This window comes from Orcinus orca, chromosome 9 (genome assembly GCF_937001465.1).
Source record: "Orcinus orca chromosome 9, mOrcOrc1.1, whole genome shotgun sequence".
Taxonomy (NCBI): domain Eukaryota; kingdom Metazoa; phylum Chordata; class Mammalia; order Artiodactyla; family Delphinidae; genus Orcinus; species Orcinus orca.
Window position 1 is genome coordinate 98216004 of NC_064567.1, and position 287740 is coordinate 98503743.

The 287740-nt window shown below is 52.3% G+C and overlaps 1 protein-coding gene and 1 long non-coding RNA gene across 7 annotated transcripts; both read right to left on the reverse strand.

Moving 5' to 3' along the window:
- Positions 1 to 4952: 4952 nt before the first annotated feature.
- Positions 4953 to 231629, reverse strand: TNS3 (tensin 3). 6 transcript variants are annotated; one of them, XM_033411313.2, is made up of 33 exons: positions 231488 to 231524; positions 222649 to 222732; positions 187141 to 187252; positions 175160 to 175197; positions 160831 to 160895; positions 157207 to 157245; positions 133370 to 133422; positions 131467 to 131638; positions 129613 to 129663; positions 127918 to 128040; positions 124319 to 124383; positions 121615 to 121698; positions 112698 to 112810; positions 112542 to 112602; positions 111623 to 111698; positions 100792 to 100921; positions 100387 to 100452; positions 99344 to 99448; positions 77905 to 79164; positions 61662 to 61825; positions 60550 to 60676; positions 60378 to 60461; positions 33134 to 33305; positions 31269 to 31867; positions 30477 to 30563; positions 26328 to 26459; positions 22774 to 22869; positions 21982 to 22059; positions 20787 to 20864; positions 11924 to 12092; positions 9633 to 9701; positions 9504 to 9530; positions 4953 to 7747 (listed from the first exon to the last, which is right to left on the reverse strand). In XM_033411313.2, the coding sequence occupies exons 8-33, from the start codon at positions 131614 to 131616 to the stop codon at positions 7603 to 7605; spliced, it is 4311 nt and encodes a 1436-aa protein (XP_033267204.2). In that variant the 5' UTR covers positions 131617 to 131638; positions 133370 to 133422; positions 157207 to 157245; positions 160831 to 160895; positions 175160 to 175197; positions 187141 to 187252; positions 222649 to 222732; positions 231488 to 231524; the 3' UTR covers positions 4953 to 7602. The 6 variants fall into 6 exon arrangements, with proteins under 6 accessions (XP_033267204.2, XP_049570835.1, XP_033267208.2 ...); XM_049714878.1 differs by lacking the exons at positions 222649 to 222732; positions 231488 to 231524 and adding an exon at positions 230992 to 231139; XM_033411317.2 differs by lacking the exons at positions 160831 to 160895; positions 222649 to 222732 and having other exon boundaries at positions 231488 to 231629.
- A 27232-nt stretch (positions 231630 to 258861) lies between these two features.
- On the reverse strand, positions 258862 to 262387 carry LOC117197827 (uncharacterized). The gene is made up of 2 exons (XR_004478728.2): positions 259213 to 262387; positions 258862 to 258966 (listed from the first exon to the last, which is right to left on the reverse strand). It is a non-coding gene; the product is annotated as an uncharacterized LOC117197827 (long non-coding RNA).
- Positions 262388 to 287740: the final 25353 nt, after the last annotated feature.

The window sequence follows — 287740 nt, forward strand, 5'->3', positions numbered from 1 at the left end:
CGCGCTGGTCTTTGCGGTTTTGCCTGCTGTAGTAAGCGATGCTGCCACCAGGGGGAGATGCTGCCCACGATATACTCAGCCACCACCAGATTCAGCACAAATCCTGGGAGACTGCGGGTATCACTTCAGCTAGAATCTTCCTGTCCAAATGGAAGGCAAAGTGCAGAAGGAGGGAACCAGTTCACGGAGATGGCTCACTGGGGGAGAGTGTGCAGGGATGGCTTCTCAGGGCCACAGGGAGGACACAGGCTCTGGAATTGCCTGCTGCCTGCTCGCAGCCTGTGGTCAAGTCACTACACTTTTCCCACCCTGAGCTTCATTCTCTGTAAAAGGGCATACCCCACTGCCGGCAGCTATCTGCAGCTGTTCATTTGCAGCAGCTAAGATCACCTGACTTGTCCCCGCCCCATTTGGGAGCTGTTGCTGTATCTTGAAAAAGGTAACCATAGCCAGCTTCCATAGCTTCCGGCCGAGGCTGTTGGCAGACTCAACCCATGCCTCTCGGGGGGTTCTGTTTGGGGCTCACATCGTGGCCCAGTCAGCAGGAATAACGCTCCCATCCAGCCCCACTCTGATTTGTGTTGGGTGGATTCCTGGGCTCTTCAGCAGAGGGGAGCTTGGCCCCATAAACCAAGCTAACTGGCAAGTGGTTGCCCTGCACTTGGCAAACAGTAAGCGCTCAACCCATGTCTGCTTTATTGTCCTAACCAACTCTCCAGGTTCTAGGCAACTTGACATGGTCTGTGAAACCCTGAAGCCTCCCCAGAGAGGACCCACGCCCTTTCCCAGGATCCCCCCCCTCCACTTTATGGCTCAAATTCTGGTCTATTTGGTGAATGCTCCACGGGTTCTCAAAAAAATGTCTATCTTGCTGTTGAGTGGGGTTCAGGATTTATCATTTAGATCCTGTGATTGTTTGTATTGTGCAGGCTTTCCATATCCTTCCAGATTTTCTGTCTATAGTAGTTCTATCAGATGCTGAGAAGGGCATGTAGAGTCCACACCTATACTATGGATTTGTCTGTTTCCTTTTAGCTCAACCAGTTTGGCTTCATGTTTTGAGCCTCTGCTGTTTGATGAGTGTCCATTTAGGGTCCTCATGTCTTTCTGGTGGACTGATCCTTTTATGACTGTATAATGTCCCTCCTTGTCTCTAGTAATATTCTTTGCTTTAAAGTACGCTTTATCAGATGTTGGTACAGTGGTTTCTGTATTTTTTAAATTAATGTTGGCATGATACGTATTTTTCCATCCTTGTAATTTCAACTTACCAATGTCACTGAATTTGAAATGTCTTGTAAACAGCATGTAATTGGGCCAGGCTTTTTGTTTTTGTATTTTCATTCTGCAATCTCTGTTTTTTGATTGGTGTAGTTCAAACATTTACATTGAAGGTAATTACTGATAAGCTAGGGCTACATTCTGCTATATGATTGTTTTGTTTTTGCCTTGTTTTTGTTTCTCTGTTTCTGTTTCCTTGCCTTCCTTTGGTTATTGTTTAAAAGTTCATTTTGATGTACTTAGTGCTATTAAGTATAACTTTTTGTACAATTTCTGTGGTGGTTGTTAAATCACTTATTAATCACTAATTTAATGTAGCCTATTGCTACATATATATGTATGTGTGTGTGTGTGTGTGTGATTTGTCATTTTCTGCTGGTATCAGCATTTTACCACTTGGACTGATATGTGGAAATGTCACCTCCATTGAGGTCCCTTCACCTTCCTCACTTTGCAATATCACTGTCTTGCGTATCGGATGGTGGTGTAATTTTTGTTTCAATCATCAAATCATATCTGATTTATAATACCTCTGAAGAAAAGCAGAGTCTATTGTTCTCTCCATTGTTCCTTTTTCTTCCCTGATGCTCCAAGTTTCTTTCTTTCATCATTTCTTTTCTGTTCTAAGAACTTCCTTTAGCCAAATTGTTAAGAAGGGGCCTGCTAAAAACTAATTCTTTTAGTTCCTTCACCTGAGAATGTCTTTATTTTCCCTTTATTCCTGAAGGTCGTTTCACTGAACATAGAATTCAAGGTTGATATTTCTTTTCTTTCAGGCTTGAAAACTGTGTCACTTCCTTCTGGCCGTCATGGTTTAATATGAGAAATCCACTGTCGTCCTTCAGTATACATAATCCACCACTCCTTTCTGGCTACTTTCAAGATTTTTTCTTTGTCGTTAGCTGTCATAAGGTTCATGACGATTACGTTTTGCGTGGATTTTTGTTGTTGCTGTTTCTCCTGCTTGGGGTTCACTCGGCTTCTTGAATCTACAGGTTCATGTCTTTTGCTGAACTTGGAGAGTTTGGGTCGTTTCTTCAAATACTACCACTCTCCTTCCCTTCACCTTCTAGGACTCAGTGATACAAAGGACGATTGTCCCACAGGTCCCCTCATCCTTTTAAAGTCTCTGCCATTCAGCTTGGAGACCTCGTTGCTCAGTCCTCAAGTTCTCGGATTCTCTCCTCCTTCATCCCCACTCCGCTACTGAGCCTCCAGTGGGCTTTTAACTTGTTTTATACATGTTGGTTCTGTAATCTGTTCAGCTTTTTTCATCACTTCCAGTTCTCTGCCGTGTCTGTTTCTGTTTCTCCGTGCATTTGTGACTTGCTTGTTGAAGCACTGTTGCAGCAGTTGCTTTAAATCCTCACCAGCTAATCCCAACACCAGATTCATCTGAATGCTGGCCTCAGTCAATTGTTTCTCATTCAGCTGTAAATTTCTTGGTTCCTGGTGCAATAGGTAATTTTCTGTCGTATTCTGGATACTTGGGCTGTTACGTTAGGAGACCCTGGGTCCAGATTAAGTCTCATGTGTCAGCAGGCATGGCCCTGTGTAGGGGCAGCACCAGGTCCCAGCCGCTATGGGCTGCGTTCCCATCAACCGTTCAGGCTTTTGCTCAGCCTGGCTCACCCGCTGCTCTGAGGCTCTCACTGGCCCCCTGGGACTGCCTGAGGGGAGGAGGGGGTCTCAGTGAGGGAGGGGTGGCAGGCCTGCGGCTCAGAGAGCCTTCCCTGGCCTGGCATTTGCTGTGGGGGATCCCCTGCCTGTGGGACACAGGGTGCTTCCTGGATGGGGCAGGACCCTTGGCAGTGTCCCCACCACTCCAGTGTCTCTGGGCTGGGGAAGGCAGTCTCAGGTCCATGGGGACAAGAGGCTTTGGGAGCCAGGTCAGTTGTGGCAGAATCCCTTTTATTGAACCACCACAGGTGACAGGCTTTGGGGGAGCCCATCCCACCCCTACTATTGCTCCAGCCCAGGCTTGGGCTGTGGTCTGACTCCTCAGGAACTTTAAGGCCATTTGTTCTTGGACCTTTTTTCTTGTTACCAATTCAACAACCCTGCGGCTCAATTGTGTCCAGATACAGCCCATTCCCAGGTCGTAAAATGTCCCTTCCCAGTACCCCAGGTGCGCCTGGAAACTCCAATTCAGCCTTGACCCAGGCTCCATTGCCCTTGCTTTGTGAAATGTCACCCCTGGGCCATGGGGGCAATTTATCCGACGACCTATGAAACCACACACAAACCTCTAGGAGACAAAACACCACGATGACAAAGGGTCAGAACTGATGTCCCCCAGTGGGCAGGAGAGGGGCCTGTCACTGATGGATTCAGGGCCTGAGTGGGCGGGGCGGAGGGGCCGTCACTGATACGTCCAGGACCCCGAGTGGGCGGGGCTGGGGGTGTGGTCACTGATAGGTGGCTAAGTGATGAATAGGGAGTGTGACGTTCCCCACATGGCAGGGGCCCGTCCAGCAAGGCTGGGAGTGCGGGGTCTCAGACAGTCCTCTGTGCAGCCTGGAGCCGTGGTGACAAATCCAGTCTGTGTCCTTGAAAGCGCACCTGTAAGGGCAGTAGAACCAGAGCTCCTCCCACTTCACTCTCTGCTGTGACACTGATCAAGGGTCCAGGGCCCAGTGGGAACCTTCTGTTGGACAAGACTCAACCCATCTCCGCCCGCTCTGCCTTCCACTATTGGCATCAACCCCGGGGCCACTGCAGCTCCCACTTCACAGCAGTCTCCTGGGCACCTCAGTAGAGCAGAAAGCGAAGTCTGCACGGGCTCACCCTGCCGCGAGGAAATGGAGTTTGGGTGAGGGAGCCAGCTCCTATCTGTCCATGACCAAAATGGGCCCGGGTTCTGTTTCTTTCCTGAGCTGGAACAGAAGCAGCCATGGGGGTTAAGCCACGTGGATGGTCAAGCCGCAGCCCTGAGCCACATCTGTGCCAGAGCCTGCAGTAGGAGAGGAAGGCAAGGCCAGGTGTGACCCAGTGTGTATGAAGCTCTGGGGCCTGGCTAGGATGCAGACTTGGGCCAAGGCTTGTCCAGTGGCCACCTGGCATCGTGCTATGATAGTTGCTCCAGGCCTTAGGACGCAGAGGAAACGAGGGCAGCAGAGTCCTGCGTCCATCACCAAACAAGGGAGGGAGGTCAACCTTGGGAGGGGGCCCAGACCTGAGAGGGCAGAAAGCCAGCACAGTGGGGCTTCACCTGGTTGGGGGACGAACCCTGCTAGCCCAGGAGAGCGGCAGGGTGGCGCTGAGACTGTCACCAGTATCTGTTGAAAAAACAGGTGAACCCACCACACATCTTATATTCAGGTTCGGCACCCAACTCGGTAGACACCTGGGAAGTCCCATCAGAGGCTGATCTACACGGGTAGCTTTCTCCTACAGCTACTGGAACAGGGGCTTTCTATCAACATCAAAAATGTAGCAGCTCCTATGATCAGTACCACACATTATTATTAAATTCTTAGAATCTCTGAATACAATTTTCAAAAGTCTCTGGGCAGAAATCAAACTATAATCCACTGATCCATAAATAATCCCCTTCAAACTCCCACATACACACACACACGGGCACACCCAGACCCGCACACGCATGTCCACACCCGCACATGCCTTCTGGTGTCTTCCCGTTCAATACGACAAACAAAAGCCTGCCTCACTGAGGCTTACCAAGTTTACACTTTTATTATACTCTGAATAGAGATGGTATTTAAAGAGCAAAGAAAATGACTATACAAAGGATTTATAGAACATCCATTTACATACGGGATACATTCTTTACAATATAAGAAAAGTAAAGATATCCACTACTAGGTAAGGCAGATAAGGAGACATGATGAGGTCTTTGATGCCGAGGATACACACGGAGACCCTTAAATGCGGTGACTTAACACAGTTATAGGTTAACACTGGAGGAATACAGCATAGGTTAATGAGCAGGTAAACAGGCCCTGGCTATGACACCTGTGGGGTGCAGTCCTCGTGCATGCCCCAGGACAGTACCCCTGTGCCCACGGGCACCCCAGAAGCCAGATGCCTGGGGATGCTCCTTCCCCCGCCTGCCCCAGAGTCAGTGTTGGCGGTGGGGCTGCCTGAGGTCTGAGCACGAAGTTCATGGACTCGTTCCATTTCATGCATATGTAACACACTGTCGTACCAGCTCCTCAGAAGACAGGGAATTGGCTTCCTTTCATTCCACCTCAGAGGGAGAGCCATTTGCTGGGAGGACACCTGCTGATGCCTTTGACTACTGAGAGTAAAAGTCTCAGCTGCCAGTCAGTTTCAAAAGCAAATGTCATGGCTTGTATGCTCTGGACGAGGACGGCCTCTGTGATTGGGGTGGTTGACGTTTCTCAGTCCTGCACCCCTCTCTTGCTCTGATTTCAACATGAGCCCTCTCTTCCTTCGTCAGAAGGATAAGGGACCTGGCCTGCGGTCCCTGGGTCAAATCTGGGGACAAGCATCTCAGGAGGAGGCCCCTCTGGGGGACAGCAAAAACCTCCGCTCCCCTTGGCTGAGTTCTAGCTGTGAATGAAAAACGGAAATGCTAGACACCCCCAACCCCGGGTACCAAGGCATCAGGCCTCTGGAAGATGCCGGCACGTTCTCCTTAGCCAGGCCGCCCTGCGTCAGGGTAGAGGGTCCGCGAGGACCAAGGCAAACATTTGGCACAGAAATGAGGCACTTGTGTTGGTGCATCAATAGGAGCTAAACAGTGGACTCAACCACCTGCTTTCACGCGCACACTCACACTCATACACGCGTACAATGCCCACTGCGATTCGGCCAATCCCACCTCTGCTGTCGCCGAGTCTGTCTCTGCCCCGCTTGAAAACAGAATCCACAAAGCACGTTTCCAAACGCCAGCGTGGTGACCGCCGCAGTGATTCCTGGTGTTTGAAGAGCTGGTACTTGATTTGCGAAGTGGAGGAGACGGGCAGTTCACGGGGGATGGAGAGCCACGGTGCAAGTGTCTTGGGTGACGGGGAAGGAGACTGGGGCCTCTTGCTATGGAATCTTGCAGGACCATTGGCTTCTTCTCCCAAACCTCTGACCACTGCCGGATTCAGGTGGACAGACCACGGCTCTGCGATATGCACATCAGCGTAAAGAGCACAGCCGATTAGGTGGCTAAGATGATGCAGAAGAGCTGGAAACAGCGCGGAAGGACTGAGATTCGTCCTCATCTTCACCCTGCTCAGGGGCCAGAACACAGGGATCCCGACGGGCGCCAACAGGCGGGGCGGAGACAGACCAGTGTTCCCTCAGGTCAGCGGTTCTCGGGATGATCGCTCCCAGGCCCCCGGATGGCCGAGAACCGCGACGTGGAGGACGGCTGAGTCTCCAAGTAAGCGTGTCCCACCCCTCAGGACCTTCCCCCCGCAGCGAGGATGTACCCACAGCCTGGAAAAGACACATGGGTGGTCAAGCATTCGGGAAGGCTGCTTGAGGCAAAGCCAGCTTTCGGCAGCCGCCCGCAGGCAACGACGGCCCACGGAGCGGTCAACAGAGTCTGCACCACCCGTCTTCGTGCATCCGACACGGGGACAGATGCTCCTCCTGGAGCCCCGGCGCGGCAGGCGGCAGCATTTGGACACCAGTACAGCACAGCAATGGCGAACCGTTCTCATAAATAACTTGGCATTACGTAACACATAAATTACATGGAAATGGGGTTTTACTCCTATCTTCTCACTTTCCCCTCTCACGGCCCAGGGCGCCATTCAGCTGAGGCACGTGCGCAGACGCGGGGAGCCATCCCCACGCTCAGGCTCCGGCCTCACAGTGGCCGCACGACCTCCCTCGTGCTCACTGCCCACCACGTCGTCCCCTTGTCCATGATGCCCCAGTGCCCCGGGAGAGCCTGACCCGCATAAACCTTCATCCAACATGCATCCCCTTCTCAGGTTAATCAGCACCTCCGTCGTGGGAGGACAGAGGCCCTGAGGTGCCCGCTGGACGGGAGCCCTCTGACATGACAGCGGCAAGGCACAGCCGGTCACTCAGGGCCACTGAGGAGTGGGCGGGCTCCCCTCCTTCCCACAAACACCAGAGTTCGAGGAACACAGGTCCCCACGTCCCCTTGCATGGTCCTTTCCTGCATGGGGACCGGGCGGGCACACCCGATGCCCAACTTCCTCCACCTGGAAAGCACTGGGCTACAGAAATGCGTCCATGAGCAGTGGCTCTCAGCTAAGGCCAGCTGGTGGCAGGGTTGTTTGTTTGTAAGGTTGGAGGAACCCCTTTCCCTCCTGGGCCTGGAACATCAGGGTCACACAGGCCCTTCTGGAGTCTCCGGGCTGTGGGGGCTCAGATCTTCTTAGGGGAGCCGATCATGACCTTGGACACGAAGTTGACGATGGCACTGGCCGGCTGCTCGGGGTCATGCTCTGCAAACAGGTGGCACACGTTGTCTGTGGCGCTGCCCTGCTTCCGGGCCACAAATCCAAAGACCCTGCAAAAGGAAAGCCGGGTCAGCGTGCCAGCCGAGCCCTGTCCACCCCACAGGATACAAACCTCCGCTTCCTGTCGCACCGCCGCCACCTCTAACCTCTGCTTCTCCAAAATCTCAGGGGCCGAGTCCCCTGCCGGACACCTCCAGATGCAGGTCTGCATCCTCTCTGCCTCGCAGACCCTGCAGGGAGGATGCTGTGCCCAGACCTCACAAGGGAGGAACCTGACGGGCAGGACCGAGGAGTGCCAGTCACGGGTCTGGGACCTGAACCAAAGCCGCTGCTCCAACCTGGCCAGAACCCTCCTGTTCTGCCAGCTCCTGAGCTCCACTCCCGAGTCTCTGATGGGGAGGACCCTGGCTCTACCTCAGGAGCCGCCTACTCCCTGCTCACACCATCAGAGCAGACGGGCACACAAAACTCCAGGTGCCAGCACCCCAGCCTTGGCTCCTGGGGTGCTGGGGGCTCTCCCTGGATGCCCACGACCCCACCCACTGGGGCCAGAGGATGGGAGGTTAAAAACACGCCAGGGGCTCCCTTCTCCAGCCTCATACCCTTGAGTTACAAACTACGTGCAGGTGAGGAAACTGTTTAAGAGCACGGAACAGGGCTTCCCTGGCGGCGCAGTGGTTGAGAGTCCACCTGCCGATGCAGGGGACGCGGGTTCGTGCCCCGGTCCGGGAAGATCCCACATGCCGCGGAGCGGCTGGGCCCATGAGCCATGGCTGCTGAGCCTGCGTGTCCGGAGCCTGTGCTCCGCAACGGGAGAGGCCACAACAGTGAGAGGCCCGCATACCGCAAAACAAAACAAAACAAAAAAGCACAGAACAATCTAATATTTTTCTTAGAAGAACAGAAGCCTTTATCTGAATAAGCTTTCAGGAGCCGCAAACTTAACACAATAACTACCATTATCCAAATCCAAATCCCTGGACTTGGATAATGGTAGTTTTTCCTTATCTGAGGTCTTTCTTCTCCTTCTCAGAACAATGAAGAATTTTTCTGTATGAGCTGAGTGGGAGGGAGGGACTGGCTGATGGCACTCAAGTGACCCCCGCTGGGGCCACACACTCCACACGGCTGGGATCCCCGTGGGCCCTGTGAGCCAGAGTGGCCTGGGGGCACCGCCCCCCACCGGGGAGCTCCGACCACTTTATCAGATGCCAGGACAAACGGCCAACGTGAAATTGGAATCCTGGGATTGGACCCCTGCAGTTAGACATTTGTGGTAATCAAATTTAGGTGACGCGGAGGACGCCCACCTGTGGGCATGCAGACAGCTCTGGAGGGTTCCGAGGCTGCGTGGCCATCACAGAGCCTGGGCCAGGGCAGAGCCGTGCTCCCTCTGGGCTGATGCCCGCTGCACTCAGGCAGCGCCCCCTTCCAACACCCCGGCCTCAGTGCTGCTGCAGACTCTACCCCTCCTCAATGGCCAGAAACGCTGTGCAATCTCTTCACGCTATTTGTACCATATTTTATGGGTCACAGGTAAGTACTGCTCATTCAGAGAAGAGCAAGCAGAAAAGTTAACCCTTCGCAGGCCCTTTCTGCCTAAAGAGAACACTTTCATTTCTGTTTAATGCCAAACGCACTAACACAACATTGTAAATCTATACTCCAATAAAAATCTTTTTAAAAAGGTCAAACCCAAACCCATCGGCATTATTTAGTCATTTTCCTCTTTGGAAATCTGGGGCAGAATTCAGCTTTGGAGGCGAGCGTCTACTAAGAAAGAATGAAGACAGGCTGGCAACATACCTTGAGCAAGGGCCGTCTGTGATCCACCTTGCAAATTACAGAATAAGAGAAGAGTCACGTTAATTTCTTCATTAACTTAAAAAGCAAAGGAAGCACATGCACTGCTTAGTACAGATACAGACGTCTTACTTCCTGTCTTGTGGATCCAACGCACAGAAGATCACGCCGCTCACGGGGTAGTGCCTCCGGAAGAAGAGCCTGCCGGGACACGGGAGAGGGAGCGCCCATTACTGGGGTTTTGCAGTGACCATGCTGCCCTGGGCAGACCCCCAGGAGGAGGTTTGGTGGGCGGGGAAGAAGCCTATTTTATGCTTTTACGGGTGGTCTGGAGAGAAGAGCAGAGTGTACGTTTGTTAGAAATCAGCAGACCTACGAGGCTGGGCAGAGTGGTTCCGGGAAAAGTGGGCACTAGGAAAGGAGTGCGTCTCGGGGCGAAGGGAAGCACCTTGCCGAGTGGAATGGAGAAGCGCCAGACGAGTGGAGGGCGGGACCAAGCTGAGTGAGGCCCTACCTTCCTGCCCTCATCCCAGGAAAACACCAACTGTCTACAGCCCTCGCAGCTGCCTGTGAAGAGGGCGTCTGGTACAGACCACCACTCTCCCAGGACAGGAGCCAAGTCAGCCCCAACGAGGCATCTGACAGCATGTTGTAGACTGTCAAGGGCTGTGCACGTGAAACCCACTGGGAGGTGCTACTACCGCCGGGCCAGCACAGCCGCTGGGGGACCCACCAGAGGACTCCTCTGTCCTCGGTCCCGGCTCCTGTCACTTGTCCTTTGTTTCACTGTCAGCCCTCCCCGCTCCTCTGAGCATGGCCTGCCCTGTGTGCCCCACTCCAGCTGGGCAAGCGCCCCTCTCCTCTTGGGGGAGGTGGTATCCCCAGAGGCTGGTGGCTTTGATCTGGGCAAGGAGAGAGCTCATCAGGAGAAGGAAAGAAAGAGGCCAGCGTACGGGAAAGGCACAGGCAGAGCCGGGCATCTTTCAGCGGGAACACGGAGGACACAGCCTCTTTTGTCCAGTGTCAGCCAGGCTGAATGCGCGTTCCGTCTCCTGCGACAGGGAAGATCGCGGGTGCCACGGACGCGGCCCACCCCCATGGTTTTATAAGGACACAGGGAAACTAGAGATACAGAAAAAGCACACAGGTAGCAGGAGAAAATAGAGAGGCTGTGAAGGAAGGAGCCGTGCTTTCCTGCCCGACCCTGTGTCCACGCTTCAGCTGAGCCGTACCGGCACCTGCCCATGGATATCTCATTCGAGTCACTGACATCCCAAGACGGTTACCTCAGTGCAGCTTGAGAGGAGAGGAAACCGAGTGCATGGCATGAGGAACGTGCCACGGTGGCCCGTCGGGTAAAGCGCGGGGAGCAAGGACCCCAATCCGAGTGGCAGGACCCACGCTGCACCTGACACTCCACGCCCACTTCATCCTGAGAGCAGTGGGTGGGAGCTCTGGGTCAGGGACCCTCCCAAGCCCAGGACTAGCTCTGGAGCAGGGGCCGTGGCAGGAAGAGCTCCAGGGCGCCGGGGTGAGCGCTGCCCCACCGGCTGGTGCGGGGACTGGCCGCCTGCCCCTTGAAGCTCCGGCCATCACTCTGCTTTGAGGGTCGCTGACCTGGTTTCCTCATTAACCACAGCAGGCTGTTTCCATAACAAATAAACAATAACTGCCTCTGAAATGCCTTGGATCCTGAGGTCAAAGGCTCTGCTCGTGGGAGGAACACGCTTGCCGTTGTTCCATCCACGCACCTGACCCTGCTCTGTGCTCACCTGGAAACTGAAACCGCATCTACTGTCTAGATGTTCAAATGTTGTTAACTAAGATATAACAATAGACAATATCTAGATGATAGTTAATAATTAACATTAATTATTCTTATATACTATAATATTATTACATAATAATTAACATTATCTAGATACTGAAATAATATCTATCGAGGTCACACTCTCACCTGAAATGGGATGACCAAGTGTTAGAATGGCATGACCAACGATACAGAAGCAAAGATGAGTGGATTCTATCATAGTCTCTGAGTGTTTTTACAGAAATGACAAAAGATTTTTGCATTTGCAAACTACACACGCGCGCACACACACACACACACGTGTGTGTGTGTGCGTGTGTGTGTACGTGTGTGTGTGTGCGTGTGTAAGAGATACTCAAAGATCCATGTATCTTTTTAAAAATTTTACTGACTTCTAAAAAAACAGCATTTGGGCCTAATGTCAATAGTTTATATGTGTCTCTGGGGACATACAGGACCAAGCACAGAGTGACTGGATCATTGATTCGTTCCAGGACCGCTGACCTTTGCCGGGGTGACGTCCAGGGGCCTGGGCAGAGCTGGTGGAAGGTCTCACCCCAGGTGGGGTCAGAAGCCCCGCCCGTCCCGCAGCCCGGCCGCCAGACACACTCACTTCCTCTGGTTGTCCGTCAGGGTGATGCCCTGGGCTGACACCTTGAAATGCACGACCGTGGACAAAGGAGGCGGCTCTTGGACCAGGGTGATGCTCAGGGCCTTCTGGATGGCTTGGTGGCCCGTGAGGGACTCCATCTCCACGGAGTTCAGATACCACACGTTGCAAGCTGGAAGACGCAGGCGGAAGCGGCATTAATGCGTCTGCCAGACACGAGGGCCCAGGGGTTTATGAACAACATGCACATATGTGTGGCCAGGTATGTCTGAGGCAAACGCCCTTTACCCCTAATTCCAAAGGTGTGGAGTGACCCAGAGATGCACACGCCCCGAGGCCAATGCAGAGAATAACACCCCGTCCCGCCCACCCCCAACACACACACTGGAGCCAAGGAAACTCCTCCCACTGGCCCAGGATGCGTCTCCACCCCTGCAGCATTATTTACACCTGGTGTCCCAAGGGTGGGCTGGAGGCACCCTCCCCCGTCTCAGTGTGGGTCTGGGTGGGATAAGAACCCCACCACACCTGCAGTTAAGGAAACGTCCCCAGAGGGGAGCCTGCAGCCTGGAACCCCAAATATCCACCCCGCACGGAGTTCTGAAAGCAGCAGGCACCCAGAAGGAGCTGCTGTGAACGAATGACTTGCAGAGACTAAGAACACAGTCTGCGCGCAAAGAGCGGGGATGGCTTGTCCCGTCCACGTGCTGCCAAGGGGGCTGGGGTTTGTCCACCGCCACCTCCCCTTGGGGGAAGCGAACAGCTGAGTGCGAACGAGACTTTGTAAACAGACTGATGGCCCTTTGAGCCTGGATCCCTGCAGCTCATGCAGAAGCTAACGTGGGACTTTGAGGCGTGTGACATCTGTGTGACTGTGGGACATTCAGACTCGCCCTCAAGCTCAGTCCTGCGGGAGCTGTGGCTTTGCCTGGCCACCCACCAAGGACGTGTCCCCCCAGGAACAGAGCCGCTCTTGTTCCCCGCTCTGCCGGATGCAGCCTCTGCAAGTGAGTGGGCTGTCTTAACTCCATCTCTAAAGGTCTTTAGATTTTCACTAAACAGAAAAGAAAAAGCTTCCCCTTGACTGGAGCAATAAGGTGAGCGCTGTGCCCTCGCCTGCACCATTTTCCTTGGGAGAGTCTCCCGGAGGCCCAGCCTCGGACGGGCTCCGTCTCCACCCCAAATTCTAAGACTCAGCAGCGGTCACACCTGTTGGCAGGTGTGCTGCCGCAGGCCCGCGAAGATGGGTTAAGAAGAACGGAAATAACGTACAATGTCCCTGGTGTCAAGATGCAGGGCCGCTTAGGAGCTGCCAACCCTCTGTTCTCTTCACGGCCAAGGCGGCAATCCACAGCTACTTTTTAAGAAGCTGAGAAAGTTTGAGGATTTGGAAACTTCCACTTCAGTGAGGACACGACGATGAAGAAAGAAAGCAAGGCCTGGGGTGCGTGTAACCAATTCATCAGAAGAACGAGGCCCCTCCCTTTACCCTGGGTGGGGGCATCAGAAGTGGGCAGACCTGAGCCGGGAGCAGCTACAATCCTCTGATTTGCCGGAAGAGGCCTGAGTGGAAAGGCTGGGTCTTGAGGGAAGGTGGGAGATACCAGAGAACCGCCCAAATGCATGTTAACTGAGAGTTTCATCCCAGACACCAACTTCCCTCTATAACATTTACTGAACAAGTCACTTTTACTCTCTGAAAAAGAGCTTCGTATTTCACTCCTATAATTATTAAAATGGCATGGTGCCATTGAGCAAAGTCTTCAAAGAAGTCCCCAAACACACCAGTTTTCATTTCTCCGAGCTCCACCTGACACGGCTCATTCATTAGGACACTTACTCTGTGTCAGGCCTCGACCGAACGTCTGAGACAGGCTATCTCATCACATCTGCATCAGGGTCCTGTGAGGAAGATTCTGTTATCATCCCCAATGTACAGACGAGGAAACTGAAGCGTAGAGAAATATGCCAGAAGCCTGGCAACTCCCCAGGGGGCTTGCTGTGATACCCAACCTTCGTGCTGGCTCCTGCGGTGCTGAGGGACCTGGTACCACCAGGTGCCACGTAGAGAACACGGGCTCAGGAAGAAATTTCGCGTAACATTCCTGAGGATGAGCTGTGATGTTTTCTTCTGTTTTTGAGCTGTGAATTTTACTTCGAGACATTCCTCAGCCATAACGACGCCCGCCAGCAGCCCCATGTGATTGTCCTGACAGAGTGGCATCTTTTAAGCCACTGTCCCTCCTGCACATCTTGAGAGGCAGGGAGAAACCAGAGAGCCCTCCCTGAACGGCTGAGCTGCTGTGGCCACTGCTGCCCTCTCTGCGTCCTCTTGTCCCAGCCGGCGGCACTGCCCCATCTGAGGACGCTGGGCAATGAGACACTCCGGGGAACTGCAGGGCCGGAGGCTGACCTGCACTTCAGCTCCTGTCTGAACTTGAGGGGTCTACTTGTGTAGTCTTGGGAAAGAGAGTGAGTTGGCCAAAGTCTTTAAAATTGCAGTTGCCCAAAGCTTTGACGAAATCGGGTGCTTTTATGAAATGCTCACGTCCACCAGGACAGCCTTTCTGGAAGATGATTCGGCATTATTTGTCAGGAGGATCTGAAGACCTGCCTGCACTCGGTAACCTGGAGGTCCTGCTCCGAGAGACCTGAGACAGGAAATATTCCACAACCAGCTGAGACAGCTAACCTAGAGGTGAAGATATTTGAGCCCCATACTCATTTGGTGGGAAGTTGGTTGGAAACAAACTATGTCCAAAAGGGGGGGAATGGTTAAATTAGCCCCTCAATGGAATACCAACTAACCAGCAAATGGTAATCACGAACCCTGTATAGCAACGTGGAAAAATGTTAGCGGTTTCTGGGAAAAGCAGAATAAAACGATCTGTGCCATGACGAGACCTATACAATAAAAGGCCTGTGTGCCTACGAACGGTTGGAGGTGTGCCTGGAAAATTTAAGACGGTTTGAGTTTAGGAGGGTGAACATTCTGCCTTTGATTTCATTAGTATTACTATAATGATACTCGTGCAGTTACAAAAGAGAAAAAAGAAAATTCTGATCTAGTCACAATGAAATCCCAGAAAATTGGCACGAGCTGAACCTGGAGCGGGCGCACATCTGCCACGACCCAGACTCCTGCTTCCTTGTAGCAGCACAGATCACCTTTTGAGAAAGAACAGCCGGCCTGGGGGGCATCTCCCCCCGACGCAGAGCGGCACTGTCCCTCCTCGGAGCAGAGAGGGGAGCCCTCCCTTCTCCCAAGCACGTCTGGGGCAGCTCTGCTGGGCGCACGCCAGCCCCTTCCCTCCCCAGCAGAGGACAGGCGGGCCTGCTGTGCTTGTCCCCCGGGGCCTGGCCCAACATGTCCGATTCCACCTGAGGGTGCATAGCTGTGGTGCGATGCTGAACAGGAAAGCGCCCGTCAAACCCGCGGCGGGAAGCAGAAGTGTTAAGGTCACAGGTTCTCACCCAGTCCTACCGCTGCCAGAAATTCAGGGTCTGAAGGTCACAATTCAGAACTCAGAAAAAGGAAGTGATGCAGAAAGGTAGCCTCCCAGTGCTGTCTGTGGTACTGAGAAGCTAGACGCACGCTAACTGGGCAACCGTAAGGGGTGGAATCAGCCGGTGGACAGTTCCTTAGCCACTGAAAGTGAGACCTAGGCTGGGTCTGCCAAAAACATGGGTAAACCCCTTATGCTAAGGGGGAAAAGGAAAACAGTCAGTGGTTGTACCTGGGCGACAGGTCTGTGGGGAATTCATTTCTCCCTTTTCTGTGTCTTCCTTTTTTTTTTTAAAACTGGAAGAATTCCTATTACTTTTATAAAGAAAACATCCTTTACAGTATGGTACGTTAAAGACACAGCCCTAACGTTTATGGGATATCGTGTGGGGTCTGGTGCCAAGGCCTTCAGCTGCATTCCACTGCTTCAACAGAACCAATTAAGAGCTGACACTAAAAACATGAACAGCAATTCTTTTAGAAACGGCAGCAACTCACAACGGCCTCGGTATCAGATTCAAACGGATTACGCTGAAGAGAACTGAACGCTGCAGACACCCCTGAGTGTCAGCGCCTCACCTCCACGCAGAGGACACGGGCCAGGGAATCTCGAGGAGCCCTTGCAGGGCCAGGGGTCTGGGATTCTAAGTGAATTCAGACAACAAATGAAACTTAGTTTAAGGGGAGAAAGAACCACTCAGTTTCCTTAAGGTGGTCAGAGACCGGACAGCCTGATCACCTTCCCACCACGGTCACTCTGCACTTTTCGAACCAACAGCTAGGACCCAGTGCTCTCTGCAGCATTCTTGCTCTTCCAGCTACATATCTGTGTCCTGACTCAATTCCTTGCCTTGTCAGCCACGAAGGCAGCTGGATGGACATTTAAACCTTTTGATGTGTTCTAGAAACAAGAGATTTTAAAAGGACCTAAGCTCAGGGCAGTCATAATTTAACCCCCAGACATAAGTGCCCAATCAGATGATTAAATAAGACCTCCAGGTTCTGCGTGAAGTCCTGTCCCTGGGAGGCTCACCCTTTAAAAAAGCAAAGCTTTCAGAGTTACTGATACGTGCCATAGATTATCTGAAAAGATGACAGAGTGTAACTAAAAATTATAAGCCACAGCAGAAGAAACAGCTTTAATATCTAAAAATAAAGGCTATTATAGTTCCATTAGGATCAACGAATTCATTGATTCATTTACTAATTCAACATGTATTGGGAAAATGTTAGGTAACAAGGAAGCTTAAGGAGAAACATGAAATGCTGCTTGTAATGAGATGATAGTGAACCAAAGTGCAGAACCCAGAGGCGTGTGTGCCCCAGTGCTAACTGCCTGGGGTGGGTGAGCAGGGCTGTAACCCTGAGACACCAGGTGGTGCCCTGATGGAAGCCCAGGCTCTGCCAGCCTCACAGGGCACGTACTCTGGAAGGGTTTGCAGCCATCATTCTGGAGCACTTTTCTTGAATGAGGTTGATACATGAGGTTGCAATTTAAAAATCATTAATGACATGTTTAAAAATTTTTTAATACATTTTTTAAAAGGTGCAGTTGAAACAAACATGTCAATCGGAGCAGACCTGATTTCACAGCCCACCTCCAAGGTCAAGTGCATGGGTGAGCAGTTCACCAGTAAGGCCTGCAGCAAAGTCCAGCATGTTTCCCGCAACTTTGCTGGGACCCAGAGACATGTGGACAAAGCTGCTGCTTTAACGTAAGGTAGCAATGAGCCCTAGTGGGCTCCAGGGACCCCCTGAAACAACCTGCGGGCTGTGAGCTCATGGTCTTTGGCGTGGGGACAATGCCTCACAACGCTGCTGTGGGACCAGCCCTTTCAATCGCGTCTACGTAGGAAAAGGATGAGGCCACTGCACAGCAAAGGCCACTCCTCTTGGGCCAACACAAGTGTTTTCACACGAAAGCAGAGCGGCAGGAGCACAACTACAGCTTACGTGACCACGTTACAGTTCCCAAGGCATTTTCAACATCCTGTTCAACTGGTCCTGCAGCCACTGTGTCGGGGACCGATTATTATGTTGAGGTCTGCACGGCTAAGTGACCTGCCAGAGGCTGAGCCCCAAGTGGCAGGGCCTGGACTGGAACCCAGACTGGATACAGGCAGACGCTTCCTTTTGAGGCTTCAAGTTCTAGCATGCTTGCTATCTTGGACAAACTCCTGTCACCTTTGTTCTGGCCACGGATAACTTATCCTTTAAGGATAGTCTATGAAGAGTTCAACACTAAAAAAAAATTCCTTTTGAAAACAGAGGGATTTGACTTTAGCTGGGTAATAGAGTCAGTGATGTATAGTTTTACAGAGAAAAACTGCACAGACGAATAATGCAAATTGTACAGAGGAAGCAACAAGAAAATACCCGTATCTGCATATTCCTTCATTACGGAGTCACAGCTATAAAGTACGCTACAGACGTGAGGCACAGATAGAAGTATTTCCAGTCAGTCCTCCTGCAGACTCAGAGAACCCCTCTCCAACATTTCTGAGAGTAAATGTCTACCTTGAATGAAAGACCTCCAGTGGGGGAACTCAAGGTTTGGAGCCAGGGGGCCCCATAATTCTCTCCAGCTGTGTCTCTCCCTCACAGCCACACACCCACAAGAGCCCTGTGGTCTCTGGCTCGTCCACAACCCTCTTAAGCTGGGGTCACTGGGACTGCATCTCATGCTGCAAAAATGACCTGGCCTGAAACTAATAAGCTATTACAGCAAGGTTGCAGGATACAAAGTGAATACACAAGTCAATCACTTCCCTATATAACAGCAGAGAACAAGTGGAATTTGTAGTTAAAAACACAATCCCATTTATATTAGCACCCCCAAAATGAAATACTTAGGTATGAATCTAATACAATATGTATAAGATCTATATGAGGAAAACTACAAAACTCCCACTAATAAAATCAAAGAAGTAAATAAACTAAATATTCCACATTCATAAATAGGAAGACTCAGTATATAATTCTGATGTCAGTTCTTCCCAACTTGATCTGTAGATTCAAGGAAATCTCAGTCCAAATTCCAGCCACTTACTTTGTGGATATCAACAAACTAACTCTAAAGTTTATATGGAGAGCAAAAGACCCAGGGCAGCCGACACAATACTGAAGGGGAAGAACCAAGTCAGAGGACTGACACTACTTGGCTTCAAGACTTACTCTAAAGTGACAGTAATCAAAACAGTGTGGTATTGGTGAAATAATAGACAAATAGATGAATGGAACAGAATAGAAAGCCCAGAAATAGACCCATATAAATAGTCCATGGATCTTTGACAAAGGGACAAAGGAGATACAGCATTGCAGAAATAGTCTTTTCCACAAATGGTGCTGGAACAACTAGACATCACGTGTGAAAAAAACTAGACACAGACCTTAAACCCGTCACAAAAATTAACTCCAAATAGAATGGTTATAAATGTGAAATGCAAAACCATAAAACTCTTAGGAAAAAATCTAGATGACCTTGAGTTTGGTGATAACTTTTTAGATACAATACAAAAGACATGATCCATGAAAGGAAGTATTGATAAACTGGATTTCATTAAAATAAAAAATCTTTTGCTCTGAGAGACACTGTCAAGAGAATGAGAAGACAAGCCACATGCTGGGGGAAAGTATTTGCAAAAGACAAATCTCACAAAGAACTGTTATCCAACATATACAAAGATCTCTTAAAATTTAACAAGAAAACAAACAACCCTATTGAAAAATGGCCAAACAACCTTAACAGACACCTTGCCGAGGAAGAGACGCATATGGCAAACAAGCACATGAAAAGATGCTCCACGTCATATGTCATCAGGAAAATGCAAATTAAGACAGCAAGATACCACTAAACACCTATTCGGAATGGCCAGAATCCGGAACACTGACAGCACCAACTGCTGGTAGGATGTGGGGAAGCAGGAAGTCTCATGCATCGCTGGTGGGAATGCAAAACGGTGCGGCCACTTTGGAAGACAGTCTGATGGTTTCTTACAAAATAAACATACTCTTACCATGCGATCCAGCAATTGTGCTCCTCGGTATTTACCCAGAGGCACTGACAATTACGTCCACCCTGAAACCTGCATGTGGACGTTTATAGCTGTTTTATTCATAATTACGAAAATGTATAAACACTCGAGATGTCCTCCAGTGGGTGAACGGATAAACAAACTGTGGTACATCCAGACAATGGAATATTATTCAGCACTAAAAGGAAACAGCTCTCAGACCATAAAAAGACATGGAGGAATCTTCAAGGCATGCTACTAAGTAAAAGAATCCAATCTGAAAAGGCTACGGAGACTGTATGATCCTCATCATATGACATTCGGGAAAAGCAAAACCACGGAGACAATAAAAGGATCAGTGGTTGCCAGGAGTTAGGGAGGAAGGATGAAGAGTTGGAGCACGGAGGATTTTCAGGACCTTGAAACTATTCTGTGTGATACTATAACGGTAGATACACGTCATCAAATGTTTGTCCAGACCCACGGACACTGAAACTATTCTGTGTGACGCTATAACGGTGGATACGTGTCATCAAACGTTTGTCCAGACCCATGGACACTGAAAATATTCTGTGTGATGCTATAACGGTGGATACGTGTCATCAAACGTTTGTCCAGACCCATGGACACTGAAAATATTCTGTGTGATGCTATAACGGTGGATACGTGTCATCAAACGTTTGTCCAGACCCATGGACACTGAAAATATTCTGTGTGATGCTATAACGGTGGATACGTGTCATCAAACGTTTGTCCAGACCCATGGAATATACACCAAGAGTGAACAGTAATGTAAACTATGGACTCCGGGTGACTATGATGTGTCCATGTAGGTTCATCAACTGTAGCAAATGTCCCACTGATGGGGGATGTCATGAGGGAGACTGCGCATGTGTAGGGGGCAAGGGCTATATGGGAATTCTCTGAACCTTCCTCTCAATTTTGCTGTGAGTCTAAAACTGCACTAAAAAATAGTCTAGTAATAAGAAACGTGCCCCGGGGAGCTCGCTGTCTGGAGGTCTGTGTCACCCTGGGTCAAACTGCGGACTCACTGATCTCTTTAACATTTCCAGCTGGAGGGGCAGGTCGCCCACATTCTCCCAACTGAAACACAGGCTGTGACATTTACTCCACTGAATTTGGTCATCTTTGGCCTGCAGAGTCCTGGCCCTGCTGCCAGGACACTTGAAGCCCCACCCAGCCCAGCCCTGTGGCGGTTTCTACAGAAGGAAACCTCCTCTGACACAGCAAGGAGAGGAACCCAGACCGAGGTAAGAAAGGAAGCTGTGTCACTGAGCCCGCCTCTGTCCGGGAACCTGGAGGAGCGGAAAACGCAGCGGGGACTGACCTGCCCCCTGCTTCAGCAGCTCGGCCGCAGAGTTGGCTGCCGTCTGCGGAGAACTTTCGGCTCTTTCCTCCAACGGGTCTGCAGGAAGGAGTGAGAAAACGCAGAAGTGAGTCCACCTCCCAGGCCAAGAACGACCATGACATTGTGGATGCTCAGGACCGAGGCCCGGACGGTGATGCACAGGCTCTGCAGAGCTGGGCCGTCCTCCTGCAGACAAGGGCCCAGCGCAGAGAACCATCACCACGTTCCAAGCAAAAGCTGGGATGGCGCAGCCCAGCAAAACAGCTTTCTCACCTCCGAATTAATTTATGTGAACAATTACATTTTAAGAGGTAAGTCAGGGCTTCCCTGGTGGCGCAGTGGTTGAGAGTCCACCTGCCGATGCAGAGGACACGGGTTCGTGCCCCTGGTCTGGGAGGATCCCACATGCTGCGGAGCAACTGGGCCCATGCGCCACAACTACTGAGCCTGTGCGTCTGGAGCCTGTGCTCCGCAACAAGAGAGGCCACGATAGTGAGAGGCCCACGCACCGCGATGAAGAGTGGGCCCCACTCGCCGCAACTAGAGAAAGCCCTCGCACAGAAACAAAGACCCAACACAGCCAAAAGTAAATAAATAAATAAATAAATAATAAAAATAAAGGGGAAAAAAAAAAAGTTAAGTCACATTTGCCTGTATTTTAAATTAACGATGTTTCTGGAATATAATACAATTATGTGAACTTGAGATTGTCTAGGAAAGTGGGGGTATGCCTGATCGCCTGCTGTGGGTGCTATTTTTAAAAATCTTTTCACCGTGAATATTTTGAAACAAACACAAAGGTAAAGACAATAGTTCATCCAGCACCTGACGTCAACAATATCAACATTTTGCTGATTTTGTAGAATTATAAAATTTAAATGTAAATGACCTGGAAGGTCTCTGAGTCCAGGCATTTTAAAACTTTGAGCTACAGAATCTTGGCTCCAAGGAAACTTTTCACAAAGCCATGACATAAGGACATGACCGGAGGCTGCAGGGGCAGCGGGCCACCTCTTCTTACCTGACCTGGGTGAACTATTCAGGGTTTACCCACAGAGTACGTGACGGCAAGGAAGTTCTGGTCTGATTTTTCTCAAGGAATCTCTTCGGATCCCAACACCCTGCGGGTGACCCCACACAGAGCCAGAGCAGCCCTCAGGCCCCGGCAGCGTACCTCTATCCGGAATGAGCAGTTTGCAGGGCAAAGCCAAGGGCGTGATGGAATGCTGACACACCAAAGCCGTCAGGCTCCCTGTGAAGAGATGAAGAGCAAACAGGCGTTAGCACTGCCCTAAATAGCCAATTTATCTCCTGAAAGGAGGCTGCTGCAAAGGGTGACCCCTTATAGTTTTAGCACCCAACGTGCCCCATTATTGTGGGAATTTGTGCAAAACGTCAACGAAGCCATAAGTTCAGCAGACGGCAGAGGGGCAGATAAAGGGAACTGCAGATGATTCTCAGCAAAGACACTTCATCACCAATTCATAACGAACAAGTCGCACAGTCTGCTGAATCTGAGGCAGCTCCCACCGGTACCACCGAATCATCTCTGTAAGGTGATGCTTTTCGCTCGAGCTCTGCCTGTGAGCTCATGCCGTCTTTCGGACATGCCCGCGGGGGCGGGAAGGCTCTCGTCTTACAGGGCGCCTGTGCTTCTCTTGTGCCCGGAGGGTGGGGTCACACTCAGGCCCCAACCTTGTCCACCCTTCTCTGCCTGCCTGCCTGGACCGTACCTTGTGGAATCTGCATTTCCAGTCCCAGCACCGTGCATTTTATTTGCTTAGTTTTGAGAAAGTTTTTAAGAAAATTTAATATCCAGTTTATTTTAGAGAGGATAATTGAGGAATCTCTGAATGGGGATGAAAAGTAAATGCTCTGCGTGAAGCCCCAGCGGAGCGATGGCAGCGAGCAGAGGCAACGCGTGCTCGTGGGTTCAGAACACCAAGTCAGGCTCTCAGCCACTTACCAAAATACGGTTCATTGGAGCACCCTTTCAACCGCACCCCTTTTGGGGTGCACTCGATCAAAAAATGCCGAACGAGTTCATTGGCCAAATCTCCAGCTGTGGTAGAGGTTTAAAAGAAAGAGAAGAGAGTTTTAAAACATGAGAGCAGGGGAAAATGAGAGAGAAGGAAGGAGAGTCTGGCCCCCGCAGTAGGTTGGCTGCCAAGAACCACTCTAGGAATGGTAGCTGGGCTGCAGGAAGGCTGGCTGAGCACTGCCCGATGGGCAGCTAGAACCCCCTCCAGTGACTGTGCTTACAGGTGGAGGAGTCCTTAGGAGACAGCCTCAAACACTGCAGAATTCCCAGCGACAAATGAGCAGCTAAGAACTGGGAACATGGACCTCCAGCTCCTTTGCCTCCTAAGAGGAGAACTTAGAAAGACCCAGACACAGCATGATGACCAAGAATGAATCACTGGAAAGAACTGGAAGGGTGCCAGTCTTCTGGGTAAGATTTAGCCAGGAGTCAGGTACACAAACCCCTCTAATCATATTGCTGCTACACAGACCTGTGTTCATGCCAGCCCACGAGCCCAAAGAGAAAGTGCATCACGAAAAGCCACAGAATGGCAAACTGTCTGATGGTGGAAAAGTACTGCACTATGCTAATGAGTCCCAGACATTCACATTCACACTGCGCAGTGTTTCCGTCCTGCCTCATTCAGCACCCTCCCTGGGAACGTGTCTCCATGGGAACGTGTTTCCATGGGAACGTGTCCCCATGGGAACATGTCTGCCTGCCTTAACTTCTAACATTTCTGATGGCAGGACCTGCTAGAGGTGGGTTTGGGCTCCACACCTGGGCCATGGCAGGCTCCCCAGCAATGCTTATTTTAAACAACAGTGACAAATATCAACAACATCGGTGTCAGCATTTCACAGGGGCAGTATAGCTGGTAGGAAAGGAAATGATCAGATTCCATAAAAGGCAGTACTGAATAAAAATGGGGACAAGAACATTTTGCCATTCAGTTGTGGGAAGAAAATGATCCATGGCTTCCAAACTGAAGGCAGACACAGAGTGTGGTCTGGATGCCAGTGGTGAGAAGTGAGTCAGTGGGGAACCCAGCTGCATGGGGATTCGGAGACCAGCACCCCACACATCTGTCGCTGTCCCGTCTCTGGGGTGCCAGGGGTGGGTGGTGACTTGCTGGGCTTTTTCCTGGTCAACTGTCCTCTCAGATCTATCCTTAGACTGTGAAATCCAAATGCCAAATCCAGGGGTCGGGTGAAGGCAAGGCAACCAGACAAAATTTCGCCCAGAGGATACGCCTGGCAATGTTGCATGTCCTGAACTCTGCTATTCTAATATCCTCTATTTTGTTGCCTTTGCCTGAAGATTGAGACAAAGTGGGCCTTAGAGGCGGGATGCATGTCTGGAGGTAAGAATTATACACCACCATCTGTATTTCCAAAAAGATAATGCATGCAGTAAAAAAAAAAAAAAAAAAAAAAAAGTTTTAAAAGCTTCAGCTGAAACCGAGGAGCCTGGGAGCTGCCATGCACTCACTTCTGCTCCCTCATCACCCATCCCTGTCTCCACAGACCCTCAGAGGTTCCGGTCCTGAGTCTTTTCTGATATAATCATCACTCAGCATGTTTCCAAATACTGCCAAGTGCCTTACATCCTCCACAATCAGGGCCGAGTCAGCTCCTGAGCTACAAAAGCCTCTATTTAAACCACTCTAAAGCCAGTGGAGTGTTTGGTGGAGCCTCTCATGCAGGAATTCTGGATGCCCTGGGGCCCTACTTCCGAGGCTCCCCTGTTCTGCCTGATCTGCACAGAGCCTCCTCCCCCTTCACTTCCAGACATGACAATAGCCACAGATCTGGCCTCTGAATCACCTGCTCCTCTCAGCCTCACCGCCCCCCTTCTATTCACACAACCACTACCTTTGCCCAAACCGACCGTCTAAGTTTCCTGAAAACCCCTTGGCCATGCCTGAAGCCGGACCCCTTGGAAACCAAATCTCATTCTTCAAGGTGTAACTCACTCCAAGGCAATTTTCTCCAGGAAGCTTTAAGCAGAGATTTCATCCCAGGATTTGGTACTGGGCACAGAGCGTGAGTGAAGCAGGTGAGTGTCATTTGGTTTAAACACCAAAGGTTCAGAATCTGTGCTTATTCTGATCTACCCTCGCCCCACCCAGGTGAGCCCAGGTGCCCTAGGAAGAGCCATGTAACTTGCTGACATTCCAGTACACAATCTCCATTTAGGGGAAAAGAATCTTTTCCCTTTCCTTAGAGTTTGTGGCATAGTTGGTTAAAAAAAAAAAAAAAGGGCAAGGAGGGCAGGGTGCAATAAAAAGAAAAAAAAAAGAATAAACCAGAAACCACATATTAGGGGACAGAGAAAGGGAATAAGTGTATTGATTTGTTGGGAACCGAGCTCATCCCTGAAGGAGAGGTGATAAAGGACCTGGTGATACTGTATGTGAACGGGTGGTATCAACATGAGCTCAGGAATTTTTTAAAAGGATACATTCCCTAGCTCAGGTCCTAGAGAGAAGGAGTGGTACTCGGATAGCAAAGAGCAAACCTAGCGATTAGATCTTGGTTTCTAGATACCGTTCCCCAATAAAAAGAACCAAGGATCTTTAGAGAAATGGCTGGGGCAGGGAAAGTACAAAGTAAGCCTAAAACACGTCTGCTGTTTCAGAAAGCTGGCGTGCTCAGGGACTAATGGGGGGTATGTCAGAAGGACAAGGGGCCGCTGGAAGGGCCTCACCTAGTCAAATCCAGGATCCTTGGAAACCAAAAAGTCATGGTGGCGATGGATTACAACACACGGGAAAGGGCATGTAGGGGCTTCCCCACAAGGTTGTGGCCTATGTTTGGGTACATGCATGTCTGCTTCATAATAATGCTTACCTCGCATGCAGGCCTCGCAAACTCTTCTATACATGGTTATGTTCGTGACAAAAAACATTAAAAAGGTAAGAAGAAGCCTTGCCTGTATTACACGTTATTTGGCTAGTATTTGCCCCTTGTGCAGAGTGTCGGACCAGAGAGGAAGAAGGCTTTGTCCCTTCCCCTAAGGAAGGATAATCTCATGACTCCAGGCTTGCACTGGCCTCACTTTCAATCCATCCAAATACTCCACTGGGTGTAGGAACAAGAACCGTGTATATAGGATGCCACATTCTATGTAAGCAAAAAGGAAAAATGCATGTGTGTGTGCATTGGACAGATAGTGAGAAGAATTTATCAGAGATGTCTACCCACAGGAAGCAGGAGGGAACTGAGGCATACAGGGCTGAAAATGGGAGCAAAGATGTCTTATCAGAGGACTTGCTCCATTGTTCTCACATCTGATCACCCATCAAAGCAATAAAAAAAAAAATTACAAATAATTAACCTTCCTTCTTGAGCCAAGACAGTACTTACCAAAATACACCAGAAAAAATAAATAATAAGAAGAAAACCTATGAGTGTTGTTCCGGGTCACCCACCACCTCACGGGCACAAAGGTAACTGACAGGCGAGGTGCCGCTGAGAAGAGCCGGCGGGACCCACCTTTCTTGTTCAGCTGCAAGACGGAGGGCGGGGGCGTGGCCACCTTCATGGCCAGGCCATAGGCGCCTCGGAAGGAGTGGCTGTCCCTGACGATAAATGACCCGGGTTCCTTGTCCTTCAGCATAGCGATGGCTGCAGAGGGGAACAGAGAAACTTGGTGTGTGCCGGGGGAGGCCACGGCCTGTCTCCACTCAGGGCCGTGACAAGGGTGAGGGAAGCCTCTGTGATGACCCGAGGTTTCCTGGGGGCCTGACTGTAAAGGACACAGGGGCACAGGGTGGCCCGTCCCTTTAGATCACAAAAGTGCTGCCTTCACACACGACTCCTGTTAACCCCGCAGCACCTGTGAAGGCCAAATGAGGACCCCCCCCCCCCCACACACACACCTGACAGCCCAGGAAACCGAGCCTCACTGGCACAAGTGCCCAGACCAGGTCCCGGTACACACAGTGTGACCCAGCAGGAAGTCAGGCGGGGCCGCCACGCATTCCCCGCCGTGGCCCTGCCCTACGTCTCCCCACGTGGCATTTTTCTTAGAGATTTTAGAAAGTGCGCTTTCAACTTTCCAAAGAAGGTAAGAAGTTTCCAATCCCACTTTCTGAAGACTGTGAGAGTGTACCCCAAAAGTAACTGAATATCTAATACGAATTCCAAGATTTGCCCCAGGGGGAGCGTAGGTGGCCCTCCGTCCCGTGGCTCTGAGGCAGGCGTGGCAGTTATGGCCAATTGTTTCCAGCCTGGACGAGGCTGTGAACCCGTATTCGATGCGGCCGTCACCAGCCAGTCAGGGCCACGAGCTGCACCTGGCACTGCACCTTCCACCTGCCCCTGGTGAGGCTGGGAGGCATGTCACACTGTCACCTATAAAGAACATCCCTCCCCTTCAAGCTCAAAGTCTGGCTGCCCCAGGTCCCATGCTCAGGATACAGGAAGAAATCGGGATGGATGGATGGGTTAGGGTGACAGTAACCTCAAGGTGACGCAGCCCAGACACCGGCGAGAGTTTTCTCTAGTAACCAGAACATCTCTCAGAATGTCTCTTATAAACTTTACATTTTACAAAAAGAAAACTAGGGATTTAAAATATAAGGCACTAGAAAATTACAGCCGTGGAAATGCCGCCTTTCTGGAGAGCCCGAGGCCCTGTCTGGAGTAGATGGGGGGCCCGGACATAAACTCAGGAGTGGCAGGAAGCCCCGTCACGCCTCAGGAAATAACCCCAGGAAGCCCTCTGTCCCAGGCCCCTGTGCATCCCGACTCCAGCCCCAATCCCCCCGCATGGCATTTGCTCGGCTGCAGGATGAAACAATTGGTTGCTTGTACACACTCTTCCATGGCAATGCCCCAGCCCCTGCAGCAGGACAAGGCCGTAAGGCAGGAGCCTGTACACTGACACACATAGGGCACGAGGGACAGGAAAGCACAGCGCTCTCCAAGGGGAGCGGGTTTGGTAGGACCCTGGGGGGTGCAAGCCTGACACAGTGGAGTGAAATCCCACCTGCTGCTCCAGCAACTCAAGGCCCGGGAGGGGAGGGTGGGTGGACCCCACGGGGGACCCCAGGCCTTCGCAGCTGGTTTTATCTCATAGCATGTTTTCTAAATATGGGGGCTGAAGACCTATTATGTTTTTAAAGTAGGGGAAAGACCACTTACAGAAGTTACAGTTTTCAATTGTGATAACCTCACCAGAGCTTCTTCTTTGTAAATCATGATTTTACTTCACTGTGGTGGAAATAAGCGCCCCAGCCTCATGGGAGGCCGACTTCTGGGCAGCAGAGAGAAGGCCAGCTCTGCTCCAGCCCGTCCTCCCCTCCCAGACCCCATCCCTGAAGCCAGGCCAGCTGGGCACAAGGGAGCCAGGGTCTCACGCGCCCGCAGAGGGAACCTGAGGGCGATGCTGGGCTCATTGTTTCTGGAACAGAAACGAGCCCGCATTGAGGGTGTGAGAAGGAGCTCGTGCACACCCACGGGATCGTCATCGCCTCTCTCCCTGCAGCTGGTGTTTTCAAGGATTCGAGGGCAGAGGCCTGAGAGCACGGCTGGAACAACCATACTTAATTTCTACTTTACTTTCCTCCTACGGTTTTTATGTTCACCTTTAAAAAGTCCCAAGGTACTAATCTTGCCATAGTAATATGTGAACAATTGTGCCCCTAAACAGGCTATAGGGCTTTTTTTTTCCCCTCCTGAATCTCCCTGAAATTTCAGTACAGTTTTTCCAGAAAAAGGCACATCCCAGCAGTTACAACAAAACCCAGGGATGGCTTTCTTCCATCTGGAGAAGTTGGCACACCCAACATTCATCTGTGTAGGTGTTGTCTACACAAAATATCTAGAAAATAGAGGAAGTTATGCTTTTGGAGTTCAACTGGAAAAATCAATGCCCAATGCACATATTAACTATTTTGAGATGGAATCCACCCCAAAGAAATATATATATATTTTTTGCGGTACGGGGGCCTCTCACTGCTGTGGCCTCTCCCGTTGCGGAGCACAGGCTCCGGACGCGCAGGCTCAGCGGCCATAGCTCACGGGCCCAGCCGCTCCGCGGCATGTGGGATCTTCCCGGACCGGGGCACGAACCCATGTCCCCTGCATCGGCAGGCGGACCCTCAACCACTGCGCCACCAGGGAAGCCCCCCAAAGAACTATTTTTAAATGTGTGGCTAAGATTAGGCAAATGACAACAGTAATTGCTACCGCCCAGCAGGTACCACCAAGGGAGGTCCCCTCCACCCAGATCGACTCCCCCAAACCCCACGCGGAAGGCTTTCCCATCGCCATTGCGCAGGACGACCCGCCTAGTGCTCTCCAACCAAGCCTGCCTCTTCCGGAGCCGGAGCCTGGCTGTTCAGTCAGAGAAGGGGGCAGCCCAGCCCAGCCTTCACCCTGGTCTGAAAGGCTGAGCCGCCAGAGTAGGAGGGTCTGCTCAGAATACTCTAGGGCAGGGTCCCCAGCAAGCACTTCTCAGGGTCTGTCGGGCTGGATGAGACAGCTGGAGCTAAGGGCCACAGTCCTGGGGGTTCTTGTGACCAGAGCAGGGAGGGGACGAGGAGGAGCATCTGGCCACAACAGAGCCTGGAACGTGGGGAGTGCATGGCACAAAGGCCAATTCAGGGACTCAGAAACCTCTCCAGGCCAAGCGAGCTCCCCTCATAGGAAATGACAATAGGTCCATTGAGCTCATGGGAAGAAAGGCACATTCTTACCATTTTTATTATCTGCCTAATTGAGTAGAAGAATTTCAGTGACAACGTTGGACAGTGCTGTTTTCCAGCCATTTAACTGTTCACATCCAGGCACTTTGGAGAAACACTCCCCCAGAGAGCAGTTGCGATTTCTTCCCCACTGGCTGAGAGCAGCCCCTGGGGTATCTCCTTTCTGGGTATCCTGGCCAGCATCTGCCAGCCCCAGCCAGCTCCACAGCATCCTCTCTCGGAGGGACGTCCGGGAGTGATGAGCCCACCCACAGGCGGCCGTGTCGTCACCCCCAGGGAGGACGGTGGCTCCCGTGAGCAGGGCCAGCACGTCGCAGGGATCCCACAAATTCTGCTGGAGTGAGTGCTGTTCACCTGAAGGGCTGCCCCAGAGGGACCACCACCGACGGCATGCCAGCGTCCCTCTGGGACACCTCTTCTATTCGTGTTCTAGTAAAAAGTGACACGCGACTTCGCTGCTCAAAAATATTAACCATTTCTCATTTTTGCCAGCTGTCTTCCGACTGTACCGCGCACCCAGAGCTGCTGTGCTGCGTGTGACATGCTGGACTGAGTCCGCCAGCAGCTTGTCTTTCCAGCATGACACAGGCAGGTGTGCCCATGAACGGTGTTAGAAAGACACCTCTCCTTCCCCCACCGGCTGGGGCCCATGATGTCTTCTCATCACGTCATCATTGGCAACGCTGGCCAAACCTTGTCTGGTGGAAGCCACCAGAAATTACACCCCACACACTAGAACGATCGTGGCCGGTGCCCATCCCGGCCGGCTCCCTCATTAGGACTGAGCTTTTCCAAGAAAAACGTAAAGGTTGTAGCCTTTCCCTCAAGGCGAGTCACGAAGTGACTTCCTCCAGCTCATCCGTCCCACCCTGATGCTCCCACCCCCGCGGTCCTGCTTCCCGGATGCAGAGTCCTCGTCCCGCCCACGCACCTTGCTCTCTGGAGATATCTGCCTTGTACCAGAACTTGGATGTATCTTGGACAAAGTTCACGGACACGTGCTTATCACCTGGATTATCTGCAAAACAGAATTCAAAAACAATAACTGTGAAGGGCGTTTTTCATTGCAACTCTCACCTCAAAGGGACCTAGAAATTCAAAGTCCCACCCTGGGCGAGGACGGGGTGCTCTGGGGAGAGCGCTCTCTTTAACTACAGGGGAGAAGCCTGACTCGGAGCAGGGAGTGGCTGTTTCATAACAGAAAACACAAAGACAGCAGGACACTGCGATCAGGCCTCTGCAACGCATTTCAACAACACGTAGTTAGAAAGACAGGAAGTGCACAGAGCAGAGCTGGTGTTGCTTTACTCCTGTCAGTGTCTTATTATACCTTTTACATTTGAAACATTTCATAATAAAATTTCAAAGGCATTTGTTTCATGTTTTTTTTTACAGTCACTGTCACAGAACCCTGATTCCAAGTCAAAGGGGAAAATAACAGAACCACCCCAGATATCTGCATTTTCTGCCGTTGGAATGAATCTAACGTGAACGAACGCACAGGCCGGATGAATTGCGAGGTGGCTCTGCACCGGTGTTGTCCTTCGGGCTAGTGAGATGGAAAAGACCCCTTGAAGGCTCTGGATTCTTCTCTCAAGCCGCTCAGCCCAGCCCTAGCACTGGTGCTCACTGGGCAGGCCCAGCTGTAACCCCAGGGTCCGTCCCTGCCCAAGTGCACCTGTGAGCACAGGGGTGGGCCCCCTACCCGTGGAGACGTGCCTACCTGGGGAAGGTGCAGCTCCCTCCGCAGCCTTGGGGAAGTCCGGGAGGATGTTTGGGAAAGGGATGCTCATGGTGCTGCCGCTGTGAGGGCTGGAGAAGCCGCTTGAGGATGGAGACACCGAGCCGAAAGAACGGTCCCCCTCCGAGGCCCGCTTCTTCTCGGGAAGGGGCGGCTGCCCGGGCAGGGTCAGCCCCGGGCCCTGCAGGCCGGGGCTGTGGTGGCTGCTCTGTCCAGGTGCCACCGTGAGAAAGCTGTGGGACAGGAAGCCGTTGTCGGCAGCCTCAGCTGCTGTCCGCGGGGCGCCGGGGGCCTGGGACGCTCCGTGGGAATTGGCCAGCAAGGCCTCCGGGTCCTCGCCGGGGGGGAGCCCACCTCCTTCAGGGGCAGTGCCGAAGCTCAGGAAGGCCTGGCTGCCTGGGGGGCCCAGAGCTTCCGGCGGCTCCGCCAGGGACAGCTCGTGGCCGTGGAAGGACGTCTGGAGCTCGGCTGGCGGGAAGTGGGGCCGCCCAGGGCCGTCCTTGCCGGGCCGGCTGCTCCCCAGCAGGGTCAGCGTGGACCTGGGGCTGGTGTCCACCCACTGGTGCTCGGCCGAGGAAGGGCTGTTCAAAAGACAAACCGTCAGGGGACGACACGTCCAGGGAGATGCCTGGAAATTAGCAACGGTTCCCACGTGGCGGGGGTGGGGAGGCTGGGTGCCGAGGCTCCCCCTGCAGCAGCGCGAGACTCCCCGAGTATCTGAACTCAGGCCCTGCCCTTCCAGCCTCCCCGCTGACTGTTGACCCCAGATACTCAGTCTACAGCCTCAGGGACGGGATGGGGGGTGGGGTCCTCTTCCTTCCTCGCTGTTCACCTGGCAAAGTCCCCTCTTCTCTTCAGTTCAAGACGTAGCTCAACTGTGTCCTGACTTTGAAGCCCGTGTCCACGTGTGCACAGGGATTAGCTGTGTCCTCCCTCTGGTCCCACCACGCATGCACCAACCATGGGATCTGCTTAAACCTCCCTCCCCCCGTTCTCTTTTTTTCTTCCCGATGCCCAACACAGGTGCCTGACACAGTCAGTTTTCGTAAGTGCTTGCAGGACAACCAGCTGATAAAGGATACATAGGAGATTGCCATATCGAAAATGGGAAATTCCAATATTAAGAATATTGGAAATTACTCTATATTTCGAAATACAGAAAGACAGCTAACACACTAGCAAACATGTATTTGCTGTGTGTGTGATGTCGAGTCCCGATACGCAATGTCCCCCTTTTTTGTAAAGAGAAAGGAGGTGGAATTAGGGTGGTAAATAACTGTAGAGCAATGTGCCTACAAGTAAAATACTAAGAAATGATTCCTACCCTGAGCATCTGAATTTGCTCAGTGGCAGTCCTTTGTGAAGGAGAAATAGGACATTTCTCTCTGGCTGTCCGTGGCCCATCCTTTCTGTCCTCCAATCCCACTGCGGGGTGTTCCTGCACCCCCCATGCTTTCCTGAACACCTGCACAAATTCCATGTCTCCGAGAGCAGCACGTCCTGCCTGCCCTGTCCACCCCAATCTGCAGCCCCGGGCAGGCCCCTTCCTAGCCTGGCCACTGCACCCCTTTCCAGCCTCAGCTCAGATAACGTTTTCACGGATCCTCGGTCCTGAGCTGGCCACTGCGCCCAGACTCTAAGTGCAGTGTGTTCCTTGAGCACTCCGCCTGCTAACAGTGAGGGTGGACTCAGGAGTTTTTATTTTGACTGCATTTTTGAAAAGTGATGGTGGTCAATCCACAAGGCAGCCCGGTGTCATGTGGAGGACAAGCCCCTGCCTTCCCTCCATGGTGCTTGGGTTTGGGGTCTGTAAGAGCAGCCTGTGTTTGGTTCAAAGACCACCTTACCTCCCCCTCCGCTGGCTGGGGCTGCGGCCAGAAATCGTGCAGGAGGACGTGAACGCCCGCTGGAAGGAGGGTGCCGTGGGCATGTCGGCCCGGAGCGTCACAGGTTTTGGTCCAACGGGGCTCTCTGACATCCCCACAGAGTGACCGAGAACCTCAGGGCAGCCTCGTGGTTCTGGATCAAGGAAACACGAGCAGGCTGTAAGAAGCAGTGCCACTTCCGAAGCTTTCTGCAGCAGGAGGAGGTGCCCCGGCTCCGCCAAGTGCAGCGTCCTCATGTCTGGCACATTTCCAAAGGAGACACACCGGACCAGTCCCTGCGCGCGGCTTTCAACACGTACTGATAACCACCACCCACTGACGATGTGCGTTTACAGTGAGACGGGAAGGAGCCCAGTGTCTCACCCGAGGAACAGTTTGCCCTGATATACTTACCGTGCTGATGAGGTAAGCCATTTCCCACCCTAGAAAGGGCAAGGCCTCTGTGCAAACCACAGAAAAGACCCGCTTTCCATAAAGTGCCCGCCCAGCAGCACTTTGTGCCCCAGGTTGGGTCGCATGCTTTCGGCTAACGCTTCCCTCCGCCAGCACGGCCCTGCCTGCGGTGTCTTCACCCCCAAGAGGTGCAGAGACCACTTGGCCTGACCCCCGTCACAGGAGGAGGAGAAGCTGAGCACCAGGAAAGCCTGCCTGTCTGACACCCACACACCGCAGGGAACTTCACACGATCCGCTGACCAGATGTCCGTCCCGCTCGCAGCCTAGCATCTCCACTATTTCTGGGTATTTTTTTTTTTAATATTTTGCCTTTTTTTAAAAAAACTAAGCTTTGGGAACTGGACAAATCTACCATGGTCAATAAAATAATATTGTGAGAAATACAGGTTATTTTGCTTTCTGTCTTAAAACAAGGGAGGACTGATCAGAAAATAATAAAGTTGAAAAAATTTCACATTACTCACGTTACTCAGTTCCATCTATCATCGATCGATCCATCCATCCACCCATTTATCCATCCGTTTACCCAGCCATTTATCCAACCATCTGTCACCTATCCACCTATGCATCTATCAATCTACCTACAATTTTATGGAGATAATATCAAATATTTAATTTAAAAAAACTGATCAGGCATTCCAGGTAACAAAACAAAAACATAAAAATGAAAACAAAAAAATGAAAAAGAAAAGGAAAAACACCCACAGCTAATACAAACATTGGAGTTAAAAGATACAGACTTCAAAATAACTAAACTGAACATGTTTCAGAAACAGGCTCCATGCTTACAGGGCAGGAGAAGCCCCCAATGTTCACTGCTGGCCCCTCCACTGCGCTTGCAGCTGGTGGGAGCTTCAGGTCAGTCATGCTATGCATTAATGAATGAGTTAACAAAAGCACCGACGGAAAAGTACAGGGCAGGGCAAAGCGTGGAAATATGGTTCAGGAGGCTGGCCCGAAAAGTGGGAGGAGGATAGAGACGCCAAGCAGCCCCTACGACCCCACGTCAAGGAGCAGCACAGAACCATGGGATCAGAAAAACAGTTTCCCCATCAAGTCTAGCGCACGCGCCTTCGGGCTGTTTGCGCGTGTCACGGGCGCGCCGGAGAGCACATGGCACGGGCATGCACACAGCAGCTCCTCGCAGGATCAGTTCCTCCAGTACCGAGGCTGCTCTCCGTGCTCCCCGTGCAGCGACGGGAGCCGTACGCTGGCCGAGTCCCAGGGCCACGGCCACCTCAGGAATCCCACACCACACTCCCACGGCGCCCAAGAGCCCCAGCAAAAGAGGAGAAGCCGAGGGGAAACAAGATCCCGCTTTGTGCTGTTATCATGCTGCCTGTTCCAGAAAACAACCAGCACAGCGCTTCCCATGAAAGTGGCTTTGTTCCTAACTCAGTTAGAGCCAACTCCGGGGCACGTGGCTGGGTTCTGTTCCCTCTGGTCAGATCGGCCTCTGCCCCCTGCCCGGGCAACAGGATTTAACCCCTAAGGGGGCGGCCAAGCACCTCAGAGTGGAGGCCCCGGCTTCCTGGCCCCTCCACGTGCTCAGAGATGCTGACAGCACGGGGAGTGGGAACCTCGTGGGAAGTAAGGGTACACCCTTCACTCTCCAAGTGATGGGGCGCTGGCCACCGGCCCTGCTGGGAATCCAGAGACATAAGAACAGGAGACCCACGTGGCTGGAGAACGACCTTGACATCGGGCTGCAAGCCCAGGCAGAGGCACCAGCTGCGTGAGTCGAGCCTGCAGACCCTGCTGCGTGGATTCCCCTCATTTCTCGAAGCGCATGCGCCCGAGAGCAGACAGAACGTGTCCTGGTTGGGGGTTTTCTTTTGTTTTTTTTTAATTAATTTATTTATTTTTGCTGTGTTGGGTCTTCGTTTCTGTGTGAGGGCTTTCTGTAGTTGCGGCGAGCGGGGGCCACTCTTCATCGCGGTACACAGGCCTCTCACTGTCGCGGCCTCTCTTGTTGTGGAGCACAGGCTCCAGACGCGCAGGCTCAGTAGTTGTGGCTCACAGCCCAGTTGCTCCGCGGCACGTGGGATCTTCCTGGACCGGGGTACGAACCCGTGTCCCCTGCGTTGGCAGGCAGATTCTCAACCACTGCGCCACCAGGGAAGCCCCACCTGGTTGGTTTTTGTTCAACTTGCACATTTGCTGTTCACGGTTGAACGATAGGTGAAATTTCCAGAAGGACGACTGTACGGGGGCCCCGTTGCCGGGGGTAAGTGGGGATCGGGGCTCCGTCTTCTCAGCTCTGGACCCAGAAGGAGGCTCAGGGGTGCGGTGACGGCCACGGGAGCAGAGGAGAGTTCCGACACGAGGGAGGTCCTGCAGGCGACAAGCGTGCAGGCGTTGGTCCCGGCTGCCCTCCTCCTGAGCCTGCGGCTGGCAGGCTTTCCTTGGCTCCAGATGCCACAGAGAGCACGTCTGTCTGTCCTAAACCAACCACATGAGGGGCTCCAGGGTAGTCAGGCTTCTGCGGCCACAGCCCCCCTTAGGGCGTGTCCACAGAGTCGGGGGACTGGGGACCACACGGACCCTGCTGTACACCCCGTGCACGTCAGAGCTCTGGTGCCCAACCCGACCTGGGCTCTTTTGGGTCCCTGGCATCGTCCCGGCAAAGTGGCAAGTCTGCTCCTCCTCTCACCACATTCTCGCATTTTCCCTTTTCTGCTGACGCCCAGAGGAGGCCGCATAATACCTTCAGTGGTTGGAAATCCATCGACCGCCTCACTTCCTGGTTTTCTCTGTGCAGATGGTGCGTCCTGGGCTGAGGGCTGGGAGGAGGGGCCTCCCTCTGGGCTCCTGGGATGTCCAGCCCACCATCTCCCCTCTGCTTCCCCTTCCTGCACTTGCTTTACCCAGAACAGGGTGAGAGAGGGTCACAGGCTCTTTTCCAAAAGGCCTATTTTTAGGCTCCATTTGGGCCGCTACAGGAGGTTCTGTGGGAAGCTGGGTGACATTTGCTCTCTGGTCACCACTATTTACATCACATAGTATAAGTTAACAAGAAGAAAGGGAACCCTCGCTGCTCTCAGCTCCCTGTCATCCAGACCCTGGTGCTGAGGCCTTCACGGGAAGGGAATGGGCGGGCAGCAAAAGTAAAGGAGGGGCCCGCACATCAAGGTTCATCCCGTATGCCTCTTGTCTTAGAGGTAGGAACCACTACTTGCTAACAAAAGTCAGGGCATGTGACATTTAAAAAAAAAAAAAAAAAAAAATCAACATTTTCCTGTCTCCTAGGTACATAAAAAAATCTTCAAAACGTATAAAAATTATTCACTCGTATATTACTTACTCTTAATAGTTACAAATTGCCAATACATTTTTATATGACCTTTAATGAAAAAGAAAATATATTTAGCTGAGGTCAAGATTATTCTTGCCTATCCAGGTGATGACACTTGAGTTTTGTTATTTAACTATCTAAACCGTCTCAACCTTTGGCTGGCATATTCACAATAAACCTTTAGAAGTGAATGAGAAAATCTACTGATGGAATCCTGGAAGGCTGGTGGCATTCTGATAGACCAAATGGTACATGTGTACGCATCTATCTATCTATCTATCTATCTATCTATCATCTGTCTATCTTTTTATCTATCTATTCACCTTTCATCTATCCTTTATCTATAGCTATCTACCTATCTTCCATATCTATATCTATCACCATCCCTCCGACCTTCCCTCCTGGGATGACGTAGTTAACCAGGAAGTTCCCTTCTCCACCATTTGAGAGAGTTCTGCAAAATGGAACACTACCAAACCTGTTTTTCTCTCTCACTCTAGTTCTCGGTGTGAAACTGGGGCTGCTGGGGAAGGAGCACACAGATTCCCAAGTTCTAATCTGGGTTCCACCACAAGTCATGGACCACTGAACACACTCTCAACCTCTGGGACCTTAGGTTCTTCATTCACAGAATTCCATCAATTAGGGTCAGAGCAGATGATTTCTTGCGTCTCTTTAGCGCTAAATTTCTCTCTCCATTGTTTCTTTTTCCTTCTGGTTTTGTCTCCTTTTGTAAATTGCTGGTTTCCACCTATGGTGATTTGCTCAGTCCCCCCTTTTATGTGTGTCATGTCTCAGCTCTTGATTTTTTTTTTTTGCGGTACGCGGGCCTCTCACTGTCGTGGCCTCTCCCGTTGCGGAGCACAGGCTCCGGACGCGCAGGCTCAGCGGCCATGGCTCACACGCCCAGCCACTCCGCGGCATGTGGTATCTTCCCGGACCGGGGCGCGAACCCGTGTCCCCTGCATCGGCAGGCGGACTCTCAACCACTGTGCCACCAGGGAAGCGCTATTTAGTTATTTTTATTTTTGGCTGCCTTGGGTCTTCGTTGCTGTGTGGGGGCTTTCTCTAGTGGTGGCGAGTGGGGGCTACTCTTCGTCGCGGTGCTTGGGCTTCTCATTGCTGTGGCTTCTCTTGTTGTGGAGCACAGGCTCTAGGTGTACGGGCTTCAGTAGTTGTGGCATGCGGGCTCCAGAGTGCAGGCTCAGTAGTTGTGGCGCACGGGCTTAGTGGCTCCATGGCGTGTGAGATCTTCCCAGACCAGGGCTCGAACCGTTGTCCCCTTCGTTGGCAGGCGGATTCTTAACCACTGCGCCACCAGGGAAGTCCAATAGTAGTAATTTTTAAAGGGAACTCTTATCTTATAATTTTTTAGTTATTTGTCTATGAACAACAGACCACTTAACTAATCTTCTTGAAAGCAAGGGAAAGATGGGCAGTCAGCCAGATATAATGTCAATTAAATAGAGAAAAACCCTGGAAGACTGAAAAAACAATGCTGCGATAGATGCTTTTTGTTAAAAATCAAAGTCCTGCATCTCTGGCCCCAGAGATGCTCTACAAACAGAGAAGGAAATGATCAACGGCCCCCATATGGATAAACACATACTTTCTTGATCTTGAATTTTTTCTTTTGTAAATCTTTGTCACAATCACATCATACGAACGTTCTACGGGTTAAGGTCACCATTTTCAGTAAGTACTAGGAGTGCTCTCCCAAGGATGAACTGTCTGTCTCTCTTCTAGAAGCATCAATGTTCTCATGCCCCCAGCAGACCCAGAAGTGCCCCAACCAGCACTGCAGTCAGGGCCCCTGTCTGTTAACTGACAGGGGATCCTTCTGTGAAGTTCTCATCCAAACCGGAATTACCCCCTTCAAAAAATATATGCCACAGTTTTCCTTTTACTCAATAACACAGAAGAACCAGAAAATGCAGATAAAATAGCTCACTACAAGCAGGACCTTGTTTCTTCTTATTCTTTTAAGATGTCTCATTTCTATTCAGAGGTTTTGATTCATGCATGCTGGAAAGAAAACACATTTGCCCCCACTGCATTGGTGTTGTGCGGGGAATTCTAATGTGGCAACAGTGGAAACAGTTTTTTCTTCACAATTGAGTCTTTCCAGGCAGTTTCTACTCTGATGAGGCACTAAGCAAGGCCAGCTTCTCAAATGACTAACAAGGGCTCTTAGCAACCTGTAAAGAACGAGCATCTTTCCAAAATGGGCTTTGGAGTGAGCTCTCAGGAAAACAAACCCCATCCTTCCTGCTAGACTTTAAGGAAGAATGGCATCGGGCCTGGAGGTCCTGAGGTTACCTGAGACCCCCCAGAGCCCAGGGATGAGGGAGCCTGCACACAGAGCTGAGAAACTGGGGGTCAGGGTGTGAGGCCTCCTGACACCAAACTCGAGGCCGGAACTGCCCTCTGTTCTGGCCTCACTTACATTTCCGTTTTTTAAAAAACTGAGGTGGAACAGACATAACACACGTTACCATTTTAACCATTTGTAAGTGTGCAGTTCAGGGGCATTAGGTACAGTTCACATGTTGCACCACCATCACCACCATCCATCTACAGGACTCTTGTCATCTTGCCAAACTGAAACTCCGTCCCCATGAAACACTGACTCTGCATCCCTCCTCCCCCAGTCCTGGCACCCACCCTTCTACTTTCTGTCTCTATAAATCTGACTTCTCTAAGTACTTGATATAAGTGGAATCATACAGTATTTGTACTTCCGTGTCTGGCTATGTCTTAAAGGTTCATCCACGTGGCAGCATGTGTAAGAACTTCCTTCCTTTTCAAGGCTGAGTAACATTCCATTGTATGGATGAATCACATCGTGTTTAGCCCGTCATCTGTGGGTGGATACTTGGGCTGCTCCCACCTTTTGGCTTCTGTGAATAGTTTCATGTCCTCCTTTCATGTTCCTTTGCCCGAGATTGAGTGGGGACTGGTTACTTGCAACAGAAAGCAGCCTCAGGGATACAAGAGCCTTGCCTCAAAGCTACTTCCAATCCAGCGGGAATCCAGGTAGACAAGAATGATTACGGCAGCTGTCAGGCTATGGGGAGAGATGGCGCCAGAGAGAAGAAAAGAGGCATTGACACAGGGAAGCTTTGCTTGGTCTGAGCCAAAAAAAAAACCCACCAGAGGGAGTGTGTTCCAAGCAGAGGGAGAACCTGTATAATTCATGTGCAGAGTAAGGGGCTGATGAGGGCGACAGTGCGGGGAGCCACGAGACTCACCCAGGAACGGATAAACTGTCAGCAGGAGGCACAGAACATGCGAGATGAGGCCCGATCTATCTTGGTGAAGATGCTGTACCCATGACCCCCGGTTGGTTAGAAGTCTTAGGTTCTCAGAAAAACCGCTTTCTTCCTTCAGGCAGAGTCCCCAGTGGCTCTGGCTTTCCTCTGGAAATGGGACATGGCCTTCATGCTAAACTTTGTCCTGGATCTTCTAAGGACAGAGCCATCAGCCTGGAGAAGATGGCTGACACAGGAGCCCTGAAGCATCTTCATCGGGATGAGAGCTTCCTCTCATCAGGACCGTACCATGGAGACTTAAAACCACGTTCCAGGGCTTCCCTGGTGGCGCAGTGGTTGAGAGTCCGCCTGCCGATGCAGGGGACACGGGTTCGTGCCCCGGTCCAGGAAGATCCCACATGCCGCAGAGTGGCTGGGCCTGTGAGCCACGGCCGCTAAGCCTGCGCGTCCGGAGCGAGAGGCCCACGTACCGGAAAACAAAACAAAACAAAACCACGTTCCAACAGAGGGCCAGGGCTTAAAACCCTCCTGTCATCTCACAGAGTGTCTTGTTGTGAGTGGAAAGCCCTATTTCCTGTGGAAGACTTAAAGGCATCCAAGACATCCTCATAGGATCCTCACCTCTCAGAACCCCTAGGGTACCAGGGGGACCCGCATCCATTAACCTCCCACCCTACACAGTAACTGGGGCCCTAGGCGGCCAATTTCTCCCCTAATTTCAGAAGCCAGAAGTCTGCTGTTTTCCAGAGATTATCACTGCTCAGGTTCTAAAACCAGGTCCCTTCCCAGGCAGTGGTGTCTTCGCCCGGTCCTTCTAAATCACCCCGATTACACAACGTACGCAGCGCCGTGAACCCCTCGTTAGGTGGGCACCGGCCCTCTCAGTTCACACGGGCGGCTCGCTGCAGTACGTGGCACTGCTGCGTAATTTAACCTGGATTTTCCCAACGTGTGCAGAAAAAGCAAGCTTTCTTCATAAATTACCAAGACACTACTACTAATTACTACCTGGGGGGTACCTAACAGGCTTCCTCGGCGCTCGAAACGAGCCCTCAGGGGTATCATGTCCTGGGCAGACCCAGGAAGCTAAGGCTCAGGGCGTGCTCTCACTTACACCCGGAGCGCACACTGTTTCCTCCTTCTAGTGGCCCAGAGATCCACCTGCCTTGGATTCAATGTAAGAGACCCTCTCTCGTTCCCAGGGTGGGCATGGCGTCTTCCCACAGGACAGGGCATCTTCCAGAGGAGGCGGCGCTGAGGGACGGGTACAAAGGGGCTGGGTGTCCCTGGCCCGGTGGAGCCGGGTCCGTGCTGCCCCTGACCCCGCAGGAACGTGAACCGATGGTACCCCTTCCACGGGGCTGGGGCGTGCTCTGGAGAGCTCGTCATCGGGGTCACGGCCTCCCCACAAGATGACCGTGGGACGCCACTCCCACTTCCTGCCCAGGAGATTTCTGGGGCTGTGGTCTTGGGACTGAGCCTCCCCTTCTTCCCTCTGGGCAGTGAGGTGGCAACAGGTGGTATTCTTTTGTTTTCACCTTTTTATTATAAAACTCTGCCCATGTGCTACCTCAACCCCACCTGCTCTAGGAAACAGGATTCTGTCCCGAGCTAAGGCTTCACATTCTACACAAGGATTCGATTATGGAAGGCCTTCTACTAAATTCCTCTTCCTCACTAACTTTGTTATGTATCTCCTGAACTTTCGTTGGATGTTTCAGGCGTCTGTGCATCCCTTCTCCAACCAGCCAGTGAAGTCCCTGCAGTGAGACGCATGCCTGCTTCACCTTGGTTTCCACCGTCACCCAGCACATGGTAGGTGTCTGTGCGGTAAACGTTTACCACATTAGCAATGCCGAAAATAATAATGTTGGGGACTTGTGGTTCCGGCCAAGATGGAGTAGCCCCACTCCCCCACCCCGGTCCTTGAATTTACCACTGCAGCCCTGGACATCACACAACCACACGCACAGGGAACTCTGACAGATGGAAAGAAGGACCTGGGCACCTGGGGAGGTGAGGAAGGACACCGTGGTGAGTTCCTTGGTTTCCTTACTGCCTCCCATAGATCCCAGAACTGTCAGACAAAAGCAGCTCCAGGAAGAGCCTGCTCGTCTAGACAAAGAACCAAAACCAACCCATCCGAAAAGAGCAGCCTAACAGCAGAAAACCTTTTCGGCAATACCTGTCCTATTCCAACCAAACACCCACAGGACCCCCATCCCCCAATGCACAGGATGAGGTGGCCCTTGACCTCCCCACCAGGCAGGTGTCAGCTGGGCGCAGGGTGAGCCAGCCTCCTTCCCCACCCAGCCTCAGGCCCCAGTGCAGTGGTGCGAGCAGACGAGCTGCATTTGCTCCTCGCCTGTGTCAGCAGGGCCAGCGGGAAGGTGCAGCTAAACATCGAAACGTCCACGTGGCCCTGGAACTGCACCTGGGCAGGAACACCGCCTAAAACGAGAAGACCGGATGAAAGAGAATCGAGAGCTCACAGCACAGTAGCAAAAAAGTCCAGGGTAAAACCTAAAAGCCACTCATCACACCAAGAACCAGAACGTGAACAGGCATCAGAACCTACAGGACAACTGGAAAACCGTGGGAGCTTCTCAGAGCGACTGCTCTGAGACAGAGGGACGGCTGGGTGACATCAGGTCTGCTCCTACCAACAGACGCACCAGGTAGGGACCCAGAGACCCGCACCTTCCAGGACCAAATCTTGTCCTGGGGGAGACTCTGCTCTCTCACCTTCTCAGAGCTGTCAAGGAGCCCCATGGCATTCTAGAAGCTTCTCTGTGTACACTCAGTCACCCAGGAAAGCCAGCTATCCCAAGATGCCTGGGTCCTCCACCCAGTTGAGTCCTAATCATACCCTAACCCCAGTCCTTCCAACTCATTCCGCTGTCTCCCACTCCGAGTTTGTAAAATCCTACCACATGCCCTCCCTGCGGCTAAGCAGTCTCAGATATCAGAGAACACTGCTCCAGGCCACAAGTTCCCTGGTATTTAGTGGCAGAACTGGAAGCTGAACTGTTTCCCTGAATTCCACTTCGTCCAGTGCCCTTAAACTTCCATCTGCAGGATAAAGTGGGTGATGGCCCTAAAGGAGGAAACAGGAGTGTAGTCTGTGAAAGGAGGTCTTCTGGAACCCAGCTCCTCTGTAAACTGGGACTCAGTTACCTTTAAGTCACAAGAGAATGCCTGGTATAAAGACTGTCTCAGGGGCCTTCTGCAAAGTGAGTGGGACCGGGGACTCAGAACCAACCCTGGACGCGCCACTGATGGATGAACACCAGCTTCCACGTCACTTAACACCTTTCAGCCACACACACAAAACCACCGTCACCAGCCAACCTGATTCCAACTCACCTGAGTGGTTTTACGCCTTTGGATGTTATTTTACTGTTTTCTTAAAATATAGGGAGGGGAAACTGAAGGGTAGGAGAGAAAAAAGACAACGTAGGCGACAGTCAGGACGACAGTCAGTAAACACTTCTTAATGTGTAAACTGCTTGCCTAGAATTTATGTTGATCATCAAACCCAAGTCCTACTTTCTTCATGCTTTCAGAGCAATGCTGCGGTGGCTACAGGTGCAGATCTGAATGTCCACAACTTGTAAATCACAGATTTCTCAAAGATGTTTTAAAATCCTGCTTATATCATGCATATCAACATTCTTTACAAAGAGAACGATAATGGAAATCAGAATAATAGCTGCTTTTTGCTGAGTACCTACGACTACATGCCAGGCGCTGTGCTAAGCTATACGCAGCCATCATCTGATTTATCCTCAGAAAAAGGTTTCCATGTGCAAATTTATTACCCCAATCTTATGGACGTGGAAAGAGAGATGCTGAAAGGTGAGGTGAAGAAACTTGTTCAAAGGCAGTCAACTCATCTCTATGACTGGGAAGCTGTGTTCTTTCCACAAGACACCCTTGCCCCGCATTAGGGAGATCTCAAAGTCAGCAGCCTTAATGTAATAGGATAACCCTGTCCTAAAGTCACTGCCTTTTGCCTCCAAGTATAGCGTAACGCTACCTCGGAGGAGCCTGCTGTGCGAGTTCGCCGCGTGCAGAGAAGGCTCGGGGCCTTTGGGAGTAGTCTGCAGCCCTGGGACCGCAGCTCCCACTTAGAAAGAGCGTCTGTAGGAAGTGCCCCAGAAGCCAGCTCCTGGGATCCCACCAGCCACTGTCACCAACAGAGGAAGAGAAAGATCTCTCTCTCCTGATAGAAACGGACCAAAACTCTCTTAAATACACCTTCGGAGTTGGAAAAGTATTTCCATCCTAACCAGATAATTTGTAACATATTGATATACATACGGAATTCATGGAAAACTACTCTCGTGTATATACTGCACTAAAATGTCAGGAAACATTTGAACAGACAGTATCATCCACTCAGCTGCGGAGAAACCTCCCAGTCCTAGAAGGGAGAACTTAGAAGACTTTCAGGCTGGAAAAAGTGAGAAGGCAGACCGCCCACTGGCCTGGGCTTCCCTTTCTTAGAGGGAGTGTTCCTCTGTCTCCCTCTTGATCACCCTCATCCTTCCAGCTAAGACACACACACAGCGCTGTGTCGGCCCAGGGTCAGCAGAATGCTGAACACCAGCGGGGTCCTCGGGCACAGATGCCCCAGGGTGGCCACCCTGATCCAGGCACATGCCACCCTCAGAGGCTGGGCCCATGGTGCTGGCCCGGCTCATCTCGGACATTTCAGAGGTAAGATGCATGGAAGGACCCAGACACTCTACCGTCTGGAAGCTCTGCTAATACTGTGGGCATGTTATTTCAGTGACCGTGTGTCTTGTTTCACAGTCATGGACTCTGAAACCCTCCCTCTGATTGCTCCGAGAGTGGGCAACACAACGGGCAAACTCATTCTGAAACCCCAGCTTTGCTCCTGAGGCTGGCTTGCTGCATTTAGTAAAAGCACTGCTTCCCCTAAGAAGCAGGGGCACCTGGGTACAGCCTCGGGGCCCTCTGCCCTCGGGGCAGCCCGAGATCCCTCACGGGCTCTGGGGCTGGACGGACAGCCCTGGAACCGGGCGGGCAGGCTTTCTCGGTTTCAGCAAAAGAATGTGCTGTGCTGGGAAGCAGCCCCGGCTCCGGAAAGCCACACATCTGTACACCAGGCTTTCCTCTGCCCCAGTGAGTCTCGGCAAAGACAAAGCATGGCTTTCTCCTGGAAGGAGGAGCCCTCCAGGCTCTGGGGCTGCGGCGCTTTGTCCCACAGCCTTCGGACCTGAGGGCTGTCCTCAAGTGACAGGAGACACTGGAAGGGTCACCCTCCTCCCAAGTCCGGTCTCCCCTGCTTCCTGGCCCTGGGACTCTGCATCCCACCTCCTCCCACTCCCCCGTCCCCGTCCCCTCCCCCCCCCACCCCAGAGATCAGGTTTCAGCAGCATCGCCCCGGAGACGTGGCCAGAGGCTGTGGAGGAGAGCTGGGGCTGAGCGCGGCGCTTACCTGGGCACCTTGGGGTGCTGGTCAGTCCATAGACGGGCCCGGGAGGTCAGGGGCCGGGCGGAAGGCGCTCCCAGGGCTGTCCCCAGCGGCGTCCCCCACCCACCGGGGCAGGGCGACTCTGGGTTCCGGCGTCCCGGGGGAATCGGGGCGGGACGCGGAACGGCCGCCTCTGAGGAGGCCCATTCAGAGGGCGGCAGGGAAAGAGCTCGTCCGGGGAAAGAATCCGGGCTTGCTGGGCGGCCGCTGGCTGTCGCGGGCAGCCTGCCCACTGAGTGCCTCCAAACGGCAGTGGCCCCGCCTCGCTCTGCTGCGCAGTTTGCTTCCTTTTCATTTCTTTTCCCCTTTTCCCCTTTCCCTGCCTCTAATCTCTTGCAAACTCCCAGCTGAAACCCTCTGCAGCTTAGTTTCAGCCCCAGACCCAGCACTACTCAAGGGACAAGCAGCTTGCGCGCACGCGCGGGGCTGGAGACTCCTGGGGGTCGCCAGCCCCCCCAAACCGCCCCCTCAAGCGGGCCTCCTGTCCAGCATCTGCGCCTCAAGAGGCATCTCCCCCAAAGGCAGACCTACTTCCCCGGGATCCGATGCTCACAAAAGAGAAGCTTCCGCAACCGCCGGAGTCCCTGGTCAGCTCCGCACTCCACCCCTGCCGTCCCTTCCCCCTGGGGCAGGGGCATTGCCTCTCCTCCGCCCCAGTCCCCAGCCCCACGGCCTTCACTCCATCCCCTGCCCAGGGCAGCCTGGGGGACCTTCCTCTTGTCAAACCCTGCAGGTTTTCTTCCTGGCCGCAGCGGCTCCCATGCCCTACCACTCCCAGTTTGCAGAGTCTCTTTTCTAACCACGTAGCCTGTTTCACCTGGCTGGTAGCTTAATCCACCAACAGGCTGTTGGTGGGTCTAAACACATTCTATCCCTTTCTTCCCTCTTCTCTGCTCATGTTCTTCCGTCTCTCTGAAAGGCCAGCCCCACCATGCAGCAATCTGGTGGACTCCTACATACTCTTCAAAGCCCGTTTCAAATGATCCCACATTTTTATAAGACTTGGGACACTATCCCCCTCATTCAGGTGAGTCCATGCTCTGTCCCTCGTGACCTGAAATCTGACAGTAACAAATCTCTATAGCAGAGGAGAGAGGCTCTGTCCCGTGGGCGGCTTTTGCGGCCGAAGCTCCAGGCAGTAGATACGTGCATTACTAGGTTTACACCCACCAAGCGCAGCAGGGAGTGGGCACTCGCCCCTTGCCTCTCCTGCCTTTCGGGCTGGGCACCGTCCCACTCATCTGTTAAATCCTGGTGCTCATGTCACCTACCCTAAAGTCTTCCCTGAAAGAGAAGGCCCCACATCCCTCCCGGGAGGCCCCTTTCCTGCTCATGGGCTGGCACTGGCACTGCCTCCAGCACACCACGATGGGACCAGGTGCCTGCGAGCAGGCTTCCAGAACACGCTCCAACCACACTGTGCGGAGTCACACCCGCCCCGCCCTGGTGCGACCCTCGGACACACTCATGAACCCGGTGACAGCTGACGGGTACACGCCTCTCAGCAGGAGAGACAGGCATGCCTGGGACCTGCAGGCTACCTCTCTAAGTTACAGGCCAAGAAGATCCCAAGGACCCTCTGCTCCAGAGGTCTGAGCAGGGCACATCCTCCAGCCTGTTTATGTGCCAGCAGGGCAGTGGTTCCTGCACAGGATCTGTAGGAAATGCCTGACCACAGCCCAGGGCAGCCCCAGCCAGCGGATGGACAGGCCTCTCCCGTGGCCCACCGCTCCCTGAACAGAGAGGAAGGCGGCCGTCTGGCAGCCAGGCCCAGGAAGGACAGTGACGCAGCAGCGCTCCCCAGGGTGGGTCCTTCCCTTCATGCTGGTGGACTCTGTGGGCCTGATAAGTCTGGGGCAGCCCATGGCCGGGTGGAGGGGAAGAATCTGTGACCAGGACAACTCCGGTGGGGATTTACAGACACTTCACAACCTTCTGGAGATCTGTCCGCCCCTTTGCCTTCTCTCATGCTTAGCTGGAGCTACAGGGAAAAAGATTTCGTGCTTGTGCTGCAAGTGGCGGCAATTCTGATGAAAAGTCACATTCGGAAAACTCTTCCCCTAAGACTATGCTGCCCCTACCTAGCACCTAGGATCTGGGTCAGCGGGAGGTGGGTACCCATGGGTGCTCACACCTGCAAGGTCACCCACGTACCCCTAGTGGAATCACGGATCAAGTGCAGACACAGACTGTCCATTGTCAGCAATGCCAACCCTCCCCTGCACACGTCGTGCCGGCCACCGAGCCATCGGCCCCTGTTGCCGTCCTCCACACTCCTAGAAGCCGTGTGCCTGCTTCCCTTTAAGTAAAAGGCGTCTCTCTCCTACTCACTCACTTATTTACTCACTTATGAGAAAACAGCACAAACTTTCATGTCGAACCTTATCTATGTTAGATGCCGGGACGTACTGATGAGTGAAACACAGACAGACAATAGTTTGGAAGCTACAGAGGGAGAGGGACATAACCCCAATCCAGGCCCCCATTTCCTCCAGGCTGGGTCCTTACGGAGCCCACCCCACTAGGCACATCCCAGGGCGGGTGAGGGCCGGCGGGCTGTCCCAGGGACGGCCTGGGACCCGCTCCACCGTGGCAGGCGGGGCCGGATGGTCCTCCGACACACTGCACAGTCATGGCCGCATCACGGGAGGTGACCGCGGAACCGTGAAACACTGCTGGGGAGGGAAGGGGCGGAGAGCAACTGTGGGGCAGGAGGGCGAGGCCTGGGCTGCCGTGAGAGGAGCGAGGTGGCAGGGCAGAGAGAGAGGCGACGTGAGTTCCTCTTCCGGGGGAAGCCTCAGAAAGCCTTAGCCATCTGGGATGTGAGAGGGAGGGCAGAGAAGCGTGAGGTGAGCCACGGACGCCAAAGTGATGGCTAAAGCACCTGGAAGGGCACGGGGAGGCCAGCAGGGTCCCCCTCGACGGCCCCCTCTTGTGTCTCCAGAGGGGCATGTGCCATCCAAAGGCACCAGCTGGTCAGTGTCTTCCAGCCCCCCAGCCCCTGACGGGCCTGCCGGCCTGACACGTCCTTACGGGGGGCCATGTTATCACCTCTCAGCACTCCGTCCCGCCCAGCGTGCACTCAATGACACGGAATCCAGGGCCGCTGCTCCCCCAACAATGGGGTATCTGCAGGGTCTCCCTTAGGACTCGGTACGTGACACAGCAAAGGAAGCTCAGAAGCCTTACGAGGAAGCTGCTTCAGAGAAAGGGGGCCATGCAGACAAACTGTGGGCTTCTCCCGTGTACACAGGAGGGCAGGGCGGGGACCAACGAGAGGAGATTCCCAGGGACCTGCACGTCTTCAGCACAGGCTCTGCCCTAGTGAAACAGAACGAGAAGGGATCTTAGAAAGACCCCGAATGACCAGTACATCAGACAGGGATCCTCAGGGCCACTCTGACACCCTCCTGCTGCTCTCCCAGGCATTACGTGCCCGCCAGCACCCAGGGAGGCACTGCTCTGGGCTTCTTAAGGTCCAATTCAATGGTCTGCTTTTGCAGAGAAGAAATTAAAGACAAACCCAGGACCTCAGTTATACACTGACTTCACAGCAGCCCAACCTCACACTCCTCCAGGAAATCTAACTGTAACATCACACGGTCCGTCTGTCCCAGTGCGTGACCCACGGAGACCTGAGGACACACGACATTCACCCCAAGATGCCCAGCAAGTGCCTGCCGGGCCCTGGAGAATAGGAAAGGTTTTCCTTTTCGTCAAACTATGGAATTCTCATATTCCCCTGGCTTTTGTGTTTTCTATAAACTTGCTCTTTCTCTACACAGGCACCTATGTAAGTGCACGGCACATGGTAAGAGCTCAAAAAGCAATGAATTCCTCAGTCCGAGCATGACTGTGAATATATACATCCAAGGTGCAGCTGAGTGCTATGCAATATGTATATGCAAAAACATACCAGCCCGTGACAGGATTTCAACCAAACACAAAGCTTCTTTACCTCATCACGGTGGTCTGGCTGGTGCCCCTCTCTGTCAAGGAGGCACCCTAATCTGGGGGTACCAGCTTCCAAAGGCACTGAGCCGGGTGGACCACAGACAGTAACAAAGGGTGAGAGGCAGATGGCAGATTTAAATCTTCACCCTTCTCAGGTCTCCTAATCCAAAACCTTCCCACGTGTATCCAGCAGAACGTGGAGTTTTCACCAGGACTGCCAGCCTGAGGTGACGAGAGTCACAGATGCTAGGAATCCACGCAGGGCAGGGGAGCGCCTTTGTAAGGAAAGGAAGAACTGCAAGCGGCATGGGGTGAGTGCTTCCAGTAAGAAAACACCTCAACTGCTACGGACCAAGGCTGCACGTGCATTTTCTTTCAAGTCGTTCCCAGTTCTCAGAGGCGTCCTGTCCCCATTCAGAGGGAAGGTGAAAACACACAGGGCCCGAGTGGTGGCTGGGTCTGCAGGCCTGCAGCCCACTCCAGGGCCGAGACCCACCCACGTCTCCAACCCCGGGGCAGAGCACAACTTTGATAGACAACGAGGCTTTGGAAACGCTTTAATGACAAAGTGCGTTGGGCATTTAAAAACTATATTGCAAGACAAGTTTCTGGTACATTCTCACGTACGTTATCACATACAAATCAATGTACATTTGGTACATTACCATATATATGTAAGCTGAAATCTACCTTCATTTCTAAGAGATGACACCATGCACAGTACTGCTATTATTATTTTGGCTTAAGTTTAAAAAATGTCTTAAGAGGTCTGCAACTTGTACGAGAGGTGTATAATGGCGACTGTGGGCCCACACGTGTCTGTTACCAAGTCTAGGGCCTGGTCCCAGGTTACTGGCCTGCGGGGCTCAGAATCAGGACAGCAGCAAAAACCCCATTGGAAGCACATCAGAATAACTTTTACACGCTGAGATTCGAGAACAGTCCACCAGAGGGGGGATGAAGCGAGCTGATAAATAAATTTAGAGGGACTTCCCTAGTGGCGCAGTGGTTAAGAATCCGCCTGCCAATGCAGGGGACACGGGTTCGAGCCCTGGTCCGGGAAGATCCCACACGCCACGGAGCAGCCAAGACCGTGCACCACAACTGCCGAGCCTGCGCTCTAGAGCCCGCGAGCCACAACTCCTGAGCCCGCAGGCCACAACTACTGAAGCCTGTGTGCCTAGAGCCCGTGCTCCACAACAAGAGAAGCCACCGCACTGAGAAGCCCAGGCACCAAAACGAAGACCCAATGCAGCCAAAAATTAAAAAAATAAAATAAAAAATCTAGAGAAACAAAGACGCCTTTAAACTCAGAGCACGCTAACAAAAGATGCATTCAACGCGGTTGGGAAATCATCGGCTCACGTGGGGACACTTCCAAGCCTGCCTGTTTGGTGGATGAGGTATCAGCACAGAATGCCAACATCTTGTATGTTCTGAGCTTCATCCCACTCGAGTGAATGAGTGCTCTCATCTCTGCGGACTACTGCTCACTGCACATGCACAGGCCAGCACTGCACACTGAGCTCCAGCAGCCCAACACTGATGTTTATTTTTAAATATAGTTTGAAGCTATCAACCTTCCTGTTTTCCATTTTCTAAATCTGGGGCAGCAATGGGGGTAGTAGCAATAGTTACTAACCATGTCAGTCACACGGGGTCACATTCACCAGCAGGCGTCCGTTTGCACAAATCGGAGGGCAAAGTGTATCCCATGTGTATACAGATGTGGATATTCCTATACGTAGTTATATACACATATGTACCTAAATATAAACATGTTATAAATACATATATAAATGTATGAGCTTTGTAGGTTCTGCAAAATTCAAAGTCATCAGGGACATCTATAAATGTCACACACATTCACATTCAGTACATGCTTTTATTCCTATTATAAACACTCTCGTTAAGTTTGTAAAATTTCAAAAGAAAAACTGAGCTGGGTCCAGGAAGAAAGGGGAGGTCTGGTAGAAACATTTTACAATGTGTCAAGCTTTGAAGAAGGACAACTTTTTTTGTAAAACAAAAATAAAGCATTGCCTCAAAGTAACCTCTCTCTTTCTCTCTCTCTCTCTCCCCCTCCCTCTCAACAAGACTTTCCTGGATATCCCTTTTCTTCCTCCCTCTGGCAAAACATCACCCATTTCCACCCTTTGAATCCAACTCCAAGAGGTCGCGACAGCACTAAGCAAACCCTGTACCCCTCAGGCCAGGGCCTCCTTCCTGCCAGTTCAGAGTAGCCCTGGGTCAGAGGTCTTCCTCCACCTTCAGTCCGTGCCCACAGCCCCAGGCAGGGCCCTGAAAACACCAGTCCTTCTCTCCAGAACAAGGGTATATGAACTAGAAGCTGCAAAATGTATAAAGGCCTTCTCTTTCAGTAAACTAACGTTACAGTTAATGGTGCTCATTGAAGCCAAAAGTCCCCAAATGTTCCCTAAATCCCACTTGTAAAACCGTCAGGGCAAGACAATGTTCTGGAACTAAATAAAGATGACGGTCCTCCACACAATGAACTGTTCACTTCAAATCGGTCACTTTACGTTATGTGAATTTTTCACTTCAAATCGGTCACTTTACGTTATGTGAATTTTTCACTTCAAATCGGTCACTTTATGTTATGTGAATTTTTCACTTCAAATAGGTCACTTTATGTTATGTGAATTTTACCTCAACTAAGAAAAAAAATCTCTTATGGATTAGTTGGAAGCTGAGATATAGCAGAAACAAATTTTTAATGAAACCTTTCTTCATATTTTTTTCCCATTTATTTTGAAAATATCGTCAAGACTCCTCAGCCTTTCAGCTACGAATGACAGAGTAATTTATACCTTGAACTTCACAATTTTCTCTCTTTTGCCTTCATGAGGATTGAGATTAAATGACCCCTTTACTTAAACTCTTACTAATATTTTTGTTTTCAAGAAACACATTTCCTGCTGAGGCTCTAAGATGTTCTGCGCCCAATTCAATGTTGGGGGTGGTTCCCCACACCAACAAGCAACGCTCCGACACCAGCCGGGGGTCCTACAATTCAACTCAACTCTACCTGGAGACAGCGTCAGAGCCCACAGGCTAAGGGCTCCGTCCCACAGGACTGCCCTCCCTTCAGACCAACCGGCTATATAGATCAGAGGTGGTCACGACCCCTTCCTCAGCTTCCAATAATTTGCTAGAGTGGCTCAGAGAACTCAGAGAAACATTTTACTCACTAGATCAACAGTTTATTCTAAGAGGCTATAACTCAGAAACAGCCAGACGGAAGAGATGCACGGGGCAAGGCATGGGGAAGGGCGTGGAGCTTTCATGCTCTCTCCAGTCATCCCACTCTCCCCAAATCTCCACATGGTCACCAGCTGGGAAGCTGCCTGAACCCTGTCCTTTTGGGTTTTTCTGGAGGCTTCATTATATAGGCAGCATCGACTAAATCACTGGCCACTGGCGACTGATTCAACTTCCAGCCCCACTCCCCTCCCTGGAGGTCAGGGGGGTGGGACTGAGAGTTCCAACCCTCTAATCACAAGGTTGGTTCCCCTGGCCACCTGCCCTCCATCCTTTCCAAAAGTCACGTCATTAACATGACAAACATCGTTATGCTCTAATCACTTAAGAAATTCCAAAGGCTTTAGGAGCTTGGTGCCAGAAATAAGGAAAACCAAATATATATTTCTTTTTACAAATAAGAGTATCACTGACTCACATCTGGCATTTCTAAGGATGGTGGCCCCGGAGACATGTGTTTCCTGGGGTGTCATGTAGGCTGTGTCAGGGATGCACTGAACATACAGTCCCGAGGGCGGCCATTCCAGGCTCCTCCTCGAGGGTCCCAGGTGGGTAGAATCTGCTGTCTCTCCCCATGGAGCTCACGGTCCAGCCCCTGGTGCCAGCTGTCCTCCCAGCACCTACCGCCACCCTGCCATCTCCCCCCGCTACCTGTCCCTAGTCCTTCAAGTTATGGCCTCCTCTTCTAGTTACAACACACTGCTAGGAGAACTCAGCAGTATGTGAATTCATATTTAAGTGTTCATTATTTGAGTAAACATTTAAATATCCCTCACTCTCCTGGGGCAGGTACCGTAATTTAAAAGAGGAGCTTGCCAGGCCCAGGCCCAAGGCATCAGGAGCACATGCTGGGGAAGGGCAGGCTACTCTGGGCTCTGGTCCACCCATCACCAACCTCAGCTTGCTTTTTTTTACTTTGCTTGTTTACTGCAGAGGTGAGGGGTTGGTATGAGCCGCCTGTGGCAGCAACGAGCCAGGCAGGCTCCCGGGACCCCTGGCACTGGAGTCTGGGGGCTTAAACTAAGTGCCACAGGACCTGGAGGGACACGGAACAGGATGTGTGCTACCCAGAGCACAGGGCAAGAGCTGCAGGCAAAGGTGCACTGCCAGGTTCCAGGGGATAACACGGGCCTCTCCTGAGACAAACTCTCCCTCCCTGACCAAACCGGAGATAGGGTCCTGGAGCCTCGATCTTGGCCTTTGATGTCTGTCCTCGGAGGGCCCAGCCTTTAGCAAGGATTCTGCTAAGTCATCCCCCCTGCCTGCTCTCTGATCAAGTTCCTCAACTCCTCCTTGATGTCTAAGCCCTCTGCCTGTCCTCAGCAAGATCCTGCTGGGCCAGTTTGGCAAGAATGTCCCTTCCTTGATGTTCCTTAGTTACTTTTCATCCCCTGACCCCGTCACTGCTCTTTAGCTGTATCTGCTGCATTAGGATTTGAGCTCAGCTCCTTCCCCTGCTGCAACAGTACCAAATAAAATCTGTCTCTACCACCTTTCACTGGTGTCCTGCTCTGTTTCTCCCCGACACTTGTCTGCTGGTTGTCTGGGAAATAACCCAACACACCTGGGTTTACACTGACTAAGCGGGTACCTAGTTCAGTTTGATGTAATAAGACACACAGAGGAATTTTACGTCGTTAGTGTTGTACTAACTGCACACTAACTAAAGGAAGCCAGAACACAGCTGCCGTCGTAATATTAATAGCAACAAAGTCAGAAATCGTTACAAAGGCCCCAATCTATTCTGCTAGGGTCAGCTGATCACACCACCTGCATCTCCCACAAATCCAACCCACCTCCTCCCACCATTTCTGAAATCGTTTTGATGCTCTACCCCACTGCCTACTCTGACTGCTGCTGTGCATACCGCAGCCGGATCAATGCGTGAAAACAGAAGCCTGAGCAGTGGTCTCCCTGTCTCAAGACATACCCCATCTTCTGTGGCTGCAGAGAACAGCTATGGCTGGGCCTTCTCTCACCCCTCCACTGCCCTCCAGAGCCCCGTCTCCATCCTGTCCTGGTCCGCTGTACCCGCTGCCACAAGGCCCGCCCCTGCTCTATCTCCATCCCAAACGCCCCCCTCCATTCCCCTAGTTAGCTCCTACTTACCCTACTCGCCCGTCAAACCCTCAGACCTCCTCACCAGGTAAACAACCACCACAAATCAGCAGAGTGCCATCGTCCTGTCCTGGGCTCTTCCCTGTCGTGGGATCACTGGGCGCATCCCTGCTGTGCCTACTGCACTTCCAGGAGGGCAGGCCTGGGTCTCTGGGCTCACACCAACCCAGCAGAGCACTGCGGAACAGAAGTGCTCAATAATAAACACGGGCAGACTGCACCCAGGTCCACTCCACACCAAGTATTCCTTCATTTCATACTTTCACTTTTCATTATAGAAAATTCCAAAACATACGAAAGGAGACAGAGTAGTATGATGAACCTCTGTGAAGACGTCACCAGCTTCAACTGCTGTCAACTCACAGCCAATAAATACTGTTTCAACCACAGCCACACCATTTCCCCCAATGGGATTTAAATTAAACTTTTAATGTTGAGATCATGGTACCGTCACACGGAGATCCCCTATACTCTTTATCCAGTTCCCCCCGATGGTAATATCTTACTAAGCTATAGCAGGATGGTGATATTCATACAGTCAAGATAGAGAACATTCCCACCCCACAAGGACCCCTCCATTCCCCCTCCACCTTTACCCCCTCCAAACTCCTAGGAAACACTAATATGTTCTCCATTTCTATAATTTTGCCATTTAAAGGATATTACATTAAGTGGAACCATGCAGGATGTAAACTCTGGGGAATGGCTTTGCTCTGAAGATTCACCCAGGTGTGGCACCACCGCTGCATCAACATTCTGGTTCCTTTTCATGGCTGAGCTGTGTTCCATGGTGTGGATGGACTGCAGTCTATTTACCCACCTGCTGAAGGACACCCAGGTTGTTTCCAGTTTGGGGCTATTTAGAATAAAGCTGCTATAAACATTTCTGTTCAGGTTTTTGTGTGAGTGTAAGTCTATTTCTTTGGGACAAAAACTCAGGAGGGCAACTGCTGAGTCACATGGTGGTTGCATGTTTAGTTTCTTTAAGAAACGGCCAAACTCTTTCCCAGAGAGGCTGCACCATTGTCCGTTCCCACCGGCAGTAAATGAGAGTTCCAGTTTCTCCACATCCTCATCAGCATTTGATGCTGTCACTATTTTTATTTTGAACCTTTCTGACAAGTCTGTAGTGATGTCTCACTGTGGCTTTAATCTGCATTTCACTGAAGGCTAACGATGCTGAACGTCTTGTCATGTGATTATTTGCCACCTGTACATCCTCTTTGGTGAAACGTCTCTTCGTCTCTTTTGCCCATTTTCTAATTGGATTGTTTGTTTCTTTACTGCTGAGTATTCACAGTGCAAATATTTACTCCCAGTCTGTAGCTTGTCTTTTTATCCTCTTAACATGTTCTTTCCATAGCAAAAATTTTCAGTTTGAATGAAGTCTAATTTATCAATTTTTCCTTTTATAGATCATGCTTTTGGTGCTAATCTAAGAGCCTTTGCCCAGCCTGGACCCCAAAGATTTTCTCCTATTTTCTTGGTAAAAGTTTTACAGTTTTCCATTTTCCATTTAAGTTTTTGATCCATTATACATTAATTTTTGTATAAGATGTGAGACTTTGGTTAATGTTCTTTTTTTTTTTTTTGCCTGTGGGTGCCCACTTGCTCCAGCATTATTTGTTGAAAAGGCTATCTTTCCTTTATTGACTTGTTTTGGCACCTTTTTCAAAAAAAATCAATTGGGCATATTTGTATGAGTCTATTTTGGGGTTTTCTATTGGTTTCTGTGTCTATCCCTCCACCAACACCACACAGTCTTAGTTACTGTAGCTATATAATAAATCTGGAAATTAGGCAAATCCATTCTTCCCACTTTATTCTTTTTCAAAATTGTCTTAGCTACTCAAGTTCCTTTGCCTTTCCATATAAATTTTAGAATTATCTTGTCTATATCTACAAAAAAACCTTGTCAGGAATTTGATAGGAATTGTGTTAGAACTATGCATCAATTTGGGAATAAATGACTTCTGTACCATGTTGAGTTTTCCAACCCATGAACATGTCTCTCCATTTATTTAGATATTCTTTTATTTCTTTCATCAACACTGTGTAGTTTTCAGCATATAAGTCTTGTACATGTTTTGTTAGTTTTATACTTTAGTACTTCACTTCTGATCTATTATAAATGACACTGTATTTTTATTTTTTTATTAACTTTTTTTTTGATGTGGACTATTTTTAAAGTCTTTAGTGATGCTTCTGTTTTTATGTTTTTGTTGTTTGGCCGCGAGGCATGTGAGATCTTAGCTCCCTGACCAAGGATCGAAACTGCACCCCCTGCATTGGGAGGCGAAGTCTTATTAACCACTGGACCACCAGGGAAGTCCCGACACCTGTATTTTAAATTCAGGTTTCTACATGTTTGTTGCTACCATATAGAAATATAATTGATTTTTGAGAGCTTATCTTGATATCCAACAACCTTGCTGAATTCACTTATTTGTTCCGGGAGGTTTTTTAGTAGATTCCTTAGAATTTTCCCCATGGACAATCATGACATCTGCCAAAAGGGACAGCTTTATTTCTTCCCTTCCAGTCTGTTATCTTTTATTTCCTTCTCTTGCATGGTGCCCCTGGAGAACGTCCAGCATCATGTGGAGCAATAGTGGTGTTAGCTGTAGGGTGTTTGTAGATGCTCCGTTCTATTTTGTTTTTAGTCATTAATGGGTGTGAATTTTGTCAAATTCTTCTTTTGCACCTATTGATATCATGTGATTTTTCTTCTTTCTCTAGATAATACAGTGGATCGCACTGATGGATTTTCAAATATTGAATCAGTCGTGCCTCCCTGGAATAAGTCCCACTTGGCCATGGTGTATACTTCTTTTTATATATTACTGAATTCTATTTGCTTCTATTTGGTTAAACAGTTTCGTGTCTATGTTCATAAGGGATAATTAGTCTATAGTTATCTTTTTTGCCATTGCCTTTGTCTGGTTTTGTTATCAGGGCAACATGACCTTCAAACAATGAATTGGAACGTGTTCCCTCCTCGTCTATTTTTTGAAAGGGATTATGTAGAATTAGTGTTAATTCCTCATTAAATATTTGGTAGAATTCCCCAGTGAAACCATCTGAGCCTGGAGATTTCTTTTTGGGGAGTTTTAATAAATTACCAATTCAATTGCCTTAATAGTTACAGGGTATTCAAACGGTCTGTTTCACATTGTTTACAATTTGTGCTTATCATTAAACACTACATACGTTGTCTGTAATATTCCCTTATTGTCCTTTTGGCTTCTACAGGGTCTTCAGCAATAGCCCTATTTCATTCTGATATTAGCATATGTGTCTTCCCTCTCTTTTGCCAGTCTTTCTAGAGGTTTGTCAAATTCTTTGATCTTTTCCAAGAATCAGCTCTTCGGTTTATTTTCTGTTTCCCCGTTTATAATTGCACTGCTTTCTGCTTATATTTTTAGAAGAGGGGTGAATGTAGCCCCTAAGTGTGAGCCACCACCATCGCTGTGTCTCAGGGGTCAGCCACCACCCACCCCTCGACTGTGCACAGCACACGGGGCCCCCAGCCAGTGCTGTGTGTGTGTCTCTGAGCTCCCCCTGGGCTAACGTCCTCAGGGACTGCCGAAATGAAAACACGGAAGACTCGGAAGGTGTTCTTAAGATTAAACGGCTCCAATTTCACATGTTTGCTTTTTGTATCTGAAATCAAAGCCCTACTTCTTCCAAGCGGACACCTGCACACCCAAGTTCCTTAGACACACGGGCTGCACAGACGCCTAATCCACACTGGATGTGCAGGGCCGCACAGTCACACACGGACGTGCTGGCCCACGCAGCCCACGTCTGTCCCAGGGCCTGATGCTCCAGGCCAGGACGGTCGCCCCGCGTCGCACACAGGGCACACCGAGCTCGTTCAGCCCCCAGGCCCTTCTCAAGTTCAGGAAGGGCTTGTGACCTCCACCCAATGGCCCTAGCGGCCCACGTTCGGAGCTGTTAGTGAGTCTGAAGGTTTTCTCTGGTACTTTCCTTCCTCAAGCTTATCATCCACCCTCTACTGCTGTCACCAGCATGTTTCCAGTGAACCTGGTCTTGGAGTGGTGGGATCTGACTGAATTCCGTGTCAGAGGGCTGGGCTCTAGCCGGAATCCACTAAATACGTTCAAATTAGCCATTAATCGTGGTCGACTCCGGGAGGAGGGGGCTGTGTGGAAATGGAGGCATGGCCCTCTGCTTCTATCTAAATTATTAAAACACAGAAGAACAGACACACGGCTTCACGTGTGTGAGTCCGTGCACCACACGCACAGGAACACAGGCACTTCTCATGCTGTGCTCCTACATGTACAAACAAATGCACCAACACAGCGCACGTTTCTTCTTACCCTTCATTTCAGTTACACCTGCTAAGAAAGACGTGCATTTAATTCTATGCTAAAAGCAAGCATCTTTGGGAAGAAAACTGGCCCTTCTCTTAAATGACACATGGATCTCGTTTTCTCTGGAAAAAGAAGGAAAATGGAGCTAGCTGTCATCACCACAACCTCCCCTGCGTAAGAGGTGGGATTTAAACACAATGTCTGCTTCCCCCTCCCCCAAAAGTGCATCTAATGAGCAGCAGTGGGAACCCTCACTCAGCTTCCCCAGGGCAGAAAAGCAGCCGCATAAGGAATCCACAATTACAGAGAAGAGCGATTTTAAAGTGTAAGTTCAGCTTGAGCTACGTCCCCTCCCCACCTGCCCGGGGCCAGGCCCGTCCTGGACTCTCAAGGCAGGTGGGGAATGTCCATAACAGGAAGGGGTGCTGAGGAACCCACCACCGCTGCGTTAACTCCCTCTCTGGGGCCGGTGCAAAGACAAATTCGACCCCGCAAGTATGACACGTGCCCAGGGAGGAAGCAGACCCGTCCAGAAGCGGCCACTCGCTGGGGAGATCCAGGATGGCGGCCGAGAACGTAAGGGGCCAGGACAGGTCTGTGTGAGCAGGCGAGGGCAGCTGTGCCACTGAGAGCGGGGAGCTCTCTGTGGCCCCCACTTCCTCTGAAAAGGGAGGGTCGGGTGTTCCAGCTTCTTCTTTCAACTCCAAGTAATGCCACAGGGAGTTGAAAAGCACCGATGTTCGGCTGCTGAGAGCACCATGACCCTCCGCATCAACGCTTGAAAGTGCTCAGTGAGCAGAAGAAAACAGAAGCACACCTGCAGGACGCCAGGCAGAGATTCAACACCACTGCTAACCCCAGCGGACTACACCGCAGTGTCCCTGCACCTTCCCCAGCCACAGCCACATTGCTGAGATGTGACACACGTGGAAATATTTCTGCATGAGAGGACATCCAGAGCAGAGGAAAGGAGGTGGGTTTCTTACCAGGAGCTCCTTTGTACAGACCGCTGGGGCTGCCCATCTGCGGCCCGGATGGGCTGAACGGAGGAAAACGTGGGCTTCTTGTCACTGGAAAGAGAAAGCAGAGTGACGAGCTGTTCCCCTCCGCTCCCTCAAGGGGTGGGATGGCACGCTACGAGCTCTGCTTCTTTCTTACCATACGGCGTTTCTGGAGACACAGGAAATGCTGGTGTGGGAGAGATGGACTCACTGCCACTGCTGGTTGGAGAGAAGATCCTGCCGTCGATCACACCCAGGTCTGGGGGATACGTGGTGATCACCGCCTGAAATCGGCAGGGGGCGTTGGTTAGGTGAAGGCCACTTCCAGACGGCTGGGGGCCCCTGGCACCCACTGAGCCAACCCTCGTCTGAGACTGGGGACAGGAGGCTGCCATGGAAAACTGGAAGAAGCTTCAATAACAGTCAAGGTAGAGGGAAGTGTCTTGTGGTCAACATTACACAGCTCATAAGTGGAGTTAGCAGAGAGTCTGTGCAGCAGAGGGAAAGTGAGCGTTAAGTGAAAAAGGCAGGGTAAAAGAATTGTCACCTGTGGTGTGTCCACAGATACACAAAATACCCAATGAATTAAAAACACAGGCACAGAAAAGAGGCTGGCAGGACATAGCCCAGATATTAACACTGGTTCTGTGTGTGTGTGTGTTAAGACTACTGGTGACTTTCTTTTCTCGTCTATTCTAGGTTCCAACTTTTCCACCATGAGAGTCAATGAAACCCTAATTTCAAAGGGTTCATCGTTTGGGGGTTTGCCAACCTGTCTTACTTCAATTCTGAATAAAAGCCTTAAGTACGCCTCCCCAAAGATGCTCTGCAGATCTCCCCACGGAGCACACATCCACGCGGACCCGCTTTCTTCCTCCCTCCTGGGGACGCCGGGAGGCCTTGGGTTGGGGACTTGGGGTCCTTTGCGATGACTTCTGTTTGCCCTTTGCTGCCGCCGTCCACCCATGGAGCTCTGAGGCCTCTACCCTCACGACCCACCTGCATGCTGGGCCCCTCATCCCCATTCTACAGATCAGAATACAGAGGCTCAGATGACCGCAGTGAGTGAGGTGCACGCCCGCACGGCTCTCTCGGGAGAGCGGGGATCCCACCCAGGATCCCGGCTGGTGCACAGCTGGGCTCCCCCCAACACCACCTGCCTTCAGGGAGGAACGTCGTGTGTGAGACGGGGGCGAAGGCGGGTGGGGAACTGAACTGGTGACTTGGGACGGGGCTCAGGCCAGGCTCTGGGGGGCGGGGTGCGTATACCTCCTTGGCGTTGTCTGAAGAGAGAAAAGGCACCAGGCTTGGGGCCTGTTCCGCACTGGTAGTCTTGCCCCAGCCGCATGTGGAGAAGGCTGGCTGCTCCCCAGCATTGCTGTCATACTGCTCGAGGCTCAGCTTCCGGAATCTTCCACCCAGCGGCTCATCACCTGGTAGGAGAGAGACACGTGGGCCGCAGGCGTTTTCATCATGGAGGAGAGCACTGACCCTCAGTTAAAACTGACTTTAAAACTTCTCAGAGGCATTCTTTGTTTTATTTTTTCCAGTTCCAGAACATTTTCATCACCCAAGATGAAACCCCGTCCATGCCCATTAAGGGGAGCGTTCACTCCCCGTTCCCGACCCCCAGCTCCTGGCAACCACTAATTTACTTTCCGCCTCTATGGATTTGCCTATTCCGGACACTTCATGTACATGGAATCACACACTCCACGTCCTTTGCTGTCTGACGTCTTTCACCCAGCGTGACCCTCTCGAGGCTCATCCTGTTACTGTGTGAACTGGCCGTTGTCCACGTTCCTGGCTGTTTCTCCCAGCGTCAGCTCCACCAGGGAATCGTGCCTGGCTGGTTCCCCAGGGCCCGGCACACAGGAGGTGCTCAGGAAGCATAAGGGACAGAGAAAGGCTGGGACCCAGGATCGAGGCTTCTTTCCCCTGGCTAAGCGAGCAAGACAGATTCTTGGTGGTGGTCAAGCTTCAAAGAACCCAGGGTGGGCCCCCTGATGGCCACAGGCCCTGGGACTTAGTCTGAGACCTCTGCCCGCATAATCCGTCTTCCCCTTCTCAGGGCATCTGTGGTCAACTTTGGGGTCACAGTGCCTGCACTTGCCTTATGACCACCAAGGAGGTAACAACCACTCAGACCAGAGACACAGAAATCTTTCCTTGAGTCACAAACATAAATACATATCCATTTGCCTACACAAACGGTCACCTTCTTGATATGTTGTCCTGCATCTTTACAAAAAATTGTATCCGTTCTTTGTGACCTCTATGAATCACCTATTTGTTTATGCTCAATCCCAGTATACAGGTATAGTGATATCAGAATTGTTAACCTGTACACCTTTTATTTCCAAGTGTCAGAGATACTTCGTATTTCATAGCTGGTCCACACTGGCTGCTCAGGGGAGCCACGGGGGCTGCTGCACGTGGACGTGCAACCGAGGGCATCCTCAGACTCACGGGCAGGGAGGAAGCAGCCCCGGCGCCGGCCTACTCCCTCCGGAACCGGCTTCTGGGCAGGACCAGGCACTAGGACGGCACCCAGGGCTCTGGGATACGACCAGGCTGGGTGTGACCTACAGCATGCCAGAGCTGTGTGCGAGCCCTGTCTGCCCGCGCCCCGTCAGGGCCAGAGTGGCCCGAAGGCCACACCACCTGCAGAGCTTCAGGGCTGAGTGAGGACCCTGCACGTGACACCCTGACGCTTAACAGCAAGAAATCCTGGGGGGAAAAAGAGCTTAATTCAAGCACCAACAGTCGGCATTCACTGTCCCACTGTCCAGTGCAAGAAATGTCACAGATCCTCAGCCCTGCTCCAACCAACTAAGACTCACTTTATGGGGGATGGGGGAGGGGTCGGGGGCTGCAATCGATCTGTGGACTCTCACGACTGGTGGTTTGGGAAACCTGCTGCAGGCTGTTAGGATGGCAATGTTTCTATCGATGATATCCTCTGAAAATTCAGACGTGTTAAGGGTTTCCCCTACAGTTCAGATTTAAGCGATGTAATCCCTACAACTGTGACGGTCACGATGACACTGCATTTAAAGGTGGGGTTTAAATTACCAATGGCTCATCTGGAGAGACTCTGCCCGCGGCTGTGAACACGCTGTCACGTGAGCACCCCGGCAGCATCGTGCCCCTCCCTCAGCAGGGCCTTTCAGAAGCTGCGTGGAATTCAAAGGCTGCCGCATGAAGGGAGCTCCGTCCACAGAGGGAGAACACTCAACAGCTGTGCCCAGTGAGGAGAGGAGTGCGACTCCTTCGCGGGCGCCCCCCCCCCAAACCCTCCAGCTTCCCGAAGGTCCCTTCCTCGGACAGAGGCCAGCCAGGCACAGCCCTCCGTGTCACACGGGAGGACATCTGCTGGGTGCCATTCAGCTGGTGACCCAGCGGACGAGATCTAAACCCGGTCTCCGAGTGGCCGGCCCCTCCCAGAAGAATCCTTCCACCCCTCCTGACATCCTTCCTCCGTTTCCAACAGCTGACCGCTAAGACCTGGCCTGGAGGGGCGAGGGGAGAGGGCATTAGGATTCGGGATTTGGAGGCTCGTGTCCACCCTCACCAGCTGGAGGACCAGCCGCAGGGCATCCTCCAGCCCCCGTTTCATTATGTGAAAAACGAGCACAATGCTCGCCCCCTTTTCTCCCCTGCAGAGAAAAACTGGGGTGAGGATGACATAAAATGCGTTTAACACATGCACACTGACACAGCGCCACCGCCGTCCTGCGGTCCTCTTCCGGGTCCCTCCTCGGGTTCCCGCCCTCCACGAGACCGGCGCTGCAGGACTGGCCCGACGGCCACAGACCTGCCCCCAGATGGGCACCTGGAGCCACCGAGGGAGCGGGCGCTGGGAGGCGTGAGGCCGCAGGGAGAGGCTGGCCCCCAGCAGGATCGGGGCCCAGGCATGGGCTCGCGTGCTGTCACCGGGGCAACAAAGGTGCAGAGTGGGGACAGAAGGGGCCCGTGCGAGCCTGGCTGCCCTGAGAGGCGGAGCGCCAACGCCCTCCTCCAAGGCTGCAGGGGTTACACAGAGCACGGAGCACCTCATCCAAAGGAACACCTCCACCCAAATCGCGCACTGACACCTGCAGCCCATCACAGCCAAGAGATCCAGAGCCCGCGCTGCCCCAAAGCCTTCCGGATAAGGATCTGGGGACGGGAAGACAGCTTCTGTTCAACATGCAGGATAATAAGTGGTGTTCTGTGGAAACAGCACATTGCCATCACTCCAACACGCTGTGTGGCGTGAAGCCCCAGAAAGGTGCGGAGAGTGTGGGCATGCTCCCCGACCTCAATGCCCCGTGACCTCAGCCCTGACCTTTGAACCAGAGGGTTCCAGGAACTGAAGCCCCATTCCGTGTATGGCCCTGCGAATAAAAACCAGCCAGCACAGCCTCGAGGATGTACTGCAAAGGCCCGGCTATAAAAACATGTCCAGGTGGCACCAGGGCCCAAGAGGGACTATGCAGAACTGAGGAGGGAGCTCCAGAGAAGGAAGCTTAGATTTGTTTTTTTAACTGAAGGACAGTTTACAATGTTATGTTAATTAGACTTTTAAAACCTCTCTTCAGGTTTCCTGTAACAGTCCAGTTTCAGAGTAGCCGGGGAACTCAGTCTGTCCTTTCAGCTGATTCGGAGCCACGTGTGGCCTCAGTCCTGGGCTTCCTCCAGATGAGGCCCTGAGACAGTGTCCGTGAGTGGCCCCAGAAACGTCCCTAGGGAACACAGGGGTTTGCAACCATTCCTTGATGTTCTCTCTCTCGCGCACAAATGAAGATAACAAAGAGACTTCTCTTCACTTAAAAATCTCTCCTGGGGCTTCCCTGGTGGCGCAGTGGTTCAGAGTCCGCCTGCCGATGCAGGGGACACGGGTTCGTGCCCCGGTCCAGGAAGATCCCACGTGCCGCGGAGCGGCTGGGCCCGTGAGCCATGGCCGCTGAGCCTGCGCGTCCGGAGCCTGTGCTCCGCAACGGGAGAGGCCACAACAGTGAGAGGCCTGTGTAGCGCAAAAAAAAAAAAAAAAAATCTCTCCTGTAAAGTGTTCTCCGTATCAAATACCACCTCGAGTGCCTTCACTGAACCTAAGTAATGGGGCATGTGGTTCAGCAGCTAGGGGTTTCATTCTTCAATAATCATGGATCAATACTTCACCGCTCCCCGGCCTGCAGGAGTGTGGTCACAGGCGGCCACCAAGGGTCTATGCCAGGACCAACGTTGAGAGCAGGGGTCGGGGCACGCACACAAGCTCCACAGGGGACCCCGTTTCCAGGCTGTGGACCTGCACAGAGCATCGCTCTCCCCGCAGAGTGTGTCTTCCCTTCCCAAAGAGGCAAAGATACAAGCGCCACGGTCATCAGAGACCAGGCCCCTGCAGGCGACAGACCCTGCCCTCCTATCAGACTGCAGTGTAGACAGGAGGGTCCCCAGCACCACCCCGACCCCAGGGTGATGCTCCTGGAGAAACGACGAGGGGTGCACGACGCAGCCGCGGCGCCGGGATATGCCCACATGTGCCCACCTCTGCCCGGGAGGAAAGCGGGAAGCAGAGCCCGGCCGCCTCACAACAGCCAGGCGGTGTGCTGTGTCGTTTCTGCCGATGAGGAAAATGGGGTCTCGAGTTGAGACCTGCCCCATCCCACACAGCAAGCTACAGACAGGGGTTTGGTGCGCCGCGGAGCCGGACAAAACCCCCCCACTGCACACTCCACTCCCCCAGGGCGGCTTGTCCTCGCCCACCGGTGCCAAGCGAGGGGCGGGTCAGCCAGGAGGTGCCACTGTCCCCTCCCACTTCAAAAGGCCTGCTCAGTGCAGACGGTGGCCCACAGGCCTGGGCGGCGCGGCCCACCCACACAGACGAGTGGTGCTGTCGGCACCTCAGTGATTCATAATGGCTAACGCGGATGATGGAAGGGACACCGGCGGAGATAGGGGACCCTTCCTTCTGCCCATGTGCCAAGGGGCGGTGGACGCCCGCTTTGCTTCTCAAATCCTTCTACCCCTCAAGTGAATTTCAGATTAACAATGGCTTCTTCCTACAATCTCTGGAAACGACCCCTTTGGCATTTGAGTAAAAACACTGGCTGGGGGTGTAGTTCCCAGAGCAGGTGAGCGCAGAGCAGCCTGGACCAAAGGTAGGAGGAGGCGGGTTTTAAAGGCCTTCCTGTCCGAGAATCGTTGGTCTGACGGTGGAAGTGGGGCTGGGCAAAGGGCATGTGACCCCAGGCCCACCCGCTGGCAGACGCCGGCTCCCCGGCCCACTCGGGCAGTCCGCCTCTGGCCAAGCGCGGAGCAGGTCTGCCTCTGTGCCCACTGGACGGTCCGACAGACGTCTCGGGGATGAAATGAGGACTGGTCCAGGCTCAATGAGATAACGCAGCAAAAGCCAGTGCAGGATACAAGCCCACAGCAAGAACCAAATGTGAAAACTGCAGCCACCAAACATGCCAGAGGAAGATTCATGCGGTCACTGAAAATCCTGTTTGATGGAATGTGAAGGGAGAAAACATGCTAAAACATTACGTGAAAAGAGCAGCGTGGAAAAGTAAGCATGTGGCATTCTATCTATGAATTCATTTTGATTTTTAAAAATAAGAAAATGTACCAAAATGTTCACAAGAGTCTGTCTCTGGGTCGTGGAATTCTAGGCACTGTGAAGAGTTTTCTTTTTAAATATCTAATAGGTTGGCCAAAAAGTTCGTTTGGGTTTTTCCGTAAGATGTTACGGGAAACCGGAACGAACTTTTTGGCCAACCCAATATATCTTCTAAAGTGTTCACTAATAATAGGTCTTACTTTTAAAATCAGGAAAACAAGATCCAGATCATTTTTAAGAAGAATAAGTTTTCTTCACATTGTGTAGAACTCTGAGTTGACCTCACAGACGTTCCCAGGTCCTTCTCTCCTAGTTCTAATTCTAGTAGAACTAACTCTGCACTAGTACAGGCACACCTCATTTCACTGCACTTCGCAGATACTGTTTTTTACAAATTGAAGGTTTGTGTCAACCGTGCATCACTCAAGTCTATCGGCACCATTTTTCCACGGCATCTGTTCACTTCACGTCTCTGTGTCACATTTTGGTAATTCTCACCATACTTGAAACTTTTTCATTATTATTATATTTGCTATGGTAATTTGTAATCAGTGGTCTATGATATTACTCCTGTAATTACTTTATTTGTTTTGTATTTTGAAATTAAGGGATGTATACTTTTTTTTTAGACATAATGCTATTGTACACGTAATAGACTACAGTACAGTGTAAACATAACTTTTATAAGCACTGGGAAACCAGAAAAATCTGTCTGAGTCACTTTATTGAGGCGATATTTGCTTTATGACGACGGTCTGGAGGCCAATCTGCAATATGCCTGAGGGCTGTGCCCGTATTTAGTCTCTATGTGAAGCTCCACAAACACAAACGTGTTTGGTGTTTGATTAATATATCATTCTGACAAGTCAGCTGGATCTTCTCATCCGATACAGAGACAATCCTACGGGAGGTGGCTTTCTGCACCAATAAGCTCAGAGGAGCTGTACAAGTTACCTTAATTTAAAGAGAGAAGGACTAGGGTGTCCTCGAGGTCGGGACGTGAGCACCGCTGGGCGGGGGCCCCCACCCCTCGGGTCATCCAACAATGGCCGGATGCAGGCTGCCCACCCTCCCAAGGGAGGGCCTTGATTCCATTTCACTGGACGAGTTGAACTGTATTCAAGAATCCACTCCATAAATCCGGCCATGACCATATTTCTCCTTCTCAGTAGAGAAATCAGATCCAAGAAAAGAGGAAACAGGAGATTGAATGAAAGCAGGAAAGAGTCGCTGCACTAAAGCCCTGTGCCTGTGCTGGCTGGGACCCTGCAGGTGGCTCGGCAAACCGCCCCCTCCCACGGGCCTTCCTCAGGCAAAGGGCAGCTGGAGCCGGTGCCCCTGCCCCTGCCCTGCTCGGCCCAGGTGCGGCCACTAGAAAACGCCCCAGGACACCACCGCCCTCCAAGTCACAGAAGCAGTAGGGTTCAGTGCAGAAACCGTGGCAACCTAGGACCACAGAGTTACCAACCATCTCCAGTGACCCGCACGTCCCCGCACGAGCCCCGCTCACATTCTCGGCCGCGGTGTCCGTGGAGGGTCTGTGTGGGAGCAGCTCTTCCTATACAGAATGCTGCCTTCCAGTCTCGTGTTCGGGGTCTGCTTTTTTCCGCCAACACGTGGCATTGTGACGTGGTCTGCAATGGCCACACAACCAGACACGGCCCACTCCTGGCCAGTCCCTACGCTGGTCTTCGGACCCCTCTCCTTTCCTCCTGTCACCGGAATGACGCACTCCAGGCCTCGGCACCCACCTACCCAGGCTGGAAAGGGGGGCAGGTGTCCCCAGGTGTTCCCCTCACTGCCACTCCCAAAGACCTGAGAATCTCAGCATTTTAACAATTCACTTTACTCACAGGTGGAGCTGGGGTCCAGGACACGTGCTGGGCCTGAGGGCATCCGGCTTTTCCAGGCACTGCCTTAGCCCAAGCCAGGCTTGGGGGGCGGGGCTGAGCTTCCCTATGGGACGTAGGAGCTTGCTGAGCCTGAGAGACAAGCAAGGCTTGGTCGTTCGGTCATTCAGGCCACTCGTAGGGATGGAGCCCTGCTGAGATGGGGGTCGGGTACTGCAACCTTACACGGGCCACCACAAGAAAGTGGCATGGGGTCAGTGCGGGAAAGTTCGGGGGTGCTGAGGACAGAGCAGGAGGGCCAGTCCTCATACAGGGGCACCCGGATGCCCCCACTAAGCCCTGGAGACGTGGGGTTTTCAGGCCAAGACTGCAGGGTGCCCGTCAAGCACTTAGCACCTAGCACTGAATCCAGCCTAATTCGGGAGGTGGGTGGCATTGTGTTCGCCAATTTACCCCTGATCCAACAGAGGTGCAAGCGGCGACTTTCTCGGACGACTAGAAAACTGTAAAAATACTAGAAAACTGGATTTTACAAAGCCAGGGGCCCCCTGGCTACTCTGCACCAAAATACAGTGAACTCCCAATTATGTAACAGAGTGCAGACACACGGTCGTAGGTAACTCAGAGCACACCTGTATTTTCCTTGCACTGTGCTAGGGCAGATTCATTTATCCGGGCGACTATCTGATCCTACTTAAAGAGGAACTTGAGAAGCAGTGAGGTGGGGTCACAGCACCCACTCTGCCTGCCCAAATAAAGCTTGCACCCGCGGCAGGGCCAGCACAGGGAGTCACTGCCCAGACCTCTGGCACAGGATACCCGCCTGTCCTTGAAGCCCTACAGCAGGGGGAAGTTCTCCTGCCTCAGCAAACAGTGGGTCAGCCTCCAGGTGATTGGGACACAGCCCCAGGATGAAACACAAATGTGAAACAGTGATTCTCAAACGGGGCCGCACACCAGAATCACACTAAAAATGCTGACTCTCGGGCCTCACCCCTTACCTGTGAAGTCACAACCCGCGGGAGTGAGGCCCAGGCGTCGGCATTTTTTTTTAAACTCCCACGTTTCCAATACACAGACAAGCTCGAGAACCAGGGCTGGTCTCAACCCTGGATTCACACTGGAGTTACACAAGTGGGGAGCATTTAGAAGAATTCTGACCCCCCGAGCCATGACCCAGGCCAATTCAACCAGGCCTTTCGGAGGCGGAAGCTGCGCGGACACTCTCAGCACCTGCGTTTTGTCAAGTTCCCGGGTGAGTGCACTGTGCAGCCAGGCGGCAAACGCCTGCTCTGACAAGCAGGTGGAAACTCATGAGCTCCTAGAACATGACCTTCATCTTCTATCTGGGCCACTGCAAGCTGAAGCACCCTTAAGCTATTTATTTATCTTTATACGACTGTATAAGAATGAAGCCTGCATCATCAAGGCTTGCACGGATGGGTTCTGGAAACTTCCTCGAATTCCCAGGAGCAAAAACAATCACCAAGGATTCATTTGGATTACTTGGCTCCAGAGTTAGTCTGAGGCCTCCTGACTTCAGCTCATTCAAATAAACATGTGCATCCTCTAGAGAGAGAGTGGAAAACGGAAAACGACAACAAAAAGCCCAAACACTCTTCCCAGCTTAAATGTTCCCAGGATGACTTAAGGAGATTTTCCTCCCTTAAGCTGAAATAGGGATTGATTCACCGGCAGGGTATACTCTTGAAGAGCTGGGTGACGCCTGTTGGAAATCCCTAGTCAGAGTGCAGAATGATGTTGAAGACCTCGGCAGGAGCAGTGGTTCTGGGGTGCCCTCTCTGACCCGACCGACCTCAGAGCCTTAGGAAAGCATACAGGAACGAGAGCGGGCTCCAGCAAAAGCACACCAAGAGGCCGAGTAAAAGAGCCTACCTTTTGGGTTTCCCTGGTGGCGCAGTGGTTGAGAGTCCGCCTGCCGATGCAGGGGATGCAGGTTCGTGCCCCGGTCCGGGAAGATCCCACTTGCCGCGGAGCGGCTGGGCCCCTGAGCCATGGCCGCTGAGCCTGCGCGTCCGGAGCCTGTGCTTCGCAATGGGAGGGGCTGCAGCAGTGAGAGGCCCGCGTACAGCGCAAAAAAAAAAAAAAAAGCCTACCGTTTGGATTGCAAAAGTGAAAACCCTTTCCACTGGGGAACTCCAAAGTGCTTGGTTAGGTGGTAGCATTTCCTCTAGAATGACCTATTTAAAAGGAAATGATTGTGTCCAAAAAGCTAGGAAGGATACCCTTCTACTATAAGAAATTTCAGGAATACGCTCATGGTTTTTTTTGGTTTTTTTGTTTGTTTGTTTGTTTTTGCTGTATGCGGGCCTCTCACTGTCGTGGCCTCTCCCGTTGCAGAGCACAGGCTCCGGACGTGCAGGCTCAGCGGCCATGGCTCACGGGCCCAGCCGCTCCGCGGCATGTGGAATCTTCCCGGACCGGGGCGCAAACCCACGTCCCCTGCATCGGCAGGCGGACTCTCAACCACTGCGCCACAGTGAAGCCCTACGCTCATGTTTTACTCAAAGTAAGCTTGTAATATAAAGCACAGATGTAAAAAGCCGCACAGCAACCAGAAGGCAAGGTCACTACTGGCCTCCGGGGGTCTCCAAAGCGGACTTTCAAACATCTGAGGGGGCAGCTCCTCGGCAAGGTAACAAAAGAATTGCCACGTGGCCCAGCAGTTCCACTCCTGGGTATTACCCCAAAGAACTGAAAACGGGTTCAAATGAATACTTGCACGTGAACGTTCACAGCAGCTCTATTCACAACCACCAAAAGGTCACCATCCAGAGATGACTGGATAAGCGCAGTGTGGGCTGTCCATGCAGTCGAATATCACTCAGCCTTAAGCCTGCAAAACCTTATGCTGAGTGAAAGAGGCCCGACTCAAAAGGCCACATATCATACAATTCCATTTATGTGAAATGTCCAGAAGAGGCAAATCCCTAGAGACAGAAAACACATTAGGGGCTGCCAGGGGCTGGGGGAGTGTGGAATGGGGGTGACTGACCATGGGTACAGATTTCCTTTTGAAATAACAAAAGTGCTCTGGAGCTAGACAGTGGTAATGGTTGTACAACGTTGTGAAGGCACTTAATGCCACTTAATTGTACATTTTTAAATGGTTAAAATGGTAAATTTTACATTAGGTGCATTTTTCCCCAATAAAAAAGATCTGAGGGGGTGATTTCTGTTTCCTAGGCTGGCCTGCCCAAGGGTTTTCACCTTGAGATGCACGTTGTTTTATTTTAAATTGCTTTCTTTTTATTTACCCTTTAACACGAGTGTTAGGGTGTTACACAGGTTTTTTAAAATTATGTGTTTAAGTAGTTTGCATCAGCTATGACTGATTTCAGGGTAGTGAAGATGTCATCAGAAAACAGATGTTCTAAAAACAGGACCATGGGCTTGAGGGGTTGAGAACCACAGCTGCAGGCTGGCCCAGGTGGTTCAGAGCAGGCAGGAGAGGCCACAAGTCCAGGCCTTTCAGGGACGTCGGAAGATGTCCGTCAAGGTGACCACGTGGGGCACCCGAATCTGCCTGTTTGTGTGGTGAGGGTCACTGCAGCGAAAGGAACGGATTCATCAACTCTCAGATTTATAATGTGCCTTTTTTTTTTAATTTATTGATTTGTATTTATTTTTGGCTGCACTGGGTCTTCATTGCTGCTGCACGGGCTTTCTCTAGTTGCGGCGAGCAGGGGCTACTCTTCGTTGCGGTGCGTGGGCTTCTCACTGCGGTAGCTTCTCTTGTTGTGGAGCACGGGCTCTAGGCGTGAGGGCTCAGTAGTTACGGCGCACGGGCTTAGATGCTCCGCGGCATGTGGGATCTTCCCGGACCGGGGCACGAACCTGTGGCCCCTGCATTGGCAGGCAGATTCTTAACCACTGTGCCACCAGGGAAGCCCCTTTAACATATAATTTAAACTGACAGGCTTTCCACTATCAATTACTGAAAGTTGATATACTGTGAATTTCCTTCAGCATAAATGAGCTCTCTGCCACGGAGCACTCATGCAGGGATGTCTGTCTGTCTGCAGAAGCACATGGGGAGCCCAGGCACAGTGTCCTAGTGCCATCTGCAAGCAGAACACGGGGTCTGCCAGGGTCCGACAATTGTGGGTTGTGGGTTGATGTACCATGAATAAAATATTTTGACAACAGGAAACAAGGAGCCCATAGGTATGAGGAGAACAGAGCTGGCTTCCTGCCATCCATGGATTCATAAACTTCACAGATTGAGTCATTTCTTTTGTTGCTTGGGTACTATCAGTTGAAATCTCCCCTCATTTAAAAAATGTGATCCAAGAAACCCACCGCTGAGCAGGGCTGCAGTGCAGCTGGGCGACCTGGGGGCTGGGGCGGCATGAGGCCACAGCAGCGCCCAGACGGGCTGTGGCTGAAGCACGGTCTGGTGTCAGCCCAGAGCAGGGGAGCTGCAGAGGTGCTGAGCGCCTACAGGGAGTGAAACGCCACCACATCTCAACCCATTTTACAAGGTCTCCCAGGGCTTTCTGAGGCCCCACCTCTGAGGGGCCACTCTCGCCTCGTGGGTGGGGACTGGCTCCCTACACTGCCCATGATAAACCTCGCTAAGGTCCCCGTGCCAATTCAGCAGAGACACATGGGTCTTTGGAGGGTCACCTGCATTTCCACCAACACCAGATCCCCTCTATTTACAAACATTCCACGTGTCAGGAAACAAAATGAGTAAGTCACTGGCACTGCCCTCCAGGGGTTTTGATCTGGTGGCAAAAACTGAGTTTAGTGGAATAAGGGCTCAGCCATGAGATGCATAGTGAGACAGATGGACGCTGTTTACACATTATGGTGGGCATGTAGGTCAGGCGTGATGCAGACAAGCTTCAACATAGCGCCTAGAACAGGGCAGGAGCTGTGTGGCAGTGGTCACTATCATCTTTACCATCACCATCACCACCATCATCACCATCACCACCATCACCATCACCACCATCATCACCATCACCACCATCATCACCGTCACCACCATCACCACCATCATCACCATCAACACCATCATCACCATCACCATCACCACCATCACCACCACCATCATCATCATCACCACCATCACCCTCACCACCATCATCACCATCACCACCATCATTATCCCTACCACCACCACCATCCTCACCAGTATTATTATTGTGCTGATAGCAAGTAGACTTTCTCAGAAGATGCTTAGCCTTCACAAATAATTCTCATCTCAGAAATAACCAGAGCCACAGTGGGCATGCTGCTGCCTGCAGAGCTGGTGCAACGTGAGCTGTGCAGGACATGCGGCAGGCCCCAGAAGGAGCTCCAGGTAATACCATTCCCAACTCTCTACCACCAGATAAGTGGTGGTCTTTCTCATGGTCAGGACATGATCTGCAAAGAGTGAAGGATTTCAGTAACTTCAGGGTGCTGAGGTCTCTGCGACACACCTTTATTTACAGCCAGAATTAAGACACTGTGCAGCAGTCAGCATCTGGAGGCAAGATGCAAGGCAGGCCAGGGAGGGTCTCCCGTAGAAGATACAGCGTCTTGGAACTTTCCGGCCTACTTCCCATTTGTGTGCAAGACTTGAGGCCACTCTGGTCAGATACTGCCCCACATCAATAGGGCTGAGCCTCAGGCACACAGACATGGGACAATGCATCTGTGGCATGACAGCCACCATCCTGGGAATGTCATGGAGCCTTTCAGATTCATCGTCCCCTTCCTACTCAGCACGGTAGAACCGACAGCCACATGTGGACCAGCTCAGCTCGGCAGCCCTGGCCTCCCCCACCTAGGGGATGGATGTGTGACATCTTCCAAGCACAGGTTTCCAGCAACCCCAAACCTTCTGGAATGTTCCACAACTCAGAATCAGTTGGTTGGTGGTACACTTTTATGACTTTCCGTGCCATCCAGTGATTTTTTTTTTTCTGCTGCTGGCTGATCTAGCTTTTTGCAACCGAGAGGTGTCAATACTGACATTTAAATATTAAAATCAAATGGGCTCCAGTGTCCTCTATACCAGCCAGGGAGGGAAGGAAGTTCTCTCTCCACCTCAATTCAAGTGGCCGAAAGCTACAGACGTGCACATTCTTTTGATGGGATTTCTATCGATACAAGATGTCCCGGAATGAGAGCCAGAAGTCTGCATGCAGGCTGTTCTGAGAACCCTTTACACCGTCCAGATCCTTTTCATCAATGTAGTGCAAGTCTCAAAGGCACTACACTTCCCGGCTTGGCACTCTCCTAAAACAGGAGCTGACTCTGGAGTTGAAAGCCAAGCTCCGGGTCAGAAGGCCAGTCCTCGTGCTGTGAGCTATGAGCTGCCCCGCCGGCAGGTGCTCATCGCTGCTCAGGCCTCCTACCAGAAGTTCACGTGCAAATTTCAGAAAGGTCTCAGAAGATTAGCACACACATTGCTTATACCTAATCTACTGACATCACCATAGTTTTAAAAGTATAAAAGAAAACCGGCAAAAGCCCGAGGTTCCTATCAAACATGAATGGATTAATAAACACTCTAACTGAATTTGCATAATTAATAACCTAACGTGCTAAATTTTACGGGTCTGTTGAAATATTCAAGTCCTTTAATTTAAAAAATGTCATTATTTTTGTAAGACAAGGAACTAGAAAAGATCTAAAATTAATATTCCAATAATTACAGCGATGAGTTTATCAGGTAATTTAAGAATAGCTAACGAAAGGGTGGAGGAAATGAAGAGACTTTCTAACATCCCAGGCTCTATGTTTTATTGCTACAAGAATAAAGGAGAAGTTGTCACTAGGGACTGAGTTCCATCAACTGGAAAACAAATGAACTAAAGGAGGCTGTCAGACTGTAACCTGAGCCTTGGAATCCTTTTCCCCCTATACACTCAGCTGCTTCCAACTGCTTCCAAATCTCAAAGGAGGTTTTAATCCAAAAAAAAAGGTTTCTGGTTTTAATTTTTCCAAGCAATTTCTTTTAAGTAGGTTTGGTGAGATAAGAGACAGGATGAAGATAGCTTTGTTCCCAATGAAACCTTTTTTTTTTTTTTTTAAAGAAGACGTTGGGGGTAGGAGTTTATAAATTAATTTATTTATTTTTGCTGTGTTGGGTCTTCGTTTCTGTGCGAGGGCTTTCTCTAGTTGCGGCGAGCGGGGGCCACGCTTCATTGCGGTGCGCGGGCCTCTCACTATCACGGCCTCTCTTGTTGCGGAGCACAGGCTCCAGACGCGCAGGCTCAGTAGCTGTGGCTCACGGGCCCAGTCGCTCCGCGGTATGTGGGAATCTCCCAGACCAGGGCTCAAACCTGTGTCCCCTGCATTAGCAGGCAGATTCGCAACCACTGCGCCACCAGGGAAGCCCCTGAAACCTTTTTTAAACTCAGAATCTCCTGAATGTGTCTGATTCTATGAATTCATACATCCAAACCCTTCCAACTATTTAGATGCTGCTATTACTACCGTTGTCCTACGGCTACAGGGTAGAGTGATAATCTACTCCCAGGAGGCTCTTCCAGCTCCGTCCAGCTCCAAGTTACTTACATCCAGGGCCACAGGTACTCAGGGAAGAGGGGATGCCACACACTTATGATCCAGGTACCCTACAGGGGCGTGCGGACCAGCACGTCCTGCACTTCCGCCAGCCGGGTACGTGATACGGTTTCTTTTAACAGATAGAGTGAACAGAAATTCAGAGACTACATCCTTAACCCAAAGCCACACAGTCAGCCAAATGCACAGCTAAGCAGGACCATGGTCTGCAAAGCTCAGGTAACCCAGGCCATCTGGACCCGGGGGGTGGGGGTGGGGGGTCTGAAATCCACTCCATCTGACTGCAAAGCGGGCAGGGCCTCTGGGTGCAGCCACAGGGGCTGAATCCTGCTCTACTGCGAATGACCTATGTGACCTTGGGCAGGCCACTTCCTGACACCTCTGGAAACTCAACTGTAAGACAGGATCCGCCCCTGTAGCCGAGGGGCCTAAGAAGATGAAAGGGCCCCGAGAACAGTGCCTGCGGGAAGAGCGGCACCCCTGCCCCATCATCACCCTGGCTCGGCGCTCAGGGTCAGACCCGGGAGTAGGGGGAGGCGACAGAGCTCTTCCTCTGTCACCCCTCCTGTCTTTACTTCTGGAGACAGGGCCTTTAGGGAACCAGCTGCTGCCCCAGAGGTGGACGCACGCCAACACGCCGACGCGGGAGGGCCTGGCCTCACTCTCAGTCCCGAGGTGACCTCTGGGTCCTTGCAGCGCCACACCTCCCCCAGACCCCAGCAGGCCTGGACGTCTGCCTTGGCCCCATCCGCCTCCTCTGTGTGGAAGCTTCTAGACGGACACTCCATTCCTTGACCCGGACACCCCACCTCTGTCCCAGTGCCCCCGGCCTGCGGGGCACCCTCCCAGGCCGCCCTGGCCAGCTCTCCGGGGCCCACAGCCTCTGCTTCACCAACGTGGAGAGCCTGTCACAGGCCGGATCCCAACTCCCTGCCCCACGTCCACTCAGCCGTACACCCAGAGGCCACCTCTGTCTACCACAGCTACCCCCAGCCTTCCCAGGTCTCGCAGGTGGGCAGGAAGGCCTGGCCCTGGCCTTGCACAGCCGTGCCCTAAGGGTGAGAGCCTGCACAGTGCCCACCTCCTACCCAGGACAGCCCCCAGAGCTGCCGGGTGCACACAGGGACGCCCTCAGGGCCCGCGACCCTGCAGCCGGGCCTGGTGGCCGGGATTCCCGCCGCGCCTCTCGGCCCCGACTCTCCGGAACCTGCCCCTCTGGCATCCCTGCCACTGCCCGCCTCCAGCCACCCCCATGGCCCTGGCTCTCCAGCTCGCAGGCTGCTGCCCCACGGACAGCCTTCCCGTCCCCTGCATGGCCAGCCAGGAGATATCTTCGGTACCTGGAGTGCATGGTTACCTGCCTGTCCCCACGAGGCTGTGCCCAGGGCCCCAACCGTCCTCCTCATTCCCCTCCCCCGGACCCTGTGTCGAGCCCGGCGCTCTTCCATAAATCCCCATTCTGCAAAACACAGACCCGGGCAAGCATGCATCCCACGGAACAGCGGCTCACCTTGCCTCGCGGGGGCCCTGCCAGGGCCTTCTCCCGTGTCCTGCAGGCGGCCACTCGCCCGCAGCCCGCCGCCCACACCGTCTGGGGCTGCGGGGCCGTTGGCCTGGCTACCCAGCATGTTCACGTGGGTGGGGATGGGCTCAAAGGTGGGGTCCAGCTCCAAGATCAGCCTGTTGAGCTGCTCGATGGACTGGTCGATGTCCAGGGTGGGTGAGCCAGGGGAAGGGTCTGTGCTCAGCTCCGGGCCAGTACCATTCACGACTCTGACATCTGGAATCCTGGGTTTGAGCGCTGCTTTGCCGGGAGGGGGTCTCTGCGTGTCGGGGGGATGTGGCCCGGGGCCTATGCCCCTCTGGACGGCCACTCTGCTGCTGGTCCCCCGGGTAGGGGTTAGCGGGACCCTAGGCTGGGTCTGCGCCAGGCCGGAACCGTCAGCGGTGCCGCGGCCGCCGAGCCTGGCCTCCCCGTCGGGGGTGAAGCCGTACTGGTGAGCGGCCACCATCTGCTGCTGGCGCACCCAGGTCTGCGTGGAGTAGCTGCTCTGCCCGTAGGCCTGCGTCGGGGCGGGCACGGAGGGCTTCCTGAGCACAGGCTGCGGCGGCTTGGGCTCGCGGCTCCCGAAAGCCTGCTCGCGCTCGTACGGGGGCTCCACGGCGAAGCCCAGATCGGGGGCAAGAGCGCCGTGCTGATCGTCGCCCGCGGCGCTGCTGCATCCATCAGACAGGAGGGAGTTCTGGCTGCTCTGGTGGCAGGTGAAGGGGCCCAGGTGGGCTGACTGGTGGCCCTCGGAGGAGGAGAGGGTCCCGATGCTGTCCACACTGTGCAGGTCGTGGCTGGGCATCTCGTCGTCCAGGATGTCCGTCTCTCGGTCCTTGGGGGTGCTGTCTCCGTTCACGTGGACCTGGGCCGGTACGACGTGGCGGGTCCCGCTGTACTTGCTGCAAGCATCACTCATGTCCTTGAGGGGGCTTCCAGAATCTTCGAGACCAAAGCCACTGAGCAGCTGATCCAGCTCGGCCTTTTCTTGGGGGCTCAGGCCCCTCTTGGGTCCCGGAGCCAGGTGCTCCTCGGTCCTGTCGGTCCTCACCGAGGCCGTGGAGTGGCCCGAGTCACTGCTGACAGACAGGGTGTGGTCGCTGTGGTCTGGGCTGCTGGCGGCCGGGACAGCGGGGGACCCACCTGGGACACTGGGATCCGAGGTGCTCTTCTTTCCCACCTTGGCATAAAGGCTGCCGTCCACAGGGCCCTGCGTGTGCACCACTGGTGGGGAGAAAAGGAGAGACGGAGAGATGGGCTGTAAGTCAAGGACGGAAAGGGGTTCGCACTCTTGGAACAGGCCTATGTTTCTGTCTGAACAAACAAACGGATTCACAGCAGACAACTTAGAACAATCGGGGCCAAAGATGCCTCTAGGGTCCCCCAATTCTACATACACTCCTGCGAAGCAAACGCCAATGAAAAACCCTGAATAATCAAACATTTTCAGGCCCTGAATTGCTTCTACATTTTTATGCAAAGAGAACGGTCATGTAGAGAACCTCTGGGCCTCTCCACACTGGACTCGTCTTGCCTCGAGGGCTCACTGTTGGTGGGGTCCTTAGTTTGAAAGCTGAACACGGCACTGCCCACAAATCTCTAAGACTCAAGGATGGGTGGCGCCTGTGACAGGAGAGAGCTTCTGTCAGCATCTATGAAGCGGCCTCCAGGGATGTGGGTGACAGTCCTTGGTAAGCGGGACATCTGATTTAGGAGCCTGCTGTCCTCAACCTTCTGAGATCCTCTGAAACCTAAATATGCGACTCAACGAAAAGAGAAAACACAGGAACTCGTCCCGGCCCTGCCTCCCCGTTAGGGCAGCATCTCTGGGCCAAGGAGGTGCTGATAAAGACACGGCAGGACCTCAGAACACAGAAGGGGAAGCACTGATCTCCACGCGTCAGGACGGCCGAGAAAACAAAATGAGGCCTCAGAGGCAGATGGGAAGAGCGCTCCTATTAGTCCTGGCTGCGGCAGTCACCACTCCCTGGCTCACAGCAAAGAGCCGGGAGGGCACCCAACAGCACAAGAGAGCTTGAGGTCAGCACCTCCCTCCCGCTCCATCCTCCTCTGCCTCCCTGTTTGCCCAACTGTGAAATTGCCGGCATACCACCACAATAACGGAGCTGCAGAGGGCTTGACCCACGCTGTCTGGGGTCCTGGGAGCCACTGCATGCCGGCAGCAACCGGGCCTGGAGCCGCTCTGGAGGGACCCGGCTCGGCTCTGGCCCTGGTGGGCTGCGTGCACTCCACCATCAGCAGCTTCCGGCTTTTTTAAAAAAACACCGGGGGGACACGCCAGGACAGAGATCTGTGGGGTATCTGGGGGTGCTGTGCTGAGAGCACATGCGAGCCCGGCTTCCTTCTTATCTCAACTGTGCCCGAGAGGAAGAAGCGGGGCTAGAAGTGATGGGGGATGGCAACCAAACACCGGAGTGCAGGCCGGTATGAATCTCAGCGACCCTCACCTTAACGCAGCGCCTGGTGGGGAGGGCTGGGGGGAGAAATGATACATAAAATACGGTAAATAAACCAAGTCTTCAAGGCAGGCAACTGGTGACGTGAGCATCTAAGTCAGAGGCAGGAGCTGGATGCAGCTGCGGGGTAACTGGGGCAGGTGTCAATGACAGCCGGTGGCCACAGAGCACTATCACGGGGTGTGCACTCAGCACATTTCCTCTAACCTTCTAGCATATTCCCCTTCTAAAGAAAAAGAATTGATGCTGAAAGAGCATCAGTAACTTGCCCAAGGTCAAGGGGAAGCCCAGGTGGGACCAGAACCCATGCTCTCTGGCTCTGCAGCCTGGGAGCCCTTGGCCGCCCGGGGCCCTGCTCACAAAGAGGTAGCACTCGGTCATGATGCTCTGCGTGGGGTCAGCGAGTGACCCAAAGGTGCCAGGGGGAGGACCTGCTGCACCCAGCTTTGCACACAAGGACCCCGGAATGAGCGCCCCCAAGTTACAGGGCACCTGCAAACGTCACCCCTACAACCGTGGAAGTGCAGAATCAACCCATGTGTGAGCCACTAGGTCATCACGCTTAGGACGCTGCTGGGCTCACGCAGAACGGCCCGTGGGTGAAGAGGGAGCTGGAGCGTCAAACAGACGCCAGTTCAAGTCCTGGCTCTACCCCAGCCCGGCCTGGGGCCACCAACCCTGTGTTGGACACGGGCACTGAAAGTCACAGCACACAGATGAGTGTCCTTCTAGCCCTTCTAGCCTTCTAACGTGGCTTCTGTGGGAGACCCTCTGTGGCCAGGAAAACTCAACTAAGGCAAGACGTGGGGAACCAGGTGTTTCCCTTCTATTCTGCAGAGAGAGCAGGAGAGCTCACTCCCCTCTGTAAGAATCCCAGTCCCACCAGAGCGGAGGGGAGGCCAGGACAGACGACCAGCACACAGCCAGCCAGTGGGGATTTCTAGAAACAGATGTCCATGCGTCCATGACTCAAGTCCTTCTCCCTGAATCTAAATGAAAACGGACTGGCGCAATGAGTTAAGGGGAAACAAGGAAGCCAAGAAGCAGCTGTACAAAGATTCTTCTGATTTAAATTCACGCAGTGCCCGTTAATCATTTTGAGTAGAACCCCGTGGCGACCCCACGTGAGGGACAGTCCATAGGGCCTGCAGGAAACGGAACAGGACATTTCCCCTTGGCTGCGAGCTACGAGTAATCCCATTCTTATTATTTTTATTAGTAGCAGAAATCTTAAAATGATAATAAACGCATTAAAAAACAGCCCGCTTGCCACGGACTAAACACTGGCTCTGTGCGAGGCCGGGCACTGGGCACTTCGGCCTTGGTCTCATGGGCTCTCAGAGCTGCTCGGGGTGGGGGGGGTGGCGAGACACCACCGCAGACCCTTTGCTAAACGCCCTACCACACACACGGGTGACTGTCTATGTCAGAAAATGTCCGGTAAATGGTATATCTATAGGAAAAGGATACGAACCATCTCCGAGAATCCTCAAAGTCAGACTCGCCCAAACTTCTGAATCACTTTGTAGGAGCTCAAATCTTCCCAAAGGCACAGGGCCTCTGGGGGGCTGTCCAGGGGCCTCCAGAGACACCCTACTGCACCCATGCTTTGTGATCCCGGGGAGTGTGGGAGTCAGACTTGGGGTGAGGAGGAAAAGGGGCCTCCGGTACCCGCTGTCGCTGCCCTGCACTCTTTGCAAAAGGACTCGGACTGAGTTTCCCTGCACCCGGAGATGGACTCCTGTTCTGCATTTACTCTGTACTTTCCTGGCCAGGACATTTGGACTGTTCGATCCCCTGATTCTTCACTTATAAAAGGGAATAATTAGTCTTATCTTTCAATGCACTTATAAGAATTAGAGAACATATATAAAGAACCCAGGACCTAGGCTCCTGAGATGGGTAGCCATAATTATCTTTTTTTTTAATTTTATGTATTTATTTATTTTATTTTTGGCTGCGTTGGGTCTTTGTTGCTGCGCGCGGGCTTTCTCTAGTTGCAGTGAGCGGGGGCTACTCTTCGTTGCAGTACACGGGCTTCTCATTGCGGTGGCTTCTCTTGCTGCAGAGCACGGGCTCTAGGCAAGTGGGCTTCAGTAGTTGTGGCTCGCAGGCTCTAGAGCGCAGGCTCAGTAGTTGTGGCGCACGGGCTCAGTTGCTCCGCGACATGTGGGATCTTCCCGAACCAGGGCTCAAACCCGTGTCCCCTGCACTGGCAGGCGGATTCTTAACCACTGCGCCACCAGGGAAGTCCTGAGGGTAGCCATAATTATTAAAAGCCCCTTCCAAGGTGGACAAGGCCTGGCATTCCCTGACTGTGCTCATTTCTTCCCTGTCCACCTTGCTGCTCCCAGACCACAGCAGGCACTCCCCTGCCCCAGGGCCTTTGCTCGTGCCGTTCTCTGCCTGCTGGGTGTTTGTCTGTGGCACACACCTACCTTCAGACCTACTGCAGACTGTCTCCCCCACAAGAATGTGGGCTCCAGGAGGGCAGGGTTTGTTTTTTGCTCCCTGTGGTGTCCCCAGCATTAGGAACCAGCCCCTGGCACCCAGTGGGCACCGAGTACTGACAGACTGAATGCTCTGGCTTGTTCTCACAGGACAAAGCCTGGGGAGCTATTTTGGAAAGATGTTCAGCTGCCTTAGCTGGTTAAAAGACTAAAAATAACTAACCAACCTTCTGAAGGTAGAAGTGCCCATAGCCCTTGGCCACCTGCAGGCCCAGGGCCTCCGCTCCCCAGACGTCATAACCACCTCTCCCCCAGGTAGACCGCACAGCCCCAGCGAGTGGGCCTTCAAATGCAACCCGACTGGAAAGACGCCGAAGTCAACGAGTGGATTCCAAAATGTCAAAGAAAACAAAAGGTGCAAACCTAATTGTGACCCAGTGTGCAGGCAGAGGGGCAAAGGTCCGAGGGACGTCTGAGCACTACCTGTGCAGCCACAGGACTGCGGGTGTGAAGAGGGCAAGACAGAGCCCTGGCATACAGTAGGTGCATAACAATGGCACCGCATCTTTGCTGTTTCCCGTCTCCTCCATCCTCCTGCCATTAAGATGGACCTTCCCAAGCAGGTTCGTCCCCACAGCTGCAGGGATGGGCGGGGTGCACCCACCTACTCATGGCCCGCCTCTAAACCACATCTAGAGAAGGGCGACCTTGCCTACGGGGCTGGTGTTTTGTTTTCTGAGACCCCATGTGAAAACTGCAGGGTGAGAGCAATGAAAACAGAATCACAGCCAGGGACAAAAGTTATCTGGGGGGCGTGGGGGAGGGGGTCACTGCACGACTGACTGACTGCCAAACCCTCCATGGAAAGTGAGACGCAAGCCCCAGCCTTGGTGTATGAAGCCCCCCAAAACTCTGCTCAGTCTCTAAGGACACCCTGACTTAATTGATGGTACAGTGCCCCTTTTAATTCAGATTTGGAAAAGTGATGCAGAAAGTAATTTTCAGAGAACCGATAGAGCCAAACTCCCTCTGTGATCCCTGGCACGGCTGGGGTCCCACTGCCACCACCAAGGGCTCCCAGGGGAAAGGAGGTGGGACCCCTGGGGTGAAGGAGGCTTGTGGGTATGAAGCTCAGCTCCATCTCGGAGCTCAGAGTGCTATCAAAGCTGGGGTGAGCGCGGGGCCAGCAGAAGACGTCTGGAAGGCATTCACTTCATCCGCCCCTTGCATCCTTTTGTAGATTTAAATGACCCATTTTAACTTTGTGCTTCCAGCTCAAGGGGAGTTTGGGGGAACTGAATGAATCCTCATTCTGCAGATGAAGACCCCAATCTCCAGATAGAGATGTGACCCGCCCAGGACCCCCAGCTTTTCCACTGCAGATGCAGGACAAGAGCCTTTGCCTGTGCCAGTGCAGGATCAACCACTTGCTCTGTGTCCTGTCCCTTCCCGCCATCCCTGCCCCACCGACCAGAACCCAGGGCCCCTTCCAAAAGGAGGCCTGTGAGTTTTCTGGTAATGATTTCCCTGCATCCGGGGGCCTAGTTAAAAATCAAACAAATGTTAACTACGGCTCTGATCGCTTCCGCTGAATGACACACCAGGAAGGTTCCCATCTGGAAAAGAACCAGAAGAAAGAGAAGAGCCAGTGGACATTCTTGCCTCGTTAAAGGGCAGAAGCCGAAGCACGGACTCCCCGCCCCTGCTCCGCTACCGTGTGCCGGTTCCCTGCCCGTTCCCACCCGACTTTTGAAACGGGGCTATCTCACAAGAAGGAAAAGAGACACCCCCCCAATATTTCAAAAGTAAGCAAAGAAAATGAGGCACACCTAAAAAAAAAAAACGAAAACATTCCTTCTCATCCTGGCTGAACGCAGATTAACCGATGCCCACCTGTGCTCACAGGTATGCGCTCACAGGTGTGTGAAGAATTAGCCAAAGGGAAGGCAGCATCTCAGCTCCACCGCCATCCGAGCACCAACCACTCGGCTACCAAGAGGGTGTAGAACTGATCTGCAGTCAGTTCAGCTGTCCCCTGGGCCTGATGCCAAAACAAAAAATCCATTTCAAACCAAAGAGCAAACCTGAGGGCTTCGTTAAGCTCGCTGAAATCTTTCTTTCTTCTATATACTGACTCTATGCATCTTATGTTTTACTTTTGTGAAAGGTTTGCTTGAAAAGCAACTTTTCATTTCAAAAGAGCTAACAGGATCCTCCCTGCAAGTCTTCAACAGAGAAAAACAGAAAACTCCTCTCCAGGAACGGTCGCACGAGTTTACTGCGCACTCGCCACGGCTGCTAGTGATTTGTTGACGGAGATCGAAATGGAATACTCAGTAGAGTCCCGACTACATGCTGGGATGAACCAGCCTGGGGAACAGGGAGAGGGGTCAAGATACGGAGGGCGGCAGGCACACTTCACGGCATCTGACGGGTTAGCAGAGGCAGAAAGAGAGAGCAGGATTGCAAGAAGGGATGCATCTGGGAACAGCGGCTCTCAGGTGAGGCTGCAAGGAATCGTTATTTCTATCATCAGAGAAAGAGAGAATGCAGGAAAGCCGTCTCCTGCAATGGGGCTGACACTCTAAAGACAAAGGCTCTGTTTAAGCACCTCTTATGTGCCAGGACACCGTCACGCTCCAGGGATGGACCGCACTTAATTCCCCAAGCAATCCTGTGAGGCAGTAATCGACAAGCCCATCTTATAGATGAGAAAACAGAGGCTCAGAGAGGTTATGCTAATATTTAAGATAATAAAAGGCTACTGAATAGATCATCTGGAATTCAAACCTACCTCTGCCCTACTCTCAATTCCATGCTTTCTGTTTTTTTAAAACACTGGAATTCTAAACCTGACCAACCACTTTACTGTGAAATTAACAATTTAATTTCGGAAAGGAATTTCCCTAAATGTTTTCTTTTTACACACACACACAAAAACACTCCTTAGAAACTACTTAAGCACTCTGTTTTCCTCCCTAACTCCCGAAACGGTGCACTGTCGGGACAGGATCCTGTGTTTTGAGGCTGCCGGGGTGATGATGGCAGTGTTATGTCTGTTTCCTAGGCTACAGCAGCAGGAGCCATGGCAGGCTGCGCGTTTCTGTCCTTACAATGAATGAGCTGTTCCCGGGTACACCACTTGGTCCCTGCCTACCGCACCCACAGCCCCTTGGGAGCCCTGATAAAGGGAAGGCTCCCCGCCCACGCTGACTCAGCAGGAGACAGGCTGCGTCTCCGGGCGCAGACCGCTGAGCAGTCGGTCACTCCCGCCTCCTGCGGCCGGCCCCGCGTGGACCACCTCCAGCTCGCCCCTCCAATCGGCTCACTCACTACTCGAGGCCACTCAGCTAAACCAACTGACCCCATCAACATGTCCCAATACCAGACGCCATGAGTCTACCAGCCGCGGGCTTCCCGGGAAAAGTGTCTGAGAAGAAAGAAAGACAAATGATGCCATCACCTGCAACTACACCCAAAGCACTGAGTGAGCAGCCGGACTCCAGAGGCTTCCACGGACATCCTGAGGGAAGAGATCGGGGGCAGGCACTGGGCTCGCGGCAGGGAGGCTGCTACAAAGGGCCACCAGGGATGATTGGGGTGACAGACGTGTTCTTTGTCTTAGCTGTGGTGGGAGCTGCAGGATAGGAAGTCAAACCCCTAGATGCACAGTAAACAGAGTGAACTTCACTCTATGTATGTATTGGGTTGGCCAAAAACTTTGTTCGGGTGTCTCCATGCTACAAAAAACCCAAACGAACTTCCTGGCCAACCCAATAAATTACACCTCGATTTTTAAAAAGGTCATGAAATCAAGACAGAAATGAGGCTCACAGTGCAATGCACCACCCCCCATGCACTGTGTCCGCCTGCCCCCTCCTGCCCCCCCATCTCCTTTTCTCTCTGCTCCTGCCCCCGCCGCCTTGAATTCCTCCACTTTCTCCCTCTCTTCCAGGACCTTCCTTCCTCCTCCTAGACTCCCTGAGATGGTGAGAGCTCTCTCCTCTTCGGGGTAGTTGTCAGGGTCCCTTCGTGCCCCCCTTGTGGCATAGAGCTTGTTTTAACTTTTTCACTGGAGTGATTTATGTGCACATCCTCAGTCCCCTTCTGGACTTTCTGGCATAATCCACCTGGGTGTGAATCCTAATTAAAAATCCTCCCCGCGGCTGTGTGACCTTGGGCGAGTTACTCAACCTCTCTGTGCTTCACTTCCCTTATTGGAAAAGTTGCCAGGCAACAGGTGTTTGATGAGGTCTGCCCCAGGATCACCATGGCGACTCGGTGAGACCAAACACAAAGGGAAAAGCACAGGTGGGCACTGGGTGAACACTGTCCCTGCCCATCCCCACAGTTGTCCTGGTGATTCAGGGTTCCTGTCCGTGTTCCCTCCAGCCCAGCGCCTGGGGAATGATAAGAATGCCTCGTGCTGTCCCGTTAATGAGTATTCTTGACTCAGCCTGACTGACCTTACACTTCGGAATTATGTTGAAGAATTGCTTTTTAATAGAGACCTAAAGTAAAAGATGGAATTTTACAAAACCTATCTGAAGGTTCTATAACCCAAACTGCACAGCGCGGCCCTCCGGCCGGCCAAGCAGCCCACCTCCAGCTCTCACCAGCTGTAAAACATTGTTCGAGCCACGTGATCTGCTCGGCTTCTCAGCTTCCTCTGGGACCAATAACCACGAGGACAAAAGCGGTAGCAGTAAGCTAGCTGAGTGACGCCGAGGGCCTCTGCATCGTCTCAGTGGGCTCACCACAAACTCGCCTCTGCTGAAGCCGCGCGGTCGTGGGAACTGTGCCCCGTTCCACAGGGCTCAGAGGAAGGATGACAGCCACATGGGCGGATCTTCCAAAGCACACCCAGGGGCCTTCCTTACCTCTGCACATCTCGGGACCCTCACCCTAGTGGTTAGAGACCGTTTCTCCCAGACCTGCTGCAGCGGCTCTGACTGACCAGCTGTGGAACCGGCGACAAACTGCCCAGCTTTCAATTTTGAGAATGGGCCCTGGCACTGGCCCAGTCCTGCAAGATGTCGAGGAGCAGGCGAGCATCTCAGTGCCTGCTGTGTGGTGTGCAGGCAGAGGGGGCACCTGAGGTCCCAGTCTCTGAGGCCTGGCGAGCACTGCCACAGAGCAAAGCAGCTGGAAGGGGGATGGGCCCAGGGCAGGAGGCTGGGCTGGGCGGGGTCAGTGACCCTCAGAGCTGCAGGTGGCTCTGGAAGTGTCCCAGGGATGCCTCTTCCCTTGGGGGCCTGTGGAGGCTGCAGAACCTTCACAATCAGGAGAAACACCCAGGCTTGGCCGGCGTCCCTCTCAGCGGAGTCCTTGTCATCTCACCAAGTCAATGAGACTGCCCTGTGTTTGTACTGAATTAGTTCCTATTCCAAAACTATCGAGAGCTAAGAAAGGATGGCCAACTGGGGCCTCTGAGAATATTACCTTTAGCCTACAACAGCACAGACGGTGACTGATACGTCACAGGGGAGGTGAAAGGTGCCTTCTACCCCTAAACAAAAAGGCAGAAGATGGTGATTAGCTGCTAGGAACCCCAGGGGTGTGAGAGCCTGGCCCGAGCCCCTCCTCAGACCGAGTTCCAGAAATAACTCCACAGAGCACGGCGCGTCTCTGGATATGCTATCCTCATACCTTGCGAGCAAACGCCTGCCCGAACCCCCGAACCCAAAACTACCCCACTGAATGCCAGGTGGGGAAGTGGCACCTGGCCTGCCAGGAGGGCAGATGGAAACCGCTCCCTTGGGAGCCAAGTCGAGCTCTGTGTAAATGTTTTCTAAAACCGAGGCAGGCTATAAATTCTTGAAAAAAAACAGTGAGAGCAGGAGGGGGGGCGTTCCAGCCAGAGAGGCACAGGGCTGTCCAGGAAGGGACGCGCCAATGTCAGGGCCCAGCACCTGGGAAGCTGGAGCCACACCGATTCCAAGCGCTCCTGGCGGTCCCCTGGGCGAGGCCCGGAATGCTGTGATAAAGGAGCGCTGGGCTTCACAGTGGGGAGGCAGCAGGCGTGTCCCGGCCGCAGTGACCATGCCCCAGACAACCATGCCCCAGACACGATGCTGGCAGGACCACTCCTAAGGGGGCCCCTCTCCTGTCCAACCAACACCCCAGCTCGGGCCATCCTGTCGAGGGTGCTTATCTTGGCCGCCGATTCCCTTCCAGGCACTCCAGTGAAAACAGGAGGTCCTGCGGCCCCACTCAGAGGCCACCTGGGCCAGCCAGCCGCAGAGCCGGCCACGGGCTTCTGCACATAAACCCCACTTCAAACCATCACTGAATCTCCAAGGGCAGAAGCAGCTAAGACTCCTCTAAACTGCAAACAGTCTTCCCGGAGGCCTCCCTGGCCTCCCCTCTTGCCAGGTTAAAACTGCTGTTCAGCTCGTTCCTCACCAACGAACACCCTCTCCTCTCCCGGGAGCGCCATCCTATCCCTCTGGTACTTTTTCTGGCTGGCAACTCTCTGGTCTCAACTGAGGGTCTCTGCAGCCTAGCAGAAGCCGTGCACACACGCACGCACACATGCACACACATGCTCCCTGCTCACCTTCCTTCCAGACAGCCCTGCGGCTTGTTCAGCCCACATCTGTTGGGCCCTGAAGAAAGCCTTCAACCCCAGAACGCAGCATTCCGGGATGGGGGCATGTGTCCCCCGCAGGGACCCAGCCTCCCTCTCTAGGTAGTGGAAGGTGGAAGATCTTGTTAGCTAAGAAAAGGACTTTGGTTCCACCCAAAAAGGCCAGTGCGATGTAAACACGAGGGCGGGGTTTCCTGCAATCAGGTTTAGTGAAATTTGAACCCTGGAGGCTCAGGAGGCGGGGAAAAGGCTTCTATTCGAGAGCCACCCAGCGGGACCAGTGTTCCCTTCCAAGCTTCCCGGGCTGACAAGCTGACGTGCAGAGCCAGCACCAAGCTGCCTGGGTTTACAAAGCACAGTTTCAGCATCGCTTGCTTTCTTCGGCATATCTGCCAGGAAGTCTTAGCCTTTACACCCTCCATCTCCTGGGGCTGTGTCTCTCTTTCAAGCTCGATGTGGCCAAGTTCACTGTCAGTGTTAACTGCACACGGCCTATCTTTCGGGGATTCCTCGCACACCCAGACCTCCACGTGCTGCCCAGCAGCACCGCTGCACCTCAGGCCTCTTCATGTGCAACTTAGGTGGGCTTCAGCGCACGGTTTCCCCCTGTGCTTTGATCGCGTGTTGGTCACAGCACAGCCAAACGCTCCGAGTCTTAAATGAACCTAAGACACCAGAGCAAACAAGCAAAGCCGTTCTGATGCCTCCAGGGTCCCACAGCACAACTGGAACCTTCACAAACGTCACCACCCAGTCAGCCTGAGGGGGGACACGGGACAGAGCCAGCAGGTCCCAGACACAGATTTCCCCAACAAACCCCCAAACGGCCACCAAGGCACAGGTTACACCTGTGCTCAGGAGAAAGCGTCTCTTTTATTGCGGAACACAATGCACTGCTTGTGCAAGAAGGTCTATTCAGTTTGGTGTTCGGCAAAGGGTCCTGACCAACCCCCGTTCCTGTCGAGGGAACTGACATCATTGTGCCCACTCTGCAAATAACACGGTCACTGCAATAAAGGAAGTGACTAACTGATCACACAATACTTTGCGTCAAAGAATTCACATCAAAAGAAAAGACGTTAGAAACGGAAATCTGAAAGATCTGCTTTGAGGACTGAGAAAAATGGGGCCTGGCCGCGTTGCAGCACGTCCAGAGGGCGTGGAGGTCCTAGCCTTCTACAGGAGAGAGTCTTCAGGTCAGACCTCTGCATCCCAAAGCTGACAATCGTGTGAAGAAAACATAGAATAAGGAACCGACAATGAGGAAGAGACAGAAACAGCCGTACCCCAGCCAGTGGTCTCTTTTCTCCATTTCTAACAGAACGAAGCTGCGTGACTAGCTGTGTGTCAGAAGAAGCCTGGCCTTTCGTGTGGCTCAGTTTCTACTGCGTGGGGCGCAGGGTGGGTTTTCCTCATGTTGACGGCAGCTTCACAAATGAACCACGACAGCCTCCATGAATGCATGGCAACTGGCACCAGTGTGACCTTCAGATCTTGGCAGTTGTGCGGCTACTCGCGCCCAAAACACCGTCATGTTTCCTCCGCTCCCACCTGTGGGTTTCCATCACACAGAGCCCATTCAGGCTGTTAGTGTCAGCCTCTCCTGAAACAACATGGTCTTGGGACACTCTGCTGATGTGTGGCCAAAAGGGAGCCCTGTGGCTCAGTGTTTTTGAAAGGCCTCAAACCTTTCAAAGCTACAGAGGTAGAATTTTGTGCGTGGGGTGACCTAACTGATACTGAAAAAGACTTGGTGGGTTCCCGAATGTTCCTGGGAGGAGTCGGCAAAGTGGGACAGGAGACCCGCAGAACGTTCAGTGTCATTCCTGGTGTGATACCCATAAAGACAGAAGAAATATCCAGAAAAGGAAAACCAACTGGGACTAAAAGAAGTGGAAATTTCACAAAGTAGTAGGAAACATCGGCAGTGTAAGAACAGCCCAAGGTCAAAACATGTATAAGAAGGCTCACAACAGCATTAATCACAATAGCCAAAAGGTGGAAGTAACCCTCATGCCCACCTGCTGATGAATGAACCAACACAATGGGGTCTAGCCACACTTTGGAACATTATTCGGCCGTGAAAAAGGAGGGAAGTACCGAAACAAAACGAATGAACGCTCAAATCATCAGGCAACGTGAAAGACACCTGTCACAAAAAGCCACACACTGTGTGAAATGTCCAGACGAGGGAAATTCATAGAGAAGGAAGACGAGGTCACCTGGGGCTGGAAGAGAAGGACTGGGGAGTGACTGCCAGTGGGCACGGGCTTTCATTTGGGGCTGACAGAAATGTTCTGGAATTAGAAAGTGGTGACAGTTGCCTGGCCAGACCCGGCCCCAGGCCCCAGAGGGACAGCTGCCCACCACGAGGCCGGAAGAGGTACCTCTGCCCCCGCCCCACTCCTTCCAAAACTCCTTTCCCTCTGGAAGCCCATGCTTTCCCTCCAGCCCCTCCTGAAGTACCTGCTTGGACTCCTAGAGCTACAGGACATAGAGTCTGACCCCAGGAACACCCTCATTGCCACCATCAATACCGTCGCCAAGAGAGCATCCCAATAAATGGCAGAGACCCATTTATTTAAAAGGAATAGGCACGTGATAACTGTCTCTACAGAGACAAAATAAAGGATTTTCCCAGCTGCCCCTTCTTACAAAACACCTCCCTTTTCCCTTAATTCATGGGGAACTTTTCCCTCTTGAGGACCCCTGGGTCCGCTCCAATTTGCAGCCCTTTCCAAAGGGAGCGTGTGATAAAGTCACATCCGTGGGATCTGAAAGCCCACCCCCTCCATTCGGTAAGTCTGAAGAGACGGGAGGCAGGGTGACACTGCAACCACATCAGGCACGAGATGGAAGGAGGGGATGCGTGCACGTGCTGGGAGGAGGACGCTTACGTGCAGCTCAGCCCCTTTCTCTCTCAGGCTTTTGCTTCTGGTGGTCAAACACTTCAAGTCTGGAGTCATTCCCGTATTGGTGACATTGCCAAAATGCCTGAGCCCTGTCTTGGCAGAAATGCACCAGCAGGCTCTGCAGGGAAGGCTGCAATCCTGCCCGTTATTGAGGAAGTTCTCCCCACGGAGGACACAGAAGGAAATTCACCAGATTGGATCTGAGCTTAACTCACCCAGCCAATGTGCCACTGCCCAGGCCGGGAGGGAAGCGGCCGGGAGGGGCTCGACTGAGATGCAATCTGGTAAAAGTGGGTCTGCAAGAGCTTTTAAACAAGGGGACAGGAAACAAACCCCTCCCCACGCCACATGTACACACGCTCTGAGTTCACTCTCACGTACAAGTTGTGTGACTTGGGGTTTTAGGGAAACCAGGGGGTCGGGCCCACTTCTAGTTTCATCTCTCAGAGAACCCACCAGCCGCTGGTCCCCAAGGCAGGGCGCCAGTGACAGAGTGCTCCAGAGACGGGATGCAGGGCACGGGCGGGGATCCCCGGGTGCCTGCTGCTACAGCAGGTGCAGCATCGAAGGGCAGGAGCGATGCCGACGCCCGTCATAAAGGGCAGGAGGAAAAAGTGAGAGCGGGAAAAACATCCACTTGGCTGGAGTCTAGGGAGGTACTGGAGCTGCGGGCAGGTCAACAGCCACCTGCCTTTCAGAACCCTGCCCCAGAGCACAGGACACGCTCGCTCCTGCGGTGGGTCCCACAGGACACGCTCACTCCTGCGGTGGGTCCCACAGGACACGCTCGCTCCTGCGGTGGGTCCCACAGGGATGGGGGCAAGTTGGGGGCCAAGGACCCCGGTGACATCAAGCCAACTCTCAGTGCCTCTGTTCACGGTCTGTCCTGGGGTGATGCTACTTAATGCTTCTAGCCATCCCCGGGAGACTGACACGGGCTACTTCATGCAAACTCGTCCAGGACGACATGAATTCTGAGTCGATCTCTCTGACACCACTTGGGCTGGAAAAGCAATGGATTCTGAGATGGCAGCTCAGGGCCGGTCGTGACTCATTACCAGCTTCTGACATCGCACTTAACTCTTCTGACAGGATCCAGTCCATTTCAAAACGCTAACGCCCGAAGGACTTTACGGTTCTTAGCACAGATGGTGAGACTCTTGTATTTCAGATAAGATGTAGCCACGGCCCTCCATCCCAACCGCTGCCTGAAAGCCCTTATCAGGGGAGGATTAACTCTGGGTCAGGGGTTCACACCTGGAAGGGGACCTGGCAAGGCCAGGGGGTCAGAGGCTATAAATCAAGAGAGCACAAGGAGGGTGCTTGCTGAGGTCCGAGCGAGAGGCCCACCTCATCCATCTACACGCAGATGCCATCAGCATTTGACACAGCGTGGGCCGGGTCAACGCCGTCACTCTGCTCCGTCAAAGCAAGCCATGCTCGGAAAAGCCTGGCTGGGCGCAGGATCTAAGCAAGTTCTTCTCAGTCCGGATACAGAGAGTGGAGGCGTTCAGGGAGTGGTGGCCGTGGCCAGACACTGATGACACATACACACACATGCGCACACACACACATACACACATGTACACTGATGAGGCAGCCCCTACGTTCTGGAAGCTCAGCCAGCAGCGTTCCCAGTCTGCCAGCGGGGAGCCTGGCCTTGGACAGAGAACAGATCCAGGACCTAAGGTCCAATCCCCCAGGTTCCAGTGGACCCTCCTTCTGCTAAGTCACCAAAGCTTGCTTTGCTTTTCCAAATCTCAACACCCAACCACAACTTCTGGGAAGAAATGCTTTCAAATCCACGTTCAAAATGGCAACACCTAAATGTCACAAATGGACCTGGTACTTCTAACTCTGCACACACCCGTGGCCAGCCGCTTCCTGACCCAACGTGTCAGCAGGCCAACTGCCGCAGGATCTGCAGAGCGTCCTGCCTGGGAGAGTGAGAGGACTGCATCTTATTGTGAAGATGGTGAGAAATCTAAGTCTCCCTTTCCTGCAACCAGCCCCCATGAAGCTCTGGGACAACTGTGGTCACCTGGGAGGCCGAGTCTGACTACAGGATGTTTATAAGGTAGCAGCTTGAAGTAGCAGAACCAAAACCTGGGGGACGGTGGCCCCCGTCTATGCAACCTTGGATCCATGAGTTTCACCGGTGGCCAGAAACTCATTCATTGGTTAAAGCCAGGAACAGAGGAAAGGGGGGCACAGCGAGGCTTCATGCCCAACCGTGGGCTGTTCTGGAAGCTTCCCTGCCCCAACCCCTGAGCTGAATCTGGCGGAGAGTCTTAGTCACCTACCTCCTAAATAGGAAACCGCCTACTGCCCACCCAGAGCCACACCCGAGTCCAGGGCCTCCAGAAGCCTCGTCACTGCTGCCCTCCTGTCCAGGCCCTGACACCGCCCTTCACCCAGCGCCTGCCGCCTCCTGCAGCGCGCCTGCAATGAGGCAGGTACACGCCGGGCTCCCCCACGCCCCCTTCCCGCACCCCTGCCTACAAGAGCCGTCTTCTTCCTGCATCTCCCTCGAATACACAGGCTGAGCAGCTGCTTCTCTTCCATACTTCCCTAATTCCTGGTACCTAGTCCTCCCAAGGCACATGGGGCATCTTATGGCCACTGCTGAGGTAGACAGAGAGATAGGTACACATACACACACTTGCGCACACATCCACATCCACACATGTACACATAAACACACATATGTACACACGAACACACATACACACCATGTGTGTTAAACACATACACATATATACACATATATATGCACACGCATACATCTATACATACATATATACACACTCACATATATGCACACACACATATGCACACACACATATGCACACATACATACACAAATACACACATAGGTATGTCTGCTTATTTTCTCTCCCTGAGCTCAACACAGCATCAGAAACACGGCAGCCCCTAAGGAAATCTGAGACGCGTGAAAAAGGGCAAATATATGTAGAATAGAAAAGAACTCCCAGAGCTGGGGTTATCTCTAGGATGATCTAATTAAAATAGGCCATTTCAGACAAGCACGTGCCTTGTGGAGCGAGACAGAAAGAGCAGGAGAGCAGCCCCAGAGCCGCAGCCCTCGTGGGAGAGAGGGGCGGGGCTGTGCGCACTTGCTTTGCTGGGATCCTGCGTCACTCCCGGCCTCCAGCGGGGGCTCAACACTGCCTCTGGGCGTGGCACCCCGAGTCCAGGGACCCGTGCGGTGCGGTGGGCACCCCCCCAGCCATCACAGCCTGCTGGCGCAACGCGCTCTGTGCCACGAGAAGTTGTAGCAGCAGCGACATTCATCGTTGAGCAGCGTCAGCACCAAGATGAGAGACGGGAACAGAAAGGTTTTCTGGGTGGAACAGAAAAGTCACCAGAGCCGAGAGCAAGGCCCTACTTGGTGTCGCCATGCTGTGCTGCCACCTGACCGTGAAGGGAAAGACAGACACGTGCTTCTCCCACATCTCAGGGTGCCACACACCTTCACCGACCTCATGTTAGACCAGGGTCTCCATCAATCTCTGGGCTTCAGAGGAAGTGATCACACTGTTTATAGGACCCCGTCATCTGAAGGATGTGCTCAGTGCCTCGTGCTGACCATTTCACTGCATCCTCTCAGCAGCTCTGGAGCTACACTATTCCCACCGTGCAGAGGAGGAAAGGACACAGTAACTTGTCCAAGGCCACACAGCACAGGCAGAGAGGCAGGAAAACAAACCCAGGCAGCTGGGGCAGAGCTGTGACTCTTAGACCTCCCTGGGACGGGCCGGTTGTGGTCCCTGGGCGCAGAGGACTTAGCCCCGCGGGAGGGACAAAAGGAACAGAAACAGTAAGTACAGCCAATCCCCATCATTCATGATTCCATATCTGAAAATTCACCTGCTCACTAAGAATTCCTTACTTGTAACCCTCAAATCAATACACACAGCATTTTCGTGGTCACTCACTGACATGCACAGAGTGGTAGAAGTTTCCCGGGTCCCACACACAGGCTCGTAGCTGTGGTGGAACAAAGGGACCCCTGCCTTCTCCTTTCAGCTCTCACACCATAAAGTGGCCTTCTCCAGGCCTATTTCATGCCACACTTTTTGCATTTCCGTGCACTTTGTCGGTGCTTTTTCTATTTACAGTGGCCCCCCAGCAAAGTGCTTAAGCGCTGTTCCACAGAGCCGGACGCCACGAGGTGCCTTATGGAGGAAACACGGGTGTAGATCAGCTCTGCTCAGGCATGAGTTACAGGGCTGCCAGCCAGGAGTTCAATATTAATGAACCACCAATATAGAGTCGGTAAGGTGTCTTTAGACAGAACAGCGCTCGCTGCCCTGTCCTGTCACCCGACGCAAGTGGGGCTGCCCAACGCAGCTCAACTCCATTTCCTAGGCCCCGAGCAGACGGCTCACCGTGCAGCCGGCCCCCGAGGGCAGCGCCCAGAGATGGTCAAGCCCACTGGGGTAGACAGTCACATCTGTCCAGAAGCTCGCCACCCGGTGCCCTAGAAATATATCTTTTCTCCTCAAACTGTCTAGAGGGGATTATGCTGTCCGCAGGCCTCACCCTGGCCCAGGCACCAGCAGGTTTTCAGCTGGAAGGATGAGGTTTGCACCAAATAGCAGTGGGGTCAAACAGGCCCAGACTTGAGTCTCGTTTCCACGGTCTCTGTCCTGCGTGATCTCGAACACACGACAACTCACTCAGCTTCACCCGTGATCACCAAGAGTACACCACCCCGAATGGCTACCAGGACCCCTCACCAATGTCTAGCTTTTGATTTCTCTTGGGAACTGCCCCCTTTATCTCTAAAATGGGTCACAGGTTCGATGTGGATTAAATAAAATGGCATAGGAGAGGCTCCGGCAGGCTGCCCCGCTGTCTGCCCTCACCCCTTCCAACACCTCTCTCCTTGAAATAGCGCCCCACGAAATGCTGATGGGGGAGCGGGACCCCCATCGCCCCGCCAGGGCCACAGAGCCAGGAGCAGAGGAGTGACTCTCCACAATGAAGACAGGACACTTGGAATCACTTGTCCACATCCTCACTCAGACATAACAGGGGGGTCAAGGTCCCTGACAGAAGGCCACCGTGGAGGGTCCATTCCAGGACAGCAGGGATTTCCAAAGATAAATACAGCTTGCGTGTGTTTTTGGGTTTTTTTTTTTTTTTCAATCAGTAGGGACTAGGGATGGAAGTGCAGATAGAAGAGGGCTGCAGCATCATTTTCTAGCCAAAAGACACGGTTCCACAGGCTACCAAACCCTGGAGAGAGTTTTGCCCTGATGGAAGCGTGGCTGAGACTCTGTTTCCTGCCGGCCAAGGGCCCCGCCTTGGCAGGTCTGGGGGCCCAGCTGCGCCTTCCTCCAGGGACCCAAGCAAGGGGCTGCAGCTCCAGGTGAGAGCTAAGGGCATCAGGAATGAGTTCGCCGATGCAGGTCACCCTCACCGAGGAGCCCTGGAGAGCTGGGGAAAGGGAGGGAACTTCAGGAAGGGTAATGTTTCCATGTGAGGGAAGCTGTGTCTGCTTCCTGGAAGGTGGCTATGCAAGGGGCTGCAGGGCCTTGGCAGCAGGGGCCACAGAGGCAGCACTTAACAACCATGAGAACTCGGAACACCACATGAGTTCCACCGAGATCAAGTGCAATTGAGGAGGGGCCAGATCGGGGTAGGGTATTAAGGGGTACAAACTATTATGTATATAATGAACAAGCTACAGGATATATTGTACAGCACAGGGAATAGAGCCAATATTCTATAATAACTAGAAATGGAGTATAACCTTTCAAAATTGTAAATCACTACGTCGTACACCTGTAACTTATATAATATTGTACATCAAGTATACCTCAATTTTGGCTTCCCTGGTGGCGCAGTGGTTGAGAGTCCGCCTGCCGATGCAGGAGACACGGGTTCGTGCCCCAGTCCGGGAGGATCCCACATGCCGCGGAGCGGCTGGGCCCGTGAGCCATGGCTGCTGAGCCTGCACGTCCGGAGCCTGTGCTCCGGATATATACCTCAATTTTGAAAAAAGGTAGATTCGAGAGGTCTAAGAAAAAAAATCAAGAGCTCCTGGGAACCCCTCTGATGGAATGCAGTGTGGTGGGTGTACCAGGCACTGGAACAGTGCTTAGAGGTATGTGCAGATGCTTGTCAGGGGCTCCAAGGGAGCAGTCAGGTGATGAAACCAGACAGGGGCCACCCCTGCCGTGAAACACACAGACGGCATTTAGAAACCGCGCCTGAAGTACGATAGTGACGCGGGCTTCACCTCTAGACAGCAGGAGGGTCTGCATCGCAAAAATACTGACACGAGCCCAGACATCCCCGGTGGACAAGTAGAGGAGCCTCACGCCCCCTGGCGTGGACCGCAGACATCCCCAGCCGCCGGTCCCTGCGAGCCCAGAGATGCACAAAGATGGGCACTGGCGGAGTTACCTCCACAAGACTTGCTTTCAGCTATTTAATGTCTGGATGAAAGTAACTGGACAAAAATGTTCTGATTTTTCTCTCCCAAATCAGGTCTGTTCTCAGCTGGTGGTTGAAAAAGACGAAAGGCCAGTGTTCTCAAGTGCCTAGAAGAAGACTGATCCCTCTTCTTTGAAATCAGCCTCCAGGGGCTTCTTTCTATAAACCTGGCAGATGCCCCCCTTCATTCCTTTCCTCCTTCATGATACTTGTGACCCAAACTGCATATCCCGTGGCAAAGAGAGAATATGTTTGAGAGAGACAGACTCACAAAAACAGAGATTAAATGATGCAGCCATACAACCAGGACACCAGTGCAATGAGCAAACAGAAATAAAACCAAGCCTGATTCCCACGAGTGCCCTCAGACTCACAACGGCAGGGGTCCTGGACGGCAGGGTTCCCAGCCTCCAAGCAGACTGCAAGGAGATTTCTGATCTAAACGTAAACAGGCTGCTTTTTCTGGGCCCTCTTCTCTGGTAACTGACACAAGGTAACCAGACTCACCTTCACCGTCTGCACTCAGGTTCTCGTACGAGTCCCAGCGGATCAGCGGGTCTGCCGTGTTGAAGTCCACAATCACCCCGTGGTCGTTTTGCAAATGCTCACACCCTGCAGGGCGGTGGGATGGGGGCAAGTTAGTTAGAGAGAAGCCGGTGCCTCTGGGCATCTGCCAGCGATGAGGCAGAGAGGCCGCCACATCTGAGTGTCCAAGCCCAGCCCCCTCCCACAAGCCCTCCAGTCATCAGAGCTGCTGTGCACTGTTTGGGATGAACTGAACAACAGTGAACACCACTTGGCAGAAAGGAAAGACGAACATCGGTCCTCCACCCCACCGGGTACGGGGCTCTGGGCGCTGTCTCTGCACTAAGGGATCACCCGGATGGCTTGGCAGGTCAAGGACCCAGAGGATCGGCCTCAGGGCAGGTGGACGGAAGGGGCAGGTTTGGGCCCTCCCTCGAGGCTCCCTGATCATTCTGAGGATGTCAGGAGGGTTCTTACCCCACAGCCTTGCATTTAATAGTTCACGCCTAAATCTATGGCACTGGGCACAGAAGTAGGGTGCTTCTTTTCCACAGCTATTAAAAACTGAATTAAAACTTTCACGAGTGTGGACCTTGGTGATGGAAATGAACCATGTGCCTCCACGACAAAGGGACTGATTTCCCTTTAAATGTATTCTTAGAAGAAAGGAGAGAGTCTGTTTTGCTCATAAATATTTGCAGTCTACTATATTTCTAATCCTCTGTAAAAACATGTCGCTGTTTGTTGAGGGAGAAGTAAACAGGGCATCAAGACACAGCCCCGGTCCTAAGGTTGGGCCCTTCCTTGGGTGAGTCACACCACCTCTGGGGTCTTATTGACCCACCCGGGCCCTACTGTCTCTAAGGCAATGCCCTCCCACTGTCTAATATCCCACTATTTTTTAAAATATATTATATTTCCAATTCTGTGCAGAGGTGGGAAGCCAGACAGAGGCCCCAGCCTATGCACCACCCAACCAGGTCAGCATCCTGCCCCCTGGTTGCAGCATTCTGCATTCTACCCACCTTGAATCTTCTCAGGAGTGGCTGAGAAGACTAACTCAATCTTCCCATTATCAGGAAAACGGTCATCTAAAAAAGAAATCTTACGTCAACAAATTTGGAGACAATGAGACGGGAAAGGGTGGATGAATTTTGTCCTCATATTCCAACCAGGACAACACCCTTCCCAAATCTCCAACAGAGCACCAATGACAGAGGAAGTATCAGTAGTTTCACCGTTTCTCTAGAAATTTTTCTGTGTTGGGTCAGTTGCCAGTCTCTTGTGAGACTGGTAATGATTTTGTCAATAGGTTGACTTACGGGTGGAGCGGGGGAGAACAGTGAAAGAAACACATGAGGCCGCCGGGGGTCGCCCGCCGAGGGGCCACTCCCCACACCCACAGTCTGGACTCGGGGCAGGGACCTCACCTTTGCTGGCGTTGTCCAAATCCTCCTTTGCAAACACAAGTCCATAGCCCTGAACAGCCCCGGTGTGAAACTGCAGGCGGAAAATGACGTCTCGGGTGGCCGAGCGGTACTTCTTGTGGTAGCACTTGACCTGGGGTAAAGAGGGTGTGTCCTCAGGGGAGCCCGTGCCCGCGGAGGGCGCTCGTCGGGGGGTACACAGGCCGCTCCCTTCCAGGAGGGGCTGGGAGTGCGCACAGCCGCCAGCAGCTCCCAACCCAGGAGACGGGCTGCAAACGTCACCGTGGCTTTGGTCCTTCCGGAGGACACCTGTGCTGTTCCAACAGGACAGGAATCCCACAGTCCTCCGTCCTCAGACGGCCCACACCTCTACTTTGGAAGACGGCTGAGGAATGAAATTCCGTGGCCTCTTCCTCCTCGTTTCATCTAAACTCTCCACGTTTCACCTTAAAGCCTTTCTGTTCTCATGAAAGGAGGAGGTGGTCACCACTTTCTGGACTATGCTCAATATTTATGTTGCGTGCTATAATGCAGAGAGAGAGAGAGAGACGGGGAGAAGGGAGAGGAAGGGAAGGGGAAAGGGAGAGAGGCCTTGGAATTGAAATTCCACTGCTGGGTTGTCCAGACATCCTGAAAGGCCACTTGAGACCAGTCTCCAGAATCACCAGGGATGTGATTTGAACTCAGGCTGTGGCTCCGTGGCCCTAGGTCCCTGGGAGCAGCTCAGGCCCCTGGAGTGACTGTGCTGCTACAGAGGGTGGAAGCACCCCTTCCTGGCACGTGGCAGGGAAGGGTGGGCAGGGGAGGGGCCCTGGCGTCGTTTCCCACCTTTACACGGGGGCCTCCCTGCCCCTGCCTGAGGGGTCTGTGGACGGCGCTGGCCACGAGGAGGGCTCGAAGGTCATGGCGGGGTGGCGTGCTGCAGGAGAGGGGACCCTTCCTCCCTCCCACGGCAGGGCAGGGCTCCTTTCCAGGGTCCCCAGGGGTCCAAGACCAGAAGCAGGCTGGATCTTGCCCTCAGACACTCAGCAGAGGTGGCCACTCCGTGCACTGAGCGTGCCTGGGAGGAGGGGAGCCTGGAGGTGCAGGGATCTCAGAGGCAGCCATGCTCACAAGAGAGACTCTGCTCGGAAAAAGCCGGGCTTCAACGATTCTGTGCAAGGTCACTGACCGTCCAGACCAGCGATGCGGGAGGATGCCTCCGGTGACCGGTCTGTAACCTTCACCAGTGAAACCACCAGTCGAGAGAAAAAATAAAGGCCCAAGGAGCCGCGGCCAGCGTGTCAGGAACTGTGCCCCTTAGGGTGGACCCAGAGGTCGTCTGCCTTTGTGCTATCTACAAGGAGACAGTCTGATGAAAAAATGTAAACAGACCGTCAGGGGAGTGTTTCACGTTGACACACACGAGCTGAGCATTGACGAGGCGGGAGGTGCCAGGCAGCCTGTGCACACGCGGCCGGTGGGGATCGAGACTCAGGCCTGGCCTCCGGCCCCTGGCCAGGGAACCGGCCAACGAGAATTCTGCAGAAGCGTGAAGCCTTCAATCTGCTTTCCAACAGCAAATGGATCGCCGGCCGCAAGTCCTCTCCCGCCCCGTCTGGGGTCTCTGGATCCTCAGCAAGGCCCCCTCAAAGGCTGTCCTCTCAGCCTTCCTTCCAGAGTGTGCTGCCCGCATCCTCACCCCTCCAAGGCCCTCGCCCCACACTGACCGCGCTGACCGCTCAGCAGAGGTCCCAGACGTGCTGCGGTGGAGACACCCACGCAGAGGACGTGCCCATCTCTGTGGGGTGAAGGACCCCCCCCACTCCGTTTGCCTTTTTCCACTGGTACCTTGGAAGTACGAGGGAAAAAGGGGAGAAGACTGGAGAAAAGGAGAGAGAGTTTCAGGCGCACACCAGTCTGGCCCTTAAATCTTTATCGATACTGAGGGGAACTGAGGCTGTAAAGTAACCCAGCAAGGCCTCCAGAAGCTGACATCCACTGAGGGAAGCAGCCCCAGGCCAGCCCACGGGGTCACGCTACACAGAGCTGGCAGCTCCCCCAAGCTGGCCCCAGGTGGACACGGGGGCGTCGCAGGCGCTGGGTAAAGAGGCATACGCAGCCTCGGGCAGAGCAGAAGGCCCAGCGACAGCTCCCTTACAGGGACACCTTCTCCTGCTCTGAGTTAAAGGGTTCATCTTGCAGACAGCTCTTGACGGCAGCTCATGCCAACCAAGAGCCCCCGGGCCCGGCTCCCACCTTCCCCAGAACCCAAGACGTTCTGTGGGCTCCCCTCCTCTGGTCTCACCATCACTCATCAGAGCAGACACACACACGCGCGTGCACGCACGCGCGCACACGCACACACACACGAATTCCAGCCCACTCCAGGCACCGGGCAGGGGAAGGCAGAGGTCACCACACGCCCTGGGGCACGGGAGGGACAGCAAACGGGTTCACCCTCCCTAGGCTGCTAGCTCCCAATCATTCTGGGGCACCGGCACCTCCCCAGGCCCAGCACGACTCTAGTGGCTAAAGACTCCCAGTTTTTCACACGACAAGGGTTCAGGGTGGGAGGAACAGAGGGGCATCCCACTGCCGCAGAGCAGCCGCCCTCTGCGCACACGTGCCCTCGCCGAGGGGTTCCCGGGGCCTCCTGACAACCCTCGCTGGCGGAGACCTGAGCCTCCCACACTCCCGCCCGTTGTCTCACCGCGGACTTCTCTTCCCACTGCTCAGGATGGTACCCGCCATCCCCTCCAGTCCTCCTGGCCACCTCAAGAATGACCCCCACTGTCTCCTGAAGGCACAGAAAACCGCAGACGTCTCGGTCACATGGGGTCCTGGCGGCTCCAGCTGGAAAGGAGACGGACCCACCCAGCAGGAGCCCCGCCCGGGGGCCTCTGGCACCCCCTGCAGAGCCAGCAACGATGCGTCATCAGCACCAATAAATCTTCGTAGCATCAGTGACCAGAGACCAGAATCAGGCTCCTAGCACTCCACGGAAAGGACCGTCAGCATTTTGCTTCACAGTAGTGCCCAACATGCGCCTTTTAAAGTAGGAAGTATTGGTCACATTTTGCACCAATTAGAGATTGAGGTCTGTAATACCCCCTTCATCCCTCCAGCTTAGCAGTTCTGTTTACCTAGATCTCCCCAGAGAGTTTCTAAGAGCACATCAATCCTCTGCCTTTGGATCTTAGAGTATCTGCATTTGAAACAACAATTTCAACCCGCTTTGCTGGCGGCCCCGGCGGCCGTCTACACAGGCGTCAAGGAATGTGCGTGCTCGAAGACGATGCTACAACCACACAGGCTTAAAGGTTTAATAAGCTGGACGGCTGCCTACCTAAGTCAAAACACCTGCAGTATCCAGCGCCAGCACTAACCATGATTTCACTTGGAGGTGAAAATGATTGCAGAGGGTGGCAAGGCTGAAACTCACTTCCTAAACCGTTAGTAGGTCAGCAGTACTGGCTGTGAAGGAAAACACAAGTAGATCCACTGGGCTGAGATGCAGAACGGAGCAGGCCCGGTCCAGGTCCAGGAGACCCACGGCAAGCGACGGAGAAGGATGTACACACAGCAAGTCCCAGGACAATACGGCACAACAGCAGTCCTTTAACGACCCCCGCAGGAGCAAATCCAGAGGGGCTTGCGGACGCCTTCATCTTCCCTGATCTTACGTAAGTGCCCTTAGCGAGAAACAATAAACTCAGGTGCTGTTTGTTTGCAATGGCTCCTTGAGAAAGGTCCCCTCTGTTTAGACGTCGGGTCGCTGGAGTCAGGTCACGGAGCCCCGCCCCACAAGGACAGAACGTAAGTGGCCACGGGGTTTGCACAAGCAGAGGCGGCAAGACGAGGCATGTGGCTGGGAAAGTGTTTACAAGCCCATCAGGGCTCTGGACCACAGCCAGGCTCCTGACGGGCCTGCGGCCCATGCGAATTCCTTAGCGAGGTTACATAATGACACGGCTGTGCTCTCCAACGCCTCTGCCCTCCCACCCGACAGAAGCATGTTTACTGAACACCTGAGGCTCTGCCCTTTAGAAGTTCTGGGGTGGACTCGAAAATCTGACCCTCGGTGCAAGCACATCGCAAAGACGGGCGGGTCAGGTGTGCAGTGGGAAGGTGCTGGCAGTGTTCAGGCAAAGCTGGACAGCGGGTGGGTGTCACCAGGGCCCCCAAGTCGAAGGAATGACAGACGGGGGCCCCTCCGCTTTCCCACGTAGCATTCTCAACCCAAAGAGCTCACGAGGCCTTACTTCTTGTAAGCGGGACCCCTGTCACCTCTGTTACCCAGTCTCAGTGCAGAATCCCTCATGAGGAAAGAGGCAGGTTTATCTGTGTAGGAGGCTGACATCTACCAAAATCAAGGAGGGGAAAAAAAAATCAAAGGAGAACATTCCGCCTCACAGGATGGTGAGCAAAGTGTCAACCTTCCCTGGGAGCTCCCTTCCACTTTCCAGAGCAGAGGCAGGCTCCGCAGACGCCAACCCAGCCGAGCCCTCTGCCGCTGGGGGGGTGGGTGGCCTATCAAAGCATTCTCTGCAGCTTAGGATTCTGTCCAAGTCACAATCATTGCCAAATTCTTGATGAGAAATTAAACCGCCTACACATTTGAACCTTTACACAGAAAAGGCCCTGAGACATTCCCCATCTGCAGCTTTCTCCACTGAAGGAACGCCCACTGGGTTCGCAGAGGTGCGCACCAAGCGATGACTCCCTAAAACTGAAGGACGGGGCAAACCGCAGTGCAGGGGTCTCCCACGGCTCATCTGCGCCCAGGGGCTTCTCCCGCCTGGAGACTCTGGAAACCAGAGCCAACCTGCACAGCGGGAGGGGAGACGGCTCACGCTGCTCCCCGGGAAGCTCTGCAAACACCAAGGCACGTTCTGCCGCCCAGCTACTTCCCTGTGTTGATCCCTGAGGTCATTTTCAGGTTGAACCAACAGCCCTGGGATTCCAAGGAGCCCACAGATCATGCAGCATAATGTGTCCCCCAGAGATTACGGTCTGAGTGTGGGGATGCCCTGGGCCCGTCCTCCAGGCCGGACAGCACGGCCTCAGAGACTCTCCTCCTCGGACACACTGGAATCCTCTCTCCCACCCGTGGACCTTTAGATCCTGCCTCTGTGCGCTCGTGCACACACCAAAGCCTACTTGCACGAGAGTGATCTGCCAGCTCATCTCACTCAACAACTAGAACCTAAACTCTTGGAAGTGGGACCTGTGTGTGATTCCCGTTCACATCCACCATGTTACCTGTTCAGGACACACGCTGTGGGGAATGAACGAGAGAACGAATGACAAATCAGAGCCTAAGGTGCCGGAGAACCAATGGTACCTGATTTCACTATTAACCTTACTAGAATAGGTTTATTCTAGAAGGGGTTTATTCAATGGACACAGGTATTATGGGCTGAATTCTGTGCCCCCAGAATTCATATGGTGAAGTCTTAAAGGTGGTTAAGGTAAAGTAGGGTTATATAGGTGGGTCCTAATCCAATCTGACTGGGGAGATCAGGACACAGACACACACACACACACACACACACACACACACACGAGGGAAGATGATGTGAAGACACAGGGAGAAGACAGCCATCTACATACCAAGGAGAGAAGCCTCGGGAGGTACCAGCCCTCTGACACCTTGATCTCAGACTTCCAGCCTCCAGGACAGTGAGAAATGTCTATTGTTTAAGCCACCCAGTCTGTGGTACTTTGTCATGACAGCCCTGGGAAACGAATACAAGAGGCTAGAGCTACTTTGAGACTTCTTAGAGATCAATAGCTAAACTAAACCTCCTAGGTAATCATTTCCACGAATGGCGCAAGGAAAAATTACCCTGTGTGATGGAAAATTACCCATGTCCAGCTGTAACCCGCATCGTCCTTCTCCCATCTGATAACGTTGCAAAAAATAAGTGCAGAGTGTACAAAAATGAACTGTAAACACAGGAAGTATAAATCAAATAATAATTCAGTCCGAAAATACTCCATGTTAAGAACATGGTGCAGGAAGGGGCTGGTTTTATCAAGTTAAGCGTTTCCTGTGAAGAGATCCCTATTTGCCGGCCTTTCCAACGGAAGCAAAAGTTCACAGACAGGGTGACTTCACGGCCCAGAACATTCCCCTCAAGAGACCCCATGGCGATAGGACACCTGAATGCCAGCCCTCTCGGGTTCCTGCAGCATCGCTCAGGGCTCATGCAGCCGGCTGTCCCCTCACGCAAGAGGCAGCTTGCAGTTCTTGCTGGGGTGTGGACTTGCCCAGGGACTCCCGCTTCAGGGGCGGCTCTGGGCAATAAGCTGGGGACGATGGCACACTGGGCACAGGGTCCCCTCCTGGCTCCCAGCAAGCGCGAGCCCCCACCCCTGAGGAGCACAATTACTGGCTCGGGAGAGGCTGGGACCAGTCAGCCGCCTGCCTCAAGGGCTGGGCACCCACTAGGGAGGCAGACGAGGTACCCAGCCATGACGCATCATCAAACACGGCCTCAGGGAGGGCACAGCCGTGTGCCCCAGTCATGCCTGATGTGGGTGACACGGGTGCGAGGCATTAGCAAGACACAGAGGAAAGGGCCATGGGGCCGTGTGCAGAACAAACAAAATACGGGATCTCTGGGGCTAAGTGATTGAGGGCGCAGGACACCCAGGGGATCCTATGCCACATACGGGAGCCTGGACCCTCTCCTCCCCCCGCGGGGAGGATGCTGGGCCACGGCTGCGGAACGCCGTGCTCGGACGGAGTCACGCTGTGAGGGCTAGGGCTCAGGGATTCAGGATCCATGTGGGGAGAGGATCTGCACGACTGACGAGAGAAGTGGAGCCAGGGGACGCCAGGACGAAGCTCCCACGCGGAGTCTGGGGAACCGGTGGGGACAGTCCTAGAAAGCAGCAGAATGGAGGCCGGGGGGCTGGCGGGCACCAAGGGCTGAACCTGAGGCCCGAGGACCGAAGGCAGAAGTGGAGAAGAGGCAGCGTGGACCCAGCGAGAGAGACACGGGGCCAAGAGGACCAGCACTTGGGGGAGACGGATGCCCAGAGGACAGCAGCGCGGAGACCCGCCAGGAGCCGGAGGGGAACCGGCAGAGGGGCTCCACAAAGAGAAAGGGTCCACGTGACAGGGAGTGCCACAGAGACGGCCACGGGGATGCGGTCCCTGGGATGAGGCCGGAGGGAGGAGAGAGGGCACGCAAACCATCCTTTGCCAAAACCTGGCCAGGAAAGCGGGCAGGCAGAGGCAGGGGTGCCCACGGGGGAGGAAGGGCCTGATCGCCGGGCGGAGAGGGGCCAGTTCTTCCTCCCCAGAACCTCCGAGCAGGGCTGCAGCCCACGTGCTGAGGCCCACACCAGCCTTCTTGCCATTGCTCCCACTTGGGCCTGTGCCGCACCCCACCTCTGTGCCCCCGTGACCGTGAGGGCCCCTCCCAGCGCTGTACGAGGAGGAGAGGTCCACCCACTCTGACGGCTCTAGGCCGACGGCCCCCTAGCCACACCGATGTCCGCCCTTCACCCTCCCCACCCGGGCCTCGCGCGCCTCCAGAGTCTCGGGCAGGTGCTCCCTGAACCCTCGCTGGCCCGACGCCTTCACCTGCAGCTGCTGCTTCAGGATGTGCCGCTCAGCACCGAGCAGACGCACAAGTGTCCGCTGGAAGGGAAACTTTTCGAGCAGGGCTAATAATCACACTTGCGGACTTCCCGCAGAGAAGTAGCAAAGCAGGCACAGGGAAGGGCGAGTCCCGTTTGGCCACTGGCTCGAAGCCACTTACCAATATACCTGAAAAGAGCCATGGGCTGAGCACACGCGGCGACAGGCGCCTTTCACATGGCCATGGGTGCCCAGAGGCACCATCTTTCATCTGCAGACGGTGCAGGCGACCACATCCCAAACTCCCAGGCCGGTGCCTCCCTGCTGCAGCAGGGCCGGCTTCGACAAGCTCGCCGTGTGCAGGGGGACGGCTCCCAGCGGCTGCAACGGCACCAGCTGGCGGACACCGCGGGGTCCAAGCATGTCTGCCAGCGCCTCCTCCCCCAGCCCCGCTTCCCAGCTCCCCAGGGCCAAACGGCAACCACCCACCTGGGTCCCCTCAGAACGACCCCACCCACCTGCTCAGACCACATCCCAGCTGAAGCTGGGTGCACGTGATGCTCAGGTAGGCACCCTGCTCGCAGGCGGCGGTGCCGACGTGGGCCTAGGACAGCCGTGAGGCGCGTTAGGCGATCGCCCGGGGGCACGGGGAGGTGGTGGCCACCCCCAGGCCAAGCCTCAGTGGGCCCTCGGTCACAGCGCGAGGCCCTCACCCGCCGGCTGCCCCAGCTCATCTCATCCCCACGACGCTCGCCTACGGTACTCATGCAGCAGAAGGGGGCTCGAGCGTGGACAAGACCCGTCTGAGGCCACCCAGTCCCCTTAAGCCGTAGACCTGCTGGGAGCCCAGGCGTGGGACCCAAGGCCCGCCCGGCTGCGTGATGCCCCTGTTGGGCCTGTGGCTCCCAGTCTGCTGTCGCTCGTACGTAGCTGCAGGGCTTCCTTCCTTCCACTCGAGACCAAGGGCTTTCTCCCCCGCGTTCTCACTGCCTCTCTAAGTCACAGTCCTATAAGGGTTACTCTCAAGGGGTGATTCAGGGCGTTTTCAGGACACAGAAAAGAGCTCTGCTAACACCACGTTTTCCAAAAGAAGACGGCAAAATCCAAGCCCTGCACGATCTGGCTTCAACCTCCCGGGACAAGTAATTCCCACAGGGTCATCCTCAAGGCCTGGGGACTGCTGCACCCCCTGCCCAGGGCCTCACGCACACCTCTGAGGGCGCTTCCGGCTGGACCCCCCGGCCGCCGGCCCCAGCCAGCAGGACCCACGCTGCGGCGCTCTCTGGATGTCCCGGCTGCGAGACGTCCACCTCCCCCGCCAGGCTCCTTCAGGACACAGACGTCCCTGCGTCCCTCCCTTCCTTCCTGTGCTAGGGCCCAACTCAGACGTTCCGAAAGCTCAAAATGGGACCTCTGGACAAATAACAGTACGAAAGGAAGGAGGGAGGGAAGAGACAGTGGGAGGGAGGGAAGGAGGAAGAGGGAAGGAAGGAGGACGGAGGAGGGAGGGGCGCAGGGATCCAGGGCAGATGAGGTGACTCGCCACCACCGGCCTCTGGGCTGGCAACCTCCTGCTGCCTCGGGAAGACCCTGCAGCCACCAGCCCGCAATCAGGTGCTCTTTCTTGGAGGGGGAGCCCCTCCCTCGGGTCATCACAAAGGGACTCGGCGGACTACTCTTCACGGACCCCAGGGAGCACCCAGCCTGGCCATGCCGACTCCAAGCCCTCTCCCAGACCAGGGGCAATGCCCAGCTGGGCGCACGTCCCAGCAGCAGCTCCGCCCTCTCGCAGAACGCTCTGGGTCTCTTGGCCTCCTTTTTAAAGGAGGAAAACTAGACCCAGAGGACAGAGCTGGTGAGCAGACAAAAGTCACAGCCAGGTAAAGCCCTGGCTGGCGCCCGGCACACAGCAGGGGCCCAATAAGTGCTCAGCCCTTTGCCCAACAATCCCGGGAGGTCCAAGGAGACTCGGCCAGGGCTGCATGCTGGGTAGAGGAGCACAAGAGTAGGGGCGTCCCTCCCCTGCCCCGTCCCTCCCCTCTCTCCTAACCACAGAGATGGGGAGGCCACGAGCTGCTGTGCAGAGCCAGGAAGGAGAACCCAGCCCCAAGCCCTCCTCCCTCGGGGCAGCGCAACACCGTGGCTGAGAAAACAGGCTCGTGGAAACGTAGCAACCACCCTGCGCCCCGGCTTTCCCACCTATGAAACGGGATACTGGCTCTTCCATCTCAAGGTCGAGGAGAGGGTGAAAGACCATGATTGTAAAGTGCTCAACGTGCTGACTTGGAAACAGAGCCGTTTTGCGGTTGGTCTGCTTCTTATTCCCCCTCATGCGCCTTCTGGGCCTGCAGGTGCCTCTCTGGACACAGACCCCTGAGGCCTGGAGGTGGAAGGGGCGCCCCCTGGGGAGCCCGCCAAGGGGGCGTCAGCTGTGAATGTGCCCGGGATCTTTACCTTTGAGAACCTTCCTGAGAACGCAGGATGGGGCAAGGTGGGAGTGCACCAACCACGAAGAAAGGGTGGAAAACCCAAAATATTAGGAAAAGTTAACGAGACTCCTCAAAAACACTGGACGAGCCACTTAAATCAATAAAAAGCCAACTTGTGAACCATCTTATCTTCTTGTCGTGGGGTGTCCTGGGGCTCAAACAGATTCCAGGAGAGCTATTCTGTGCCTGCGGGAAGCACGCACGTGCCTTAAAGGTTTTCCTGATTTCAGACAAATTTCTCTTTTTTTAGATGCGTGCACTTTTTTATATTCAAGATAGAAAAAGGGCGAAGGTGGAACAGAGCAGGGTGTTGCTTCTGCCCCAAGAATCAAAACTATCTGGAGAAATCACTGTTTCAGTCATAAACCAAGCTGCAATACACTAGCTGTATTTCCCACCTAGGCCACTAACGATAAATAAACATTTTATGTCTATGCCCAGCCCTGGAAGGCCTAGGTCATGTTAAGACTGCACACCGTGCTCAGGTAACTGGAACCCTGAGAAGCGCAGTGGCTGAGCTAGGACTGTAATTTCAAGGGTGCACACAGCAAGCGGCTCTACCAATTTGTTCTGTTCCTTTCATTAAAATAGGTTTGCTCAGAAAATTAACCCACTGCCTTAAGGTAGAGGCGACTTTCCATTCTTCCCTCAGGTTTTGTCGGGGCCGGGGTAGGGTGGGAGGCGGCTTTCATGTTCTTGCTTTAAGATGAACTTGCTTTTACCTTTCCAGGTATATTACTGGCAGCAGAGGCAAGGCCGTGACACTCACCATGATGTCCCCTTTCAGGAGTTGGGCTGGCTCTATGGCGATATAGATCCTGCTTTGGTTTTCTGGGCCGACGTTGCTTTGGAATAAATGAGAAGGTACATCATTACGCGATTTCATGATTTAATGGAAAGAATACGTTCTGAGAAAAGCAACCCCACGATTGAAATTAAACAAAATATCCTGCTTGGCCCAGGAATCCAATTCCTCAGACTCTCTCCTATGAAAATGAGTCCAAAGAACGTATGAAAAACCAACAGGGCCAGGCAGGGCCCTGATAGGAACGTCACAGCCAGTGCCCGCCGGCCCGCCCCAGGTCCGTGCACGATGGAGCGCGCAGCGTAGAGAACTGGCGTGCCGATGCCAGCAGCCTCCGTGGTAAGCAGAGGGGGAGGCTGCCCAAGCTTCACCGGTGCCTGGGTCCAACAGGGTCCGGACACGTGATAACAGTTCATTCTGAGTGAGGACACGTGCTAAGAACATTTTTTACCTTTATTCATTTTCCATTGATGGCATAAAACGCTTCTCCAAACAAAAAAAGCAAAGCAAATAAGTCTAGAATTAGTACATATTCTGGAAATGTCTGCCTGACCTTTGTCTAAACTGCAAAGGGGAGAGAAAGGGAGACCACCGTGACCCTGGCCCAAGACCCCGATGTGTTTACTTCCACACGGTGTGCGGGGCCCTCTCCTTCCCCCAGGTCCCAGCGTCCACGTCCCTTCACAGAGCCAACTGTGTGACTGCGGCGAGACACCTGCTGGGCAGGATGACGGGGGCATTGCACCCACGGCTCCCCTTCCGTCCCCTGCTCTTAGCTCACCTGGTTTCCCCCCCCTCACCCCTCCAGAGGGAGAGGCAGCCGGGAGCAGGCCCCCTCCCCCCCGGGCCCTCCGGAGGCCCCCAGGAAAGCAGCCACACTTACTAGATCCCCGACGTGTACATAGGCTGCATGGCTTGGTAGAGCTTGAGAAAGGGCCGGCATGCTGAAAGACACGCAGAATCGGCTGTCAACACGCGGAACTGAGGGCCAGCGCCAGGCGGCGAGTCTCGAGACCCTCACCCCGTGGGAGACACCCACCTCCGCCAGAGTCGAAGTTGGGGGTCCCATGCAGGATGACGAAATGCAGGAACAGGGGCGAGGCGTTCATCTTCACCGTTCCCGACAGGAGCCCGCTGAGGAACTGCACGTACCTGCGAAGGGCAGTCAGCTCAGGGCCCCTGCACAGCTCCCAAGCCCAGGTGGGGCCGGAGGGCAATGAGGAAACCCGCCTGCACTTCCGGGAGAGAACCCATCCTGACCGCTCACAGCAAGGAGGGTGGACGCACCCCAGGCCCCGGCCCACGCTCTGCAGAGCATGGCCGAGCCCACAGCCCACTGGGTGTCTCTGGGCCTTGCACGCTGACGTGGCCGATGACCTGGAAGCACGGCCAAGGGTGCTTCCTGAGCGTGAGCCCTCACACGCGGCGCCTCTCGCTCTGCACCCCGAGTGCAGGTGGCATCGCTTCTGTCCACGGAACCCACAGCCAGGCAGGGCTGGGCCACGGGGCTGGCACGGTCTCCCCGCAGAGAAGAGGAAAGCAAGAGACCTGCCGTCCCATGGGCGCGCTCTCTGAACCAAACCACACCTCGAGGGCATGAAGGTCACTCGGCTCAACTCTCAGTCCTACCCACCCTGCCTTCTGCTCACACTAGGAAGCCTAGTGGGAGGCTGGAGTCCACACTCCAGCCCACAGGAAGCCTTCGGATGCCACAGCCCACTGTGAGAGCCTCCCCTACCATAAAGGGCACGAGCCTGCCTGAGCTGCACTGCCCTCCCGTCTTCCAGCTTCTCTGTGCCCTCCCTCCTCAAGGCCCATCTCAGCGGCAGAGCGCACGTCTGCCGTGTGCCGGGAGACCTGCCTTCTCTCTGAACACCACACACAGCCTTGCGCGCCATGCTGACGGCCCCGCACCCTGCGTGGGTGCCTGGCGGCCTGGAGAGAAGATTGTACCCTGGAAGCATTGCCTCCCTGGTTCCTCCCAGGGCACAAGGTGGCAGCTGTGACCCCAAGTGGGCACACACCTGCCAAGCTCTCAGATGCCGCCTGGCCTCGGCCTCTGCCACCACCTGGAGTGTGTGACTCCGGAGCAGAGCCAAAGCCTACCCTATCCAACATCTCTGTGCACCTCTAATGACTACACAGAGCCGCGCAGGCGCAGGAAGGAAGCGTCCACTGAATCACCAGGCTGTGCGGCCAGCACGGCGTCCTCTATACCCTCCAGCCAGCCCACCGCAGTCCACCCCACTAGGAGGACCAGGGACCACCCCCGCCTCCCTAGGACTGAAGGCTAGTCAGGCTCAACCTACTTAGGTTAAAAAATGCCGCTTTTCTCTCTCTGGTTTATTTCACTTCGCATAATGTCCCCAAGGTCCATCCATGTTATCACAAATGGCAGAATTTCATTATACTGTATGGCTCAGTAATACTCCACTGTGTGTGTGTACACACACACGCGCACACACACACGTTTTCTTTATCCATTCATCCACTGAGGGACACTTGCGTTGTTTCCGTATCTTGGCTATTGTGAATAAGGCCACACACAATAAACACAGGAGTACAGATATCTCTTCAAGAGCCTGTTTTCATTTCCTTCGGATATATACCCAGAGCGGAATTGCTGGGTCATGTGGTAGTTCTATTTTTAATGTTTTAAGGAACCTCCGTACCGCTTTCCATAGTTGCTGCACCAATTTACATTCTCACCAAGAGTACACAAAGGCTCTCTTTTCTCCATGTTCTCGTAACCACTTGTTTTTTCTTGTCGTTTTTGTTTTTTTGCGGTACGCGGGCCTCTCACTGTTGTGGCCTCTCCCGTTGCGGAGCACAGGCTCCGGACGCGCAGGCTCAGCGGCCACGGCTCACGGGCCCAGCCGCTCCGCGGCATATGGGATCCTCCCGGACCGGGGCACGAACCCGTGTCCCCTGCATCGGCAGGCGGACCCTCAAGCACTGCGCCACCAGGGAAGCCCTCTTAACTTTTTGATGACTGGCATTCTAACAGGTGTGAGGTGATATCTCCTTGTGGTATGATATCACTCATAATATATGGAATCTAAAACAGCCAAACATATAAAAGCAGAGAGTAAAATGGCAGTTACCAGGGGCCGGGGGCTTTGGGGACAGGACAGAATTTTTAAAGGGTACAAACTTGCAGTAAGTAGTAAATATGCCCTAGAGATACAATGCACAGTGTAGTAAATATTGTAGTATAATTATCAAACTTGCTAAGAGATATAACTTAATTATCCCAACCACTAAAAAAGAAATGATAATTATTGTAACGCGACAGAGGTGCTAAGTACGGTTACAGTGGCAATCGTATGACAATACGTGAATGTAACAAATTAACCCCGTAAGCCTTAAATTTACACAATGTCATTTGTCAAATACACCTACATTTTGAAAAATATCGAATTTACACCAGCAATTCAGATGCAGTCCATTATCTCAAGCAGCTGACTTTGCATACAAAGGAAACTGAACAAGAGAAATTTTCTAGTAAATTTCAAAACCAAAGTTTAAAAACTCTACTTGAAATCTATCCTTTTAGAAAAAAATGTTAGAAAAGAACATTCACTTCAGCTTAAGGGCCCCTCCCCGTGTTTCAGTTTTCCTGGTGGCAAACCGCTCTTCCCTTTCAGAAGAGGACAAAACCTCACGCAAGTCACAGAGTCCAGACGCAAGCCCTGGAGGGCCCGGGAGGCCACGTGGCCGGGCCGTGGCTGCAGGAGCCTGGCCACCAGATGGCCCCACGTGCCTTCCCATTTTATCTTCTATGTCGACAGCAGACGTGCAGACACGAGAATATTCAGGTGACCTGTCCAGCTACTTTTTATCACCTAAGTGCCACACACTGCAGATTTCTGGGTTCTCCAGCCACCCCCTCCCCACCGCCGGGTCATGAGCCCAGGAGAAGGGATCACAGACGCTGAGCTGGGGCCATGAGTCGCCACCTGCTCTGGACAGCGGTCTCCCCTCCTCCAGCACTGGTCACCAGACAGCCCGCTTCCTCGGCCTTGTCTGTGGCCCGGCTGCTGTGTTTACTCTGTGGACGCCTGGCCGTTCGCTCCTTCTACACTGACCTCAGGTGGCCCTTCACTCTCTGGACATCCAAGGGACCCACGAGCACACAGACCGGGCATCACGGAGGGGGGTGAGGGTCAGTTTCCGTTTTACATTTTGATGCAACCGTGGAGGGTCCTCCCCTTGCCCTGACACAGCCTGGCCGGCGCCGTTGCCCAGCAGTCCGAGAGAGTATGAGAAGGTTCTTCTATCATGTGGCGTGTCGGCATGACCACAGAAGAATGTTGATTCCCTGCAAGCTCCCGAAGAAGGAGCCAGAAGACAAGGGCCAGCCCTCACATGGGGTTAGGGACAGAAGGGAGGGGGTGCCCAGTCCTCTGCCTGGGACCCAGACACGGACGCCTGCCCTCCTGACCAGTCCATCATGGAACCAGTGCAAAAAAGCCCTTCTCATCTGCCCTTTAGAGAAGTCTGCTTTATATCGATTCCCATTTTAGGTAAATCATAGACGTAAAATGTTATTATAAAATGCAACTTACTTCTTCCTTCACATGCTTCCTTGATAAGGAAAAAATACAAAATTGTTTTATATTTCACGGCACTTTCTATTAATGAAGTGCTACTTTCCAGCAATTATACTGCCTAACTTTGTGGAGCTAAAGTCATTTTGGGTGCTTGTTCATAGGATGCAATACAAGCACAATTTCTGAGTCCAAGTTCTGGATTTTGTGATACTGCAGAAGTTTACCATAAGGCTTGTTAGCGGCATGACTGAGATCAGAACAGCTTTTAAAGAAAACCTCACGCCAACCCCATCACCCCGCCATCCACCTCCTAAGAGAGGGACAGGTGACAAGGGTCCTATATGTACTAACTTTTGTAAAGCATATGGACAGAGTGGAGACAGCACCCTTGTCCCTTCCTTCCAGCTGTGATGAGTACAGTTCTGTGGCTGATGGTGGACATAAATGAGCCGGACGTAAGCCTGGGGGTGCCTCACCTGTGACCCCGGCCCACCACCAAGCACCCAGGCAGGTCAGCATGGCCACCGGGGACAGCACAGGCCCCTTGCTTATCTCCGGGGCTTTCCTCCAGGGCCTGCAGGCAACTACCGGCAAATCCGAAACTCCAGATGGCACAGCTGAGCAGCCGTCGGCCCTGGCTCCCCCGGTGACTGTGGCCTCAGCCCAAGGGGCACTCCTGGCCCCCTGGGGGCTCATGGCAGCGGGTGAGGGGACACTCAATGCCATAAATTAAGCCTATCTCCTCTCTATGCACCACCGATGAGTGTGTGTGATGGGGGAGGAGTAAAGAAAACCTTTGTATGGGAAAACACATTTTTCAAGAATTTTTCATTGGCGTGGCCTCATCCTCCTGTTCCCAGAACACTTTCACACCCTCATCAGTCCCTCTGACCAGCAGGCTCAGAAGCTCTGCTGTGGGCCACCCGACCGTGACCTGGAAAAGAGGATGTTGTTCTTAAGTCCCAAAGACATCACATACAAAACGCCAGATAAAAACAACAAAGTTCATTGCTAATATACGCCGCTAATATAATTGCTGCTGCAGTCAGCAGTGGAGCTAGCCACCGCCTGCACCGTGGGAGAGAGAGGACAGGTAAACAGGGCCCGTGTGGCAGGAAACTACCTGGAGAGCCGCCATCACTCCCAAAGAAAAACAATTCAGGCCACGGCTGAAAATAAGAGGGAAGAAGAGCAAAGGCAAGGATTCCACAATTAGTTCCTCCAGAAAAGTGTGGCAAGGATGAATGTCAACTCTTGTCTATGTGATATTCACCCACAGCACTGAAGGAAAGGTGTGTACGAATGAACGGACAGGGTGCCAGATGGCCTCTCAAAGCCCATCCCAGTGTCTTACCCAAAACAGAAAGTCCTCCCTGGTCAGCGCAGCTCTCACAGCCACACACGTCAGACAGCTCACCTGTCTCCCAGCTGTGCTCTTCTTTCTTTCGAGGGAAATAGCTCCCTGGGGATGAGGTTTTCCCCACTTCGTCGCAACTAGCAAGTACGATTAAGAAACCAAGCTTGCAGCTGGCAGGGCACTAACAGAAGAGCACACGCTTCCTTCAAGTTCCAAAGCAGCTGGAAATTTGCAGTTGTTCATTGCATTATTTATAACCTCTTTCCAAAGCAGAAACTTACATGTGGAGTTTCCCTAAATCTTCCTACATATGTGAGTTGTACTTGACATAAGCTTAAATATCTCTGAAAACAAGTGTGAAATGATACTTTTGTAAGCAGAAGGAGCCACTGTGTCGGCCCATCTCTCCCTAAGGCTTCCCGGTGTCACCTCCATACACTCAGAGTGCCTACAGCTGCAGGGGAAGCACGCATGGCGGGGAGACGTGGGCAGGGCCCCATCAGCTCTGGCCTGTGCGCCAGACCCAGGCTCGCTGGTTACCTAATGTTCCCCGGCACTTCCCCGCCCCGGCCGGGCTGGAAGGATAACACACCTCAGACCTCTTCCAGGCGACCCCCTGAGGGATGGCCCCGCTCCTCGAGCCCGCCCTGCAAGCCGGGGCAAGAGGACATGCAGAGTGGACGAGGCACAGGGAGCCTGCTGGCCTCAGCGGCCGCACTCCCTCAAAGACACATCCTCAGAGGAAGGATCTGCACATCTGCTTCTCTCGGCAGCCTTCTTGCTTCAAGTTCAAGGTTTTTTCAGACACTCAAGGCATCATGTCAAAAACTACAGAAATATCAAAACCCAAATAATGCTGTAATGTTGGGGAACTTTCCAGCAATTAGAAACACCCAGGAATCCAATCCTGGTGTCTGCATGCCCAGACTTTTGGCCTCCCTTCCCTCTACCTCATGGGACACAGGAATGACCCCCGCCCAGGACCTCCCTGGGCTCCCTTCTTCCGCACACCCTCAGGAGAGGTTTGCTGTCCCCAAGAAAAAGCCAGTTACCTGTCATTTTCCCCACTAAACCCAAAGGGATGGGACCCGCTTGTCCCAACTCCTTCGTGGAAGGAAAGGAAAAGCGGAGAAGGAAAGGAGGTCAGAATTTCATTATTTAACTCCTCACTTCCATGATGCTGATGATAACTAATGCTGGAGGAGGATTTTCTTTAATTACTTATCGAAGTGAAAGGGCCTCCAAGTTAACGGGAGCCTCTCTGACACAGGAGGCTCAGCAGCCCTGCAGGAGGTTACCCCGGGGCCTCCACAAGTTGCTCCTGGGGTTTGCTCAAGGCGGCAGGTGCAGGGAGAGAGAAGCGCTCTTGCCGGAGGAATTCTGCTGGAAGCGAGCAACCTCCAGTGGGCCATCGCTGCCCAGGCTGCTGCAGGCCAATGGCTCGGTGGCTTTTAGGAGTGAGGCACAGAGTGACAGAGAATTTGCCGCCTGTCAAGTGGACCTCCTGCCTCTCGAGCTCTTAAACCCAGTATTAATTAAGTGAAGGGTGGAGGAGCCTTACTGCTGAGGCTCTAAACTTCTTGGACCACAAACCCAAGCTCTCACCTCAAGATGGATTTTAAAATGGTTTCTTGAGTTCAGTCCTAAAACAGCCTGCAACGCTCCCTCCCCCTGTGGGCATTTGGGACCACGGCGATGGGTCCCATCACCACTGTGCCTGTCCCCACAAATGCGGTCATCACACATCCTCCGGGTCTGAAATATTCCTCCAGAGGTACTTATACATTCACTCAATCGTTCACCCGCTTCATTACGAGGTGGCAAGCGTCTTCCGATGCAGGCGCTGGGCGGGCTGGCATTGCCCTAATCTGTGGGTGCGGGGAGATTAGCCTCAGAATGCAAAAATTAACCCATGCCACCCTCATAAAATGTAAATACTACAGCTTCTGTCGTTCAATGATGCAGGAGAACCATGGGCACGTTAAAGTGAGATGTTTCCCTTTTTCCACACTCCTTCAATAGTATTAAAAAGTCTGAAGCATGGGGCTTCCCTGGTGGCGCAGTGGTTGAGAGTCCGCCTGCCGATGCAGGGGACACGGGTTCGTGCCCTGGTCCAGGAGGATCCCACATGCCGCGGAGCGTCTGGGCCCGTGAGCCATGGCCGCTAAGCCTGCGCGTCCGGAGCCTGTGCTCCGCAAGGGGAGAGGCCACGACAGCGAGAGGCCCACGTACCGCAAAAAAAAAAAAAAAAAGCTGCAGTAGGTAGTAAGAAGAAAATGAGGCAAACATCCTTCCCCAGTGCATGCTGAGTTTTGGGGTGCGTTAGCCCCTGTTTACCCTCACGTCTCACGGAGGGGCTCACATGAATGTAACCATTTTGGAAACTGCTCAACCAAGAAATGACACTTAATGGTTCGAAATAGATCAAGGGTCCGTTTAACTGTAATACTAATAAAATGCTGGTTTTTCCCAGGCAGCTCACATGCCCTGTGGGATGGCCAGGGCACGGCCAAGCTCTGACCCGTGGGTCCTACATCCACCAGACATTCTGGTCTGAACACAAACAGACCCAGCCATGGGAAACACCCGGGACAAAGCAGGAGGTGCCTCTGGTGGTCCCTGAAATCCTTTTTTCCCAAGTGGAAATACTGAGACTCGGCTCTTGACCAAAATATACCTGTGACCCTACCTCCTGGAACCTTCAGTCCACCCAAGACCGCGGGTCCAGCCCTCTGGCAGTGGGGGGAAAGATGCGAAGCACAGGAAAACCATCTTGGCAATTGCCCGGACGATGCTTGTGCAAATGCCCTGCCACTTGCTTTAAAATAAAAATGCAGGGCTTCCCTGGTGGCGCAGTGGGTAAGAGTCCGCCTGCCGATGCAGGGGACACGGGTTCGCGCCCCGGTCCGGGAGGATCCCACATGCCGCGGAGCGGCTGAGCCCGTGAGCCATGGCCGCTGAGCCTGCGCGTCCGGAGCCTGTGCTCTGCAACGGGAGAGGCCACGACAGTGAGAGGCCCACGTACAGCAAAAGAAAAAAAACAAAAAAAAAACGCAGTGTTCTCGGTTCCCATCTGCAGAGGAAGTGGGTCTGGAAGGCAAGTGGCTGCTGGCTCTTCTCAGGCCACACACCTGACCCTCCTCTGGTTCTTCTCCACCTAGGCCTGCTGACAGCGTGGATTCGCCTGGGAGCAGGCGGCAAGAGGAAGTCTGCTCCCCAGGGTCCCTCTGCAGCATGTGCCAGGGGCCACGCCGAGCAGGAGAGAAGGGCAGGTGGGCCAGGGGGCGCCGAGGAGAGAGAAGACTCCTGGGCCTCTGAAGCTGGCCATCAACAAACTTGCGTGTGTCGACAGCTTTACTGGACATAAGCCGCTTTCACCTGCTTCCTACTGCCCACAGACCCTGTTAGAGTGGCCGTGACAGAGACCACGTGACCTGCAAAGCCCAGAGCAGCCGCCATTCAGACACAGTTCACAGACCCTCGTCCAGGAGACACCAGCCAGTCCCAATACAGAAATGGCACCAACACCAGCAGAGAGCTCGGAAGACCCGATGGCTACGCGTGTGGGGAGGAAGCCCTGCGTCCACGCCAGAGCCAGCCAAGGGACCCCGGCACCCACACGCAGGGTGGCTCACACTTCACCACTGGACACCGAGAATCCCTTCCCTCCTCATCTTGGCTGGTCCGGGGAGGTGCGTCTTCCGTCCCTACATTTTTTTTTTTTTTCAATTGGAGCACAATTGCTTTACAATGTTGTGTTGGTTTCTGTTGCATTGGTTTCACTGTACAAGGAAGTGAATCGGCTACATGTATACATATATCCTCTCCCTCTTGGACCTGCCCCCCGATCCCACCCATCCGGGTCACCACAGAGCACCCAGTGAGCTCCCTGCACTATACAGCAGGTTCCCACTAGCTCTCTGGTTTACACATGGTAATGTATGTATGTCAGTCCCAATCTCCCAGTTCATCCCAGCCCCACACACACGCTTTTAAACGTAAAATCTCATTCACTTTTCCACTCTGGCTCTGGGACAGATACATACCGTTTCTGGGACGGCTGCATTAAAGCTGAAAGTTTATCATCATAAAATTTCTTCATTGCAAATCTGTCGAGGGCTTGGTCAGCACTGGGGGAGGGAGAGAGAGAGAGAGTGAGCACACGCTTTAACTCCATGGCCACCGCAGGAGGCCGGGTTGTGGGGAGTGACCTGAGACAGGCCCCGAGGCTGTTCTCAGTGGCTGGCACTCACTAAGAGCTCCATTTTGCTACACCCCTCCCCAGGGAAAATCCACTTTAGCCTCTCTTCTAGGGCCTCATCTCCCCCAGGAAGACGTTCAGGGCCAAGTGGAAGCCAGGCTTGCAAGGTCTGGAGTCCCCCCTGCAACAGCAGCACCCGATCCTAGGATGTGGCACTTTCTGTGCAGCATGTCCGGCAGGTGGGGGAGTCACCTGCCTGCCTTTTCTCACCTGTGGGCACAGACCACTGTCCTATCTAAATAACCATCTAAAATAATAACGTTGTCTAAATAAGGGGCTGGGCTGGCAGGGGTGCACAAAAGCAAGGGTCACTTAAGAACTGAATATTTAACATACAGAGCACGTAAGTTTTTCAGAGTAAAAAGTATAGTTACATATTCACCTATACATTTTATTTTTTTTTGATGTGGACCATTTTTTTAAAGTCTTTATTGAATCTGTTACAATATTGCTTCTGTTTTATGTTTTGGTTCTTTGGCTGTGAGGCATGTGGGATCTTAGCTCCCCGACCGGGGATCAAACCCACACCCCCCTTCACTGGATGGCGAAGTCTTAACCACTGGACCGCCAGGGAAGTCCCTCACCTATACATTGAAAAGTATTCCTTTTTCTGGAACTCACTCGTTTTATTAAATGCTGATAACGCATTTTGGTCAAGGTTTACGTTCAGCATTAATATTGTTATCAGTATTCATAATATTAGCAACAACTCCATCTTTATGAACGCTTATCTTTCTGGTGCTGGTACCAGAATGTTCTTCCTACTTTACTTTGTGACGTGAAGTGTCTGTTTGAATCTGGACACAGTTTGTGACAAAGGCCTTAAAAACGTCTGCTCGCTATGATTACTTCTGAGAACAGTAGCTAAGGGGAAAATAGTAGAAATGATCGAAGATGTATCGAGGAGAATTTGTTATCACGGCATGCTTGAGCGTACAAGGTCATTAGACGGAAGCAACTGAAATTCTAAAGAAAACCTGCAAACGACCTGGATAGGCAGAATTGGTAAATGCTAAAATACATAATATTCTATTCATCTATTCATACTGTTAGTCCTACTAGTACCAGCAGCGTTAACAGCAGCTAATACCAGCACCGATGCTATTCCAACTGTCTTACACGAAACGACACACTGAATTGTCACAAAACCCTGTGAGGCACAGCCATCATCCCCGCTTCCCAGGTGAGGACCCTGAGGCTTAGAGCCTTTCACGTGAGTTGCCTGACACGTGAAGCTGAGACACACTTCGATTATTCAGAAAAAGTGGTGCGTTTAGAGACAGCGTCATTGATAAGCTGTAAGTGACTAAAGCTTAGCCTCTATGCTTTCCAAAGATGCCAGGACTGCCCATGGCGCATGGAACTCTGGTTCCACACAGAGCTGCGCTGTTGTGAGCAGGTGAAGTCTGCTCTCTGACCAAATGTCTTTGGCTCAGCAGAGGGATGTGACGTGACCAGGAATCTCAATTTGTCTGGCACGCACACAAGTACTTATTATCACCAAGAAAGGATCTCATTTTTGCTCTGGGGTTGGGTTTCCTGCCTGGCAAGCCATGGGCTCCCCAGTTTGTTTCCAGAGAAAACACTGGGAAAGTCAAATTTCACTCCTTAACGCTAGAAAGGAAAGGGTTTATCGGCTAATGTGAATAGGCTTATATTTCCTCAGAATGGAGCGGTTCATGCTTCACAAAGTGGCCATTGAACAGAGGGAGCCAACGCAGATGCAAAACCCATAAAGAATGATATTTCTGAACTGGGTCTCAGTGTGAGCGGAGACGTGTGCTCGGAAAGGGCATCTGGGTCCACCAGCACGGCCAACGCCAGGAGGGCTGGCACGCGGCCGCTGCCTCACTCGCTGGCCTCGCGGTGCCTGTCGTCCCCAGTAGACGGGACCGGCCTCCTGCTGGCGGCACCCACACGCCCACGGCGCACCTCCTGAGAACCGGGCCAGACCAGGCTTCCCGCTCACGGGCCATGAGATCATGAGCAAGCTGCCTAAGTCCACCAAGCCTCCGTTTCCTCATCTGTGAAGTGGGAGCAATGACTGCTCGCTCCTAGATTACCTGGGAGGATTGAGCAACAAAAAGGAAACGTGCAAAGTGCTTCCCAGAGGCCCACTGCATACAAACATGGCAGCCATGCATGCAAACCATGGCGGCCGTGGCCACGTCCACGTACAGAATTTGAGGCATCCAGTGAGACAGCACTGCTCTTCTTTACTCACGGTAATGTTTGTCCCTGTTGTTCTTGTCAGAGAACGACAGTGCACTCACTTTATCTTTGACGCCTCCATGAAGTCTTCAGTGTGAATCACTGCACACATACGACAGTGTCTTTCTCACAAGTGCAAACCCTTAGCTGCAGCTGAGCTTCTAGGCACCAGGGACACGAGCCTCGGCCTCCAGGTCAGCTCCCAGGCTGACCGCCCCCCGCCCATCCAGCCTCAGAGCGTCCCGATGCCCACGGCGGTGAGGACGCTCCCCTCTTACCTGGCCGAGACATTGGTGAAGTGCATGTAAGATGATATGACCACGCCGATGCGTCCCTTTCCGCCCTGCAGGAGACAAGAGAGGTCATTAGAACAGGAAAGCACTCGTTCATGCACAGGATGGCAAAGAGCCTGCCTCGGAGGGGAAGCCAGCGTTACCCCCCTCTGGTCCCTGTTCTGGGGGACGGCAGCACCCAACTCAGCAGAGAACACACATATGGGGTGCTGATGGCGGGAGCAGGTGCTATCCGGGACATCCGAGGACACCCCCGAGGGCAGGTCTGCACAGAGGCGGCCAGTCAGTTCCTCATTTCCCAGTGAGGCTGGAAAAAACCGTGTTGGGCAGAAGCCATTAGCGTGACTTAATCACCCAGGTGAGAGAGACCCGAACGCCCCACGCACAGGCTGAGAGGGCTTTGAGGGCTGCACACAGAGCCCTGAGACGTCCAGAGTAGCAGGACAGCAGATCCCAGGGTGCTGCCAGCATCACTGTCCCCACCTACCCAGCCCTGCCCTGTCACACACGGGGACCCCCATCCGAGGCAGCGTCACGGAAAACGCATCACTCGATCCGTAACCACAGACATGCACAGCCCGGACAAGGCAGCCCGGCAGGGCCTCGGACCAACATTGCCAACAGGAGAAGGTGCCTGGGAGCACCGCAGCTCCGTGACCTCGACCACCACCTCGACCAGAACTGTGGACTGCCACCTTCTGAAACACACTGCCATGACCCAGAACGGCGGCCAGCGAACCACAGCCCACCAGCCCACTTCTGCCCACCACTTGTGTCCCTACGAGTTAAGAGCCACCTTAACATGTTTAAACAGTTGAAGAAAAATCAAAAGAATAGTATTCCAATGACACATGAAAATCATACGAAGTCCCAATGTCAGTGTTCATAAATAAGGTTTGATTGGGACCCAGCACGCCTGTTCGTTCAGGAGCTATTTCCACACGGCAGCGGCAGGTGGAAGGAAGTAGACTGTGGTGCCCAAAGCTTCGTAAGTCCTGTCTGGGTCTTTCAGGAAGAGGCAGCAACCCCTGATCTAGAGTCCCACGAGCCACCATGGCTGTGACAACACCGCGCAGATCGTACGTCTATTCTTGAAAGGGAACGACGGAGGAAATTCAGGTCCAAATCTGGCGTGTGACTGTCACCCAGGAGCGATCTCCTCTCTGTCTCATCAAGGGCATGCCTTACAGAAACTCAGTGCAGACACACACTCAGTCCTTCACTGCTGAACCCTGGCACCTGCAGTTGTCACTGCGCAGCTACTGGTATGTTTCTTGTATAAATTCACCTGCAGGGAACAACAGCGCCGTCAAGTCAGGCACGCGGGGCGGCTTCACTGCCCCCATCTCCAGTGCTTTTCGTTACGTGCGCACAGGAAGTCTTCAAGCGCAAACAACGTTCTTTAGGACCAGAACAGCTTTTGTCTGCTCTTACCAAAAATCAGAATCGCTGACTACACAAGTCCCAGCGAGTATCCTCCGCCAACAACTCAAGACTAAACCATGTGGAAGTGGGTGAAACTGTCCAGAAGAACCGCAGGCAATTTCTACTCCAAACTAGTGTGAGGGGGGACTTGGGAACAAACACCACCCTTTGTATCCGGCAGGGAGACAGGGGTCTCACAGTCTGGCCTTAGTCTGCCCTCCCCAGGCCAAGACGGTATTCCTGGCACTCCTGGCAGTAAGAGCACATTCTGCAGGGCTGGCAGGTTTTGGGGAAAGTCAGCAATTTCACCCCCCGCAGCAACTATGATGAACTTCCCTTAATGTCAACATTTGTAAGTTCAAATCACAAGAGGGCTTCTCTCTCATGGCATGTTTTCTAGCTCATCTTGGAAAGGGTTCATAGGTCACCAGAATCAGGGCAAGAGATGAGCAAACTGTTCCCCAAAAGTTTCAACATGTTCCAGTTTAATCCCACCAACAAGACTTTTCCCAAGAGGCAAGCGTAGTTTAGAAGAGGGACACGTTTTAGAGAACTCTGTGAGCTAAGTTCATCACTTGTGGCCCGGATGTTGTAAATAATATTATAATTTGTTCCATTAAAAAAGTGAGCTGAAATGGAATGCATGGTGAAGGGGGTGCGTCTCAAGGCCCAGGGACCAGAATCCTCTGGAGACACAGATGGCAGCAGGTCTGGGTGCACCGGGCGGGCATTTCTCCCCAGGGTCAGGCACTGCGGCTGCTCCGGGTGGGTTAGGGGCCACTGCCTCACAGGCCTGTGAAGGGATCTTAGGCAACAACGCCCCTCAGTATTATCCTCACTGTGTCAAAATCACCAAGCCAAGCCCAGTGAAAAATACAGACGTTTTTTAATTGACAAGAATTTTTTTTTTTTTAAAGTCTCTTTCTTTAAGTTTTCACCAAAACATAAATGTGGAGAGAAGCTCCTCAATATAACACAATCCTTGAATAAAAGCTCTGGTTAACTTAATTTAGTAAGAGAACTAACGGGACTCCCTGGCTGTCTGAGGGAGAATGTAATCAAGTTAGATGTCAGAAGAAGGAACAAAAGCAGAGAGCAGCAAACGCACTGTGTGCTCCCAGTGGCTTTTCCTCTGGGCCGAGTGACCCTCAAATGCCCCAAGTGCGGGAGCTCTGAACATGGTCAGCCACTGTCTACCCTCCTCATTCTACAGGCAGATCTCAGTGCCCTTGCAGGAAACTCACACAGCAAGTCTGATCCTTCGAAGGGAAGGTTCTCTTACACTAAGCTCCCTAACGCAAAGGGTTTTTGTGCAGCTTTTGAGTGTGAAAAGTCTGAAGGAAGAAACACTTTAAGGTGGAAATGTCTATTTTTTCGAGACGTCCTGATGGTCATAAGAATTTGGTGTAAAATATACAGGGCAGGGAGCAGCCCCCTTCTTCCGGGAAGGAGACCCAGCCACTGCACTTCCCGCCCCCGCTTCTCAAAGCATTCCTCCCACACGCTGCATGAGCTCCAGGTGTCTGGGAAAACGGATCAGATCTGAGGAATCCAGGGTAGTGCAGGAAAAGGCTACGGACAATCCAAGGCAGTTGAGAAACTGGAGAAGTAAGAGGAGAGGTAGGTTCCAGAAGATGGGAGGGCGGTAGGAGGAGGGAGGGGTGCAAAGCAGGTCAGCGCAGCCAGGACGATGCGCTGCTGCGCTCACAGCCAGCCCCGGGCACCCTGCAAGGGTAGACATGTCACGTCCCCTTCGGGCTGACCTGCTTGGAAAGGACCACAAGCCAGCTGCAGCGGCATCGTGCCCACAATGCCAAGCCAGTCGACTAGCATACCTCAGGCGGCACAGAGCCCAATGCCGTGCACCTTAAGAGCCCCCTTCACTTTTTAAAAAGCGCTTCCCATGCAAAACAAAAATGCATCAAAATGAAAGGATTCCCTCCCAGGGATCCCTAACCTTAGCTTCACCATGTGCAGCTATGCATTCAGGGACCTCCATCCTATACATTCTGAAGCCACACTCTGGGAGACTGGATGACTCTTCCCCCCCCGCCGCCCCGACCCTTAGAATAAGTATGAAAACCTAACCACAAACCCCTAAAGAAGCTGGAAGTTAGAGCGAAAAGGTGGGCCCCCTGGGCCCCCGAGCGGGCGCTCACCCTGCAGTGAATGACGACCACGTGCTGGGGGTCGCTGTTCAGCCAGGCCTCCTGCGCCTTGCAGATGGTACACACCTTATCCAGGGGCGGCGCGTGCAGCTCTGGCCAGCCCACGTCCAGAATCTGCGGGGAGAGAGAGGAGGGTTCCTGGTGTCCATCTCCAGAAGCCCTACGAAGCCATCTCATGACGGTTTTTTTTATTTACCAAAATATTTCATTTTAGAGTAAAGAACAAGGCTGCGTGCTCTTTTTCTAAAACTCAGTGGGAATGATGGCTCCTTTACTGGAAAGAAAAATATGAAGGATTATGTTTTCCCCAGGAGACATCTACTCCCGGGTCTTATCTGCTTTTCTGCAGCTGGAATGACAATTCTAGAAAGGGCTTTCGGGAGCCGCTAATGGTGCATGGCTCATGGGGAAAGAGGCCCAGACCTGGCAAGATCTGAAACAGGAGTTCTCCGCAGGGGCTGCCAAAATTCCTCCCTTCAGACTAAAATCGCAGTTTGGGAAAACGCTGAGAGCCATTCCTCCACACAAAGGGCAGATAACTCCTCAGAGGGAGATGCCTATCACACGTGACACTCCCCAGAGGAGAGGAATGTGCCCAGGAGGGAGGGAGGAAGGCCTCCAAACCTCGGTTACAATTCAGGAACAAAGAAAGTCATCATCACGAGATAAGGAACCTGGGAGGTCTGTGCGCAAAACATGGCATCTCTGAGCCACCTGACACATTCCCAGCTCTAAAGCTGAGGGCCACGCAGTGCTGTTATTTTTGCTTTCCGTTTACTTTTTTAAGAGGCGAGGGGAAGGCAGAGCTCTGTCTTATTATAAAAGCAATAGAAATTGTGTAAAATGATGGAAAAATTCAGAAAACCGCTGGAAGCAGGGAAAGGCCTACACCCCTTCCACCACTCGAGCAAAAGCCTGTTCTGGTGAATCCCTTAAACTCTTTTTCTATGTACATTTAGCAAATACATAAATTCTATACTCTGCCCTTGTTAACGAGCATTAAAACAGGCAATTCCCCATGTTACTATTTTTTTTATCCTAATGGCTGCAAAATGTTCCAACATATGGAATACGGTATGCATACATATACCATATATACCATAACTTATGCTTATGCAATCTTAAAAATTTCCCCCTAAATCTTTGCTGTTAAAAAGAATAATGGACGGAGAGGGAGTGCATGGATGTAGGGAGGTGGCAGGAAGATCTTTGAGGTGAAAATGTTCTGGATTTGATCGCAGTGGTGGTGACAGAAATCTACATATTTGAGATGGCACAGAAACACACACACACACACACACACACACACACACACACACACACACACACACACAGCTGCTGCACGTAAACCCAGCGGAAGTTGCATGCAATCTGTGGATGGTACCAATATCAACTTCCTGGCATTAATATTTTACTATAAGTTATGCAAGACAGTACCACTGGGGAAGACTGGGCCAGGGGTATGTGGGACCTCCCTGTATTCTTTTTGCATTTTCCTGTTAAGTTATAACTATTTCAAACTAAAAAGTGTTAATAAAAAAAAATAAGCCATGGATATGAACAGTTCCTAATACCCCTCACTAAGTCATATTTCACAAAGACTTGCTACAAACCCTTTTTGCACAAGCAGGATAAGCATCGTGGACCTTTAACAAAACTCAGAATATAAAGGGCTAAGATGCATACCTTTGGGTTAAGCTTTGTAAGGTCATATCTCTTTTCCGAAAGGTTTAACACCTACAAAGGGGAAATAAGAAGCTATTAGACTAAACATGGTCCTCAGAGATCAAAGAGGATACAGTTGCATTCTCACACGCTACTTGCTTTCTAGATGTAGAGGATTATAAAAGATTGGAATGTACAGATATGTAATTGTCACAGAATGAAAAGCAAACAAAATAAAGAATGACAGCACACAGATCCTACGGAACTGGACTTGGCCCCCAGAAAGCATGGGCTTCGTCAGAGGAAGGACGTGTGGGAGGGAGGGCACCTGGTCCTCAGGGAGCCCAGGCCCTGACACTCCGAGGCAGCCCAGAGACCCGCGCGCTCACGGAGGAGCAGAGCTGCCTGCGAAACCTGACCACACCTCGAGGAAAGGAACAAATAAGGACAACATTGGAGCAGAAGGGGCTCCCCAGCCTTCTCTTTCCGGAGATGGACACTGCGGAGAGCTGAGAGGAGGGGTGCTCCTGGGGTGAGGGCCCGTGGTCCCTCTACCCCAGAACAAGCTGTCTCCTACACCTATGGACCGTGGGCCCCGTTAGAACCTTCTTCAGAGGGCCGAGGCCTGTGGCCTGACAAGACAGCTGTGGGCAGGGAGGAGTTCTGTCCCCACAAGCACCTGTCAGGGCACACAATTCAGACGTACACGGGGGAGGAGATGCACTCACCCCGGGTTCTGAACTCAGAAGCCATGGAAGACACACAGGTGTGTCTTTCTTCAGATTGTTCAAAAAGGTCCCTGTCCCCAAACAAGGTGAGCACCCGGCAGCCTCGCCATTGTGCAAGGGGGCCTCTGGCCAGCGTGGAGGGAAGAACTGCCCCAGCTCCCGGGGCCCAGGCCCCAGGCCTTTGCGGGCTCAGTGAACAGCGCGCGGGGCAGGAAGGACGAGGAGTGGAGGGGACCCCCCATCCTGGGCCAGGTGTCAGGACGAGGACACCATTCCTGCAGGGCAGGCGGCTCTGGGAGCGAGGATGGGCTGGGGTGATCTCAGGGGCTGGACCCCACCTTCCCTGCCTGTCACCAGGCCATGCTGAGGACGGGCGGGCGTCAGGGGGAAAGGCCACTGGGCCACGCAGGGGCTGCTGGAAGCCACCCGGAGGTCACCTCCCCCTGCTCTGCTTCCAGGGCCACCCGCCCAGCCCTTCCAGGAGGCCGATAAGGATGGCAATAACTACCCTGTCGTTTAAAGAGGTCTTACAGGCAGGTCTGGAGAGGTGCGAGAAGCTGTCATTTAACTCAAAGAGCGGAAGATGGAGCCGCAGGGCCCTGCTGCAGGACCGGCACTGGCACGGAGGGAACACGCAAGAGCAAGGGGCGAAGGAGGCCGTCCAGGAAGACTCTGCTCTTCCGCGGTCTTCCTCAACTGGGGGCTCCATCCGACAGCCTCACGTGTGTTTGAAGTGGGGCCGGGACAGACGCCGGCTCCTGGATGCCCACCCTCCGTCCCCCGATTCCCTTCAGCAGGAGGGAAGGAACGGGGCTTTGGAGACGGGGACGCCAAGCCCAGCAGCCGGGGCAGAAGCCGGCGGCCCTCGGGGCGCAAGTGCGGAGCCCAGACGCCCCAGACCACCGCGGGCCGTGTGCGGCAGCCAGTGCGGCCTCTGTGCGGTGCGTCCCCCTCCCCGGCACCCCTCCCCATCCACCAGGCCCCCAAGGGCGCTGAGCTACGCCGAGATCGGGATGTTTTCCCGCCCGCAAGCTCCTCAGTCCACGCATGTGGGCGCCTTCGCCAAGTTTCAGCAAACTCAGTGTCCCCCAACGTCCCCACCCTTGGTGTCCCCTCAACCGTCCTCACGCTCTGCGTCCCCGCTCACCAGGTAGTTGTCCCCATGCTTGGACCGTAGCATGCGTGTCACCTCCTGCAGGCTGTGCAGGTACGACTCCTCGGAGCAGCCCGCGGGGAAGGACACGGCAATGATGCGCTCGGTGATGTAGGTGAGGTCCAGCTCGCGGCCGTCCTCCATGGCGGGGCTCAGCCCTGCAGGCCTGGGAGACATGCGGCAGGCTGTCAGGGGAGGGGCCGAGTGCCAGGACAGCAGAAGTCGAGGGACATTCGCTCACTGTTCACACCTGGACCTGATCACAGGCATCTGGGAATTTACTGTGCCCCATCCCAGGAGGGCACACATCTCAACTTCCTTAACGGTCATGACTGGGGCACTATAAGCTACGAGCAGGGAATACACAGAGGAAGAGAGGCTCGTGGCAGAGCAGCAGGCCTGATGGAGAACCTGCAGAGGGAGGGCCTCAGTGGGCGGGCGTCGGCTCAGAGAGCCTGGACCTTGCAGGGAGGAGCCTTCCTTGCTCTGGGTATCACGGCAGGAGTAGGCAGCAGGGGAGAAGCTCATGGCAGAGCAGAGGCCAAGACTGGGAGACACCGGCAAGTGACTCGTCACGTCGACATGTAGCATCCTGCGGCAGGTGCGGAGGGCCCGCGGGCCCAGGCAGGAGGCTGGCCTGCCCTGCAGGGGGGATGAGCTGGGAGGGAATCTCAGCAGCTGGGAGGCAAGCGCTAGCGTCTCTGAGAAGGGCTGTGCGCAGGCTCTGCTGAGACCACGCATGGGTTAACCCGGGGCGTGCAGACAAGGGCAGGCATCAGGTATGGGAGGATTGGGCCTGGAGGAGGGTAAAAACGCCAAGCAATGAAGCCAGCAGAGGGGAGGGCTGCTGGTGTGGGGAGAGCCCAGAGCCCGGTGAGCCCGGGCTAATGCTTCCTGCACACAGCATCCAGGCTCTGCTTCACTCATCACTAGGACGGGGCTCTGGGGACCACGGGCCCCAGAGCCCCTCCCAGGAGAGGGCCCTAGGACTGCGGGTGGTGTCAGGGACGGAAGGTAAAACAGCCAGTGGAGAGGTGCCGGGGTCAACCCCAAGACAGTGACAGCCCACAGTGAAACTACAGAAGGGTGCAGGACAGTCACGGGAGAGCGATTTTCCTCCATTAAATTCCCCACCACCAGCTTTGGGGGTTTGTACTTGTTGTTCGTTTACTACTCTTGTTACATGGGTTTCTCGCCTAATTCTGAAAAAATTTTAAAAATACACCAAATGGTTTTAACAAACTTCCAGGCACCCAGTCATCCAACTTCAAAACTGACACAGAGCCAACCTTTTTCCATCCATACTCCCTGCTACCTCCTCCATCACTTTGATGGCATTGAAGAAATCCCAGATATTATACGTCATTTCACTTATAAATATTTTTGCATTTATTTCTAAAAGACAAAGATATTTTTAGAAATATCTACAATGCCATTATCACGCCTGAAAGAAACAATATCTTTAAATACCCATTATCATAAATGTATTTTTTTAATTGGTTTATTCGAATTCAAACAATCACCAAGATTTTTCTTCTCTACCTTACGCATCAGACATGAATGTAAAAGAGTTTTGTTTACTTTAAAAAATCAAATCACATTTTTTGACACTGGTATTAAAAAATAAAGAGCTCATCCCCAATGTTACGTTTCACAATCAAATCACAGCTACCCAATTATTTATTGAATGTTTCCAAAACCAGCGTTTCTAATGCTGGGAGATTACATCCAGAAAGAGACATAAACATGATATTTATCACCTTTGAGCATTTATCTTTAAAAATGAAAACGACGTTAAGCTCACTACAGAATAAAATAACACTGTGCCCAGGCTTCCTCTGTGAGATCTGACCCAAGGCCAGAGGCACACGAAGGAGTTTCGGTGATGGCCACTCACCTGGACGGTTTGTCACAGCACAGAGAAGCAGGTGGTGAGGATGCCCCCGGAGTCTGCAAATGACAAAACAAGGGTCATTCTCAAGTCCCCTGTCCTGCCAGCCCGCACATCGCAAACCTCACCGCGAAGGAGGGATGGGAGCCCGATCCTCTGTTTAATCATAGATGGTTCAGACCCTGAACTACTGGCTCCTCTTATCACCCGGGAGGGTCTACGGCTTATCAGGTCATCTCGGCCCTAAGACTCCAGATCCCAAGTGACACAATTCCATTAACCAACAGCAGGACAGCTTCCCACGTGGGACAGCACAACAAACAATCGGGCGTCGGGGCAAGGTAAGCGGTCCCAGCACATGTAAACTTTTGTCCTGCGTGTCCTGGTATACAGGAGGCGCTCAGTCAACATCGGCCATTATTACTATCATTATTGTTAATATTGATATCTACTTGAAAGAACCCGTTAATGACTTTGAGAGAATTCTCAATTTTTTCCACTCTTTTTTTTAAAAAAGCTTATCCAACAGGGAAAAAAAAAAAACTCAGGTTATAATTACTTTTTACATAACCCTTCCCTGTGTGTGTGTGTGTGTGTGTGTGTGTGTGTGTGCGCGCGCGCGCGCGTCATAAGGGTTATGTTATACTCTAAGGCTATATATACATTCTTTCAGGAGATGCATCCAGCAACTTTGTGAGGAGGAATTATCCCCACGTTTCAGAGGTGGGGAAACCAAGGCTCTGAGAGGTGTGAGATCTTGTCGAAGATGGCAGAGGGGGAGGAGAGCCCAGACGTCCCCGTCTCATCTCCCCGAATGCCTTCCTCTCAGGAGGCTCCTTCCTCTACTGCCTTCTGTGAGCTCCTCCCTGCCCGCTGCCTCAAATATATTTTTTAAGTATTGGGGAAATGTAAACTGATTCAGCATTTCAGAAAACAGCTTGTCCGTAAATATAAAATGCCCTTAAAAGGTCTGAAGCATGTGACTTAGCAATGTGAGGAATGACGCTGAGGAAATTAATGGAAAAGTCTGTGAGTCTCTATGGACAGGGACGCTCACTGCGCTGTGATGTGTGTAACAGCAAAAAATAGACAACAGCCTAAGAGGTCAACCACGGCCCCTCAGTTACATTAGATAAACCACGCTACCCTGCAGACGGCGACACGTGTGTGAGCCTGGAGAGAGGCCGTGACCTATGATGGCAACAGCGCTGACGACCCCAGACGGCCACATGGCCGCTCACCGGTGCAGAGTATGATTCACACACAGACCCACTCACTCCTATACACGCACCCCTGGCAATGTGTGGCCAGAGTGCAGGCTGACGGGGCAGAAGTTTGCTTCTGGAATGTCCCGTTACATTTTTTCTTCTATGTGCATTTTTTTCCTTTTCTGCTTAGAACATAGCTCACTTCTGTAACTGGAGAAAGTGTAATGCCTCCAGGGTCAGCTCAGATGAAGTTCCAGCTCCTGGTGTGGCATTCAGGCCTCACGGCCACAGTCACAGAACTCAGACGCCCTCCTGGAAGGCAAACAGGGAGGAAGCCGCCAACCTGGGGGTGAGTACGCAAAGCTGACTGGAGACCGCTGCTCCCTACTACCAACCAGCACAGAGGGACTGATTCTGTCTTCCGATACTTACAAACCTCTCTGCGTTTTCACTCTGCAAACTCCCGTCTGTGCGAACACACGTGACAAAGCAAAGCAGGAGAGAAGACAATACCCTGGGGGGAGGGAAGGCCACGGGGGCCCTGCGGACCAGCCCCACCTGCTGACGTCCAAGCACGGGATGTGACCAGGCCAAGCTGCTCGCCGCCAGGCCGCCCCCTCCTCGCTGCTTAGCCGGAGAGGGAACGTCCCTTGTCATTCCTGACACACGGAAGCTGAGTTTCAAGGGGGCCACAGAGACTCCTTCCGTACTCTCTCCTGGTTTGACCTGAAGGTCGGTCCAAGAGAACCGTTTTAGTTTTGCTCTGTAATTCCCCCAGAATTAGCACAGGAGCGCGAGATACTTCCTGCTCTAGAAGGCAGAGAGCTGGGCAGCTTCCGGGCCTTGGGAAACACCAGGCCCCAAGAGGGCAGTGAGGGTGGGCCTGGAGGGGTAGCACCCACGCTCCCCGCAGCAGCCTCAAGGCTCAGCAGCTTCACAGAGGGTCCGAGCCAGCCCAAACCCACAGCAAGTCCTGAGCTCCACCACCCTTTGCATGATGGATGTCAGCTAGATAGACGATAAATACACAGCTAGATGGTAGATAGGCAGACAAATAGATTGGATAGATGATAGATACATGATAGGGTTAGGTAGGTAGATAGATGATAGAAACATACACACACACATACACACATGAAAGATAATTAAACAAATACATACATACGTACAAGCAATACAATCAGAAGGCCAGGCCTCGGCCTACCCTCCCAGCATTTCTCAGTTTCACCTGCAGCCTGAGCTGTGTCCTTCGCCAACTTACACTGAAGTAACACACACCCATTTAGGATAAGCTGACACCATCCATAAGCGTAAGTTTGTCAATAAAGAACGAACTCCTTGAAGGCAGGCCCCCTATGCCTTCCAGTACCTGCCCCCATCACCTAACTGGATGACAGGGGCTGGGACTGCCGCATACATACCGACTGTTCACCCCAGCCTGCCGGTGAGGCTCCTAGCCACTCCTTAGGTGAGAAGCCTAGCGTGGAGGTGGGCTGAGGGACATCACATGAAGGCGATGCCACTCAGGGGGGTGTGGCCAGTGCCAAGGCCCTGCGGTGGGACTGTCTGCATCTCAGGGACGAGCAAGGGAACCAGTGAGGCCAGAACAGGTACACAGGAGGGGAAGAGTGAGGAGGGGATCTCTAGGATGAAAAAGGGAGGCCCTCCGGCAAGTCAGGGCCCCCAAGAGGCTGGAGAGAAAGTCCCTGCCTCCTTTCCTCGCCGTGCTGCCCCTGCACCCCACAGCAGCCAGCCGTGCCTGGGGCGACAGGGCCTGGGTCCATCGACCACGCAGCCCCCCGGGCTTCACTATGGGAGGCAGCAGTGTTCCACTGGCACTGTCCTGTAAGAGGCCACAGGTGACTGAGGTCAGGAAGCAGACCCACTCGTGGTCGGCCACCTGTTTCCCAGCAGGAACCCCAGGACGGAGATGTGATTCTCCTCACTTCACGGTTTGGGAAAAAGCACTCAGAAGTACCATTAGGTGTCTAGAATATCACAGTGAAGATGCAGTAGCAACTTCTGACACCGAAATTCTGGACTCTTTCGATCCCCCGGCCCCCGATGGTCCACAGCCCACCCTGCTCAGCCTGTCCCTGGGTCAGACTGGAATCACTGAAGTCAGCGGAGCTCTTCCCTGGGGAGCTAGTCTAGCCCTACGCTTGGAGGATTAGAGCAACCATGAGCAAATTACCACTTCTAAGCCAGTATCTGAGATTTGATGTGCATGAAATCCTGCAACGGGAGAAAACTTCATTCTGGGGCTGTATCTGGAACCAAGCAGATGATACGCAGGGGACGGGACCCCGGATACACTGGATAGAAGCCCCTTGGCTGCCCGGGGAGCTCTGCCGTGAGCAGATATAGAGGGGCACGCCCCACGCCCAGTGGAAGGGGCCTGACCATGCGCAAACACCGTGCTTGTCAGGAAGGTGACATGTGATGTCTCTGTGAGTCTTTACTTGGAAGCAGAGAATTTATCTACTTTGGGGGCTAAAAAGCCAAAGTCTCCCTTTATCATCACAGTATATTTCATGCCTTAAGAATAACGGAGAGGGCTTCCCGGGGGCGCAGTGGTTGAGAGTCCGCCTGCCGATGCAGGGGACACGGGTTCGTGCCCCGGTCCGGGAAGATCCCACATGCCGCGGAGCGGCTGGGCCCGCGAGCCATGGCCGCTGAGCCTGCGCGTCCGGAGCCTGTGCTCCGCAACGGGAGAGACCACAGCAGTGAGAGGCCCGCGTACCGCAAAAAAAAAATAGTAATAACTGAGAACCAACGTACAAAAGATTCTTGAAGACAGTCCGTTGCTCATGAGAAACCCTGCATCCTGAGCTCGTGGAAGTCTGAAGAAGCCTCTCTACTTGTAGCCCCCTGGTCCCCCGACCTGTGCTGCAAACGCCTTTTCTCCTGCTGTTTTGTGAGAAGAGAGCTGTCCGCCAGCCTTCCTGGGGAGCCTTCGGAGGCTGAGGGCTGCAGGCCACCACCGCTCTCCGTAGACCTGTGCCAGCGCCCCGGGTGATAGCAGCACAGCACCTGCCGTGTTCCTCCTGGTCTCCAGGGCGATGCAGCACCGTCCCCACCTGCCTCTGCCCTGCCCAGCCTCCTTCACCTGTGTCCCCTTTGGCACATGCTTATCACAGCTCTCAACTTCTAAACGTGCTAAGAAAAATAAGGGCAAAGGGAAGAGACACAGGTGGAATCCGTGCTAAAGGTTAAACATACGAAAGGTAACCCACAAAGCCTGGGCTGCTTGAGGGGCTGCTTCTCCTTAAAGGTGCTGCTTGAGGCCCAAAGCTCATCTGCTTAGACCACTATGTAGTCCTGGGACTCCAATGAAGTCACTGGCCTCCCTGATAAAATGACAGCTTTGGATCCAGCGCTTCGAAGGTCTGGTGCAGCCCTGCAAACCCTGAGTCCACGGATCCAAAACAGAGAGGAGTGAGCCATCCACCAGATAAAGAACTAGATGACCTGCCCGGGGGCTCTCTCGTTTAACATATTTTTCAAATTATTAAAACTCATTTATTTTCCTAATGAGGTTATTTTTATATTTGAAATAGATGTAGCAATAGCAATTCTGCAATCATGTGGCCATCTTTCAAGAGAGCACAGTGACCACCATGACATTTGCATGCCGACACAAACTTCTGTTATTAAAAGAGAACAGAGAGGGCTTCCCTGGTGGCGCAGTGGTTAAGAATCCGCCTGCCAATGCACGGGACACGGGTTCGAGCCCTGGTCCAGGAAGATCCCATATGCCGCAGATCAACTAAGCCCGTGCGCCACAACTACGGAGCCCGGGCTCTAGAGCCCGCGAGCCACAACTAGTGAAGCCCGCGCACCTAGAGCCCGTGCTCTGCAACAAGAGAAGCCACCACAATGAGAAGCCCGCGCACCGCAATGAAGAGCAGCCCCTGCTCGCCACAACTAGAGAAAGGCCGCGCGCAGCAACGAAGACCCAGTGCAGCCAAAAATTAATTAGTTAATTAAATTTTTTTTTAAAAAAGAGAGAACAGAGACTGGTGCACCATTCACCAAGACCAGGGGTAGCTCAGTCCAGAACACATGGTGACACTGGCCCAAGTATCGCTGGGAGAGAAATGCTTTGCCACTGATAACGGCGCTTTTCTAAGAGGGCAGACCGCTGGAAGGAAGGCTGGAGTTCAGACAGGCACTCCACTGTTTGGGAGCAGACGAGGGACAGCCACATACTTCCAAACAACAGAGGGAGAGAACAGTGGGGTCCTGGGGTCCTGGTGGGGACGACCGGCGTGAAAAGGCCACTGGAAGCTCGCGGGGGACGAAGGCCAAAGCACGTGTCCAGAGTGGGAGGGCAGCTGCTCCCCGGGCGCACACCCTGCGGGCCCCGCCCGGGCTGAGTAAAGACAGGCACCCACGGTGCCCGGCGGGGAGGTGGTCCCCTGCGCTCACAGACGTGCGTGGTGTATGGGGCAGAGGGGGAGGCGGGATCCTCATCCACTGGGCAACACCACCTCCCAGGAGCCGCTGGCTCCCCAGGGTGCGTGGGGCTCCAGGCCCCCGGGCCCCCAGCTGACCTGAGGCTTACCTGGTTCAGTCAAACATCCTGCACCACCTCAAATCTACAGCCGAACCTCTGCTATCCTGACAGGAGGCCAAGAATTACTAGGGGCCCTTGTATCTTATACTTTTTCAAGGAAAAGATGTAGTCGATGCATGACAGTAAACAAACCCCTGAAGACCTTACTCTGGATGCAGAATGCGCCGTCGAAGGGTTTGGAGGAGGGTGCTGCAGTCAAAGCCAGCAACCGTGTCCAGGCCAAAGGACGCCAGGCTCCGCGTCTCCAATAACCATCCATGAGAGGCGGATCGCTGGCTTCCCGTAGGCTTCCACGAAAAGTGCTTGACAAATCCAACGCGGCAACGACACCGCACCCACGCCACATCGCCAAGGGCCCCAGCAGAGCCTCGGGGACAACCTGAAAGGCTTACGTGAGGGCTCGGATTCAGGGTGCAGAGACAACAGCTGCTATAGGCCATGTGCCCCGTCACCCTCCAACGCAAAGGGCAGGAAAGAGGAAGGGAAGACGTTCGGAGTAAGCCCCACTACACAGCAAGTAAGCAGTGCGGCCTGGGCTAGAACCACACCCACACTGCTCACCATGGTCACCCTCCGGGCATCTCCCGGAGTCCCTTCCGGCCCTGGCGGCTGTGAGCGCAGGGCCACACAGGGACAGCCGGCTGACCCAAGGCCAGGGTTAGCCACATAGGCTGTCCCTGCATTACCAGGCCCTGCTCTCCTTCAGATGAAGGCCTCTAAGTACAGGTAACAGAACCCTGAATGCTCCAGCTGTGTGACCTCGAGCAGGCAGCATGCCCTCTCTGTGCCTCATGCTCCTTACCCATAACATGGGCTGATAACTACAGCAACCTTCTCCGCAAGGTTGCTGTAGAGTTAAAGCAGCAAAGGCCTGTCACAGACCCACAACAGGGCCCAGCACAGAGTAAATGCATTAATAGCATTTACAGCGACATATTCTCATGTGTTTTCTGGGAAAGCATGAAATGGTGTGAAAGGAAAATGAGAACAGAGAAAGCAGTGCCTTAATGAGAACCACTCAGGGGTCAGTGAACGCATGTCGGCAGAGGAGAGGAAGCCACGGACACTTCCCCGTGAAGACACAGCAGCACCCATGCCTGTCACAAGCACACTTAGACACACACACACACACACACACACACACACACACACACACACGGTGGACAAATCAAGCCTGTGTTGCCGGGGTTGATGCTAATGCAGCGTTCTCATGTCCCCTTGCCACGGGGTGAAGGGTGGGGACTGGCCTGGCTCAGGAGGCCCTGGGTGAGCCCCACCCCAGCAGCCTACCTCATGGAGTCTCCCTCACTCTCCATCCTCACCTCGCAGCCCTCCTTTCAGTTCTCCCAACACATTCGCTCCCTCCTGCCCCAGGGCCTTTGCACATGCTCTGCACCCACTTATTCAAGCCCCACCTGCAGCTCTCAGCTCAGATGTCATCTCCCCAGCAAAGGGGCCCCGTATGCATGTTCTGTCTACCTTGGTCTTCTCGGCCGCACTGACCTCAACTGCACAGAAACAACCAGGGTGTGAATTCTTGTCTAAGCTCTACATTCCCCCCCTTGAAGACACAGCAGAGGCACTGGCTGCTGGCTCCCAGATGCAGCTCAGCCCTGGGAGCGGTGTCCTGAAGGCAGCAGGCAGCAAAACACAGAGGTCTGCAGGATGAAGGAAGGAATAAACCAAGCAATCATTTCAAAGAGTCAGAGGGGTGATCTGGCCATGTTAAGAGGCAGGGGGATACTGTTTAACATTTCAGTAACGAATATCGACCTAGCTTTATTTTTAGGATAACAAAAATAAATGGGGCGACTTCCCTGGTGGCACAGTGGTTAAGAATCCGCCTGCCAGTGCAGGGGACATGGGTTCGAGCCCTAGTCCGGGAAGATCCCACATGCCGCGGAGCAACTAAGCCCGTGCGCCACAACTGCTGAGCCTGTGCTCTGGAGCCTGAGAGCCACGACTACTGAGCCCACATGTCACAACTACTGAAGCCCGCACACCTAGAGCCCATGCTCCGCAACAAGAGAAGCCACTGCAATGAGAAGCCCACGCACCACAACGAAGAGTAGCCCCCGCTCACCACAACTAGAGAAAGCCTGCGCGCAGCTACGAAGACCCAACGCAGCCAAAAATAAATAAGTAAATAAATAAATGTATAAAAAAAATAATAATAAATACATGGGGTACATTTACTATTTAAGTGGCTTAAACAGACTCATCATCTAAAAGAATAGCAGTCGGGCTTCCCTGGTGGCGCAGTGGTTGAGAGTCCGCCTGCCGATGCAGGGGACACGGGTTCGTGCCCCGGTCCGGGAAGATCCCACGTGCCGCGGAGCGGCTGGGCCCGTGAGCCGTGGCCGCTGAGCCTGCGCGTCCGGAGCCTGTGCTCCGCAATGGGAGAGGCCACCACAGTGAGAGGCCCGCGTACCGCAAAAAAAAAAAAAAAATTAAAAAGAATAGCAGCTGAATAGTAGCCACTCTCTGCACCGCCCCAAGGTTATAACATATGGAATCAATGAAAGGGGGGTGGTTGGTTATTAGGAAGAAATTTTCCATTGCACAGCCAGGTGGTGAAACACCAACTTCAGACAACCCATTGACCATCAAGTACAGCCTGTGCCCACAGACCGTCAAATGTGGGTTCTCTTCCTATGCTGCGCCCACCCGGGTACTGGCTACTGTGACCACGTTCTCACCAACAGGATCCTCCAGATCACCCCGTGGAGGCGTTTGGTGAGATCCCCGCAAGGCGAAACCGGAGCAGAGGCCTTCCTCTCCAGGCACACTGCCGACCGTACCGGGGAGCTGGTCGCAGCTCTCACCAGGCTCGCTCCCCGCACCCGCTCACGGGGAGAAGGGTGGCACTGGGATCCCTGGGCTGGAGCAGGTGAAGGCTGCACCCCTGCTTCCCACCTCCCCTCGCCCCCTCTGGCTTTCGGGTGAAGAGCAAAGAAAGAAAGACCTTTAGTGAATACCATACCGGGACCTTGGCCGGGCCTGAGGACACATCAAGGGTGCCAGCTTCCCCAGAGCTGCCAGACCTGTGTGCTGGTCCCAGCCACGCTGACCAGCCCCGAAACTTGCGTTGTGAAAGGTCTTATAAAAAGGAACAAAAGGCACGTTGCATAACCACAGCCAGATTCACAAGGAAGCACGGGACTTGGTAGCAGTGCACAGAGGTCACCGCCAGGCTGGGGACTGGGGAGGGGGCTCCATTAAGATCAGCTGAACATCTCTGTACATTCTGTGTTTGTTTCTCCAGGAAAATGGAGTTAAAAGTACATTTAAAGGGCTTCCCTGGTGGCGCAGTGGTTGAGAGTCCGCCTGCCGATGCAGGGGACGCGGGTTCGTGCCCCGGTCCGGGAAGATCCCACATGCCACGGAGCGGCTGGGCCCGTGAGCCATGGCTGCTGAGCCTGCGCATCCGGAGCCTGTGCTCCACAACGGGAGAGGCCACAACAGTGAGAGGTCCGTGTACCGCAAAAAAAAAAAAAAAAAAAAAAGAAAAGTACATTTAAAAACTTTTTGAGGGACCTCCCTGGTGGTCCAGTGGTTAAGACTCCACGCGTCCACTGCAGGGCACATGGGTTCGATCCCGGGTCAGGGAACTAAGATCCCGCTTGCTGTGGGCCAGAGCCACAAAAAGAAAAAAAAAAAAAAAATTTGAAAGGCAACAGCTACCCACATCCAGTTCAAATATAAAGGCATTCATTTGTTCACTCATTCACTCACTGCCCGGATAGCAGGGTACAGGGGTGATGTGCACCTGCTTTGGAATCCTAATGCCTAGGTGAGGCCCCAGCTGTCTGACCTTCAGAAATTACCTCTCCGTTACTCAGTTTTCTCATCTGGAAAGTGGAGGTATTGGGAGGATTAAATAAGGAAACACGTGCAGCGCTAAGAACAGCACCTGGCAGGTAGAAAGTGCTAAATGAATATCAGCTTTGCACTCAGTCCTCGTGTTCGGGCACCAGGCAGGGATTGGCCCCCGAAACGCAACTTCCCCACAAGCCCACATCAAACACAGTAACCATCCAGGACCACAGCACCATTCAAAGAAATAAGACTCTGGGAAAGAAATCTTCCCAAAGTCAGACAGCCAGCAAGACACCATTCCCTTCCAGAACGAGAATACCAAAAAACAATTCATCATCAGGACTGCCCACCTTAAGAATTTTTTTAGGATTGCCCACCTTAAGAATTCTTTTCTTAATGCTCCTACAGGTGAGCAGTGATTACGATGAATTACTAGAAAATACACACCCCTCTTAAGTTAGGAAACTAAGGTAACCCCCAAGCTCAACTATGAGAAGCAAGGTTTTGTTCACACTGAGATTATGTCTGTGCTTATTTGTCACCAAATAATCAGAATTCTGAGCTGCATAGGCTGGTCTGAACCATAAGTAACCCCGAGGCTGATGAAAGAAGAGAGGGAGGCGTCCCCAGAGCAGGAGGGTAGAGACAGTGCTTTCACAATCAAGTCCGATGTCCCCAGAGGGGTTGATGGGCAGAGGCCCTCAGCTCGGGCAGTGGCCGCCCCCAGGAAGCAGAGGGCGGGGGCCAGGGTCAGGGCTCGGTGCTCCACGCGACTTTCACTGCCCCATTGCCACTCAGCGAGGACAGGGGCAAACAGAGGAGAGACGCCAGGGACAGACTCGGTGCCAAGTGCAAGTGGAGGCCCTGCAGATCCCTCTGGGGAGGAACTCACTGTGCTGCGGAGGGGCACAGCCAGCTTCTCCTTGCAGAAGCAGCTCCCTCCTCGTGCCCTGTTCCCTCCCTGCCACTGGCCTGATGCAGGCGGAGGAGTGGTGACAGGAGGGGCAGCTGGGAGCACAGTCTCAGGGCTGCAGCACAGGGGCCCCAGCCCCACAGCGGAGCAGAGGGCTCAGTGAAAGCACGTAGGCCTGCGCTCAGGGCAGGGACACGGGCTCTGGCTGAGGGCTGCCTGCCAGGGCCCTGCAGGGACCGGCGAGGGACCAGGAAGGACCACACAGGGCGGGGAGCCGCGTCCTGCTGGCACCGAGTCCCACCTCCCTGGGGTGCAGAAAGGTTAGGCCCATCCTCGTAAGTTCCCCCAGGAAACTTGCCAGGGTTCCTGGGAAGGCAGGTGTCCCAGAAACTAACAGGTGCGTGCCCACCCGCCCGCCTGCCCTCTTTCTGTTCTTTTTAATTAGCACAAAACCAAGAAACAAACACACAAACGAAGTCAAAGAGCATAGCTGGACCAGAAAGAAGAAGCAGGCGCCACGATACCTCCATTAGCTCCTGAACTGTCACGCTCCTTGGGCTCCGAGTTTCCAGGAGGCCAAAAGGAAAAAGGAGGTGGTGGCTGGACACATGTCAGACCGTGGGGAAAACCGTGGCTGAACAGGTGGCCCAACCTGTCGAGGCTGGATTCAACCGGCTCACGGGACACCCGGAGCTACAAGAGGAAGGACAGCCAGTGCCGGGCCAGGAGCGGCCGAGAACCAGAGCCCCATCTCCCACTTCAGAACCAGGGCCCCATCCCCCACGTCGGAACCGGGGCCCCATCCCCCACATCGGAACCGGGGCCCCATCCCCCACGTCGGAACCGCCCTCCCCTCCCCAGCCGTCTACCCTAGAGGCTGTCTGATGGATTTCATTTTATGAAATGGTCGGATATGCTCCTTAAATTGAGAGGGAGATTCATGTAAGCCCATTTTATAGTTACATCTAAACAGGCATTCTTTTATTTTTTATCAATTATTCCATAACAAGGACATTTCATTTCTTCCCATAGAGGACCACGGGGAGGGTTGTGGGAGGCTCTCACAGCCCTGTCCCTGGAAGGATGGCCAGGGGGTGGAGGGGTCCGCTCTGGAGGAAACCATGTGGGGTCTCCTTCCAGGCCAGACGCAGTGGAGGCCCCGAGCTGAGGGGCTCCAGTTTCTGTCTTAGGCCAGCTCGGTCCCCACAGGATGGCAGGGGCTTCCTGAGAGGGGCCGCGGGGGTGAAGGGTAATCGGGCCACCTGTCCCTTTACCTGTCACGTCAGCAGGATTTTTAACTCTTCTGAGCATCGTTTCTCACATCTGTGAAATGGGTCAACGATGGCAGCCTCCTGCCTCCATGAGAGGACCGGAGAAGTCCAGAGGCACCTAGCCCCGTGTCTCATGGCGGTATCGGCTCAAAGCCAGACTCTTCACCATCAGGCGCCCCAGAGGGAGAGACGGTCCTAGCCCAACTCCCGCATTTCACGCATGAGAGACGTGATTGGAAGGGGAAGTGCACTTTGGTGGGGGAGCAGACGGGGCCAGGTGTGGTGCCCCAAGGACAGGCTGTTTACTCCTTACTCCGTGGTGATGGAGAACACGCCAAGTCTGGGGATCCAGCTCTCAAAGACACCATCAAATTCCCAACAGGAGCATTCTCGGTGCCAGCCAGGGATATGAGGATCCCAGGAGTGACCTGCAGCCCCAGGAGAGACCAGACACACTCTCTAGGAAGTAAGGACCTGTGTGATTATCGCTGGGGTAGTGTCACTCATCCTGGGAGGGCGAGAGCTCTCTGCAGAGAGAGGCCTTCAGCAGCAGTGATGTGAGGCCACTCCGGGTAGTGCCCAGTGGGGCAGTGTCCTGTCCTGCAGGCCCATCCTGCGCCAGTGCCCAAGCTTCCCACCAAGGATGGCCCCACTGAAATCCAGGGGTCCAGAGGAAAAGGCAGGCCCCCTTTCTGAGAACATCTCTGAAATGGTGTTCCCTTTTTATAGGTGAGGATATTTCCCACATTTAAGTTGCTTAAAACGAAACAGAGAGGTAAATATAAGACTGTGAATGTGGAATTAAATGCTGGATGACAATGGATCACATTCAAGAAAAGACAGGGACTTCCCTGGTGGCGCAGTGGTTAAGAATCCGCCTGCCAATGCAGGGGACACGGGTTCGATGCCTGGTCCAGGAAGATTCCCACATGCCACAGAGCAACTAAGCCCATGCGCCACAACTACTGAGCCTGCGCTCTAGAGCCCGCGAGCCACAACTACTGAGCCTGCTCTCTAGAGTCTGCAAGCCACAACTCCTGAGCTCGCGTGCTGCAACTACTGAAGCCCACGCACCTAGAGCCTGTGCTCCGCAACAAGAGAAGCCACCGCGGTGAGAAGCCCGCGTACTGCAACAAAGAGCAGCCCCCGCTCGCCGCAACTAGAGAGAGCCCACGCGCAGCAATGAAGACCCAACGCAGCCTCCCCAAAAAAAAAAATTTTTTTTTAATAAATAAATAAAAGACAAACACATGTTGAATTAAAATGGAAGATGAGTCTTGGCTGGAGCAGCTGGGAAGCCATGTCAAAGTTTGGGACCTACTGCTCACTGATTGGAATTAAACTCTGTCTTGCCCTCCGAGAACCAAATAAATGAGGTCACACCATAAATGACCGGCCCCCCCACCAATCAATAACTGTATGGTCACTCCATTCACTCTGGAAGACAAATGCCTGCTACCCAGGGCTGCCCAGCCTACACAATCCTGTACTGCCTCATCCACCAACCAGCCCACAGACGACCACGTTGCTGGCTTCTGTCACTGCCGAGTTTAAGGAAACATTGTGCAAACCACTGAAACGTGAGCCTCAAAAGAAAGAGATCTGTTGTTGCTACAAACACGGGTGGGTGTTCACGTCCCCGGAAACGCACAGTCATCAGCGCTCTCGACCTAACCAGGTTGTGTAAAACCCAGGGCAAATCCAGAGGACCGATGTGGTCCGGTCATCTCCTAAGTCTCCTTCAGCTTTCATAACACTTGGAGGGAAGTTTAGAGGACTCATTGTGGGTGTACATTATGCAAAAACAGGACAGGGGAGCCTCAGACACTGGACTGAACTCAAGGACAGGGCTATCAATACACCAAAGACATACGGCGACTGTTGTCTGTGTCGACAACTGTTGTCTGTGTCGACACAGTTAAATACTAAAGTGAGTCACGGTCAGGATTCTGCGGGTTAACTGACAGGTCAATTCAAGAACCACCTACACATTCTGATCATTTTTAATGACAGGTTTGACTGAATGTGAAAGCAAATCGATGACATGTGACAATCCTCCTCATGACTGTTATTACATGGAGAAGAGAAATGGTTAAAGCCACTTATCCCAGACCCATCCTAGTGTCCTCCTTGCACTATCTCTCGTGACCCATATGGCGGCCCCCTGAGCCGGGAACCCTTACCATCCGCACTTTGCCAAAAGGGAGCTGAGGACCACATGCCCAAAGTCACCCAGCCAGTGAGAAGCAGCGATGGGACTCAGCTCAGAAGCCACCATGTCTGCTCCCAAACCTGTTTATGCCAAATGCATAAGAGGTTCCCAGCTCTTACTCACCACGGTGGGCCGCCAACTTCCCGACTACCCTAGCACCCCAAAAGCCAAGACCACTCAGCCCTCCACCGCGGATTCCTCTCAGCTTGGCCTCTCCTCCTGCCCGCCTCTCAGGTTTGTATGAGAATTGCCCACTGCAGGTTCGTGGGGAGGCAGCTGGGAAGTGGGCTAGGGTCTCTTCTTTCTGATGGGCAAGTGAGGGGGAAAAGGTCTGAGGACCCCTAATCAATAACTAATCAACTGGGGACTCCCCTGGTGGCACAGTGATTAAGAATCTGCCTGCCAATGCAGGGGACACAGGTTTGAGCCCTGGTCTGGGAAGATCCCACATGCCACAGAGCAACTAAGCCCATGTGCCACAACTACTGAGCCTGTGCTCTAGAGCCCGCGAGCCACAACTACTGAGCCTGCGAGCCACAACTACTGAGCCCACGAGCCACAGCTACCGAAGCCCACGCGCCTAGAGCCCGTGCTCCACACAAGAGAAGCCACCGCAATGAGAAGCCTGCACACCACGACGAAGAGTAGCCCCTGCTCACCGCAACTAGAGACAGCCTGTACATCGCAACGAAGACCCAATGCGGCCAAAAATAAATATATAAATTTATAATTTAAAAAAAAAACTAATCAGCTGTAGTTCATTCAAGGTTTTCATGTTCTAAAAAGTCACCATGACACTGGCCGGCCTTCTTGTGCCTATGAGCAACAGCCATTGTAAACAGAAATCACTAACAAAAAGAAAAAAATGTGGCACTAAAAGAAATATACCTTGAAAAGGACACCTGTTTATTGATACTATTAGTCTGAAGGCTGAAACAAGAAGGCACCTTGTACAGCCTCAGCTGGTGACGTGCCCACAGGCAGCTCAAAATTTTTGCCCTTCTGCGCACATCCCTGGACAACCACAGAATCACAGTGAGTGTTGATTTGTGGATTACAAATAAAGTTTAGTAAATAGGCAAGTTTGCAAACATAAAATCCACAAACAATGAGGTATGACTGTAATTTAATCTTTTTAAATTTGTAGGTGATTCAATCTTTGATCCACTTAAGAACTATCTGGAAAACTTCCCAATTCTAATGTCCCCATATTTGTCACAATAACATTATGAAAAGAATCATAATCACAGTATCCAGTCATAGTTGTAAGTTTGTGTGATATCATTTTTTTATACCAAGGGTGCCTTATGCTCCTTGGGAAGCTAAGCCCTGGAGTTCTCCTTCCTCTTTGTTTTTTTTTGTTTTTTTTTTTTTTGCGGTACACGGGCCTCTCACTGTTGTGGCCTCTCCCGTTGCGGAGCACAGGCTCCGGACGCGCAGGCTCAGCGGCCATGGCTTACGGGCCCAGCCGCTCCGCGGCATGTGGAATCCTCCCGGACCGGGGCACGAGCCCGTGTCCCCTGCATCGGCAGGCGGACTCTCAACCACTGCGCCACCAGGGAAGCCCTCTCCTTCCTCTTTGGAAGGTAGAGGCTGACAGGTTGATGCTGCCACGCTTCCTTCTGAAGACATGCACTGTCTCTGCCAGAGCTTTGTTTCCACCTGAGGACTTCCGACGCCATGCACTGAGCCGCTTGGAGCGTTTTCTAGACAGAGACCCTGAAGAAGCTGGCTCTGTGTTCTAGAAAGCGGACAAAAGGACTACAACATCGTCTATGCAGGAGGGAGAGGACAAGGGCATCAGGAGGTGAGAGACTGTTCCCAAGAGGAAGGGATCTCGGTGAGGCAGCCCAGCCCACCCCCTCTCCGTCCCCCTAGGCTGCAGCGTCCTCAGTCATCCCCACGCCCAGCTCGCACAGCCCGCCAGGCTCGCTCAGAGTGGCCGCACCCCTGGAAGACATCTCCTCGTAGAGCTGGTGCTCAAACTTCAGCTGGCAGCACAGTCACTCGGCAGGCTTAGGAAAAGAGAGATCTGGAGTCAGGGGTGGGACCAGAGGATTTGCGTTTCTAAGTTCCCAGATTCATGCTGCCGCTGTTGTTCTGAGATCACACTTTGAGAACCACTGACTAAATAAACTATCTGTGCATTGCTTGGTTTGGACTAAAACCTTGTTATCACATACTCTGCTGGCTTTGCTAAAGCAACCCTCGCTGTCGTTTTCACTCAGTCCCCCAATCTCCCAATCACATTCGGAATGACCACTGCAGCAGTGCTGTCAGCCTCTACTTGAATATCCCCAAGGACAGGGAGCTCGCCACCTCATACTCTTCCAAGTCCATTTTTAACTCTTAATTTTCCAAAGTCCTTTGTCACATTGAGTCTAAATCTGTGCTCACTCAACGTCTGTACCTCATGAGCAAATCATATTGAAGTCAATCCCTCTGGGGAGGAAGATGTATGATTTTCCCAAAGAGAAGAGTAAGAATGCACTTGGCTAGTTTGAAACTAACTTCACGTAGAATGACTGTTTTAAAAAGGCTTTATGAAGTAAACATTGCCATTTTAGAAAACAATGTATCACCTCTGTGTCCTGTGCTGACGAACTCAGCAGGTTTTCAGTGAAGCATTTCATCAAGCAGACACAGTGTCCTTCCAGATGTCAACTAGTCAGGAGGCCACACTGGCCGCTGGCGGGCAAGCCTTGAGCCCTCAGGAAGATAACTGGGCAGGATGGGGAGCTGGCAGCGGATCTCGAAACATGGTGGGCGATTCATATGGTGAAACAGTTACTGGCCACTGGGTGTCCATCACCAGCCCACCCTGAGCTCTGTGCCTTATTACTTGCATCCTGCACTATAACCCTGGGATGTGGAGACCAGGGTCCTGAGCTTCAGGTACCACCAGCTTCCAATCCCCACAGCTCCTCACTGAATCACTGTAAAGCAAAACCCAAACGTCACATCGCTTCATCTGATAAGGGTTTCAGTACCTTTAGAACGAAGACTTTTTAAAAAATACAACAAAATACCAGTATCATTAGCAATATATTCCTTAATGGAAGCAAATATGAAATCATGTTTGTACACAAATATGGAATCAATGTTCAAATGTCCCTGTCTCACAAGTTTTGTTGTGGTTTTGTTTTTTCACGGTCTGATGGTTTGAATCAGGACCCACATCAAGTCTTACAGTGTTTATTTAACCTGTCTCTTCATTTCCTCGGAGGAGCACAGGTTCCTCCTCTTCTTGCAGTGTATTGGAAAACAACTGGGGTTCTTTTTACCCAGTAGAATTTCCCTGTTCTGATTTTGCTGACCCCTCTGGAAAGATTTTTCAGATCACTCTGGCCCCGTATTTCCTGTAAGCTGTGGGTGGGTCTGGGCTTGGTGTGATTCTGGTTTGATTTCTGGTAGGGACTGGGCCAAGAGGCGGCCTGTCCTTCACGTGAGGTCCACGTGACCCCAGCAGCTTCCTTTTTGTGAACAAGGAGGTTACAGAAGGTCACAGCCTAGAGCCAGCTGTTCAGTTACTAGTGGTCTGAAACATGGCCTGTTCTAACGCTATCACTTTCTCAACATTTGTTAGCGGAATTCCTCACCAAATTAAACTTCCTCCCTTCATCTATTTTTAACTCTGAGGTACAGTTCGTACAAGAAAAGAAGGTCAAATGCTTCATTGCTTCTCTCATCCGATTTCACAAGTTGGTCCCCTAACATCCCACCAAGGGTAACTAACAAAGTTTTGTTGCTTGTTTAAGTAAGTGCTTTTTAAAGTCTGTTGTACAGGTCAGAAAATGATGTCTCAAAGTCACAAAGCTAACAGCTGTTACAACGCCGATTCGGGAAATGTCTGCACTCGGGGGATCGCTCCAGACCCAGTTCCGGAGACGGGCCCCCGTGTCCCAACGTTCCTTGGGTCCCAGGAGAGGGCCGGGGAGGAGGGCCCTAGGGCATATAGAACTTGGAGAAGAATCTGACTCCACACCCCTGGGCTCCCAAAATGACAGCCAGGGTCACTCGCCCCCCTGCCATTGCTCCCGGGCAGAGACTTAAACTTGGGCGAGTTTGCCGCTGTGTGCATTTTTTAAGGAGTACTCCTCTTGCAGGTAAAAATACACTCAGGTAATTCAAGTGCTAGGCAATATGACGCTTCTCCTTCGTCCCAATCTGGGGCATTAAAAAAATAAGCAGTTGTTTTTCCCCTTCAATAGTTACTGCTATTTCCACCAGTGATCACACAGAACCATCGTCTTCAAGCATCCCTCCCACACTTAAAACCTGTGACTGCTGCGGAACCAGTGTCATAAAAGAGAAGAAACAACACTCAACCTGCGTTTTCTTATCCACTGCAGACTTCCAGCCCTCGGACCTGGGGACACCCCAGTCATTCCTTGAAAACATTTCCCAAGGCCCTTCCCTGGGAAGGAGCTGTCACGCTGGACGCTGCAGGCCCTGGCGAGCTGACCGCTGTCACCCCAGAGCGCTGGGCACGGGGGCCCAGGACGAGGATGGACATGGATGATGGGCAACCCGAGCCAGAGTGGTGGCGATGCCACGCCGTGTGTGCCACACCTGGCGGTGGATGTGCAGGGGATGCCGACGTCTGACACAAGGACGGGAACAGACACGGGGAAGCAATCGCCGGAGTGACCGTCTGCAGCCGGGGTGGGTTTTAATCTTTAGCCGGGCTCCGTGCTGCCCTGGATGCAAGCTGACCCTGAGTTCACGTGTCCCCTGCAGCCTTCTCGTCACACCTGCAGGCGGGCCTGGCGGCCAGCAACACATAGTCACCAGCTTTCAGACCCCGGCTACAAAGGGGGTGGCTTATGATGGGGGGTTTTCTTAATTTGAGGAGGGTTGTCCCTCCTTCTCAGAAGATCCCTGAACTGAAACTTAAGGAAAGGCTCCTGATGGCCGACCTGGAGTTCCCACTAAGGAATTGCAAACGCCGGGCCTCTTCACCGGGCCACCTTCCCAGAAATCCTGACAATTCCACCCGCAAAGGTGAACAAAGCCAGGGGCCTGGATGTTATTTCAGGTGAGGGAGGGACCGGTGAAATCAAAGCTAGGTAGACCCAAGTTTGGCCTGGGGTAAGGAAAGGCTGGAGGCAAGTACCTCCTTCCTGGAAATCTACGGGAACACACACCCAGCTGTGGGGATGGCCCAGGGCCGTGTTTAGGAGAGGTGCTGATGGCAACTGCAGCCAGAGACCGGGCAAAGGTCAGGGCCCCCTTCCCGGAACACGAACTGGCTGAGCTCTGACCAGTCTGGCCTGGGTCCTGCTGATTCCTGGAAGGAATGGAAGGGGGTCTTCCCATTCCCACTGTGGGCTCACCCTGACTTAATGCCAGTCCAGCACCCCAACCTTCACAAAGGACGCTGAACTGAGAAAAGTACAACAAATGAGCAACTGAGAAATGAAGTAACAAAGTCATCAACCCAGCCCAGGAGCCCGGCCTGCTCTGAGATGCCCTGGAGGGGCTGGCGGGCATCTGGATCACCAGTGCAGGGGAACCTCAGGAACAGGGAGCCCCCGGGCCGCATCTCAACTCAGTTGTTCAGCTTTTCCTCAACACTCCTCACTCTTCCCCCAAGCTGTAAATCCCCAGGCACTCCTGTCCATCCGTACTTGCTGAACACACAGCAGCAGCCAGCGTGTGCCCCCACTCGGGTGCAGGAGCTGCGGAAATAGGGCGTGAGGCTCTCCGCGAGCAAACACAGAGCCTCCAGCAGCACCGCAGGGCTAGAACACCCTGCCTCTCCAGCGGAGATGGTGCCCCAAGCTCTGGCCTCACACCTATCCCTCCATTTCGAGTGCTTGGCCATGCCCCAGCCCCCCGAGTCCAGGTGTGCCTGTCATGCTTCTCCCCTCCTAACTGAGCCTTTCAGTCTCCACAGGCCCCTTCAATGATCCTCCATGGGGCTCCTCAGGTGACCCATCCCTGTGTAGACAGGTTACTTGGAGCACAGCTATCAGATGACTTAGTTTCAAGGTTAAACTCCGGGAATGCAGCATCGTTTATACTTTCATCTCTGGGTCTCACCCGGCTTTTACCAAAAACATAGATGTTAAGTTTGGTTCTCTTGACCGAGTGGAAGACTTGGACTTTGATCCAACAGGATTCTTGAGACTTTTTCTCTACTTCCTAAAGATCAGAGAGATTAAAGAGCAAAGGAAGTTTGCACGTCTCTGTTGGCCTGAAACAAGTTAATATCACTGTGATTCTGGTCAAATATGTTCTTATGAGATATACAGCCTCTGAAGGGGCAGCCGTGCGTCCCAACGTGTGTGTGCGTGCACACGCGTACATGCGTTTGTGACTTTCAGAAAACAGCATCTATCTATCGCTCAGCTAAGACTCTGCTGTGATAGGCAGATCCATGTCTACGCTTCTGAAGGTTTACTATTGGGGTGGAAACAACCTATAAGCAGGAATAACCAGCATCCAGTCGAAGACCTGCACTTATAGACGAGGACGTGAAATTCGTACAGAGAGCCTGCTGTGGAAAGGAGCCAGCAGGAGGGACCAAGCTTCCATGAGCTGCAGTAACACTCCTTTACAAATCAATATCTGACAGATAGAAACCTTGAAATGTGTAGTTGTTACCAAATTGCAATAAAATAAAGGGAATGTCATCAGAGTAGATTCCTCTCCCTCTATCTCAAACTTCCAATTATCCAATTTGGTAGGCATTCTTTCTGAAAGAATTCAATCCTTTTGAGAGACGCTGTCATGCAGCCACTGGTGGGAAATGTGACACTGACAGCACATGCGCATGGGCATGTGTCCTCAACAGTCACGCTGCCCTCGTGTTAACCTCATTGTTCATCACCACTTCCTCTGACTTTGTGAGTTTAAGCAAACGATATTGAACAAAGTCCCAACACACACACACACATACACACACACACACACACACACACACACACACACTTGCACGCGCATACATACACGCCAATACAAAGGTGTAGCTGTCAGAACCCAGGTTGGAACCTCCAGCCTCAGACAGTGTAATCTGATTCCTAAGGTCACCTTTGACAGAAACCACCCATTGCCTTCACTTTAATTAAACAAGGAGAAATAAAGCCATCTGAGTTCAGTAAACAGCTGACTCAAATTTCAGAAGCTATTCTTAGACAACCTCTTCTCCAGTGGGAGAGACCACAATGGCCCAGCAAAACAATGGGTGTGTGCGTGCCAGCCGCCAGGTGAGGGCCTGCACCTGCGTCCTCGGCGGAGGCCGGCACTGCCCTAACCGCCTCCTGCACGTGGCCCCGAGAGGCCGAAAGGCAGACACACGGCCTCTTTCAAGGACGGCGGCTGCTCTGAAGAGAATGCACCTCTCAGACGCAAAGCAGCGCGGGGCTTCCGTAGGGCTGGATGCTCTGGGGAGGTGGCTGTGTGCTGCCCGTGGGTGCGACTCATACACGTGGACTCACAGTGTCCCAGTGAAAGCTGCACTGGCACCTGGGAAAGAGTTTCCGTTGGTGCCCTGATATGAATCCACTCCCTTGGGTAGCAGTGGAAAGGCAAAGATAAAATGGAAAAACAAACAACACTGCCCCGACGTCAAAAAAAAGCTGTCAGGCCAAGTACAGAGCTCCACGAGGCCTGTGTTGTGGAAAAATCCTGCAGTCAGTCCACCAATCGCCAGCTGGAGGTTCTCACGCCACCTACAGCCTGACCACAGGCTCTTTTCCATGGGCTTCCTGAGCTCCTCTAAGCCTCCAAATGAGGGATGGCAAGAATCAAGGTCTTAGAAGTGCCCGTCAAGGGGCCATCACCCTCCCGCAGCAGAGGGCACACTCTGGAACCGATCGAACTGGTTCTCTCCCAGCAGACGGCAAGAGAACAACCATCAAAAGCAAAACACCAACAGCAAAGGCTGCGGGAACTGAGACCTGTTATCGCCTGTGTACTTTCCTTGTGCCAGAGCCGGAGTTAAGAATCTTCACACGTTATTTCATCCCATCCTTATCAGCGAGCTGCGAGGAAGGGGGTCGTATCCCCACTGTACCGAACAGGGAAGTGGAGCCCAGAAGCAAGAGGGCTCAGTTCAAGGTCACTCCACTCTCCTGTTGTCACAGCCCATGTGGGACCCCGACCTGACTCTAGCCCCACATAATCGCTGCTATATTCTGTGCTATACGTGCATGTGAACATGTCTGTAGATCTATAGAAACATCTAGAACATACACATGACTCAGTCTTACAGAGCCTAACCACCTCGCCCATCACTAATGATCATGGTTACCTAGAAAAACAGTGATGCGTCCACTGTACAGCCCAGTAGACCACGTTCCGTGCAAGTCCCACAGGTATGACCCAAACAGGCAATAAAGTATTGGGTCCCCTTGCCTGTTTCTAAACGCCATGCCAATGGGTACGGCCACATAATGCCAACGGGTTTGATAAGCTGCCCTTCAAAGCTTGTATCCGATGTCCCTCTAAAACAATAATTCATCGCGATCTGGGCACAGGCTGGAGCATTTCTGTGCAGCTGTGGTTCAGCACCTTTCCCAGACGCAGTCAACACCCTGCATAACTTCCCACGTGGCACTTTCTCCACTGAGTTGCCTTTTCCCTCCTTGCCGATAAGGCACATGCCAATAATGTGGTTTCCTTTTTACACTGGCTTCCAGGAATCTCGGAGGCCTGTTTGCACGTTTCATCCGCTCAGTTAACATTTACAAAGGGAGGTTTGCCTCCCAGACCTTTTTCTCAGCCCCGCTGCCTGCCATTTTTAGTCGAACTTCACACCCACTTTTTAAGGCATCGCAATGAAACAGAGGATCTGCTATCAGAAAAGGCCTAGGAAAACGAGCATGGGGCAAACATCCAAGGGTTCAGAGCATGACAACCACATGAAGATTCCTTGATTCCTGTGTCCCCAACACCCCAGGTGGTCACAGAGGTGCCTTGCCCGGCAAAGACTCTCACAGAGCATAGCTTTAGCAGGTGCAGGGCACCCGTGCCATCAGAGGCACAGGAAGCAGGAAGGTGGGCGAAATCCCCACCAGGACTTTGGATTCTGCATATGGCGAAACCGGGGCCAAGGGCAAGGTGCCGCGTCCAGCCTGGGAAGCACAGAGGACGCACCTAGTAGATATCCCGGAGAAGGCGCCGGGGCACACCTGTCTCCCCTCCTCACAGGTGAGGCTGGGAAAGGCACACACTCCCCGCACAGTGAGTCACTTCCAGTTTGCAATAAGAGGGCTGTCGGCATCCTGTTGTCCCGAAAGTGCGCTGCGCCAGGTGTCCCGCAAGCTGCTGCTAAGTCATTAACACTGGGCTCAACCCCCTCCAAGGGTTGGTAAGGAGGTGGGGGGCAAAGAAAACACCCAGCGGCACAATGACATTCAAGGAACATATCCATTTAAAGAGCAGGCAAGAATAAAGATCTGCCAAAGTGAAAGTGTTATCACGGAGCTTACCTTCAATCTGATAGAAAGCAGGCATCGGTCAGAGCCTCTGCTCCAAAGCCACTGCCTCATGCCCTCCACGGACACCCTGGACACAAGTGCTTTGCCCACATCTCTATCACTAAGAAAATGAACGAGGGGCATCTTTGCATTACAGCAGGGGAAACTCGGGCTCAGGGAAATGAATCCCTGAAGTAATTATCGCTGCTGGGAAAGGTAGTTCTTACAAAGGAGTGTATGATTCACTCATCTTAAGGAAAGTGTACAAACAGCTACTGCAAGGTGGTCCAGGGTCCCTACAGAGCTCTGTGAACAAAAGCTACGGCTCAAACAGAGGGAGAGGATCCTGGAGGGGTCGGGAGACTCCCCAAAGAGGGCACGGCAGGAAGGGCCCCAAGGAAATGCCAGGGACTTACCTGTTCCAGGTGGACTTGAGCACAGTGGGGACTCACCACCTAAAGGGAGAAGAAATACGGTAAACAGGTGGGTTCTCTCAAGAAAAAAAACGCAGCGTCGTGATCAAGCGAGGCTCCCAAACCTGAAACTACCTCTGACCACATCCACACAAAGTTTCGCATCTCAAGACAAAAAAGACCTAGCGTTTACAGAGTCCAGATTTTTGTTCACTTTTGTAAAGTCCGCATGCTTTTCAGAGAATGTCATGAAAACCATGGAGCCTCTCCCCAAGAGAAATGTCCATCGCTCATAAATACAGGACTTCATCTTTAACGTGGAAGACGGAGCAGACTCCCAGGCTGGGAACTTCTGACTAGGGTGAGCCCCTCTTCACCAGGCAGCAGGGGGAACGGGGGCCAGGAGAGGGAGCTGGGGGCTCTGCCTGGGGGGGTCTTCCAGCTGCCCCAGGACCTCACAAACACGCTCAGGGCTCGCGTTCTCTACAAAACAGATTGCCTTTTCTAGAACTATTTCCACAAGCGGAACCAAAACCAGAGTCTAAATGTGGACATTTCACTCTAGGCTGGAGCTTAGTGATCAGACAGTGGGGAGGAGTCCCTTGGACTCCACCCCGGCCCCCTGCAGACGTAAGCACGTTAAGAAAGACACACAGGCCAATGTGATGAGGCCACAGCTGCAATCACGTCAGAAGAAACGCAGTTACAGGCACCTGGGACAACAGACCCAGTGGAGATAAAGACCCCAGCTCTGGAGACCCCGTCTTGGGTGGGACTTCCGCTCCACCACTTCCTCGCCATGGGCCCTTGGGCTCTAATCGCTCTGGGCCTTGGTTTCCCCATTGGAGAACTGGAAGTTGTAAGAGCTTGTGGCGCTGAGAACAGGGGCTGCCACAGGGCAGCTTCTCCTCTGGGGAACGCGGTGCCCTCCCTGAGCAGAAAGTGCTGTCGGCAGGTGAGGGAATCAGACCTGCTTCCTGCAGTTCTGGAAGGCCACGATCCTGGCACCTGCAAGCAGGATTCAGCTGCCCATAGCTGCGTCCTGGCTCTCCTCCCTCCGGACCATGTGTAGCCTCATCCTCAAAGAGTTTTCTAAAAATGTGTAACGGCAGGAGAACGCCCAGGGATCTGACTAATTGCCCTCGTGGGTTGCAGTGGGCAGCAGTGCAACCTTGGTTCTTGCCATGGTAACTATTTACAGTCCTCAGCTTGTCTTACAAAGTTCCTTAAGGAGCGTGATACACACTCAGTCATTTGTCTGGGTCATATTATTACTCCACCAGGATTCTGACTCATGTTCTCGTCTGGGACAGGGGCCCTCTCTCCTGGCACCCCATCTTCTTCCCCCCTACCTAGCATACACTTAGCAGCCGCTCTCACTGTCCAGAATCGCTGAGCTCATAGCTGCTTCACTTTACACTGAGAATTCTTAGGAAGCAGGAACAGTCTTTGGAAATAGAGGGAGCTACACACAGATGCACATAGGATGGTGCTGGCAGTCAGACAAGGAGCCCCTGTGGTCATGGAGCCCTGTGTACAGTCCTCACGTGGTGCAGGCTTGTGTCCTGGGGCTTCACTAAACGCTTGACACACTGCTGAGAAGTGTGCAAGCCACCAGAGCTCCTGCCTTTGACAAATCGTTATCTGTATTCCACGCAATGGAATACTAATCCAGCAATAGAAGGAAGTGAGCTGTCAGGCCATGAAACGATATGGAAGAAGCTTAAATACCTACTTGCGAAATGAAAGAAGCCAATCTGAAAAGGCGGCATACTGTATGATTCCAACTTTGTGACATTCTGGAAAAGGCAAACTATGGGGACAGTAAAAAGGTCAGTGGATGCCAGGTATCGGGAGAGGGATGAGATGTGGAGCACGGAGAAGCCTTAGGGCAGAAAAACTCTTCTTTGTGGTGCTGTAATGGTGGGTGTGTGTCACTATACATTTGTTCAAATCCTAGAATGTATATAGCACCATGTAAATTATGGACTTTGGTTAATAATGTATCAATATTGGCTCATCAAGTATAACAAATGCACCACGCTAATGCAACATATTAATAATAGGGGAAATTATGAGAGAGGAAAATGGGTATAGGTTAACTCTCTATACTACTTGTCTAATTTTTCTGTCCATCTGATACTGGCCTAAAAATTAAAGTCCATTAATTATTTTTTATTCATTGTCTAGAAGATGTGCTTGTTAAGAGAACAAAAGCAGGGCTTCCCTGGTGGCGCAGTGGTTTAGAGTCGCCTGCCAATGCAGGGGACACGGGTTTGTGCCCCGGTCCGGGAAGATCCCACATGCCGTGGAGCGGCTGGGCCCGTGAGCCATGGCTGCTAAGCCTGCGCATCCGGAGCCTGTGCTCCGCAACAGGAGAGGCCACAACAGTGAGAGGCCCGCGTACCGCAAAAAAAAAAAAAAGAGAGAGAGAACAAAAGCAAAAGCCCTATGCAGTATCAGAAACTTGAGTTTTAAAAACAGCAACCACTAGGAAGACAGTCCAGAAGCCAGGCGTGTCCTGCACCTCCCGTGCCCCCTAGAGCCGCATGAAGTGCAATGACACCGACCACCTGGCATGGCCCCAGAATGTCCTCCAGAGAACGAGACAGAGCTCTGTGCTCTGGGGCTCTCCCAGTCCCACCTCCCGGGACCCCCACAATAAGCCCCATCTGTGGCTGACATCACTAAGCGCTGTGCAGTCCGCACCCCAATCTTCTCATTTATACTGAGTGCCTTGTGTTGCCAGGCGCTCGCTGGCCTTCACGGCAATACATTAGTAGAAAAATGGACAAGTCCTCAGGAAGGAGACACTGGCTAACACACACTGCATAAACTGTACTCTTCATTGGGAAGTGAGCTGTGGCGTGGGGTGCGGTGAGCGGGGCTCCCCAGTTCAGGGGAGCAAATGTCAAGCGGCAATTCTCTGCGTTCCTGCCAGAAAAGAGCCTCTGGTCCAGGGAACCGATTACAAGCCCTACTGTCTGTTTTTACATGCTGCTGTGAAATGCAGACAGCAAATGTCTGAGGAAGGACCTTGAGTTAGAATGAACTTGCAAATGAAAATGCATAAGAAGTACCAACTCAGAGAAAAAGGGATGGTGGGGGGTGGCGGGGGGAAGCAACCTGTCCGTACAGAGAACACTAATGTTTACATCAAGAACTGCAAACACCTACTTTAGTAAAGATCGTCATCAAGCGGACACACGGACACGTGTCCCTTCAAACCCAAATCCCAGGATGGGAACTACATGAAAACAGATGAGATTCTTCACGTACATTTCCTATTTCCTCCCTTCAAATAAGAAAGAGGGAAGCAGCTGACCACGGTCTGGCAGAACCACGGAGCAATCATGGTCAGGACACAGCATGTTCTCACGTGGACCACCCCGCTCGGCATCAGAGAACGTAAGCACTGTGCAGCCTGGCCAGAGAGACAGAAGCGCACGGCTTCTCCGGAGGGGCTACATCCAGTGCTGGAGCCCACGTGGCTGCAGGCGCTCCACCGCCCCTCGGCTCTGCAGCCCCTGCCTGCTTTCCCCCTCGGGGGCTGCACGTCCTCGGTAACCATGCCGAGGGCTGCTGTCCCGGGTTCAGGTCGGGCCAGTGAGGGCGGTGCAGGCTCACCTGCTTTCTCTCCCCATCTCCAGGGCGTCCTCTGATCGCATCCCTCACAGGACCGTCTGGGTCTTCTATTTTCGTTTGACAAAAGGAAAGACAGGGGCTCTGGGTCATTTGCCGGTGGCCTTGGTCATCCTCAGCATGAAGGAGCTGGTGCCGCCTTAGCATTCGGCCTCTGCAGGGCCAGTCCCATCTCACCGATGGAGCTGAAAACCGAGCAGGCCCACAGCTCCCTGAGGGCATGGCCAGCGCGTTTTTTCAGAGGGATCTGGCAGTGCCCCCCCTCGCCGAGCCCTTTGCCTGCTCTGTGAGGTGTCCTGAGCCAGTGGCAGCGGAACAGGGCTGCGTCACCTCCGGCAGGGCAACCCCCCGGGGATGCCTGCAGCTCAGTCACAACTGGGCCAGGGCACCCGCAGGTCCTTCTCCCCGGCCCCGCACAACCCGGGTAGCTGGTGAGCGTCCCGTCAGTGCCCCGGGGTGCTGAGTCCCAAAGAGGCCGGGCCACGGATCCTTCCAGGGAGGAGACGCGGCGGCCACAGAGGTCAAACTCCACATTCCTCTCCTGATACAAACGGATCCCCTTTCTCACCGGAAGGAGCCCGGGAGCAGGGGGGGGACACAGGATGTGGGAGGGACAGGGCAGGAGGCAGAGCCAGTGCCCACTAGTGACTAAGGTGGCCCCAGACGAGGCCCCGGAGGCCTGGCCTGTCTGGGCTCCAGGTAGGGCCGAGTCACCGTTACCAAGGGCAACCACAAACAAACAGGGCCGTGCCCAGCACACCTGGCGACGTGGCGCCTGCCGCCTGTTGGTATCAGCAACCTCTCCCGAAGCCAGCGGGGGGGACAGGTGAGCAGGACAGAGGAGGGACGAGGGGGCCCTGCACCAGAAGTGACTGTGCCCCTGGGGGATGGAAGTGTGGGTGAGTGCGTGTGAGGGGGAGGGAGGGCAGAAGGTGAGTGTGAGCGTTGTGTGTGTGTCTACGTGACCGTGTCTGTGTAACTGAGTGTGTGAGTGTGCGTGTGGGTACACACTACAAAAGCCCAGCCCTGCACTTCACTTCCCGGGGGGAACCGTGGTGCTTTGTCTGTGGCGAGGCTCTTTCTCTGGAGGGGTGAGGCCGCCTCTGGCAGCCCGCGGGGGCACCTCTACCTGCTTCTGGAGGTTAATCCTGGAGAGAGACTGCAGCTCAGGTCTCCGCGTGCCTTACGGAGATTTGCTTCCCTTCTCATGAGTACCACGGAACGATGAGCTCAGCTGTGCTGCCATTGCTTCTTATTAAATTTTACTATGGACAAAGCCATATAAAGAGTGATGTTTTCTCACCAGCTTCTCCAAAAACACGCATGCATCCCTGGTGCCCTGCCTATCACTGTGTGCACAGAGTAGAGATAAATCAGAGTACAACCTCTTGAACCATCGGGGATCCCAATTCTGCTGAGTCCTGTGAACGAGCTCCACAGAAGCCCAGACATCAGTGCCCTAGAGCGTGTGGCACGTACCACATGTTCAGCCACTACCACAAAAGTCCCCGGCTTGGTCTCTCCTCCTGCCATGTACTTAACTCTGCCCACAGCTGAATCCCTCCAGTTTGGCATCAAGCCGGCCTGAGCAGATCCGATTCACGCCAGGATCTTGGAAGGGTGGATAAGCAGCAGCTAATAGTTATCAAAGTGCATCCTGTAACTGCACACACGTGCCAAGGCAGAATGGTCCTCCAGCACGGAAGTGCAAAATGAGCAAACGGGGAGAAGACGGGGTGAGCCGACTTGCTCGCAGGGGGGATGCCAGGCGGTCTGCTGAGCTACGTCAAGTATAAAGGCATCGCTCTGTGCACACGTTGCATCATTAAATAAAATCACTTCAGCACACTAATTTGAATTCTAACACAGACTGTGCAAACTCTGTAGTAAAGTTTACCTCTGTTTTATCTTTGCAAAGGTGATTCTTTACAAAGGAAACTCACAGGGAGATCAAGACTGAAGCACTTTCTTTCCCACATCAGCCTGTTAAGTCACAGGCCATCTTCTCCATCTCGGGCTCTGAGTCAGGAGCTGGAGGAACGGGTACGGACACACTGGCCATGGGGACGTCACACTAATGGGGGGGGAGGGTGACATTTCCCTCATCTCTGCACGGAGCAGCAGCCTGGTGGGAGGAGGGTGGGGCCTTTCCTCAAGGGACAGAAACTTTATCATCACCTTTATCTTGTATTATGTACAGCTTTTACTTCTTGCATTTTATGATACTGATCAGTGAAGTAGCAAGGTGTTTTATGGGCCCATCACAGATGATTGAGTAAAGATAAAAGTTCAATTATTTCTATGACCCCATTTATTATAAATAGGGGGTAGAATAATGAGAAGAGGAAAGCCCCCCTCTGCCCTAGTGCTCACATCATGAGAGAGAGCACGTCTGCTTAAATATCAGCTATCTTAGTGGCTCAGGATGCTGTAACTAACACCACAGCCTGGGCAGCTTAACGCAACAGAAATGTATTTCCTCAGTTCCGGAGGCTGGAGGTCGGAAACCAAGGTGTTGGCAGGGCTGGCTTCTCCAGATTCCTCTCTCTTTGGCGTGTAGAAGCCACCTTTTCTCCTCACCTGGTCTCCCCTTTGTGTGATCTCTCTTTTTTTTTAAAATAAATTTATTTACTTATTTATTTATTTTTTACTGTCGGCTGCGTTGGGTCTTCTTTGCTGCGTGCGGGCTTTCTCTAGTTGCCGCGAGTGGGGGCTACTCTTCATTGCGGTGCGCGGGCTTCTCATTGCAGTGGCTTCTCTTGCCGCGGAGCACGGGCTCCAGTAAATGTGGCTTGTGGCCTCCAGAGCGCAGGCTCAGTTGCTCCGCAGCATGTGGGAACTTCCCGGACCAGGGCTTGAACCTGTGTCCCCTGCATTGGCAGGATTCTTTTTTTTTTTTGCGGTACGTGGGCCTCTCACTGTTGTGGCCTCTCCCGTTGCAGAGCACAGGCTCTGGACGCGCAGGCTCAGCAGCCATGGCTCACGGGCCTAGCCGCTCCGCAGCATGTGGGATCTTCCTGGACCGGGGCTCGAACCCGCGTCCCCTGCATCGGCAGGCGGACTCTCAACCACTGCGCCACCAGGGAAGCCCAGAAAAATTTTTGAATTTAGCATTAGGCTGCATAGGGCCAGCTAGCTTACTCTGAATGTCCACAGAAATATGTCCCACTAAACCCACAGGCGTTCACCCTGATGAAGCTAAATCTCTATCCACGTTTACCAAATCCTGCTAATGGTGTCACTCTCCACCCAGAATCCCAAATGGAAAGCCTAAGAACTGCCAGCAACCCTGTCCCCATCTAAGCAGGACACCAATCCTACCTGCCAGTTCTTCCCTCAAATGCCCACGAGTCCCTTCCTGCTGCCTCGTCCGCTGGACCAGGCCTTCCGCCCTCGCTGGGCACCACTAAGCTTCCAACGGGCCTCCTTCAGCAGGGCAACTCCCCCGAGAAATACTTATTAAAAGTAAAGGAGGGACTTCCCTGGTGGCGCAGTGGTTGAGAGTCCGCCTGCCGATGCAGGGGACACAGGTTCGTGCCCTGGTCCAGGAAGATCCCACGTGCCGTGGAGTGGCTGGGCCCGTGAGCCATGGCTACTGAGCCTGCATGTCCAGAGCCTGTGCTCCACAACGGGAGAGGCCACAACAGTGAGAGGCCCGCGTACCCCCCCCCCAAAAAAAAGTAAAGGAGGGACTTCCCTGGTGGCGCAGTGGTTAAGAATCCGCCTGCCAACGCAGGGGACATGGGTTCAGTCTCTGGTCCGGGAAGATTCCACATGCCGTGGAGCAACTAAGTCCATGCGCCACAACTACTGAGCCCGCTCTCTAGAGCCCGTGAGCCACAACTACTGAGCCCACGTGCTGCAACTACTGCAGCCTGCATGCCTAGAGCCCGTTTTCCCCAACAACAGAAGCCACCACAGTGAGAAGCCCATGCACCGCAATGAAGAGTAGCCCCCGCTCGGCACAACTAGAGAAAGCCTGCACACAGCAACGAACACCCAACGCAGCCAAAAAGAAATTAATTAATTAATATTTTTTAAAATGCTTTAAAAAAAAAAAAGTAAAGGAGAAAACCTCTAAAAGGACAAAAGGTTCTAGATAAAGACTCTGGAATCAGAATTTCTAACTTCATAGCCTGTACGAGGCACTCAGACAGTCTACCTCCTACCCTTCAAAAAGGAGCTATTGTGAGTTTATCCTAAAGATGGTCTGAGCAGGGAAAGGGGAGGCTGACAGCCCAGAGCCCAGTACTCAGCTCTGTTAGAACAGAAGGGAGGTCTGCCAGCTCCAGAAGTTCCTGGGGGACTCAGGAGTTGAAAGGTGCAGAGATACACAGGGCACATGAGAAGGCCCGAGTCAAAATGCCTAGAAACACACAAAAACGAACCGTGCTGGCTGCACCCAGAGGTGACCAGAGGGCATCCCAGGAGCTATTTCTGTACTTGAAGGAAAATGGGAGGCAAGAACTTCCTGAATCCCTGCTCAAAATAAATAGCTTTGCTAGAGAAAAAACAAAGCACAGGGTGCAACTGGAGTTTACCTTTACAAATTAAAACGTGAAGCTGGCGACTCAAATGTGTAGTTGATTATTTCCATCCTGCTGCTAAAAATGTAAAAGAACTGTTTTTTTTTTTAATATGAAACCTATCCTCCAGAAGTAGCTACACAAAAACAAAACCAGCAACTTGATTAGAAATGTCCTTCTTCGTGTACAACTGTAAGCGATTTCAAATGAGAGGCTCAAAGATGCCGACACAAACCCGCGTGAAACACCTCCAAACACACACTGGTCATCACCAGAAGTGGGCGAGCCACATTGCGGGTTCTGATCTCAGTGCTGGCCCTCTGTCCTCGGGGGCCCTCACCCAGGTGTCGGTGCTGTCCACAGACACACATGTTCAGAGGCAGGGAGCGGGTCGATGGTACTGCCGTGAGGCACAGGGTGTCCAGAGGTACGGTGGGAATGGGTCCAAAGCCAGCGCCCTGAGCACAAGGCCTGCAGAGGTCCCCAAGGCCCACCAGCGTGTCCTCCCCACAGGGAACAGGGGACAATGAAGTCGTGCAGGGTTCGGTCACCTCTCCCAGCCTGAACGTAGTGCTTGGGGACAACAGAGGGAAAGGGCAGCAGAGAGGTGACCTTGGAGAACAAGAGCTGGCTTGCACCTCCTCTACCGGGCGGGACGTGTCGCCGGCCAGAGCTGGAGCGCACCCCCAAAACCTCCAGGAACCTCCTGGAACCTGCCCCTTTGGAGACCGCACGCTAGGCCCCAGAACAGAGGGCATGGGCACGGAAGGAGGGCGCCGTGAGGACCGTCTGCCAATGCATGGAGCACACACTGCAGCACCTAGAGCGTGGGCCAGGGCCGGCAGGACACGCTGCTTTACTCCTATTCGTAGAGGGGGACACCCAGGGTCACAGAGATGCCACGGGGCCATCAGAACACAGACCCAGGTCCCAGGGCCCCTTCTCCGCTGGCTCTCGTGGCTTTCGGAGCTGCTTCCAACAGCTACGTGTGGAAATTTCCATTTTCTGCTTCTATTCTCCCCAAAAGACTGCAGGTGCAGGGAAATAATCACCTATTACAGAATTTCATGAACCAGCAAATCCAGTCACTCACACTCAGAGAGGAGGGAGGGAAATCGTCACTGAGCGCTTTTTCTTGATTTTGTTTATATTTGAAGGACAGGTGCCCGCAGCAGCCGGGCCCCAGGACAGCTCTTCCTCTGCGAGGTGTCCCAGGCCGCACAAGGCACCCTCCACGGCCGGGCTCCCGCCCTGCTGTCTGACCCAGGACAAACACACACACACCTTGGTTACTCGCATCACAAGAGTGACGTCTGCTTTGAATCGCCGGGCCCTGCAGTCCTGGGTGCCCCTGCTCTGTCATCAGAGCCCAGCTGCGTGGGTCAGATGGTACCACGCTCCTGACGCCCTGCGGGCAGGCGCCTGTCCCCGCCCCATCTCCGGCCTCAGTGAGCACGCTTGCCTGACCGCGTCTGATCATCTCCTGTGTAACTAAGTCCCCTTTGCAAGGCGGCTCCAATAATTAACTAGGATCAATGCGCTAAAAATATTCCAAAACATTACCGCGATCGTTCCTCCCGTCCCCTCTAAGTCCTACAGATGACGGGGAAGCAGGGCAATGGCTAATTTGTCACGGGGGCCTCACCCAAGTGGTCTCTCTAGAAAGGACCACAAGATGCACTGGCCGAAGATGACGGTGCAGGAAGCGCTGGGGTTTTTTTTGCTTGTTTTTATTTTTTTATTTTTTTTGGAAGCGCTGTTTTTGAAGGAACCTTCCCGAATATACACATTTAAATGACTGCAGCTCTTCAAAAGTCACCTTGAGACACTATACACATATTCCAGTCACTGTGTTATTAATTAAAACTAAAACCCTGCGGCAACTGCCTTTGGGATCTGAGTCAGGTCCTGGAGCAGAGCTGTGACTGCAGGCAGGGGCAACCTGCACAGCGTGCGAGCACCACGATCGATCGCAGGATTCAGCAAACATCAAGTGTCCTCCCAGAAAGCACGGAGCCCCGCCACTCATGAAGTCACAAAAACACCTGCTCCCAGGATTTCAAAAGGTATTCTGGGAAACTTGAGCAATGCCTAGGCTCAGGCGCCCCTCCCCTCACAGATGATGTCGCCAAGCAAGAATTTGTGACAGCTGGCCCCAGGGGCTCCCCCAACCTCGGGTTTGGCTCCAGGGGAGTCGGCCTGGAGTGAGAAGGATGTGGCTCAAAAGTAGGTTCCCAGGGCACCCCAGAGGTCCTAGTCTAAATAACAAAGCGCATTGGACCCAGAGCGGCCCAGGCTTCCTCCCGCTGCCCTCCCCGCGCCCTGCTCAGGATGGAGGACCCCTGCCCATTCAGTAACCAGCCAGAAGGTCAACTGTGCAGCAGGTGAGTGCAGTTAAGTATGCGTGGAGGCTGCCCTGTTAGCCACTACATGATGCGGAATGAAAAGTGACGATTTTGAGAAAACAGAAGGGCCTATTTTTAAATTATATGACTTATTTAAAATAAATAAATTTCAGATGAAGATTATAATTCCCTCTGGGCTTTTTTGGGAAAGGGCTAGTGAATCCTACATAAATATAGCTGAAATGTAGGCTGCTCTAGAGAGCAAATCAGTCGTGATGGAGTGAGAGTGTCAACTACACGGCCACTCGGTCCTGTCACCTGGCTACACACCACCGCCAGCTTCAGCGGTCTCTGTTTGTTTCCTCCCGTGTAAAATGAACACAGTGCCTGCCGGCCTATTCAGTGCTGCCCGTCAGGGTCTGGTAAGGGCCGTGCACAGAGAAGTGCCCAAAGAAAGGAAGGATGGGCTTCCCTGGTGGCGCAGTGGTTGAGAGTCCGCCTGCCGATGCAGGGGACACGGGTTCGTGCCCCGGTCCGGCAGGATCCCACATGCCGCGGAGTGGCTGGGCCCGTGAGCCATGGCCGCTGAGCCTGCGCGTCCGGAGCCTGTGCTCCGCAACGGGAGAGGCCACAACAGTGAGAGGCCCGCGTACCACAAAAAAAAAAAAAAAAAAAAAAAAAAAAAAGAAAGGAAGGAGGCTCCAAAACCACCTGGAGCAGTGCTAATCAGGGGATGAGCTTCTCCACGTTACAGTGGCTCCGTCCTGCCGGCCACCTTCAAGCCCAAAGACCCCACAACCAACGCCGCTGTTCAGGCCCAGATTATCTGGGATTTAAAAACATTAATTCCCATACAAAGAAAACTGCCAGGTTTATATAAAATAGCACTTTCCTAGAGCAGCTGCATATGGCTTGCTGACTGAAAAGCAGACCCAGAACCCCCTGGTAGGAACGGGCACATGGAGGCCATTCCCCAAACTCTGGCCTCAGAGTAACCGTTTCCAGTGGGGCAAGAACCACAGCCGTGAACGTACCTTTAGCAGCGTGAAATGGGTAAGGTGACTCTTCTTCTAGTTGTAATGAGTCAAACAAGGATCAGTGAGGACAGCCTATCAGGGAAGGGATCTGAACGGGAAAAGAAACAATAATGCCCAGAAGAAGTGCGGAACTTACCAGGGCTTAATGGCTCTTCTGACCCCAGTGACAACGGGCAAAAATAAAAAACAAGACACAGAAGCAACGGAGATGTCCTCCAGTGGTTGAATGGATAAATAAACCGTGGTACATCCAGACAATGCAATGCTACTCAGCACTAAAAAGAAACAAGCTATCAGGCCATGAAAAGACATGAAGGAAACTTACATGTATTTCACTAAGTGAAAGAAGCCCGTCTGAAGAGGCTACACACTGTATGCTTCCAAGTATGTAACACCCTGGAAAAGGCAAGACAATGGAGATCGTGAAAAGATCAGCAGTTGCCTGGGGTTATGGGGGAGGAGGGATGAAGAGGGGAAGCACTTTTAGGGCAGTGAAACTATTCTACCTGATACCGTAGTGATGGATACGTGTCATTATACGTTTGTTCAAATCCATAGAAGGAACAACGCCAAGAGTGAACCCTAATGTAAACAATGGACTTCAGTTAATAGTAACGCCTGCATACGGGCTCATCGACTGGAACAAGTGCACCACACCTGTGTGGAGGTTGATGGTAAGAGGGGTTCTGTGAGAGTATGTAAATTCTTCGTAGCTTCCCCTCGATTTTATTATTTTACTATTAGTAAAAAACAATCAAACAAAAGTCAACAGCCAAGCATCAAAACAGAGGCACACATCTGTCCACCACGGGTGGGTAACTGGAATCCTCTACCAGGACTGGCCTCCCTGGGTGGTCCTACAGCAGGCCAAGATGGACCTGCGGTCCAGCAAGCTACACCGGGGCACCCAGCCCGGGGCCTGAACGACAGCAAATCAGGAAGTGTTTGTTGAATTGGGCAGTTTGAAAATTAACCTCCTCTTGCCTTAGGGCAAGGGGTGGGAGGAGGGAAGAGAAGTGTGAACATTCACTGAGAGGGCAGAGAGGCCAGGCCAGGGTTTGCAGCTCAGCCCGCGTAGGACACGGCTCTCAGGTCCCATCCCCGGGGCGGGTGGTGTGACTATTTCAAGTTCCAGGGTCACCTGTAAGGCTGGGACAAAGGACACGATGCCCTCCAAGGGAGGCTGTGACGATCAAAGATAGAAAAGCAAAGGCTCAGCACATTACTGATCATCCCTCAGTACCGTAGCTGATTTCTGTTCCTTCTGAGCCCAGGTCAGAAGCCACTCACGGGCTAGATGTTTAGCTCTCTGACCTCACGTCACCCCAAACCACCCTGCGGGATTACAGTCAGCCATCGTGCTTCAAATGAGACTCTCAGGCTTGCCTGTGTATGTGGAGGCCTGGGGTGATGAACACACAGACCCTCACGAGGCTCTGTGCTCGACCGACCGGGAGTGTTATGAAAACATTCTCACTCTTTCCTTTTTACTAATTCAGGTCATTTGTTCCCAGGAAACGATTTGTGTCCCAGGAAAGAAAGGTCATCACCAACATCCTGTGGGGAGGTAAAGACAGACTCCCCGCCCCCATTCCTTCCCCAAATGCCCCCGAAGGCACCGAGCAGGCAGGGAGAAGGCGGCCCTGGAGCCGGGAAGGATGGGGCGCTTCGCCCAGGTGGGGGCCGGCTGGTGGGCTTCTGGAGAGCAAGGGCCTTGGGGCCTCGAGGCACAGTAGGATTTGGACATGAAGATGGGGCAGTGCCAGGCCCCCCGGGGCTGGGGGCTCAGCGCTCGGGCAGGCTGGCTTCTCCACCTCCTCTGTGCAGGGACGCGCCGAGCTCCAGCGGCAAGGCCGTCGGACGTGCCCACGCACACCGGTCAGCGCGGGCCCCGCACGGCTGACAGGAACTGCTCCCGCCTGTGTCTCCGGGGAGGGCTGGGGTCTCAGAAGATGCCATGGATGTGAGGTGAGCAAAGCCGTGTGGGAGGGGGCAGGCAGGGGGCACGGATCCTCAGGGCATCCTTCACGGCAGAGAAAGAAGACGCGGGACAGGGAAGGGCTCGACCCCCGAGCCAAGGGGGAGCCTTGCCCATACCTACGTGTGGGTGTCTCAGGGAAGCTGGCCACGGGGCTGGAGTTCCCAAGGGGGGCTCTGGAGGCATCAGAGCAGCTGCACCAGGTGCACAGGCCCACATCAGCTCCACAGCTGATCCGTGAAGAGCGAAAATACGTGGGGCGGCAAAAACCTGAACTTGGAAGCCCAACACCCTTGAACCCTGGCACCTGGATGCCAGGTGACAGTGGGTAAGTCATTTCACCACCGGGGGTCTCTGTTTGCTCATCCAGTGAAGGGAGTGGCTGGCCGACAAAGCTGTAGACAAAGGTTAATGACCAGACATGTAAGTTAATGGTTAAAACTCATGAATGAAGCCAGTGGGTAGCTGTTGACACCCAGGAGAGACGTCTAGGGTGGTCTACGAGGAAGTCGCAGGCTGTGGCCCTCGTCCTTCCCATGGCACAGAGATGCCATCTGAAGCCAGCCTGTCTGATGAGGTCACTGAGGCTCCTGCATCAGCCACAGCCAGAACCTGGGGTCACTGGGCCGAGGGGCCAGCATGGCAGAGGAGGTGACGACAGCAGATCCTGCAGGGGTCCCAAGGCAGGAGAGGCCCCAGGGGTCCTGGGGTCGCCCAGAGCCACACCTGCCTCACATGGTCTCTCTTCAGGGAGAGGAGCCCATGACAAAGAGTTCTGCTTCTACGGGAGGTGGAAGTGGGCAGCGGGAGATGGAAGTGGGCAGCGGGAGGTGGAAGTGGGCAGCAGAGCTACCGCGTGGTGGACGGACGAAGAAGCCAGCCGAGCCCGGGAATCCTCTCCTGTCCGGAAACCAAGTGGCAGCACCTGCAGTCCTGGTCTTTATCTCCAACAAGGCGCCCCGTCAAGGCAGGCTCAGAAAGAGAAGAGGACAGCTGGCCCCGGGTTGTGTGCTGTGCAGGCCAGGGACGGGACACAGGGGGTCCGAGGACAGTCTCTGAGCCGGCGGCAGGCAGCTCAGGGCAGAGAGGGCTATTCCACACTGCGTGTGCGCTCCAGCTCTGCCGGCTCAGCCCCTATGCGGGGCCTCACATGTGCGGAAACCTGCTGGAGGCACAGTGCTCTCGCCAGTGCACCAAAGCTCAAGGAACACCCCCTCTGCCGCACCCCCATCCCCCAAGTGTCTCCGCACCAACATCTGCCTTCCTGAAACAGCCTTCTTTCTCCTACTTCCTCTTTTCTCTTGCCAGGGAGTCAACCAGGGGCCAGGAAAAAAAAAACCAAGTCACTCTGCCCAAACAGCTCATGTGGCACCCATGAACAAGCACAGCCTCCCAGGGAGCAAGACAGTTAGAATTCCAAACTTTCCAGTAATTATACGTAAATTATTCTGCTTCCTTAAAATTTAAATAATTACTACTACCACAATCAACAGTTAAAAGCAAGCTGTCTCAGGTGGGTTGCAGAAGTTTTTATTGACCCATTTTATGCATGAAGAAACTGAGGCTCTGGGGAACCAGACTTGCTCCAGGAGACAAGGAGGATGAAAGCCCAGGTCTCTGCCTCCGTGTACCCTGGGACCGCATAGCCTCCCCTGGGGGGTGGGTCATACTACCCGACGGCCAGGAAGAAAGTGCCCTCGGTCCTAGCTCAAGGCTCCGTTTCCCTGCCTGAGCCCCCAGTCCATAGCTCAGCCCCTTTTCTGCAGGATGGCCCTCTCCTTCCACATCTCCTGCTCTACCAAGAGGACATCCCGGGCCTGGCTGGGAGCCTCTGATGGTGGCCCTGGCAGCAGCAGGGCAACGACAACGCCAGCGGGGTTAAACGCACACGAACACGGTCCGGGGTTCGTGCCGTGCCCTCGCCTTCGGTGTTCCCAGCGCAGAGGGGACCCACAGCCCATCCCCAAGTCAGTAAGTGGATGGATGGGCCAGACGTTAGGCCAAAGCCTGTGTTTTTGACCAAAGCTTCACGTAAGCTTTCTCAGTCTCAAAGAAATCCGGGCACGCACGGTTAGGCACAGACGTGTGGTGATCAAGGACCCAGTCGTCTGCGGGAGCTGTGTCTCAGCTCCTGGGAGACTGAGCTGCCCTACCCCCAACCCCGTGCTTATCTCCAGGGGCGGCCCTCGTCTGCTCAGCAGCAATGGCATTATAGTTTTGGAATAAGAAGAGTCTTTGTTATTGCTAGTGGCATTCTCTCCTGCCATTCAAAGCTGCGTTATCCAAAAAAAAATGACTACGGATACATTTCCCCCTCCACCATGATCTAATAAGAATAAAAGCTTATCTATCCCTAGCAAACTGCCAATTACTGTGGCTAGAAATGCCATAATCAGTGATAGTTAAGACTTTTGGAATATTCTTTGAACCAAAGAATTCAATCCCCTAAGTAGCTGGCACAGGGCCCCCTTTGAGAAACAGTGCCAAGGGCAGCAGGGCTCAGTCTGCAGCTGCGGGTCAAGAATGGCCGGGCCAGGCAGAGTGTCACGGAAGGAGGCCCGTGCACACGACGCACACTCACACGTGCAGCATGACACGGGACAAGCAGGGCTCTGGCAGTGGCTCTCCCCACCGTCCGCCCCACCGGGGTGACGAGGCACGAGCTCCGCAGGACAAGGCTTGCTGCGACTGGGACCCTCGGGGGCTGGGGGTGCGTCCAAACCCTCGGCAGGCAGACGGGGGAAAACCCTCTGGGAAATCCGAAGTATTCCCCAAGGTGGCATCTTCCCCACCTCCACTGCATGCAGGAATCTCTGCTCTGACACAGTCACTTAGGTTTAAAGTACACAGCACACTGGAAAGACAAGCAATTTGTGGGCAAAGCAGACCTAGAATAACCAAGGTCAGAAATCAGTCCTGCCCAGAGGTCGGTGTGAGTAAGAATGCCTGGCCTTGGACAGAAAGGCGAAGCCTTCTCCACAGTGAGACCGCAAGTGACAGCAGAAATGTCCCAGAGCTCCGCCGCGTGGCCTGATCCTGAGACGACTAAAACACACATCACGTGACACCTCGGAAGAGACGGGGGCAAGGGGGCTGCCGACTTGGGGGCTGGATAGCAGTGCAGCGCAGAGCTCCATCCTATAGCCTCGCCACTTCTGCATGTGTCCCAAATGCTCCATGATGAGAAGTTTAATAAGCAAAGTCAGTTAATCTCTTTCTTGAAAAAAAAAAGCAGGGCTAGACCCACCTGTAGTTTCTCTAGCTTTGTGCGTGTGCATCTGTGTGTGCGTGTGCCCGTGCGGGTAAACTGCGTGCATGTGTGTGACGTGTGTGTGTGTGTGTGCGTGTATGTGGGCACGTGTGAGTGTGGACTGTGTGTGAGTGCCCATGTGAACGTGAAGCATGTGTATGTGTGTGACTTCACGTGCGCGCCTGTGTGGATCGTGGGGACAGTGGAGGAAAGCAGGATCCCGGTCCTCACAGGGAGAACGCACGCACGTGAAGCCAGCCCACAGTTCCACGAAGCCCGCGTCCAGCACACGTTCCTTCCACTCGGAGCCCAAGGACCAGTCGAAAATTCTCAGGAGAGGCTGAGCCATGAGGTCCAGAGCAGCAACAAAATCCCAAGACTCTCTAAAACCCCATCTCCCTGGACCTCCACCCACCAGGGGCAGCCTGCAGGGCACCTGAGGGGGTCCCACAAAGGTGGGACCGGCCAGTCAGCAAGGAGCGACGCGTGGGCCCTGGCTCCACTGAAGGTAACATCGTACCTGGAAAGCGTGAGAGGTGCAGACACCTGGACCTGTGTAGAAAACCAAGGCCCCGTCTAGGGGTGCCTGCAGCTTCCATATGCCATTTCCAGGCCTCCTCGTTCCCCACTAATCAAAGCCTTACACCCAGCCCAGCACACCGAGGCCTCAAGCACTTTGTAAGGCCACCCTACCGGGGAATGCAGGACTCCGTGATTCAGGGTCCCCAGACGTCCATGACAGCCTGAAAACCCCAGCCCATCTATGAACTACCCTCAGAAAAGAAGCCATAAAAATTCTCAAGGCCAGGCATGTGCCCTCACCCCTATCCCCACCCCCTCTCTGCCACTAAAAAAAGCAGTACGTCGATGTGATTGGAAAGAAGGGATCATTTGTTGTGGAGAAAGGGCTGTGAGATGGCCAGGACAAAATTACCGAATTCTTATCTGAAACCAAATTCTTAAGAGCTATTTTTCTATAATTAAAAACATGGATTTCATAGCTCCTCAGTTTATTCTTCAGATGAAAACTATACACCCTATCGAAAAGCATCTAGCAGCCGTTTCGTAAGCGTTCCGTTTCTGTGGCCACGGTCCAGAGCAGTCCCCTCCCATGTACATCATTCAACGCGGGCCAATTCGGCTCCAGAAGCCCCACGGGAGAGCAATGCAACACTTACCTTGGCTTCACATTTCTTGTGGCAGGAGTACTTGCAGGCTGCAAGAGAAGGAGAAAGAATGTGTGTGTGCTGAGCAGTCTCTCAGTACTTTCTGCATCTCCAAATTCTCAATCCTTGGAGAACGTCCGGACTGAGGGAGGTTTTTCACTTAGACACCTTAGACACGACGCCGAGTTCAACGGAGTGTGGGATGGATGGACACGGCGTCCAAGAACCCAGACACCCTCTGCAGTGTCAGCGACGGCCCAGGGGGCGCAGGTGGGGACGCTGGGGAGCAGTTACAAACACACTGGCTTTTCCAGGGGTTCAGGCGGCCAAATCAGGGCCTTGCAGGAAAAAGGCGGTGAACCTGAGCAGTAGAAAGCATCCGTGTTTGGCTGGAAATTACAGCTTCTCCCTGAAGAAAGGAGAGAAACTTGAAAGTGCCCCAGAAGACTCGGGACTGGCGCCTTTAAATTAGTCAGAAATTGGACATTTGAGTTCCACGCTCCTTCCACTTCCGGACAACTTAAGAACTGACTGTCAGAACAAATCCACGTCTAAATTCCTGCAGGGGATCCTTCAACCCAGGCCATTGTGTGGACTGAGAGAGGCATGTGTTGGTTCGGAGGCCCTAACAATGCAGATAGAGCCGGAACCAATGTGGATTTCACAGGCCCGCCGTCCAGAAGCTGCAGCTGTGCTGACAGGACATGAAAGGCTTCACCCACACCGTGGTGGCTCGGGGCACGGGGGCCTGCCTGCCGATGCTTCCAGGCAGAGGCAGCAGGACAGCGAGACAGCACAGAATGAAGCCACTGCACCAGATAAGCCCAGTCCAAGCTCCCATGTGGGCTCCAAGCGGGCATCCATCTGGCGAACCCGTGGGGCAGCTGTGAGATGGGGAACAGGGACCTGGGCTTAGGGGCACGGGACCTGGGGGCTTCCGGGCCCTGTCCAGCTGGGCTGCTCTAGGCAGGACCAGTGACCTCTCTGGGCCTCTTTCCTCTCCCAGGGTTATCGTGATGCCAAAACGGAATCGTTCACGGAACGTTGCTTTGAAACTGCAAAGCACAATGTCAACGTATAGAAGTGTGTGGTCCTGGAAGAATAAGGCCTTGGAGGTCAGGAGACGGGCCCAAAATCCTGGTTAGCGCTTCGAGGCCCAAACTTTTCACCAACCCCCCCCCACATACACATACCGTATCTTCCCCCTCTCTTGTGTATGAGCTGAGGACAGAAAGCCGGAACTCGTAGTCTACCTGGGCCCGAATGAGGGTACAACAAAGTAACAAAAACAGCCCGTGCCTGGGGGGTGGTCCCTGGAACTCCAGCAGGGAAGAGCCAGGGTTATTATCTTTGCAAGATCTATTTTTTGAACTCTCTCTGTGCATCTGAGGTTTGTGAAATTATTCACAAAAACAAATATTTATTCTACATTTTCTAACGGGTCCCCCCTTCCCCCCCACAAAGGCGATGAGTGATTTTCTAATTGAGATAAGCTGGCCATGGGAATAAAAGAGGCTTTCACACCAGATTAAAATCTCAGACAGAGGACAGCCTGGGGCCAGAGGCCAGCCGGAAGGACTGAGATAGAGAGAAAGGCAGTTGAGGGGCCCTTTGGCCTTTGGGAAAGTGAAAATTAGCAGAAATGCAGGTGAAGACTTCCCCCTGCCCCAAAGGAAGCTCTGTCCACACACGCTGGATGGGGCAGGCCTGTCCACTCAGCAGGCAGGACAGGAGCACGACCTCCCGCGGCTGTCAGCCGGGAGATGGCCTCAGGGATCCTCCTGGCACCTGTGACCCCGCGCAGTCCCCTCACAGTGACAGAGCTGGTCGTGCGCCGAGGCAGGATGGCACAGGGCATGGCGAGTGACCTCCGCCCTGGTCTCCCGGATCGCCCCTCTGAGGGGAGCCTGGCCCACGCTGTGAGGCGTTGAGGCAGCCCTGGGGAGGCGGCCCACCTGAAGGAACTGAGACCTCCCGCCAGCAGGCAGCTCCACTCTGCCAGCCAGCCGTGCGTGCAAGGGAGCCACCTGGGAAGTGGGTCCTCCGGCCTCAGGAGAGCTTTCAGATGAGGCAGCCTCTTAAGGGATCCTGAGCCAGCGCTGCCGGCCCACGTGACTCCCAAATTCCTGATCCACAGAAGCAGTGAGAAGAGAACCTATTGTCACGGTAAGTCACTAACTTTGGGGGTAACTGCTTATGCAGCAGCAGATCGACAAACCAATTCAACCCAAAAAGGGCTGTGGTCGGTGGAAAGCAGGATGACAGCGGTGTGACACATTCATGGTGGACGGCCCACTGGGCCACGAGAGAGCCTCAGACCGTTATAGGGCAAATCATCACATTCACAAAGCTTAACTGATCATAGTGAATTGCATAAACCACCCGCGCGCTAAGGCGGGGGTCCTGAGAGGTGAACTCACCGTTCCTGGGATGTAATCAGGTGACCCCACGGTATTATGAACTTTCTACCCAAATGCCAGCAGCGTGGATGGCCCCTCAGGTTTTCCTCAGAGTAGCAATTCACCCTCAGCTTGTGGGAGCTGTGAGCGACCCCAAGCGAAATGCTTCCCGCGTGTTCCTTGCCTTCAATCCTCGGGACCACCGTCAGAGAGAAACTGGGCAAGTGCCAGGACCCAGCAGGGCCTATGCAGGCTGGCATTCCAGCCCGTATCTGCCCCCACTTTTCACCCCGCCACACACTGCCTTTCCAACATATTATAAACACTGACGGGAACAGCGTCCAGACCCGGTTTCCAATCCTGTTGCCCACAGTAGCAAGGGCAGCTCCTCAGCACAGATGCGACATCCAGCACTCCCAGCCTCCCCGGCTCCAGCACCTCGGACACACCCTCCTCAGACTGCGAGTGCCGCCGCCTCCTCCAGGAAGCCCTCCCTCCCTCCACCCTGCCCCGCCAGGCAAGGCTAAGTGCCTGACAGGGTTGCGGGAGCCCTGGCCACATTTCTCCCTCCAGCACCCATCCCATCGTGCATCATTTCAAAGTAGTTTCTGTGCGTCCATATCTCCTGACCAGGCCAAGGTCATCCAGGGAAGGTATCATCTGTTGTGTACCTCCAGCTTCCCGAAACAGCGACATGACAGGAGGGACAGAGGCTAACAGACTGAGCGCCCACCATGGACAGTCTGATCACAGCTCTCATCCCACAGCCACCACCAAATGTAACCATATCCCACAAAGGCGCTACAGATCTTCTGCCTAATTCCTGATGGGAGCCTGGAGCTCATGGATGAGACCTGGGGTGTCATTCCCTGGACAACGGCGTACAACCCTTCTCTGTTCCGGGTCCGCTTTCAGAAACCAGTGCCCGGCAGGACCACACAGGGCGCAAGCCTCTTCACCCGACTGCCCCTCTGTGCAGCACAGCCCCCAGGATAAAGGAAGGCCCCGGAAGGCACCAGAACTTCCCCAACAGAATGCACCCCCCCAACTGCAGAGGCCAAAACGTACGTGAAAAGACAAAATGTACACATTTACTCTGACCGTCAGCTTCTCCTCTACCCCTTTTCTCAGGAGCCAGCAACTGGCAGCTCCTACTTCGTTGGTTTTTTCTCAGCTTTACTGAGGTATAATTGACAAAGTTGTATGTATTTAAAGTGTACAGTATGATGATTTGATATACATACACACTGCAACATTTACCACAGTCAAGTCAATTAACACATCCATCACCTCACATAGTCACCATTTTGTGTGTGTGGTGAGAACACTTAAGATCTACACTCTCAGCAGCGTGCAAGTACACAAAACAGTGGTGTTAACTACGGGCACCACGCTGTACATGACACCCCCAGAACCAATTCGCCTTATGACTGAAAGTCTGTACCCTTCGACCAACACCTCTCCATTTCTCCAGCCCCCAGTCCCTGGCAACCGCTCTCCTACTCTCTGTTTCTATGAGTTTTCTTTTTTTTCAGATTCCACATACAAATGATACCATACAGTATTTCTTTCTCTGTTTGACTTAGCATAATGCCCTCAAGGCCCACCCATTATACCTGAATATTTCATTATACACACACACATACGCACACCCACCACATTTTCATTATCCAGTCGTGCACTGATGGACACTTAGGTTGTTTCCATGTCTTGGCTATTGTAAATAATGCTGCAATCAACACGGGAGTGCAGACATCTCTTCAAGACACTGATTTTGTTTCCTCTGGATATATACCCAGGAGTGGAATTGCTGGATCATATGGTAATTCTATTTTTCACTTTTTGAGGAACCTCCATACTGTTTTCCACAGTGGCTGAACCAATTTACATTCCCACCACCAGTGTATGAGGGTTCCCTTTTCTCTCCATCCTCGCCAAAGCCTGTTTTTTCTTGTCTTTCTGATGACAGCCATTCTGACGGGCGCGAGGTGTTATCTCATCATGGTTTTGATCTGCATTTCCCTCAGCATTAGTGATGTAGAGCACCTCTGCATGTACCTGTTGGCCACTTACATGTCTTCTTTGGAAACTAAACTTCAAGAAACTAGCATTCGATTTTTGGTGTAATATCAAAAGAGAACATGCTTTCTTTTCCAAATACGTATCTGTATAGAGCTGGATTTTCTTCAAATACTTCAACCAAAACAATGTTTTGTCCATGTTTTCTGATGGATAATTTTAGGTGTCAACTTCACTAAGCCACAAGATGCCCAGATATTTGCTTAAACTTTATTCTGGGTGTGTCTGGGAGGGTGTTTCTGGATAAGGAAAATATTGGGAATTGCAGACTGAGGGTCAATCCACTGAGGGTCTGAACAGAATAAAAGGGGGAGTAGGAAAGAATTCTTTCTCCCTCCCTGACTGTCTTCAAGCTGGTACATCGGTCTTCTCCTGTCTTGGGACTAGGACTCAGAAAGGAACTACACAGTGGCTGTCCTGGGTCACAGCTTGCCGACTACAGGTGGGACTTAGCCTCCATACTGTGTGGACCAATTCCTTACAGTAAATTTCCTTCTCCATATACATCCTGTTGGTTCTTTTTTGCTGAAGAACTTTAACTGATACCGTGGGGAAAAACACTGAATGCAGACACAGCTAGGAAGATCCAGCCTCTTAAGTCACACAAAGCATGTGTCATATGTATATATGCAAAACAATGCCACTCCTCTCATTGTACGTAATGAGGAGTAGGACAAAGGGATACCAAAGACTTGTTTCTGCCATGAAAAAAGAAGTTACTGAAGCAATAAAGAAGAAAATTTATATCCACAAATAAAATATTGAGTACTATTGAAAAATCATTAACTTCTAAAGAGCTAATATGGGACAATGCTTATAACAGGCAAGATGAAAAGATATAAAACTATGTACAGTACAAACTCTGTAAAAACAGACATGTGCCATGGGCTGGTCCTCATGTGAGAACGCGGCATACGGGAAAGACATCGTCATACTCAGTTACAAAAGGACGAGCGAGCTCCACAATAAATCATGCTGGAAAAACCAGCTCGCTCATGAAAAATAACCTAAATAACATGAATTCCAGATGAATCAACCATGAAATTGTGAAACTGGATGAGAACTGGAAAAGCAGAAATGGACATTAGAATAAAGTACGGTAGAACAACGTTATGACCGTAGAGAAGGGAAGGCATTCTTAAATAGGAACAAAAACAGAAATGAACTGAAATGACGGGTAGATTTGAATAAGCGGAACCTTAAAACTTTCACATGACCAGCACTCCACAAACAAAATCAGGCAAGCAACTGCTCGCAATGTTTGCAATACGTAAGTTGGAATTGGTAAGGAACTGACATTTCTGTAGGTCAACATCCATCAAAAATCCGCAAAAGTCCTACCTAATTTAATGATAGAAAGATTAATATTATAATATAACGAATTCTTAGAAATCAAGAAGAAAAATTATCTAAGTTTTTAAATGAGCCAAGGACGTGGAAGGCTAGTTTACTAAATAAACACGACAGACATCTTTTCTGTATTTGTTTAGATGCTGCGCCTCAGCGATAACACCGTTAATAAAGTGAGACAGCATTTTTCATCCATTGACTTGCAAAAATGAAAAGCAGAGAGCAGTCAAGCGAAAGAGTGGGTTGAGCTCAAGGCCAAGGTCCAGGGTAGACTCCCGAACGCTCCCTCAGCATTTCCCATCAGGAGCCTTTCTCCACCCTGGGAGGGGGTATGTTCCCAGTGCATTTCTCATGAGTTTCCTGCAATTAATGACACACGAATCCTCACCTCCACAAGTCTGGGGTCTGCATTCCACACTCGGCTCCCTGGTCAAACAGGGGCTTCCAACGTCACGGGGAGGAATCCGCTCCCACAGCAGCCGCTGCCCAGAGCGTCTGGCTCTGAAACGCCCCACATTGTTCCACGTTGTCTTGGAACTGCTATTCTCCCGACGTCTCCAGGAGCCTTGGGAAGCCAGGCCACTGGCTTACGGGCCTGTCATACAATACTCTACACATATTTACCAAGAGAGAGACGAGCCCCGGGCGTCACCTCTGCTTCTCCTGCCTCTGCCCTCAAGCTCACCAGCTTATCCGCGTCCACAGTCACCAGCTACATGTGACGGGGGACCGGACGCCCACAGCAGGGGGCAGAGGGCCCAACGCCACATTCGCTGCTTGGCCACTCGCTCCTCTTCCCTGCCTTGTTGGTCATCACTGCCACCACGTCCTGCGGTTCTAATTCAGCACCTGACACAAAGCAGCGCTGACTATCACACTTACCGATCTGCCCATCCAGCCCTAAGCTTTGTCTATTTATCCCTTAGGATATGGTAGACAGTGACGGCCTGACAGACAGGACTCCGCCCTCCGCCTCAGAGCTCCCCCCTCACAGGTCACAGCTTTTTCACCTTTTTATTCTAGCGGGCGCTTAACATGTGTTCCGTTAACTGAAGGGGGAAAGTCATTATCAAATATTCCTCACAAAACCCCCTCCGTGCCCTTTTCCCTCTGGTTTCGCTCCTTTTCTCAACCTTCATTCCCTTCAGGCTCCTCCCTACGATCGAGAAGCGTTTCTTTATTTTTTTCCATTCCAGTCTGTTCTCTCCTATTCCATTATTAGATCCAGGCTTGATCTGACACTGCATCCTCTCTGGACCCATCTCCCCCATGGGGCCAAATCTCACAGAACTCACAGTTCTCGACACCCAGGAAAAGACTCGCCCGCTGAGGTCTAGAACGCCAAGATCCACCACGCCAGCGCCCTCAAGTGTGGGTCTGCAGCAAGACCGTCCGTGGAAACTGGGCCACGTAAGCCACCCGAGGGATCTTGGTGGAGCAGTGAGGAGAGGTCACCTGTTCAAAGCCCTGGCTGGTGGGGAGGGCAGAGCAGGAACCACTTCAGCGGGGTTCTGAGCAGCAGAAGGCAAACCACACCAGACACTTAACCCATCACTCACCGGCCATCTGAGGCTTTCCCTGTAGCTACAGTTTGAGAAGTAGGGGTAAGGGAGCCTCGATGTGCAAACGACAGCTGCTTAAAAATTAAATTTTTTCGGGCTTCCCTGGTGGCGCAGCGGTTGAGAGTCTGCCTGCCGATGCAGGGGACGTGGGTTCGTGCCCCGGTCCGGGAGGATCCCACATGCCGCGGAGCGGCTGGGCCCATGAGCCATGGCCGCTGGGCCTGCGCGTCCGGAGCCTGTGCTCCACAACGGGAGAGGCCACAACAGTGAGAGGCCCGTGTACCGCAAAAAAAAAAAAAAAAAAAAAAAAATTAAACTTTTTCTTCTAAGTTAACCACATAAAAAACTTGTGGCAAAATAGGTTAATAGGTAAAAATAAGGGACTTGAGGGTCAGGAAGGAACTAGAAAAAAACAGTAAAAATATTAAGCCCGAGTCACAGAAGACACACCTAACTCTTCTCCACCATCACCAATGTCACCATGACCAACAGGAATAACAATGCCGACACGGTCGTCATCACTAACACTACTGGACACTTCCTTGAGCCAATCAATGTTCTTTGTGTTCCTCGTGCATTTCATCTGTTACTCACAATGACTCTAAAAGAGAATTCAAGCACAGGGTGGCAGGGCAGGAACCCTGGCAGCCTGTCTCCAGGGTCCATGCTCCCCTCCACCATGCCCTGCTGCTTCTCCAGAAATGAACCAAAGGAAGGGTCTCTTCGCCGAGACCCCACACAGCTTGTGCGTGGTTACTGAGAGAAGACACAGGATGTCTACAGGCAGCACACACACACGGCCTCGACGTGCACATGTATATGACATACATCTAAACTACAGGGAGAGGAAACGACTATACTGTCCGAGTGTTTCACGGTACCTGTATAGCTTACTGACAAAAGGAAGAAATCCTAGACATTAACTACTCGACATGCAAATTGTAAAGGTCACCAAATTCAGGGCCGGGAAAGGGGCCTGTCCAGGGCCACAGCGACTTCTGCAGGAGCCAACCACTGACCCTGCCAGGCCCCGTCTACACCCGCAGAGACTCTGCCGGGCTCCCAGTCCAGCAGCAGCCCCACTTCACACACGGTGGCATCCGTGAGAGGCAGACTGTCACAACCACCCTGGGATGGAGTCTTGCATCTCCCGCACACAGCAGTTTAATTTAAGAAGGTAACGTCTAAAGGACTCCTGGCACATAGAGTTCTTTCCTTCTCAGAAAAGAGTAGCTACTGTTTATTCACACAATTATTACAGTTAGGTACATAAATACGATATTCCATTGAGTATTCTCATAGGTGTTTAAATTCCACCGCGTGAAGTTCTAGAAAACCTTTTTCTGAAGAGAAATCGGCAGACATCTCACTAACAGTGATACAGGTGAGTCCCCAGCCCCTCAATGTGCATGGGCCCAAGGGTTGACACTCAGCACATTAGGAACGGCCTCCATGCAGGACCCAGAAATCAGGACTCGATGCCTGCACGGGCACCCGCCACTGGGCTTCCTTCCACACCGCCCACTGCCTGCCCTGGAACGCACGTGGGGCCCCGGGCACACAGGCATCCCTGATGTCAGTGGGCCTCCCCACCAAGTCCTGGGCCTTGGCCCTCACGCAGACCTGCTCCCGGTTACTTCTCCAAGTAGCGCAGCTCTCCGGGGCCCACATCCAGGTGGCTGAGTCCTTGGGCCAAGGACGCGGCTTCCCCAAGCCACACAGGCCCCAGAGGTGGCCTCTGCGAGCCAGCGGTCCCGGCCACGTGCTTCAGGGCAGCAAATGCCACCACCCGGCCACGAGGGATGGACCCAGGGCCCCTCAGGGAGAGTCCGTACACATGCCCTCGGCTGGAGGGCTCGGAACAGAGGAACGTGGCCTTGAGATAACACAAGGAGAGGCCAGGTGTGCACACAGGGAGCGTGGCACATCTGCTGGGGCATACGCACCGGGTAGGGAAGCGTGAGAGAGGAGCTGCCCCGGGACCCGCGCCCAACCCCTGATCTGTTTCCACTGCCTCCAAACTATGCAAACCGTCCCAGCCAAGCACTGAGGCGACACACGGGCGCGGGCGCCTTGGGGTCACGTTGTGTTTGCCCTGGCTTCCCTGCACAGGAGACCGTGGCAGAGTGTCCCTGAGGGGAAATGAGACGTGGAGATGAACCCCCCTGACGGAGAGGGCACCTGCGGGACTGTTGTCAGTGAATGATTTTCTTCAAGGAAAAGAAAACTAGGTGGGTCAAAAAAGTGATCTCCATGGGGCTAGATTGTGAGATAAAACGTAACCACACAGCGATTCTTGGAGCAGAGAGCGTGGGCCACACAGGTCACGAGACGGCACTGCACAAGGCCGGACCGTCACCGCCCTGCCGCCCTCCCGCCCTTCCGTGTTGGGCACGCACAGGATCCTCGGGGCCAAGACGGCCCCAGGCAGCGCAGCACCCAGTGGGATCCTGAGATCTGGCTGCCCTCCCCCAACAGAATTCCAGAGGGTGCAGAAGCAGGTGCACGCACAACCACGTGCCATCCACACCATTCCGACAGGCCCCTCGGTCCTCCCTGACATCTCACACACTACACACTAAAAATGCCATAAAACAGACCGTTAAGAACCAAAGGATAATCTGGGACCCCTGCTGGCCCCTATAGGCCTGGGAAGCTGCAGGACAGGGAGGGAGGCACAAGCCCGGACGTGCACTCTCACGCCAAGTCCTGGACGGTGCTGGGGGCCGTGAGCATCCTCAGGACCAAGCAGGGAGCCAGGCCCTGGCCTGAGAGGAGAGCCTGGCTGCTGGGCACCGCCGTCTCCAAGCTGGTCAGATCTCACTGCTTCTATTTGCTTTGAAAAGAATAACTGTTTCTTGTAGGTGGTTAGAGCAGAGGCACTGAGATTTTAAAAAGGACATTTGGGATAGCTCCTTAGTCAGCTCGGGCCTCAGCTGTGCAGAGACGAGAAGAAACTGGCTCTCCACAGAGACAATCTGTCACAACCAGGACGTGTTAAACGTATGTGGGGAACAGAGCCCTTGCGCCTATGGAGCTAAACCACCGTCACTTGTGCTCATGACCTGCACGTGTGGACGGCGGCCAGCCAAGGACCCCGGGTGTCACCCACGTGGGAATCGCCCATGGCACATTCAGTTGGGGGCATTGAGGAAAAAGAATCCTCACAGCAACTGCAAAGCTAAGTACCAGAACGTGGGCTAAGCACCTCACACCTGTCTCATTCGGACCTCGCACCAGCCGTCCCGAGGAGGAATGGTTACAACCCACGTCATGGACTCACAGCAGGAGACTTTGCCCCTGACAGACTCAGAGCACCAGCTTGTGCTCCTAGCCCAGCCATGTCTCTGTCACACCCTCCTCTACGTTTCCGTGTGTGTGCATATGCACCTGTGAGCACGTGTCCGTGTGTGTTCGTGTACGTACACACCCATGCATGCCTGCTGATGTGGGGAGAGGGTCCGTGCTGAGGAGGCCTGGCGCTGGATCCGTGTCCCATGTGCACCTCCACAGGTGACCCCTCAGCCCCCGGAGCCCGGCTCACCCTTTCTACATGGAGAGGAGACACCAGGCCCCGTGAGACAGGCTGCATCCAGGGACAAGGTGAGAGGGCCATGCACTCTGAGAAGCAGGTGTGTCAACTTTGAAAGAGAGACCCCTGGGGGGCCGGGGAGGGAGGGGGCTTCTGGCATCCCCACAAGGCCGCAGCGGGGGAAGGACAGGTGGGAGCTGGTGACGTGCTGACGGCACCAGGGCACCATCATCACTGACCGTGGAGGGGCCCTTCAGAGGAGGGGCCACAGCTGCCTCCTGCCCGCTCTTGGGTCTCAACGAAGTGTGACCATCGTGCATCCTTCCTCGAGGCTGCCCAACCCCAAAGCAGCCATCAGGGACCGTGTGCCAGGGTGTCCACAGGAGGGAAAGGGAGCCTGGAGGCAGCCCTGAAAACGTTCTACAGAGGAAATCCTAAACCCACCGGTGATGAGAAGCCCCGCAACAGCCCAAAGCCTTCTGCCAGGTCCCCCAACCTGCCTCCACTCTGTGACACAGAACCACGGTTCTAGGGTTCAAGGGAAACAAGAGACGTCCTGCTCACACGTCCCTTAGACAGATTTACTAACGTGAAAGCACAAAAAATAGCAACTTGCCTTGATTACCTGGGGTTTAAGCACCACAGAGTGAAGCTGGTGGCTGTTTACCGTCAGGAGCAATGCCTGACAACACGCTGAAAGGGCAGTAACGCGATGACCCTCACTCAAAAGAGCCGAAAGTTTTCATCTGTAAACTCTGGTAAGAGATCAGAAAGTAGAAAAACCCGAGCTCCCGACACTACAGGGCAGACGGAAGGTACGTCATGAGCCACTCATTGCTGCGGCCTCTCCCACAGGACTAGCTTTGCTCTTGCTGGAAACATTTCTCATGAGTACATATCTGTGTAAATATGGTCAGTCCCGGTCCAGTGAGGGTAGGGGGAAACTCAGGCTGAGATGGGGAATTCCGTGATTTAACTTTTGGAAACTCCTGAAAGAAGGTTTCATTTTGGTTTTTTGTTTGTTTACTTGCTTCGGTTTAATCAACATGGGAACGATAAACGCGGACTCACCTCGGCATGAAATCCCTTGACCTTCGATAATCTGTTTGCAAACCCCACAGACTCTGGCTTTTTTAAAGGCCTTGTTCTTAAAACTGTGCAGACTCGAAGTTAATTCTTCTGGCTGAAAAAGTAGAGAGAGAAAGTGTCAGCTCTTCCATTCGTAGTCCGTTTGCTCTTTCTTTTCCCTTTCAGGAGATAATAAATCCAGCCGAGTTGGTGAAGGGTTGAAACAGGAACTTGACCAGGCAAACAGAAAAGAACAAGACAGCACCCTGCGAAGGCTGGGATCCCAGGGGCCTGGGATGCCCCGTCAGCACGCCCGGTGCCAGGGCCCTGGTGGCGGCCCACACGCTACCAGTTCATAATCGCCTGGGTGAAGGGCTTATGTGATTGCGTATTAGCTTACAAACTGCAGGCTTACAGCCACTGCTTCTGTGACAAAGGAATCCACATGCATTCCCAGAATCTTAACGCTTCTTCCTCTGGAAGAAGCGATCAGCAAACAGCACAATTATAGCAGAGGTCACTAACCAACTGGCCTTCCTGGCCACTTAGCCTCTCTGAACTGCTGTACCGAGGAGAAGCTGTCACCAGACCAGGGTGACAAGATAGCAGTTCCTCCTTAAACCTGGTACAGAACTGAACCCATTACACACACCGGCACTGGGACGAGGGGAAACACACACGCACCAAATCCGTGTCTGTAGCGTCAAGGCTCACAGCTGTGCTGAGGATCTTATAAAAATTCAATTTGCCTTCGAAACCAAACACCAATCATATTCCCATCTGCTGATATGTGACAGTGTATTCTAACGTAACCTGTATCCACATGGACTCACAGAGGCCATGACTCACACCAGAATAGCTAAAATTCATTAAGATGACATGTTACCGAGAATGGGAGACAAATGGTACAACTACTTTGGAAAACGGCTTGACAATTTCTCATACATATTTTTAAACCTACACCAATCTTATGACTCAGCAATTCCACTCTTACAGATACCAAAATACATATGTCCACAAAGACACGTGCAATAACGATCAGAGCCACCTTATTTAAAACTGCCCCAAACAGGAAGTAACCCAAATGCCCATCACAAGGAGCCTGGATAAACAAACCATGGTATATTCATAAAATGGAATATCATTTGGGTATACACAAGAGCAAGCTACTAATACGTGTAACATCACGGATGAACATCAAAGGCATTATTACGCTAAATGAAAGAAGTCAGACACGAGCACACAGTGAAAGATTCTCTTTATAGGGTGTTCATGAACAGGTAAATTAACCTATCTAGTGCCTCAGAGGCAGGAAAAAAATTAGGTGAGCTCTACGAATGCCCCAAACTCCTACATGGAGAAAGCTTCCAGGATGCAGAGAGGGAAGGGGGAACCAGTGTACTACATGGATTGAAGGAAAGGAGTTAAGAATTCAGGCTGGGGCTTCCGGTGGCGCAGTGGTTGAGAGTCCTCCTGCCGATGCAGGGGACACGGGTTCGTGCCCCGGTCTGGGAGGATCCCACGTGCCGCGGAGCCACTGGGCCCATGAGCCATGGCCGCTGAGCCTGCGCGTCCGGAGCCTGTGCTCCACAACGGGAGAGGCCGCAGCAGTGAGAGGCCTACTGCCAAAAAACAAACTTCCTAGGATATACAAAAGCTGAAATAATTAATCACCAGCTGACACGTACACAAGACATGTTAAAGACAGACTGGGCGAAAGGAAAATGATATCAGATGGAAATACAGCTTTACACAAAAGAACGAAGACCACTAGAAACGGTAATTACATGGACAAATATGTAAGATTTTTCACTTATTACTTAAAACTCACTAAAAGAAAATTAACTGTTTAAACAAAAACTAATAATGATGTGATGTGAGGTTTAACATAAGTAGAAGTAAAATTTATGATAAAATAGCACAAAACTCAGGAAAGGAGAAATGGTAGTATTCTACTGTAAGGCTCTCATAATATACGTGAAGTAATAACACTATCACTTGAAGGTAGACTGTGACAAGCTAAAAAAGTATAATATAAACCTTAAAGCAACTACTAAAATAATGAGTTATAGGTAATAATACAACAAAGAAGATAAAACAAAGTTATTTTAAAAGTTCAATTAACTTAAAATGATAAAAAAAAGAGAAAAAGCTGTAATAAACAACAAGTGAGAGGAATGGAAAACAAGTAGCAAGATGATAGATTTAAACCTCACCATATTAGTAATCACGTTAATGTAAATAGTTTAAATCTCTTAATTAAAAGGCAGGGCTTGTCAGATTATTTTTTTTTCAAAAAAGACAAAGGATAGAAAAAATATACAATGCTAATGTTAATCAAAGGAAAGCTGAAATGACTATATTAATAACAAAGTCGATTCTAGATTAAAGAACATTCCCAGTGATACAGAAAGGCACTGCATAATGATGAAAGGGTAAAAGCAACAAGAGAATAAAACCTGAACAGTTATGTATCTAATAACAAAACTTGCAAAACATATGAAACAAGAACTGACAGAATTGCAAACAGAGATAGGCAAACATACACAGTCTGAAATTTCATTACCCCTTGTTATAGACTGAACTGTGTCCCCCCAAAATTTCATATATTGAAGCCCTAACCTCCAATGTGACCATATTTGAAGATGGGGCTTTTAAAGAGGTAATCAACATTAAATGAGGCCATAAGGGTAGGAAACTAACCCAAGAGGGCTGGTGTCCTTATACGAAGAAGAGACACTAGGGAAGCTTTGCACACAGAGGAAAGTTCATGTGAGGCCTTGGGAAAAACCAAACCTGTCAATACCTTGATCTGGGACTTCCAGCCTCCTGAACGGTAAGAAAATAAATTTCTGTTGTTAAAGCCACCCAACCTGTGTTATTTTATTATGGCAGCCCTAGCAAACTAACATACCCTTTCTCAATAATTAATAATTATTTTTATCAATAATAATAATTGATAATTATTGCAGAAAATAAGCAAGGATACATAAGCTTTGAACAATATTATCAAAAACTTGACCTAATTGACATTTATAGAACATTTGACCTAATAGCAGCAGAATACACATTGTTTTCAGATGCATATGGAATATTTAGCAAGGTAGACCATATTCTGGGACATAAAACAAGTCTAAATAAATTTAAAAGTATTCAAGTCATACTAAATATGTTCTCTGACCACAATGGGATTAAATGAGGAATCAGAAACAGAAAGATCTCAGTAAAATTCCCCAAGTATTTGGAAACTAAATAACACACTTCTAAGTAGTGCATAAGTTGATACATCACAGCTAACTGGGTTTCTCCCAAGAATGCAAGTTTGGTTGGTTTTACATTCAAATGTCAATCAATTAACTAAAACAAAACAAAACACAACAACAACAACAAAAAACCTCTTATAAAATCTAACTTCCATTTCCTGGTAAAAAAGCCAAATAGGAATAACAAGGGACTTCCTCAACTTCATAAAATTGTCTATGTGAAACCTACAGCAAACATCATACTTAACGATGAAAGACTAAATGCATTCCCTTTAAGATCTGAAACAAGGCAAGGTTTTCTGCAATCAATATTTCTATTTAACCTTGTCCCAGAAGTTCTAATCAGTGCAATCAGGCAAGAAAAGTAAATAAGAGGTATCCAGTTTGGGAAGGAGAAAGTAAAAACTGTCTTTAATCACTGATGACATCACTGTTTATGGAGAAAACGCTGATGAAATCTATGAAAAAGCTCCAGAACTAACAAGTGAGTTTAGCAAAGATGAAGGATACAAGATCAATGAATGTACAAGCTGATTGTATTTCTACATACCAGCAATAAACATCCAGAAATTGAAATTCGAAAAATATTACCATTTATATTAGTATGAAAAATATGAAATACTTAGGGATAAATCTAACAAGACTGCAAAAGACCTCTAAACTAAAAACTACAAAACACTGTGGAAAGAAAGAAGATATAAATACATGGAGAGATATACCATGTTCATGGGTCAGAAGACTCAATGTAATTAAGACACAATTCTTCCCATAGAATCTATAGATTCAACAAAATCTCAATCAAAATCCCAGAAGGTTCTTTTTTTATAATTGGCAAACTGATTCTAAAATTCATATTTAAATGCAAAGCACTTAAAACTCCCAAAACAACTTTGAAGACTGCACTTATTTAAGTGTACAATGTGATGTTTTCTATTATATTTTGAAAATGTGTCTTTAGTATAAAAACATTAAACAAGAGTTTCAAAGAAAGTATGTTCTTGGGATTCTACATAACTAATAAATATGAGGTACTGAATGAACACCTTGAATCCTAATTTTCAACAAAGCAAACGCTCCTCTGATACTGATAAAAGGAAAAGCAAATACGCAGCACACAGACCACAACCCCGTATTCCTTGACCAACGGCTGACAAGGAGAACCCCATGTGCAACTACTAATGGACTGGAATTGGCAGAGAACCCTTTCCGACATGCCATTCCAACTTTAAAGCGTGCTTTGCCCATCCCCAAACTTTCCCCTGCTATTCAAATGGTCTAGAATGCTGGTAACTTCTAGTTTTCTATTGTGACCATTTCTAGTCCCACCCTCCCCCAAGTCCTTCCTGACCACTTCAAGTTCCTCAGGAATCCTACAGCAGTCTCATCACTCAATCACATATCCCCTGGTGTTGATCCTGTCAAGCCTGTCAAATGAGGCAAAGTGTCCTGCACCACGGTTCTGCCACCTGCAGTACGAGCTCTATGACCCAGGGCAAGTCATACCTCTCTTCGAGGGAAAGGATACCGCCCCCTCCTACCTATTAACCAAGCTACTGTAAATAGTCAAATGCTACGGCAGGTACCAGTTATGAACACTGGCCGTCTATGGGAATCACTTGGGCAGAGTTTTTAAAACAGCGGTGCCTAAGCTCCACCCCAGACCAATTAAAACAGATTATCTGGAGGTGGGACCAGACGACAAATTTTTTCAAATCTCCTCCAGGGATTCTGAGCTGCAGCTGGGACTGAGAGCCTCCACTAGATAATGGACCACACTATAGGAAGCTATTCCTCCTACGTGGTAAGGCACTGTTATTACGTGCTTGTTCACGTGTCTGTTTCTGGTTTTCTCAAGAGACTGTATACTTTTTGATAGCAGGACTCTTGTACTCCATGCCTATAAAAGAGGGACGAAGGTACCGCTATCATGAAGTTCATGACATTGGCAGGGCCCTTCTGTGCTGTAACCACTGCTCAACAAACGGGGCACCAGCATGCAAGATCAAGACCACACAGCCAACAGATAAGGGATATGGGCTCAGACCCAGTCTCCACCCAGGTCTCAAGCTCAGACAGGAGTCGGCATTCAGGTAGCTGACAAACACAGCCCTCCATCGTAATCCCGCCAGCTGGTACATACTCGCCCCCTCCCTCATATTTCAGTTACTTGTTTACACGCCTTCTCTCCCGTGTAATTTCCTAGAGGCAGGACACCACGCGCTTATCCATGTGTCTTACGAGGCCCCCGCACAGTGCCTGGCAGACAGTGAACCACGGACCCTCAATTAATATTTGTTGGCTGAATGAACTGGCCGTATTCTGTGGGCCAGCGGGGTAGACTGTGACCTTTTATTCCTTGCAAATACCTTTATTATAACGAGGGAGAAAGAGGCACTGTGTTCCTGTGATATTCTTGCGGGCCGGGCAACAGCTAGAAGCCTGGAGGAGGGAAACAGCAGAGGTGCTGTAGGGAGGCCGAAGCCATTTCAATGGCTGGATGGCGGAGGAATTCATTTCAGATAGTGTAATAACATCTGCTCACGCTTCATCTGTACATAACATCTCCATTGTGAAGTGAGCCTAGACAGGATTAGACTGCCTTTGTTTTCACCTGATACTGTGCTTTCATTTCTCCCAAAGAGGCGGGGCCAGTGAGTGCAGGGGGGAGGGGGGGAGACGGGGAGGGGGGAGGGGGGAGACGGGGGGGAGGGGGAGGCCAAAATACTGCAGCATTTAGCAGGCTCAGTTCAGGAATCTAAATTGCATTTAATTGTTAGGAGCAGGCAGTTGGAAGGGTAGAGAGCAAGGCTGCGGGTTCCACAAGGACTCCCTGAGGGGTTCAGGGTAATTAGTGCCGGTCTTGATTGTGAGGTCTCTTTTTAGAAAGAAAAATCTCTGCAGAATTGAGCGAGTTTAAGTGCTCCACAGCAGCGCAGAAGGGTAACCTTCGGCTCTGCGAAAATGCAAAACCTCACAGACCTCTCTGCTAGGTTCTCTGGGCTAATGTTCCGGAAGCAACAGTTACCCACACAAAGGCTAAATTAGCACAATCCAGCTATATTTTCCTTCCAGGAAAGAGGATTTAGGTGTGGGTTTTCATACCTGGAAGCTTTCAGTAGCATTCTAGGGGGGGCAGATACTGAGCAAAAACACCAAGCAACTTGACTCTGAAGTTAAACGCGAAAAAAACTTCCCGCATAGGCAGAGTGGACCCCAAACCTCTGGGGTGTTCCTGCCCAGAGATGTTTCCACCCACCAGCAGCCACAGGACCCAGGGTACAGGGACACCCTCTGCATACCACACACTGTCCCTAAGCTTCCCAGCAATAGTGTTTGTTAAACTAAAATAGAATGCAGCACAACTCAAAGTGATGTGAAGTAGCTGACATTTTGACAAACTCTCACTCCTCAGAACCTTACATAAATTTCCGGGAAGACGAATGCAATAAATGCCTAATTATTAGACTCAGAGAAAGGACTGCTGAACCTAGTAAGGAGCCGCCTCCCGGCATCTGCTCTGTTTAATTCAAACGCCATGGAGGACCGTCCCAGGACCAGGTATCGTTACATGGCTCTGGTTAACTTACATTTCTGCAACAATGCTAGTGCACCCTCACATACCCATAGAGCTAAGCACCCTCTTCCTTTGCAAGAAACACAGGCTACGAAGCGAGTCCGCGAAATTGTCAATGTCCTACTTCCAGTCCAGGAAAGGAGTCCAAGGAAGTGTGTTCAAGAGGGAGTTGGATTAGAAAATTAAGCCAGAACTGTCCCCCACCCCATGTGGGCTCACCAGGGCGCCGCCGGCCTCCCACCAGGCAAAGCCCTGCTCTCCCTCTCTCTTCCTTTCCTGCGCAAGTAACACGCGCATACAAGGGCACACGCGGGGGGACACGCGCGCGGAAGTGCACACGCGCGCACAAACAAGGACACACGCGCACTCGCGGACACATGAGCACGCGCAGAGACAAGGGCACAGGAGTGAACGAACGTGCACGCGCAAACAAGAGTGCACGGGCACCCGTACACACTTGCACGTCGGCACTCAGACTGGGGTACGCGGGCATACACAAGCACACGCGCACACCAACCCAAAAGTGCCCCCACCCCGTCCCAGCGCCCGGCGCGCCCGCGTCGCCGCTCCCAGCACCCTGACCCTTGCTCCAGCGCCCCTCCCCCGTCTCGGGGCTCCCACTCACCTGGCGCCGGTGCCGGCGCACCCGCGCCCCGCGCGCGCACCCTCCAGGCGGCCCGGGTGTCAGGGCGCGCAGCCGCATGGCCGCCCTGGCCCGCGGAGAGCCGGGCCGGGCGAGGAAGGCAGAGGCAGGCGCGGACACCTCTCCGGCGGCGGTGCCAGGCAGGTATGCCTCCTGAGCCCCTGCGCCTCGGCGTCAGGAAAAGTTCGACCCCGTGAGCCCCGGAAAGAAGCGGCCGCCAACTCCAAGTCCACTCTGCCGTCAGAAGTCAGATGCCGGGAACAAAAGCCAGAAGAGTGAGCGCACGGTCCCCCGGCGCCCCTCCATCTGACACGAATTAGCCCTCCCTCCCCCACCCCAGACGCAGCTCCAGAGAGGAGGCAAAAGGCTTCTCAGCCAAACCCAGGAAAAGTGGAGAAGAAACGCCTCCTAGGGCAGGGCTGGGGGGCAAACCTTCCATTGCCCTCCGTCGCCCTCCGCCCTCCCACTGGATTTACCCCCGCCTCTGGCTGGAGTACAGCTTGACTAGGATTTCAGACCTCTCCAAGAATGCAGGCCCTGGGGCTTAAAATCAAAACCCGCAGGCTCTTTGCCTTCGGGGATTTTAAAATCTTGTATACTGTCCAGTAAACCTGCATCTGTAATGGTCAGTATCACTGGTAGTCTACACTGCTAGCAAACAGTGGCTTTGGAGTGCAAAGAAGGAAAACTCTCATGCAGAAAGGCCTCTTTCCAATTTGCTTCTTCAACTAAGGAAAGCAAGCATTAGCAGCCTTGCCAAAGAGGGTTGAGAACCAGGTAGAGGTCCCAGCAAGCTCAAAGTGAACGGTTATGGCGCCTTGCACACCTGGGGTCTGGGATCCACCGCACCCCTCCGTCCCCTTCCCATCCAGAGTGCCATCCAGCTCCCAGCAAAGCACAACCCGTTTTCCTCTCTGGGTCTGTGATTTTAGAAGGAAATGAAAAGCCTGTTCTTAATGTTTTTTTAAGGAGATGGAGGTGACTGGGATGGTGGGGTCCAGGTGTCACACGAAGAGGTAGTCAGACACCTGGAAAGTGGAAGGGTCACTTCGCCTGAAGGACAGCCCAGAGGGGTGGGTGGGCATGATCCACAGACAGAATGGCCCTGTTTCGATGCCTGTCAGACCCCACAGGACTGACTTGTCTTGGGCTGGGGTCGTGGAGCAGTGGATCTAAGCTTTCCACCATGGAAAGCTCTGGCAACCCACTCCTGGGAAATGCTCCCTTGATCGTGGACATGTTCGGCTGGGGACACGTCCTCCCTTCCGTGGGGTCCTGTAGAGGAGGTCCATGCACAGTAGCACATGGCCTCGGGAGCTGTATGGCCTCAGCCATAGCGGAACTGTGTGCCCTAGTGGCTTGGCCGGCCTCCACGCCCAGCCCAGGGTGCGATCCTAATGACCTGTGTTGGTGTAACACTTCAGATCTTCAACTCCGCTTGCAACTCCAAATGTCTTAGCTTCGGAGAGCAGTCTGGGTGGGCTAGACCTGGGCCTTTATGGTTAACACATGTGCGAATTCCAGCCATCAATTCAAAGGCCAGCATTAACCTCTCAGGTTCTGGCACTGAATACCCATCTTTCTATTTCTGGGGTGGAATAGCGAAGCTGCTCTTCAACTTTCAAACACATACACACACACACACACACACACACACACACACACACACACACACACAAAACAGGAACACACCATTCTGATTCCTTGCCTGGCAGCCACCCATTCATTCTCATTTCCCTCCATCCTTCAGATAAGATGATTATTCATCTGTCTCTATAGTCATTTGTTCGTTTGTTCATTAATTCATTTTCTAGATTCATTCATTATTATTCACTTTTTCTATAGAGTAGTTAAACTTTAGTTTTTGCAAACATCTCTCAGTGCTATTTCTTCATAGGTATCCGTCACCCCCATGTGACTGCAGGATCCCTAAGAACGCACATCTGTATCAGATTCATTTGAGTCCCCAACATCTAACACAAGATGGAGCCCAGAGCCATGTCTGCAAGCTGAGCTAGAAGCACATGATTCTGCTGTCTGGGGGTGCACGATGCAAACACTTCTTCCAGACGTCAGCTGGATCGATCACCAGTCTCACCCATGGAACCAGCAGAAGGAACCTGAATCCCAGCAAAGAACGGGTAACTCCCAGAATGATAAAGCTCCTTGAACTCGAGGACCGGGCTCCACACTCTGTGGGGCCCCTGGAAATGATGGTCCTGAGCTCCAGAGCTCCTAGGCCCGTGGCTGGCAGATTGGAAGACAAACAGGTGTTTCCACAGGGGACATCCGAATCTCCTCTCACTTGATTAAAAGGTACATCGTTCAGAAGATTCCCACACTTTATTACTAATAACCCGTCAGATGCATGCGACCACACCTCACAGATAATGACAACAAAGTGGGAACCAGGGACCAGGGACAGTCGTCGGGCTACAGCCCAGACCACCCCAGCCCAAGCGAACTTCCCCAAATACAAAACTGGGACCCCTGTCGGACGCCCCGCTTTGCCAGCCGGCCCCCTCTCTAGCCCCCTAACCCTCCACCCTCCTGCACCAGCCGGCCCCACCCACCCCCAGGCTTCTCCTGCTCTGCGTCCCTCAGAGGCAAGCTGAAGTGTGAGGGTTTGAGGCCAGCTCAGCCTAGGGGCCCCAGGGGACCCCAGGAACCAGGGCAGGTACGGAGCCAGCTACTCTAGCCTCTCCGGACTCCCCCACTACTGTGCTGCCAGCCTGGCCTGCCCCTGGTAAGACGGCGGTCCTCCCTGATTCTCGCGGGCCGGACCGCCTGCCTCTGACTTGCGGCTGCACCGGGTCCCCAGCAACAGAGGAGGTTCTCTGTGCACAGGACGGACTTCAGGGGGCCCGGGTCCAGACTGTGCGGGCAAAGCTCCAACACCAGGCCTCGGGGCTGCATCACCAACCCGGGCTGGGAACCCAGACTGGACTGGGGACAGAAGCCCTGCGGTGAGACCGACCCTAACACGGGATGCGAGGCTGGCCCATCCAGGACCCCGGGGTTCTCGTCCGACTGAGTGGAGGGAGGGCTGCTGCCACATGGCCCCTCGTCACACACTCACCCAGCCATCCCGGAACGCTGACGAGCAGCCTGTGTGTGCCTGACGTCACGAGGACTCCGGTGACGAACGACTACAGAAATACCTGCATGCGGCGTTATGAGGGGGCACTGAGCCACTCAGGGGACTTTCGGGAAAACAGGCGACGGGTGGGCTGAGACCTGGAGGAGAAGTGGACAGGAAAAGAGCCGGGAGACCAAGCGCTGTGCATAAGGCAGGGTGTTTGCGTGAACTGAAGCACAGTGTGCGTTCGGGGCGTGGACCCCAGGCAGGCGGGCAGAGGCCGCATCCTAAGGGCGGGCGTAGGGGTGGTGAGCTCGGTCCCGGGAGGAGTGGAGAGGAAGGGGACCCTCAGTGCAAGCCAGGGCCTGACCCCGAGGGCAGCGGGAATCTCTAGCGGTGAGCGGGAAGGAACCACATGAACACCCTGTGTCCTGGGGACCACCTGGTGGTGAAGGGGTTTACTAACAAGAAAATGACAGTGATTGCTGTGTTGGGGGACTGGAATCGGATGCTGGTGTAACTCGTGGTTTCAATGTAGAGACACAGATACTGACAGAAATCAAAACTGATGCAAATGTGCACACGCACATGCACACACACCCATGTACAAGCATGCACCCATATACACACACGCATATATACACTCCCCAGCTCTGTCCGTGGTGGGTGGCCCGAAGCGGCCCCCAACAGTAGTGGTTACATCCAGCACCCACGTCCCGGTTTTAAAGTACTGTTTCCCAGTAAAAGAAATCAGGGCTCCTTGGAGACATGGCTGGTTTCAGATCTGAGCCAGGGATACTACAAATGAACCTGCAATGTTTTTTTTGTTTGTTTTTGCCAGAGGGTAAAGGAATGCTCCCAGAATGACGGGGCTGCATCACCAGGGGACTGGAGTGGGCTTGCAGAAATTGCCCCTGGCCAAACTTGGGACAGCTTGAACATCGAAATAAATAGTAATAATATTGATTATAACCCATTCAATTAAATAGGAATTCATGAGTCCTACTGATAGAAATAAATAGCTAAATGAACACACTGTGGGTCTGATGAGACATAGATGCCTGCATGGTGTCAAGGCACCTCCTGACCTGGACGGACGAGGGCAGGAGAGGGCGGCAGGAGACAGGTGGAGGGGGCGGGGTATGGAGATCGTGGAGGTTTTTAGCCTCTACTCATTATGGGAACTCACAGAGGAGAGCCATGAGCCACCATTCTGCCCCGTCACTCTTTGGAGAAGATTCACATAGCCTCAAAGAATTGTCCCTTATTTGTTATAAAAGGGAAAACAGCAAGTCTGCGACAGAGCCGGCTGGCCATGCCAGCCTGAGCGACCGTGGCCTTCGATGGGACACACCCACCATGAGAGCACGGCTCTACCGTCGGTGCTCCTGCAGAGGCACAGCCTGACCCTGATCTTGACCAGGTATCACCAGATCCGAGCGAGGGACACAGGGGCCAAAATCTGGGGTCCCTGGGAGCTGAGCGTGGAGGGTCCATCTGCTGGCTAGATACACCCTCATTCCCAGCCCCAGAGTCTGCAGTGGGGGTCACCAAACACTCCGGGCAAATGACTCCCGTCTTCACCCCTCCATCCCCATCACACAGAAGATCCGCCACGGGCCGGTCACACCCATCCATGTCTCTGTGACTCCAAGTGCCAAGGTGTTTCCAAGAACCACCTAAAGCACTTTGCTTCTGGAAACAAAAAAGACTCTTGCTTGAGCTTTTTTTAATGCAATTCTTTTTTTTTTTAAATAAATTTATTTATTTATTTGTTTTGATTTCTGGCTGTGTTGGGTCTTCGTTGCTGCGCGCGGGCTTTCTCTAGCTGCAGCGAGCGGGGGCTACTCTTCGTTGCAGTGCGCAGGCTTCTAATTGTCGTGGCTTCTCTTGTTGGGGAGCACGGGCTCTAGGCACACAGGCTTCAGTAGTTGTGACGTGCGGGCTCAGTAGTTGTGGCTCACGGGTTCTAGAGCGCAGGTTCAGTAGTTGTGGCGCACGGGCTTAGTTGCTCCGCGGCATGTGGGATCTTCCCACACCTGGGATGGGACCCATGTCCCCTGCATCGGCAGGCGGATTCTTAACCCCTGCGCCGCCAGGGAAGCCCTCTTGCTTGAGTTTAAGGAGCTTCTGATACCAGTAAGCTGTCGCCAGCTCTCATCTGCAGAAACCTCCACACTTCGCTCTCTCTCCTGGTCGGAAGGCAGGGACACCAGTCATGCTGGCACTGGAGGCCCAGCGATCATCTCTAGAGGCCGGCCTCGCACATGGGCCCCGCACAAGCACAGCCCTTGGGCAAATCCTAACTCGCAAGACCATCCGCCTCCACCCCTCCCCGCTCAGCCGGCCCCTGCTCCATCCCACACCCGGGAGGGCAACAGGACACAGTGGGCCTCGAAGGGCACTGGTCGCATTTCAGTACTTCCTGACGACACCCAGGAGCCCCATGAGTCCATCTCACTGATGGCAGTAGGGCCTGCTCCTCAGACGATGAGGGAGCGCAGGATGGGGCACAGGACACAGGGGAAACCAAGTCCCCAGGGGATCCAGGGATGTGGGGTGAGGGGGCAGAAGACTGCAGAGCCAGCGAGCAGAGGCACATCGCCTAACCCGGGGACATCCTTGGGGCAAGAGTCAGATTAAAGGTGCCACATGTTGGGAGCTGGATCGGCGAGGACATTCCAGCAGCAGGAATGACCTCCTCCTAGAGGACACAGGACTGTAGGGCTGTGTTCCCACTCCAGGTTTTGTCCCCCACACCCCTCTGTGTCTCACCAAAGTCATAGTAAATCAACCTCAGTGAACCTGTACCATGAGTCCCCTGACCTCACGGGAGGTCATCTAGTCCAGCCAATTAAGCCAAAATGTCTTAGTTGGCTACAGAATTCAAGGCGACTCCCAGCCTGAGCTCACAAGCCCCTCCCCTCAAGGGGAGTCCTGCGGCGGTGACAACTGCGGCCCCGTGGGGTGGACGCACCACCCAGGGACCCGGATCCCTGGGCGCGTCAGGTGCGGCTCTTCACGGGCACGTCTCGTGGCTCCCTTTCAGGACAAGGGGACCTCCTCGGCGAACCGCTTTGGGCCGATGCTAAGAAAGTGAGAACTGGTTCGCGTTTCCCCTCCACTCTCCCCTTTCACGCGTTTCCTTCCCTCGCCTTCAAAAAGCACAGAAAACGTGCTTCCTCTACAAAAATCAGCCTCCGGTATGTGCTTTTCCCCCCTTTCCTGCTCAAAAACAACAACTGTTTCATTAAAGAACAGGCAGAGAAGAGCAAAAGAAAGGGATGGATGAAAAGGCTGGTGCCTCCCCCCCACCCCCGGCAGTTATGTCCCCCTGTCCCGGCCATTCCTCCTCTGTCTCCTTGTCATCCCTAGAGAGAAGGAAGGGGCTAGGGAGACACGGCTGCTTCCTGGCGGGGCGGCAGAGGCATCCTAGCTGCCTCCCCTGCCCTGTGGAGGGAGACAAGGGTGCGGCAGGGAGGATAAGGGCAGGCTCTGTGGAGACACCAGCAAACCACGGGGGCCCTGGCTGTGTGCGCTCCTGCCGGAGCAGACACCAAGGCCTCATACTCAAACCTAAGAGAAGAAAGCGAACCCCGCGCACCATGTTCCTGCCTCTGCCCTCACAGGCACGGAGGACATCCTCCCATCCTCCCACCTCAACACGGACAGGCTCCCCCTGCTCTGGGGGAAAATATCTGCAGGAAGGGGCAGGGGATTGAAATAATAAATATCAGACTAGTGCCTTAAGTCGAGTTTTCTCTCTGCACACCGAGAGGACCCCACCGGGAGGGAACTCTAAGCCTGGAGGGCCCTCTGCCCTCCGCGAGCAATTCTGGTCTCTTACACCAGAATCTCACACGCAGAGACCTGCCCAGGGTCGCAGAGCTGAAGACCCCGAGCCCCCAGCCCCCAATCCTCACGTCCATTCTCAGACCTCTGTGGTTTCTGACAGTGTCCCGGACCTAGCGGGGGCCCCATCCTAGCCTAGCTAACCTCAGGAAATGGGCCAGTGGAAGACTGGTAGGTGGCCTTCGTTTAGTACTGAGGGGAGATGAGCTTCCTCCTCACTCGCCACTAAGCATCTCTGCACCATCCCTTGACCCCAAGTGCAAAGAGACCCCCCAGAACAAGCTCCTAAGCAAGACCTTGAGACCCACAATTTTAAGACGCATTCTGCTGCTTTCAGCACAGAACACCGAAAGTGGAGAGAGAACGTGCAAGTCCGAAGAGAATAGACATGGCTCACCTGGCCTTTTAAATTCCTCCCAGTATAGACAGACCTTGTTTTGATTGTACTTCGAAGCTACTGCATTTTTTTACACATTGAAGGTTCATGGCAACCCTGCGTCGTAGGTGATGGTCAGCATTTTTTAGCAATCAAGTATTTTTAATTAAGGTATGTACATTGTGTTTTAGACATAATGCTACTGCACACTTAATAGACAAGAGTATAGCGTAAACGTAACGTTTTTACTCACGGGGAAACCAAAAACTTCACGTGACTCACTTTATTGTGATAGTCACTTTATGGCCATGGTCTGGAACCAAACCCGCAATATCTCTGAGGTGTGCCGGTACAATCAAATTGAAATGCTTCAGAGTGGGTTTCCCCTAACAGAGGAACATCTAGATCATGGTCAGGTCTGGTGATGGGCCGCAAAATGCCAGCAGTGCAACAGACAATCTCCACCTCCCACCCCCTCCAGAAACGCCGGTTCTGCGGGGGTGTCATCCCCATCTGTTGGCGACCAGCAGAGGCTCTGGGAAGTTTAGCCTGGTGAGCAGAGCCAGCCTCCCATGGGTGGTCCCAAACCCAAGCCATTTCCCCAGGCGGGGTGTGAGGACGGAGGGGCCACACCTGGCCTGTCCTTCTGCTAGAACACAGCAGCCGGGCAGCCCTCCTGTCCACTCGGCCCCAGCACATCCTCCCCCGGTGTGCCAGGGAGCTGGCTCCTATGAGGAGGGTATGGTTGGAAAGGAGACACCGACAGAGCGCCCTCTGAGTCACCAAGCCTCATCTCTGGATTAACCCCAGCCTTTTCCTTCCTCCATAGTTCTCCTGTGGACCAAAAATGCCCCAGTATTCCCTGGCTTTGACCAAACCTGGCTAGACCACATCTGGAACTCTGGGGAGGGACTCTGCCCATAAGAGCGCTATGCTGCCTCCTCCGAGATGGGCTGGACCGAGGTGGGCTGGAGAAATGGCCGCAGAGAGCACCTCGGGGCACCCTGGACCCGTTCTACTCCTTACTGTGTGTCTGCGAGTCTATTAGTCATCCCTCTGGGCCTCTATTTCTTCATCTGCTAACGAGAATGATAAACTCACTACTGACCTCAAACAGTTCTTGTGAGTTTCCCTCCAGATGACGCCCGGAGAGGCTTTGGTACGGTGCCCACTAAGTATTCCTTCTTCCCCTGCTAAGAGGGGTCCCTACACAGCCAGAAGGGTTTGGGGGACTATGTTGGGGGGCCCCAAATAGACAATGGGAAGATAACATCACAGTTTCTGAGACAGTTGGGCTGTTTCCATCCATACGAACAAGTTTTGACTATTCCTGAAGTTGAAAAAAAGCAGACCTTGTTTCTGTTTATTATTGTCACTGTGAACCGGTGTTTGTATTCCCGGGCGGGGGTGAGGCAGGCAGGGCTGGGTCCCATCTTGCTCAGGGGAAGCCAGGACTTTAGGGTGACTCCCCGGTAGCTGGGTCACCCTCAAACTCGGTTAGGCCATGACGAAGCTGGGAACACACCTGGCCCAATCAACGTGTTCTCAAAGAGAACGAATAACTAAATCCTCTGATTTGAATCCTGGCCAAGCAAGTTCCCCAGCCTAGTGTGATGCTCTTGACTTGAAGTAATCTCTACTTCACCCAAATCATGCCCCAAGATGCTCCGGCATGTGGAAAGCATGTTTCCAGTAAATAACGCTGCTCGCTGCAACTCAGAAAAAAGAAACAGCAAAACCTCCATCCAAGCCCAGAGAGCAGGAAGCACCCACCCCACACGAGGGGCAGAGCCTCAGCTGCTCGCCTGACCAGCGCCTTGGTCTCCTGCTGGCTCCCAGCCCCAAGAACAACAGCCCCGTATCAGCCACTCTCCAACAGCCCACGATGGGCCGGGTGGTGGGTTAGCTGGTGATTTCTATGTCAGTTCCCAAATTTTCTCAAACGTCAGTCAGGTTGCATTTATCATCTTTAAAACTTAGGGTTAATACAACTTTTATAACTTATAATTTTAAAAAGTTAACGCTTATAAGTTTAAAAATATATCCGTAGCACAGTACTGACAATCCTCTTAATTCTCCTTTTTTTTTTCTTTAAAGTTATTCCAGTTCCAGTCCCACCTGACCACTGGGGCTTCTCATCTGGTGTCTAAACTAGCAGCAGACACCTGTCCGTCGAGGTCAGACAGACAAGGGACACTGCCTGGGCCCTGTCCCATGGCCAGCTTTCTCTGGGCGTCCCTAGGCCCTGCACCCACTCACAGTAAACTACACATGTCCTCCCGGGAGCCAGGCTGTACGGGACACACATTCCCGGCGGAATGAATGACTGTAAATCAATAAAGACAGACGCCAGGTTTTAAGGCAACGGTCACTGGAGGCCACACCCTGTGGTCACAGCTGGGCTGGGCCTTGGAACCTGTGGCCTCATATCTGCTGCCCTTTGATTTCTGAGTAGCTGACGGACAATGACTCACAGCGCCCACGCACCCACCCTTCCATTCATTGCCCACAGTTCACTGCGTGGGAGGGACAGAGAGTTGATAAAGCCCGCTAGAAGGAGATGGTACCAGTGATGAGAAGGCAAGGGCCAGGGCACTGGGTGCCAGGCTCAAGGTCAGACTTGACTCTGGAGAAAATGAGGAGTCAGAAGTTGACAAGCAAAGGGGTAGGAGGGGGCAGAGGGTGGGGATGGGAGGGGGCAGACCTCCCGTGAAACGGGCCAGCAGAGAGGGGAAAGGTGTTTCAACCAGGACCCTGCTGGTGCAGCAGGAAAAATGGCGGCTGATTCCGAGGGGGTCACAACCACCGAAGCTGGGCTGGGAATTAAGGGGGAAAGATCCAGTTTGGTGGAGACGATGAGGGGTCTGTGTAGGGCCGGGACCTTCAGAGGTCATCAGCACTCACTGGGGGACTGCAGCTTCAGAGCTTAGATGTCTGGCATGCTTTTGCTGCAGTCTCGGGGGGGATGGGTGCGGATGGGTCCCCGTAAGCACGGGTGCAGGGCTCTGCTCGCTAGCTCTCCGATCTCCTCTATTACGAGCATGGGGTCTCAGGGCCCACCTTCTGTCCAATCGGCTGGCCAGGTCCACTGCGCACCCACTGTGCCTGAGCTTGGGAAGGCCAAGGCCAGGGACGCAAGCCAAGGTCACTGCCTGCAGGGAGCGCTCAGCGTGGCCTCCGGGAAACCTCCCTAAGTGGGTGCTGCCGTCCACCGCCCTCCACAGTCGGCTCCCAGCGGTGCTTCGTTGCCCCGTGCACACCAGCACGCGGAGCCTGGTGCTCCCGGCAAATCAAATGCAGAAGAACGTCTTGACCCTTTGCCCAGCTCGCAGGAGGTACACCTGGAGGACGGCAGGTGCCCGCACCGTGAGGCCCTCCGAGCAGCCTTGACTCTCGCTCCCCCGCGGTCAAGCCTCACCAGCGTTTTCCTCCCTGAGCTGACTCCCCAGCAGACGCAAGAGGCTGCCTGACACCCATCTTTAAAGATGGCCCTCCTGGGGCCCGCATCTCGGCCCATTTCCTAATCCCCTTCCAGGGAAACTCCTTCAAGGGTTGGCTGGAGTCCATGCCCACTACCCAGGGTCCATGCCCAGGGTCGACAGCCAGACTTCCCTCCGCATCCACCCAAACTGCCCCCCAGTCCCCACCTAGCTCACGACACCCAGCCACAGACGCTGCTCTTCACCTGCCCCAGCTCTCAGCTCACCTGGCTGCTTCCCACCCGCCACACTTCCCTCTCCTGGAGTCCACGCCCCCATGTCCTGGGTACCTTCTCTCTCTTGGGGCCTGCCCTCATCTCCCTTGGAGAGCTCTTGTCCCCTGGGCACCTCTACATGTCCTGGACTCTCCTCTGTGCACGCTCCCCCCGCAGCTGTCCCCTCCAACCCACCCTATCGTCGCTGATGGCATCCCACCTCCCCTCCAGGCCTTCTCTCCTGACCTGCTGAGTCCCGGGTATCGCTAGCTCCACACCTCCACCGGGCCGTCCCCTCAGCATCATTAACCTCAGCCCTCCAAGTCAGAACTCTGGGTTTTCTCCGCACAAGGACCACACAACCAACGTGTCAGCAAGCCCTACAAAACAAACCCCCAAAAGACCTTGCCCTGGTCTCCATCCCCACCACCCCAGTCCCCCCATCAGCAAGCTGACTGGCTCTCTGCGTCCACAGGCCCTGCCTTAAATAGGAACCAGGACTGGACAAAGCTCCAGCACAGACCACTCCCAAGCTTCCACAAGGACACCTTTGACCAAAAAACCCCAAACTTCTGACCCTGGGCCCACAGACCATTTTTGCCAACCCCTGCCCACCTCGGACCTGTTCAACTCCCCTGCTCTTTTCCCACCTGCTGGGCTAGCTGCTGCCTCAGGACATTTGTACATGCTGTTCCCACCACCTGCAACTCGTGTGGCTTACTCTTCTCTTCCTTCAAATTTTTGCCAAAACGTTACCCTCTCCGACAGGCCTTGCACAACACCTGAGGACACAGCCCTCCCACCTCGGCCCATACTCGCTCCCCCTATGCTGTCTTGTTCTCCTTCAGTGTCCTTATGGCTACCTAACTTCCTGTCCCGGGGGCAATGTGGATAGGTTTACTGCCTGTCCATCCAAGAGGGCAGGGACCCGTGTGCCTGGCTGGCACAGGGTTCCCTGTGCCTGGAACAGCGCTAAGCACCAGCTGAGCGATGAATGAATGAATGAATGAATGAATGGTGCTCCTGAGGGCCCTCGGCAGGCCCCTCCCTGACCCCTTCAGGGCTCCCCACCTCTCAGAGCCCAGTCGCTGAGTGTGGCTCCTCCCGGCAGAGGGTGCCCACCCCGTGCCTGGTCTCCTCTCTCCCCTCCTGCCTTCCACCCGGAGGCCCTTCATCCCGAACACCCACATGCGTCTCCCTGCGGGGTCCTCTCAAGGTGACGTGGGTGACGTCCGCTGGCCCCCGCCCATTAAGTGCGTACAGCGCCCCGCGCTCGCCGCCGCTCCCTGCCCGCGCCTCTCCAAGCATGTCACGCGTCACCGTGGGAAGGCCCGCACCTATTTACTGCATGAATGGGCAACGGAGGCCGGAAACGGGATCAGGGACGCCGCCAGGGCTCCCGCCCAGCAGCGCCCGCAGGACAGCTCGGCGCACTGCCCTTTGCAAAGTGAAGCACGTAGAGCAGGTCGGCGGCAGCCAGACCACAGGGGTCCTGTCCCAAAGCAGGAGACGCACAAGACATGCTTAGGCAGCGACTCCACCAGCACAGCACATGCAAACAGAAATCTCCGTTTCTTCGTGTAAAACAAGCACATGGTGGGCGATTCCACGTCCAGGAACGCATTCTAAGTCACTGAGCACACAAGTAGATCGATTTAGTTGGAAGGCCCTTCATCACAGAAGTATGCACAGCAGGAAAAACCGGACGCAGTTTAATATCCAACAAAGTGCCTAAGGCAACTGATGGCACTAACACGCCGAGGAATCTGTAATAGTACACCGTCAGAAAAAACAGCAATCAGATGCGTATTCATTGACGTGGAAATACCCAGGATAAATTAACAGAGGTACAAAAGAATCCAAGTTTCTCAGTTTTGATCGTTCCCGCCGGTCTTGCCCCGCTCCCAAGGCATCTCGCCACTGCAAAGGACAGCTGGCTCTGGGGTGACGGAGATCACCGTCCAGGTTCATTCCCAGCCCAGGAGTGTGAACTTACTTCGCAAAGGGGCCTCCAGGTGAACCCCAGGAGCACCCCCGAGGCCCCTGGCCCCCGAAGGAGGCCTCTCTTTGCAGTCCCCCACTGCTCTTTCTTGACAGATGAGCAGGGCCCCCTGTCACCCAGCAGACAGACAAACCCAGGGCCCAAGCCTGGGCGCCGCTGAGTCCTCCCCATGTGCACATTCCCCTTAAGACCCCGGCCATGTGTCCAAGTGCTGGCGCTGGATGCCAGCAATAGAGCATGAACACAAAAAGGCCCCGGGCTTCCCTGGTGGCGCAGTGGTTGAGAGTCTGCCTGCCGATGCAGGGGACACAGGTTCGTGCCCCGGTCCGGGAAGATCCCACATGCCGCGGAGTGGCTGGACCCGTGAGCCATGGCCGCTGAGCCTGCGCGCCCGGAGCCTGTGCTCCGCAACGGGAGAGGCCACAACAGTGAGAGGCCAGCGTACCGCAAAAAAAAAAAAACAAAAAAAACCCTGACAACTTGTAGAGCACTCTGGAATTTTTTTCATCCTAGTTCATTTTTTTTAAGCACTGAGTGATTTCCCTAGCCACGAATAATTGGAGAGATGTCGGGGGCATTTGGAAATATGCGGAATCTTTTTTCTTTCAATCATCACCACAAGGGGGGCAGCCACTAACTCGCACTGAGAGCAGGTAGGGATGCTGTGCAATTCCTAGTGCAAACCCTCCAACAAGAATTATCCCATCACTGCAACGAAGACCCAGCGCGACCAAATAAATAAAATAACTAAATAAAAAAAAGAATTATCCCACCAAATGCAATGAAGCATGCCCTGAAGGGTGCCCTCACACGGTTCAAAAGCATGTATCATGGAATTTTCCAGAGAAAGTCTACAAACTGGAAGGATGCCCTATTTCAGGAGGTCCGGGTAGGAAGTGGGCGGTAAGCAGGTCCCCAGGACCTCTGCTGTCTGCCTGCCTGTCTGTCTGTCAGTCCTGAGCCTCGGGACCACTCCCACCGCCATCAACGAGGCCGCAGCACGTTCTCCCCCTACAGACAGGGCAATGCTTCCCGTGAGCAAGAGGAAAGAAGCGCTTCCAATTTCAGAGCCCTGTGCGGGTTCTCAACATAAAGGGGGAAAGGAAATTTGCTATCCTGATGGTAGCAAGTTGCAGCAAGCCCAGGGCACGCGAGATCAAAGAGTCTGGGTCACCTCCAGGTAATCCCCACCAGGAATGCTTCCTCTGCTCACAGTTTTCTTTTCTTTTCTCAGCCTAAGGCAAAATGCAAAGCTCCCTTCTGTGCCCCTCCTTTCAGCTGACTTGGTACTCTTCAGAGCATCACGTGCTCACCAGACGCTCCCACCTTCCTCACAAGTGTCCATAAGCCCAGATTTCAGGAGCCCGACCAGGCGCACTTCTCACTATAGCTACATGGTATGGGGGGCAGGAAGGGGCACCAGGTTTTCATTGTACGGACACGGGGTCGAGGCCCACCTTTGCCTTCACTTGCTTGCAAAATTCAATTGTGTTTCCTCCCTAGAAAAACTGGGACAGAATCACCCCAGCCCCACTCAGCAGGCATAGGACAGGCAGGTGACCGGTACAGAGGCACTAGCCTCACTCATGGTCCCAACCATCTCCATCCCCCAGTGCCCGCTTGGGGGTCCCCTGTGGGGTGTCCCTCTGTGCACACCCAGCGGGAACACCTAGCTCTGCCACCAGACTGAGCCTCCTTACAGGGCAGGAGGGGGCTTTGCAGGACCTCTGGGAGCCAGTCCGTGGACCAGGGCGTGAGAAAACCAGCTAAAACCTCCTAGAGCCCCAAACCACGTCAGGACATACAGATGTCCTGCCAGGTAGGAGGCGGCACAAAGAAGCTGACCTTCCCTTTGTAACCACCGTGACCCACCCAGCAAGAGAAGAGAGCCTTGCTGCTCTCAGGGCCTCGAGGCCTCCATCAAGGTCAAGGGCATGACCCCTGACCCACCCTCAACACCGCACCACATGGGCTCTGAAGGCTGCTCCCCGCCCCGTCTATCTCTGCCCACCCCCTACCCCCTCCGCCCATGCCAAGCCCCCCTCCATCCAGCCGTCTTCAACAAGAGAGAACAGGGCTGCAGAGTAGATGGCTGAAAAAGGACTTAAGAGAGAGGCCCGTGCAGTGTGGGACCTTGTTAGGACCCCAATTCGAACACACCTACTGGAAAAGTCATTTTGAAGCAATCAGGGAAATCTGAATACAGTACAGCAACTGGGTGGCGATGCCAAAGAATTACCATCACCATTATATAAGCAAAGTGCCTGGGACTTCCTAAGCGTGCAGGTGAAAAGTCACGTTGGCTTCAACATCACCGAGTTTATCATCACAGGGAGAGGTCGGAGAGCAAGTACAGCAAAACCTTGGTAAATGTTGGGTTTTATGATTATACTCCTTCTACTTTGGGAAATGTTTGAAAACGTTCACAATAAAATATTTTTTAAAAGGAAGGAAGCCGTAACACACACAAGGACAGCACTCAGCCTCAGGTTTGCACAGAGCTCAAGCTCAGGCCCCTTTCCTATAGCTCCCTTCCTATAGCATCACGATAACTCTGTGGGGTTTTGGGTGTTAGTAAGGAAAACTACTAATAGTGACAGCTGCCCCATTTTACAGCTGGGGAAACTGAGGCTCGGGTTGGCAAGGAGGGGAGAAAACAGAGCTAATGCCCTCGCTAAAGCAGAGGGGACCAGGATGAAGAGGGGCCTGACAGCAGGTGCCTAACAGCCTGGACCCCGCGCCCGAGACAGGTCCTTCACATCAACATGAGACTTCATGTTTGGGGAGGGTGGGGGCGGTCGTGATTATCTGATGAACCTCCGAGGCCCTGAAAGCCACAGCCCACACACACACCTTCACATTCCCTTTGAAGGGTCTCCCAACACCCAAGGCCAGCCATGGCCCAACCCGGGCCTTGTCGCATCCCCGAGTACTGCACCAGCTGGCCTGGGCCTCCCGTCCCACATCCCAGCCCTCGGCTTTCCTGAGTTGCCCCGCCCAGCACCCCGCAGGCTCCCGCCACGAACTCCTGGCATGTGCGCACCTGGGCCTCCCCGTGTGATTTCTCCGAACCATCATACCACCTCCAGGAGGAAACAGGCAAAGAGAAGTCAGCTCCTTGGCCAGGATGGGGACGTGCCGGACTGGGTGGGCAGCCTCTCTGCCAGGGAGCTGGCCGGCCCTGCCTGACCCAGGGGCCTGCACACCAGGGTCCGTAGCCTCTTGCTCCCCAGCTCGCCCAGCACCCGAGCGGAGCCCGAGGCGCAGGCAGAGTTCTGTCCGTGCCGGCGACCAGAGGACAATCTCACCTCCTCTCCCCTTGACTGGCCACCGAAATAAACAAATAGGAAGCGGAGTGAAGGCAGACTGTAGGCCAACTTCAAAATTTCCTTGGCGATGGTCGATCCCAGCAGCAGGATCCACGAAGGAACTGCTCAGAAGAGCAAGGAGTCTCAAAACCAAAATTCCCAAGAACATGTGAAATCTCACCTCCTCTCACCTCCCCGGCAAGGGAGCAACAGTAAGGACCTGAGAAATTTAAATAATACCCACGATGACTGAATAACTACAACAAATGTTCACCGTCCCCCCAGAGTCCAGGCCCCTAAGTCCAAGGGTGCCTTGGGAACACTTCCTTGTCCCTGAGAGGACGGCTACTGACTTGGCCTCTACCCCCTGGCCCTCTTATTCTAACTCGCTAGCTGGAGAGGGGGTGCAGCCCGAGTCCAACGCACAGACGGAGACCCCGGATCCACATGGCAGCACCCTCTCTGCCCCAGGGTCAAGAGGGCGCCAAAGCCAGGAGGACATTTGGACATCCCTGGACCCACGCTGCCTGATGGAGTTATCACACAAGCCACATAGGTCGTTTTCCAATTTCTCGTAGCCACGTTTTGAAAAGAAACAGGTGATAGCAATTTTTAATGATATATTTTATTGAACCCAATATATCCAAACAGTTATTATTTCACCATGCAATCAACGTAAAAATTATTCATGTTACCTTTTTTACCTTTTTTTTTTTGGTACCGTCTTCAAAATCTTGTGTGCATATCACACTATCAGCACATCTCAGTTTGGACACTAAATTTTCAAGTTAAAGTGAAATGTAGGCCTAGCAAAACAATAAAGTTGTGTTCAGTGGGAAAATATCAGTACCCTGCTGCAGCTTTTTAAATGTAAATGACTTAAAATTAACAAGGAATTTGGAATTCCCTTCCCCGGTCACACCGGCCACACTTCACGCACATGGCCGTCATCAACGTACTGGACGGGCAGCTCTGGGCTCCTGAGAGCACATCCTCAGCGGAAACTGTTCACTCATCATTTTCAGAGGAAGATGAAGCAAAACGCAAAGGAGGCAGCACAAATGCTCTCTGCGAGGATCTGCTAAATTAGCAGTGTTGAGGCAGTTGCTATCCAGTCACTGGAAGCATGGGTCCCCCACGGTGCCTCCAGGGGAAGCCAGCGGGGGCAAACACAGCTTGTCAGGCACAGAGGGGACCGGAACAGATCTGAATGTCTTTTTGGCCCTGCAGAACCCTAGAGTTCATTCTCCTGTAGCTCAAGGGCAATATTCTAGCCTTTTATCTTTGTATCTAAGTTGTACACCCAGAGCAGCATGCTCATATGCCTTGGAATGTTCCTCTTGCAGACCTGCATTTCGTCACAATGCCCCTGGCCACCACTGAGGTTGTTAAAGAGACTTGTACTCCACTTCTCTACCATGTTGGTTGTAGGATGTGACTGACAACCCTGCAGGGACGCTACAGAGGCATTCCCTCAAGATTCGGTCTCAGGGCTTCCCTGGTGGCGCAGTGGTTGAGAGTCCGCCTGTCAATGCAGGGGACACAGGTTCGTGCCCCAGTCCAGGAAGATCGCACATGCCGCGGAGCAGCTAGGCCCGTGAGCCACGGCCGCTGAGCCTGCGCATCTGGAGCCTGTGCTCCGCAACGGGAGAGGCCGCAGCAATGAGAGGCCCGCGTACCGCAAAAAAAAAAAAAAAAAAAAAAAAGATTTGGTCTCAGAAACATCTCTGCTCTTTGGAATAACTTGTTTCTGATTCTGTTGTCTGTTTTTCTTGAATTCATTATTTTTGTCCTATAGACACGATGAAGCAATTGAAAACAACTGTTTCCCTTATCGAACTGGCTGCCAGGTAGCTCACAGCTAAATCATTGTGGTAACCAGGATATTTGGTATACCCACTGGATGCTGACCTTCCACAGGCCTCACAGGCTTCTCAGATCTGTTTTTTCTCTCTTTCTCTCTGTATTGCTTTCTGAATACTTAATCCTGATACATATATATATATATATATATATATATATATATATACTTCCACATGCTTTTCTAATCATTTTGGAAATTTTAAAATTCTGTGGGTTTAGAACATGGATTTGGAGGTTTCAAGGATAAACATAACAAGCACATTTATGTCTGTGTTAAAAGGCATGTGTCTGGGCAACCCGGGCTCTGGGGGCTGCCCCACAGGTTCCCACCCAGGACAGCAGCATGAGAGTACCATACTCCCACACAAACACCAGCAAGACTGCAGACACCAGAGCAGAGGACCAGCCCTCCCCTGAGCCATACCAGTTCCAGATTTATTCTCTCTGTTTCTAGATCACCGTGAACTAAAATCATCTTCACAGACCTCACAGGCTACTCTCCCAGCTTACAGATGAGACAGACACTTCCCAGACGTAAATCAACTGATCCGGTCACACAGCAGCTCTCCCACGTCCTCAGGCCACACACACTTACTTCTGGGTGAAGGTGGCCATGACCTAGGCCCTGAGCATCTTGCAGGCTCCACACCTGTCCTCACAGCCGGGCACCTGCTCAGAGGAGCGTCAGCTGACAGGTACAGTCAGTGCATCCACGGAACAAGTGGTCCACAGGCCGCGGGGACCCAGAGTCAGCTTCTGGACTCGTCTCTCGGCCACGTGCCCCCGGGGACCCCCATCTTGGAAGTGGTGCTGAGCACGTAACCTCACCCCTGGTCTTCTGAGAAGCAAACCCTGTCCCAGGATGCTAGCCAACAGCGCAGCCCATCCCTACTGGCCTTAGGAGGATGAAGGTGCAGTAGGAAGAGCCCAGTGCAGACACGGGAGGAGGGGGGAGAGGACGAGGTGAGGGCCTGTTCTTTCCAGCAGGAAGACTGGATGACGTGGTCCCATGGCCCCAGCACACACCCCGACCCAAGGCCCCAAATCAGAAGGAGCTGGGTGATTCCCGAGGTGCGTGCGCCGCTGGTATCAGCAAGAGGCCAAACAGTAAAACGGAATGTGCTCCATCACTAAAGGGGGCGCCTAGCAACATTTCAGAAAGAAACACCGGTCCGTACTCCCCACCCAACAGGGGTCTTAAATCCGCGTCGATCTTGCTGTGTGTGGCCCACAGGAACTGCTAGGAGTACTGGCACGCAGGTAGGGATGGCCCACAGCTTCTGCCTTTGACCCCTTCAACCCAAAACCTCTCTACTGAGGAGCACCCAGGACCCGTGGCCCTAAGGACGGACAGGCCGGTGGCCAGACCCCCTTCTGAGCCCAGCTCCATCCCCCATCCCAGCCTGCCCGCCAGCAGCCATCCCCCCAGGCCACGAGAAATAAATCTTGTCGCTTTAAGCCACTAAGTTTGGGGTGGCCTGTGTCACAGTGGGCAACTGGCACAGTCACCCACGCCAAACTGTGAGTGGCCCGCATAGGTCAAGCCTATGGACAGCTCAAGGCCAACAGGGAACTGGGGCCCCAATGCAATGCAGTTTGATAGGAGAACACTTCTCCCTTTTAGCAGTGAGGGCAAACACCCCCTGTACAGCCTTATCCCCAAGGCGACAACTCACAGGGCAGGGTGATCACTTTGGAAATGTACGTCGGCCCACTTTTCCTCAGTGGGATTCTGCAAAGAATATCTCTGGCACCATTTACCATCATTTTAAAAGACTTCAGGAAATGGAATTAGAATTATTTGGTCAATGGTGGATGGGACAGATGCTTGAACAGCCACCACCTTCATCCTGCTCAAGTGGGTCATTGGGTGAAGCTCTCCAATCCGCTGTGTGGACACCCACGGAGATGGTGTGCCTTTCCAGTAGGATTCGTAACTGCCTACAGAGCAGGTCAGCAGTCTCTTAGGCAATCTGCCTGAAGGTAAGAACAGTGTTGAGAAGTTCAAGGCCTGTCACTTTATCAATACTTTGCACAGGGAAGTAGGTGTCAGGTCTGGGCAACTCTATCAGGGCCTGGAGACAACTCATCAGTGGCCAGTTACATGCCAAGCCGCCAGCAGGGGTGGGGGGAGCCCAGCCGTGTGCCAGAGACTGCCGCTCTGGGCACCGTGATGGCCAACCCTGCTTCTTCCCCCACCTGGCAGCCAAGCCAGTACTCACTGGGCACCACCAGGGCCAGGCTCTCTGCCCGGTGCACAGCGCTACCACGGACAACAGAGCTCGGGCCAAGCCCATCAAAGCAGGAAGCAGCATCAGAGCCAGGAAACTTGGAACCCGCTGCCTGGGACTCACCCTTCAAGGACTCTCGAACCCTAAGCCAATGACAACGGTTCTAAACTCAATAGTTGTGTCAACTTCACCAAGTGAGACAAAACATATAAAAATGGTTCCTAAGCTGAGAGGCATTCCAGAAGTGAAGGGAAGAAAATACACTTTCACTCACTTCTCATTTGGCCATCATGCCAAGACACACCCTTACAGAGGCCTTATCACCTGTCTTCCAGGAGAAACACGCTGACATGCAGGGAACTGAAGATCATGGGCTGGTAAGCCACCGAGCAGGGCTCGTGGGCAGCAGAGAACTCTGCCCCTCCTGCCAGCAAGTCCCCTTCAATAAGGACCCTTTTCTGGGGAATCCCTGCCTCCCCACCTAGTTCTATTCTAAGCCAACTTCCGGAAGGCCTTTCCTGCTTCTCCAGGGAGGGGATACTATAATCACAGCCCACTTTGTTCAGCACTTACATGTGCTGAACAAGACGGTGCATCATCTCGTGACAGCCCTGGGCGGAGGCCACTGAGCAAGGGGACACAGCTGGTGGCTTTTCTGGCTCTCATTTCCCAGCCCACATAAATCTTCCCCTCTTCCACCACAGTCACTGACTCCAGGAAAATCCTACAACTTAGGCTTAACCAGTCAGTGCAAGGCTTACTGTGGCCAAAGGACATCTGTTGAATGGCCACAGAAGAGACACACTCTCTCTGGAAGTAGGCAACAGGCAATTGGCTGCCACCTTGTAGTCACAGGAGGCCCACTAGGAAAAGAAAGTGACAACTAAACAAGGCAGAGAAGAGTTTCTGGGCAGTGACATGGTTGAGCTGCTTGATCAAACCAAGCCTGATGTCCACATTACCTCTGGTTATTCTACTTATATAAATCAGTAAACAGCCCTTGGACGACCTAAAGAGCCCTTAACCTCAGAGGCTCAGAGAAAAGTAAACTGTCCAGGGTACCCAAGATAACACACAGCAATTCTGCGATTTGAATCTGACTGCGTGTAGTCCAGATTCCCCTCTGCGGTGCTGAATTTTATGTGTCCTCATAGCTAGGTTATGGTACCCAATGTCTGTCTAGATGTAGCTGTCAAGGTATTTTTCAGATACGATTCACACCGAAATCAGCAGACATCAAGTGAAGCAGATTTTTCCTCCATAATTGGGTGGGCCTCGCCCAATCAGTTGAAAGCCTTAAGGGAAAAGACTAGAGGGAGGAGACAGAGGGAGGAATTCTGCCCCAGATTGTTTTCAACTCAAAATTGTAACATCAAGACCTGTGGGGATCTCCAGCCTGCCCTGCAAACTTCAAACACACCAGCCCCCCACAAATTCATATATTTATCCAGATAGATAGATAGATCTATACAGATATCTGCCTACAGATATCTATCTCTCTATATATAGCTCGTGTTGGTTCTGTTTCTCTGGAGAACCCTGCTTTAAACACTAGGCTCTCTGCTGCCTCACTCTTAGTCTCCTCTCAGTGCCCACAGCACCTTCCTCTGCTCTTATGGACATGCCCCCTTCCTACATCAAGTTTCCTGTGTGCACAGGGCTAAACTCCTGAGCTCGAAGCAACTCCAGTCCCACTTTGTATGAAGAGCACACTGCCTTACGCACAAAAGAAGTTCAGTCTACATGTGTTTGATGAAGAATCAACTATCCTCAACCAGTACAGCTGGCAACAAAGGCCTCCAGAAACATAGAGTATCACTCATTAAGGCAGGAAGCCAGTTAGTCGGGGACAAAGTTAAACATGAACGAATGCTGAAAACATGCCCAAATTTATACTTGTTAATGCGAACCTCAATCCCACACTCTGCTGGGTGTTCTAGCCTTGGGCAGGAACAGGAATTGGGGGTTCAGGTGGCTGAAGGATGGAGCTCTCCTAAATAAATGCAGCTCCTTCCCGGCACAGACCCCTGGGAGGCTTTGGAACAGCTACCAGCCACAGCCTGACACAAAAACATGTGTGGATTATGACAAAGCCACACTGAATTTTAAAGATATCTGACTGAACAATGTCACTGGAGTTCCACAGCTAGTGTTCCATACTGGAGAATGCAATGGATAAACTTAACTAATGGCTCTCAGACTTGAGTGGGCATCTGAACGCCCTGTAACTGTCATTCCCAGCCCAGAGTGTGCGACAGAGGTCTGTGGTGGAGCCCAGAGCTGGCTATTTCTAACAGCCCCCAAGGGATGCTCACGTTGGTCCCGAGACCTCACTTTAAGAAGCCCTGACTTAGACAAATGTCAGCAAACACAGACTCTCAGCAAAGCCACCCAAACAGTGGGCTGAGCTGGGCAAGTGAGCCCTGGGTAGGTATCTGCTGCGTGGCTGTGATGACAGCTACAGTCTCGTTCCCGAGGAAGGTTATGTTGGGTGCACTGGAGAGCACTGTTGCAAAGTTACAGTGTGAGGAAGACAAACTAAAGAGCATTTTTCTTTTGCCAAATTTACAGGCCATTTAAAGAATAAACACACTAAATAAAATTCTCTTACTCTACCCAGGTAAGAGGATTGGTAATTAACAGTCTGATTACTTGTGAGATAATGTTTCCAAAGTACTTAAATGGTTAAAGTCCAACATTTCATGATCCCAATATAATTACTGATTCAGGCAAGGACCACCCTTGGATGCTGAACCACTGAGTGAAAGGTGGTTAGGAAGCAGGATGCTCAGAGTCTCAAAGGAGCAAAGGGGAAGAGGTACCTGACACCAAGGACCTCTAGGAGGCTTCACCAGGTAACTCAGCTTGGTGGACCAAGAGTGGGACAACAGACACTGCACCTCTTGACATGAAGTGAGCAGAGTACCTCACCTCACACCTACGTGATCCTGAATGTGATGATAAGAAAAGACTCAGACAAATCCAGACTGTAGGATATCCTACAAGGACATTGCCCTTGTCTCTTCAAAAGGTCAATGCAAGGGAAGAACTAAAACTGTCCCTATTTTCAGATATGATTGTCAACATAGACAATCCCAGGAAATCTACAAAATAAAACTTGTAGAACTCATAAGTGAGTTTACCAAGAACACAGGATACAACATAAACATACAAAAGGCAACTGTATTTCCATGTACTAGCAGTGAACACACGGAGACCAGAATGAAAAATACAGTACCATTTACAATCACTCAAAGAAAAGTAAATACTTAGGTGTACATCTAACAAAACTCATACGTTGAAATCTACACAATGCTAGTGAATGAAATCAAAGATCTAAACAACTGGAGAGACATACCATGTTCATGGATTGGGGACACATATTAGTAAAGATGACCTTCAACCAGTGAACAAACAGTGGTCCATCCACACCACAGAGCAGTACTCAGCAATGAAAGGGAATGAACTATTAAAACAGCAACAACCTGGATGGATCTCCAGAGGATTATGCTGACTAAAAGAAGCCAATTCCAAAAATCTACATACTGTATGATTCCATTTATGGAACAATCTTTAAATGACAAAATTACCGACCTGAAGACTAGTGACTGCTGGGGTGAAGTTTGGGTGCGATGGGTGGGAAGTGGAGGTGGCTATCAAGGGCATGTGAGGGATCTTTGTGGGGATGGAATGTTCTGTACCTTGATTCTATCGATGCCGACATCCTGGTTGTGAGATGGTCCTACAGCTTTTCAAGATGTTTTCATAGGAGGAAACTGGGTCAAGTTACCCAGGATCTCTCTGTCTTATTTCTTACAACTGCCCGAAAACTACCTCAACATAAAAAATTTAATTAAAAAAAATGTCTTCAGGAAAAAGAAAAGTCATGAAAAATAATAATAATATTAAAGAAAGAAAGCAGGCAGCCTGCTCTCACTTTCAGGGCACAGAGAAATGAAGTCACCCAGTGTGACATGTAAACCACAAGTAAGAGCAGATTAAGGACAGCAGGAAAGCACTTTAGGGACCAGACATTAGCTGGTGTCCACAAATCAAAATTAAATTGCTTAAAGGGATCATGGTCTTGAGGTTGAGGGATGTGGGAAAGCGTCCTTGCTCTCAAGAAACACAGGCTAAAGCATTTGTGGGTACCGTTCACGATGGGTACAACTTTTCACTTTTCAGATAAAGCCAATGTGACAAAACGGCAAAAAAAAAACCACAGCAAATCTAGGTGAAGGGTATACACGTGTTCATTATACTATCTCCAGCAAATGTGACCATTTTCAAAACAGGAAGTTGGGGAAAGAACAGCCTTTTCAGTTCAATAACCATCCACTGGGTCCGTCTGTACTTCTGCAGTCTCCTTTTCCTTTCATGTGAAAGCACAGATCCAGCCAGTGCTAAGTTCTCAGGGTCCCGAACGATGGCAAAGAAGCCTCACACACAGGAGCCAAAGGGCCCCTTGGCCCCGAGAGAGAGCCTCTAGCAGATGTAGCCTCAATCTCAAAATGACAGTGAGCATTCAGAATCGGACGATCAGAAGTAACTAGAGATGGATACGAAGAGAGCCGTGAAGGGACGGATCCCCCAGCTCTGACCCCAAGGTCCTCAAGACGCCCACCAGCCCCGTGGCCCTCAGGACCCCCCACCTCCACGCTGTTCTGCCACATCCAAGCTTAGATAGCAGTCAAGCCACAGCAAGCCCCGCTGCGTGCTCCTTTCTTCAGTGTTTGTGGGGGTTAACCATATCTGGGACACAGCCAGCACTCAATAAATGTTAGCTGCCTGAGAGTGAGGGAGTGAGCGAACCAACAAAGGAAGGAACCAAGGAGTCACTCTCTGACAGAGCCTCACACAGTCAATAATTAACGTCAGTCAGCCCGCCTCTGCCACTCTCGGGTGTGTACCTTCTATTCCCAGCAACCAGCCTGAGGTCTATGAACTGCCAACACACCACATCTCATTCATCAGGCTGGGAACGGAACAGCATCATGGAGACGGAGGCAAGTGATGGGGGCTCATGTACCACCCGGCCATGCGTTTAGCCAGGGCTAAGGCCCTGAAGCGCCTGCCGGCCATTTGGGGCAGGATAGATGGATCAGCGGATGAAGAGATCCAGCTTGTGGAGGGCAAACAAGGCCATGCTCTTGCTATCAGCGCTCCCATCCTCATCTGAACGAGTTGTGTGCCTCCAGGCTCCAAGGGTATCATACAGCACATCCAAACTTCTCTCTAAAATCCAGCCATTTTTTAGGACTTCCCCAGTGGTGCAGTGGTTAAGAATCCGCCTGCCAATACAGGGGACACGGGTTTGAGCCCTGGTCCGGGAAGATCCCGCATGCCATGGAGCAACTAAGCCCGTGCGCCACAACTACTGAGCCTGTGCTCTAGAGCCCGCGAGCCACAACTACCGAACCTGCGTGCCACAACTACTGAAGCCCTCGCGCCTAGAGCCCGTGCTCCGCAACAAGAGAAGCCACTGCATTGAGAAGCCCGCGCACCGCAACGAAGAGTAGCCCCCGCTCGCCGCAGCTAGAGAAAGCCCGCGCGCAGCAACGAAGACCCAACGCAGCCAAAAAAATTAAAAATAAATAATTGAAAAATAAATAAATAAAATGTAGCCATGTTTTAAAATGCATTCAGTCCCACAGAAAGAATTTGTGAACATGATCTGGGCAGCCTGGGCAGAAAGCAGGTAAGTGGGAGAGGTGACTCTTTTCTCAGCACGAGTCTGGTGGATGCCCACCATTTTCATAAGAACAAAACTCTCATTTAAATATCGGACAAGAGATTATACATTGCTAGTGGATCTGTATGGAGACTGGAATCCATTCTGAGAGAAAGACAAAGGCAATGATTCTTGCCATTTTACACTGTGGATTTCAAGGAATCCCACAACACATTCTGTCCGACATGAATATTCTTTTGTGCTACCAAGATAGTAAAGTAACGGTTTTGTATTCCCAACTCTTGTCAGGGAGCCCTCATGAATTCCTAGCAGACATTTACCATCAACTTTCTATAATACGACAACTTGGAACATGGCTGTTTTCCAAGAAAATTACAGTGGGCTAGATTCTCAAGTCTGTAAGATAAGCGTCAACTGCCCTCCTCTGAAAGTTCATGGAGTACATTGCAAAGCAAAACTCCCAGGAAGTAGAAAATGGTGGCCCTGAAAAAAATTAATGAAACCCTGGGAAAATATGCAAGCACCTCCTTCTCCTCTAGTAAAGAGCCAGCTTCTCAAATGTTTCCACTTAGATGTGGCATCGTCCCCTCCCATGCTGAAGCCTCAGAGTAGGGAGGCTCCAGCGGCAAAGGCCTTGCCCAAGGTCACGGAGCTGTCCCTGGGCTCCTTCCAAAACCCTTATCACACGAAGATATAGGACGCCCTGGATCTTGTCCTTGGAAGAACTCAGATTTTAGTGAGGAGAGATACAAACAAAATATACACAGCCCAATCCCGGAGTACGTCAGAAGACCAAGGATGTGCTAACTGGGCGTCAGGAAGGGCAGCGTGGGCCTGTGACTGCCAGCTTCCACCCAGAGGACATGGGCCTGGCTGAGAAGAGCTCGGGGGTCCCACACCCTCACCTCCTTCCCAGGAGCTCTATCTCTGGGAGGCGGGCTAGCATGGGGTGGGGAGTGGGTGGAAGGCTTCTCCTGGATTCAGCTCCTCGAAAGGCTTAATGACTAAAGAGGAGAGAAGAGTAATGACTACTGACACCTAGTGTGTACACGACATCACAGTTACCGCAGCAACCTGGTGGGGGGGGGTCCGTGATACCAACCCCCCGTGTTCAGCAACACTTCAAGCGCAAGACGGCTGTCCCAGGGTCACACGCAGAGGCAGGACCCAGGCCACAGTGGTTACTGCAGAGCACACTCCCTTTGTACCGCGGCCCCAGAGCAAACAAGCAGGACCATGCCATTTCCAGCAGCACCAGGGTACACAGAGAAGCTGAGGTCCTGAAAGCGCACGGGTCTGACAACAGACAGAACACATCAGAAACAACCAGTGAGGCCAAATGGAAGGAAGGCAGTAAACCAGGGGTCACGGGAGAGCACACAAGAAAGATCACCGTTGGCCAAAAGTCTTCGTCAGCTCCAGCCCGTTAATCCAACTCATCTTGGCAGTGAAACCTGAAAGCTGAGACTGTCTGGACCCCACTAGAACATTATTGGTTGCAGAGCTGAGTTCAGCCCCGACAGGTCCTAGCTGGACACTGGCCAAGATTCTTGGTCACAAAGGCTCCCAGAGCCGAGGTCAGAAGCACTGCTGCTCCAGTGCACGTAATTCCATCAGCACACAGCAGGCCACAGGGTGCGGTGCTGGGCCCTGACCCCGGTGCCTTTGTGAGGACCTAACCGAGCAAGAGCCACGCTCACCTCCGCCCACTGTGGCGCGCAGGCCCCGCAAGCTGGAAGGAAAACTTGGCCCCCTGGGGCAGGACAAGCAGCCTAGGCAGAGGGAGGGGCTGTGTCCGGGCCAGGCCTGAGGCTGCACAGACCTCCCCGTGGGCTACACACAAAACCAGAGGCCAGCAGGTCCCCAGCAAGCCGGAGCCAAGCGCCTTCTTCTTTCACCTTCTGAAAGAAGCAGCTCTAACAAGAATCATTTACCCATAAGTAGCCAGCCCAGCGGTTGGGAGCTCATGCAGGTACGGTCGTCACGCTGAAGGGCTGTAAGAGTCATCGCTGTGAGAACTGTGAAGTCGAGGCAGATACACGGGAAATGCTTAGCATAGGATATAGGTTTGGGAAAACCACCAGCATACAAATACACACCCCACCCCTAACGCTGAACTGTTACAAAAACCAAGCCGGGAAGAGGAAGACGATCCTGTATTTGTAAGTGTGAGAACGGGGGACCTTTTATAAATGTGCAGCCGTCATTTAAGTCGCGATAGTGCCTCTAGCAAGAAACGAATTCTGTAGAAGTGACTTAGGCTCTTACAGATGACCTATATTTTGGATTTTTTCCATTTAAATGGCGGTGGGGGGAAGTGAAGTGCAAGAGACATCAACCCTCTTGTTGCCAGTCACCCATGTCACCCAAAGTCTTCATCAGCCCGGCCAGCCCTCAGCCCAAGACGTTCCTATTGTTATGCTGAGAACTGCCCTTCCTCAAGGGCCCGTGCACAGCGGCCTTTCACGAGCAGAACAGCGCACACGAGCTCTCGCGGGCGGGCGGCCTGCGGTCTGGCGGGATCAGTCCCTCACTCCCCCGAAAGCGGGGTGCACACTCCTTTCTCCTGCCGAGGCCCACGCATCCCAGAACCCCACCCGCCGCAATGGGCATGCTTCTCATTCTGGGCCACGGGATCTTCGGGGTTACAATATCTCCAGGCTCCACGATTCTCCAACCACCTGGTTCAGCAAACTGTCCTTCCTTTGTGGGCTGCACTCGCGCACATTCCTGTGTAGACTCCCCGCCCTCACCCAAGCTCCCACAGGCCCCAGGCTGGCCAGGACTCATGGCGGACCTGCCACCCCCATTAGCACGGAAGGCTAAGGCTTTGACACGGTGTTCCTAGTATCAGGAGCAGAATGCTGGTGTCTTCTTATTCCTCCGCCTTCCTCAATCCCTTCCCTGCTCCGGGAACGCACCAGGCGGCTCCTACCTGAGGCCTCTGCCCTCACTGGCCCTCCACCCGATGAATCCTTCCCAGAGAGCCCAGGATTGACTCCATCACGTCCTTCAGTCCAGCATCTCCTTCCAAAGAAGCCCCACTGGACCACCCTGCAGAGAGCCCAGCGCCCAGGGCCTGAACCCTGCCTGGGCCAGGGAGCCTCCATAAATAGGGGACAATGTAAGGATGTCCCCCCGCCTTTGAATCCCCCAAGCCTGACCAATTCTGCAAATGCCCACACTGGAAAAGATGCCAGTAATTCTGGTCCAACGTGTTCCAGTGCCGGGGGTAGGGCCTGCTGGTTGGCATTCCTGACTTGAGACTGTGAACACGTTCTTGGAGGGTAAAAATTAACCAGCATCCACCTGGTTGGGCCTCGGGCCCCGCAGGCTCCAGGCACTGATCAGAAGAGCGGTGTCCCTCTAAGGCACAGCGGCCGTCATCGCCATTGCACCAAGGCCAGGCCAGAGCAGGGCCCGGATCTGTGCTGTTCCTGAGGAAACCCGGAATAATTGCACTCATACATCATAGGTTCTGGCATGCGGGTCCCAGACTGAACCATTTATCCAAATTAAAGCCATTCTCCAGAAACAAAATCAGACCCTTTTAATTGAAAATAAAACCAAGCAACCCCAAAGGCTCTTTTTTTTTTTTCTTAATGAAAGACATTCTTCCTGCTTTCTCATTCCATTAATCACTGAGTTTACACAATCTGTCAAAATAGCTCGGTAAGAAGTCTCCCTCTTCCTTTTCCTGCAGGCCTGGTTTTTCCCAGCGTGCGCCAAGCCGGCCGGGAGTTCAGGCACCCTGGGAGACCACGAAGAGGGTTCTGCGAGCACGCTGTTTCTCGACTGCAATCCAACCACGTATCTCAAGGGGCTTCAAAAACCTTGTGTTCACTTCTAGGTATACACCCCAAAGACGTGACAGCAGGGATGCAAACGTATACCTGCACACCCATGTTCAGAGCAGCGTTATTCAAAATAGCCCAAAGGTGAAAGCAACCCAAGTGTCCATTGGAGGACAAATGGATCAACGAAAGGTGGTCTTTAGGTACAATGGAGTATCATTCAGTCTTAAAAAGGAAGGAAATTCTGACACATCCTACAACACGGATGGAACTCGAGGACATTATGTTAAGTGAAATAAGCCAGTCCCTCCAAAAGCACAAGTGTTATATGATTCCACTTCCATAAAGTACCTAGAGTAGTCAAATCCATAGAGACAGAAAGTAGAACGGTGGGCGACAGCGGCTGGCGGAGGAGGGATGGCGAGTAAGTGTTTAATGGGGATGGAGTTTGTTTTGCAAAATGAAAAGCGTTCTGTTCATGGATGGTGGTGACGGTCTCACAATACAAAAGTACTAATGCCATGGAACTGTACACTTGAAAATGGTTAAGTTATGTTATGGGTATTTTACCACAATCAAAAATAGTTTGTGGGCCTTCCCTGGTGGCGCAGTGGTTGAGAGTCCGCCTGCCGATGCAGGGGACACGGGTTCGTGCCCCGGTCCGGGAAGATCCCACGTGCCGCGGAGCAGCTGGGCCCGTGAGCCATGGCCGCTGAGCCTGCACGTCCGGAGCCTGTGCTCCGCAACGGGAGAGGCCACAACAGTGAGAGGCCCGCGTACCGCAAAAAAAAAAAAAAAAAAAAGTAGTTTGTGTTCTTTGACCTCGAACCACCTGAGGAGTCCCTCCAAGAACATGACTGGCCAGGATCTTGCCCAACGATCTCCGTGCAAGGATGCACGCAGGCCGTCCGTGACCAGAGGACAAATGGTCATCACGTACTTACTGGGTTCTGTACTGTCATCAACACTCGTGTGTATGCAGAGTTAGTTACAAGTGGGGAAATGCTTATATTGCCACATTGATGCTAAAATAATACATTGATCTCAAGTTGGTAAACTTGAAAAGCACAGAATGTACACAGCATACAAGAGGGTGAAAACATCGCTCCCTGGGTGGTAATATTAGGACATTTTTCCTGCATTCTTAACATTTCTCCCTCTTTTCCAAGTCCACAGCAAACGTATTACACAAAAATTACTTTGTAGAAAAAGAATCAAAAAATAATTTAGGAAGCAAAGGCATGTCCGTTCCCTGCGAATCCTCTCCCACCCCCTGAGCAACACAGATGACAAACGTCCCCTCCCCTCCTAGGGCAGGACAAGAGAAAACATGTGCCTGGCCAGCTGAGAGCCGGGCCTGCCTCACTCAGCCGCCAGCCCAGTGGACGCGAGCAGAGGTGTGTTCCCTTTCCTCCACCCCCAGCCACTGGGCGCTTCTGGTCTTTCCAGAGAAGAGAAACTGGAAACACACCTGTCCAAGCTCATGGGCAAACTCCTGAGTCCCCACCGCGTCCTCCTGTTACCACAAAGGCTTGTCCCCAGGGGGACCAGATAGGGCCTCTGAGAATGGGGAAGTGATGTTTCAGCCGGAGCCCCTGGGGCGGTGGAAATTTGGCAGAACCAGAGTACGTAGCGGCCCAGGAGCTGGCAAGCAGGAGGGACGTGCAGGGCCACGCGCGGGACCCCCGCAGTCAGACAAAACAGCGCCCAGGAGGAGTGCCGGTACGAGTCACGCAGAGGGCGGCGATGTCCCCGGGCTGCAGGTGGGGAACGGAGAGGGCAGTCACAGGACAAAGGGCGCCTTCTACCCCAGACCTGTGGCCGCCAGAGCCCAGCTCTTTCCTCCCAGCACGCTGCCTTTGATGTGCATCCAAAATCACCAGTGGTGAGGGGTGAGCACTCAGGAAACCTCTGAAAAAGGTGATGGATTGCGAGCGAGCGGAGGAGAACGCCAGGACCGAGTCAATGGGGCCCTTTTGTTCCCGCAGCCCGACGGGAGGAATGTGTACAGAACGCAGACGCCCCAGCTAATGGCCCAGCCTGGCCCCGGGGCGATTCGCACGGCCAGCTGTAGGCTGCTCCCCCGCGCCCTGGGAGGCTCCACCATGAGTGAGATGCAACACAGAGCAGCTGTGGTCCAGGGTAATGAGGGGAGCGGATTCCTGAATCCTCCAGTGTGAAACGACCGGCTCCCGAGTTTCCGGGGCACAGCCGCCTCTCCCTGGAAAGAAGAGGCAGGCGGGCCTCACTTCATGCATTGCCTTTGCCTCTCCCTCTGCCCCTTCTCCAGAGCCTTGGCCTTCTGCCACTGGGGCACCTAACTTATTCGTGTGTCTTTAAAACCTCGGGGTTTGTTGTTCATCACCAGCTTCGGAAAACCTACGCTCAAGAGGTTCCAGGTCATACCCTGTGGCTGCCATCCCCTAAGACACGACGAAAGGAGGTGACACCCTTCCCACCTGGGGGGGGTCCCCCAGCGCACGGGCGCAGACTGGCTGGGAGTGGCACCAACAGGCTGCCACTCGGGAAGCTGGAATGAGGATTCCCTCATATGTCTCCTCAATCTTAGAAACAGAGCCGTGCCCGCACAGGGCGTCCTGAGTGCTATCAGCTCCCCCAGGGAGAAGAGGAAGGGGAAAGCAGGCAGCTGGCCACGTGCCACAGTCAGAGCTGAGGAAGGAGGAAGAGGGGCGAAGGCTCCACATCCGAGGAAGCAGCTGCGGCCGGAACCCCGGCCAGCTACGGACGGCGGGCACTCGAGAGCTTTCAGAGCCTTTGCCAGGCCCTCGAGGAGGGGTGACACGGGCAGGGGACCATGGAGACCCCTGGCCTTGGGAAGAAGTCCCAGCATCGCGGAGGGACCTGGGTTCCACTCTGGGACCCCGCCCAGCACCACACCACCCCCTCCATGCACAGGTTCAGGTCCCTGTGACCAAGGGGGCACTCACCTTCTGTGGATGAGGGCCAGGCACAGGCTCTGTCCCCAGACAGACCTGGGTTCCAACCAGCCCCATGACACAGGCAAATGACTTCAGCTCACTGCGTCTCAGTGTCCATTCCGGAAAACAGAGACAAAAATGTTATCTTGCAACATTGGGTGACGATCTCTCTGATCGCGGATAGCAAGCACCCCATCGCGCATGGGTAACCACACCATCAAAAGAAGGCATTAATCTTGCAAGGTTACTGGGCTGGGAGCCGGGGAGATACTTGCCAAGGGCTCCCAGGGCTTCCAGCCCAGGCGGGCGGGCGTAGGGGGATTGGGGTGGGTGGGCATGGAACGTGAGGAAACCTCTTCTCCCAGAGTTGGTGGCTCTGGGGGGCACCTCCTTGGCACGATCAGGAAATGCTCCACCAGAGGGAATTTTCCTGATCACTGACACAGACTCCTTAGACATAAATTTTTCATTAATTTAGCCCATTTGGGACCAAACATATTAACACCAGATCATCGCCTTCTTTTTAAAAAAATTAACATAGCTCTTTTTAAATGTCTAGGGGTCATCACAATGACTATCCTCCCCTCAGTGACACAGTAGGGCATTCTGATGGCTCCTATCAGTGGCCCCAGGTGGCGGTCACCCTCACCTTCACTGGCCTCCTCCCTCCTATCCAGCAGAGGCAGTCCCCAGCGGGGGTCTGGGACAGCAGGTAGGAGACATCCGGCCGGCCCGCACCAGGGCCAGGCGTGCAGTGGGGACCCCGAGTGCACACAGAGCAAGAGACAGAGATGTCCCTGCAAGAGGGCCTGGCTCGCGGCCCTGGCAGGCGGACACCCGGCCGACCCACAGCAAAATGATGCGTGCGGGTGGCAGGGGGAGGGGTGCGGTTCGCCAAACCCAAGTGCAAAAGGAAGCTCCGGAAACCTGGAGATTCTGGTTTTCTGCTTTTATGGGGAAAGGACAGACATCAGGGAAATAAGTGTTCCCACGCTGAGCTCACTCACAACTACAGAGCAGCAAATCTGCCTTTTCTAGGGACTCGACAGCCTGGAAGATTCAAAACATCTTCTGAACCCTAAGAGACGGTTCACTCACATTCAGCAGCATTCTGCCTGAGGCAGTTTTTAATGTCTAGGTGTTTTAAAATCAGGGAGGCAGCACGGAAAAATACACCCTCGCTGTCGGACAGCTGGGGTTTAAATGTCACTCCACGTGGACAGGCCACACGACGCCCTCTCACGCCCGCCTCTGCTTAACTGAGAGGATTCAAAGAGGTGACTCTTTCAGTAGCCAGAGCAGTGCCCAGAACCCGGACAATAATGAAAGCAGTGATGATTCTGAACACTCTTGCTAACCACCAGGAACATGTAGCGACTCTGAGTTAACAGAATGCCTATTTAACTAACCAACTGGCCAGACCCCTTATTCTGGATCAACAGAGATAACTGCAAAGGACTCCAGGGGGACAGGGCCGGCTCTAGGTCACTGATGACTCCCGTGCTTACCGGGTCGCACAGGAAAGAGCCTAGGGTTCAGGGTCTGTGTACCTCCGGGACCCCATCCCAACCCACCGCCTGGTACCAGAAGACCCGTCAAACGCAGCCACAAAACAGGCGCCTCTCCGAGAGAAAGCAGAGCCGCTGTAGGGAAGCCTCTCTACTCGGGGAGCTGTGGATGCACTGGTGGCTGGGATACAACAGTAACTTTCTGCCTGCTGGAGGCGGGCTATTTCTCTAGCAGGAAGAGCCGGCACCTCGCCCGCACAGGAGTTTGGGGGCAGGGGTCAGGGGTGGAGCAGGGTTTGGTTCGGGTACAAAAGGCTTTCTCCTAGCGTGGTGGTGGTTTTTGCCAGGCTGACCCTAGAGGAGGAGCTGCGCGCGCGCAGGGAGAGCCAGAGGGCTGGGTCTGATCTAGTCCCCAGCTGTTTTGCACTTTAATAAATGTAGGCACCTGTAAAATGGGCGTTGTGTACAAGCTGCCGTAGCCACATGGTGGGTCAGAAATCGTCCCCTCTTGGCCTTTCCCCTCTCTTTTCTTGCCTTTTTGCCTTATTCCCAGGCCATTTTTAATCCCATCAGTAATATCTCCTGCAGCCCAGGAACATACTTTGACCGGGTGACCTTTAGCTCCCAGGGTCACGTGTGCGAATAGCTCCATTGAAAACCCAGAGGTGCCAAAGCTACACTTTGTAAAAGCCAAGTCAGTTTGCATCCAGGAACACCAGGTCCCTGAGGCTACTACTCTTTCTATCTTTTCCTTGGTTTGTAAAGAAATAACTCATCTGCTGCTGCTGCTAACTTTGGCACCTCAGCTGAGGAATTTGCGGCCAGGACATGCATCCACTTGACAGACAAGCAGCAGCAACTTCGGGGCCCTGGAACCCCACTGTCCTGGCCGAATTCTGGGCTGCACCACCACGTGGGGCGACAACTTGGACAAGACACTTAGCCTTTCTTTGCCTCTCGGTTTGCACATCTGTAAAATGGACCACGAATCCCAGCTCCCTCCAAGGGCTGTTATGTGGATGCAAAGCATTTAGCCCAAGCAAACACTCCATTAGCATTTGCTACGACCATGCTATTACTTCGCTATTACTTCGTCTCCGGGGTCACTATTACTTTGTAAAGTTACTAAGTAAGATTACTGTTACTTTGTCTTTGAGGTCAGGAGCCTGGCCTCCTGCCAGATCCCACAGTCAGCTCCCTGTGCACTGAGGTCCCCTCGTTCTCCGCAGAATGGCCTTGCCCGCTCCTCCCTCCAGCTGCAGCGACTCCCTGGCCCCTCCAGGCCTCCGCACAGAAATGCCTTTCTTAATACTTGTTCATTGATTTGCAAATATAACCTCCCAGGCCCTAAAGAGGAGAGAATCACAAGGACACACAAATCTCTTTCAAAAGGCAAAGAACTAAAGCACTTCACAAAGAATAATACGCACAGACCATGTATACCAAAATGCCAAGACGGTTAGTTCTGAAGGGCTTTGCGATATCCATGCAATAATTTTCAGTCACATTTTCAGAATATTTAAAGAGTCCTCCATGAACACGCATTCACATTACAAAAGAGTGAAAATGGGGGAAAACTCTGCCAGAAGATCAAAGTGTGTGAAGGACAGGGACACCCTCAGGGTCTGGGGGACTTCTAAGTGGGCAGTGACCTCCCTCAACAGCGGTCTCTGCAGGCCACACACCCCATGGGCTTTTATTTTTTTAACCACACTGGAGAATGGGGGGCACCCGCCAGCGCTGTCTCAAGAATTCAACGGGAGCTCTTCAGCCCCTTCCCGCCACACAGATTTTCAAATCACTTCAGGCAAACGACCCCATCTCACTTATCAGACCCAGGCGGCGCCCACCGAGCCCCGGACCCTCCCTCTTCCTGCCTGTCAGCGACAGCGCCGGCGTGGCAGCAGGCACGTGCCGCAGGTGGCCCCGGCCCCGCACGCCCCCGCCCGGTTCCCGCTCCTTCAGAAGTCAGGAAGGAAGCGCCAAGGGACCCCCTACTTCCCGCCCAACACAGGGAAAGGGAAACAGAGACGCACCGGAAAGCCCGCTTGCAAAGAGCGGGAGAAGGGTCCTGAGCCTTCCCACTGAAGCTCCAACTCGGCTCTCCGCCCCGGAGTCTCGGGACCCGTCCTGGAGAGCGAAGTCCACCCGGGCGCCGCCGCGACAGTGCCGCTCCGGCCCGCGCCCGCCGTCCAGGGCGCCCCGGCGCAGAGGGCCCCTGACGCACACGGCCCGCTCCGCGGCTGCGTCCGCGCGCCCCAGCCGCGTCCCCGCGCCCCCGTCCCCAGACCACGTTCCGGACCCCGGCCGAGCCCGCCCGCGCCCCCCGCCGCGTTCACCCGACTCTGTCCCTGAGCCCCGCTCCCCCGTTCCCGGACCCCGGCCGAACTCTCGCCCCCAGCTCAGGTCCCCGCGCGCCCAGAGCTCCGTTCCCCTGCGCGCCCCGAGCCCCCTGCCCGCTCCCCAGGAGCAGACGCCGGAGCCCGCCCGCCCGAGACAAAGAGGTTGGCGGCGCGTACCCCCCTCCAGTACCTGGGCGAGCGGCGGCGCCGTCCCGTGGGGCGATGGCCGCAGCAGACAGGGCGCCGAGCAGCGCGAGCAGCGCGCGGGCGGGCCCGTCCTCCTGGCTCGCGGCCGCGCCCGCCGCAGGGCCCCCTCGAGGCGGCGCGGGCAATCGCCGCCGCCACGCCCGGGCCGGCCGGTCACCTGGATTCATCGCCCTAACAAAGCAGCGCGCTCCAGGCGCGCCCGGGGCCCCGTGCGGCCCTGCGACCTCTCTGCGTTGGCCAGGTGGGACTGAGAATTATTAGACCCGTTGAGCAGCCCAGACTCAAAGTGTTCACGGGCTGGCGGGTCCCGAATAGTCAGGCAAAGTCCTGGTTCCTGCACAACTGGTTCGTTCGTTCATTCATTTGTTCGTTCATTCATTCGTTCGGCGCCATAATTATTGTGCTCTAAGAAAGCGAAACCTCGCTGCCCGCCTGTGACTTACAGTCTACTGGGGGTAGTGCACACATAAAGCAGCACGGCCGTAACGGAGGAAACCCAAGATGCTTTGGAAGCCCTGGAAAGTCCGGCCAACGGAGGCAGAGGGTCGGGAAAGACTTTAGAAGTCACGTCTTCTTGAAATTAGCAAGATTTAGGCAGGCCAGGAGTGGACAAGAAAGAAGGTCCCAGACAGAGGGATGCTCAGAGGAGGAAAGGCAGATAGATGCCAACATCCCCAAGACACAGATGCCCCTTACTCAGTCCCACAGCCTCGGTTTCCCCATTGGTGAAAACTGGGAAGTGGACAGCATGCTCTTGAAGATCCCCTTGTAAAATGTGGGCCCTTCTGCAGAATTAGAAGTGCTCTTCCTCCCGTACAAAAGAACAGTTTCATCAACACTTTATCTTGTGAACGCACAAAGCCCCTTACACGAGGAAGACGTTTCCCGGAAGGCACTCCACCCTACTTCCTGCAGAAGAGACATAGATTGCCTCTGTCACCCGGACCAAATGTTCTTAGAATCCCACCTGGAAAAGTGGGCACATCTTGGAGTGCAGTTACCAGGAATTGTCCCTGATTCAGGAATGCAACATCCAGGCCCACCCCTGGCTCTTCAGGAGCAGCCCTGCCCGTCCTGTCCGAGCACAGAGCAGGAAAAACATGGCTTGTCGGGACCAGTGGAGAGACTGAGCAGGAAAATCATCTCTGAATGGACTTCTTTAAAAGTAGCCAGCCACCAAAAACCTTGTGGCCCTGAATCCAAAGTACAAAGTAAGCGTGTCCAGGGAGGAGACACGACAGACCCCTTGTTCGCATCCCTGAGGGCCCAGGCCATGTACGCTCAGACTCTACTCGCACTGTTCACCGTCTCTTCAGAAGGATTTGAAGAATCCCTGCAATGCTCTGATTTCTCAAGAAGTCAGAATCCCTGGACTCTCATTCCCAGCTGAGTAGGGCATTCATTCCTTGAGGCCCTGAGCCCCAGGCCTCGGAAACAGAGCAGACATTTTTCCTGCCCTCTAGGACACCCCAGCCCAAGAGGTGACAGGATGAAACAGGAGGTGTGGAGGAAAATAGCCTCAGGGGAGTTGGGGAGGTCGCAGCCAGCGGACCCCTCAGTGGGAGTGAGGCAGGTCCTGTTACTATCCCCTTTTTACTGATAGGCGAAGATCATAGGGAACTTGCCCAAGGTCACCAGCTGGGCAGCTACAGAATATGATAAGGACCCAGGACCATCAGGCCGACAAGCTACCCTGATTTTTTTCCAAGCTGCCCTGCTCTGCCCATCCATTCAGCTCAATTGCACTGAGTTGTGTCTTTGCTGAAATCTCTCTTCCACTAGACTCCCAGGACGGGGGCAGGGGGTGATGGTGGTGGTGGGAACCTTCAGACCCACAGCCAACAAGTCTATCCATCTTGCATCGCGGAATCTATCACAACATCAAGGTCCGTGTTAGCCGAATGACTGAGTGAATTTGAACTTCATGAGGTGTTACAATATCCAACATCCGCTTGCAGAAGCTGCGTTGGTAAGTTTGCCTAAGATTTCACAGCTACGAAGCTGGGGTTCTTTGTCCCTTTCGGGAAGGCCCTCCCACACGCAAATTGCTCCCCTCCCCTCCCCAACCAGGGCCAGCCAGTCCCACTGACCCTGCTGCCCTCTACTGGGCTGGATGCCTTGACCACACCCTTATTTCTGGGACCACAGTGACTTAGATGCCAATTCACGCAGTGTCTGTCTTCACACCTATACAGTGTCCTCAGAAGGTAGAAGGCACCCTGGACCTGGTGTCCTCTCGCCATCTCTGCTAGCCCATGCAACTGGCTCCCTGATTCACCAAAGTGCAGACTCTACACCTGGCCCAGAGTCTCCTAAGGGGTGACCCATGCCCCACGAAGCCATCCTGGGTCCAGGGACTCCACACTTCACAGGCTGAAACTTTGAGTTCCCAAGAATTTAAGCAAAAACAAGGCACGCAGCAATTATCTAAAAGAGAATGCGCAGTTTTTCCATCCTTACCTACCCAAAAATGTCTCAAACCTGAAAACAAAAGTCTCAAACCAATTTAAATGAGGGAAAAGCAGGCGTATACCAAGAATGGCGGTTCCCTTCCCAGCACTCCATAGGGAGCAGGTTGCAGGGGTGGGTGAGGAGGGAGGTCTGGGCAGGAAAACCTGGTGTCTCTGTCCCTCCTCTCTGCAGCTTCACTCTTGTTCTTCTCAGCCAGGAGTTCTGAAAGAACTTTTTAGAAGCTTGTCGTTGCCATAAAGATGGTCTTGGCCATGGCAAAAGTCTGATACGTTTTTGTCCTTTATTTATTATTATTATTTTTTTTTGGCGATACGCGGGCCTCTCACTGTTGCGGCCTCCCCCGTGGCGGAGCACAGGCTCTGGACGCGCAGGCTCAGCGGCCATGGCTCATGGGCCCAGCCGCTCTGCGGCATATGGGATCTTCGCGGACCGGGGCACGAACCCGTGTCCCCTGCATCGGCAGGTGGACTCTCAACCACCGTGCCACCAGGGAAGCCCCATTTTTGTCCTTTAGATCAAAGGGAATATGTGAGCAATGACTTGGATATTTTTCCTATTTCTTATTTTCTTGCCCTGAAAATTAATATTGTTCAAAGAGCCCCTGAAAGGGGTAGCTGGAAACATTACATGCGATATAGCTGGATTGGTAAATTTGCCCAAGATTTCACAGCTAGGACGCTGGGATTCTTGGTCCCAGCTGTAACAAATGCTGTGAGGAAAGGGTGGGGCAGGAGTGGGTGCACGTGCCTTAAGATACCCTCAAGACGTCCCTGGGCAGGCTTCCCTGGTGGCGCAGTGGTTGAGAGTCCGCCTGCCGACGCAGGGGACGCGGGTTCGTGCCCCAGTCCGGGAAAATCTCACATGCCGCGTAGCGGCTGGGCCTGTGAGCCATGGCCGCTGAGCCTGCGCGTCCGGAGCCTGTGCTCCGCAACGGGAGAGGCCACAACGGTGCGAGGCCTGCGTACCGCAAAAAAAAAAAAAAAAAAAAAAAGACCTCCCTGGGACTGTCACCCTCTCCTCACTTTCCTTCTCCCCCTCAACACACAGTCCTTACCCCCAACCAAACACCTCGCCTTTTCTATATCCGCAAACCTTTTGCAAACCTATGGAACCTTGGTACCCTCTCCCCCAAAATGCACAGACACACCAACTTCTGCAAGGTGGGCTCCAGGAGACTACTGCCTGGGCACAGATTAACTCTCTGTGCCGCTGGTACCACCCGGTCTCTGGGAAGTGGGCTCCTAGACAGCCATGATCCGGGATCAGACCCTGGGAAGTGAAAGGAGGGCAGGAGACGTGGGGTGGTAGTGCTGAGACCCGCCCTGGGGAGTGCTGCAGCAAGGCCACCCTTTGCAGCTGAGGCTGTCCCCAAAGGAGGCTGATGACAGAGGGCTGCTTCCCAGTGGCCGGGCCAAAAAATGGTCACTGAGGAGGGATCTGAGTCACTACTGCAGGGCCGGCTCCACTCCCTTGGGATGCTGTTTGCCCCAGAGCTGTGCCCAGCGCTGGGACTACCCCAGGAACAGCTGACTGGTCTCTCCATTCTCTCTCCATATTGAGAATGGGAGGGTTGCCCACCCCGTTTGTGTCCCAGGAGCAGCCTGCTGATCGAACCCTGCTGGGCTCCATCCTGCGAGTGCTGGGGTGCTTTCCCTTCCCCCGTGACAAGCAGGCCCCATGGGGAAAGCAGGAGTACTGCACTTTCCTACCTGTTGGTCCCCCAGGGTGACCAGCTTAGAGCAGCAGCCCAGGAAACCATGGCAAAGAGCGTGAGGACAGATACGACAACAGTAGAGAGGAAAGAAAAACGGACTGTCCTGAGCAGACGCGAGCCAGATGTGTGTGTGTGTGATTGTGAACATCTGGTGCTTGTCAAAGCCTCAACAGTGGGGTTTGCCATCCCTGCAGCCGAGCGCACTCCTAACAGAATCAGGACGCGCGGATCCGTCTGCCCGTGCTTCTCGCACCGTCTGGAGGGAAGGGGAGATAACAGGTCCGCTCAAGGAGGAGCGGCTAGATTCGTCCTCCCCTCCACGCCATTCCCTTTGACCACCAACACCTCTACTCCCACAGTCCTCGCCTTACACATCTGGTCGGCGGGGGACCCTTGCTCAGGAAGCCATCCCCCTGCCTTCTAGCTGGACTGACCACTAGTTCCTTGTGTGCAGGGACTCTGTTTCGCAGCTCCGCATCCCTAGCAGACATGGGGGGATGTGGTTGGTTCTAAGACCGGGGCAGGCAGCCTACGAGGTGAGCTGGAGCGTCTTGTAGCGCCAGAAAGTAAGGACGTGTTCAGAGAACAAAAGGATCAGGGCCGCCCCGTTGAAGGGACACAGCAGAGGGACCAACTCGAAAGAGCTCCCAGCGGCCAAACCTGAGCAATTTTGGGTTAAAAAGTGTAAAATTAAATGCCCATGAGTCCATACTGACGAATGAATGAATGAACGAATGGGGAGAACAGGCAAAACTCTCTTCCAGAAGAACTCCAAATAAGTTTTGTAGATAGCTCCCCCTGCCAAGGAGATGCCCTTTATTCCCCAGTCCTAGAGGTGGGCTGTGCTTAGGACCTCCTTCCAAAGAGTCAAGTGTGAAGGGTGGAGGGGGTCAAGGAGTAACTGTAAGGTGGAGAAACCTGACAGACGTGACCTCAGCCAGGTGATCAAGGTCACCAGTGGTGAGTCACCTTGAGAGTGCGTGCCCTTGACCAGACGTGGTGAGAATGGCGCTCAGGTCTTCCTCCCGGTAACCAGGAACTCCAGCCTAACTGTGAGTGAGCATCAGACACGTCCCAGCTGAGGGACAAAACACCTGACCAGGCCTCCTCAACACTGGCCAGGTCAGCACGAACGAGGAAGTCCGAGAAACTGCCACAGCTCGGGAACCTGAGGAGACACGATGAGTAAATGTCACAGGGTGTTCTGGGTGGGATCCTGGGACAGAGAAAGGACAGTACGGGCAAAGCTGTGGCCTCCAAATAAGCTGCTGACCTGAGCTAAGAGCGATGTCCCAATACTGGTTCCTTAGCCGTGACCGTGTGGCATCGTGATATAAGACGTTAAGGGCCGGAAAAACTGGGGTGGGGCAACCGAACAGAACTCTGTACAGTCCTTGCAACCTTTGTGTAAATCTAAAGCAATTCCCAAATAAAACGTTTATTTTTTAAAATGCTATTGAAGCAAAAAAAAAAAAAAAAAAAAAAAAATGCTATTGAAGCTATAGGAAGAAAGTGGCTTCTCTGCAGGTGGCAGCACGGCTGTGCTTCTCTGACTGCAAATATCCAATGCAGAGCTGTCACTGTGGATGGGCCCTTTGTATCCTCGGGTAACCCAAGTACTCCCAAATTTTCTATGAACCTCTGGCTACAAAGAAACGTGCTTACCTTACCCAGGGAAAATTGTCCAAACTAGAATTCATGGAAGTGCTAAGCTAGTTCCCTCAGTTTCCCTTTCACCTTCATATTTCACCACTTCTTCTTCTTTTTTTTTTTTTTTTTTTGCGGTACGCGGGCCTCTCACTGTTGCAGCCTCTCCCGTGACGGAGCACAGGCTCCGGACGCGCAGGCTCAGCGGCCATGGCTCACGGGCCCAGCCGCTCCGCGGCACGTGGGATCCTCCCGGACCGGGACACGAACCCGTGTCCCCTGCATCGGCAGGCGGACTCTCAACCACTGCGCCACCAGGGAAGCCCCATATTTCACCACTTCTTAAAAGTTTTCTTTTTTAAGTGAAATTCTAGATTTATTCAAAAAGAAATGAAATTTCCTGGATGAAGCATTTGTGTAATAATATTACTTCTGAATCTGTGTCTTGGAAATAAATGGCCGAATGGTTATATTTATACTTTTAAGCATTAATAATAGGCACTATTCAGGATACACACTGTGAAAAAAGACATGATTTAGTCTTTGCTAAAGATAATCGCTAAAACGTACATATCATGATTACTTAAGATAACATGGATATTTAATTCAAATTTAGATTATAACAACATCTGACTCCTATCCTGTGGACATGAAAGGAAAAATACAGTAATCCATTTGACCCATTACATGTTACAGAATCAGACAGAATGAATTGATAAGCAGTGTTTTATAATAATAACAGCAATTTCATTTTAAACAAATATATTCCCATCCTCTTCCTTTATCCTCTATGTGTATCTAACCAGTAAAGCCTACTATATTGCTGAAATCAGTAATAATCCAATCTATGGTGCTTCAATTTTTTTTTCATGCTCAGCACCTAATTCAAAAATACCGTGAAATGAGCGGTTCACGACATTCACGTCAAGACAAGTTATGATTCTTGCATAGTGCCATCTTCAGGGGCCCCCAGAAGACCCAGGGGCTACCCCAACAGAGCCTGCAGAAGGGGAGTTCATGGCTGTCTCTCGGCTGCCCACTTGCGCTCTCAGGTCCCAGCAGGCTCTGGGGGCCACCCAGACAGAGCCCAGGACCGCTGAGAGCTGGTCTCCTGCACAGACCCCTCCAGGCCTGCTGAGGTCAGCCCCCCGACCATGGCTGACCAACCAAGAACCAGGCTGCGCTTGGATCTCCTGGCCAGTTGCACAGTTATCACCAACCCGCCCAGTGTCCAGATGGACCACCTGGACAGCAATATTTCCCCACCAAAGAACAGAAGAATGAAGGTGTTTAGGGCAGGGCCCAGGGTAGTGGACACAGAGACCCCCCTCCCTATAGACCCACAGACATGTTCCCATGTCCCGTGTCAGCCCCACCTGCAAGGCCTCAGACAGATCACGTCCTCAGGTCAGGAGGGGACCCTCGTTAGGGAAGCCTCGCTCCCACTCAAACTCAGGGAAGCCCCCTGTTTGAGGCCAAGAAAGGCCAGGAAAAGCCTGTTTGTGTAGCCAAGCAGGACCCCATGGGGCCTTCCCAGGACAGACTCCTCCCCCATATCCTCTGCTTTAGCTCCTCTCTGAGGTACCTAGATAATAGTATTTGATGCACATTTCCTGAGTTGTTTTACGGATGTGAACACCCTCACCAAATGGAAGAGGTTAACTACTTGATGACCATGAGCACAGAGCCCCCAGGCCTCCTGGAGCCTGAGGGTCGATCATGTTAACACCTGTGACAATGCCCTGTGACCTCACCATCAGCCAATCAGAGAACTGTGCACTAGGTGATCACACACCCTGCGACACCACTCCCTCACCTGGCGTTTAAACATGATTTGCCAAAACCCTTCTAGGACTTTGGGGTTTTGGGGGGCACGAGCCACCCGTCTCCTTGCATGATCCTGCAATAAACCTTCCTCTGCTCCATACTCTGATGTTTCGGTTTGTTGGACCTCACTGTGTGCCGGGCACACAAGCTTGCGCTAACATTTGCGAGCCGGTCTGCCGTCCCGGGCCTGACACTTCAGAGGATAGTTAGAACAGAGGAATGAGCCCGCCAGAACTGAAGACAGAAGGGAAATGGGATCTCCGCAGGCTTCACAGAGTCCCCGCCACTGCCAAAGCCATTAGTGACACGGACATGAGCACGCGGAAGAGAGCTTCGGGGCTCAAGGGGTGAAAGGCCACATGAGGGGCAGCAGGCAGGAGCTCCCCAGCAAGAAGCCCCATCAGGCACCCCTTCCTGCAGCTCACAGGCATCTTCAGCCACCTCCTGCTAGTGACTTATTAGTCAGAGGCTGTTACGGGCTGAACTGTGTCCCCTAAAAATGGATGTGTTAAAGTCCTACCTCCCAGTGTCTTATTGTGACTGTACTTGGAGATGGGACTTGTGAAGAGGTTATTAAGGTAAAATGAGGTCGTTAGAGGGGACTAATCCAATCTGACTGGTATCCTTATAAGAAGAGGAGATTGGGACCTAGACACGCACAGCGGAAAGACCCTATGAGGACACGGGGAGAAGATGGCCGTGGACACACCAAGGAGAGAGGCCTCAGGGGAAACCAACCCTGCAGACACCTTGATCTTGGACTTTCAGCCTCCGGACTGTGAGGAGATAAACTGTTGGTTGAGTTCCCAATCTGTGGTACTTCGTTATTGCAGTCCAGACAGACTAATGCAGGGGCCCCAATTGTTGGCTTAAAGCACATCATGGAGATCATTCTCTGATTCATTCATTCATTCATGCATTTGTGTATTCAATGAAGGGTCGGTCACCAGACACCACTCTGCATCAGGCACGGGGCAGTTAGATGCTGTCAGGTCCTTCATTTAACATCCAGCCGACAGAACTTTCCAGAGCGCACATGCTTGCCCAGGCTGTGCTGGATGCCGAGCCCTCACGGTGTGTTTGTAGAGTTGAACGTTTACCCTCATCCTGTGGCAGCCCGGGCTTCTGGGATCACCCCAGTGAGAGGCCGGGGCCTGAGATAGGTGACTGACAGTAGGCAAAGTTGGGTGGGTCTGAGGATCCCAGAATCTTCCAGCTGGAAGAGTCCCTCGCCTCTGCCCTGCCTGCCAGGATGTCCCCTCTACCGTCCCTGACACAGGCTCACTGGGCTCAGCTTGAAGGCTTCCAACAGTGCAGACCACCCAGCTTCGGAAACGCCCGTCTGTTCCCGTGAGGAAGGGCTTTGGCTGGCAGTGAGGCCCTTCTGGAGACTCCGCAGAGGGTACGGGGCACAGGGCGGGAGCGGATGCCCTGGGGAAGCTCCCTGGAGGAGCTGGGAGTGTGCAGGGTACCCCTGGAGAGCGGGGAGCAGACTGCAGGCACAAAGCAGGGGCCTTGGTATGGGGGGCAAGGGTGGCCTTCCTGAGCTTGGGCACAGGCATTCGAGGACGTGGCCTGGAGCAGACAGCACAGGGACAGAGGTGAGAGCCCAGCTGGGGGATACGAGGTCCAGGGCAAGGAGGGGAATTTGACAAAGAAGTTTGGAGCTGTACCACAGACACGTCTGTGACCCTCTGTTTTCCAATCGGGAAAGTAAGGCTATTAAAACTGAAGTACAGGGCTTCCCTGGTGGCGCAGTGGTTGAGAGTCCTCCTGCCGATGCAGGGGACACGGGTTCATGCCCCGGTCCGGGAGGATCCCACATGCCGCGGAGTGGCTGGGCCCACGAGCCATGGCCGCTGAGCCTGCGCGTCCGGAGCCTGTGCTCCGCAACGGGAGAGGCCACAACAGTGAGAGGCCGGCGTACCGCAAAAAAACAAAAAAAAACCCAAAAAAACCTGAAGTACAGCCTGCCCGAGGATGGCTGAGACGGTTCTCCTGCAGCCCTCGCACAGGGTGTCACACAGTGTGAACCCTACGAACAGCCTCGGTCGCCGTGACTGCGTGGGATGCGGAGGTTGGCTGAGGGTGGGGCTGAGGGCCGGGTGCCGGGAGAGACCTGGTTTGCTAACCTTGCTTGGTCCCATGGGGTCTGGGGCCAGTCCGTTCTCTTGTTCCCATTTCCAGAGGACATCATAGAAATAAATATTTACCAAAGCAGACAGACCATTGGCCTGGGGCTTTGTGGTTTTGCTTTGCTTTTATTTATTTATTTATTTTTTGGCCTTTAAACAGTTACGAATCACAGAAGGAGTCGCTCAGATATTTTATGTTCGCTCAGCAGTTTTCCACCGGGAAGCCTGAAGCACTTTGCAGACACGTGATGCGGCCAGGACTCCCATGTAGGGAAAATCAGGCCAGGCTGGCACCCGTCACTCTGCCTGGCAGGGCCCCTCCTGTCCCTTTTAGACTTCGTGCAGACGTCCTGACTCCAGAAAAGCCCAGCAGGTCCACTGGCCACTGTGGGGTCTGCCCAGCCTCCCCGGTTTCCCCTCCCAGGCCTGCCAGCGTGGCAGCTCCTGGCCCAGGCCTTCACCGACTCACAGCTCAGCACATCCGGGAGCGAATTTCGTCCTCACAGCACCCTTCCTACAGCTCCCGCTGTGTCATTTGTACGGTGTACCACAGTGTCTAGGGGGCTTGGAGCACAGTTTCCTAGTGTTCTGGGCAATCATGCCATTTTCCGTGGAGAAGGAGACCCTAGGAGGGAGCCCTCCCACATCTCTGTCCCCCTCCTGAGGCAGCATCTGCCCCCTCACTGTGTCCGGGTCCCCGAAGTGCTCACCTGGGGCTCTCGGGGGCTCAGGCCCTATTCCCATATTAGTGCAAGCACCATGATAACGACTTTTAAACTTCCCTCAATTCTATAACCGAGGAGATTTTCTTCAGAAGCACCTGGAACTACAAACACTCCGTGGATCAAAGTAAACATTGTCACTTAATTTTATCCCGATTTTATCCCTCAAGAACCATCAGAGGAAATGAGAAAGACCTAACTCTGGGTTCTCTGGGCAGAAAAGGGAATCTGGAAACTTCTCTGCAGGGTCCTGACCCGTTGGTCTGCCCTGGTGGTGACGCGCTCAGGGCGGCACGGCTAACTCCCAGCCTCAGCCTGGGATGCTGCTGGCACAGGCTGGCGGGAGCAGCTAGCAATTAGGAACCTGAGAGCAGAAAGACGAGACCAGAGAGGACGCTTCTCCCGCCTCCCTCTCCTTCTGTCCCTCTCCCCCCGCACCGCAGACACACAAGTTCCAGGAGTTATTGATAAAATGGTACTAGTTTACAAAGAGTTAGTCAACATAACATTCCTTCTAAACATATATTCCTTTGAAAATGAAACATATGATTTATTAAAATGCACATGCAGCATCTCAGGAATACATGTGTCGCTCATAGTGAGGGCCTGCCTCACCCCTGGCTGAACTCTGGCTTCAGGACGCCGTTGGCCTCTGTACCAGCAAGAGAGGCAGCGCTGGGACCTGGGCACAGCCCACCCATTACACCTCCCTGACCTCAGGTGGCGTGTTGCACGTTGATCTTTGTTATGAAGTTTGAGATTGTTCCTATGCTGGATGAGTGGGCATACCTACAATAATGATAAAGTCCAACTGATCTGTTTCTTCTTCTACTCGGGTATCTCTCTGCATCGCTGGGGACCTCTGCACCCCCTAACTGGCCACAGCATGTTTTCACGCTCAGTGGGCCCCTCTGTCTTCTCTGCTTAATTGAGAGCTCCCTGGGGACACAGCCTGGAGCCACGCATGACGCCTGGTTTTGAAATCCTAGAGGGACCAGTTATTCGCTGTGTGGCTTTGGCAAGTTAATTAACCTCTCTGAGCCTCAGATTCCTCTTCTGTAAAAAGTGGAAATGATAACTGAACCAACCCTACGGAGCCATTGTGAGCACTGAGCATGTTCCGTGCTCTATTTACAGCAGCCTCCAGCACTCAGTGCAGATGTTGGCCATAACGGCCACTCTCCTGGCTCCCCCAGGGCCCACCTAGACCTGGAATACGCCCGATACTTGCTTAGGGTAGCCGAAGAAAACACAGCAGCAAAAATCGTGCCACAGGCCTTCCACCTCCCCATCAAAGAAAGCTGGCTTGATTTTGTACTCCCTGAATCTTCTGCACCTTGGCCCCTCCTCCCAGATGCCAAAAACCCTCCTGCCTGAGGTGTGGATTCCAAACCAGCAGATCATCAAAATCACACTGGGGGAGGGGCGGCTAAACAGGCAGATTCCTGAGCCCAGACCTCTGAATTCCTGGGCTGGATCCAGGAATGCACTTTAAAAGAAACGAGTAAAGGTTCCCATTTTTTGTAATTATCCTAAGAAAGAGATGTGTATATGTTCGAGAGAAGAGCTTAGCTTTCCTGAAGCATTATTAACCAGTGTTTCTTTCCTGTTTAAAGACGGTCTTTCACTGGGGGACAGGGAAGCCTGAGCATTGAAAACTAGCTCAAGAATTTAGATGGGCGTATTCCCAGCAGATCCCAGGGAAGAATTCTGACCTGCTGGATTCCTTAGCTGAGCGAACTGCATGGGATCAAAGCTCTTGGTGGTCCCCAGCTCTCTGCACGGCTCGCTCATACAGGGGTGGGGGGGGGTAGGGGGAAGTGGTGGCAGGAGGGGCTAGGAGCAAACCTTTAGCAACTGAGGAGGTTTTGACAATCTGAGAGGCAATCCGACGCTGAACGAAATGTGTTGGTTTTCATAGAAGGGGTTTAGAAGGAGCTCAAATAAATACCCGCTTTGCCACCAAGGGCAGAAGAGTGTCCCCTAAACCCGCCCTCGGGAAGTCGCCACTGCCCACCCCTGGCCACGCTCACTGGTGTGTTACTCTCATGACTTCCTGGGGACCTTGCAGTGGTCCCCAGCCCCCGGCCAAAAGGAACGAGGCCAGCTTGCCCAGAAGCTGCCAAAGAGCCCCCAAGAAACCCCAGGCCCCCCCAGGATTGCAACCCAAGGAACTCTGGGTCCCGCAGGGTTGCACCTTGAGAAACCCCAGGGCGCCCCAGGATTGACTCCGATACATTTTTACTCTCATGAGAAGACATAATGTCACCCCCTGTGTTTCCTGCCAGTCTCTCTGTCCCCTTGCGTCTCCATCCAAGTCTTGTAATTCCAGGGAAGCAAGTCACTGACCGGGAGCTAGGAGGTCAGCACTGGCCTGTCCTGGCCACGCCGCTAACCACGGGGCCTGGTGGGTCACTGTCTTCTCCAGCAGCGTTCATTTTTATTTCTAAATAAGGAAATAGATAAATACCCAGCAATGTTGCTGTTTTCCTTCCACTTGGGAACATTCCAAAGTCCAGCGTGAAGTCTCCTGCCTCTGCCCCACCATCCCTGCCCCACCCAAAGGCCTGATCAAGAGCGAATAATTCCTCAGAAGTCAGATACCTGACAGATGCCCATCGCCCCTTACAAAAGATGAAGTGTTTCCAGAGGTTGGGGGGCAGAGGCAGCGAAGGGCTGGGCGAGGACCACATGCCACAGACGCACATGCCACAGAGGCCGCGGCGCAATCCCAGCACCCCTCCCCGTGCTCATTCAGGAGTCAAACATCTCCTAAGAAACTCAAGCAGTTGGATGATCTATTGATTAAAATAAAACTTTCTTATGAGCTTTGCAGGCTCCAGGATTCGTTTTAAGTGGAGACCCCCTATTCTGTAAAGGAAAGCCGTCGAGTGTGATGACCATCCCCATGCTTGCCTGGGCCTCCCGTGAGCCAGGACTTCCTGGGTCCCGCCCACCTACAGGAGGGGAGGTCAGCCTTGGGGCTGCCTGAGGTCCTCAGCCCCCTGGCCACAGCGTGTGTGTCCAGCCAGGCCCCGCTGCTCTTCACCAGATTTGTGTAGGAAGAAGTGCTGGAACATGTCTGTTTATATACGGAAATGATGGATTTGACTTTCCAATACTGGGGCTCTTGTGTGTATCCACTTGGTTGAATGAAAATCCCATTAAAAAAGGTTTGCAGGGCTTCCCTGGTGGCGCAGTGGTTGAGAGTCCGCCTGCCGATGCAGGGGACACGGGTTCGTGCCCTGGTCCGGGAAGATCCCACATGCTGCAAAGCAGCTAGGCCCGTGAGCCATGGTCGCTGAGCCTGCGCGTCCAGAGCCTGTGCTCCGCAACAGGAGAGGCCACAACAGTGAGAGGCCAGTGTACTGCAAAAAAAAAAAAAAAAAAGTTTTGCCAACCATGAACCTGAGGTTCTAGCATGCGATTCATAGGTGAGAAAACTGGGCCACAGGATGGGGCAAGTTGCTAGATGTGGCTCCAGTTTCCGTCTCCAAGCCAGCTGTGCCCCACTCCTCGTCCACCGGACCCTTTCTGCTCAGTTCCACCCCTTCCCCGGGGCCCAGCTGGGGGCCAGGCCACTTGTCACCTCAGCAGTGGTTATACATTGTTTGAAATCTCAGAACCAAATTTCTGAGTGCTCGGCTCTGAGGGCTGTCCTGACCACCCCAAGGACCTTCAGCAAAGGGGGAACAGATTTTGTGCCCCCTTAGTTGCAACCCGAAAACATTCAAAGAAAGAAAAAAGTGAGAGTGGCTGTAATAAAAAGACTTTCCCTGGAATGGGTCTTGATTTCAACTTGTACCCTCATGGTGAAGGGCAAGAAGTGAAGAAGTCTTCTCTGCAATTTCATATTAGTTTAACAAACAGCTTAGTGGGCACTAATTTCAGTCCTGCCCCCGTGTTACCCAACTCCAGGCTCCATGACCCCACGGAGGAGCCCAGTGACCCCCGGGACCTGGGTCTACCTTCGGACACCTGCTCTCCCAAATTAAGCTACTTTCTTTGACTACCACGTGACCCCCAGAGGAAGGAGGTCATTTCCTGCTTTGGACCCTCCGTCGGACGGTGATGAAACACCTGCTAGGATTCTACCCAAGAAGGTTGTCAGAGACGCAAACTGAGATTTAGGTACAAAGATGTTCCTGACAGCATTGTTTATAATCAGGAGGAATAGAACAACAGGTAAGCACTTCCTGAGGACACACCTCAGGCAGGGAGCCATCTGTGCTCTACAAGCATTAACTGGTCTTAACCCCCTCAACAGCCCCTTGAAGTAGATGCTATTGCTGTCTCCATTTCAAAAGAGGGAAAACTGAAACTCAGAGAGGATGGGTTTGAACTCAGCCAGCACTGGCTTCAAGCCTGCTCGACTCTCCAGGGGGCGCCCAGAGGTGCCACGTGACTGAAGTTGGATCCATCCATTTAAAGAGATGACTTCAAAGAATTTTCTTAGCAGAAGATTTTGCTCAAACTAAAGTTATTCGGAAAAGATGTGCTTACATACATGGAAATATGCTTAGAAGAAATCTTGGAAGAAGATGTTGAGTGATAACCAGGGTTATCTCTGGGTGGTAGGATTACGGACAGTTGTTAACCTCAAGTTACACTTTTCTTTAGTTTTCTCATATTCCGCCGTGGACTTGTATTACTTTCATAATGTGAAAAACACCACGACATTTTCCAGTATTTTAAAATGATGTTTACTACCTCTGTGTAACTTCCTCCAGCCCCTGCTTGATTAAACGTGGAGCCTGTTTCTAAGCAAAGCAGATTTCACTTCTCCAAACAAAAGTGACAAGAAGCAGCTTTTTTATCCTGGTCACTTCAGAGTGGGTATGCCGAAATTCTTCCAAATAGCATGGAAAGTCCCAATGACCAATCTAGATGTCAACCTCTAGGTAAATAATTTTACTTGTCAACCTTCCTTTCTGGGGTGAATCTTCCAACTTGTTCATGCTATTCAGTCTCTAGTTTCTGCTCGGCGTCAGGACCTGTAAGGTCCTGCAGTCAGCAGAGGGCTTCCATCTGTGTCATTAAGGAGCTCAGGGTCCAGACCCTCTAGTGTGCTCAACTTAAGTTTGAGAACTGCCATTTGTCACAATAATAAACTGCTGAAGATGAGAGTGATTTACTTAGAAAGTAATGAAACAGCAGAATCAAGGTCATTTCTGCAGGAACGTCATCCTCACTCCAGTTCATGTTGATACTTGTGCGTGGGTAGCAGTTAAGGGTCAACTTGCACATAATCCTTGGTGCACCCGTGGAGCGTGGCCATCATCCTTCATGCGTGTTGTGGTGGATGGAAAGTTTGAGAGTTCAACTAGCATTTCAAACATTGAGGAATGAGCCTGCTCTCTCCAGTGTTCTGTCTAATATGGCATCAGAGCGGAAGAGCAGGTAGACCAGATGACCGCATGGTGTGGCACATTTACCAGGCAGATTTGCTGAGTTCAGGGGGCACTGGCAAGGCACAGAGGAAGCCAGGGTGCCATCAGGGGGTCTGGAAGAGAGTTATGGCTTTCAAAGTGACCAATGTAAAGACGGCTCTGGGGTGGGATGTGGCGGGGAAACCCAGAAGCCAGCAGGAGACACACAGAACAGGTCAGGAACTGCCTGGAGGGCATTGTTTTCTGCTGAACTTTCAGTGCTTGTCAACTGTTTACAGTTATAAATTATATATTTTTAAGAGAAAGACGACTGGGACAGTGTTATGGGCTGAGTTGTTCCCCCCCACCCACCCAAATCCATATGTTGGAGTCCCAACACCAAGGACCTCAGAATGTGACTGTATTAGGAGATGAGGGGTCTTTAAAGAGGGGACTAAGGTAAAATGAGGTCATGTGGATGGGCCCTAATCCAATCTGACTGGGATCCTTATAAGAAGAGGAAATCAAGACACAGACACACACAGAGGGAAAATGATGTGAGGACACAGAGAGAAGACGGCCATCTACATGCCAAGGAGAGAGGTCTCGGGGGAAACCAGCCTTTGATCTTGGACTCTTGGCCCCCAGAACTGCGAAGGAATACATGTCTTGTTTAAGTTGCCCAGTCTGTGACACTTTGCTGTACAAACAAGTAATTCTCTGTGTGTGTGTACTCCATGCCAGACAGTACAAGCTCACAAGGGCTGATTGCTAAACTTTCAGGAATTTTGCCGATTGTTAAAATTTCAAGTTGATAAACACAGGCATCATTAAAAATAAGTTATATAAACTTACAGTGAAATGAATCTCATTAAAGATAGGGGTGATAAATTCTCAAAACCTATCACTTCCAAATGATTTTACTATATATCACTATTATTGGTGCTCTAGGGTGACCTCCGTCTGTTTTGTCTGCATGGTGGAAGCATGTGGTGTGATCTTGGGCATTTCTTCCCAACTTTGTTGGGAGCAGTATCACGTGACTCCAGCCATGGTGGAAATATTTCCACCACGAAAATTGGCAAGTGATACACATCAGGGTTTTACACTTTTTTCCCAGAGAGCCAGTTGTTGAGCATTTACTGGTTCCCCATTGGCCTTTCCCTGTTGGTCGGAGCAATCATAATCACTTCCCAGATTCCAGGGAGGGTGGGACTGGTCACATGAACAAGACCATGTGTGATGAGATAAGTACATGAGGGCAGCCGTCTTTGGGACGCTTGATCTGTCCAGGGATGATGGAAGGATTGCAGAGGGAGATGAGACATAATTTATGCAAACTGTTTCTCTGAGTACCAGGGATGTGGACTCCTCAGTAAACGGCCCTGTTATAATGACGCACTTCACTTTCTGTGCTCAGCGTGGCAGACGCCCTTCAGGAGGAGCTTTTCCACGTGACTTCTCCCACCACCAAGTGGTAGACTACCTGAGGGAAGGGCTGTTCACCTTGCAACCCTGAAGCCTAGCACACAAGGTGTGTGCTCATTAATTTTTTGTGAGCAGATGAGAAATCTCCTGGCCATCTGGAACTCAACTGCAGCAGTCGGCGCAAATCTTTGCAAACCTGGAAGCGCTGAGCACAGGCAGTGGTTCCGGTGCCAAAGTCTCCAGTGTTACCTTTGTGGGTAGCGTGTCCTTCATGTGTGCAGTATCATCTCAGCAAGGTCCGCAGGGAGCTCAACCACGCAAGTGATGAAAACTACAGTAAGTGTCTTTGAAGACTTACGCATGCCTGATCACGGATCCCTGATCATAGACCGATTTTGCCGGTGCGGCCCATACCTCCTCTCTGCCCATGTGTCCTCCGCCTGGAGCGCTCTCACTCCCAGTCTACTTTGTTACATAACCTCCAGTTTCCCTTCAGCACCACCTCTGTCTTTCCTTCTCCCACCTGAGCTGGTGTGGAGCCTAGCCCTGGGGCTCCCACTGACCTATTCTGAGCAACAAGTTTGCCTGTTAATTTCTCAACCAGACTCATGGGCAAGTGAGACGGCAGTGGGCATGGAGAATTCTACAGGAGCCCTGGAGGACCTGGGGTCCCCCATTGCTTTGTCCCCAGCCCATCCTGGGCTGGCCCCTCCTGGTCCCAGAGATACCCTGGCCTTCACCTAACAATGGCCGAAGGCTGGAGGGAAGGAGATGGGCCCCATGCTTGGTCACACATTAAGAGGGAGGAAATGTCCCCAGAGGCCTGGGAGCAGACTTAACTCGTCTTTCACTCACCAGAGTCCTGCACGCACCCCTCCTGAAGCAGCTGCTGCCCAGGGCAATAGAGCTACGATGGACTTTACTGGACTCACAGCTCGGGCCCTGGGGACAGTGGGGCCTCCAGGCCTGAGGGGGCCTGATGGGCACTGCAGAGAGAGTCCTGACCTCAGTCCTGGAGAGCCCAGCCCAGGTGGGGAGGTAGGACTTGAAGGGGAGCCCCAGAGAAGGACAAATTTATTCCTACCGGCTGCACAAGTTGGGATGGTGGGTCAAGAGGATACGGGGCTGAACAGAGGAATTATTGGGGCGTGAGGGCGCAATAGACAGGCCCTCACCTCAAACAGTATTCATTTTAATCACCAAACTGAAGCTCATTTCTGTTTTCCTTTGTCCCCTCTCTCTCTCCCCCTCTGTCTCTCTTTCTTTCTCTTTCTTCTTTTTAAAAACTCTTTCAGTGCCAGCATTGTACAGAGTGCCAAATATTGACACAGAAGGAATGTTATGTTAACTCTTTTCAGGGCTGGGAATATATTAGACTCAGACCCTTTTAGAGTTTTCTCTCAAACTCTGAGCATTTTTGTGTGTGTGTGTCTTGGTTTTTTTAACAGATGAGGTCAGGAAGTGCCTGAGAACAGATCCATGCAGATTAATATTCAGAGCTCCATTCTGTAGAAACAGGAAGCGAAGGGTTGTGTCAGAAAACGAAGCTGGCCATGGATATGCTCTTGGCTGTTTGAAAAGATCCAGCACCACTTCAGCTTCAAAAATAACTCTGTTCAGTGTAGTCGCAGTCGGGTGCGGGGAATTTTCTGAAATCAAAAGCAGCTGTTTCATCTTATTTAAGCATTAGGCTGAGTTTCACAGACTCACGGCAGGCATCGCAGAGCCCTGAGATTCCCTGCTTAGAGCAGCCTTATTTTCCAGGATAGAGTGAAGCAAGTTCCTTGCCGGCAACTGTTTACATTTGTTTGCTGAGCACCCATGAATCCTCTGAGAGCAGAGGCGAGGCCGTCACTCTGAGCTTTCTAAGAACAGAGGACTTTACTGCATGAGCGTCGGGTACACAGGGGTGCAGCACGTCCTCCCACATAATCCTGGCCGAGCCGAGCAGGGCACCCATGGCAGTCCTGCAGGAACGCTTCTCCCTAACACTGAGGTTCAGAGCCAAGACTTATTTTTGAATTGCATTTATTTTATTGCTGTAAAAGTAGAGCGTGTGCACAGTAAAAATTCAAGCGTTACAGAAGGGCTATACAGTGAATATTAGAAGCCCCCTCTCTTGCACCCAAATCCTCAGGCCGTCTTTGCAGAGGTTACAGTTCCTAAGTGTACCAGGTGCGTTATCCCAGCATCTCTGAGCGTGTGTAAGAGTGAGTGTGTGTGTGCGGCATATGTTTAATATGTATGTATAGATACCTGTATATGCGGATGTACTTGCACACATATCTATTTGCGTTCAGAAATATATATATATATATATATACCTATAAGTATAGTGCAGCAGTGAGCGAGCTGACGTGAGCTTCTCGCAGGTTCTGATGGCCTTGTCTCCCTCAGCATTTCAGCTAATTGGAGCCAGGTCTGTCTTAGGGACAGGGAGACAGGGAAGCAGTGCTTGTGCGTTTTGAAGGCTGATGGCCTGGGTTCAGATCTAATGTAACCAACTCTTCCTTCAAGTAACCAGCTCTGTGACCTGTGACCTTTCAACTCAGGTCCTCGGTTTTCTCATCCGTGAAATAGGGGCACAATTTGCTAACTCACAGAGGTAAATGAGGTGATGCACGTAGCACTCTTGGCACAGGGCTTGGCTAACGCGTGCTGATCATCTGTATTACGGTACTACCGACGTGGTGAAAGAGCGTATCCCCCTCCCACTCTGCACTAGCACGTCCACCTAACAGCGGTCACCACCCCTGGCTGGGCTCTGGGTCTCAGCCTCTCAGACCTGTTCCCGCTGCGCTGAAGTGACTTTTCCAAAGCGCAGGCTCCAGCACAGCCCTGCCCTCTCTTTGAATTCTTCCCAGAACCTTCCCCGAGCTGGGGCCCCTCCTCCACGCTCCTAGACACCTGGGCGACACCTAGTGTGTCTGTGGGGGCCCAGGGCACCTCCACATGCTGGGATGCTGTGTATTTGTTTTGTGTGTCCAGAATCTCACGTGTAACTGATGCACAGCTCACGCTTGTTGATGAATCAATCATAGATAAGTCTTCAGACGAACCGCTTTGCAGGGCAGAAATAGAGACACAGGTAGAGAGAACAAACCTATGGACACCATAGCGGGGAAAGTGGCGGGGAGGTGGGTGGTGGTGGTGTGATGAACTGGGAGATTGGGATTGACATGTATACACTAATATGTACAAAATAGATAACTAATAAGAACCTGCTGTATAAAAAAATAAAATAAAATTCAAATATTAAAAAAAAATGAAAAAGAGATCTTCAGTTGTTTTTAAGCTGAATCTTCAACCGTGTTCCTCCCATCACCTCTGCCATTTACAGAGCACATGAACCTTGAGTACTATGACCAGGAGGTTGCCTCTTGACCAACATTAAAGTCGGCACAGGACTTCCCTGGTGGCGCAGTGGTTAAGAATCCACCTGCCAATGCAGGGGACACAGGTTCGAGCCCTGGTCCAGGAGGATCCCACATGCTGCAGAGCAACTAAGCCCATGTGCCACAACTACTGAGCCCACGCACCACAGCTACTGAAGCCAGCATGCCTAGAGCCCGTGCTCTGCAACAAGAGAAGCCACCACAACGAGAAGCCCGCTCACCACAAAGAAGAGTAGCCCCCGCTCGCTGCAACTAGAGAAAGCCTGCGCACAACAGTGAAGACCCAACACGGCCAAAAATAAATAAATTAATTTAAAAAAAAGAATAAAAATAAATAAATAAAGTCGGCACAAGACAAGCAGGACAATGAGACTAAACAATATGATACATCGGAAAAGTAATGGGTAGGTCCCATGTCTCTGGACAACAGCATCAACTGGTACTTAGACATGATGATATGCTTCTCTGAAGTGACAAGAGGAAACACAGTGACCCCTAGAGTTAGGTCTATGACATGGCCAGCCCCTGACCACGGGTCCCCTGCCTTCCCCAGGTGACACACCCACCTCAGGAGCAACAGGAGGCCAGAAATTCTCTCCCCCAATGTCAAGGGGATGTAAGACACCTCCCCTCCACACGGCACCCAGAGGCCTACCCCAAAACCTCACACTTAACAAGTGGTGGGGCAGGTGGATGCGATTCCTAAACTTGTCCCCTTTCTGTGGAATCCACTACTGCCCTCAGGATCTGGACACCAGAGAACGATCACCAGCTGAGCAACTGCTTGCAAGATGCTTAGCAGGTTAACTGACATGTCCCCATAGGGGAAGTCGGGTCAGCCATGTAGCAGGAGGCTGAGCTGGCCTTCTTATTCTGAAATTGTTATTTCCAGGGGTTAGACAATGCGACTTGTGCAGAAATCGGTCCTGGACGATGTTGCAAGTGCCAAAGATGGTCCTGATTGCCCTTCTTGCCTCTCCTCCTAAGGCCCTGGTGACAGGGGCCAAGAGCCTCCCCTGTAGGGTTCTGTCTTTGTTTCTCTTGCTCTGTGTGCACTTCTAGACTCTCGGAACTCTGATGGCTGGGAGGGGCTGTTTTCTAGATGCCAAGGGGACCAGGAAGCCCCCTTTTAGGGGCATGAAGTCTGCCTGTTCTCTTCAGGCTAAATGTGCTATCAGCTCATCCTGGTGGGTCAGACGTGCTACTGCCCAGAGTATGCGGGGGTTTAGGTATTTAGGGTTTAGGTATTGTCTTAGTCAGCTCAGGTTCCATAACAAGATGCCACAGTCTGGCAGCTTAAACAACAGATGCTGATGTCTCACAGTTCTGGAGGTGGGCAGTCTGAGATCAAGGTGCCAGTACGGTCAGGTTCTAGTAAGAGCTCTCCTCTTGGCGTGCAGACTGTCACCTTCTTGCTGTGTCCTCACGTGGCAGAGAGAGAGAGAACTCTGGTGTTTCTTCCTCTTCTTACAAGGACACTAATTCCATCACGGGGGCCCCACCCTCATGACCTCGTCTAACCCTGATCACCTCCCAAAGGCTCCCCCTCCAAATATCATCACATTCTGGGTTACAGCTGCAACATATGGGTATTCTGGGGGGACACAGACATTCAGTCCACAACAGGTATCCTATTTTCCAAAAGCTAATAGTCTGTGGAGAAGTTCATGTTCAGGTAGAATGATTTTCCAGCTGAGACCCTCTCTGACCCTTGACAGGCTTCGGGGACTGTCCACGTTGGAGTTGTGGACCCTGTGTCCTCTCTGTGCAGCTGCTTCCTGTTAACGACCATTTGGTCCCCACGTACTCTTGGGTGACAATGCTCTTACGACCCACTTCTTTGTGTGTGCCACGAGGAGAGAGTGGCCCCCAGGGAGGTGGAGAGGGGTGACCAGACGGTCATCTGACAAGTGGCAGGGTCAGAACATGAGGCCAGAGCTCAGCCTAATCCCCACAGTGAACCTGCTCTGCTTTGGCGGCCAGCGTGTGTACGTTTCTGAAATTGAACTTCAAGCGCACGGGGCATGGCCTGTCCACAGCCCCCAGGTGGGCCCAGGTCTCGGTGGCCTCTGAGGAAGGAGAGGAAGGTGCTGTCTCAGAGCTTCTGAAGCCCAGGCTTGGGCTCTCCAGTCACCTGATGGATACGGGGGAGGACGGGCCTTAGGCCTCAAGTGTCTGTGCAAAGTGGGTGGACGGGAGGGCTGAGGTCCAGGACAGTGCTGGGGGTGGTGTTTTGGGCACAGTGGAGCTCAAGGGCACCACCATTCATGAGCCCACCGGGAAACGCTGGCAGCCCCTTGACCAGGGAGCTGAAAGCCTTTGTGGAAGGTGGAAGGTGGTTTGCAGGAGGCTGGCCAGGTTATGTCTGAGGAGACGTGGACTGGAGCCTGGGGAGACTCTGAGCGGAGTGTGAGGCCCCAGGGGAAAGGCTCAGGGCCAAGATGGGCAGGACACAGGGAGGGAGGGAGAGGGCGGTGGTGCCCAGACCTGGCCCCGCGCTCTCCAGAATCCCCTCGGTCCTCCCAGTAGCCCCTTGGGGGGGCAGCATTGGAGCTGTTTTCTCAGGGGAAAAATCAGGCTGCAAGTGGCAGAAACGGGATTTGGGCTGCAGTCACCAGCTGCAGAGGGAGCAGATGGGTGACCCTGGGCTGCACCCAGTTGTGTGCATGGTTCGTTTGACCCACGTGGTGGTGTCACACTGTTTTAAATTGATTTCATTGCCAACCTTTCAAGCTCAGGTGGCTGTACACAGAAACCGGGATTCTTGGCTTCTTTTGCAACAGGGAAGTTCTGGCTCAATGGAGTCCACGTTGAGAACTTGAAGGGGAGACCAGGCCCTCGTGGTCAGACTGCCTCTGGATGCCTGAGTTTGTGAGCCCCAGGCCAGGTCACAGGGCCATTGATTCATCCCTGCGAGGGCTTTGCCCAGCGCTGAAAGGTGTCTGGGCTTTCCTCTGTGCCAGGTCCTGTGCTCTGGCCATCGCTCTGCCCATGTGGGGTTGGAGCCTCAGATCCCAGGCTGGCAGCAGTGAGCCCCACGTGGCTGGAGTCCCCTGGGCTCTGCGTCAAAGGTCTGCATCTGAGAGGGAATCCGGCTTTTAAGAAAGTCACTCATCCAAGAAAAGCAACGCCGAATCTTTTTTTTTTGCGGTACGCGGGCCTCTCACTGTTGTGGCCTCTCCCGTTGCGGAGCACAGGCTCCGGACGCGCAGGCTCAGCGGTCATGGCTCACGGGCCCAGCCGCTCCACGGCATGTGGGATCTTCCCAGACCGGGACACGAACCCGCGTCCCCTGCATCGGCAGGCAGACTCTCAACCACTGCGACACCAGGGAAGCCCCAACGCCGAATCATTTTGAAGCAAAAAGCAGCCCACTGCTACCATCCTTCTTGGTTCTTTAAACACCAGGACATTTTCATTACTTTTTTTCAAGGCAATGTCAGGCAGAAGCGTTTTCTCAAGTCGCTGGCAGCCAGTGGCCTGGAACGCGGCTTTCCTCCCACTCTGGCATTAGCCGTGGCTGTCACTTAAGACGAAGAGGAAAGCTTGCGTCTGATGTCTGATTGCCTCCAGGCCTGGCTCCGTTTGTGGGAGAAGATTGGGGACCCGGGTAGTCTGAGCAGACTCAGAAAAACCCATATAAGAATGAACTCTTTCAGGTTCCAAAGTTTCAAAAACAAGACGGGTTTAGAGGTGGGAACGCCATTGAAATGTCAACACTAACAGCTTGTGTGCTGGTGTCCAAGCAGGTGGCGACAGGCCCCGTGACGTCCGGGCTCCCACTCGGCCAGCTCAGCCGCCTTCCTTCCTCACCTTCATCCCGTTTGCTACAATTCCCAAATTCCAGATGACCTTTGAAAATTACTCATGGAGGAAACTAGTAACAAACGAATTTCAGCGACCCAAGTCCAGCACAGGAGGGCAAATGACCAACATCTATTTAATTTCACATCCTTATCTGCAGAATACTGTATTCAGTCATTTTTCCTCCATGTCTTTGTTAGGAGGAACTGCCAACATACCGAAAACTTGAAAACATAGTACAAAATGCACCACATGCCATCCCTCCCCCGCAAAATCCTTAATAGAACGTTTTGCTACATTTGCTCTGTCTGTATGTTTTTCTCTGTTTCTGAAACTAAAACATTTATCTCTCATTTTGATTCAAAAGAGTACAGAACTTAAAAGCTTACAAAACTAAATCAAGTAGTAAAGTAATTTGATATATTTTCAAATCATATATTCAATCCTGAACATTTTAAGTGGGTATTTCTTTTTTTTTTTCTTTCATTCTCCTTTTTCTGAACCCCTTGAAACTTTAAACTACACAGCTCGTAACCTAAATATTACAACACACATCTCCTGAGGATGAAGACATCCTTTTACCTAACCAAAATGACATTATCATACATAAAAAATACACAGTAATTTCCTAATATTATCTACTATTCTGCCGTATTCAAATTTCCCCAATAGCTCCAGAATGTCTAGTACGGTTTTCTTTTCTCCCCCTGAAGCAGCATCTAATCAACATTCATGCGTTGCTGGTTTTGTCTTTCTGGAGTCTTCCAATCTGGCGTAACCCTCCACTTTTGTGATTTTCGTTAGAGACACCAGGGCAGTCATCGCAGACAGTTCACTTACCGCAGAAAGAGGTCCAAGTGCTGCCCATTGCTCTTCCAAAAAATCCGGCTGTTTCTGCGCTCCATTCTCACTTCCACCGGTCTGGGACCAGTGCCCACATCCACCACCCAGGCTGGCTCCATCCACACCACCCCCAGCACTGTTTCTCTTAAACAACGGTGTGGGGATTGTACGTATGGAGGCTACAGGGAAGGTTGGAACTCTTCCGTGGGAGCTCAAGCTTCCATGTGTTCCTGACATGACCCCCTGTCTGACCTCCCCAACCCCCCGCATATCCCAGTACCTCAACCTCCATCCACACGTACTCTTTCCTCCACCATATGTTGGCCATGCTGGAACACTCTTCTTTCCTTTTCTCCTCGAAACACCCTCTGCCCTTTCTCACCCAGCTATCAGCTGTGCTCTGTCTCCCACAAGATTCGCGGTATGTCTCTGTTACAGCACGTCATGCTGCACTTCATTCCTTCTGTACAAGTGCGCCCCATAGGGGAAGGGCTTCTCTGGAGGCTGGGCCCAGGCTTCCTATGAGCAGAGCTGCAGGGAGTAGTCTCGGATGCATCTCCTTGGGCTGCCGTGCAGGAGTGTGTCTCAAACACAGGAGCGGAACGTCCAGCACGATGCAGGCAGCTCCTGCCAGGGGTTCCACCGTCCACTCCTGCTGTCTGAGGTTGCCCCTTTCTCCACTCTGTGATCAGCTTTCGGGACCGTCACGCCTTTTCATACTGGCCGAGCGGATGGATGTGAATTGCTGTCCCGCTGTCATTTCCATTCACTTTTCCTGATGTTCAGGGAGGCCGGGCAGCGTATACTTTCATGGCCACTCAGTCTCCCAGTTCTCAGAATCTCCTGTGGGTTTCTGTGCTGTTGTTGTTGTTATTGGGGTATTTGTCTTCTTCAGAGGAAGGCTCACATGCAGTTTACCTTTTCCTCCTGGTTCATGTATGTCGAGCGCCTGCAGTATAGCTGCAGCTCAATAAACATTGGCTCAGCAAATGTGTTCACGTTGGAAATCCATGGAGTGCATGATAGCAGAGGTTCAGGAGTGTGTGATGGCAGAGGTCCAGCCCTCAGGTCCAGGAGCTACAAAACTATTCTCTTAGTAGAAGGCTGTGATTTAAATCGGCTTATCATACCTTCAACTTATGTGAGGGATTCTGTCGCACAGTTTGTAAATCAGTGCAGGTGAGAGGTCACTTGGTAGAGGTCAGAGAGTGGGCGGTCAGAGGGAGAGGTCATTCTTACTGGCTGCGTGAGTGTCAGGGAACACCTGCTGTGGAGCTGCCTCTGGAGGCCTTGGAGGGTGGGCAGGTATGGAAAGAAGGCTCTCTTTGTCTCTCTGTCTCTCTCTGTTGCCACTTCATGCACATGAAACAGGAGAAGCAAAGGCAATGGGAAACTCCCATGGAAAACAAGAAATACTTCTATTTGGCTGGACCCGAGGGACAGGTCTGGGAGAGGCATGGGAACAGCAGCGGACAGAGCAGCTGGGGTGGGCCTGCAGAGAGCCTGTGTGCGCTGACACATGCACGCTGAGCCGTCAGAGCCGGGGCCTTGTTGCAGTCTGCGGTGTGCCCCAGCAAGGACGCGATGGGTCCCTCCATTCTGGTCTTGGCCCCATGAGGGAATCGTGTGTCTGGGTAAAGCCAACTGCTTTTTTTTTTTTTTTTTTTTTTTGCGGTACGCGGGCCTCTCACTGCTGTGGCCTCTCCCATTGGGGAGCACAGGCTCCGGACGCGCCGCTGCGCGGCATGTGGGATCTTCCCGGACCGGGGCACGAACCCGTGTCCCCTGCATCGGCAGGCAGACTCTCAACCACTGCGCCACCAGGGTAGCCCAAGCCAACTGCTTTTATACTTGCCGACATATCAGCTCCAGGGTGAGCTGGCACCAGTGCTTTTTATGTCAGGCAGTGGCTGCATAAATAAGGGCAGCATACATGTCCACAAGAGGCAAAGAGCCTCAGGATATCGGTAAAAAACACAAGGCTGCTGAAGGAGCAAGAGAGGGCAGGTCTCGGTGAGAGGGCTGGATTGAGCCCCAGTGCTGCCGTGCATGGGCTTGGGAACCAGGACCTGGCTAATAGGGCTTTATAACGTGTAGGTCGAAGGACTGGAAGAAAAATAAAAGCACGATATATGTAAAACTCCTGGTGGTGTCTGGTCCGGAGGAGCCTCGCAAACCTTCCTCTAACCCTCCTTTCTTTCTCTCTGTGTGTGTGTGTGTGTGTGTGTGTGTGTGTGTGTGTGTGTGTGTGCGTGTGTGCCTGTTCCCCTTGAGTCCTTCCATCCCTGGTTGGGGGCTTTGCTTAGGGGTCTCCCTCCACCGCTTGGGCTTCCAGGTCCCTGGCTCACTCACTCAGTGTGGCCCGGGAACAGGCCGTCACCTGGGCGTCCTCTGGAGGGCAGGAGGCCACTTCAGGATCCTGTGAGTAGAATGAATCTTTTTTACTTTGGCAGCTTCTCACTGGAAAAGAAAGTAAGAGGGTGGGGTGGAGAAAAGCCAGAGTCCCCATGCTCTGCTGCCACTCAGCAGCCTTTACATGAAGGTGTTGGAGGCCTTGGGTTAGGGAAAGACACTTTCCTATGGATCCTGCAAGGTGGAAAACACCAGGGCCTTCCAAGAATAATGTGTGATGCATGAAGCTGGGTGCACGGGCTTGGAGAGTAGTTGTTTCATTGAGTGGCCAAGTGTTTGTTGAGCCCATCTTACGTGTCATGTCCTGTATCTGGTGCTGGGGGTGTAAGCGTGAGCCAGACATCAGTGATCATGGATGGGTCACAAGAAGCTGCGAGGCCAGTGGACACCACAGCTGTGCATGGCAGAGGCCACTATGAAAGCTGCCTTGAGACACAGATTCCCTTGACACTTAAAATATAATTAAGTTTGAAAACACTCGCATGTAACTTCTTTAGAAATTCATCGTTGCACAGACTGAAGTGACATAGAATACGGCAGCCAACCAAAGTACTATGTTTTTGCATCTCCTGCACTTGGGTTGAACTTTCTGGCTATCACCCTCCTCGCCATGTGTGTGCTCCCGGAGGGAAGGGCTTTATCACGAGCCCTGCTCAGATGTGAGTTTTACACCCACATTCTGCACTTTCTCCTTTCTTCCCCTTTATTTCTCCTTTACTATTTCTGTGCATTTCTGTATATTTTCATTACAAGGTGATGTCCTTTAAGGGCAGGGATTTTATCCAATGTGGTAATACCCAGAGTACAGAGCAAAGGCACTGAATATCTAGGTAATTAAGGACATAAGTATATTTCTGTGTATACTCTACTCATCATTACATTTCTTCATCTTAAAGCTTCTGCTACTAGAAACTTCTGGCAGCACAGTGGATTGAGCTGATGCCACTTTCTGGTTTTAAATACGTAGAAGTAATGAATAAGACATTGTGACAAAAGACTTACATAACCAAGTGTCAAAAAATAAAGGCCCATTTCTTTCAGATGGAAACAAAGATCAAACGGTAAAGGCAGAATTGTAGGAGAAAGCTGAACCAGCAGTGGCCACAGGGGTGGATGACAGCATTTAGAATGCTCTTGAAAGGAGAGCAGACATGATCCAGCCCCGGACAGGACAGAGGAACAACAACTACTCTGTGTGAGGCCTGGAGACTCACAGTGTCCCCTGTCCTCCCAAACTACAAAGAGATGGAGAAGAGGTTAGCGGCCTTTCTTTGGAGTTTAGTCAGCAAAAAATTACCCTTGAAAAGTTATCACTTTGGCTGATACTGCACAGAGTAGGAGATCTGAATTCATATCATTTGTGTAGTATAGGAATCTCCCACCTGAGACATTAATACAAAAACTGGTGCCCGGCTTCCCTGGAAACTAAGAATATAGTCCTTGGTTAAAAATTCAGTGAGAGAGAGAAACAAAAACTTAAACACAACCAATAAGAAACTTAGTGATTTGAAGAATAAATCTGAGGAAATCACACTAAATGTAGCAAAGAGGGAGATAAAGAGATGGAAAATACGAAAGGCCAGTAAAAAGTCTTGAAAGAGACAGTGGGAATATTCCATTTTCATATAAGAGGAATTTCAAAAGGAGAGACTAAAGAAATGCAGGAGAAATATATTCAAAGGGAGAATGGCTGAGAATTTTTCAGAACTTAATAACCAAGCCAAATAAATAAATCATACCTAGAGAAATCATCCCTAGAACATCCAAGACAGAAAAAAAAAAAAAGATCTTATAAGCTAGTAGAGAGAAAAAGTATATTACCTGAAGAATGTATTATCAGGTGGCCCCTCACCTAGGGTTCCACACTCCTGGGCAGCTTGACCCTGGGCTCTGCTGCACCAGGAAGTGTGATGGTACTTCCTGGTGTGACTGTTCTCCATTAGCCCTCTTCACTTTTCCACTCTTTGTAACAGCTCTCCTAAATGCCACTTATTGAACTACCTTGGGTGGGTTCTGTTTTACAATTGGACCTTATAATTCCTCTTGTTAATTTCCCTGCCATTGATTTGTTTTAAAAAACAAGATAATTTTTTCATTCTAGATTTGGCTAATGACTTCCCACCATACTATTCAATTGTCTCTCTCTTTTCCATATTTCCCACAAACCAACAGATGCATCTAGAGACTTTTTAGATTTAGAATCAATGGCGGTGCTATTCACCTCCTACCACATCACATTTTGGTGCACATAGCATCTGGTTGTCCCACATTCTAAGATTAACCATAGGTTTAGGTGGTGTCAGCCTGATTCCTCCGCTTCCTTGTCAAGTTCATCTCAAGGGTTTTTACAGCTATTAACGATAACCGTTCCCTAAATTTGTTATTTTATTAGGTGTTGCAAAATAGGGGATTTTAATCTATCATACCTTCTGCATTTATTAGCTGAAATTCACCTATGAAGAAAAAGATACCTCCATCAACTATTTTGTTATCCTGATATATAGGCTATGTGTTTTATTCCTTCTCTTTCGCAGTTTCCAGAGTAATGAGTTGATGCTCTGAAAATGACCAGTGGTTTTTGAAAAGTATGATATGGGTCTCATGGATTTTTTTGTATTCCCCGTACAGTTGTTTTCCTTTGTGATGTTCTAAGTGACCCATGATATGCCAGAAGAGACCCTTCAAGCTGGCTCCTATGTCTTTTGACTTGGCCTGCACATTTCAAGATGTTTCAGGATCCTCCTCTACCTTCCATGCCCTGTCCCTGGAATCCTCCATTTCTACAAGGAGCCTGGTGCCTTTTAGTGGGAAGTAGTATATGAAGAACACAGTCTCGATAGTAAGGACCCCATGTACGTTCAATTCAGCAAAGCTAAGACAGTTTTCTAAGACTTGATAGGTTTTCAAATTCATCTTCCAAGATTAATTATGGAGACATAACTCCTGCAGCCTCCATTTAGTGCATGCCTACCATTTACAGGACTTAAAATGCAGCATCTCTTGGGAATCCCTGATGGTCCAGTGGCTAGGACTCAGGGCTTTCGCTGCCGGGGGCCTGGGTTCAATCCCTGGTCAGGAAACTAAGATCCCACAAGCCATGCAGTGTGACCAAAAAAAAAAATACACAGCATCTCTAACTCTCATCACAACCCTTCAATGAAAATATTATTAGCCCTTTTGTAGAAGCTGCTAATTTTGCCTGTCTACTATGGTTCCCCCTGCTCCTTTAAAAGAAAAAATCCAGGGAATGGTTCATTTTCTATTCCAAATGGTCCATGAAGGGCTGCTGATCAGAATATCCCACGTGAACGCATAAAATAACTGGTGCTATTTAGAATCCTTTCTTGAGAATTTATACCCATAGTCTGCACAAGAAAACCCCTCTCTTTTCTCTTTAGTCACTAAGATGACGTGATGTAATTTGGGAGCCATCTGTGGCCATGATGCAGAGAGAATTTCAGCCAATTTGGGGAGACAGGGTATGGGGTAGAGGGGGCAAGTGAGGGTGAAGGCACAAGCAAGACTGAGGATGCCAAAGGCATCCTCTGAATCCCCAAGTCTCTGAGACCAGCATCACTGTATGCCTCCCCCTCTGAGAGAGGGAAAACACCTCTTCTTTGCTTATACCTTTTTCTCCCATTCATTTATATGGTAAAATACACATAACATAAAATTTACCATTTTAACTTTTTTTTTTTTTTTTTCGGTACGCAGGCCTCTCACTGTTGTGGCCTCTCCCGTTGCGGGACGCGCAGGTGCAGCGGCCATGGCTCATGGGGCCCAGCCGCTCTGCGGCATGTGGGATCTTCCCAGTCCGGGGCACAAACCCGTGTCCCCTGCATTGGCAGGCAGACTCTCAACCACTGCGCCACCAGGGAAGCCCTCACCCTTTTTAAATGTACAATTAAGTACATTCACATTGTTATGCAACCATCACCACCATCCATCTCCAGAACTTTTTCATCATCCCATGTTGAAACTCTGTATCCATTAGGCAGTAACTCCCCATTCCTCTCTGCTCAGCCCTTGGTAACCACCATTATACTTTTTGTCACTATGAGCTTGACTGCTCTAGGTAGCTCATAGAAGAGGATTCATACATTCATACATTCATTCATTCTGTGTCTTGCTTATTTCATTTAGAAAAAGTCTTTAAGGTTCACCCATATTGAAGCATGTGTCAGAATTTCATTCCTTTTCAAGGCTGAATAATATCCCATTTATGGAATATTTACTTATATGTATGTAGTAAATTTATTTACAACATTACCACATTTTGTTTATCCATTCATCTGGAATCTTGGGTTGTTTCCATCCTTTGGCTATTGTGAATAATGCTGCTGTGAATATGGGTGTACAAATTACTGTTTGAGTCCTTGCTTTTAATTCTTTTAGATATATAACCAGAAGTAGAATTGCTGGATTATCCAGTAATTCTATTTTTTTGTTTGTTTTATTTTTTTTTTAGGAAACAACATACTGTTTTCCACAGCGGCTCTACCATTTTACATACCCATCAGCAAAGAAAAAGCATTCCAACTTCCTCACATCCTTGTCAATACTCATTTTATATTTTTAAAAAATTATACCCATGGGGCTTCCCTGGTGGCGCAGTGGTTGGGAGTCCGCCTGCCGATGCAGGGGACGCGGGTTCGTGCCCCAGACCGGAAAGATCCCACATGCCAAAAAAATTATACCCATAATAATGAGTGTGAAGTGGAATTTCACTGTGGTTTTGATTTGCATTTCCTTAATGATCAGTGATGTAGAGCATGTTTTCATGTTCCTATTGGCCATTCCTATATTTTCTTTGGAGAAGTGTTTATTCAAGTCCTTTGTCCTTTTTCACATCACATTGTTTGCTTTCATTGTGGTTGAGTAGTAGAAGTTCATCATTTATTATGGATAGCAATCCCTCTTAGGGTATATGATTTGCAATATTTTGCAAAATTTTAGAAGACATTTTCCTCTATTCCTTGAGGTTGGTGGTGTCTTTTGATGTATAAACATTTTTAATTTGGAAGTACATTTTAAATTTTGAAGTCCAATTTATCTTTTTGTTGTTGTTGTTGACTTTTTGTGTCATATGCAAGAAATCATCGCCAAATCCAATGTCATGAAGTTTTCCTTCTAATGTTTTATTCTAGGACTTTTATAGTTTAGCTCTTACTTTTAGGTCTTTGATTCATTTTGGTATAATTTTTGTATATGGTATTAGGTAAGGATCCAACTTCATTCTTTTACATGTGGATACCCAATTTTCCCAACACCATTTGTTGAAAAGTCTGTCTTTTCCCCATCAAATGACCTTGGGACCCTTGAAAATGTATAATTGAAAATCATTTGACCAAACATACAAAGGTTTATTTGTTAGTTTTCTATTAATATTTTATTCCACTGGTCTGTATGTTTGTCTTTATGCCAGTAACACACTGTTTTGGTAGCTTTGTGGTAAATTTTGAAATCAGAAAGTATAGCCTCCAGATTTGTTCCTCTTTTTCAAGTTTTTTTTTTTTTTTTTTGGTGGCTATCTGGGATCCCTTGAGATTCTAAACAAATTTTAGGATTGACTATTCCATTCCCACAAAAAATGTTAGGATTTTGATAAGGATTGCATTGAATCTGTAGATGGCTTTGGGGAATATTCACATCTTACCAATGTTAAGTCTTCCAATCCACAAACACAGAATGTCTTTCCATTTATTTGTGTCTTCTTAATTTTCTTTCAGAAACGTTTTGTAGTTTTCACTATAGAACTCTTTCCCCTTCTTAGTCACATTCACTCCTAAGAATTTTATTCCTTTTGATGCTATTGCAAATGGAATTGTTTTGGTAATTTCCTTTTTGGAGAGTTCATTGTTAATGTATGGAAACACAATTGATTTTTGTGTGCTGATTTTTATATCCTACAACTTTACCAAATTTATTTATTAGTTCTAATAGTTTTCCTGTGGAATATTTAGGGTTTCTTCTCAAGTGCACATAGAACATTCTCTATGATAGACCATATGTTAGCCACAAAACAAGTCTTAACAAATTTTAAAAGGTTGAAATCATACAAAGTATTTTTTCTGATCACAATGAAACTAGAAATTAAGGCAGAAGGAAACCTGGAAAATTCACAGATATATGAAAATCAACACACTATTCAACAACCAATGGATCAAAGAAGAAACCACAAGGGAAATTAGAAAATATCTTGAGACAAATAAAAATGAAAACAGCATACCAAAACTTACACAATGAAAGCAATGAGGGAAATTTATAGCCATAAATGCTTACATTTAAAAAGAAGAGAGGGGCTTCCCGGGTGGCGCAGTGGTTGAGAGTCCGCCTGCCAATGCAGGAGACACGGGTTCGTGCCCCAGGCTGGGAAAATCCCATATGCCGCGGAGCGGCTGGGCCTGTGAGCCATGGCCGCTGAGCCTGCGCGTCCGGAGCCTGTGCTCCACAACGGGAGTGGCCACAACAGTGAGAGGCCCGTGTATGGCAAAAAGAAATAACAAAAAGAAGAGAGATCTCAAATCGACAACCTAACTTTAAACCTTAAAGAACTAGAAAAAGAACAACAAACCAAATCCAAAGCTAGCAGAAGGAAGAAAATAATAAAGATTAAGCAGCGATAGATAAAACAGGGAATAGAAAAGCAACGGGGAAATCAATGAAACCAAGAGTTAGTAGTTTTTTTTTTAATCAACAAATTGACAAACCTTTAGCTAAACTGACAAAAAGAGAGAGAGAGAGAGACTCAAATAACTAAAAACAGAAATGAAAGAGGAGACACTATACCCAATTTTATAGGGATAAAAAGGATTATAGGAGAATACTGTGAATAATTGTTTGCCAACAAATTGGATAGCCTAGACAAAACAGATTCCTAGAATCACACAACCTACCAACCAGCCAAGACTGAATGATGAAGAGATAGAAAATCTGGATAGACATACAATTAGTAAGGAGACTGACTCATTAACAAAAACCTCCCAACAAAGAAAGGCCCAGTGCCCGATGGCTTCACAGGTGAATTGTACCAAACATTTAAAACACTAACACAAATTCTTCTCAAACTCTTCCAAAAACTTGAAGAGGATGGAACATTTCCTAACTCATTATATGAGGCCAACATTACCCTGACAACAAAGCCAAAGACACTACAAGAAATGAAAACTACAGGGCTTCCCTGGTGGCACAGTGGTTGGGAGTCCGCCTGCCGATGCAGGGGACACGGGTTGGTGCCCCGGTCCGGGAAGATCCCACATGCCGCGGAGCGGCTGGGCCCATGAGCCGTGGCCGCTGAGCCTGCGCGTCCGGAGCCTGTGCTCTGCGATGGGAGAGGCCACAGCAGGGAGAGGCCCGCGTACCGCAAAAAAAAAAAAAAGAAATGAAAACTACAGACCAATATCCACTATGAATACTGATTCAAAATTCTCAACCAGATATTAGCAGGTCTAATTCATCAGCATACTGAAAGGATCAGACACCATGATGGAGAGAGATTTATTCCTGGGATATAAGAATGGTTCAAGATACAAAAATCACCCAATGTAATAACCTCATTAACAGGATGAATTAAAAATACCACATTACCATCTCAACTTATTAGATAAGCATTTGACAAAACTCAGCATCTTTTCATGATTAAAAAAGTACTCAATAAACTAGAAATGAAAGGAGACAACCTCAACATAATAAGTGCCTTATATTCTATAATCTCAGGCCACGCCTTGGAATCCCAGATCAGCCCTTCCTTAGGAGGGATTCTGCGCAGTCTGTGTCTTGAACAACGAATGCCAGTCCCTGGTCCACACTTGTCCTCCTCAGCTCCCTGAAGGCAGCCAAACTGGGGTGACCATTGAGGAAGCGCATCCCTGTGCAGTAACCTCAGGAGAGCAGGAAATTGCCACCCAAAGGCAGGGGAGCCCCTGTGCAAGTCCATGGACTGAGGGAGACTGAAGGGGCTCTGTGAGGTGAAGGCGCTGCAGTCAGTATCAGGAAGAGGCCATCGGGGTCCCTCTGCTCCCACAAAGGGCAGTCGTTGTAGTGTCCCCATAGGAGTCCATCAGTGGGGACCGTGCCCATGTGGACCCTACGAGTGAGCAGAGCATGAATGTCCTAGGATGGAGCAGTGGGCTGGGGAGATTGGGGACAGAGTGTCCCCAGGTGCCCACGGGGCCAAACGCAGCCTTTCCTCTGCGTGGCCACAGGCCTGTGGACTCAGCCTCATGATTGGAACCACCCACGGTGCATGGAGCTGCCAGCAAAGCACTTGCGGTCTGCCCCTGGGGAAGGGCTGGCCAAAAGGTGGCTTGGATTTGGGCAAATGTTAAAATAGATTCTCCCTCTGGACCAGCTAAGCTCGTGGGAAATCCAAAGGGAGTTGATAACAGTACAAGGGAAAACGAGAAAGTGGTTGGCATTCCCGCCTCTTGTCCCCGGCCCAGGGCCTCACCTCTCTGGTGTCTGCAGCAGCAGGGGGAGTCCCAGCCAGCTGCTTCCTACCAAGTGGCCTTGCCTGGGGCCGTCACTTCCTTAGCTTTGGCTTCTTCATGCGTCATTGCCACCTCATGGGGAGTGCCTTACCTAACTAGTCTTCGCTATCTGGAGGAATTTTGGAAGATGATGTTTAGACACTGTTAAAAGCAAACACAGCGTTAGAGAAAAGGGACTGCAGGTTATGCGAGTGTCCGTGACTAGCCTGAGGCCACGCTGTGTTACGGAGAGGGTCCTGGCCAGCTTCACCTATGGATTTAATCGTGAATGAAGCGACGGATTGTTTGTTTGATTGTTCATTTCTTCAACATTTACTGAGCATGTGCTATGTTGTTAGCTCTGCGGGACACTTACAGCGCCCCCAAAATCAAGCTAAAGAGGCCAAAAAAAAACCCTACTCCCATGCCTGCTCTGAAAGGACTCACAGCCCAGACCCCAACCGTCTTCATTTCCAGAAAGAGCTCTCATTTCAGAGTCTACTTCCAAGTTATAAAAACTTCCACCTTCCGTATCTCATGGCCCCCAAACCCTGAATAATTGTCCTTTTCTTACTGTTGAGAGACAAGCTGCTCTTGAAAGTTTCCCTGGCAGGCAGTACCCCTCACCTTAGCCAGGGACGCATGGGGCCCCAGGAAACAGGCTCATGGGAACATCCTGTACCTTTGTCTCCCACCGGCTGGTCTATTTCAGCCTCTACAATCTCCATTCCATGGAGGTTTCTTAATTAGAGGGTCCCAGCTCTGGCCCTGCACTCATCTTCTGGGTGATACCACACTAGGAGAGAAGAGCTGGTATGCTTCTGGATTATGAAACAGCCAAAGAAACCCCCAAAACGCTGAAAACAGAAATGACTACAAATCCATAATTTCCCAGGCAGACCCATGGAGACCAGAGTTATGGGAAAGTCTCAGACATGCTTGGAGCCCCTCAGTTCTATGCTCCTCCCTCCACGCAAGACGGATGTGTGGGTTTGATGTTTCAGCAAGACTTTCATCAAACCAAACCGCAGGAGACAGATGGATTTTCATTCCAAGATTTCCCCTTGTTTTTGTTGAGAAAGTTGTTTCAAAACTCTGCGTCTACATCTCAAGATTGTCACGTAATTCATAAATACATTCAGGACGGTTTGAGATGATGAGCAAATTGGATTTTGAAAGAACGCAATAAATTATTCACCCCAAGAAAATTGAAAAAAGGAAAATATCTAAGGAGAGAAAAAGCTTTTTGAAACGCTGACTCAAGGATCGGGCATAAAATACTATATGTCGTGACTACTGATAATCTTGTAGGTCAAAAGAAAACCTCCCCCACACACCAGCAAAGGCCTCTGTGGGTCCTTCCTGCTGGAGCTAACTTCTAATGACAGTCCATGAGAATTACTGAGGAGTATGTTCAGAGCACAGAGTCTACCCTAGACTTTCTGAATTAGAGCTTCTGAGAGTGGGGTCCAGTAATGTGCATTTCAGGTGGTTCCTCCATGGTGACTCTCTAGTCTAAAAACTTTAGAATCGCTGGTGGAAATGGTGGGCACGGGGTTTGGCACAGTGGCTTGGCTACACCCAGACTGTGCTCTTGAATTCTTATTTCCCATCAACCAGCACCAAGACACCTGAGGCCATGGCGGATTCCTGGCCTGAGTTGAATCTGAAACATCTGATCTTCCCTGAAAAATGGAGGCTGCTGGAGACTGCAAGGGGCAGGTCAAAAGGTAGAAAACCCAACTCGAAGGGGCTGCCAGGGGTCAAAGAGGGAAGAATTTGAGGATCAAAAAGAAAAAAGACTTCTTTGGACCAGACACATCAATTACTTTAAAATCCTTGAGTTCATCACAACAACGAGAAATGAAACGTCACTAATCACTTCAAGGATGTTAGACAACCAAAATATTTTAAGCAGGAAAAGTGTATTTATTCTTCCTTTCCCTCTGGGTGACAAGATATCTGGCATTTCACACCTCTAAAGAAGGCATCATTTTCCACCTGTCTTTGCAGCCACCTCGAGCCTTGAGATGCTTAGTGTTGTTAAAGCAGGAGCACGAGGCATTTCTCCACCAGCTTAGACACCTTCCCACCATATCCATAATTACCTTGGCTAATTGAGGGAGTTGTCATCTCCAAATTCTCAGTAGGAGGCCTGGCTGGCACGCATCCTTAGAAACATGGGATTGTCTGGGGTGCCTTTGCCTTTGCCCTGAGGCTGGAGTCCCTCATTTCCCATAGCAGGTGATTGAGGATGTTATCAACTTCCTAACTTCGTAGGCAGGCCCCACGTGCCGCAACATTCAGACTTATAACCACTCCATCCTGTGCGGTGCGCCTCAGCACCTCTCTCTGGTTTTGTTAAACTGGATTCATCCCAAGAGGGTCCCCAGTCACACTTTGTTGAGGAGGGAGCTGTGTCTGAGCCCGGGATGCCCTTGGGAACCTGGACGGGGACCAGGTTCATTTCCTGGGCTCCCATCCCTCTCTGAGGAAGGGTGGACAGCAAAGTGACATTGCAAGACCAGAGTGCTGGGTATCAGGCCCCTGACTTTCAGTCAGTGGAGGCCTCTGAGAGCGTGGAGCTCAGCCTGGGCACCTTGCAGCCCTGGTGCCCACACCACAGCCTGGCTCCTTCTAGAGGTACAATAAATGTTTCCAAATGAGAGGAATACCAGAGCTGATACCCATGTCAGCCACCTGCCAGCTCGGGACATGGGGCAAGTACCGCCTGCTCCGAATCTCGGTGTCCTTAACTTGAAGGGGCAACAGGCGGCCTTCTCAGAACACTGTGATAATGAGAAGCAGGTGATGGTGACCATGTCTGGGGTGGAGCTGGTCCTCAATGGACACTGCATTTCTCCTGTGCAGGCCACCTTGACCCGCCAGGGTCCTCAGGAGCTAAGGGCTCAGCTGGGTTTATCCCCAGCTTCTCCTGTGTCCCACTGTCCCCATGCCCCGCTCCTGGGCGGGTACATTTATCCAGCGATGTGGGTGACAGGGGGGCAGCACTTGTGTCACCCAGGGCCCGGCCAACCCTGGAGAGACGCTTCCAGGCTGTCGCCCTGTTCCCTGAGGCTGGGCGGGAACTCGGGGCCCTCACGTCGGTCCAGCCCCTCTGTCCGCTGCCTCACAGCTTTCCATCAGGGTCCTCACCGAGGCTCCCACCGTCTTTGTGAGGCACTTGTACGTAAGCCCATGTCACCATAACCCTCTCAAAAGCCCTGTGGTCGGGGCAGGGAATTAACCCCACTGAACAGAGCAAGACAGAGCCGCTTGCCGGTGGTCACTCAGCTGGGGGCCTGGGCCACACAGCAGCAGGTGAGCTTCCTGCCACGATTACTGTAACCCCACGGTGCTCAGGCCTAGGATGACCCCTGTGGGCCCTTACCAACCCCCAAAGCATCCCAGAGGACAGCAGGCGCCAGGATGTCACCTCTCGATGTTTACAGCTTTTCTCAGGAGAACTCGATTATAATATAATCCCTTCAACACAAAACCTCAAAATAAACCCATATGAATTATGGAGTGAATGCCCTGTTCACAAGGATTTTGTCAAACAAATCCAAGTCGTCTAAAGTATTTCAGACAAATATGAACTGTGTGCCCAGTGCAATCCCTGAAGCCTTAGTAATTAGAGGTCCCTGAGGGGAGAAGTGTGAGAACCAAACAAGCCGGAGAGTGGTACCAAGTGTGGGATTGAGGCCAGAGCCCCAGGAGTCCCTCCCAGCTCCATCCTCAGACCTCTGTGGCCTTCAGGAGGCCACTGAGAATCCCTGAGCCTCAATTTTCTCAACTATAAAATCGAGTGGTAAGACTTCCTTCAAAGGACACTGTGAGATTTCAATTTTTTTTTTTTTTTTTTTTTGCGGTACGTGGGCCTCTCACTGTTGTGGCCTCTCCCGTTGCGGAGCACAGGCTCCAGACGCGCAGGCTCAGCGGCCATGGCTCACGGGCCTAGCTGCTCCGCGGCATGTGGGATCTTCCTGGACCGGGGCACGAACCCGTGTCCCCTGCATCGGCAGGCAGACTCTCAACCACTGCGCCACCAGAGAAGCCCGAGATTTCAATTTTTAAAAGTATACTTAAACTCTGCATGAATGTGGATTGTCCTTTTTTGCTAAAATAGGCAGCTTGACATTATTTTCCCTGTTCTCTGCCCTGTCGCTAAACTTGGAAGAGAACATGTGATCACCTTCTTTGTATATAATTTTTGGTGAGTCCTAAGAGGCTTTCAGAGGTCACTACGGGAGTTCTAAGTCCTTTGAGACTGGCTGGGTTTGTGGTTTTACCTAAACAAACAAGCACAGTCAGAGGAAAACTACTTGTCCTTGTCTCTGATTGCCTAATTTCCTATTTCTTACTTCCAGCTTCACATCTTTAAGCCCCATGGCCTGTCTCCATGTCATGTGCCCTACAGTCTGGAATTGGGCCTTGGACCCCTCCAGGCCACCATCCCCACTTAGACACAACCTGCTTCTTACCCACTGATGTTCTTATTTGATGCCGCCTTTCTGCCAACTCTAGAACCTTCCATGTGCACAGCTCCAGGTCACCCCCAAGTCCGCAGGCTCCAGGAATCTTCCCTTTACCAGGGTGTGTCTCCTCCACGACCCCCAGCTCCTGGACTCACCTGCATATTGCCTACCTCACCTGGATCACTAGGTGTGATCTGTTTCATTCAGAGGCCTGGAGCTTCTTGAGGGAACAGAGAACCAGCCCACCTGTCCTTTTTTTTTTTTTTTCGCTGTACGTGGGCCTCTCACTGTTGTGGCCTCTCCCACTGCGGAGCACAGGCTCCGGACGCGCAGGCTCAGAGGCCATGGCTCACGGGCCCAGCCGCTCCGCGGCATGTGGGATCCTCCCGGACCAGGGCACAAACCCGCGTCCCCTGCATCGGCAGGCGGACTCTCAACCACTGCGCCACCAGGGAAGCCCCCTCCTGTCCTTCTTGACGTGTAGTCTTGTAGCTGGTACTTAAGACAAGCCTGTGATTCCAAATGAATTGCATTTAAATGATCTTGTCTCAAAGGATGAACTAGAGCAGCATTGAATGATAGCTATAGTTTTTGGAACCAGATCACTGGATTTAGATTATTAAATATCAAAATATTAAAATTCCCCAATTTGGGAGGATGGGTCAGTTCATTTCTATAGATGATACACGTGCTGACTATTTTCTATAATGACCTTTGACGTTCCTTTTACACTGACTATGGAAATAATTTCTCCTTTCTTCTCATTTCACACACAAACTGTTGTAAACTACATTTTTGTTCCTCTTTTGGTGAAAAAAATAATTAAAATGAACATGAAGGCACAAGATTGTTTTTAACGCAGTTAATGATTTTTAAATAAGTCCAAATAGGCCCTAAACCCCATTTGTCACCCTGCCAGCCCCTCCCCAAGTCTGTCACTGCAACACCCAGGATCAAAATGGCAACGTAGGAAAACACTTGCATCTCCATGTTCCAAGGACAGGGCCCTAAAATAGACGCAGGGACTGAAAATTATAGGAAAGTCAGTGAAATTCTAGGATTGCCACGGTTCCCACAGGCCCAGCCCTCCCTCGTGGAACGTGACGGCGGGAGGAATCTAGGCACCTTTGTGTGGGAGACTCGGGGTGGGGAGTGCCCAATCGTGCACCCCTTGAAGGCCAAGGGGAGAGAGGTGCAGATCACCTGACACCTGCAGCAGGCTGTTGTCACCTGGCAGCTCATGCCACATCCCAGGGAGGGCCACCCCGGGATCACTGGGCAAAGCCCAAAGCTGTGTGCTCGCCTTGGGGCTTGGGGTGTGGGGTGCCATGCAGGCTGTGAGGTGCTAGCCTCACCCCTCTCTCAGCGCTTGCCTTGGCAGGAGGTGGTCCAGGGCAGCGGGATGGCAGGGTGCTGACCAAATCAACAGAGGAAGGCCCTGGGAGGTGGTTCTGGCCGTAAGGACAGTGTTATCTGTGGGGACAGGGAGGGTGGGCCCTGGGGGGTGGCCTGGACTCCTGGACCACCGTTGATGTTCTCTGCACGGGTTTGGGCGGCGGTCACATGGGTGTGTTCACTTTGGGATGATTCAGTAGGATTTTTTGTGCCCTTTTCTGTGTGTTTGTTTCTCCATAAAGGTTTGAAAAAATCCCAGAGTCTTTAGTAAAGCCCAGAGGGGTGGTGGGACCCCCAAGAATGAAAAGACTGTATTCCCACCAGCCTGAAAGGAAGAGGGGTCAGAGCTGTATTTAATCTGTTCAAAGGAAATAAAGAAATTGGGCATGTTTTGCACAAGGGAAAGAAGAGTTGTTTGTCCAATGTCTGAAGTTTACAGGTACTCAGAAAACAGATGACTCATGGCATTGTAGGGCCTTCTGCTGTCCCTGGCAGGCTGAGCTGTCTCCCATCCACTCTGAGGGCACACAGAGGCTTGGGCTGGATTATGTCCATGTGTGTCAAGGGTCGTCTCCTTGAGTAGCTCTGTTCTCCCAGGAAACACCCCACAGAGAGAGAGGAGAGCTGTCAAATGAATGAACAGCAATGATACTGGTGTTATCACTGAGTATCAATTTTATGGCAAATCAGGAAAAAAAAAGACAACTCAAACCTATGAGGAAGGTATTTTTATTAGCCACATTTTACAGAGGGAAAAACTGGGAACCCAAGCAGGCTAAAAACTTGGACACAGTTTACACAGCCATCCAGGCTGAGCACTGCCTTTCCCTTCTTCAGATCTGGTCAGGGCCACAACAAGGGAAATCCCCTAGTGTCCGGCCACGTTGGCCCTCCGGGTGTGGCCTGTCCTGTCCTACTGCTGCTGCCTCCTGACCCATCTCCTGGTGACCATGAGCTCCACAGGGTTCGGCCTGTGTGCGCCCCAAACCCAACTCTCCCCATGAGCTTCAGGGCTGTCCGTGGATTGGCCCCGCCTATCCAGTCCCATCTCACCCTCCAGTGGGACCCATCCTGCACCATCCCCTTCCCTGCTGACTCCGGCCACAGCCAACAGTCTCCCCACCCACCTGCAGCCCACACGGGGAAGTTTGCTTTGTGCAAGCTTTACGCTTTAAGAGATTTTACTCTTTCTCTGACTATAAGATTGATATATCCTTTGTAAAAATATTTAAGCCCTATAAAAATATCAGGGAAACAGGGAACGTGTCCCAGGATCCCCCTTCAGGGAGCTGTTCTGAGGTTTGCAGCGCACACCAGGCACGCACATTGTTTGTTCTCGATGGGCCATTTTGCACACATCTGACTGTGTGGGTTTTGGTGGACGATGCTGGCAGGGGTTGTCCGGGGCTCTTCGTAACTCCAAGATAAAAGCACTCCTGGCCACCACACATTGCCTCTCCAGTTGTTTCTCCTGGCTCCCCCTGCACCCACTGCCTGGGTGTCCTTGTCTCAGCCCCACGGATTCCTCACAGATGTGGAGAGCCCTTCCCTTCATCTCCTCTGTTCCCTGCTCTCCTCCCTGGCACAACGCTCACCCACTTTTCTATGAATTTTAATAGATTCTATGTCTCCTTCAGGGACTCTCTTAACCCCTATGGAGGGGGAGAGGGCAGCCTCCTGCTCTGAGCCCCTGGGTTATCTGTGCATACACCCTCCAGGTGGGAATCAGGTGTATGTTTAGTTTCAGTTAGTTTTATTCCCAGTCTTAGGGAGGTAGCGTTTAGTCTTTTACCATTAAATGTGATATTAGCTGTGGGTTTTTGCAAATGTTTACCTGTCTCTTTCATGGCATCTCCCCTTAAGCCAATGCAATAAAGCAAGAAAAGGGAATAAAAGGCATGTAGGTCAGGAAAGAAGAAAGATGGCATGATCGTCTGTGGAGAAAATTCCAAGGAATCAACAAAGATATCTACTAGAACTAAAAAGGAATTCAGTAAGCTTGTAGGATACTAGATAAACCTTCCAAAATTAATTGTATTTCTATATATAATAGGAGTGAACACATGGAAACTGAAACTAAACATACAATATCATTTACAATTACTCAGAAAAGAGAGAAATACTTTGTGTGCTGAAAACTATAAAAAGATGATGAAGGAAACAAAAGAAGATTAAATAAATAAATGGAGAACCATGCTGTGCTCATGGATGGAAGACTCAGCAGAGTAAAGGTGTACTATTCTCCCCAAACTGATATACAAGCTTATCATAGTTCCTATTGCTAGAAAGATATTTTGCAAGTATAGACAAGACTATTCTAAATTTTATATAGAAAGAGACTAGAATAGCTAAAACCATTTTTAAAATGGAGAATAATGTGGGAGGAATCAATCTATTTAACTTCCAGACTTACTACTTAACCAAGACAATCGAGACTGTGGCATTGGTAGAGGAATAGACACATCGATCAATGAAAGAGAACAGAGAACACAGAAATAGACCCACACAAATATGCCCGATTGATGTTGACAAAGGTGCAAAAGTAAGTCAATGGAGGAGAGACAGCCTTTTCAACAAATGATGCTGGAGCAATTTGGACACCCATGGGGGAAAAGGAACCTCAACTAAAGTCACACACCTTATAGAAAAATAAACTCAAAACAAATCATAGACTTAACTGTAAAATGTAAAACTATAAAACTTACATTAAATAATAGAGAAAAATCTTGGGATCCAGGGTTAGGTAAAGAGTTCTTAGACCTGACACCCAAAGCATGATCCACAAAAGAAAAAGAATTGATAAATTAGACTTCATCAAAATTTAAACACTTTTGCTCTGCAAGCAAATCTGTCAACAGGATGAAAATACAAGTTTCAGATTGAGAAAATAGTTGCAAACCAAAATTCCAAAAAAGAACTCTTAAAACTCAACAGTGAAAACACAAGCAACACAATTAGAAAATGAGCAAAAGACAGGGAGAGACATCTCACTGAAGAGGACATACAGATGGCAAATAAGCACATGAAAAGATGTTCAATGTCATTAGCCATCAGTGACATGCAAATTAAAACCACAGTGAGACATCACTACAACCTATCAGAATGGCAAAAATAAAAAATAGTGACAACACCAAAGGGCAATGAGAATGCAGGGAAGCTGTACCATTCCCACGTTATTAGTGAGAATATAAACGGTACAATGACTCTGGAAGGCAGTTTGGCAGTTTCTTTAAAAATTAAATGTGCAGGACTTCCCTGGTGGCGCAGTGGTTGAGAATCTGCCTGTTAATGCAGGGGACACGGGTTCAAGCCCTGGTCTGGGAGGATCCCACATGCCGCGGAGCAACTAGGCCCGTGAGCCACAACTACTGAGCCTGTGCTCTAGAGCCTGCGAGCCACACTATTGAGCCCGTGTGCCACAACTACTGAAGCCCACACGCCTAGAGCCCGTGCTCCACAACAAGAGAAGCCACCACAATGAGAAGCCCACGCACTGCAACCAAGAGTAGCCCCCGCTTGCCTCAACTAGAGAAAGCCTGCGCGCAGCAACGAAGACCCAATGCAGCCAAAGATAGATAGATAGATAAATAAATTCAGGTGGCTGGCCTCTCTCTTACCCAGTACGTTTTGGTCTCCGGCATTTCATTCCTTTTCTGTGGCTCCTATAACAAATTACCACAGTTTTAGTGGCTTAAATTTTGTTCTGTTCCTTTATAGTTTTAACAGATTTATTCTTTTACAGTTCTGGAGGTCAGAAGTCCACAGTGGGTCTCACTGGGCTAAAACCAAGGTGTGGGAAGGGCTGTGCTTCTTCTCGAGGCTGGAGGGGAGGCTCCGTCTCCTTGCCTCTTCCAGGTGCTGGAGGCTGCCCGCGTGTGCTGGCCGGTGGCCCCTTCCTCCACCTTCAGAGCCAGCAATGGCATCCCTCCACCTCTGCTTCCATTGGCACCTCTCCTTCTCTGACTTTTCTACCGCCCTCTGTCCTGTATGAGGACCCTCAGGACTACACTGAGCCTGCCGGATAAGCCAGGACAGTCTCCCCATCTCGATTTTTAATTTAGTCACATCTGCGAAGTCCCTTGCCACGTGAGGTTATGTGATCACAGGATCCAGGAATTAGGACGTGGACTTTAACCTGGACAGACAACGACTCTGCATCTCACAACCGTCTAGAGTTTGCCCAGCTTCTGGGCTCAGCAATCTCCACCCACACACTTCCCAGCGCCCTGGCCTGGCAGCTGGTTCGTGCTCAGCTGGAAGGGCGCACACTCCCCCACGACTTCTCTGCCCAGAAGTCCAGCCCAGGGCCATCCCCCAGGGAGGTGGCTCCGCCCCTCAGACAGATCATGACCTCTCTTTGCATTCTGCCTCTATACCTCCTCCTGGGGCCTGGCCTGGCCCTTTCTGTCCTAAGCAAGGCTGAACCCTGAGGACCTGGGCTTTGGGTTACATCCTTCATTCCTTCCCAAGGACCTGCTGCATGACCCTCTTCCTAGCTCTGTGTCTCACCCTTCCCTTCTCCTCCTGTGTTATTTGGTTGCTTTTTTTCCAGCCATAACCTACTTGGATCTCTTCGTCCTGAAAGCCCCCTTCAGGTACCTTGCCCCCTCTTTTTCTGGTGTTCTCTTTCTTGGTGAATGCTGTCACAACACAGGAGCCCTCTCTCCTTCTCACATCATCCATCAGACCCTCCAGATTCTGTCTCCTGGTGAAACCTACGCTGAGTTTTCCTGCCTGGGTCTGAGCTGTAACCTCTCGTATAATCTCTTGTGTCTGATGTTACAACCACCTAACAGCTGGTCTCCCTTTCTTCATTCTAGGCCCCTGGTCCTTCCCCAACATGACTGCTAGAATGATCATTTTGCAATGTATATCTAATCATATTCTACTCCTGTAAAAAAAACCTCCAGTGAATTTGGAATGTACCAGAACATGTAACACGTATTACTCCCCTCTCGTTCCCTGGAACTTGAATGAGATCCTACTATCAAAAAATATTGAACACTTTATAGCACTTGCTGTGTACATAGAAAATTTGTGCATATGCAGACTCACCAAATCCAGGAGCTGCTCCGTCATGAAGATTAGATCCCAAGAAAATCAAATGGCCTTTAATTTTATGGACCATTTCTTGAGCTTGGTCAATTGAATACAGTGGGACTTTCTCAACAGAAAACTTCTAAGTGTGGGTGCTACACAGAACAGGCAACATTATTCTTTTAACAGGACAGTTTGGAGAGTCCTTTGGTCACCCCATAAACACATTGGGAAAGATCCTCCTTGGGCAGGAGACCGACCCTTCTTGGTCACGCTGTGGCATTGAAGCCAGTATAGGACATGGCCATTAAACAGAACAGGAAGGTAGGGCAGACTTCCTCTCTAGGATTCAAAGAAAGGTGAATTAAAAGGGACAACAAACTTTCATATTCTCCCATATATATATATTGTGTGTGTGTGTGTGTTATGCGGGCCTCTCACTGTTGTGGCCTCTCCCGTTGTGGAGCACAGGCTCCGGACATGCAGGCTCAGCGGCCATGGCTCACGGGCCCAGCCACTCCGCGGCATGTGGGATCTTCCCGGACCGGGGCACGAACCCGCGTCCCCTGCATCGGCAGGCGGACTCTCAACCACTGCGCCACCAGGGAAGCCCTCCCCTATATTTTTTAGCAAGGATTTTTAAGGCCTGATGCTAATCTTAGCTATCAGACATCCTAAGGGGAGGAAAAATTGCCTCTGTATTTCTGAACAACAACGTGGTAGGTATCCAAAGCTCTAAATCTGACAGAATAATTAGCCTCATGCAGGACTTGACAAAGGCAATAAAAATACGGACAAAGATTTCTGTATAAAGAAGTTCTTATAGAGCCACCCATAAAACTAAACGTTCAACAATAGGAGAATAAACGGTCACATCAAACGTGACGCCTTCATGCGATGAGATGTTACGCAGCCATCTGATATGGACAGATGCTCTTCGCCCAATATAAAGGGAAATAAGTGTTCACATAACAGGAGGCCAACTACCCTAAACATCTATGTTAAGGCTAGAAGCATATGAGCCAAAATATTAACTCATTTGGAGTCTGGGTGCTGGTATTATAGCCATGATCATTTTCTTGTTTGTTTTTGTACTTATTTTCTGAATTCTCCCTCATGACAACAACTCATCTTCCTGATCAGAGGACAGCAGAGTTAGAGGCTGCAGAACTGACAGTTACGGTCCTGGAGCTCTGCCTAAAGGACACGAAAGCCGCAGTACTGCACGCAGCGGATGGGGGCAAACTTCCGCCTTTCACTGTCTACGCGGTGCTGAGCAGCTGTTGTGTGCCAGGAGCCGTGCCGACCCTGGGGGCGTAGCGGTGGGTAAGGCCAGTGTCCCCCTCTAGGTGCTTCCAGAGCCTGGGGAGGCCGGCAGGTCCATTCCACCACTGAACGCAGTGGAGTGGGTCTTGTCTCTGTCCCTAGGGCATAGTAGATGCTCAGTAAAGATTTGCCGAATGAAGAAAAGTCTCTTAGTAAAAACAATAATAGCCAACATTATTATCAAGTGTGTCCCTAGGTCAGGCATTGTCCTAAACTTCACATTTTTTTTTTTTTTTTTTTGGCCGTGCCATGAGGCATGTGGGATCTTAGATCCCCGACGAGAGATCAAACCCACACTGCCTGCATTGGAAGCACAGAGTCTCAACCACTGGACTGCCAGGAGAGTCCTCTCCCGTTTTAACTCACCTGGTCTCCCTAACAACCCTCCTGATTTTACAGATGAGGGAACGGAGATGCTGAAAAGGCAGGAGCACAGGGAAGATGGTGCAGGAAGGAAGTGAGAAGCCTGCTCCCAAGCCTTGCCTGCCTTTCATGTCACCAGGGCAAGGACACAGGACGGCGGTGAAGGTGACTGCCTCGGGCTGGCCCATCCTGCCAAGAGGAGGTGGCAGGAACGGTCCTGACATAGTTCACGTGGCAACAAAAACCTGTTCCCGTGTGAATGGCCATCCTGCCATCCTCTGAAGCCAGCCGAGTTCTCCGGAGCCAGCTGTGGAGTGCCTGCCCAGCTTTCTTTTCCAGGCCTCCGGTGGGACACTTGTGTCCTGAAGGTCCCCAGAGCAGGCAAGTCGTAGCCAGGCAGGAGAGGAGGGAGAGGGGAGCCAGCTCTTGATTAAGGAGAGAAGTCTCTGGAAAGCCAAGAGCACAGATCGAGTTTTCTTCTCTTACAGGAATAGGGAACCAAGCTGGGTCTCCCATGCTAACCTGTGATCTTGGATTATGGAGGAAGGAAGATATGAAATGTGTGCACACTGCAAAGCCCAGGAATGAGGCCAGGACTTGACACGAAACCACTCCAGGGCTGTCTTCTCTGCTCCTGCCTGAGATGTGTATTAATCAGCTCTTTGATGGCAAGTCGCGACATGCCTGCATCCTTAAATAATGAGTTGCTTAGTCTAGCTTATGTAGGGCTTCCTAGAAACGCTATCATACTTTGCATCACCTTCAAGGTCATGCTCATAACAATACGTTTCCTTCCTGAGGCTCTCCCAGGCCGGCACGTCCAGGACGCTCTGCACCACCTGTGCTAAGCACCTGTCCCCTCCCCTACAGCTCTGTGCCAGGATCTGTGAGATGCACTCTCCCCCGGGTGAAGTTCCCAGAACACGTTGTCCAGGAGAAACAGAGAGCAGGTGCCATGAAAGTGAATAATTTAGTAAATTCGGCGCAACTCTGTCGATTCTGGAAAGCTTAGAGTCCCACTTACTGCGATGATTTCTGCTGTCTTTCCCACAGGTGTGTGAGAGCACCGCTCACATCTGCCTCCACGGCCTGTGTTGAAGGTGTGGTCTTACTGAACACACACGTTCGTGTTCACGTTGTCCATAGCCGTTCGTGTGCGGTGACAGCAGAGTTCGGTGTTAGCCTGTGTGATCCACAAAGCATAAAACATTTACTACCTGGCCCTTTGCCGGAAAGTCTGTGACCCCATTTTGGGTGCCATTTCTCCTTTCTTACCTGTAAACACTTTAGTTTCCATTATATTTTGGCCTCTAACATTCCCAAAGTTTCTTTTCTTCCTCTGCCCCACCCTGAAACAGATAGGGTGCATTTTTAGAATATGCAAAAGCAGAGCGAGGGTCCCGGCGTGTTTGTCAGGCTGCTGACAGAGCAGGTGACAGCGACAGGATTTGCAGCTGGGCCTTGCTGTGTACCCGCCCGCCCCCAGATGTCCATCTATTGTGGGGCCCAGCTGGCCTCCAGCTTCTAGTTTCCTGCTTTCATTTTCGGTATTCATTTTATTCTTAGCCTAAGTTTGACACTTCCTCTTAGCAACATGCAAATTTCAGGCTTCCACAGATGTCTGGAAAGTTACAGCCCCAGCATGTCAGCCCTGAGGGTGGGATTGCATAGGGGTTCATTTTTTTTTTTAACTTTCCTGACTATATTTTTTTGAGTTTTCCACAAGCTGGTATTGTCTTGTAAGGAGGAAAATCCTTTGCAGTGTGTTCGCGAGAAATCCGGGTTTCAACCCTCTGCTCCCTCTGAAAACTTTCCTCACCAGGCTTAGCTCACAAACGTTAGTTAGTGAGCCCCTTCTGCATGCTAGAGGCCAGGGATGTGGGCCCTGCCCGTGAGAGTCTAGCAGGGAAGAGAGAGGTTTCCATATGCAACCAAAATTCAAAATGGCACAGAGAATGGTGGAGTGACGGGAAAGGTTTTGGGGACAGGTAGAGCAAGGTGGTGATACGCCACTGGGGGGCGTTGTTTGTGTTATAGAATGAAAGCTAGAAATACCATTTAATTTGGTAACAAGTCAGCCCCACAGTGGTAGCACCAATTTCCATTCCCAACAGCAGTGTATAGGGATACAGTTTCTCCGAATCCTAACCAGCGTCTGATGTCGTCGTTGCTTTTATGTTAGCTGTTCTGATAGGTGTTTAGAGCTATCTCATGTGGTTTGCACTTCCCTCATAGCCAATGACAGTGAACGTTTTTGCATGTGCCTGTTTGCCATCTGTACATTCTCTATGGTGAGATGTCCCTGCACGCCTCTGCCCACACTGAACATTCCTTTTTCTTCCTTTCACAATAATATTTAGAGAACAAATTAGTGGAGGCAAGGGTTAGGGATGTGGTGACGGAACAATTCTGTATCTGGATTGTGGTGGTGGTTATACAGATCTTCACATGTGATTAAATGACACAGAACTACACCCATTGAACCAAGGTCAGTTTCCTAGTTTTGATATTGAACTACAGTTCTGGAAGGTTGGGGGCTCGGGGGGAGAGGGGTGCACAGGGCCTCTCTACTGTCTTTGCAAGTTCCTGTGTCTCCAAATAAAAAGTTAAAAAGCAAAGTCAGTACCAATCATTCTGACTGTAGGAGGATCAAAAAATCCACGATTGGGGCTTCCCTGGTGGCGCGGTGGTTGAGAGTCCGCCTGCCGATGCAGGGGACACGGGTTCATGCCCCGGTCCGGGAAGATCCCACATGCCGCGGGGCAGCTAGGCCCGTGAGCCATGGCCACTGAGCCTGTGAGTCCGGAGCCTGTGCTCCGCAACGGGAGAGGCCACAGCAGTGAGAGGCCCGCGTACTGCAAAAACAAACAAACAAACAAAAAAATCCACAATTGTTACTTTACCTCTTTCCCCAGCTGATTATTTGTTTATCCTCAAACAGCCATAATCACATCATCATTTGACATTATTGTGCCCTAAGAAAACATACAAAATCACCATGTGGAAAAGATTGTCACAATTCACCTGAGGAATATGAACATGAAAACAGGATCTCCCCACCGGGCAGCTGAGAACAGCAGGAGGCCAGGGGGAGCAGCCGCCGCCCCCCAGCGCCGCCCCCGCCCCCCCCCCCCCCCCCCCCCCCCCGGCCTCCAATGGCCTTTCCACACTGGGACAGGCCACTGAGAGCTCCCTCAGCTTCCCCTGGCCTTTGTAAAAGGCCCCTTTGATGTGCCCTTTCTCATTTGTTTAAACAACACGACAGGATTCCTGAGGGCTGCAACCCAGAGGCCAGCTGGGTGGCCTTGACTTTTTATGCAAAAGAGTTGAGAAACACCTGTCAGACTCTGAGGATAATTAACCTTTATTGCTTCTCATTAAGACTGCGATTGTCACTCAGCACAGATGTGGCTGCTGGATGGGGCTGGGGCTGGGGAAGGGGCGTGGAAGTGTGGGTGGGAAACGAGGAGCAGAGGCTCAAAGAGACTCGAAGGGGGAGAGACACGCACTTGCTTGTGGTCGTATGCAGGGTCAGTGCATCTGGGGCCTGCTCCAGCCGGGCCTGGGGCCCAGCTCACAGCAGGACCTACCAGGCTGCATTCCAGAAGTGGGGGAGACAGAGGTCCACGTGTAGAGACATCTCCAAGTCAAGAGCCGGGCTGACGATTCCCATCAGTGCTGGAAGGGAAACAAGTTCTAGGGTGCAGGGGTTCAGACGCTTTGGGGACCTTGCTGAGACTCTCTGGAGGCTGCTGGCTCTGCCTGATATTTACACGTGCTGGAGGCGAGGCCGTCAGGGCCTTGGGGCAGAGAGGAAATACTCCGTCTGCACAGTGCCCGACACAGTGGCCCATTCTGGGCTGGACAAGAGCCGTCGTGGGAGGGGAGGGTGAGGCAGACAGGTGGAGATGCCAGGCAGACGGCCAGTCAGTCAGGTCCCTTGGGCAGTGGCGAGGAGCTGGGCGGGGGTCAGAGGAGTTTAGCAGGCGGAAGCGCTAGGATAAGGTCAACTTCAAAAATGGAGCGTCGGAGTGCGGTGCAGAGAAGGGATCGTGGAGGGACAGATATGGGACAAGAGAGACCAGTTAGAAAGTGATGGGATAGAGCATGCGCACGCACACACACACACACTTTCACACATATGCCCATTCACACACGCATGCACACGGGAGTAGTGATCGCTCAGGGTGGGGGGCGTACACATGGCAACAAAACAGAGAGGGCACCTCAGGGTGTGCTGGAAGTTTCAGTCCTCTCGGTCCAAGACAATCCTGGCACAGCACAGGATCGCGAAGAGGGAGGGAGGTCCTATGCTTCAGGCTTTCTACTGGGAAGTGTAAAAAGACACCCAACCAAGAGTAGAGATGATACACAACCTTCCAGGGCAATGGTTAAATGGCACGGAACATTGTTAGCATGGTGTGATCTTTTTACAGGAATATTTTGAGTACAGAATTGACTTTATTGCATAGGAGGGAATATACGGCCTGAAGAAAAAGGTGTTATAAGCTCAGTGATTGAGGTCATCGGATATTCTAAGATTTCCATCTTCACGGGGCACAAATCCTGGCGCTCTCATTTAAAGAATATCTGATACTCATGTAAACGCTGATGTCTTTTCTGCCCAGTAAACATGGGAAGCAGCAGCGAGGATCAACGATGCCTCAGCTCCCTGCACAGCCTTGGGTTCAAGCATGGCTCTCGCTGAGTCTTGGTGCCCCGGGTATTCAGTGGGTACAGTAGTTACGTTTCAGTCTCTACCGTGGTAAATATGGACACATAAACCCATGGAAACAAAGCTCTCTGGGGTTCGTAATACGCTTTGAGCGTAAAGAGGCCCCGAGACAAAAGTTTAAGAACGTCTGGTGTTTACAGGCGGTTCTGGAATGTGTTTGGGAGGAGGGGCTCTGCAGATTGGGGTGGGCAAGTCAGTGCAGGAGGAAGCAGGACGGGAGCGACCTGGGAGCCGGGAGGGCCAGGGGGCCAAGGGGGCAGCGGACGCCCTGCATGGGGGCTGCAAGAGGCAAGAGGACTTGAGAGAGGAGCCAGCTGTGACTTGAGGCGGACCGTGTTGCCGTGATGTAGTTTACACTTAGGCTACCGTGCCTGAGAACGGTGGGTGTGGGTGTGTGCGCGTGTGTGTACGCTCGTGCAGGGGTGGATTGGGCCATGCTAAGGCAGCGTGGGGTAGAAATCAACGTCCAGGCACCGAGACCCTCCCTCCAAGGAAGCGCTTAAGGTGACACAGGCTCCTGGGGCCAGACGTAACTTTCAAAGTGTACGCATCACCCCTGCACCCCAGCACCCCAAGATCAGAGGAGTTCACAGAGGTCTCCGGGAGACTTTGGATGTGCCTGGGGTGAGGATGGAGAACTGGCCCCCCTTGTTCTGGACTTCAGCGCTTACATGTCAGCACAGCGGAGGCTGGCACAAGTACCTGGGTAAGGAAGCCCCACGGCCGCCATGGCCAGGACAGCCCTGGAACCACGTGCAAGGCACTGTGGCATGGACACGGTGGGGAGGCGCTGAGAACTGCAGAAGTCTTCTGCAGGCCGGCCTTCCCTCCAACACTAGCGACCAGAGGCAGGGCCCTGCTTGCAGTGCAGGGACAGACGCTCCACAACCTGCCCTGGGGGTTCTGGTGGCCGCTGCTGCCACTTGGGCCTCTGTCCCTCACTGTGGACTCAGGGCTCGAGTAAGATCTGTGAGCTAACTCCTTCCCAGAGCTTTTCTGACATCGTGGATCGAATGGCTGCTAAATCTGCTCTCTCACCTATGTCACCATGGTGTGTGTTTGCCGGCTTTTCCCGCTGTTCACTTCATTCTCTCCTTTCTCAAATGGTAGCATGGACTTCCTAGGTCTCGAGCCTGCAAGTTGAGCAACTTAGAAACCCAGACACAGCTCGCAAGGGCTCCGCGTTCAAATAGTTTCCCATGGAGGCCTAGCAGGATGAAGTGCTGACTGGAAAGAGACAGGAAAAGCAACCTGTTTCCCAGGGGCACAGGTACTGGGCTTCGTGCATTGAGAACGCCTCAGGAGAGATGGAAGGAGGTTGATTTCTCTCCTTCGGGAAAGTCACCTGGCCTCACAGCTGGGGGAGAGCGTGCACAGCAAGGACTGTACGCCTGTCTTTGCAGGAGGGAGGGGAAGAGGGATCCTTATCCAGGGACTAGGACATTTCAAAGACAGGGAGCAGGGCCATTAAGAGGGCTCTAATGCCTCTTATGTAGGACTGTTGGCCATATGAGGCCAGTGGGAGTGGAATTCAGCAGCATGCTATGATAGGAAGACCCAGGGTGTACACACAGAACAGACGGGTCCAGAGGAGGGTCTGGGCTGGGGTGCTGTCCATAAGCTGAGGTAAGCCACTTCGTCCCAGAGGCCTCAGTTTCCTGACTAAAAAATGGGGATGACAATATTTACTTTGAAGGTGTGCGTAGCACTAAATGAGATGCTAAGTGTAAAGGGTTTTGCAAACTGCCAAGCAGGAGGAGGCAGATGCCGGCTGCTTCTGTAGTTACATTTGCTGGTTGCCTACACCACATGCAGGTCCCCTCCCCACTTTCAAGAGAACCCTAGCTTTTGCCTAAGAGTTCACCCCACTTCCACACAGCCTAAGTGCCTAGAAGGAAGGTGACCCCACCTTCAGGCCCCTGGGTGGGCTCTGATTGGCTTGAGCCATTGCCCCGTCCCTGTGATTGGCCCGGGGTGGGTGTGTGAACCCACCAGTGCCATCAGGGCAGCTGGGCTCAGAAGGGGGCTCCCATGGGCCGGGGTCCGGGGGAGAGTCAGGAGGAAGAACCATCTTTGGTGAGATGGCTGATGACTGGACTACACCAAGCAAACGAAGCGTTCACGGAGACCCTCCACCTTTCAGGCCAGGCGGGTTTTCTGGGACTTGTCATGAAAGCACCCTGACCGCTGTTTCGTAGCTGCTGCCCCTGTGAAAGATGCTAACGCAGATCGACACTAGTGTAGTTCTTCTTCATTCCAGACCTCAAAAGGGAGAATCATTAGGTTACCACACCAGAAGCTTTTAGAATGAAAACGTAGTGAAGTTCACATATAGCCTTCTGCATCCCAGGGCACAACGTTCTTTGAAGGTGAGTTTGCATTCTTGAATGTGAAACTTACTGCAAATGACCATCATTTTAAGCCTATAAGGAAAAGGACCAGGGCCTCTAGTGGGGGCTTCCTGGGCCTGCTCTGCCCGGTGGGTCCAAGACTCACGGCTTCCATGTGAAGATGGACCAGCTCAAGACCGCGGCTCCTAGATTTTAGGGTATTTGAGGGCCCCCAGGAAGTTGTTCAGCACAGGTTTTCAGGGCCCACTGAGACAGGAACTCTGCGGTGAGGCCCCGAATCCTGCCTTTGAACGGGTAGTTCTAACACAGGGCTCT

Coding starts and splice junctions, on each gene's coding strand:
- TNS3 (XM_033411317.2), bottom strand. CDS start 131,616: ATGGAGGACGGCCGCGAGCTGGACCTCACCTACATCACCGAGCGCATC. Junction 124,384..127,917: donor TGGTCGTCATTCACTGCAGG/GTGAGCGCCCGC, acceptor TGTCTCCTGCAG/GGCGGAAAGGGACGCATCGG. Junction 112,811..121,614: donor ATGCAGCCGTCCCAGAAACG/GTATGTATCTGT, acceptor TGCCCTTCGCAG/GTACGTGCAGTTCCTCAGCG.